This window comes from Tympanuchus pallidicinctus, unplaced genomic scaffold, assembly GCF_026119805.1.
Source record: "Tympanuchus pallidicinctus isolate F22 unplaced genomic scaffold, pur_lepc_1.0 scaffold15, whole genome shotgun sequence".
Lineage (NCBI taxonomy): Eukaryota > Metazoa > Chordata > Aves > Galliformes > Phasianidae > Tympanuchus > Tympanuchus pallidicinctus.
The window spans coordinates 19,383,069-19,611,610 of NW_026294669.1; the positions used below are offsets into that span (position 1 = coordinate 19,383,069).

The 228,542-nt window shown below is 39.5% G+C and overlaps 3 protein-coding genes and 4 long non-coding RNA genes across 19 annotated transcripts; 4 read left to right on the top strand and 3 right to left on the bottom strand.

Annotated features, from left to right (window-relative positions):
- Positions 1-11,487: 11,487 nt before the first annotated feature.
- Positions 11,488-13,235, top strand: LOC128076701 (uncharacterized). Its single transcript, XR_008204624.1, has 3 exons — positions 11,488-11,534; positions 12,516-12,558; positions 12,799-13,235. It is a non-coding gene; the product is annotated as an uncharacterized LOC128076701 (long non-coding RNA).
- Positions 13,236-65,086: 51,851 nt separating this feature from the next.
- On the top strand, positions 65,087-105,242 carry ITGA6 (integrin subunit alpha 6). Of its 3 annotated transcripts, none has more exons than XM_052674632.1 (26): positions 65,087-65,328; positions 82,081-82,208; positions 82,432-82,511; positions 84,382-84,637; positions 86,137-86,268; positions 87,473-87,589; positions 88,578-88,788; positions 89,230-89,423; positions 89,560-89,648; positions 90,409-90,536; positions 92,040-92,135; positions 92,542-92,603; positions 93,922-94,079; positions 94,832-94,987; positions 95,501-95,616; positions 96,278-96,467; positions 96,552-96,635; positions 96,822-96,901; positions 97,060-97,137; positions 97,234-97,336; positions 97,768-97,941; positions 98,900-98,998; positions 99,364-99,474; positions 99,554-99,652; positions 99,991-100,116; positions 103,125-105,242. In XM_052674632.1, exons 1-26 carry the CDS (start codon positions 65,168-65,170, stop codon positions 103,281-103,283), a joined length of 3,387 nt encoding a protein of 1,128 aa, XP_052530592.1. In that variant the 5' UTR covers positions 65,087-65,167; the 3' UTR covers positions 103,284-105,242. The 3 variants fall into 3 exon arrangements, with proteins under 3 accessions (XP_052530592.1, XP_052530591.1, XP_052530590.1); XM_052674631.1 differs by lacking the exon at positions 87,473-87,589 and adding an exon at positions 101,532-101,661 and having other exon boundaries at positions 65,088-65,328; positions 103,125-103,248; XM_052674630.1 differs by lacking the exon at positions 87,473-87,589 and having other exon boundaries at positions 65,088-65,328.
- LOC128076700 (uncharacterized) lies at positions 81,395-110,879 on the bottom strand. Of its 3 annotated transcripts, none has more exons than XR_008204623.1 (4): positions 110,766-110,879; positions 103,041-103,176; positions 100,594-100,970; positions 81,395-83,627 (listed from the first exon to the last, which is right to left on the bottom strand). It is a non-coding gene; the product is annotated as an uncharacterized LOC128076700 (long non-coding RNA). The 3 variants fall into 3 exon arrangements; XR_008204622.1 differs by lacking the exon at positions 81,395-83,627 and adding an exon at positions 89,387-89,510; XR_008204621.1 differs by lacking the exons at positions 81,395-83,627; positions 110,766-110,879 and adding an exon at positions 110,454-110,745 and having other exon boundaries at positions 98,873-100,970.
- Positions 110,880-110,918: 39 nt separating this feature from the next.
- PDK1 (pyruvate dehydrogenase kinase 1) lies at positions 110,919-123,129 on the top strand. 4 transcript variants are annotated; one of them, XM_052674663.1, is made up of 12 exons: positions 111,039-111,162; positions 112,369-112,429; positions 113,619-113,760; positions 115,180-115,251; positions 115,900-116,084; positions 116,320-116,409; positions 116,667-116,744; positions 117,401-117,477; positions 118,168-118,266; positions 119,019-119,129; positions 120,223-120,336; positions 120,463-123,129. In XM_052674663.1, exons 3-12 carry the CDS (start codon positions 113,651-113,653, stop codon positions 120,601-120,603), a joined length of 1,077 nt encoding a protein of 358 aa, XP_052530623.1. In that variant the 5' UTR covers positions 111,039-111,162; positions 112,369-112,429; positions 113,619-113,650; the 3' UTR covers positions 120,604-123,129. The 4 variants fall into 4 exon arrangements, with proteins under 4 accessions (XP_052530621.1, XP_052530623.1, XP_052530622.1 ...); XM_052674661.1 differs by lacking the exon at positions 112,369-112,429 and having other exon boundaries at positions 110,919-111,162; XM_052674660.1 differs by lacking the exons at positions 111,039-111,162; positions 112,369-112,429 and adding an exon at positions 111,627-111,997.
- Positions 123,130-123,823: 694 nt separating this feature from the next.
- On the bottom strand, positions 123,824-165,361 carry LOC128076684 (neurabin-1-like). 6 transcript variants are annotated; one of them, XM_052674626.1, is made up of 19 exons: positions 165,250-165,361; positions 161,596-163,431; positions 149,860-149,992; positions 149,213-149,333; positions 148,598-148,702; positions 148,311-148,431; positions 147,342-147,485; positions 145,770-145,823; positions 143,652-143,881; positions 142,818-142,914; positions 142,550-142,739; positions 141,669-141,820; positions 139,705-140,038; positions 137,368-137,452; positions 136,887-136,958; positions 136,136-136,331; positions 130,979-131,095; positions 127,179-127,367; positions 123,824-125,263 (listed from the first exon to the last, which is right to left on the bottom strand). In XM_052674626.1, the coding sequence occupies exons 2-19, from the start codon at positions 163,183-163,185 to the stop codon at positions 125,096-125,098; spliced, it is 4,098 nt and encodes a 1,365-aa protein (XP_052530586.1). In that variant the 5' UTR covers positions 163,186-163,431; positions 165,250-165,361; the 3' UTR covers positions 123,824-125,095. The 6 variants fall into 6 exon arrangements, with proteins under 6 accessions (XP_052530586.1, XP_052530585.1, XP_052530588.1 ...); XM_052674625.1 differs by lacking the exon at positions 165,250-165,361 and adding an exon at positions 164,341-164,450; XM_052674628.1 differs by lacking the exon at positions 165,250-165,361 and adding an exon at positions 164,227-164,246.
- LOC128076705 (uncharacterized) lies at positions 165,359-169,285 on the top strand. Its single transcript, XR_008204628.1, has 2 exons — positions 165,359-166,251; positions 167,979-169,285. It is a non-coding gene; the product is annotated as an uncharacterized LOC128076705 (long non-coding RNA).
- Positions 166,737-189,797, bottom strand: LOC128076704 (uncharacterized). The gene is made up of 3 exons (XR_008204627.1): positions 189,473-189,797; positions 183,616-183,687; positions 166,737-166,855 (listed from the first exon to the last, which is right to left on the bottom strand). It is a non-coding gene; the product is annotated as an uncharacterized LOC128076704 (long non-coding RNA).
- Between the last annotated feature and the right edge of the window lie 38,745 nt (positions 189,798-228,542).

The window sequence follows — 228,542 nt, forward strand, 5'->3', positions numbered from 1 at the left end:
GACTCATGCAGCCTGAATGGAGGCATTAAAGGGTGGGTTAAAGCACGCGAGGAAATATCTTGAGAAGGTTACTCAGGCTTTCCCTGCTCTCCACGCTTTTCTTCCCCCTTGGAGGTTTCCTGCAAAATCTGGGATGTGGCCGATCTTGCAAGGCCTCGTAACAATACTGCTGCCTCTTCTGACCTATGGGAAATGTAAATCAGGAGCTATGCACCTTCACTGATCTCCTGTATGATCCCTACTGGTGGCTTCCCAGGCAGAGTGATTTGAAAATTGCTTTGATTTGATATATTCAAACAGTTTACTTGTTCCATATCTCTAGCATTGCATATTGTGAACTGGGAATTATATTTCAGCTAGCAGAACATAGTTTAAAATGTACAGGTTACTTCATTCAAACATTGCTTGTTATGTTCCATATTGCTTCATCAAACACTGCATTAGCTTTGACAATCACACACAGAAGAACAGTGTTCAGCGTTAACAAACAGCATTACTTGGCAGCCTGACCACCCAGCTTATAAAAAGGCTTTGGCTTTCACATCAGTGGGATCTTTGTATTGCTGCCAGCATGTTTTCCACAACACTGCTTCATGGTTGTGTAAAACTTCTGAGAGGGGAAGACTTATAGAAATAACAGGCTACACTATTGTGCAGCAAGATTATACGCTGCTTATCATAGATGAAGTACTAAGTGCTGGCTGAGTCATCAAAGAGACTGAGATTGATGTGTGTGAGAGCAGATAGCTGCGTGTTTGTCTTCTTCCTTGTCTTCCTTGGTGTAATATTGTGTTAGCTGTTCAGCCTGAGTACTTTCACCAGTACTTGCTCTGTTAGCTACTGCCAATTTTGACTAAGCGTGGTCACAACAAAGAGCAGCAAATTTCTTAACTTGTTCTTCCCTAGCTAGATGGGGTGCATCTGCCAAACTCTTTGATGGAAGTCTTACAGATAGTGTGCATGGATTACCTGGATTTACACTTTCAAAATGTGCTCGATCATGATATGAGAATGACGGCTTTTAGAGATATTTTAATCAAGAAACATTCCTCTTACAAAATTGAATGTCTTACTGTCTATTATGTGGACTAATAGCATTTCCCCCTTTTGATCTTCTTGTGAATATCCGTGACATTTACTTCAAATACAAAATTGAGCCAGCACGTGTGTTTACTTCTGTGCAAAACAGTGGCTTGACTTAAAGCCAATGGTAAAATAATAACTTCAACTGTAAAACTTAAACAGTAATGTTTCAAAAACAGCTTATTTGATCAGCAAAAAGCAGGAATCTTTTACAAAATGCTGTACAGAACTCAGGAAGCTTGCAGGTGAAGTCATCTAAACATTTCAGTTCATCGAGAGCAAGTAGCGCCTATGACAGCGTAACATTAACACCTTAATGCTGCAGGGAAAGCTTTGCAGCAAAAAATAATAGCTTGCTATTTCCTGAACAGCTTAAAAACAGACAGTGGAAGCATATATGTGCAGTTATGTGCTATGGGAGCGCTTCAGTTGTTACTGGAGAATCTTGCTTTTTCTTCTTCCTTTTCATCTTCCTTTTTCTTCTTTCTCTTTTTTTCCTTTTTCTCTTTTTTTTTTTTTTCTTTTTTTCTTTTTTCTCTTTTTTTTTCTTTTTTTCTCTTTTTTTCCTCTTCCCCCCCCCCCCCCCCTTCTTTTATTTTTATCTTTTCTTTTCATTTTTTTTTTCCTTTTTCTTTTTCCACTTGAAAGAAATAAAGGAATCTGGGCATCTGCCACAAAAATGTGGGCTGCCAGCTGAGAAGAAATACGTATGCAGCAGTAATCCAAAAACAGCAGCAAGGTTACAAAGACTTCTCCTCCAGGGTTAGGGAGTTTGCTGACTTTTAGACCTCTGCCTATTAGGCTATTAGTGCCTGCCTTCAACCTTTGATCTTTCTGCAATTCTGGAAGCTCTCTTCATTTTTTTGCAACACAAGGCCAAAGCTGTGTCATCACAATGAGGCCATTGTTCTAATCATCCCACATATGGATGCAGTGCAGAAGAGTCAGAGAAGTGGCTTATGTTGCAAGAATGCAACAGTCTGCATTGTACAATGTATATTAATCAAAACAACCATTATTGGTTGAATAAGGCCTGATTGTTTTTACTTAAACAGAGCTAGTTATTTATTTATTTATTTATTTTCAGAAGAGCAGATGCACCTCAAGACAAGATAAGTGAGGAACACATTAAGCGGGGGGGGGGAGGGTAGCTTGTCAAGGCAGATTTGTTAGAGAGAAAATCTGGGAGAGACTGAGGAGCATCAACATGACAGTACAAAAATTCTGGGCACACAGGGTTGATCTGTGTTACAAATTTAATGAAACTTGGACACTTTTGCTGTAACACCCAGTAATGGTCTGCCTGGAAGAGCTCTGGAGTTGATGTGTTCTGCATACGGCATTAGTGGGAGACTCAACTAACTTGAGATTACTAGTATGTCAGAGAGAAGTGTAACTTATTGTCAAGCCAAAAGATGCTGGATGTATTTTTTAAGAAGAATTCCCTTACTTAGTTTTTAGGAAACATTTCCTTTCTCCCTTGGTATTTGGACAAATAATGCAATAGTGTCCTTAGTGTTTGTTAGTGACTGCTGAGTATGACGGCCTTCCCTGCTGATCTTGTGGGCCAGACCCTTGGCCGTTTGGGGTATCAGTGGCCATTTGGGAGCATCACTGTACAGACTGGAAATAGCACAGCGTCTTTGGACTTGTTTTGGTTGGTGGAGTGGGGCCAGACAGTCAGCTCTGATCTCTTTCCCTAAGCTGTGAAAGAAAAGACCATGGAAATGGCTCTATTCCCTGGTTACTCAAAGCTTCTATGCTGTGTATTTGCTAATGTGTCACCTCCTTCCTAGCTCTAAGGAAATGCCTGACTTTTCTCAGCTTTGCTTTTATTGTACTCCACTACCTCTGACAGATTTAGACCATGAATCATAGAATAGCTTGAGTCAGAAGGGACCTCAGGAATCATCAATTCTAACCCCCTTGCAGCAGGCAGGATTGACAAGTGATAGATCAAGTACCAGGCTGCCCATGGCCCCATCCAGCTTGGCCTTGAATACCCACAGGGACGAGGCATCCACAGCCTCTCTGGGCGGCCTGCTCCAGCATTTCACCACCCTCAGTGAAAAACTTCCCCCTACATCTAATCTAATTCTTCCCTCCCTTAGTTTAGAATCATTCCTCTTTGTCCTGTCACTATCTACACATCTAAAAAAAAAAATGATTTCCTTCCTGTTTATGATTTCCTTTTATATATTGGAAGGCCACAATGAAGTCTCCCCACAGCCTTCTGTTTTCCATATTGAATAAGCCTAGCTCCTTCAGCTTGCCTTCATAGGAGAGGTGCGTCACCCCTCTGATCATTTTTGAGACCTTCCTCTGGACCCTTTCCCAGAGCTCAGCATCTTTCCTATATTAGGGGCTCCAGATCTGGATGCAGTACTCCAGATGGGGCATCATGAGGGCAGAATAGAGAGGGACAATTTTGTCCCTGGCCACCCTTCTGTTGCAGCCCAGGATACTACTGGCCTTCTGGGCTGCAAGTGCACACTGATGGCTCATGTTAAGTTTTAAGTTTTTCATCTAGCAGGGCCCCTAAGTCGTATGATCTAGTAATCCAGTGGTTGCTTTCTTGTTTGTTACAGCAGAAGCCACTTGCCTTTAGTTACCAGTCAGCTGGTTAGTGCCTACCAACCAGTGTTACATCCTAAGTGAGAGCTGTGACTGCGCTGGGTGCAGCCTTCACTCTCTGGAAAGAGTTGCTGATACCCTCCTGGTCCTGATCTAAATGTGTATGTTTGGTGGCCCTGCTAGGCAGGGAGGTTGGAACTACATGATCCTTGAGGTCCCTTCCAACCCAGGTGATTCTGTGATTCTGTCTGCACTCTGGACAGGACCCTCAGTGCTGCACAGAGAGCCTCTTGGGGCAGTGGGCAAAGCACTGAGTCATCGGAATGGGAGCGGTGCGTGGCGCTGGCAGTGAGAGCGAGCTGGGGCTGACTTCAGGACTGACTGGCTTAGCCCCACTCCTGCCTCTCAGCCTCAAACTCTGGCAGGCTCTGTCTTGTCCTACCTCGCAGTGCTGGGACTTGCGTGGGCTACAAGGAAAGTCCCAGTGTACCTATGTGGTAAACAAAGGCGTAACTGTGCAGCCAGGGGCTGAAATCTTTCAAAAATTGCAGCGGCTGGAAGGGCTGTGCTGCAAAACGTGTTTAAGCCAGTTCAGTTCAGCGACCTTTCATCTTTTCTTTTTCTCTTTTTTTTTTTTTGAAGATAAAAACCAAAGGGAACCATTAGATCATCTGCCTTGGTGACTATCTGATACTTAGTGCATTTAACAATGTAGCAGACATAAGTGACAAATTGTGTAATACACTGTAATTAGAAGAAATTCTGAAATTAGTGTAAGCATTAATAACAATAGGAGAGTTAGATAAGCATATTGTAATGAGGAGATACTAAAGTGCTACCATTTAAAAATATACATTAAAAAAAAAGAAAACTTTTTTCCTTTAAAATTACTGCTAAAGATTTCTCTAATTAGAAATGATGTTCTTTCCCATTTTTAAAAAAGGAACATGACAGCATGGCTAGGTTTCCTGTTAAGATTTGGTATCTTTCTATGCTGTCAGTAGGCAGAGAATATTTACCAGGAAATGACTGAAAATCTTTCTGCGATCACTGTGTCCAGAGCCTGCTGCCTCTGACAGTCCTGACAGTGGCAGACCTTTAATAGATCCTAATAATTGGGAATATATTGGGAATATTTCAGTTAGTAACAGTTCCCCTTTTGGACTGAAAGAGCTGGATCTGTAACACACTGCCATCAATTTTACATCCCACATCTTGCTGTGTTTTATCTGAAGAGTGAAGCTATTTGTTTCATGTCTAGTTGTTATTTAAGCACTGCCACTTACGTGGCACCTAACAGGTTTTGACTGCATGACATTAAAAAATGGAAATATTTTTATGCAGAACTCACAGCTCTGTGAATTTGGCTTGTCTCACTACAGCATCTTTGTGCAGCTCTTATCTTTCGTGTGCAGGGTTTGGTCTGCATGAGTTTGCAGTAAGGAATGGTCGGCCCTGGGGGATCAAACTTTTGTGGAAACTGGCTGCTCTGTTGCAGTGGTAGCAAGAACAGGGGGAAGTGTGTAGAGCTGAGCACAGTACAGATTTGGTCTGTTTGCTGGTTGCAAATGGTTCTTCATATTCAGATTGTTAAAAGGCGGCTGTACTATTTGTCAGAGCTCGACATGTAAAAGCCACAAGAAACACACCCTGTCTGTGCCATTCAGAAGAGGTAAAGCAGGATGGGATGCTGGCAACCAAGAGAGGGGAAAATGTTCCCTCTACAGGAAGAAATGTGCCTGCTGCACTCAGCTGAGGAGCTCCGTTACTGCGCCCCACAAATCTGCTGTGTGGGAGGGGACTTGTGGGGATGGAGACACTGCTTAGCAGTGCAAAGCACTTTCCCATACCTCGAGCTGGCTGGGATCCCTATGTTAAAAAAGGGAAACCTGGCATAGCAACCATGAATTCATCTGGATTGCCTGATTCAGACATGAGCTGGCAGCATGACTGCACAGGGCGCGGTGAGGAGGCAAAGGTAGATGGGTGTGAGTAATGGCTGTGCACGGTAAGCAGCATGCTGACCAGCTGCTCCCTGACACCACCGGCTCTGGGGACTGCTGAGAGCTTCAGCAAATCCCTAAAGGAAGTCAAGTCATGTGAGGGTGCTGGGTAATCCTGCTATGTATGTTCCTCTCCTGGATGATCTGGCTTTGCAGGCTCACACTATGGCCTGGTGCTTGCTTCAGCTGGTGCTGCAGGTGAGAGGCAGTGTTGCTGATGTCCTTCTCTTGGGCCATTCTGACCCGTGTGTGTGCTGGCACGAGCACGGCTGGTGAGCTGAGCCTCAGGTAGTGCGGCATAACGCTGTAGTGTAAAGACAGCCTGGCTGCCCTCAAGGAATACATTTTTGTGTGCAGTTGGCATGCATGGCCTTATGTAAACCATAAGGTGTGTCCAAGAAGCAGAGTGAAGCAACTGCGTGACCCCAGGCACAGGACTTTGAGAAACGTGTTGCAGAGTTTTTCGGCAGGAGGTGGGGAACAAGGAATAATGGGCATGTTTTCCCCTGCAATTTGTTTATGCAGGTTTCAGCTGTAAGGGCTGCTTTAAGAATTTCAGCACAAGGCTAAATCCTGCTCTGCATGGCTGTGGAATGACAAACCGAGGATAATTTTTTGTTTTGGTAAGACACATCCTCTTTAGAAAGAGGAAAAATGTTTTAAATCTCACAAATACTTTTTGCAAGTGAGCTTCTGCATCTCTATTCAGCCCTGGGCTACTTCCAGTGGCATGCAGAAAAGAAATACTTGACAGCATGGAGACTGTCCTGGGCTCAGGGAGGACTAGAAGCAAAACCAGACATGTAGCAATTTAAATAATCTCTTTCTTGTTCCTGCTTTCACTCTTTTTACAAGATGATGGCGAACAGTGTCTTGCTGGACTTCTATTTCAGTTGCATGTAGCATATTCTAGAGTAGCAAAAGACACAGCTGTTATACTGAGGGTGTAAATTAGCTTGTACTCAGGATCACTGCCAGGTGGTAGGGTGGTATGTGGGGCCTACCAAATGGTACAGCTGGGTATGCAGGGATGATAATCAGTTCAGAGGAGGGCTGCCTCCTATTTGCACCAGCAGAAAACCGATGAGGAGAGAAAATGCCTATGTTGACCCTATTCATGAAGAGGAGAGAAAAGGGGATTAAATTAGCAGTTAGTATCATCAGCCTCAAGAACGTCTCACTGCAGGGCTGTGTGCTCCCAGCAGCGTGTGGCTGGAGCCTGGTGAGGCTGGGCAGGCACCAGGCAGCATGGACCATGTTAGTGCATGAAGATGGGAGGTGGCTGCTGAGTGAAGTGTCCAGCTTGCCCATGGAAAGCTGCCTGGGGCAAATCTGGAGCTCAGCTGAGTGACAGAGTTCTGGTTTAAACATTCGTTTCCAGCCCTGCACCAACATGAAAGGAGAGGCAAGATGTGCAGGTTGGGCATGCTTAAATGTAGGAAGGAAAGCTGCTCTTCAACTGAATGCTGTCTTCGTCGTATGCTAGACAGACAACCTGCAAGTTATTGAGGCAGTAATATAGCACCTCCAGACATGTAAGACCAGCAGCTCTTTGAACAAATCTGTATTGCACTGTCTAGGGGTGAGAGTTTTTACCAACACTCTCATTGTGCTGAATAAGAAAATGAGAAACAGAAGCAGCAGAATGCTGTGTCACACAGCAGTGTGGGAGCTGCAACTCAAACGAGTTGCAACTCACGTAGCTACAGTGCTGTCTGTGAGTAACTGGCAGATGAACTTCAGGTATTTCTAGGAAATCTGTGTTTTTTCTGTTTTGCAGACAGAAATACAAAATCTCTACATCAAGAAAAGTCTGCTTTCCTTTTATAGGATTTAGTTCTTAAAAATTGTATTACCCTAACATCTAGGAATCAGTTAGGGACTATAGCCCTGTTGTGTTTGGTGCCGAATAGATGTAGGCTGTCAGTAAATAGTTGTTGATGAATATGGTTACTTTAACAGATTTGCAAAGTGGTGTTGCCTTTATAGTTTTTTGTGGGTTTCTTTTTTTTTTTTTTTTTTTCCTGTAAAAGTTTATCAGAGATTCCATACTAAATAGCTTTATCTATTCGGTTTTCAAAAGCTGCTCGGTACATCTTTGGTGCAGTCTGGTCTGATTTAGGACCTATGGCCACAGTAGCAATAAGGAGCCCTTAAAATGCTGGAGCTATATTAGCAAATTATTATCCTTGGGGCTGTTATGTGGGTTTTTAAGTATGCTTTGATCTATTACTGCATCTTCCCTGAAAACTGGTTTTTAAGTAGCAAAGCCAATTAAAACTTTTTACTTTTTTTTTTTTTTTAAAGCACTATACACATTCTTATCTCAACCAGTGTTCACATAAACTGTAACTGTTTGCTCTCATAGTTTAAAATACAGTCTTTGTGGTGGCAACTTGTTCCACAGCTTTCAGCTGTGACTGTTGCTAATTAATTCAGTTAATCATTAAAAGAACAGTACTACTGACTGGTGACAAGGCAGCCTTTGGACCAAAATAAAATTACTGCACAGACTTAAGGTAGGAACTGATGTAGGAATAATAGCAATAGACCACCAGCTGTGTAAGAGATGGCTTTTGTGCTTGTTTATTCTTGGAGAGAGTGGTTTGGAAAGAGGAAGAAAAGATACTTCCTAGACCTCTATATGTTATGAACTAAATGAAAACTATTTAGAATGATATCTAGCATAATCTATTTAATGTAATGCATTCTTATTTACCTGTACTTACTTAAAAATGAAAGTTTATAACACAAGCTCATTGTTTTGTCTTTTTGTATTATATTAACTGCATATCCCAGTATCCAGATTCTGAATCATAACTGAAAGATGTTTTATTTATAATGATTTAAAACATCTCTCTCTCTTTTTAATAACTAAAGATGCAAAATCCATGGCTTAGTTTAGTTAAGATAGCATAGGATTCATGCCACTGAACAGCAGTGAATGCTGTAAGAAACGTCCTTCATGCAGGAACTCTAGCTCTGCAGTTAAGGATTTGGGTAGATGAACTGTGAATCTTGCAGCTGAGTTAGACAACTATTTAGTATCATCCAAACAAAGACATTTCCTTTTTCCGTGTCTCAGATCTCCAAAGCTCAACGTGACATATGGTTGCCTTTTCTTACACTTGACCATTTATATGTTCAGAGTGGAGCACTCCGATCTGGTATCAGTGGGATTATCATCCTGTTCCATAGTGCAGCTGAGTTTGGCTTAATGAGGGGAATTAGAAACCATTTTGGCATGGACACTGAGGTCATTCAGATGCAGCTTATGCAATGCAACAGATGGACTTCTGCAGGCACTTATATCTGATGCCATCCAAAAGACAATGACTGGAGGAAAGCTGGATTGGACTGGCTTGAAGTGAGCCATCATTCATTCTCATTTCCCAGGAAGCTCAGCTTTCATTCTTGGCCCTCTATATTTGATGCAGTTTCCCCGATTAGTCAGCTCAGTACTGTGAGCCAGACTGATGTACATTGGCAGTCCTGCTTTCTGTGTCCATTCACTTGGGTCAGCTCCTGCTTTGCAGAAGTTAAAAGTACCTCATCCTGCACATGCTCTCTTCAGATCCTTTCTCTCTGGCTCATTTTGTCTTGCATGTTTTATACTGTGTGGCCTGGTGCCAGAGGTGAGCATTGTTGAGTGATACCTTGTCCAGAGGCCCAGGTGACGTGGCATGCCCAGAGTGCCAACAGCCAGTTCCATCCCACAGCTCCACTGGGCTGGAGGCTGGCTCCCTTGTTCCCAACTGACATATGTCTCAAGCAAGCAGTGCTGAAAAAGAAGCTGAACAGTAATATGGAAATGGCCACAGGATGAAAAGACTTACGTAGGTGTTTTTTTTCCAGCAGTGGTCAGCAGAAGATATCAGGGAGGGAATGTAAATGCAAAACAAAAAAAAACTACGTAGTTCTCCTTTTGTGTTCCCCAGCCTGAAGCAAACAGCAGCAGAAAGGGTTTGCAGGATGAGATGTGGCACATGGGCTGCTAAGTTTTACCAGCCACTGGTTGATTTGTACTCTAAGAATATGTCTAATCACTTTTTGAAACTGTTTATACAGTTGACACAGGATACTGTGGAAGCTTAAAAGCTTACAGATGTATAATGCTCTTTACATGAAAGATATTTTTGTTTGTTTAAAGTCTGCTGCCTGATCAAAAGTAGCAGTAATGAATGAAACCGAATGATGTAAGAGAGCAAGCAGTTATTTCCCATGCAGCTTCTCTTGTGCAGACTGCCATTAGGTCCATTGTTTGCCTATGGAAGAAAAAAAGCAATTTTGTTGCTGGTACTGCAGGCACTGACTTCAGGAAAGATAGCCCTAAACTCCTTCTATGTTAAAACCCCCCCAAACTTTCTGTTGGTGCATACCAACAATTTCACTTCGGTCCAAGAAAGTTCTCTGTATGCAAGGGATGCAAAGTCAAGGGGCAGCTGACACAAGGTAGCAATAGAACAGATATTTATTGGTGAGCATAGGTGTTGTTAGGGATAACCTATTCTGTGTTATAGGATATGCCCTGCATTATTGATGACTTATATTTTCTCAATCAAAACAATGCCAGCTGCCAATGTCTCCGTTTCACAGTCATAGACTGTGGTAAGGGTCATAGTTAGGTTACTGGTAGGGTGAAACTGTAAGGGACCCACAGGATCTGCATCCTAACCATTATGATCCCTTCATTAATATAACTCCCACAAACAGAATATTCCCTCAGGTACCCACTGTTTGGGAACAAGAATGTTTGCATTTCCTTTGGATTATATTAACCAAAATTCTTCCCTCCAAAAAAACCAAAATAGCAAACTTCACTTTGGTACCATGAGCTCTCCGCAAGAGTTGCAGAAGGCCGCTCATTAAGAGATTTTTATTTCTTTTTTTAATAGTTTGAGCTTAAGTGAAATTTTCTTTTGGCCTTCTTTTGTGATTCAGAGAAGGAAGTGGTGGTCGTATTCCAAGAGAAAGTCTTGACTGCATCATTTGCGTGAAGAAAACAGCACAGTGCTTGCTGAGCAATGTTATTTCCAGAAAGCAACTTCTGCAGGCTGAAGTACAGGGTGCTTGATTTGCCACAAGCTGTGCCTTGCAGCTTGATAGTTTATCAGTGGAAACCCTTCGTTAGTTAGTCAGTACAGTTATTAGTTAGTGAATGTCAGCTATGTCTTCCCCACAAGGAAGGGGAAAGTCATTTGGTAAGCTTTGCAGAGCAGGGAGCTGACTGCAGTTGCTTCCCGGTGAAGTGCCTTCAGGTGGAAAGGAGGAGTGGGCGCCTTTGTAGGGAAATCTGATGCTACTCCGTAACTTAACCAGGCGTTAATATGTAGCTTTAACAATAGTTCTATAGGATAATAGTAGATTCAAAGTAGTTGTTACAGCATGTCTTCCCAAACATAGCTTTCTATTGGCAAGATTGGTGTAAGGAATCCTTTCTGTAAACTGCTTTTTTCATTGTTTATGCTTAAGGCCCAGTCAAACTTCCCTATGGTTTTATTTAGCTTCTGAATCATACTTCTTTCTTCTCTTTTTAAATAATGACCTTTTTAGTCCCCTAAGAATAGCAGTGTCACTATACCCCCTAGTTCCTCTTTCTGAAGGAGCTCTTGTCCCACGTCACATAGTACAGCTGACTTGTAGCAAGGTGCCTAAGTGCAGCCCATCAAGCAGTGGCCTGTTGTCACACCTGTCTAAACACAGCTGGTTCCTATCTGCTGTGGCAGCACCTCTAAACCCTGTATCACCTGTGGGTAGTTACTGAGGAAACTGATTGGAATACCCATCCAAACCTGTCTTATTTTAAGGGGGAAAAGAGGTGGTGGTGGGGGGTTATAAAGTACTTGTTGGTCTGGGTTGCTGCTCTGTACTGCTGTGAGTATAAGAGTTATACTTTTTCTCTTATGTTTCCAGCTGTGGTGTGTTCAGGAAATCTACAGCATTAGTGCTTTGGTCTGGGTATCAGGGTTCCCTCTTGTAATCATAGAATTGCAAAGATTCAGAAAGACCCCCTAAGATCAGTTAGTCCAGCCACGTGTAAAGTAAAGGGCTAAGAGGGTGTGCAAAGGAGCAGTGCAAGATGAGATGCTGTAATGCTGTGTGAATACCATAGGAATTCAGGATAGTTGGGGACTGTTCTGGAGTCAGATGGGAACTCGATGTTTGCTGAAGATAATGCTGTACTCGTTTGCTGTATGTGTCTTCTGAAACTTGGGGAATAGGTAGCTGTTTAGCAACATTGATTTATGTTATTATTTTATGTGATAACTATATGACAACTGCAGCCTTATAACAGGATATAGTCTATGATAATGCTGAATTCCTTCTGTGGATGTGATTGTTATCGAATTTGTGTGGGCTTCAAGTTTTGCATCTTAATAGCTTGATTAACTGATAGGATGTTAGTTTATATTTCTTCTATCTTCAGATATTCAGAGTATGATGCTGTCTGTTTTATTTGAATGAATTTTGAAAATGTTTCAGTATGCCTTCTATAATGAGAGGTGTCCATAGCACTGCTTTGTTGAGACAGTTGTGGAAAGGCTGGGGTCACTGGGCCAAGCACAGTGACATGTGTTGGCTAACTAGCCAGCTTGCAGAAAAACTGCTTTGTTTGATGAGAAATATCATGGTACTAGCTCTATTTTTGAGAAGGAGGACTCAGAACTGCTGAGCTTGTTTGGATCTCTTCCCTGCTTGGTTCTCTTTCTTTTTTTAAGAATAAAATATGTAATACTGACTTTGGGCTGAAGATGCTTACTTTACTCTTGGGCTAAGAATGCATTTCCTGTGCTGTCTGTGCATATTGTGAGCATGAGCCAGAGTCCAGTAGTGACTCAGAATTCTTTTAAACAGGCACCTGACTCACATGTACTGATGAACCAGCTTCCTGGGCACGGTGGGTGCTGTTCTGTGAAGTAAGTGTTCTTTGGGCACAGTATGCTGTATGAGCACGTGTTCCTTGTCTTGTTGTGTGCAACCATCATTTTCGGTGATCATAAATCCACACCTGAATTGCCTCACTGTGCAAACTAACGATCACAACAAACAGTATTTTGCCATTGGATCTATGTATTGAGTGAATAGGAAGACCTGGATTGCTTTTATGGAGCCTCAGGGTTTCTTACTCTTGTGACAGGTTGCTACTGGACACCTGGGTGATATCTTTGTCCTTGCACCAGAGTACTGCTTCTAAATGTGTCCTTTGTGGAGCTGGAGTCCTGCCACATAAAGAAAACTCACTCTCAAGTTTCATGTTCAGCTTGAATATAGTGAGGTGAAGGGGGAGAGTTTATCTTAAGAAAGCTGCCCGTGTTTTGGAGGGCTTCTTAAGATTAAGCAAACTTGACTGTTAAAATATTTTAATTAGCACTTAATTAACCTCGCTGTATTTGAGAGTTTGAGAATGATTTGTCTTCTCCTCTGGCCCTGAGAAAATTTGTCTCTCTGTAGTGATTAGTAACACAAGGTAATGTCAAATGTTCATTTTTGTATCAAATATGTGGCAGAAACCACTTGTGAAAATGGCCGTGGGCAGATGATTTCTTTGTGCAATTAAAAGTAGGAATATTTGTTTGTTTGTGTGCAGCTGTATATTTTGAAGAGGATAAAGAATATCGTAGGGCATAATAACAGTAAAATATCTTAAAAAACAAACAGAACAATGGTGTTTTTAGTAAAGTAGAGCATGCTTACTTTTCTGATCAAGAACAAGAGAATTTTAGGTGTCAGAAGAACTTTGTAGGTATGCGGTTTCTAACAGTGAATGTGAGCACGTATTTCCTAATGTTTTCTACTATCACAGAATCATAGAACAGCTTGGGTTGGGAGGGACCTTGAAGACCATCTAGTTCCAAATTGTGGTGAGGGCAGTGTTGTCAACTGCGTATTTTCATCTTGAGTGCTTAATTTCAGTCACTTTTTTTTCCAAAGTTGAAGCATGAGAACTGCATTACTAATTGTGAAGATTTGCAAAATAGAAAGGTATTTATGCAATGTATGTGTCTAACACAATCATCTATCTACAGCTGACACCTAAATTCAATGAATGTTGTCTAGTACTTGTGAAAGATCACTTCTTCAGATGCTTACAGCTTTGCCAAATTTTAGCATTTTAGGCTGATATTTTAATATTTGAGGGTGAAAATATGTCTGTGAACTTTAGGAAAATTATTTTTGTGATTATGATTCGTATGTAATGATATTTAGAATTCTTTTTTCCCATGCCTGTAAATATTAAGGAAAAACGTCTACAGAAGTTACCTTAAGAGTGTACGTTAAATGCAGGGTGGAAGATGAAGCTTAGCAAATAAGAGTTAGACTTCCCTATGTAACCTGAGTTCAGTACTTTGGGTGGAGGGAGTGGCAGAGGCATCATTCACGTACTTACTGTAGAGGATAAAAATAAATTCTGAATGCTTGAAATACTGATGGAAGGAGGAGTGTTGTGGAGGAAACATTGTTCCAGTAGTTTGAGTCTTAGTGTAGTGAGTGTGAGGCTGTGTGCACAGCTTTTCTTTAGACGTGACCTAACTAGTCCAATAATTTTTGTCAACAAGTCACTTTACTAGATGTAATAAAACCTAGATTGACATAATTACTCTCTGGTTTGTCTTTTTGGAGTACTATAGAAATAATAACAAGAAATAAATTGCAACGTCACTTTGCAATGTACAATCTGACATAGATGCTATGCTTATATCTAGATACTCCTGCAGCAGTAGTTCAGAAAAGTCTAGCTTTGCAGGCTGATGTGCATCAGCCAGCTGGAGGCAGTGGGTGGCAGAGGAGGCTGCTGTGGGATCTGCCTGCTACAGGTCTGGCTGCACCGGTGGAACGATGGAAACAGCTTTACTGCTGCTGACTTTGTCCTTTTTCAAGCCTGCTATTTTTACAGGAGAGCCAGAATGCGAGAATGTTCAAACTTCAGGTCAGCTTGTAGGTTCTCTGTATATGTTATTTCTTTTTTAAATCCTGGTTTACAAGCATTGCTTGTAATTATCTATAGTTGCACTTGCTTGCATAGAAGAATCTGTCCATAAGTAAAGTCTGTCTCCCAACAAGCAAATAAGATGGAGTCCACGCTGCCTTCTGCTCAAAGTGGGAGCAGCTTCAGTGACTGTCAGGTGCTGAAGTTCATTCAGTAGATTTTATTTTTTGTGCCTCTGAGCGGAGTGGGGAGGAAGGAAGGGGTGTCTGATCCCCACCAGCTAAAACATCTCTCTAGCACACTGCACTTGTAGAAGTAAAACATAACTGAAGCAAATACTTGAGAAGTCTGGAATAATATTCTAAGATGCTTCCGTGGTCTCTCTCCAGCACTTTTTTTTTTTAATAGTGAAATGCAGTGGGAAGAGGAGCATGAGGTGATTTACATTGTTTATAAATCATGTCCTACTTGAAACAGCAGGGGTAGGAGTGGTGTACAGAGTACCATCCATAGGATAGGCAACCCTCAGTTCAAACCTGGCAGCTAATTGAGGAATGCTTCTAGGGCTGATTGGTGGTGGAGGCAGCACAGCGCTAATGGCTTTGTGGCCATCCAGGACACCTTTGCCAGCCCTCAAATTTAGCCACCTCTGAACAGGTGGCTAACAAATCTTCTGGCAGCATGGCTGTTGGCTGTCACAGGGTTGCTGAGCATGTTGCTAAAGTGTGTGAGGGAAGTCCATCATTGAGCTCTGTTAAAATATTTTATTAAGAAGTATTGTGCATGGCGTGCATCATTGTCCCATCGGTGTGATCTTGGCTCCCTGGCCTAGGGAAATAGCTAATCGGGTGGTTAAAAGAGTATTGGCTTGTTTTTGCATTCCTTCAGTTGCTCTGAACACAAGCTTATCTTCTTTGGTCTTGAACAAACATTTGAGTCTTGACAGCCTTCCGTGGTAGTTGTGCAGAAACAAGGAAAAGAAATATGGGCAATGTGTAAAGCAATAGTGTGTGGCTCTGGCAATTAGGGTGGGTAGGATTGGTTTCTATATCATGTAGCAATTTCTGCCATACGACTGTTGCTTTTTGCCAGGAAATCGGTTTTTCAGGCCTGGTTTATTTCTTGCTTTGGCTGCAAAACCAGTGGGTTGTCCTCTAGTTGTCCTCTAATGTCCTGTGTGCTTAGGAGGTGGTGCAGTCTGGCAATGGGCAGTGAAATGAGAGGTGATTGCAGCAGGCTGTGGGACCTAGGAAGACTGGTCCCAAAGTGCTGCCCAGTAGGGTGCAACAATACTAGCAAGAGGAAAAGCAGGTGCTTATCTTAGAGCTGGTGTGCAGTACTTGCTGTGTTAGAAATGCTTCAGGAAAAATCCTTTTATTGTGGATTTAGGAGGTACTAAGAACAACGCAAGCCAAAGAAAGCTGTCTTTCCTTTTTTTTTTTTCCTTTTTTTTTTTTCCTCCTGCCAATGTGAACTTGCACTTTATCTGCAGTGGAGTCTGAAATCCAACATCCTACTGTATTGTGTTGACCTACAGTCAAACAACTTCCTTATTGGTCTTGATAAGAATGAAATAACCTCCTGTATTCAAAAAGCAATACAACTGGCTTCTCATTTCAAACCAATAATCTTATTTCCTAAGAAAGCTATCATGCTGTATCAGCTGAAATTATTATTGTAAGACAAAGCAGTAATTTGCTTCTACTGAGTATGGAGAATGGGAATATATTTAAGTTCCTACAAATTTCATGGAAAAATCAGCAGCCGGGTAGGAGAAAAATGCCCAGTTAGTGCTTCCCACTGAGGAAGGGCAACTATGTGTGGGCTCCAGTCACTTCTGCCAGGCATCAGCCAGCTGGTCAGTGAGCTGGTCGTATCTTGCACCCTCTGGTCAGCCCTGTGAAAAAGCATCGTTGCCCAGGTGTTGCTTGTCTGGCTTCACAGAGTAGTGGAAGTGCTAGGAGATAAGTGGGCTAAGAAGCCCAGGACATGTCTGTAGGGAAAGAGGCTTCAGGAAACATAGTTTTGAGAATGTTATAGAGAAATTCCATGTGATGTTATGGGAGAGGCTGCTAGAAAGGTACTGTTGGAGCTTCTGTTCTGCTTTGAAAAAGTGGTCAGTATGCCTTAATTGCGGGGATGTCAGCCAATGCCTGGATGCCTACCTGTGCGACCTGCTATAGGGAACCTGCTTTGGCGGGGGGGTTGGACTCGATGATCCCTGGAGGTCCCTTCCAACCCCTACAGTTCTGTGATTCTGTGAATTTGTGCCTGATGTACGTGCATTTTGTAAAGGAAAATGTTTATCTAGATGTGAAGTGATAAGGAGACAATTTGAAAATATTTAATCTACTTATGGAGAGTCTTCCAAAGGAAAGATGGGCAATTAAAGAAAAATGAAGCAAATATTGCCATTAGCACTTCTTGATTGAAAGTGTATTTTCTGTGAATGACTTTACTGTTTTTGTGATGATTGTTTTTCTTATTAAGATCTAAGTTTTCTAAATTAACCTGTGCTAATTCTTTTTATTTCAATGGGGATCTGGGGAGGGGAAAAAATTCCATTGTAGTGGATAACATAATATCTAAGTGACCATCTAAATCTGTAGCCATTTATTTTGTTTCAGATTGCTTGGCCAAATGCTTGCTTCTTCATAGCCCTGAATTAGTGCTTTGCTATATTCATAGTAACGTGAGTTAGAGCTAAAAGATGTGTCTGTGGGCTGAAAAATGGAAGTATGCTATCTTATTAGCTAAAGCCTGAAATGGCTGCCAGCATTGAAAGCCCCTAGAATATGAGCTGGTGTTTATCCAGTAGGTAAACACTAACTTGCTGGATATATTCCTGTATTCTAGGATTTCAAAGTTGGGAAGGCTTAATTAGTTTGTTCTTCATCCATTTTGTATCATTTTGGGAATGATTAATGATTTTTCCCATTTGGTTTTACATCCCTTTCAAATCACTTTATGGCTGTCTAGCTCTGTGATAGACAGCTTTTTCATGGTAATAAAACTGGTGGAAAACATTAGACACGCATGCACAGTCCATTCCTCCCCCTCAGACTGGTAAAACAAGGAGATAATCAATGCAGTGTCAGATCTTAGCTTTCAGGAGGCTGTGGAGTATTTTAGGGTTTGGTGAATTAAAAAAAAAAAAAAAAAAGTATTTCAATGTAACTCAAGGGCTCACAAGTGTTTAGGTTGGATAGTGAATAACACCTCCATAAACGGATTTAAAAACAAGCAATTTGCTTTCGAAGTGAGCATCACAGTTGCATAATCAAAGACAGTTTTAGAGGCCCTTATCTAGCAAGAATATCAAAGCAGTAAGAAATGTGGCTAGTGTTGTTTTGGAGAAAAACTGAAGAAAATTGATGTTGTAACCTTTCCATGTGATTGCTCTTTGTGGCGTCGCAGTACTCCTTTGTTTGGCTTACTAGGGTAAGCATGTCTTCATAGAATGGCTCACTGGTGATGGTGAGGTGGTTTTAACGAAGAGAACAGAGGGGGAATAAAAAGCTCTAGTAAGTCCCTACATCCTTTAAGAACTGAGGATTTCCAAAGCAATGGCAGTTGTCCCCACTGTTCTGATTGAGCAGCACATTCACTGCTCTGACACAGCATGCAACTTCACTCTGTGATGTTCCTGTGCTTTGTGCCAAAATGCTGGCTGCTAGAACTGGTTTAGTACGGTCCTATTCCCTATGGCATGGAATGGGCTGGAAGCTGTTCTCCTGTGCTGGAGAGAGGGAGCCGAGACTGGGGGACCCCTGGCCCATATAGGCCCTCATGTGGATGGTGCTTGTCAGTCTGCTCTCCTGTGGGACTGTAATGACAGCGCTGATGGTGGTGGTCCTTGTTGCTGCAGTCATGCTGGCAGTGAGATGATATATGAAGAGATGGCATTGATGGCAGCTTCAGGCCACCTGTGCAAGTACTTGTAAAGTTGTTCCCTTGAATAACTATAGAACAGGTGTGATTATGATCAAGAGATTATTCTGGCTTGCAGACTTACGCCTGGAGATTCCATTTAAATACGTATGTGCTTATGTTCATGAAATACAAATGCAATGGCTTTTATGAAAATTCATCTTATTTTTGAAGATGGAAGGTGTAGTTTATTTTAATTGCATACTGAAATGTGGGGAGACTAAACATAATTCAAATGCTTAACCTGGGTGAGAGTGGCTTTGTCTCATTCAGTGATCTATTTCAAACTACAAAGGACTTTAAACCTAAGAATATTGATTTCTTCAAAATGCTAACACCAGTAGGAGACACTGGTTAATGATGGGGCTCACATATTTTTACAGTGGAATGACTTTCCTTGATACATGAGTGCTCTATAAACATGGCTGTAACATTCTCAGTTGGATTTTGAAGGGCATTTGCAAAATACCATGTAATGGAGAAGTCTGGTCTTAGAAGTGCTGTGCTTGCTTATGCTTATTCATTATTCTGCTTGGAAAAACAAGCATGTAGTGAAACAAGGAATCATGTGTCTAGCAAAATCTTTATTTTTCAAATTCACTTAGCAAGGAGATGAAATCAGTGAAAACTGATGAATTGTACTGGAGGAAAAGTGACCAGGAAATGCTCATCATTGAGTAATGAGAAGGCTGCTCTATCCTTATATCTACAGTGAGGGAATGTCTGCCTTTCCCTAAGACAAGATAACAAATCCCATGCTGGACATATTATGCGTCTTCATCTCTGTGCTGCAGGAAGTTGTCCTGGAGACATAGTTTTACAAGCTAAGTCCAGGTGCTGAGGCATTGAAGTTGGTTTTTGGCTGGGATTAATAATGAATCACAAGAAACTGTAACCTCAGGTTTAAGGCAGAGCTTTTAAGCAAGGGGCATTGCTAGGAAGGGATGTAAAATATTTTTCGTATCTCCTAGGCCAATAGGGACAAGTTTAACCAAATGCAACAGGAAATCCATTCAAGACTGGGACATGTGATATTTGTGTTAAGATATTGGAAGATGGACTCAGCTCTGAAATGATGTTCCCTTTGCTCTCGCTCGCTTCGGTTTCTATTTACAGATTTGTCTTTAGTAAAGTAGTTTCTTTTTGCATAGTGGAAATGTAAAGTAGAGAAATCTCTAACAGTGGAGCAGAGCTTAACAAGATTATATACAAACTGTTTTAAAATCTGTGTCATTTTTAAAGAATTATGTTTTCTAAATAGCAAAGAACAAACACTTTGAATTAGAAATCAAACTGGTAATCAAGTCACTGTGGAGTGAAAACAGGAAAAACTGGTCCTAACTTTTGCAACCTTATTAAAAACAGCCAGGAGAAATGCTTTATTGACCTCTATTACTTTACTGGTGTAAGACCAGCAAGACATTGCTTCTAGGCTTTCTTGTGTGGAAGGCAGAGACCAGTCAATCGATGCTCTGTGAGATGATGTCCTGGGCTGTTATTTAGAAGCCTCCTTATGTAGGTTGTTGTGGGGGAGGGAGGAGGAGTGGAGTGGGGAGATAAATGACGGGAACAAACAAACAAAAAGCTCAGAAAAACAAACAAAAAATCCCAAAACATCAGACCAAAAAACCATCTTAATCCAAACAATCTTTCTTTCAAAGGGGAAAGATGGGGGAACAAACTCAACCCTCTGTATCTTAAACATGTTTTATTCTGTTTTAAAGGAATCTTGTGAAGTAAAGTTGTGGCTGCTTTTCTTTCCGATTACTACTGACCTGGAAGAAATAAATATTAGTTAGGCAAATTTAAAGAGACACTGCTCATGGAAAATTGTATTGGCAGTATCTTACCCTACATGAGAATGTAATTTCAGATGAACTGAAGGAATGATGCTCATCCTCTTAATTAGCACAGTGTGCAAGACAGAATGTATGCACTTAAAGGTTACTGTGAGGTCTTCTGCTATAATTAGCATTGACCAAAACAGACTTTTCATTTAATCGGCTCCCTCAGAAATGATGTTCCAAGGTTAAAGGCTCACCATTTTTCAAGAAAGATGTCAATAAGGAATGAAGACAGCCGACAGTTTTTGCAGACTGCCTTATCTCTGCCATTCTTTAAAACTAGTGGGATCAGATCCTTTAAGTTTGAAGAAGTCTGCATTCTTACTAAGACAAATCAACAGAAGCAGAATTTTAAAGACGGGAAATATTCTAATATCTCTGAAATGCTTTTGGGACTTGATTACATTTTAGTGTTGTTTTCTTAGAAGGAAACAATGCTGGAGATTCTTCCACCTCTTCATAGCTTTCCCGTAGGCTCTGTGCGAATGGTATCTGAGTGCTTTTGTTAATGAACTGAAAAATTTTAAAGTGGCTAAGGATTTGCTTTGTGGCATGGCTTGGTTTGTGTAAAATGGACAAATGTAAACATCCAAAGTGAGACTCATCTTCTCTCTGAGGGTTCTTGTTTGTTTTTGTAACCTGGGTTAAGGCGCATGATAGCTATCTGAGAATGGCAAACACAATGAAGAGGGGGCATATTACCACTGTGTGTGGGGAATACCCTTCCTGTAGGTCCCTAGAGAGCAGCCTTGGGATGCTGAGCAGAAGTCAATCCTGTGCTCTGGTGTCCCCAGCACTGTCCAGCGGGCAGGAGCCAGGCTTGCTGCAGCCACAATGCTGTGTCCCTCTTTGCTTGCCACTGGTCAGGAAGCTTGCATCTGCCCTTCTCTTGTTACCTGCTTCCTGTCCCCTCCTTCCATTTGCAAATGATATGACTTTGTCCACTTAAATAAGGGAATAACAGCTAGAGAGTGAGACCTGTGGGGCAGCAATTGGCCACTGTGCGACCAGTTGGTGTAGTAACTAGAGAACAAGGCCCACAGCCATCCTGATGAGCAAAGCCAGAGGAGGCTTTGCTATGGATCTCCAGAACCTAAAAGCACTGCCTTTGTGCTGCTCCCAAGAGTTCAGTGCAGCAGCTCTCAGGCTTACATCTTTCCGTGTGAGTGCCGGCAGCCTTCCTGCAGAGCTCAAACAATAGCATTAGCACCTATGGGGCTGCTGCAAGGGGCTGAAACAGGAAAGCATGAGTACTGCTAATTATAAATCCACTGTGTGGAAAAAGCATGGTTCCTTGCACTTTCACCCTGACCATTTATATATAGACCATACCTAACTTGTCTCTGTACAATCTGGAAGGTGTCTCAGTGATTCTTAAGTTACTGGACTTTACTCCCATCTGATTTTCAAATTAACTGTGAGATTCAGGATGTGATAGGGAATGATCTGAAATGTTCACAATGAGCTCAGCTTTCCAACTTGCAGCAAGCTAGAAATACATATTAAGACAAAAGATGGAAATCCTACAAATGGTCCGTGAATGCCCGTGTTCTCCTCTTCAGGAAATGCGCTTTGGCTTACGCATCCCCCTCCATGCAGAGTTCCCCAGCAGCCTTGCAGAACAGTTTGACGGTGGCCTAGGCAGCTTTGGGCAGCTTATCTTAGTGTTGTCTTTGTGCTCAGTGCTCTTAGCAATTACAGTATAAGTCCCTAATTATCCTGCTTCACAACAACTTTCCTTCTCTTGCTGGAGTGATTGAAAGGGTGAAGTGAATAGAACAGAAACATAAATCCTTGTTCTAAAGTTTGTTAAAAGTAAAGTCCTGGTGACAAACTAAAATGCATTACAGAAGAAAAATATTTTGATTATCGGTTTCCTGTGGCTACATCCTCCTGTTTTACGCTAGTGCATGCACACGCTCTTCCTTTAAATCTCAGGTGGGAATATGACTATGATGACAATTAAGGTTGCAGTGCTGAAACTGCTGTTTTGTGGATAAGTGGAAGCAAGGCAAAGTGGGCATCTAGTTTTATTTTCTCAGTTTCTCTCACTGTCTGATTATTTTTTTTTTTTTTTCAGTGTCCAAAACCTGTATGGAGGTCATAGAAATAGTACTGATTTTTTCCAAAAGCCCAGTATTATTCTGCTACGTCCTACTGAGGGTTAAGCTGTCCTGCCCATGTCATGGGAACTGCACTCCTTGTGAGTGCATTGTAGTGAGGCTGGCAAATACCAACCAGGATTATAAAGCCTCAGTTCTGTAAGGAAAATTGCAGAGATGAGGGAGTATAGGTTGAGCAACCATGAGCTCAGAGGCAGTAGGAGAATGCATTATGCTCCTCTCAGTGCTGTTTTCCCTTGTTTCAATTGACATCAGATTCTTCACTTGAATTTGAGACTCCTAATTGCTTTGCAGTTGAATTAAAGGACTTACTGTGTTAATAACAACAAACAAATGAAAAAAAAATGCACAAAAGTAGATCTTGCAACTAGGGAAAGTGCTTTTGTGCATTATAGATGCATTTTTAATGTTTCATCCCATTTAAATGATTGTAGCAGAATGCAGACTTGTGTTTCTGGATGTACTGGAGATGCTCTGTGTAGAAAGAAAACAGAAATATGTTTCATTAACAAATGATTGTACTGTTTACGTAGGTAATCTCTAGTATTATGACAAAAAAAGATCTGTTAGTGTTTGTTAGGATTAAAAAAAAAAAAAAGTACTTTTCCTTATGTAATTAGAAAGGCACATGTCCCTGTTAAGGAAACAAAGTGACTGCGAAACGCTTATTCTGTTGTTGATGGAAATGTCATGTTCAGCTGTGATGTGTCAAGTATGAATGCAAAAGATCTGCCATTCCACAAGAGCTGTCTACAGTATCTCCCAATGACAGTGAAGCCAAACCTATCTGCTGCGTGTCAGTCAATATTTGAAATTGTTTAGATTTCTTGATGGACGTTCATATAAATAGTGGTTCATTGTCCCTTAAGTGGATGTCATCGTCTTGAGAGACACGATCTCCCAGGGGGGAAAAAACAATCGTGGCAAACCCGTCATCACTTCATATACTGAGGGGCTCTTGTTTTCTTTTTGTTTCTATGTGAAACTGTGCATGACACTGCTTTTTTTTTTTAATGTATTTTTTTTTCTATTTTTTTCCTCAGTGAAGTTCAGGATGCTCAAATTTTTCACATCAAATCCTTTATAGAATGCAAAAAAATGGACATGTATAGAGTATCACTTCCAGTGCAGTTATTAATAGAAATTAACAGTTCTCTTCCCTCCCAGTAAAATTAAAATTTTAAAGTCAAAGCTATACAGCTGAAATGTGAAGATGCTAAACATTTCAGTGAAATTCAATAACTTATTTGGATTTGGACCAATTCTTAACTGTAGTTTGCAATTTGGATATAGTGTGGAAGGACCACCGATGCCTTCAGCTCATCTGTAGCAGCACCCCTGACTTCTGAGATCTTTTGACAAACACTTGTCATGACAGGAGCCAGCTGTGCTCTTTGTAGCCTAGGCAGCTGGGAATCACTAGGCTATTCAGTATTGAAATTTGCTTACATAGCACAGCAATAGGTGATGTATATTTGTGTGCCAGCGTTTCTTTAGGAAAAAACAATGTTTGATCAACAACAGTGTCTTATCAACAGTATCTTATGGTGCACTTCAGCAAATGTATCTTTACTTTGGTAGGTTACTGACAAGCCCTGTGCTTGAAATAAGTTGTGTGTTCTTACCCAAAAAAATGCCTTTGCCCCTCAGTGGCTTTGTAAGTCAAGTTTTACTTGTGTGTCGTGTAGTCTGAATTTTAAAATGGGTGATATGAGGAAGCCTCTCAAAGGAGCATATATCTACACAAGTGAACTTTATTTATAGCGGAGTGGGGTAGGTCCATCAGCAGGAAGGATGCATTTCTTCTGTAAGAAACAAATAAGAAAATCAAAACAAGGAAAAGGTTTATTTTAGCTGTGCTTACTAATTAAAGGAGATTTAAAAGACAAAAGATGGGAAGAGGTTTGTTTAACTTCAGCTTGCAACTGTTTTTCTGGCTCAGTGCTAGGAAAATCTCTTCCTGTGCCTTTGCAGTCAAGAGAGCAGGATGGGGGGGTGGAGGGGGGAGGTTGGGGTGGTAATTTTGGGGTCATTGAGGTCCTTGAAAATATTAGCATCAACCAGCAAAAAGCCAATTGCTCCCAGTGCACAGGTGAGGAGCTGACCTTCCATTAATCTGAAGAAGAGAGGGAAGAACAAGTATGGCAGTGAGGTGTTTTTGAATGTGTCCTGAAATAATGCTTTATATTTTTGCAATGGGCAGTTCTGGATAGAAGAGAATGAATTGTGTCCTGACAAGCTTGCCTGCTGCCCTGTGACACGCAGCACCCAATGCTGGGGCAGCAGCCCTCAGCCTTATGCTGCCCGTGCTGTGCTGCTGTGCCAGCCTCTTGCAGTGGGGAAGCTGGGCTGGCAGCTGGAAGTCTGTTGTTGTCCCATTCGACTTTCAGGACTTCAGAGATGTTGGACAATTTCATGTGCAGGCTGTGTGAGGGGAGAAATATTTGTGCTCTCTTTTTTTTCAGGAAATTCAGTTCCAAAGTGGGTGTCTTCAGTGGCAGAGGAGTACAATTTCCTCTGTTCTGGCATTTCACATGTTGGGAAACAAAAATTACACTACCTAATAACTGAACAGACCTTTGGGGGACAAAAATAACTAACACTATTTTCCTTGTGCATACGTATCTGTGGATATGTGAAACTTTTCTGTGTTTAAAACTGGTTAGGAACCAATTATTAAAGAAAATTTAAAACAAAACAAAGCATGTTTGTACCTTGTTTACATACAAAAGCCTCTGCAAAACAGTAGAAACTAGCAGAATAAATGGATAGAAATGAGACTAGTTGGTTAAATTGTTATAGTGATATTTGAAAGAAAGGCAGTTAGCAAATGACAGTGTGCACGCAAGACTGAGGCATGCTGTGGTGATAGCATGACATCTGTACTGTCAGGCCAGCCATGTGATGCTGTCAGTATAGGGAAGAACACTAATGGATCCATACCATCACAGGCTGGGGATGTGCTGCCCTGGGCAGACAGCTGAGGGACAGGGGAATTAAGCTCTTTCAAGGCTATCCAGGAAGTCTGGCTGTTAGTTCCAGTGCTTATGTTCCAGTAATTCGTCTCCTGTTGTGATGCTGCTAAATTCTTCTAAATGCTCAATGCCTAAACAGCTGATGTACAACTGAATAGCTTCACATGTTTCCAGTGTTCAGTGAGTCAAACAGCATATTTAGAATAACTCCTGAAGAGTTTTGTTTCCAGCCCACAGTAGCAGGTGGGGCGGGAAGAGGAATTATCTGTGATGCACAGCAGCCAGGCTCTGGTGTCTGGTTAATAGTTTCAGTGCATAAATGCCCATTTCATGTATCTGTTCCTGGCTCACCTGCAAGAAATTGTATTGCCTTGAGGACTGTGCTGCAATATCAACAGTCTTTGCAGCTGTATACTAAGGCTGTGTGGGCCTCATTTCAGAAAGCTCTCTTGTATAGAAGGTAGAATGTTAATGTATTTGAAACAGCTATGATTCAATGAAGGTCATATTAAAATGCTTTGTAAACTACAGTAACAATTTAGATTTTCTCTTCCTATTCCATTTAGTTGAATTTCCTGTTAGCAATGAGGAATCTGCGTTGTAACATGTTGGTATATGATAGGTAGGATGCACTGGTTGCTGGATCAGGACCCTACATTAGCCAGAGACAGATCTCTCATAAGTGGCTTTTATTAATAAATGCACTCAATGGTAATATTCCTGCACCTCAGCAGTGCTTTTTCTATTTATTTGTTGCCCCTTTTTGCCCCCCACCCCCTAATATTATAGGAGTTGTCCAAGATGAGTAATCTTGAGCAATACCCTTTGCTGGTGATGCTTGGATGTCAGTAGTATTTATCTGTGGTGCAGCCTCAGGGATTGCTGTATCCACCGCCCAAGGGCTTGCAAGGAATACATTAGATAATGACAAACTGCAGTGCACTGTGCTCAGAGAGCTAATGAGGTACTTTGTTCTTCAGCATTATTGTATTTCATACACATCTTTCATATACAGAAATGAGGAGTTCTACTGACGTGTGCATTTAAAAGGATGTGAATTTCTGATGCAAGTGTAGGTGCTAGTGTCTGAACCATAATGATTTCATTATGTCCTCTAGTCTGAACATCAGACTGTCTTTGGGGGAAATGGCCATTCTAAATGTAATGAATGAAATTACTGGAGGGAATTGAGGATGCCTTTTTTTAAGGGAGTGTCGCAATGATTCTATGACTAGTCAAAGGAACGAAGGTGCTAAATTCATAAAAGCACATCTGAGAATGTGCCTCTGCTTGGTGCTGGGCACCTCTATTGAGTGCTAAGGCTGCATTTCTTCAAAGTGAATGTAACCATGTGGTAAATGTGCAGGAAATATAATTATAATCTTGTCCTTCTTTTTGTGTAGTAATGAAATCTCACTGTGCCACTTTAAAGGGCTGGTAATTTCAGACTACAGCTCTGGGAATGAATGGGGAAAATGTTCATTTAAGAAAATGATGCTTCTAATATTACCAAAATGTGATATCAGCTACTGGAAAGGTTGTATGTTGTTATCTGTGTTTAAAGATGCTATAAAGTGCTATAAAATGCACTGACGTGACCAAATTGTCTCTGCTGTTGTATAGACTCTTACTTTATGTTCATTCTTGCTGTGTCTGATCATCTTGCAGTAGTAAACGAAGTGAAATGGAAAGGTGTCTGGCTGGTGTTCTGCTTCTCTTCTCTTAAAAGAAGGTTTTTGTAGGTGTTACATTTGGGATTTTTTTTTTAACTGTATATATATACAGACTTGCATATGTTGCTATGCAGTTGTGCTGAGAGGTTAAGAGCTAAAAACTGGCATAGTTGTGACATTTTGTGATCCAACTGATTCTCGGGATTACTTAGTGTTGTGCCCAGCTAAGCCTGATGCATCTTGTTGCTTTTGCCAGAAGAGCAACACTGTTTGTAGAGATCCTGAGCTTGGGAGCATTGCCGAGGACTACTTAATAACACAACCTGGGGTTAGTCTAACAATGATCTCCAACCCAAAAGAGAAGTCTTTATAATGTAAGACTTCCTTAATTCTTTGTGTGTCAGAGTCAAACTGGGGCTCTACTTCTCACCAGATTGCTATAGATGTTGTGGGTTTATTGATTTGAAGTGGTGTATGTCCTCACCAGCCTGTTCCTTTCCCACATGATGGAAATGAAGTACTTATGCATTTCACGCAGTAGAGGTGTGGTAAAAGAAGAACTGTGGGTTGTCTGATGCAACTGCAGGAAATATTTTGTTTCTTCCTACTCTGCTGTTGTGGTGACTTTGACAGCAGTCTTTTTCCAGAAGGTAACTTAAATGCAGCATTAATAACGCCAGCAGTACCAGTGCTAGGATGAAAGGGTGGGAGATAAGGTAAAAGATGGAGAGCAGGGGGATCTCTGCTTCTGGTAAATCTCTGCTCTTAAAATGAGCTGCAGAAGTTTTTAAGTACTTCTGTTGCACAGATTACCACAAATGTGTCTAGAAAGTATTCCTTCTGCAAAAAAACTCAATGTGGATGCAGTAACAGGGAAGTAGGAGGAACAAGACTTCAAATTACTTGTCCTGTTGAGCTGTGGTGGGCTTCCAGACCACAGACTGATTGCTGGTGTGAATGGTTACTTGAAGGTGTCAAATAGTACTATTTCTTTTTCCCCTGGTATTTGGAAACATAGCTATAAGATCTCTTGAGATAAGTATGGATTAGATTAGCCAAATTCAGAACTTCAATCTGTGTATGCACTCCTTCCACAGCTGTATAAACTTTGAATGTGAGATACCTGACTTCCCTGTGTCAAAAGAAGTGCTAGAGCACAGCAATCAGGGCATGCATCAGTTAGGAATGCTAACGAGCTGAGTGCAGCTAACACAACCTACAGCCTGCAACTCCGAGCAGAAAATAGGTCTGATCAGTCGCAGGTCTGTGCTAACATGCAAGTAGGTCTCTAAATGTTACAGCATAGCATTTTTCCAGCCATTCTTTCTGACAATTTCTAATCTGCTGAACTTTTTGATGTTTTTTTTTCCTTTTTTTTTTTTTTTTTTTTACACTTGGGTGCCAGCTACACAGTATTAACCTACACTGATTTTTTTTTTTTTTTTGCTTGTTTATTCATTTATGGCTAAATTGAATGTTCTCTTCAGAGTATGAGTTTAAATATCATCTTCATGCACAAAAGTGTCTACATAGTTTTCCCTCTCTGTCTGTCTACTGCTACACTTGTCTGCTTTAGTTGTTCATGTTCTTCGAGCAGGAAAGAAAGGGATGGATTAAGTCTTCGTTTTGTGATAAGTCAGTCAACCAAAGCCACTTCAGTATTTGATCTTCATGTTTTTTTCAATACCAACTTAATCTGTAGAGATGATTTCCAAGAACTGCTTTACAGACATATCTGCATGTTATTTAAAAGATTCATCCATCAATCTTAAGTGGTATTAATAATCTGAGACAGGAAACTATGTAACTAACTCCTGTGGTTCTAACATACAAATGTGATGTGTAACTGATAGTTTTAGCATAGTTTTTTTAAATTGTTTTTGTGAGGCTGTTTGTTTTAAATCCACTGATGAAGTTTATCAGAAAATGGATTAGCAGAGTTTCTAGGTAGCATACATAAATTTGGTTTTGCTGGCGTGATTAAGATGCTCTATCACATCTAACTCTTCCACTTCTTTTGCTCCCAGATGTGAGTTCTTGTCATACCCTTTGTTTCTTCCATCCACTGCAATTAGCTCAGCTAAAATAAAGTTTCCAGGATCAACCATATTTTGTTTCATGATTGTTCTAAAGAAAAATGGGAGTCCCCTTCGTTGCATGTTTGGGCACCTCAAATAAATGGCAGGTCAAATTTCTGATCTATTAGCTCTTTGTCTGCTGTGGTATGCCCAGTAATCATGAAATATTCATGCAATTCCAGAAAAAAAATGCTTGGGAAGGGTTGGGAAGAAGGCAGCTTCTGAAATGTGACTGCAGTATTGTAGGGTCATTCAGCTTGCTGCTCCTAGATTCAAGTGCAGGGCAAGCCTTTCATTTAGAGATTTTGCACAAGAATTTACTTTCAGCTGTTGGACTCATTCAGTGATTACCTAAGCAAACAGTGTGCATTTTCTTTATTCTCCAGCAGATTTTCATAAATGACTTTTTCTGTAAAGGATTGCATTTTTGTGGTACGTGGTTCTCTATGTAAACTTTTTACGGAAGTCCTAATCCAGCTTTCAATTAAATTGATTGGCAACTCCTGTTGACTTCAGTCAGAACAGCATAGTGCCTGTCTTCCTACACTTGAGGAAAGTCCTTTCAGCTGGGGAGAGCACATTTAATGGCATGTAGTTATTGCAGGGATTAGAATAATGCTAAGTTGCATATGAGTATAAATACAAAGCTAGATATATTCTAGTTGTAGTTCTACTCAAATTTCTCATCTGGCCCCAACGAATGAACAAATGTGTGATAAAGGAGGAGATGATCTGAATTTTAAATGCCAGGAAAAATAAGAACCTGTAATAAACATATGTGAATATTCTATTTGTTAGTATAATATCAGAATACCTTCTGTGTGCTGGTGACGCTTTCTATTCTTGTGCTTCCTTTTTGGTGTGAGAAGTAAATAAAATCCTTTCACTCTTTGAGGGTGACTTTTTCACTTGAAGTGCATGTATGTATTAGGGAAGATGAGAAGTATCTACCTTGTAATCTGGAGCAGAAAGTATCCAGGTTTGCTCCTATTTTCGAAGGGAATTTGTTTTGCACATTCAGGCTGATGCTTGTGGAAGCTTGCATCTTTTTTCCATTATGTCAGGTGAGCAAAGTATTGTGTATCATCCTTACTTCAGCACCTCATTTGTCTCTGTTAATCTGGTTCAAGGTTTTGGAAACTTTGCAAGTAAACTCCTGAGACCTTCACACTTTCTGTTTTATTGAGCAGAGTGTTGAACTCTGAGGATACTTACTGCAGTGCTTTGCAGCACTTGCAGCTGTCTAAACACGTCTGGATCTTCAAGATCCAAGAAGAGAATGACTTTTTGATTCTGGCTGGAGAATCAGACTAGTCAGAAACATTGATGATAAGTAAAATAGTGGAGTCATAGTGTTCCAGTTTCTACTTGGAAAATTCTCCATGTAACACTTCTTGTTAGTACTGGAAGAGTTGAGCTCCATTGTCTTCGTAATTGCCCTTGAAATAAATGTGTGCTGGTGTTGGATCTTCCTATATCCTCTAGCTAAGAAGCCTGAACTAAAAACGTTGGAATAAATATTTCATAAGCAGATTTAGCAGAAAATATATTCTATGGCATATGCCATATTTAACCATCACCAATGGCTGCTGAAGCTGATGAGTCATGGTAGAATAGCAGCCTGATCCATAAAAAATGAAATTTCCATTGGCTGCTAGCCAGTGTTTTTCTTGAACAATTTAATGCTCCACCCTGCAGCAGGATACCCTGCCCAGCAGCAGAGTCAGGAAGTGATGCATAGGTTTGTTTTTTGAGTAAGAGCCCTCATGGGCATGAAAAGAAAATGCATCTAAATCCAACCACCCTGGTTCATCCTTTAGCAGATCTGACGCATTCCTAAGAGCTACGATTCTTTTTTTTGTTAATCAGCATGTGCAGTCCTTTAGTCCAACACACTACTATTGGGATGGAGGAGTCACAGGGAAGTGCGGTTGGTCTTGGGTCTAGCTGCAGCACACTAAGAAATCATATGAAGTTAGACACCTCCATTTACTTGTTAGATAGCACCTGCCATATTGCTGTAATAGTTGTAGAATCATAGAATTGCTTGAGTTGAAAGGGACCTTAAAGATCACCTGGTCCAAGTACCCTGCAATGAGCAGGAACACCTGCAGCTTGATCAGGTTACTCAGAGCCCATCCAGTCTGACCTTGAATGTCGCCAAGGAAGAGACTTCCACTGCAGGTGTAGGCAACCTGTTCAAGTGCTTCACCATCCTTATGGCAAAGTATGAATTAGTCCATTAACATTTCTGTGACTGTCAAAAAAGACTTGCTGCATAACTGTAGTCAGCAGGTGAGTGGCATTTTTGTCTGACTCTAAGTCCTGAAGAAGTAAATACGTGAAGGTTCAGGTATTTTGTTACGTTTATCTCAAATTTCTGCATTGCACTGAAATACTAAAGAGAACTAAAGCCCATTTGCAATATGCACTGCTTTTAGGAAACCAGTGTTGGCTGAAGAAATGATTTGTGGGATGTTTAGATGTTGCTTTTTTCTTGGGAAGAGAATGACCCCTTTCTTGTGCCATCCCAGTGACATTAAACGCACTGCATTTATATGCATTTATATGCATTAAAGCACTGAGAATTCTGTAATACGGAAGTTAGGGTATGAATTGGAAATAACCTTTTCATTGCCTGGATGTGGAAAAAATACACAGTGGACCTTGAAAAGATGATTCCTCATGTAGTTAAACAAAAAGGATTTCCTTAATGAAAAAGCAAATTCAGGAGATTGTAAAAGAGCCTCTTTTGTGTCTGTGACTCATGAACTGAGGTGCCAACAATACCTGTATGTTGTTTCTCTGCACAGCCTTCTGCTATCAGTGCAAAATGAAGCTCAGGTGCTGTGCAGCCCACTGAGGTTGAAGTGCCAAATGCTGTGCTCAGTGGCACAAGGCAGTGCTGGTGGGATGCTCACTGCATTGCAGCATAGGATGTGCCGGCACTCTGTGGTACAGAGCTGGATGCATCCTTGTGCAAAACTGTCACTGTCTAGAATGACTAGTCAATGCAGTTAGGTAATGCAGTGAGTGCTAAGAAAAGGCATTGTTTGACAAATGTATCCCACAAAACCAAAATGATGTGCAGCCTGCCTTCATGTGTTACAAGGAAGTGCTACACCTCTAGAAGGAGATGAGAAGAATCATTAACTGTGTTCCCATTTGTGCTTAGAATATAGAAAGTGCACAACTTGTACACTGTAGAAGATGGATTGAATACTTCCTACATTTCCCTTCCTCATCTTAGACTTTTTTTTCCATGTGTGACTTTAAGGGATGAGAATAGATAAAATAATAAAATTGGGAATGTAAACATTTGATATTATTACTAAGTACTTAAAATCAGGTATTTGAACTGTTTTTTCTGTTGTTCAGAAGTCAGGTTGGAAATCAAAACTCCGCCCTGGAATGGCAAAAAGATGAGTAGATTTCCCAGCTTTCCCAGTGATCTGCAAATGTTTGACACCATTGAGATCTTCCCAGTTTTGCCATTTCTAAGGAAAGAGCAATGACATTGATTTCCTTGGCAAGGTGTTGTAAGGATAATGAGTGGAAAGAGCTATTAAGAGCTGAGTTTTTATTTTCAGATAAATATCGCATTCAAGTGATTTTTTATTTTTTTATTTTTTGTCATGAAATTATCATATTTTACTTATAATTTTTTTTCTTTCTCCCCTGAAAGATTCCTTTTTCTCTGACAGTTTTAAAAGGTATTTAATCTCGGTCACAAGAGTACCTCTTTGTTTTTTAATATTTTCCTGGTGAGTTCTAGTCAGTGCATGTTCTCCTGTGCTTACGTTTTTATTTAAGAAATAACAATGGAGACAGCAGGTGTGGTGATTGATTCTGGTGACTGACTGACTAGTTAAGTGCTGATGTGTATAGGAGGAGTTGGGGCTGCTTTTGTGAAATTGAAAATGAAAGTAAATTATAAGGGAGTGGATTTTTGTTTAGTGATTAAGACAGCTTTCTCTATGTATTGTTAGAAAATGAATTTCCTGCATAGTAGCAATTAGATTTCTTGAATTATATTATCATTCCATTTAGTTTAATATTATAGCTGTCACTTACTTAATGAGCTTTCTGTATGCAGCTCTGATACACTGAGCCTTGCTATTTCACACTGGGAAGATGAAGGAAATAAGTATTTACGTCTGACTATCTCTGCATGTCCAATAGTCTGCACAGTAAGTTTTCAGGCCCAACTGATGAAAGCGGCATGATCTTTAAACAGCAAAGACATCCTTTCTGCTGGCTACCAGCGAGCAGCACCAGTTCTCAGCAGACGTGGCTTGAGTTTAGTTGCTTTGTTACTACTTAAATATTTCCATATCCACACTGATCTATACTGAGGAATCTTTATTTTTCTTCGTATATGATCAGATATAGATATGCATTTGTGTTTAACTTTTTAATGTTATGGTACATAATATGTAACAGGACATCTAATATAAAGATGTATGGATGGAATAGGAGCACCAGTCTGTGAGGCACAGTATAACAACTATATAGTATATAGTAGGGGAGGGTAAGCAGCATCCTTTCAGTGGTATGCTACCTATGCTTTCTCTTAGAAAAATGTTTGGCTACTGCTCCTTAGGAGAGGTCTCAGATTTGTTACATCTGGAGCTGTGCAGCCTTCCAGGCTGTGCCATGCCATACTGAAGAGAGGTGGATCAGTTCCTGTGGAGCTGGAGGGAAGAGGAACTGGTGAAGGCAAATGCCCACAGGTTCCAGCTCAAAGCTGGATGGAGCCGTGTGCCACAACACGTGGGTTTGCAAGACAGCTGGGATCAGGGAACTGATATGTTGCCAGGAGAGGAAACGCTTTTGTAAAGGCTTTTTTAGTACAGAGCATGTCCAGGTTGGATGAATGCTGGTGACACTTGGAAAATCATGAACAACTGGTCAGTTTAAATTGATTTGTTAATGAGACCAGTTCAAATTGGTACAGCTGCAGCTCCTAAACTGCAGCTCAGCGTGGAGCACTGTCAGGGAAATGATTCCTAGCTCCATTCTCCAGCCTCAAAAATTCCTCACAAACATGAAAGCAAATCTTTGGTCCTTTTGCAATGTAGTCATTTGACAGAGGGTCACAAAAGATGTAAATATTAAGCTGAAGTATCATTCTGTGTGAATTAAGTTACAACACCTTCGTCAAAATATACAAATCCCTCAGTGAGATTTAAAATAGGTGCATCTAGAGTTGCATGTATTTATATGCATTTGTAAATGAATCTTACTGTTTCTATCCACTTCAGTGGAACCACAGTGCATTGCAGGATTTGCACATTTAGAATTTTGACTTTCTGAGCTGCTTTCCTTGAAGAAAGCACCTGGTCTCTTTATTTTTTCTTAAGTTATTTTTGCTAAAACACCAGCTTGTTGAAGTTAGCTAGGAATATCAGAGCATTTCAGCTCTGAGCTCCTGACAATAGCTTATTTCCCAGCCAACTCCAGGCAGGATTCCGGTGTGTTTCCGGCTGTAGCAATGCCTGGCTATTTCCTTTTTGTGCTTATTAGGTCTTGCATGCTTAATAAAATTGTGCTCATTAAGGGCTCCAGTATGCACATCATGTCTCTTTCTGGCATTTTTTTGTATGATCTATAGAGTTTCTCTTTAGTCTATACTCAAAGCAGAGTTGTGCTGGTTCCTGCATGTGTCCAGTTGTGTGGGTGTCTGCAGGATGGGAGCAGCCTAAATGTGGGTAGGTCCCCTGCAGTACAGAGGTGGATGCAACAGGGCACAGCTGCAGTGGGAGAGATTTCAGGAAGATTAGGCACTAATTCAGAGGCTTGGCTTGGATGCTAAAAGCAACAGTATACATGCTTGAGGAAATGTACTAGCTGGCTTCAAAGGCAGCTGTTTAGTCACATTATCTACAAAATGTTTTCTGTGTGTGAATGGAGGGCACGTGATTGTTTGAAAAAGGGGCAAGTAGGGATATTTTCAATGAAGAGGGAGCTGTCAAATTAATGAAAGGAATAACTGAGCAGTAACAAGGCTTCTCTGGCAAATCAAGTCAGACTTTACAGCTGTTGCCCGAGTTGTTGGTGTGTTATATATATCTGATAGAGGGATGTCCTACTCCATAGAAATGAGGACTTGTGACTGCAGATCAAAACAAGAGGGAAATGCCCCTCTATAAGTGGTGCAGGAGTGGTTTTCCAATCAAAAGAGATTTTGTTAAATTAGCTAGTCTGCACTTCATGTTCCACAGTAACTCCTTGTTTAGCAGCAAATGTTCTTAATGGTGAAATTGTTGCCTCATTCATGGCTCCTAGCCTCGTATGAATAGATCCTTTCCATTTCACCTTCTTGCCTTGCAGCAAAATCACTTAGTTTCAGGCTTTTTACATAAATGTGGATTGGATCGAGTGCTTAATTAAATAATAAGGACTTCTGTTACTCAAGCTTCATTTGGCTTTAAAACACTTTTCAGGCAAAACATACCTATTTTCATAAAGGCACCTGGTATTTCTGGATGCAATGTTCCCTGCTAACTCTATCTGCCAGTTTCTTTTGATGGAGTTTTTACTGTCTTTCTAGACTTGCTAAGCTACCTCCTTGCCTTGATTTACGTCAGTCATGAAAACCAGGGCTTTGGAACAAGGTGTAATCAATCATATTTTTTGCACATCCCCGAGTCTAGCTGTTGTCTGTATAAACTTTTTCTCATCATTTATTTTTGAAGGAGTAAATCTTTGAGGAATTCTTTTTGAGCAGATGTTGCTTTTTCAATTTTTATCCTTGTTAACTATTAATCCTTTTTTGCTGTTCTCTCTGTAGATAACAATGGGATACATGCCTTTCTCCAAGGAAGGCAAACAATCTTCAAGTTTTGAAATATGTTGTATGCTCCACATTGGCTTGTTATAAATGAGTAATGTCTTCTCTTTGCATGTGAGGAGCAATACCAAATAAGATTAAAATAACTTATTCTGTAGGTCATTGGTTAGTGATCTTTGCAAGCAGAAACATATTTCTTTTGACAATAAAACCAGTTTCTTTTTTCCTTTGATTTTTTTTTTTTTTTTTAATTAAAATTGCAGTGATGAATTGGTGTTGTATACAGGAAATCATGTGGTAGTAAATGACATGAAACTCATTTCAATGTCTACTTTTTCTACATGCTTGTGAGCATGTAGAAAGTCTGCATTAATTATTCTAGATACTTCAAATCATTTGTGTTAAGAAAGCATAGAAGTCTTACAAAACTTGTGTTTGTTCAGTTGCCTGCAATGAAATGCTGCCAATTCCTGGCAAGTGTGTGAGTCAGGCTTTCACATCACAAGGTCAGCTTTGAGAAAAAAACAAAAAACAAACAAACAAACAAAACTCAAAAAACCTGTGTTTTATAGAGGTATTTCTTGGTTACAGCCCTCATAAAGTATTTCTTGAGAGACCTATACCAGATCAGTGCATTGCTGGGTCTGTCTTAGGCTGCTAGGCTTTCAAGGGCTGCTGTTCCATTTCCCGTGCTTAAGAAACAGCCTTTCAAGGGAGCTTTCTGAATCCCGCTCCCCTATGTCACCGCTTACAGGAGTGATGGTCTAGGTGCTGGTTACAATATCATCCCATGTCTTTCCCTTCTGCTCTGCCCTCAGTGTTCTGTGGCACCTTGTGCTCTTCCTCTCACAGAAGCTCTGCTTTACTGTACGCCCTCTGGGGACATGTGTTAGCTGAAGTGCTTAGCATCCAGCCTGAGACACCTGCAAAATCTGTTCTCCACAGTTACTACAAGAAACTGTGCTAGACAAAATCGCTCATGCAGTTCTGTGTTCCTTTCTTCAGCACTCTTGAGCTTCTTCAGTGCTAAGATCAGTTTGCTCCTATGACTTGGATTCTTTTTCTCTTATGGGTGTATGAGTCATGACACAAATCCATGAAGCTTACTTTCTTGATTAGGCTTCCTCTAAATTAGTGTATGAAACACTCTTAGTGTGAGAGCTAAGTGCCTAGCATGCTTATTAAATGGCTGAGATACTACTTCGGGACCCTGCTTGGCTATCTCTCACCTGGAATTCATGCCAGACCACTTCACTGGCCCTGGGTGTCAGGAGATTTACTAATGGGTGATTTATATCAAGTGACAGATGATTTTTGCAGTATACCTGAATAAACAATTTCAGGTAGGCTCAAGCCTGTGGCAGATCCTCTGTGTGTCATGCACCTATGTGCACCCATTACTCCTGCATGCTGTATGTTAGATGTCAAATATAGGTAAGGAAATAAGTGTTTTCAAGCAGCTGGTAAATGTAGTGCCATCTGAGCTCATCTTTCTGACTTCTCACAGGAAGCGAGCAGAAGTGAACTTGTAGGAGGAGTGATGGAGCAGTGCTGGTGGGCTGCCAGTGCAGAGCGGGGAGGCTGGGGTCACATACATACCATGTGCATAATTTGGTGTGTTAACAGGTACATCAGTTAGGGTCAGAGGGCTGAATTGCCTAGCAGCGAAGCTGCAAATTCATGTTCAGCAAAATGATAGTTTTCTAACAAGGAAAAAAAACTCAGTGACGAACATTTATGATAAATAGCTTTATCTGTGCTTTGGCATTCTTCTTTCCTTCTTAGATGACTCATTGCTCAGCTGAGTCATCTTTCAACTCTGCTGATCATCAGCTTTCATCTCACATAGGACTGTAGCCCTGAATTACTTTACCAGCCACTTGTCTTGGCAGGCCAAATAAACTTCGAGTTTTTCTCTTGAACTGTATTTTGCCTATGTCTTGTCATTTGAAATCTTATTCAAAGAGCACAATTTTTTTTGTAGCTGAAGCTGAAAACCAAGCTAGGGGGAAAGGTAGTAACGTATTTTTCTTACCCTTCCCCTACCTACTCTACCCTTCAATTGCAGAAATAGGGCAGGAGTGAAGAGGGGCAGATAATTTTCTAGATTTGATCAGTTAATGGACTATGACAATAGAATGTTTCTGCTATGTCTGTCCTCCTTGTCCTGATCCGCTAATGGTGTTAGAATTTTTCAGTAACACAATGGGAAAGAACAGCCAGCTAAACGTGGACCAGACAGCTTGCTTGCTGAAATTCAGTACAGCCTTGAGATACATAGTGGGATGTAAAAGTTACTTCTGTTCTCAGTAAAGGTGAGCGGTAAGTGGCCTTGTTTAAAATGCCTAATGTTTTAAAACCTAACAGCGCTTGATGAAGTGATCAGCAATTATGTGTATCTTTGAACTGAAATCTGAATTCAAGTTCTTTTGAAACTGCCACTTCAGTGTGTCAGAGAAGGAGGTGTTATACCAAAAAAAGACCGGTGAAACAAACTCAGTGAAAATGTTGTGAAAGAAAACACAAATGCACAGCAGCAGTGCTGCCAAAGTGTTGATATACATAGTGCGCTTAGGTTGGATGGGCTGGTAACTGAGAAAGGGAAACCATACCTAGCTGGAAAGGAAGAGATTGTTAATGCATGAAGAAATGAGAGCTGTCTCCAGAAGTGGTGTAGCTGGAATCTAATTGAGGAGAGTAATAGATTTTATTTGCATTAAAACGTGTTCCTCTGGTGTTAAAACAACAATAAAACATACTTTTGATCTTGCCTCTTCTGGTTGGGCACTGTTTCAAGATTGTGACATTGTAAATGCACATAAAGTGTTCACAGGGTAGCTGTTAAAGTGCTGTAACACAGACTTTTATATAAAAATAACCAGGAGTGAGGTTTTTTTTTTTTGTGTTTTTTTTTTTTTTTAACTAAATACAAGCTGCTAGTAGTTACAGGAAACAAAGGTCATGGTTCTTTAAAGTCTTGCTTGACTTTCAACAATTTTTTAAGTTGTTGCCCCTTGTTTGAGAATGTCTCTTGTCACTTCCCATTTTCTGATATTACAGACTGGTGTGCCTGTCACAGATTGAACTGAAACTTTTTGTTTCTTATAGCAATGTATCTTTCTTGCAAGATAGCCTTGGTCTTGGTTTAATGTCAGAGTGAAAAACAGCCTGTGTAGCTGGGAATTCCTGCTAACGCTCAGTGCTAACATAGAACAACAGAAAATCAGTATCCTGACACAACAGGGTGGATTCTTATTTTTTAAATTTCAAATTAGTAGAAGTTTTCCTCCTTTCCGCTTCTTCCCCAGAAATCCACCCGTCTTTTACTGGTTAAGGAAGACTTCAGTGGTTTTGTACTGCATGTAAAACTAGCCACATCTCTCGCTATTTGCGCTTTGGTTGATTCAGTTTGCTGCTTTTTAGTAAAGAGATCCTCACTTGATTGTCTCTTTACTTAAAATTTTTTGGAGCTAATTACTTTCAGGTTTCTAACTTCAAGCTGCATATAGACATGGCAAAGGCAAATAGTTGTGATTTACTGATAGGGTGATTACTTTGAAATATTTTGGATCTGTGGTGACTGTCTTCCATTTTGATGCAATTAAAAGGATCACAGTTCTCCATACAGCATGTTATTATCTAATAATTCTCATCTAGGTTCAGAGGGCAGAATAAGGATCCTTCTCTAACTGTTGAGTGCACTGTTTTCTTTTGAGCTTTTTTCTTCTACCTGTAGTGTATTCATCCACCAGAAGATTGTTGAGCCAATTTAGAAAAAAACAAACAGAAGTTGAATTGCTCTTTAGAGAAACAGTAACATAGGTTTTTTTTTTTCTTTTTCAGTTGCTGTAAGTAAAAGGTAGTTTAATTAATCGTCAAGACAGCCTTTCATTGAACTCTAGATTCTGTTTTGTGGTGTGTAGGAGAAAGCATAAAGCATGATAAGGGATGTATGTCTATAGCTTTAATTCAACCAGGGCTGTGCAGACATGAATGAGGTATTGGAAAACAGTGGAGAAATACAGTTCTTGCCCTGATAAATGTTCACAAAGAACACTTACAAAGCTGTGCTGGTTCCTGGGACACAAGTAACTTTGCATGTGTCTTCATCTCCAGGAACCGCATGGGTCAGTAAACACTTAAGAAATGTCACTTGCTGGTATCTCAGGCAACCACAAGGAGGAGGACCCTGTTGTCAGTTAACAGCTCTTCTGAACCCAGGGCAGTGCATGACTTTGCTATCAATGTGCTGCTCAATTAGGCTGTACACAAAACGCTCAGCTAGACATGGATGTGCTGAGAGTAATGCCCTGCAGAGCTGGATGTCACAGAAGCTTTGGGGGTTGGCAGGGCTCCTGGTACCTGAACCTCTCATCTGACTGTTCCTAAATGCTTACCTGTGTTGTTTATGGAACTGCTGCTGAAATGTCACAACAAAAGCCTCTTGGAAAGGCAGTGCTGCAATATGATCAAGGTAAGCCCCAGAACCCAAGTGCACAAATGTGTGCTATCTTTAAAGAAATAAATTTTAATGCCTGTAAAGTACTAAACCCCCTTTGGGCAGCCACTCCTCTCTTAGTGCATTGATTCTTTGATGCGATATATCCTGACAGCTCTTGCAGAGGCATTATAGCCTGATACAAAACCAAGTGCTTCTATTACAAAGACTCATGGTACTGAAAGACTTGTGAAGGCTTTCTATTAAATATGGTTGAGGCACATGTAGTTTAAAAATGTGACGCTTTCTTTGAAAATACTCTAATGCACATACATAAGACATTGTCTTAAATGTGATTTTAAATTGTTTTAAATGTGACTTTTATCCCAAGATATCTGGTCTGCTTCCTGTAAAAAATGATGGTTGCTATGTGGACCCAATATTCTCAAACCGTCTTTCAAGCTTTTAAAATTTTAAAGTATTCTCAGATGCTTTAGCATGCATTATTCCTGTTTTAAAGAAACAAAAGCTGAGATACAAACAGAATGATTTAAGATCACAGAATATGTCACTGGTAAATCCAAGAGGAAAGCAACTGCTTCAGAGCTTTGTTTCCTAGTGTTTAATGCACATTCTCCTGTGTTGCTATGTCTAGAGGTTGAAGTGTAGAAAATACTCGTTCAGTTCAGAGACACACAACTGCATGAGCAGAATTTCAAACTAGTGTTCATTTTCACTGTTCTGGTATCAAGCCAAGCTACTTGATTACTTCTGCGGGCCTGGGGGGGAGGGATGGAGAAGGAGGGGTTGAGTGTTGTTGAGGTCAGTGAGAAGAGACTTAAGCTGTTTGGATATAGTGAAAAGTTGGAACTACTAATCCTTGATTTGCAATGCTACATAAAAGCCCTGGTGAAGTGGAAAAGGACTGGGGGTGGGGGCTGGCAGGAAAGCAGCATTTCACAAAGCAGCAGTGCAGTAGTGTTTCTGCAGAGAAAGATTCTTGGGGGGCGGGGAACTGCTTGATAAGGTGTTCTTTCATTAGCACCATTAGTGTAAAACCAAGGTATTCCCATCTGTATCATCCCTGCTCCCTTTGGTCACCACTGTCTTTATGATGCTTTGTATGTGGCACTATGCAGTGGTTATATTTATCAGAATAAAATGCCTTCCAACAGTAAAGGTCACTTTCTATGCTTCACTATAGGTCACAAGTTCTGGCAAACTTGGATGAGTTTCTGTGGTACAAAAAATGTGTCCAGCTTGCTACCTAGGCAGGCTGCAGCAAGTTCGGAGGGCACAAAGCAGCCCTGAAGACCTGGGCATGGGCAGCAAAACATGAGGAAAGCACAGGTCATTAGGTGGTGGTCCTGTGAGACACTGAAAGCTGGAGCCAGCCCATGGTAGATGGAGAACTGACAGGTGCTTTTACGCTTGTGTCAAGAAACTGAGATGCTTCCATTGCGTTTTATGTACTTAGTAGTTAGTGTTCAGCACAGGATGCTGCTGCATTACTGTTCTGCTCAAACACATTACTTGGGCTTGCAGCAGTAAATCTCCTTGTGTGCATAAGCTCCTCGATGCTGAGGTAAGCGCTACATGTGAGCATCAGGCTGCTATTCTCTTAATTTCCCAGTCTTTGTGTAATTAAATTATCGGCCCTGGTATTGCATTAACTGTAGCAGACAGGCAGAGTCTGGAATGCACAAGGATTTCTGGTCAGATCACTGCAAATGGCAGGATGCAGCCATCCTAGCAGCATGTGTCACCAGCATGTAGGAATTGTTGAATCTGTGACTGCTGCATGTTAGTTTGGTGACACAAATTCAGCAGACTATTTCCAGAGGGCTTCCTGAACACATATCCAAAAGAATGTATGTTGTAGAAATGTTATTACCAATGCCAAGGCTATGAAGCTTGGGCTCCAGGAGATGGTTTCTGTTCTTTCACTCCATTTCACTGGTGCTGGAACAGGCTGCCCAGAGAGGTTGTGGGTGCCCCATCCCCACAAGTGTTCAAGGCTGGATTGGCTGGGGCCCTGGGCAGCCTGGTCTAGTATTAAATGGGGAGGTAGGTAGTTCTGCATGTGGGGGGGGATGTTGGAAATTCATGATCCTTGAGGTCCTTTCCAACCCGGGCCATTCTGATTCTGTGATTGTGTATTTAGGTATAATGTTCTTTTAGGTCCTGACAAGGAGGATAGGTTTCTGTTTTACCAAGCATACATATAATGCATTATGGCGTAGCCCAGTGTGGATAGCTCCTGGCTATTAAAAAAAAAAAAAAAATCAAAAACCACCACCACCAAAAAAAAACCAAAAAACAAACAAAAAAACAAAAAACAAACAAACAAACAAAAAAACAAACCCAAAAACAAAAAACCCGAAAATCAAAACACAACCCCAACAAAAACATAAAATAGACTTAGAACATTTGTTTGGCTTTGGTTGTTATATGCAATAGCATTTTTGGTGCCTGTAGCCTGAAGGGACTTTCCTGCTTCATGCTGTCTGCTTCTCTATTTGGAAGGAATAGAAACATCAACGTGCTTTCTAATTTCCTCTGCTGCTTTTTTTAATATAATTAGCTTACTAAGCAGTAAAAGACAGTCAAGGCCGTTAGCAGCAATGCCATTCTTTGTCTTGACATGTTACCTACCTACTTCTGTTTCAAAGTTCTCCTTAGAAATCCAAATGCTTCTTAAAGCTTAACAACTGTAGGAGCGCGTTCAAATTTGTTTCTCTTCCTGGTTTTTGCTTAGGAGGCAACTGGTTCTGTGCACGGTGCTGTCTCTTACAGAGCCACAACACTGCCCTTGTGCTCAGAGATGGAGTAGGCTTTTGAAGAGGTCAGAAAAATAGGGGTGCTTGGCTCTAACTCTGACAGTGTCATTTAATGAGGTGAATGAGTAATTAGGTAATGGCAATATGTGAAATACCTGGAAGTGAACACCTATGTGACTTGACCCTCTGTTTAGTCAGACAGAATTTGTGCTTTACTTGAAAATAAGCACAACTGTGGCTGGGGCTTGGCTATGTGCTGGTTTGATCGATGGACCAAACGGTTGCGTTTTTGTTTTTGTTTTGTTTTTTTTTTTCTTCAGCTTGCTTTCCTCAGTAGACCTTCCAAATTCAGGGGGATTTCATTTCCAAGTAGGTTTCTTTCTGAATATACTCTTCTTGCTTTTTTCTTTCGCAGGCAGAAAGTACTTGAAAAATTAGTGAGTACCAGTTAGGGCTTGTCAAATACCTCTTCCATTCAGTCAGATGTTTCATGAGCTGAGTTGAGTGAGCTATCTACGTAACTAAATTAATTTTCACTATAAACACAGCAGTTGTGTTTATCTGGGAAACACTGGTTAAAATTGACTCATGTATACCTTACAGAACTATTCCACAATAAACATTTATTTTATGTATAAGATAAATCCCAAAGGCAAGGTTTTTCAGCTTACTTCAGTGTCTGGCTAGAATTTCAGATACACTGTCTATTTCAAAATCAAAACAAAACCTTTTGAGGCCTCTACATTTTTGGAATGTTTCTTTCCTGATAACAACAACCTTATAACTAAGCACCTGGACTCTCTGTTCAGATCTGTTTTGTGTAAGGTAGAAATTAACAACTCAAAATACATTTACTTATTTTTTAAAACCAAATGACAGATGAAACGTTTGCATTTTTTAACTATATTATAAACATTTTGTGAAAAACTGCCATATTTATGTAATGATACTGAGGAGTTCCTTGGCACTTTTTATTATGGAGCCTCTCTCTCATTACTTTAAGGTACTCTGTCTGTTAGTGTTGTCTGTGTGTTGTAAAGGGAAGTTTGCCTGCTTGTCCATTTTACAGAACTTAACTGCAAGCGTAGTACGTAATTCCTCAGGAAAATACACATAGAAGTCCTTCTAAATTAGAACTTGGATGTGTATCTACTTGATAGAGAAGTCTAAAGTCTGTATAGCTATTAGGGTCTAAGGCCTTCATCTGTTCTGTGGAAGCATGTATTGTCTTGCACTGAAACCTACAGTGATTGTCATTAATTTGCTGCTCTAATTAGTGTTATATACTGATTTTACTGTTAAGGGTCATTATATATAGGAAGTGCAACTAGACTTTTAATAAATATTATGAGGTACAGTTTTCTTTTCAAGTATTTTACCAACAGATAAATGCAAATATTTTCTCAGGAATTATCTTTTCCTGTCCTTGTAGCTGCTGCCTCTCTTCTTTAATCTCTTTTGACAAATGAAGGTAACACTTGTGCTTCATTAGACAAGTAATTTAATCTACAAACCTCCAGAGTTGGAACCACATGAAACTGCTGAACTTCTGCAGTACCTTTCAGTTTGAGCAAGGTCAAGGCTGGGATTTCTGCAGGAGCTTCAATATGATGCTTAGGAAGGCTTTTTCAGACACTGTGTTAAGAATCTAAAACTTACAATGTGAGCAAGGAACAGATAGTCTGGAAATACTGTAAGCGTGCATGTCCGTATGTCTGCTTACTTAGCTGATGGTCAAATAAAGACCACTGATACGAAATACTTGGAAGTCAAGTATGTACATGTAACTTGCTGTTGATGCTTAAGCCATTAATGCAGAAATGGTGATAGTAATGGAATATCTAATCATATTTTCATTAGTCTTCTGAAGTTTCTTTCTGTTTCTCGTAAGCTGAGCAGAGCAGTGCGGTTGGGAAGGAATGACAACAAGCTGAGGACTGGCACTGCGTGGTAAGGAGAGGCTGTCCTCTGCCTTGGGGATGGGCAGTTTCTGACCTCTGCAGCTCTGCCTTGATCAAGAGCAGTGCAGCTCTTCATTCTGTGGGCCTAGTCAAGATGTCGGTGAGTGTCCTGCAGGGAAAGGATGAGGAATGATGGACTACTCACCTCCTGTGAGCTCCCAGATCCATGTGGTGTGCAGTAGCTCCTTGCAATTCTTACCATGTAGTGAGATGTAAGTAAGACTTACCTCTGTCATACCTCTCTTTTATTAGAGCAGCTTTCACATTTTAACTTTTTCTAAAATAATAAATACTTTACTGGACCATCTGGATAAAAAGGCTTCTGAGGCTCCTTACACAGCCTCTAATTTTGTTCCAGCAGAAGCAAGAGGAAATATTTCCTTTCTTTACAGATTGGTGAGTACAAATTTCAGGCAGGTGTATGGTAATGAGTTTCAGTGGGCTGATTCCAACATTGCTGATAGTTTGGTACAATTAAGTCAGGCTTAATCTTAAAATAGGCCTAAATCCTGAATAAATATAGCATTAGTGTTTCAGCGAGTAATTCTTGCTTTTCAAAAACAGTAATTGAGTGCACAAATATTATAGGTAAACCACATGGGGGCCCAGTACATCAGATTTCTAATCTACTTAAGAGGATCATTTTATATGGATAGATTCAATTAAAAAGATAAATACATTCAGAATTCTCAGTGGAGAACATGTACATAGTTTATATTTAATCTAACCCATAGGATACAATTTAAATATTCACTGTGGCAGTGATTTAGATTTGATTTATTTTATTTTTTTTATTTACCCTCCCCCAAAATGAAATTATTGCATTAATAAGGGTTCTGGAAGATCTGGTAAGTCTTGCTGTGGCAGTTTGACATCTCTCTGTGGGTGCCTGCCCTCCTCTTTCTTTGCATTCTCTGGCAGGGCAGAAGGGGAGTATGTACTCCTTCCTGCCTCGCTCCTCAGGTCCTCAGGCTGTGCTATCCTGAGCTGTCAGTGGAGGGCTGTGAAGGCAGGGTGGCCGATGGCTTCAAGTGCAGCTGCTGCAGGCTTCTTCTGAGCTTGTCTGTCAGAGTCCTCGGACTCTTCAGGAACACAGCCTGAATTGTGCTGTCTCTAAGAAATGGCACTTCAGTTAGAGCTGAGTAAAGGAGACGGTTGGAAGCTCCTAAAACATTTCTCATGAGGAGTTAGGCTGTGGGTTACTTGTTTGATCTGGGCTGGTGCTCTCCCTAAACTGGAACCTTGTAAACAAAGTTTCTGGAAGATTACCATTTGGCTATAATGTATTGGATGGAGTGAGAATATCATCCAGAACTGCAACTGCTAATGCAACAGGGAACTATTTCAAGTGACTGTATCACTGCACTGTAGCTGTTTGGAGTGTTTATTAGGATTGGATCAAAGGGTGCTATATTGCTACAGTCAGAAGCTAGCTAACTGATTGTATAGCAAGATTATTTACCCAAGAAACTAACTTGTCTCTTATATTCCACACTGCTAGAAAATAGTAGTGTAAAAGCATTCTGTAAATCTCAGCTTAAATTTTGTGCATGATTTATAAAGGTCATTGTGCCCAAGGCTCCTTGTTTTCCACTTAATCAGCTACCACTTCCATGGCCCAGTTGCATTTCAGCGAACATCCCTTCAGTGTAACGTGACACACCCAGTGAATTTGCACAATGTGCATTTGAAGGAAGCCCTGATCTTTTTACATCTGGGGACAATGAATCAAGTGTTTAAAATTATCTGAATGTTCTGCATATCAATTCGGCATTGTTGTAATGCCTGGGTCTTTCTAAATGTGAAATTAGTAGATTTAGGACCCAAAGCTCCCCTGGAGTGTCCCCATAGATAGACTGTGGGTCACAATAACGTGAGACAGTCTAATTACCATAGCCATTGAAAGGAATGAATGCACAGTAGGCACTGGATTATGAATGCTCAGTTCCAAGGAATCCATTCCTTAAATGCTTGCTGCTGGGTCCTTCACAGGAATGTACAGTTTTTTATCTGTTTAGTCGCAAATTTGTTCTACAAGCACTGTGACAGTATTACTAGTAAGAGTACTTACCAAGCTGTGAGATGCATCACCGAATACACAATGTACTGATGAAGTTGCCTACTTTTTGGTTTTTTTTTTTAAATGATGAATCTTTAAAAAAGGAAAAAAGAAAAAAAAAAAAAAACCCCACAAAAAACACACAAAAAACCAACGAAACAAAACCTGCTGATTCTATTTGCAGTTGTCATATATATGATTCCTATGTTCTTTTTATACTTGTTTCTTTTTCACATTGACATTTCACATGTGACATTGCTTATGTGGAGAAGGTTCAAGTCAGTAGCACAACAAAACTTGAGTTCAGAATTAACTTCGTGGCAATAGGTGGTCCTTGTTGTTGTTTGTTTGTTTTCCTTTAGTAACGCTAGTTCTAAAGTACTGTCTAATCTCTAAGAAAACAGATCTTGCTTCAAGCTGGTGGGGGGATGGGGGGGAGGGGAAAAGGATGAAGGGGAAAACCTCTTTTTTTTTTTTTTTTTGTTCTTGCTTTTAAAAATCTAGGTCACATATGTACGTAATAATGCTGTAGAGGTAATGTATCGTCAGTATATACAGATTCTGAAGATGTGAACAGGTACATAGTAGGTTTCACAAAGTACCTGTGTGTTTGAGCCTCTAGCTTCGATTTTACACTCAGCTTGCTGGAGTGTAATTGAGTGCTTTCCCTGTCCCCCTGCCCAAGAAAATCTCTGAAGAGATTTTATCTGCCTGTTTAGACACTTAAGGATCCTTGAAAATACCTTTTGTCCTAAGAACCTATCTCTAAAAGGAAATGGAGTTATTGCTGATAGTACGTTTAACCGTGAGTCTCCTAGAAGTGATTTTTAAATATAACTTTACTGGTTGTGGAAGGAGTACTGGGAATAGTTTTGTTCTATTGCACAGCTACACTTGTCACATCTGTGACTCAATAACACAACCTACGGCCTAGCTTTTAAATAACCATAAAACACTTCAGGTCTTAAAGAGGATTTATTTAATTCTGAGGTTGCAGAGCTACAATCCCTGTGTCTGGTCCACCAGGTCAACAGGATCTATGTACAGGGAGTGGGGCAGGAGTGCTTTGTCACAATGTCACTGCTCCGGGTCTTGTGAGTGGGGCGGTCACTGATGCCTCCGGGCCAGTTGGTAAGGGGCCTGAGGAGCAGCTGAGCTGGATCCCGGTGGGCTCTGAAATGAGACAAGGCTCAGCCCCAGCCCCTGGGACAAAGCTGTCACTATTTGATGGGAGTTTAATGGTGCATTATGAAATGGAAGTTGTACATTGCAAGGCAATGTGCGTTGTGCAGGCAATGGAAGGCCTGCATGGCTACGGACTTTGCTTTTACTGCTGCTTGCCATAGGGTGAGTAATTGAATGTTCATTCACATGTAAGCATCCACGTTTCTGGCTGGTCACTATCCGTGTGCTGAAGTCGCCCGAGCACCCATCATGGTGCAGCCATCATGGTGCTGCCTGTGGCCACACAAGAAATGCAGCTATCTTCATCCTTGTCCCAGAATGCCTGCCAGTATTTCCCAGTAGCTGTTGGAAAATATCACTTTATACAAGTTATACTTTCTGCGCTAGCAAAGCTGTGTGCTAGAATCCAAATTCTGCCAAGGTTTTTCTCTATGCTTGTATGGCCAAGTGGCTGTGTGATTTCAGATGCTGCAGCTCCAGTATTTTAAAACTTTACTATAAATAAAATTCTTAGTATGAGAGATGAGTGCAACTTGATGAGTGTTGCATATATGAGGCTGTAGAGAGAGCAGAGTACTTGAAAAGGTCTTAGGCCTGTGGAAAAGCAATGACTAGGGGCTTTGTGGTGTATTGTGGTACCAGTAGGTGCTGAAGCTGCTTTAGTTTTTCTGCTTTGACTCAATTTCTGCTATATTTTCCTCAGAGTTTTCTCTGCTGCTCCAAGGCCTGTATCTGCTTTGCTCATGGTGCAGAGTTGTGTAGATGGACAAACAGACCTGGAATTAGCTGTTAAATCTAGTAGTGAGGACAAAGTAATAAAGATGTGGTAAGGTTGCTGTGGGGGTGGGAGTAGGTTGTGTGTGAGATACCCTTGGGAGGTTAGGAAAACTTTGGCAGACATTTCCATCGTATTCTTGATTTCTGCAAAAAGCAGGTTGTGTCTGCTAAGACTCTGCTCTTGGAGATCTGGTGATTTCTGAGAAGAGAGACCAGAGAAGTGGCTCAGCTTCTTTCAAATGCTTCTGGCTCACTGCCTCTGGATGTCATGTTGGACATCCCACCACATCATTCCTGCAACATATGTTTCCTGCCAGTGATATTTCTGTCCTTGTAGACTAAGGCACTCCTCAGAGGCTATTCAGCTTGTGGAAGAGCCCATAAATATCCTGCTAATGCCATGGAAGGAGGAGGGAGTGACTTTATGGCCAGAACATGATTTTAGATTCAAGACATGTCCCTTTCTGCAGAGCAGGGGAGTGCTGGCTGCCGAAAGTGAATTCATCAGCATCAAAAGTGGATGAAAGGATGGAGAATGCTGACTTTTTTGCATCTTTATTTGGGGAGGAGGGAAAAACAAATGTTGACAACTGTTTCAGGCAGTTATCTTGAGTGAATGACGCAGCGTTTTGGTATGCAGGAAACAACTGCTTCCAATCGACAGTTTTTGGCACTTGAAAGGAAACAAGGCAACTCCAAACTCTCTAAGCAGTGAAACAATTACAAAGGGTCGGTGTTTTCTTTCTAATAGTTTTAAAGAGTTTCTCTTGTACCGAAAGATACAGTCCTTTGGTTTACAAGGTCCCATACATTAGCTGCATGTTTAGGGCATCTCTAGTATGCAGGTTCTTGCAGCTGAACTGCTGTGTCTATGCAAACCCCTGCTGACCTCAGAGGTGGTGTGGGTAAACTCAGACAGGAAGCCTGCTGTCTTGTGCTTTGTAAGTCAGCAGGCCAGGAACTCTTCCTGGAACAGAAAATGGTCAGCCGATATTGGCTATAAAGCCATATTTGTTCAGTTGGTTTGACAGACAGGTACAAAAAAAGAGGTGTTTTAGTATGTCTGGTACTACTCGATAACTCCCTTTTTGAGTTACACGAATGCTTGAGCAGCAACCAATTCACCCCATTAAATCCTCAGACTGCCTAACTCTGCACCTTCATGTGGCTGTATGATCTAGTTGTTAAACCAGTAGGAACTGTACGCCTAGATTGAGAGCTCCTATGCTGCCACTGGCGGCTGGGTGGGCAGCCGGATACAGCCTCCTGTTTGGGCTTTCAGAGCAGCCCAAGCAGAGGCATTGGGTTTCACTCCTGTATGCATTAATGGCCAGCTGGTGCTGTGCAGCCCTGCGTGCCTTTCCCACCTGTCAGCACAGCAGCTGTGGGATCTCGACGGCAGCAGCGGGTTCCTTCCCGCTGCCCGGCTGCTGTAGCTGGGGGGGTCAGGAGCAGCTGTTTCTGTATGAAGACTGCCCTTGCTCCTTACCCACAGGCAGGGCCTCCAGCAGTGGGAAGGTGGGAACTGAGAAACAGCCTGTCTTAATTGAGCTTGATTTCTTAGGCCTCCAGGCTGCTGGGTCTGGTCTGGTCTGGTCTGAACTGCTCTCCTTTCCTATAGCCCCCGCTCCCACGATGACTTTGCTGGCTGTGAAGTTGCTCTCTGGACTGGTTCCTGTCCTCCTGCTCCTATCCTGTCCTCTGTGCCTTACAAGGTTTGCAGCAAACAGCTGCAGTGCTGGCAGACCTGGAGGTGCCCCCCTCACATCTCATGCCAGGGCAAGAGCAGAATATTGATATTCTGGTTTTCCTGTGTGCTATTCTGTTTGGAGGAAGAGGCACATACTGGGTGTCTGAATCAAAGGCATAGGCTGGGTGAGGCCAGCAACATGCTGTTGGTATGTGCTAACAGTGCCAAGGTGAGGGCGGAGAGGAAAATGTGGGTGCTACTTGGGGGCTTCTGTACCTGCAACCATGCAGAGCAGTCCCTACTCAGCTCCCTAGGTCTGGCCTGTCTATGGCAAGTTCTTGAGTGGCTGCAGGAGGGTCCCTGGCCTGACTCCGTTGCCCCCAGAGGCATAGGTGAGGGGAAAAAACTGAGTGAAAGAAGGAAAAACAAGAGCTGGAGGTCCCCTTTTGTAAGGAGTGTTTGTGCAGGACGTGAAGGAGGCTTCTCATGAGAGACAGGGCATGGCTTGGTGTAAGTGAGGTGAAAACACCTGGCAGCCCTGCTGTTTTCTCAATTTGCTGTGAGAAAGAGCAGTGTGGGAACCTCCTACTGACTGAGAGTAGGAGTGCTGGCTGTAAGCCCGCTCTGACTGGAGGAGCATGGGAAAGGAGTGGCTGCATGTTATCTTCTATGTTCTCCAAAGTGCCAGTTAGTGCCACGAAGTTGTTCTTTATCTGTCCCACTTCAATGTATTTCATGGGTTTTCTTAGCTATGCCTGGGGAGTGTTCCTTTTTCAAGCATATTTATGCACAGATCTGAGGCTGTCTGTGTGTTTTACATGGGCTGGTGGGGATTGGTGTATTTTGTTTACCTTGTCTTCAATTTTCAGAGTCTTAAATAAGTTTAAGGATAAACAGAACTGAGATAACTACGGTGCATTAAAATTACTTTCTGGAGGGTGAAAAAAGATGTGTAACTTAAGCAATTTGTTGACCCAGCAAATATCTATGGATTTCTGAGAAACCCTTCGGTGGTGACCGAGAAATCTGGGACTGCTACTCTGATACTTCTAGGACTAAAATGCAGAATGAAATAGAAACAAGTATTGCAAGCTTTTACAATATGTGCAAGGAAAATTTTTAAAAGCCTTTTCATGCTGCTGTTTGAGATTGCTAGAAACAAAGTCCCTGTGTGCTGCCTTAAGAATGGCACAGTCCCACTTTGCTGGAGATGATCTTTGTTGGACACTTAAAGGCAAATTTTTTTGTCACTTTCAATGGGTTTGTGATCATGAGTATCTCCTTGCATGCTGAAGGCTGTGACAAATTCTACTGAATAATTTCAGTTTACTTTTCTTTGATTTTCTAGCACAGAATAGATACGTTCTCAAATGGTACTGTAGCATAGCAACTTCTCATTCAAACTGGGAATTACAGGGAAAGTGGGTTGAAAATTGTGCCATAATGGGTTTCTTTTCTTGGTAAACTATAGAGCTCTCCTTTTCACATTGTGCTTCAGTTAAATCTTCAGGGGTGCTGTTCTCTTGGTTTCGTTTAGTGAGTTTTTTAAATTAGATCACTGAAATGCCATATCCTTCACAAGACTACTGCACATTCTCCACATATTTTCATTCAAAACTTGCCAATGTTCTCTAAGTCAGATGGGGGTGGGGGCTCATAATGATGAAACAAATCTTTCTTTCTGTTAATTCTTTTAATGGATCACATGATAGGGCTCAGAAATCAGACAAATCATGAGGTTATTTCTGCAATGCATGTGAAATTCAAAGCTTATGAAAGTGCCTAATAGCTAACATAGTAGAATAGAAATATTGTAGAACTAAAGCCACATGTATCATTCTGAAACTATGGTTTCAGTCTCATTCCTTTATATAAAATTGGCTAAGGTTAAGTAGAAATTGAAAGCAATATTAGGCAGTAAATAAAGATGGTAAAACTTGCAAAGTATCTGCAACTACCACCTCAAAAGCTAAGTTACCAAAGCAGTGAGAAGTAAATCAGGGCAATATGCAGAAAAACACTTGTCCTCCCATGAAGAGTAAGACTGTAGATACAAAACTGTCTGTGCATTTTAACATGCCCATAAGCAAAGCTCTAGTATGTCAAATACATCAGGAAAAAAGGCTATTGCTGCTTGTCTTGAAGCTTGTTCTTTTGAGTAAATTCTTTCTGCGGATCATGATGGGGCATGTTATGTGGGGGGAAGAAATTCTTTTTCAGTGTATTGTAGTCTCCTCTGCAGAGGTGGGAAGTTCCTAAGGTGCCACCAGCGTCACCAGGCATGCAAACCAGAAGCTTCTGCCTGCTGCAGCTCTTAGTTGAAGTGGACTTGGTTTAATGCATGTTATGGTGTGGTGCTGCAGAGAACATGAATTGGCACCGCAGGAGTTAGGTGGAGACTGGCAGCAATTTCTTTTCTGGTGTCTAGGTCATCACCATGCTGAGGAAGGGTATTACATAGTATCTGGGATTATGGATCACTGCTCTTGGTCTTTCTTCTAAGGTCTGGCTTCCCAGTGCAATCTTGCACTGGGCTGGAAAAACTTGAGCAGGCAAACGTCTGCTGCTTTTTGTCACAGAAATATACAAGTATAGATAGGAGTTGTTCCAGTATGTCTAAAATACTGTCATCTCTTAGCACTAGCTAAATTTTTATTATTGTTATTCCTAAATTAAGGGGGTCATGCTTGATCTCTACAAGCTAAAACTGGTTTGAATTCACATTTTTACTATATCAGTATGTTTGTGTTTTTAAGTTGTTAGGATTAGTTAAGCAACGGTATAAGATTAATGCTGCATGATGGATTCCAAGGAGAAAATATGCCTTTGGGAAGCAAACTAAAGGGACTAGAAGGCTTTGGTCAAAGGGTCAGTTTTTGACTCTTAGTCCTGTGAGGGAAATCTTAATCTAACTTCAGATGCTTCTCTCTAAAGGTGAGGCACAACTGTATGTTTTCTGCATTGTTATATATTCTGCTAAGAAGATGCATTGGAAACCAAGCATGAGATGAGATCCATATTATTCAACATATCTAATTATTTCTCTGCAAAGTACATTTTGGAATATGTTGTCTAAAGTCAATTGTCAGGCATCCATGGGCCTCGTTGAGGATTCTGCATCCTAATCATGTTTTAAATTACAAAGTGAGTAAATTCCTATATTTAGCAGCTGAATAGGCCCTCTGTTTTACACATATTCATTCATATGCCTAATTATATTCCAATGATTACTTTCTTTAATATTATTGGAAGCACTCATGTTAACAAAGTGCATGTTCAGCAACAGGGCTTAGATTCCTGCTAAATTGCTTTTGTGCAATTGTGTAAATGTGCTTTTCTTCCCAACTATTCTCTCATTATTACAGCTAAATAACATGGATGAGTAGAAAACAATAGTCAAGGAGTAAAGTTATACAACAAGAGTCATGTAAGTTCCTGCTTTATACAGGAGGAAGAGGAAGGGAAGGGAAAGAAGGGGAGAGAAATCTACCTGCTGGTTCAAAAACAGTGCTGTCACTGTTGGTTTAATTCTTTCCAAATTAACCTCTTTCTGATAAATACAAAGTACCCTTATATTCTGTCCTAGCTCATCCTGTGATTAGTAGATCAGCAGTTAGTAAGACAGTGTTGCCTAGATAACAATGGACTGAAATGCTAATGGCTAAATGCCTTTTTGTGCAATGAAATATTCGTCTAGTCTTAAACACAGCACAGGTGTAGAGCTCTACTTGTTGATATAGAGGTTAACAAGCCTGCATGAGAACCCTCTTTTGTGGTGACAGTGGTTGATCTATTGGAAGGTTAATGCTCAACCAGGAGCATCTGTAGCAGTGTATGTAGTTCCTAAGTATGATAATAGGGAACTGCAGAGAATTTTATAGCTGTGAATGTGCATTCATATAAATAACACCTGAGGTTATGTGTCTCTAATGAAGGCATGTAGAGACAAGGGCAGCACTTAGGTGTTGGCTTACTGTAGTTGTGCAGCTTTCTAAACATATAAGATTCATATATCTTTTTCTTAAAATATCTTACAGCTGCTTTTCTTGAGGTGCTTTTTGAATAAGGAAGAAACAAGTGCACAGCAATAGTCCAAATGCTCATGAAATAGCAGATGAGAAGTCGGTAACAATAAAACTGAACAATAAAATAATATTGAGGATTCAAAAACTGGTGTTGCTTCATGGTGATGTCATTGATGAAAATGAACAGGGGCCCAAGGAAATTAATGGGATAAAGGTTCCTGCTTTCAAACAATTTTGATGGTGTCAGTCGAATTGTAAGAGCAAGGCAGTTGCCATCAGCACCCTGCTTCAAAAGAGAAGGTGCATTTGGCATTATTTATACTAAGAAGGCATACAGCCTGGCTGGTAATTTGGGGCATGATGTTGCTGGGGAGAAGATATTAGCAACCTTCTGAAGGGCAGACGTGACTTCTGGGTTCATAATGTGTCTCTTCCTGAGGTCACAACTTGATAAGACTAAGGCTCAGGAAGGGATAGCAACTTGCAGCTCTTAGGCTCCGGCTTGGCAATTGTTTGTGTTCCAACAGTGTGTAAGTGCGTAATTATGAGTATGAAAGTGTGGATTCTTGTGTTTGTGTTCTTCCTGTTTGCCCAGAGCATTGTAAGTTTGTACAATATTAGCTGGATTTACTATTCTTGAGAGAATGGAAGGAGTGCGTGTATGAAATTGCTGAGCTCCCTGAAGTGGAGTTTTAACTGTCACTTGTGTTATCATGGTACCAGAGGTATAAAAGTGCTCAAGTCTGGGAATGGTTTGAAATAGGTTGATCAGGTGAATTACAGAAATTAAGCTGGCTTCAAGGTCACAACAGGATAGGGTTAGCAATTAGATCAGTGTTGGGGAACACATGAAAAATACAGTGCTTGCTAAGGGGCCATCGTACTGCTTGGAATCATTTCAAGCAGACAATAAGCCTGTAGGTTCAAAGATGAGTCAAGATCTTAGCCTTGCTATGGTGAGCTTGTTGTTATGTCAGTATTCAGCAGCAGTCACAAAGGGAATTCAAAAATGAGGAATTGTGAATGGAATACCATACTAAACAGAGCGCATGATTACTGCTATAAACCTCTTCTATGCTGCATCTTGGAAAGTGTGTGGTGTTCTGATGGTTCTGTCTCAGAAAGAAATAGAGTAAAATAATTGAAGCACAGAAAACGCCACAAGTGTTTGGGGACATACAGTGATCTCTATTTGAGAAACTGATTTGACAAGAACCGTTCTGTGTGAAAACGTGATTGAGAAGGCATGTGACAAAACTTTTAAAATGATGAATAAGACCACTAGGGAATATTCATTCACTTGTGATCTTATAATATACTGGGCAGTATGTTATAAAAGAGAAGGAGAGATAATGAGAGGATGGTGCAAGAAAGGTTGTAAAATAAATAAAATAAAAAATCTCTCTTTCTCCTTCTCTCCTCACTGCTCCCTCTTTCTCCTCTCTCCACCTCTCCCTCTCTCTCAAATTTATTGTGGAGGATGTGTGTGGACATGTATTCCAGTCTTGATCTACTAATCACAGGGAAAATCACACTGCACCTTTGTTGAGACTTGTCTCGCAAGATACTAAAAGCTGCTGTTGACTAACTAATAACAATGAGAAGAACAAAAGCAGATTTGGCTAGTTGATAACCTCAAGCTAAGTAGGGCAAAAACACTCTTAGTGCTGAGAATGGAAAGTCTGATGTTTTATGATGCCAGAATAACAGAGGCTTGATAGCAAAATGTCATTGAAAACATTTATTTTACTATTTCTATGAAAAGCTATTAAGAAGAACTGAAATCTCTTTTGAAAGTGTCTTATGGCTGTTCTACAGTGATGTCTTACTAGAGGTGTTTATTCCTGTTGAATATATTTCCTCTGTGTCCTGCTGATATATCTCTTAGCTTATGTTGATCTGACAGAATAAGGTTTTCAGTCTTCAAGAGTTTCTGTTCCATTACCTCACTGTTGTTACAGCATTATAATATTATTGCAAACAGCTCTCCAGCAGCAATCCCATAACACCACTGGCATAGCCCAGTCTGGCTGCATTTTGGAGCTCAGGAGCTATGAGTCACAATGTTTAGACTTCTGGCTTTTGCAGTGTTTGAAAATATGTCTCTTGCAAGTGCTCTGCTGCAAGCACTTCAGTGTGGGTCTATGGGATGCTCAGGTGTACATAGTGTGCAGGAATTGAGATGTTCCAGAAAGGATGAGGAAGCTTTGGGTATAGTAATAGGTCAGGAAATGGGGCAGAGGCTGTGGCAGCTGTCTTGCTCTCATGCTGTCTGGGGCACACCAGCAACCTGCAGTTGCCTGTATGTTCCTGTGCTCCTTGTGCAAAAGCACCTTTGGCCAGTGGAATAGTTATTTCAGTGCTTTGTGTGATGTTATCCGCAAAAGATGAAAGAGTTCAAATACTTTATAAATCAAGTGTATGTTAAGATAACTCTCCCAGTGGACTGTGGCATGCCACTTTTTCTGCTTTGTACTTCAAATAGCAACAGGCTACATGGAGACAGCGAGCAGGACCTGGTAGTTAAAGGTAGCAGATCGCTTGAAGATCATTTGCGTGCAACAGTAATTACAAAATGGAACACGTGTGCTGAAACATGAATACACAGCATTCCATATCATAAATAAAAAGATACCACTGAAATTGAAGTAAAGCACGAATGTCTTCTCTTACAGTGGAAATGAAATAGGAAATGAAATGCACCTTCTACTCATGGAGGAGTTGCAGAACTGCTGCTAAGCAATGAGGTGACCTCATAAGGAAGGAAGACCATGTAGTGTAGTGGCACAAATTTCAAATGTATGTCAGCTTTTCATATCTACAGTAGAGTATTTTTATCTTCATATTTCACAATGTTTTGGCTTCCGTGTACAGCCAATATACCTACACATCTGCATTTCTTAACTGACTTAAATATTAATTTCTGCTCTTATCCATACCTGGTTCTGCACGCAGATGACTGGTTATACAGGCCTGTGAACTGACCATCTCCAGCAATAGCTTCTTTTCTGACATCAAGCAGACTGTTGAATGATACAAACTTTTCCACCTATGGTTGGTACCCTGGTTCTTTCCTCCCAGAGCAGCTGTCATGTTGGCATCCTGAGGCTGAAAAATAGACTTGGTGCACAGCCTTGGGAACACAGGATCCGAGGGCTTGCAATCAGTGCTGACAGGCACAGGCTTGCTTGTACCACTGCATGGTGATTGCCCTGCCATGTACAACTGGTCAGCAAGTACTTGTAGCATATGCTGATTGCTATTTATTGTCTGCAGGACGTGCATCTGCACTTGTTTTTTTAGCAGCTGCACACCTGGTGGATCTGGTGGTTGTAGTTACCCAAATACAGACAGATCAGTTACTACTTCCAACAGTGGTCAGTCAGCTGCAGGGCTGACAGTGAAGGGCCTGAAAACTGCAGTTTGCAGTGCAACATAGCAGACTGCTGAGCCCTTCAAATATAATGTGAAAACAAAGTGGTGTTGAAAAAAAAAATCCTTCTGTTCCAAACTCTTACTCATTGATAAGTAGAGCAATAACCCATAAGGCACTGCAAGGCTTCCTGAAGATGAGGAGATGGAATATCTTGAGGGGGCATTACAGTGTTTGCTTACAATATAATGTTGGGTAATGCCAGTCGAGTGTGCATATCTTCTGGTGCCTCAGCTCAGGTACCAGATAGCTGTGCAAAATAGAACTTGTTGGTTTTCAGATTTATTCCAACATGAGGCAGAGGAAGGAGAATCCAGAAATGGGGTCTGGTTTGGGGTTCTGCTGCAGCTTTCCTCTCTGACACTGCGTCACTCTCTTGTCATTAAGTAGATTGTAAAATGGAGATTATAATACTGCTATACCTCATGATAGTGGAATGAAAGTGCTTTGAGATGGTCCTTTTTTGTTCGGCACAAAAAGCACATAATTACTGCTGAATAATTGCATTTTGCTTGGTTAATGTGAAGAACAAATCCACAGTAAAATGGGTCAGTGTATATCTATTTGCAGTCAAGTGTCAAATAATCATGCCTTGATCTAACTGCCAGTTAGGTTGCAGAATTACCTAAAAGTGGACCGTGACTTTGGAGATGCTGTTATATTTTAAAAAGAGTTTGGCAATAGCAACTGATGCATGTACTTAACTGAATGTGGCCAAAAATTCAAAGAAATCAATATGATTTTATGCTGAAAAATGTTTTTGTGGTATGTACCAAAATCTCACGCCCACAAATAAAGCTATCTGTGTTATGTGAGAAGTCCCAGGAACAGCCCAAGTGAAATTGGGGAGAACCCCCCTCTGTAGCATCTTCCCTTCCTCAGCCGTTTGTGAGCACTCATGCATGGAATGAACTATGCTGCATTTCTATGCTTTGTTTTCTTTGAGACTGCTGCTGTTAGAAGCATGTAAACAAACAGGCAGAGAACTCCCACTGCCCTGCATGGGGACAGTTAATTGCAGGGTAGGAAAATGTGTAGTTACTACACATTTACATCTTAGAGTGGTTCCTCTTACCATATAAACCTGGGTTTGTTTAAGTGAGATTGCCATTGGGAAGTTCAAAAACTGATTTTTAGAACTCGAAAATTTCATGTGGAAAAATTAGTCTGGAGATATTGACCAAGAAAATGATCTGAAAACAAGCATCACAGGAGTTACTGTATAGGAATTTGGAATTGTGTTTGTGCCATAATTTAGAAGAATAGGGAGAAAAAATAGTGAGAAAATGAAGTATGTAAAGATTTACTGAATACCATGTGTTTGAAACCTTTTCAATATGACAAACTTTTGTGCTGGCATACTTAATGACCTGCCCTTCCTCCTTGGCCCCGATTTTAGTTGTTTGCAGCAAACAACCAAATCACCCGACACTAGTGAAACCAACACAGCAGCTCCCATCAGACCCTTCACAAAACTGATTAGACTTGCAATTTACTTGCTCAGCCTGCCTGGTCATGGCTGTGTCATGCACTCAGTTCTTTCTCTGAATAAGTTGAGAATTACTGAGGAACTTCTTTTTTTTTTTTTTTTTTTTTTTTTTTTTTTGATGAGTACATCTGTTGTGTTTATTCAAACATGAAGTTGGTCCTGATTAACTCCATGTGAGCACTCATTTTGGAATAAAACTACTTTTTTCTTAAGCTTAACAGCTTCTGTTTAATTATTAAACAGTGATGTTAGTTGGACATTGCTGTATATGCTGACAATTCTCAGTTCTTTGGATGCATGCATTTAGTAGTTGGATAAAGAACTGGCATTTAGAAAAAAAACTCTTGATAACAGATTTCCTTGATTATTTTTTTTTTCCTAATTTCTTAATTTGTTGGACTAAATGAGGAAGAATGTGAAAGTATCTGATAGTTTTTGCATGTAATAAAAAGTACACGGCAGGTAGATTGGCACTTAGGTTAAAGAATCCTTTGTTTCTGTTTAATAATGTGAAGCTCTGGAAGCAGACGGGCGCTTTGCTCAGCAGGAAGCTCAGGAGAACTACAGCATGTTCTGGGCTCACACAAGTGCTTCTCGCACCCAAGTAAAGCAGGGAGACAGAACAGCTTGATTGTCATTCAGTCAGTAGCCCAAATCCTGACGAGATTCACACACTTCATTTTTGGGCTTTCTCTTCAGCCTTTGCGTGATTTAAATTTGTATTAGTGAGGGTGTTACAAGTGAGACTTAAGGTAATCAAAGATGGAATTTGTTATGTATTGATTTAGAAGACTAAGACTAATACAAACTAGAAACTGTTCAGAGAAGTATTTTACAGTGGTGATCCAAAGAAAGTAAAAACACAAAACAAAAACAAAGACCACAAAAGAAAGTATTACAAGATGATGGTGCTTAGCTCTAGCGTGTCCAGTTTGTTCTTCAGAATGTTAATCTAAAGAGGAAAGTGAATATATTTGTTAGATTTTATTTAAAATGAAGTGAGATTACTTTTTAGTAAGGAAAGTAGAGGCTGCTGGCTCCTGCCTTGACCAGAGAAGCAGCCTTTGCTGGCTTTGCCTCCAGGGCTCTGGAAGCTGCGTTGGGACATGTCTGGAACAGCTCCTGCTGAATCAGTGGTGGGCAGTTGGCTTGGCATGTGAATAAGGTGGCTGTATAACCACAACTGCAGAACTGTTAGAGCTGGTGGATATAAAAAAAACTCCAATTTTTGTTAGGGAGCAAAGATTTCTTATTAACCTTAACTGATGTGATTCAGCATTTTACAAATTTATTATTTTCCATGGTTCTTATCGATCACGGAAACCTGTGTGCAAACTGCCTGTGCCTGGCCCCCCAGGTGGCTGCCTTCTCAGCTGGGTCTAATCCAGAACCATGGATGTCTGCAGGTGTATATAAGTGTGGTCTGCAGCCAGGAGCTGCTTCCACCAGTTTGTGGCAGGGGGTCCCAGCACCGCTGCATCAGTACAGCAGGAGAGGTAGAGATGTGGAGCAGATTCCTCCAGTGACAATTCATGGTCTGGTGTTTTGCAGACATTGCACAGGGCTGGGCCCTGTGTGCGCAGCCCATTGCAGCTCTTGGAGGTAAGTGCTGCCAAGGCTGTGGGGAGCTGTGCTATGGGGGATGGCTGTGAGCTCTTTAGTCAGTCTGTGTGAGCTAGAAGAACACATGCTTTGTCCGAAGCAGTGGACTTTTTTTTTGTTGTTGTTGTTGTTTTCTTGATGGAGTTAAAACATGTCCCATGAGGACTTAACTTTCTTCTCTAGTTCCTGGGGACAGTTTCCAGGAAGGTCCTATGAATTCTATGTTTCTAAATCTTCCCCTTTCCTCCTCAAAGGGGTCTATGCTCTGTATAAAAAGGTCTAAGCTTAGGCTACCTTCCAGTGCTAGATAAGATACCCCCAGTATGTGACCAGCAAATTAGAATACAGGAATATGTCTCAATGACTGTGGTTTTGTGCCTCAGTTACCAGTAATTTTGAAGAAACATCTTTAATTCCTTCCCTAGCAATCCAAACTATGGTGTCTAGGTGACACCTGTCACCAGCATTCTCCGATCTCTGCCTAGTTACGTGCTGAAGGTTCCTCCTGGAATGCTTACAGAGATGTTTACACTCCAAACAGCCTGGGCTGGTCATTCTGAAACTGCCGAAGGAATGCACCTGACAGCTGGGGTGGGTGAAAAACTATTCTCTTCTAAAAAGCTTAAAGACCTGCTGTGTAACATGGGTTGCAGTGTCAGCCAAACTTCTGAATCTGGACAGAAATTTTTTCTGTCAGCTAAACTGTATTGGTATATTGCCTATAAGTATAATGTTAAAAGTATGACAGTAAATGCTGAAAGTCTGACTTAATGACTTAATAAGTGTGAAATATATCTAATTCTAAACAATTTATCTGCAGAGGCAAAGTTCTTACTTTTGCAAACGTATGCAATGGCAGAATTGTCAGTTTCAGGCTCTGAACAGAAAAAAATAAGTTGTAAAAACTAACACCTTAATCAGGAACTGAAGTTACCTGTTTTTTGTTTTTTTTTTTTTTTTTTAAGAGCTTTTTAAGAATCTTTCTGAAAAGGTGGTAAAAGAGATTGAGACAATTTTCATTTAGTTACAAATGATATTCAAGACTGATTCTTATGATTCATAACAAGGAGTGTGTCAATGTAACTACTCAAACTCTCTGGTTTCTTGACTGCTGTAACTTTGTTTCTATTACACTGAGCAGTTTATCTCCTGCACTGCTGTTTGCTCATTCTATAACCTCCTCTTTGATGCAGACCTGTAGTGGCTGTGAGGATACACTAGTGTGAATAACCCAGCAGCTTGGCTGCGTAAACATTCAACTGCTTGCTGTAGATGGTGGGATGTGTCCTTTCAGTAACAATGTGGAGGAAGGAGTGGTTCTGCGCTGTGTGCACTGCGTTTTAGCAGGAGCCATCCAGAAGGTTGGTGCAGGCTAATAGCTCTTACAGTTAGTTTCAGCTTTGGAACTGAAACAACTTTGTAGTGTGAAAGGTGTAAGTGTTTAATGATGAAATGTGAAGGGGTTGTTTGCCTATCTTGGCTTTTTGGGACCATCCAATGTGCTGCGTTAAGGCTGCACAGCTGAGCACCGCAAGTTCTATGTTTTGCTGTGCATGGTAAGTTTTGCTAATATAAATGATAGAAGTTCAGAAATGCAAAGCATTGTTCCTTGCCCTCCCCTTAGGGAAAGCCTAAAACATCTTGCCAAGCTGCAGCTTTTCCATCTCACCTCTTCTATTTTCCAGATTTTTATTTATTTCTTTTTAATCCTTTGTAATTAATTGTGCAGTTGTATGCAGGAGGAAATCATTGCTGGCACAAAGGCTTGCTCAATACATGGACACAGCAGGTGAACGCTTCTGACTGAGTACCAGCATGCCAGTAATAGGCAGCCAGCTTGAACTAGGCTATGGCAAAGTATTTGTGATTAAAAAGAAACTCTGCTTTGATCTGGCCACCACCTTTCTTAGAGCTGCCAAGTTATGCATAGCAGAGGAGCTGCTTAACTCACTGCTGTAGCTAGCGTTGGTGCCCCCTTACCTGTAGGTGGTGCAGAAGAGGAATTGCTGAGGTATGTGAGAGTTATTGATAACCCACAGTGTGTGGGGTTTTTGGAGGAAGAGTGAAAGAAGGAAATGGGATTTTTTGTTTCAGACTTTCATTACCCTTTCCTCACATGTAACATGTTATAATAGTACAAAATGACAAGAGACCATCCAAACTGTTTGTGCAGTCCATTCTTGTTCCTGCCGTGGTTGTTTGAGACAGTCTTTAGTGTAACCATGTGCTGCCTCTGGAGAGTAGAACTGTTTTCCCTCAGTGAAGTCTGTAGGTAACGAAGCAGAGCAACGTGCCCAGGCAGTGCTGGTGGGGAGAGGGAGCTCCTGCCAGAATTGTTCACGTGGTGTGTGGTGGTGCACGGGATGGCAGCGCTTTGTGACTCCTAACAGCACGAGTATTACTGAACGAGTAACTATAGCTACTGCACTAGTGTCAAGAGGATACACACTTAAGTGGTCCTGAAGGGCATGCTGCTCAGATCTCGGTACAGACATCAACAGCATTTAAAAAGACTTGTTTTCAGATCTTTGCTAATGTCTGTGAAATGCACGGATTGCAGTAAGCCTGCTTTGTAGTAATTAGTCAGAGACCTTCCTTCTGTGTGCCTGCAGCTAAACCTGGAGCAGTGCTTCTGCCACAGCTGTGACTGCACAGTGATGGGATGTGGGATTAAGGCTGTGAGTGAAGCACCAGGAGCCTGCAGAGACGGTTCCTGTTAGCAGTAACTATCTGACTGAACAGCATGTTTTGTTTGCATGTCAGATGCACATTTCTGGTGTGTTTTCTGCTCTTTTGATCCTAATTTTGATTTTATTTTGGTCCTGAGCCAAAGACTTGTCTATACACGGAGTTACACTACAGTAATTACTCTGCAGAAAGTAGATGGATTAACTCCGAGGGAGCGCAGCATTGTTCCAGCAGAAATTATTTGGAATACCAACGTGTAAGAGCACAATTGCTCTTTTATTCTTTTTGCTTTATCCCTCTTTTCTGGAACCTTGTGTGTGAAGAGAAGCTCTTCTGTTCCTGTCTCAGATACCGCTGGAAAACGAGCATTGTGCTGCTGTTGGCATTTGCCAGGTGTTAAAGTCCTTTGATGGCTCCCCTAAGGCACGGCCCTGAGCCGCGCCTGGGTTACAGACCGACTCCTGTGTGCAGGGCTGTGCTAAGGTATGCTCACAGCTCCACTTTCCAGTTAGGGGTGAGAGCAGGAGGGAAAATATTGTTTTCAAACGAAGTGTACGGATAAGAAATCTGTTTTAAGGATAAGAAATGCTGTGAAGGAACGAGTGTGCTGTCTGAAGAATCTCCGAGGAGCGCGGACCTCCCTAACGTATGTGACAGGGGAGCGCACGAGTGCGGCGCGTTCCGGCAAGGTGCGACGCACGCGGCCGCCGTGGGGGCACGGCGCCGAGCCTTCCCCGGACCGCCGCCGCTCCCGCACCGTGCTCGGGTTCCGCGGCTGCCCGCCCGCCGGCAGGCTTTTCTGCGTTCAAAGCGCGGGGCCGGGGCGCGGCGAGCCGTGCTTCCTGCAGGGCGGCGCCCCGCACCCGACCGACATTTTGCGCCGCCCCCGCTGCAGCGGCGCGAGGCGCGAGCGCCGCTCGGGGGGCCGGGCCGCCCGCGGGGAGGAGGGCGGGGCGGGGAACGGCACGGCGCGGTGAGACGGGCGCGGAGGGAGCGGCGGCGCTGGGCGGCAGGTTCTCGTGCCGGCCGGAGCAGATGGCGGCCGCGCTCCTCCTCTACCTGCCCCTGCTGCCGGGGCTGGTCGGCGCCTTCAACCTGGATGCGGAGAACGTGATCGGCCGGCGCGGGGAGCCGGGCAGCCTCTTCGGTTTCTCGCTGGCCATGCACCGGCAGCTGCAGCCGCAGGAGAAACGGCTGTAAGTGCCGCCGGGCCCCGTCCCGGGCCCTCCTTCCGCCGCCGGGGCCGCCCCTGGTGGCGCGGCGCGTCCGGGCTATCACCTGCCAGCGGGGGGCGGCGGGGAGGGCGGCACCTGCCGCGGGGCGCTGGGAGGCGGCGAGGCGCCTGCCGCCGGGACTCGCGGGAGCCCGGGGCGGAACGGGGACGAACGAGCGGCGCCCCAGGCGGGAGGCTTCCGCGCCTGAGCTGCCGGCGGCCGTCCGCGGCAGTCGGCGCCGCCGGGCGGTGGGATCCCGCGGCCGTGCTCCCCGAGCCGGCGCTCCGCGGGCGCGTCCGGGCGCTCGAAGGGTCTCGTCCCGCCCGTGCTGCTGGGCGGTCGTGCGCGGGGTGGCGTGGGGAATACTGGGATGGTTGGCGGGACGTAGGAGGGGGAGAGGAGTTGCCTTCCCTGCGTCGTGAGAGCGAAGGAAAGTCCTCTATGTGTCCTGAGGAGGGCTGGCTGGGGCTCCGTGCCCCAGCATTTCTCAATGGCTACACCTGAGCAGTCACTTGCCCCGCCGGTACTTGCTGTGCAGAGTGCATCTCCTGTAAGGCACTGTTATGAAGCAAATGTCTCTGAACATTTAGCTTTAACGTAAGGGAAGGTGAATCTGCGGTCTGGATAGAGAGTGCGGGAAAATGACTCTGGGCAGCAATCATATCCACAATAAAGTTAGCTGGTAAACTTAGTTAAAAGCTATTTGGACTGGCATCGTTCAGACTTGTGTTTTGTGTGATTTAATAGGAGTTATAATGTGTAAAGGAGCATGAAGGACAGTTTCCACCTTCTGACTGGTACTCAGGGACCCAAACGTAAATCAAGACTGAAACACAGCTCTGCGAGTTACTTCCCAGAGGCCCTTATCTTAATTCTTGCCAGCATTACGCGTGCGCTGGTCTCGTTTAGTTCTGCTATGAATGCGGTGTCTGAAGCTTGTTAGTTTGCCATTGTGTTATCAAATGCTGATAGAATGAGTGTGTCAGAACATATGGAGACAGAAGGCTAATTAACAGAAGTCACAGTGTTGGAGCTAGTCTGCAGTGTTTGACTGGAATGCCTCAGGGATGATGAGCATGAAAGTTGTGCTTTGTGTGCAGGCAGTCTGAGATGGGCAGAGTCAGATGCTGCTGGGGTTGGCAAGGCGTGCTGAATCTCGGCCTTCTTGAATAGCAGGGGTCTTGGTAGAGACAAAACCTCCGTAGAGAAACTGTTTTGTGGTGAGGCGTGGTTCTAAGCATGTGATGTTTTGGTTGGTTTCTAAAATCTTTGCATGAGTTTTAGCGTAAAGAATTGGGTTGCTACCCAAGGAAGCTGCTTGGAAAACCCATGTTTGGTTCGTTTGTGTAGGATGGGCATATAATGGTTGTTTTGAGCAACGTTTTTGTCTGTTGATGTGCTGAAATGTAATTGTCTTTCACAGAGGCTAAGGTATGCTAAGCTCACTTTGTTATGCCTGGAATTGGTGGAATTGCAGTGGAGCAAAGGCTACCAGGTTAGACTATATCTTTGTAAATGCTCAGATAAAAATGAGCAACATCAATATTAAGCGACTCATTCTGGCACATTCAGTGGATGTCAGTTTGTAGATAGTTTGGCTGTTTGTAGGTGGAGCAGATTGTCTGCTGTCCAGGTAACTAGTGAAAGTGAGAGGTGAAGGAATGGAGATTGCATTGAGGTCTGGTACTGGGAGACATGTCTGGTCCCTGCATGCTGCTCATCACTCACAGCAGCAGGAGCTTCGTGTTGGTCTGCAGGGTGCAGTGCCTCCATTCCCAGCTGTGTGTTGGTTTGTCCTAGCTCTACTGCAGAAGTGTTTTTATATCAAGTTCTCTCTTGTGACAGATAGAAGTAATTATTTCATCCCATCTTCTTCGTTAGGTGCTACCTTTAAAACTCAGTTATGGTTAGTCAGTTGTTACCAAAATACACAAACCCTATGTCACCAGTGGAACTTGATGCTTGGATTCTTATCTCAAAGAGAACCTTTACCCCAAAATCCTCCACCAACCCCTGCCACTCCACACAGCTTTATGATGTTATAATGCAGTTACAACTGTTGTATGCAAGATCATTAAGTCCTTGAGAAAACAAATGAGAAATGGTGAAATATGTGAGTTCTGTGGAAGAGATGTTTTAGTCTGTAAAACAAGCTACAGATCCTTGGTTTTTCCTCTCAGCTCACTTTAAGTGATTCTTAAATGATTTGCTTTCTCTTCTGCCTCGGCTAGATAATTTCCATGTTAAGCATTATGAAATGCCTTGGTAAGAAGGGGAGTGGGAAATGTCTTTAAGTGTGACACGTGAAGGTACAGCTGAAGTAACCTGCTTTTAAACATGGTGTTTACCTTTGGTCACTTTTTTCCTAGTTACGGAAGATTGCAGCTTACATATTACCTTTGAATGGCAACTACTTTGTTTGTCAATGTTAGATACTAATGCTGTGTTTGCTAATTGGTAATTACTTAACTCCTAATGGCACAGGTAGGTGACTGTTCAAGAAATGTGTTAAATTTATTTGTAAAGGGTACTTTATAGAAGGCTGGGGGCTGGTAACAACTTTCTGTTATTCTATGTGAGTATTTTCAAGTGAGAGAAGTTTGAGAGATGAAGAGGAGACACAATAACTGAAAGTGGACTGCTAAAGGCTTGTGGGTGTGAAAGAGCTGAATGCAGTCTTAATATGCGTTGGGGAAGCATTACTGTTACTGTCAGATGGACTGAGGGCTGCCTGCCTGGATTTCTGTGTGCAGTTCTGGTCCATTGTCAAGCACAGTGAATCAGGAGCAGAAAACCTTAATGGAGTTCTCAGGGAGCTGGGCTGCTTGCCCTGCGTGAGGTTGGTCTGCTCTTCGTCTGTCAGTGTGACAAAGGTATGGGAGCTGTGCTTCTGAGAGGTGGTGGAGGTACAACAGCCGTGACTTGGGGCTGCATAGCTATTGGAGTTAAAGTTTCATTAGTTTGCAATGGAGAATGCAGGGGTCTGTAGCTGAATGTAGGTGGTATGTTAGCTTCTTCATGCTGTATGCTGTTATTAGAAATGTTATTAGCTGCTTAGTACTAATTTGCTCATAGTTTTATTTATAACATATGTATACACACTGATATTTTATATGATGAGATATACATGTGCACACAACATGTGAGATGGTCCTTTTCAGAATGGTTTAAGCTGATCTCTTGAATCAGAATACAAGTCCTAAGAACATCTACATTTGCTTATAATTTGCAGTCAATTCTGGTATTACTTTTAACACAGAAATGAAGCTGAATTTATGTAGGCTTCTTATTGCTTAAGGCAAAAAAAAGGATGAGACTATGGCAACATTCAGGATCTCCTCTTCAGAAGAAAAGCAGTGGGTAGGTGTTTTGTGCCAAGTCTGTGCTGCCCATTCGGAACTGTAAAGCCTAAAAGATTGCTTACTGGAATTTTTACTTGTGACAGGTTCTGCTGATACTGCATATCTCTGCTGTGAGCCATTCTATCAATATAAAACAGAGTTGCCTTTGGTCAGCAGGCTGCTGACATTGCTGTACTGCTGCTGTAGTGCATCCTCAGTGGCATTTAGCCAGTATTTCTGCGTTGTCAGAGGGCCTGTGCTCACTGCTCTAGCAACAGAGGAGGGCTGGACTGTGATCATCTGCATTGGAAACTATAAATTTCTGCTTGCAGAGCTGTTACTAAATAATTCAAAGTTCAGGTGGGCTGAATTCATAGCAGCGTGTGTTTGCATTTTCAGGATTTAAAGACCTTAACAATGCTCATCTTTTAGAGCTTCTATCAATGCAAAAAAAAAAAAAAAAAAAAAAAAAAAAAATTGGCTTGCTATCAAGTGTCCTTGTTTTCTTACCATGTCCTTGCTGTCAAAAATCCTGAGGATTTTTGTTTGGATGTGTTCCTGTTTTTGTCTGTGAAAGCTGTTCTTGGATAACCCATTCAACATGCTCCATTACTTTGTGATAGTAAAACCGTTTCATGTCATCAAGATGGACGTCCTGTGGGAAAAGTCAGGATCAAGTGAAGTTGGGAAGGAGGAGGGAGAACTTAAAGTTCCCCTGCAGTAGTAAGGGCAAGATTTTAAAAGAGATATATTGTACTTATACAATGCCTAAAAGAAACAAGGAGATAATTTTGCTGCTTACGTTACATAAGGGGCAAGAAAGTGGAATTGAGTCACAGAATCACAGAATGGTCTGGGTTGGAAGAGGCCGTAAAGACCATCCAGCTCCAAGCCCCACTAGAGCAGGCTGCTGTAGGTGGAATAAAACAGCAGAAAGTTTGTCCTTCTCCTGTGCTAAGTTTGAGTTAGTCTGTGTTACCTCTGGCAGAAATACAGCTGACAGGTTTTGTGTTCAGGTTTACAAATATTGGAGACTGTAGCATAGTTGTCAGTATCTGACTCCCGTTCCTGCAGGTGAAAAAGAAGAGGTCATTATCTTCAATTCATTTTTTGTATTCCACACAGGACCAGAGAAGAACGATGTGCTCAGTTCTGCCGAATCTTGCTGAGGGAAGGAGGGTGAAGTTAGCATTGACCTGGGGCACACCAGAAAGCTGCACTGGTTTATCTGCTGTGTCAATGTAGGAAAAGAGCAGTGCTTTAGGTGCATGGACTTGCTTTTTTTTTTTTTTTTGCCTTACACCAGATGTATTTCAGTTTGGTTTAAATTCACTATAAGCTTGGTTTTATAAATAACAGAAATAAGACTTCTGACAGTCTTTTCAGCTCAGGAGCTCCAGGCCAGCCCCTGCCTGCCCGGCACAGCTGCCTAGGGAGCATATTGGCCTGGCCGGGGGAGTTCTTCGTTGCAGTGACAAAACACATTTCTGAACAGCAAAAGTGAGCTTGTTGCGAGCTGTGTCTGCAGCTCCTGGTTTCTGGTCACAGCATGTTTGTGTTTGTTTGTTGGCTTCCTGTTGTCACCAGGGTGTGCTGCAGGTGGAGCTGTGCCAGCATGGGGTGCGTGAGGGACATGTGTTCAGGTGGCTGCACTGGTGTGTCTGCTCCCAGGCGCAGGCCATGCAGTAACGGCGAGCTTCTGGGAGGACAGCTTTGGGCAGTTCTGCAAAGGCTGTGCCAGGAGGACACACTGCAGCACAGTCCTTTGCTGTTGGCTGTGTGCGCTGCAGGCTCGGCCTCGCAAAGTGGTGCTGGGCATTCCAGGTGCTGATAGCACAGAGTTGAGCCTCCTGCGTGGGGACAGCAGGCCTCAGCCTCAGTCCTCCCACCCCTGGAAGTTGTTTGTCAAGAGGTCGCATAGCTCTTGGGGAAGAGTAACCTTTTTTTTTTTCTTTTTCTTTTTTTTTATGATCACCTGGAGGTGCTCAACAATCGTACACTTGCAATGTTATTAAGCATTAGTTAAATGGTAATTCATTGCTGCACTAGCAGAAGCCTTCCGTGAGTGAGAACTCTAGCACAGAGCTTTGATCTGTACTGATGCTAAGTGGTTCAGTTCAGACTGCAGCTTTGAGGAACTGCCTACCTTGTCGGCTTCAGTGAAAGGCCCTTATGTTGTTATGCTCTTACTGCTAGGTGCACGTACCTGATGTGGCTCCTAGCTTGAGGTTTGTGTCTGTGCTGAGCCTGATCAGTGTATCAGTTTGTAATGTAAGAGGTATCATCTCTTTGGCTTGGGCATTAAAATGCGTGGGATAGACGTTATGCAGGCTTAGAAGTACTTTGGCTTATGCTTTCTTGTTTTTGCATGTCTCCATAAATGTGAATGGTATTTGAGGAGGCACAACTCTCTCCTTAGACTGTGCATTTGGAAAGAGAAGAGTGTTTTGTGTTAAATGCAGCCCTGCCAAGCCCTTGCAAGAACATTAAAATAGAAGTAATGGCTAAATTACCCGAAATTGCTTTAAGTTCTTCTGGTCCAAGTCTGTTGTATTTATTCTTTCTCAAAGGATTGAATATATACCAGGTAGTTCTTATTAAATAATACCATGTTATAAATCAGTCCTGACAGACACAGTATATGCTGGCCCAGAGAGCTCTGTTGCTGCTGTAGTCTGCTGAGGTATCTGACACATCTCAGGAACAAGAGGAACAGGATCAGAAAGCTAAATTTGCATCCTCTGAAACCAACAGGGTCAGCGTAGTGTAATGGGAACAAAGCAGCACAAGACGAGGGCAGACCTTGGTCTCAGGAAGGAGGAGAGGGTTTTTCACTTCACTAAACAGAATGGAAACTGATGAGCTGCACAACGTGGGAGTTAGGGGCAAAGGAATTGCATTGCCTTGACAAGTTGTTTTGTTTTTGGGCAGAGAGGCTGAGGGAGTGCTGCTGAAGTTGGTCCTGGAGCTGGGCAGGGGAGTGCTGGGTGGCTCCCAGCTGGGATACCCCACTGCTGTGCCGGCTGTGCTTCTCAATCCAGCTGATAGAAGCACACAAGTGGGCAAAGAAGACATACCTGTGTGTGCATGTCTGACTGACAGCCTTCAGTGAAACCATCCAGGAAATATTGTCAGGGATGAAACAACAGTATGTCATATTGTTAAAATACTGGGAGAGGTTTAGGATGAGAAGTCATTTTTATACCCCTCTTTGACATTCACTCCTGTTTGGAAGTGGTGTCAAGTGAGCTGCAATGAGTACTTGTGCCAGAAACCTGAGGCAGGAGGGAGCTGGGCTGTGTTTTTCTGCAGCCCCTCCTCAAGACCAAGGCTGCAGCCAGGGGTGAGCTGTCTGGCCATCCTGCCTGCCTGCCTGGTGCAAGCCTGCCTCCTACAGCGGGCACCCTGAGACCTTCAGCTGGCAGACAGCTGCTTGAGGCCAGCTGCCGGCCTGCTCCTACTGGCTGAGCAGCACAGGAAGGTTCATGGTGTTCTTCAGACCTAAAATGTAACCCCACCTGCCGCAGAAGGGTGGGAGACAAAGGAGAGTGTTATGGCCAAGATGCAGGGAGAAAGAATGTGCCATTCAAGCTTGAAGAATGCAACGTGCGTGACACAAGGCATTTGTGTGCTGCTGTGTTTCCAAGCATCAGGGTTGGGACATGCTTCCCAGGTCTTTTCTCAGCAGGGAGAGGAGCCCTGTGTAGTTAAACTATCTGTTAACTGGAATCTTACAACTTAGCATTTTTATTTGGGAGCGTGGTTTCCTTTGGTTTCTGCTTTCATTTTCCAAATTTCCCAAGCCTACAGAGCGGATATGGGGTGTACCAGTAGTGCCAGGCAGAGAGACAGCCCCACCAGAATCGCTGTCAGAAGGCGTGCGACAAGCTCTGCAGCAGTTTCACTCTTGTACTACCACCTTGATGGTGAGGAGGATTCCTTACATGGCATATGCTTTAAGGATGAGCCGTAAGGCAGCCCTTCCATCAGGGCTATCTTCACCCAGGTGTGAGGCTGCATATGCTGCACTGTCTGCTGTTAGAACTAATTCACATCTGTAGTCCTAATTCACGCCTTTTTTGCTGCGCTCCACAAGTGTTGCATCTTGGCAGGAGGTAATGAATACTCTGTGTTGGTACCTCTTTGGAAGTACTGGCCAACCATGTCAGTCTGCACCTGGGCTATTTGGTGGAGCTGGTCTGTAACAGTACAAAACTTACGTAGGTCTTTGTAGCGGAACTATCAAATAAAGTATTTAAATTTAACAGTTTTTAATATCTAAGCTTCCTAGGAGACTCTTTACTGTTGACTGCCCTTCAATAAAGATGCTGCAGTTATATTGGCTCTTTCATCAAAAATATCGATTTAATTAAAGTGTTAGTTATTGTTTCTTCTTCTTTAACTGGAAAAATAGGAGGAGAAAATCTCTGTTATGGTGCTAGCTGAAACAAGTGCTGTTTTCTGTGTGGTACAGGTTACTGATGCTGCTGATATTAATTTACAAATAACAAAGATAAACTTGTGCAGAATGAGACAAGTAGCTTGGCTTCTCATAAATGTTTTTTCTTGAAGGATAACAAGCGGAGAAGAGTGCTTTCACCAGTCAGTTTGTTGCTGTCTGGATTATCTCCAGAGTAAAAGAGAACACTTCCCATGTTGGTTTGTTGGGTTGCCTGGCATATTGCAGCAGCAAATTGTCAGTAGTCAGAGTGGGCCATTCTTATTCTCTTGTGTTAAACTCTACCCCAAACCTTCTCCCCATGTACCAGAGCAACTGTCAGCTTTGTAAGGAATGCAAGCTCCTACATTTTCCTAGAAGATACCTTACTTGTTTTGAGGAGTTTCTGTTCAAAATCAGCTTTTGATTCTGTCAGAGCTTGCTGGGGATAGTTGGCTCAGTCCAGCCATAACTGTAAGAATGACATGTCTTGCATGCTCTGCAGAAAGGATGCAATTGAGATGAGGCTCTCAGGCAAACAGCTATTTAAAGCAAGCAAAAATCCATGTTATTGAATGCGTGATTTGTACTACGAAATGTTCACCAGAAAATCAGCACCTCGTCTTGGTAAAAAACAGGGTAGGTTACTGTAAAAGGAAAACTTGAAGGAACTGATATATAGGATGGTCTGGAAGCAGTGATTAATTCATTTATTAATATTGTTGATTATGTTAAAGCAAGTTGCTGCTTTGAAAGTAATGTCAGGAGAATATAACCTAGAGAAGCAAACTTGAATGTATGGAAGAGAGTTTCTCTTCCATTTTTGAGTGAATCATTCAGTATTTTAAAAAGAAGTGGACTGATCCACAGTTAGTAAAGCTCCCTTTTTGATATTAGCATCAAATGTATCCTTGGTGAGATGGACTTCCCTTGGCTCTGAAGTAGAGAGCATGATGTGTTTTGGGACTGTTTTGTGAATTCTGGAACTACTGCTTGGAAAAAAAGAGAACTGTAGCTACCTTGTTTTATTTTTAAGAGCAGTGCAGGTGTATTCCTCTGTGAAGCGAGATGGAATTTTTATGGCTTTGAAATGACAGTAGAAGGTAGGAATTACTGGTTCTAAATTGTGATTTTTTTTCTTTTATTTCTTTTAACGTTTGCTAGCATGGACTGGCCAGCTTTGGCTTTGCTGGAGCATTGGCTGTTTTTCTCGTTTCCTGATTCAGAACTGCATCTAAAAATATGTCATTTCTTAATATTGATTTCCTTTATGCAGCAGTAATAGCATGTGCGAGGATGTTATGTCTGCATTGGGAAGGGAGAAGTTGCCTAGGGTTATGGATAGCAGGGAGGCACTTGCGGGACGCTCCCTGTCTGAACGTGCTCTGCAGCTTAAAAAGAGGCTAAGGCCCCTCCAGGGTCTGTGTATGGATTTCGCTGTCAGCTGTTGAGTTCATAGGTTGCTGTTCAGCCGTGTTCTTCACGTTTGTTTTTCCCTTTCAGAGATCTTTGGGGATCCTGGAGATGCAAGGAACAGCAAATAGGAACCATCAGCATTTTGTTCATTGAAACCAGCAACTTACGCTGATGGTGTCCATAGGAATGGCAGAATTTCTGACAGCAGTTCCTTTTTAGTGAAGATGGCCAAGGAGATTTTTCAAATGGAGGTAAATGCATTTAACTTCTGCCTCATTTGGCTGGCATTGATACCCTCCTCATAAGTAGCCTTATAAAATACCTCTCTAACATATAAAGTAGAACAAGATTGAAAATGTTCTGGCAACAACTCATGCCTGTAACACCAGAGGTTGTTTGCTCAGCAGTACATGTGTGGGTCAAAGGTCTGAGGGAAAGGAATATTTGTCCTGGAAGTGCCTGGAGGTGGCAGCCAGCTGTTGGCTGGTAGCAAGCATGTGCTTCCTATGTGTGATTGATTTATCTGGGTCCCTCTATTCTCGTAGCTCTTTTCACATGATGTGCGTGAGGGAATCACAAAGACTGGTCAGCCTCCCACCGGTGCTGCTGAAACCGCATGGCGGTTCGATCTGCTGCTCTTGGCTGTATCCAGCAGTGTGTCTGAGATCAGAACACGGCTCAGACACGATTGCTTAGTGTGAAGCAAGTCTTAAGTAAGAAGCACATTGTTTTCATGGCTGAGATGCTACAATACTATGTTCTCCTTATTTCATACAAACAGCCTACTACTGCAGCAGATACTAACAATGTGTGTAAGACCTGCAAATGTTTCATTCAGCTAGTTTTTCTGCTAGAGAAATGTTTAGGAGCTACATAGGATGCCTCCTGAACGTAGCTGAAGAGTTGGGTTTTTTCTTAGCCGCACATCCCAGAAGAATGTGTTTCTGATGCCAGGTCAGATCCAGATCCAGTCCCAGTCCCAGCGGAAGTACTTGTTGCACTACTTGCTGCCTGCAGGAAAGCAGAATGCTAAAAGTTCCTGATAGAAATAATTTCAGATTTTGCACTGGTGAGAATATAGGGAGTGGTGGGATGAAAAAAAATGTCTGAGAGGAGGCTGTAAAATGGGGCGTGTGCCTGCTGGGAGGTGTGCCAGGCTGCAGAGAATGCAAGGGGGTTTCTTGGCACGGCGCAGGTGTGAACTACACTGCAAACAGAAAATCTTGTTCTCAGCTTTTGCAAGCTTGTTGGAATTCTCAGAGTTTGTATGTTCCTACTTACAGTAAAATGTAATGTCTTCTGCAGATCTGTATAGGGAGAAGTTTGTTGTGTATTTGATCATTGTTTCAGTATCTGCGAATACCATTAGAAAAGGCTCTGTAAGAGACCCTCTGACTATTGAGGCATTTCCTTGGTTCTACACATCACCTTGTTGGAGTGTTCTTCAAAGTGCTGTGAAAGTCTTTGCCCTTTGCCTCTGGTTAGTGTTGGGACTGTGTGTCAGTACATGTACCTAGGGCCGTATCTGCTTTTCTGATCAAGTTCTTGGCTTGAAGAAAAGCCCTGCAAAGCCATTGACACTGTTGCACGCGTTTAACACAGGGTTATGATGGTTCTAAGACTGAAGGAGTGATTTCAAAGCTGTGTGTTAGTGTGCAAGCGGCTGACCATGCTCTGGCAACGGGGATGGCTCCATGCAGCCTCCTGTCCTGGGCTCGTGTGAATGAGCTGCTGCGTGTCACCAGAATGTGGGGAGCCTGTGCTGTGTGTCCCATGCGAGGGTCTTGTCCTGCCTTGTAGTTAAGAGGAGTCTTGTCCTGCCCCTGTAGTTTAGAGGGAACAGGAGAAGGTGGTGGCTCAGGAGGAGGGGGAGCAGCAAGTGTCTCGGAGCTGTTGGGCTGCTGCAGGATATGGCTCTGGTTAGTACAGGGGTGGCTGCCCCTCCAGTAGGGGTGACAAGGTGTCTGTCCTTTGTGCTGAGCTTCTTTCTTAGTCTCATATGAAAATGATTTACTTCACCCAGTGAAAGAAATAGAGGAATGACATCTCAACCGTATTAAAACTCCTGCGGGTTTTTTTATAATGGCTTTGGCATGCTCATGAACAGTGTGTGCTTGTTCTGGTTGTTAGTCCAGCAAGCACTGCCTTCACGCGAAGGCTGCAGTGCTGCTCTGCCAAGGTGCTCTTTGGAAAAAGAACTCTGAGCAGCTGCTTCTGTACTTTGATTAATTCAGCGTTGTCTGAAACATGGACCTGGATTCCCTTCATTTTTATGAGTCCAAATGGAGCTGGCATGCATTACCCTGCAAGTAAGATGACATTTAAATCTATATTCTGAAATTGTTTGTTACAGAAGACAGCAATTCCTTGCCTGTTGGTCACTGGAGCCTGTAGAGTGAGCATGTCCAGCATGGGGAAGGCAAAAATGTTTGGATCAGCAGCAGCCAGCTGGGATGGGAAATGAACTCTTTTTGTGCTTGCATTTGGCTGGGACTGCTTGCAGCCACATCGCCAGCTGGTCCTGCTGATGCCACAGCTCAGCGCCTCATGGCTGCCCACAAGTGAAGTAGCGACGGTGGCAGGGTTGGCATGGATTTCCAGGGGAGTCCGACGGGGTGGCTGAGAGCAGGGTGCCTCGGCTCCTGAGCTTTTCTTTGAGCACACGTTTGTCACTTTTTGAGTTAAACCTCTCATTACTGTAAGAGGATTTTATGCAGTAAGAAAGACTGCCACTGTGAGAGAAAATCTGACTGAAAATCTCTTTAACGCTGTGTCTTTAATAATTTTATCACAGTTTAATTATAACACAATCTAGTAAATAACGTCTGTTCCTGAGCCAGTGCTCTTTCTTTTAAATCTGGGGGAGATGTACAGTTTGTAAGAGAGAAATTGAAACTACTGAATTACACAGTTTTCGTGTGCTGTTTGACTGTTTCAAAGAAAAAACAAAAACGCAAGCAGTGTATCTCCTACTTACAGCAAGAGAACGCTGGGCAAAATGGAAAGCTGTGTTTTGAAATGGGACTTTGGAAAAATGCTTTCTGCCAGTGAAAATGAGGTCTGTAAAACCCGTTTTAAATCCACACAGATTGAGCTCTTGGCTGTGAGTGGAAAGCATTGGAAAGTGTTTGCTTTTCCATGCGACTTTCAGAAAGTCAATAATTAGTGGCCTTTGCAGAACAACAGGTAGCTTTGTAGTTCATTTTGCTTTGTAGCTTGCTCTGGCCCTTTTGCTGCTTTTGGCTTCTTTCCCCAGCCCCTATCGTAATCTGCTTCCTGAAAAAGGCTGAGCTAATAAAATGAAAATCACACTCCTTTAAGTGCTAGGCCTCCGGGCAACAGAGATTAATGGTGTACTTGGCCATGGCTCTGCGATGGTAGTAGGAAAATGTAGCAGTGCAGTAGCAGATTAGGAGAATCACCTGTCACTTAAAATAACTGTTCATAACAGCCTGGAAACAGTGGGTATCTGCAAAAAGCACTGTGAACAATTTCCCCACTGGCATCATTTCTGGCTGCGTTTTTCTGGGAGCAGCTGCTTTTTCAGAAGCCCATTCCCTTGGTTGAGCTCCAGTTCCCATTACTGCCTGAGTAGGAAGGGCTCTGTGCTGGGATGTCTGTGGTGCTCCTGTCCTTGTGCTGGCTCTGGCTGGGATGGAGTTCACCCACAGCAGCCTGCACTGTGCTGTGCTTTGCACTTGTGGCTGGAACAGCTTTGGTACCTCCCCAGTGTTTGTCTATGGAATAAGCAGTTGCTGGCACAGCATGAAGACTCTCCAAACCCCAAACCCAGCATGCTGGGGAGTGGGTAGGAGAGGGGAGGCGATGTGGCCAGGGCAGTTGTTTTAAGGTGACCAAAGGGACTTTATATGTCACAGCAATACAAGCTGGGAAAAGGGAAGTTCCTGTTAAGAATGTGTTCATTCTTCCAAACAACTGCCAAGCTTATTGAGGCTTTACTTCCCGAGGTGTGGCTGAACATCACTTGATGATGGGAGCTAGAGAATAATTGTTTTCTCTCTTTTTGCTTCCATATGGCCTTTGCTTGTTTTTTCTTTCTTTTCCCTTTTATTATTTCAATTTTTATCTCAGTTATTTGTGATTTTTCTTTTTCTTTCCACATTATTTTCATACGCACTCATCAGAGGGGAGTGAGGGAGAGGCCTGGTGGAGTTCAGTTGATTGTTGGTGAGAAACCACCACACCTGTCCCTGCTTCCATTGCTAGAAGCCAGATCCTTGCACAGCAGAGGTGGTACTGCTTGGGATTAAATACAGTCTGTCCCATTAACCAACATCACTTACGTTGAGATGCCTTATGGTTTGATGTTCTTGTCCTAAAGCTTGGATACTTGACACACTTGTCCCCTAATGAGGAAGTTCTCCATGATCACAGTTTGTTGAGGGAGGGCAGAAGCGGTGCCCCTGGTGACGCTCAGCTCCCCTAGAGTGGCTGCATGCCTGCTGTTTCTGCTTTGAGAGTAGAGCGAAGCTGAAGAGGTGGTGTGGGGTCTCTGAACCAGGTAGTGCAGGTGGACAAAGCTCTGGGCAGATGTCCGCATGGAGATCAGCTGTCTCTGCCCGGAGCTGCTGGACACATGGTGTGCGTGTGGGTACTGTGACTGGGGGGTTGGTAATATAAGTTTAATCAGTTGGTGGCTGTTAGTTTCATTTCTTCATCAGTGGAATGGAATGGTCTGAGGCAGAGTGCAGGAGGAAGGGATTTGGGGATTCTCTCTGTCTAGCCAGGAGTGGGAGAAGTTGTACAGTATTTAGCTTCCCAGCTTTGCCTCCCTCATGCTGATGGAGTCCTTCTGAAAACACAAGCATGCAGTGGCACTGTTGTTACTGAGAAAGACAACATTAAATTGGACATTTGTGCTCAATGAAGGCTGCAAAATTGGAAATTACGCACACCACTGACTATTTTATTCTGCCTATTTGTGGAAATGGCTAATGGTTGGTTACCCAGGAAACGCTTCCAGTGATTTCTACTCAAGCCTGTTAAAGCACAGTACTGTCACCAGCAATGTATTGCTGTTACTTTTAAGGAAAAGATGGCAAAGGCTGGTGCCTTGTTTGGGGTAGAAGATACTGTGGGAAAGACAGGAATTCAAGGAATGAAGACACAGTGTCTGAGCTCGGTGCAGACCACGGTATTTTTTGTTTAAATCACAATGTAGCTTACTCAATGGAAGCCTCTTCCTACGATGAACAAGAGTTTCCTGCCAAAAATGTTAAAGGTGTTTTAAAGGTGTTCTCCCTCCTTCAGACTTATCTTTCAAGTTGGTGTCTGTTCCTGAGATACTGCCATGAATTGCTGGCAACTGTTCTTTGAAGTACGTTGTGAAAACTGTATGTTGTCCTCAGGAAGTTTCAGGCTGTGAGTGGGGAAAGGAATTCACCACAGAGTGAGAGGAGTACTTGCAGGAGCTTGGAGATTTTCTGTTTCTGAGGCACTTGTCTCATCTGAACTGCAGCTGTCCTGTTGGAAGAGCCAGGGCGTTCTGTGGACAGTACTGAAGGGGGTTCAGGTGGCTGTGAGCAGAACTTCTCCTAGTTCCCACTGTCATTTTCATTCCCCAGGAGGGACGTTACAGCCACTGCTGCAGTTCTCACAAGTCACCGATGAGAGCAGACAGGACCTCAGAACTGTACCCTGCTGCTTAATATGCTCTGGTGCTTGCTGAAATGAAAAGCTATTTCTGGTGTGTTTTGCTTTGGATTCACAAATCTGTTGGACTAATTAGGAACAGTCCTTTTTGCTGTTATCTGACTTGTGGGGATGCTTGCACTGAGCACTGAGGCCCCAGGGAGGGAGTTGCCACTGCCTTGTCCCTGCTTGGAGTTCTGTGGCTGTGTGAAGCACGCTTTGCACATATGGTTGCCCAAAGGTCTGATCTGTCACTGGGGAAGTCAGTAAGATGCTTTGATGCCTTTTCTGAGGCTGAAGTGGCACTTAGCACAACTGAAGAGATGAAGTTTTTGTTGGCTAGGCTGTTCTGCCAGGGGCATGGCAGCGAGGTGCAGTGGCTGCTTGACCCTCTCCAAGAGATAATTAAGATACAGCAATAATTAATTTTATTCTAACCAATACAGCATCAGGACTGATGTATTTGCTCTGAGACTGGAATTTTAGCTTAAAGTTGGTAGGCGTGTGTTTTAATAACGGGGTACAACTGGACCAAGTTTTGAAGAAGTAGAAACAAAAATTTCTGAGAGTTAGGAAATCAGAGCCCCCACTTTCTATAATTTCTGATTGCCAGTGTTAACAACAACAACGAGCCTTGTGTTGTCTCTTTCCGAGGGGATAACAGAATGGAGGGGAAAATGTAGCTAAGTCCTACATTAGGAGCAGCTCAGAAGCCGCTGCTTTGCAAAAGTGTTTGGAGATGAGAGCTGAGTACTGCTGCCACAATTAGAGAATGAAGCTGTTAGTGGCCTTTCTAAAAGCACGGTTGTTTGGATTAAAGACTCTTGTGATAACAGCTGTGTTTCTGGAAAAAAAATCTTTGAAAAAGATGCCAGACGTACGTAGGGGGAAATGGAAAGCTCTGTAAACTAAAACCCACCCAAGCTGCCTGTCCTGTTTTTATGTGTGTATCAGTCAAAAGCAAATATTTTACCTGAAGTTTGACCGTTCAGGGCCTTACCTTTGTGAGCACAAATTATGGAAAATTCTTGTGTGTAGAAGTGGTGAAGAGATGACTGTTTCACAATACGCGTGTAACTTTCTGTTCTGAATTTATTTTCTTATGAGACATCAATTTTATCTCATTACCTTAGTGATATTGAGTGAATGTTTCCTAAATAACAATAATGTGTATGATCTTAAATGATCAGACTGGTATATGTTAGATAGAAATAAAAGTCATGTTTTTAATGAGAAAACAAACAAACAAAAAACACCGAAAAAAAAACCAATTTCTGAGTGGTTTGCTTTGCTCCACAGCCATTATAAAGCATGTGGAAAAATGTGTCTCAACAGAAAAACTATAACTGAAGCCTTAAACTCTCCTCTCTTGGTAATGTAATATCAGATCTCTTTCAGATTTATTTACTTATTTATACTGAGTGGTGTCTGGAAGCACAGGAAGGTTGCACCCACTGTATTGTACCCATCTACACACAGTTTTCTCAATCTTGGTTTTCTTCAGCAGAATTCATTGTTTCTTATTTCTTCTGCAAACCGTGGTGCTGTTACTGTATGCTGGTTTCAGTTAGGAAGTTGAGGTGGCTGTGGTTTACATATATGCGACTCAAAAATATCCGAAGAAAAAAAGTGTTTTGACTGAAACTCTCATTTAGCAAATAAACATGTCTGTGGTTATTTTGTGATAATACTCATGGGGGGTGGTGGCACGGGAGTGGTGCAAATGCAGAGTCTGAAAGCAGTTGTATTGACTGATGAAAATCCCCCTTAAATGTTTGCACATCAAACCTCTAACAACACGGTGAAAGCATTTCCTGACTCTGCTGCCTTCCTCTTTTCTAATACTGCCTCTGCAGATCCCTTGAAGTTATTTCTGTTTCCCTATAGATTGCTGGTTGGAGCTCCTCGGGAAAAGGCCTTTCCATCCCAACAAGCCAACAGAACAGGAGGGCTGTACAGCTGTGACATCACATCTTCAGACACAAGCTGCACACGTGTTGTGTTTGATGAAGACAGTAAGTTCCTCAGTGCTTTTATTCTGCAGTTGTCTGATTTTTCTGATCTAATGCAGTCCTTTCCATTGACTGTATCATACAGTTGCTTTTCTAGGTTTGTACATAACTTGCTTGCATTGGAATGTGATAGGATGTGCAGACACTGCCATCTGTAGACTATCTCATGTACTGTAAAGTTCTTACAAAGACAAAAAAAAATTAACTGCTTTATTTGAATCTCCAGCTGACCCAAAGATGGAGAGCAAAGAAGACCAATGGATGGGTGTAACCGTCCAAAGTCAGGGGCCAGGAGGAAATGTGGTGGTAAGTCTACAGGTCTAGCATGCTGTAGACCAAAAACATCTTTGTAAATGTTCTGAATGATTTGTGTTTCTGTGCAGCTTCCTGAAAAGTAATTTCCATTGCTGTATAACTGTGATTTCTTAGAATTAAGGACTTGAATGTCTGCTTCGCAAAACAAAATTCTTGAGATTGTAGACATTTTAAATTATTTTTCTAACTCTGAGTTAGCCCTTCTTTGTAATCTTGGCAACACGATGGATCTTGGATGTGGAACAGGCAATTTATTTTCAGGTTGTTTGTTCCTCCTTTCATGATACATTGTTTCTTTAAAAAAAGCTTACTACAGAAACAAGGAAAAATAGTTTGGTAAAGTTTAAAAAAGGAGCCTTCTTTCTTCAGCCTGTTGCCTAGGATGATCAGCCTTACCTTAACTTTACTGAGGGCCATCAGCTGAATTGCTCCTATGTATTCATGTAGCTCTGGATGTTGCAACTGTGACTTAGGAAGTGAGAGCGTGCTGCAGTGAGAGCTTGTACTAATAATGATGATGCAGGCTATTCTTTCATACGCTACTGAGAGAAAAAAGCTTTTGAGATTTAGCAGATAATGTTATTTTTGTAGCTTCATAGCTCTTTCTCAAATTCACCTCTCATGGTGCTGCAGAACACCAGCTATATCATAAAATGGGGGTGCAGGGAGGCTCCTCCATCTAATTATATTCTTGCAGCTTAACCTCACTTCTTCAAAGACAAGACTAAAGCAACTTCAGGGCACAATTCTGGGTTGTTGATGCTATAGGGACAGTACTTAGCTGCTCCAGTCTGAGTCGGAACCCAGGGGAGGAAAAGTAGATGGAATTGGTCCGATAGAGTTAATTCCTCACCAGCCAGTGCCATCTCGCCTGTGACGCAGTTCATGTGCTTCCTAGGTGGGCCGAAGGCAGCCTGAAGATCACAATGCAGTTGAGCAGCACGCAGTACTTCGTAGCACGGCTCAGAGTAGGGCAGTGCCCTAAATGAGTATCAGCTACGTATCTGCTTAATGTTCCAGCCTTAGTAGGAGCCAAGGGAGAGAATTTTTCTGTCAGATGAGAAACTTGTCTTGCTTGTGCTTGTCTTGCCCTCCTTCCCTCTGAATCTGCAAAAAACACTGCTGTCAAGGGGTCCACCTCTTTTTACAGTAGTTTGGTGGTTACTACTTATCCTGGTGGCTCATCATCGTTTGTATTTGATTGGAATTCTTTAACCTAGCTGTTAGACTTTTCACCTAGGAAGAGAACAGCCTATACTTAGTACTGCTGCTTTTTTCCATCCCAGTGATGGTTATCCCATAAATGAAACGCCCACCATGAGAGGTAGGAACAACAACTCTTTCTTCTCTTGCTCTCACTGGAAAAGCTTTCAGCCTCCTGCCTGTGGCACTTTTCTGAAAGAAGTGACTTTGGAAAAGGTGGATGGTAGTAGAACCAGCTCCTTGTGTCTCATACAAGCATGTTGATTATTTAACTGTTATAGCTGGGCGGAGAAACACAGCTTTTTTGTTGTTGTTGTTGTTGTTTTTGTTTTGTTTTGTTTTTTACAAGAGACAGGGTTATTGTCCACTCTGTGTTTGAAAGTGAGGGATTAAGTATCAGTGAAAGCTTTAGGGCTAAGACCCCTGAGTCCCAAAGTGAAGAGGGATTTAACTATACTGCCTTCCCTGATCAGGAAGGTGATTACTCTGACTTGGGTCTGTAGATGCTTATAGGAAATTCTGTGCTGCAATGCAGAGAGTGCCCAAATGTGTCCACAAGGAGAACTTTGCTAGCATGAAGTATGGCTTATTGAGACCAGCCTTCTTTGATAACTTACAGACAAACATACAAAAAGAATTACTGTCTTCTATCTTGCAGACATGTGCACATCGCTATGAGAAAAGGCAGTATGTAAACACAGTGCAGGAAACCCGGGATATCATTGGAAGGTGCTACGTGCTGAGCCAGGATCTCACTATTAAGGACGATATGGACAACGGAGTGTGGAGTTTCTGTGACGGTCGCTTAAGAGGCCATGAGAAGTTTGGCTCCTGTCAACAAGGCGTTGCTGCTACTTTTACTAGAGACTACCATTACATTGTGTTTGGCGCTCCAGGCACTTACAATTGGAAAGGTATGACCTAGCTTCCTTCCTGCTAAATCCAGACCGACCCCCTTCTCGTTTCCTCTTAGATTTTTTGCAGATGTTGCATTCCAAGGTTCTTACTTGCCTTTTTGATGGGTGGGAAGGGGCAATAAACCTTATAGGGTTCTCATGATTCTACCTGATTTTCACTCCTCTATAAAAAATATTCACTGCTTTAAATATTCACAGCTTTAAATATTTATAAAGGGTTACTTATGAATGGAACTTCTCATGTATGTACAGCAGCAGTTTCCCTTATTAGTCTTATGGTAGGATTGAGTTCTTGCTTTGACATTTTGCACTGTAACAAGTTACTGATTAATTAGAAGTTATTTGCCCAATCTTTTCCTCTGAGTTTGAGCATATTGGATAGCTGCTCTGAGGTATTTTTTATATTCTCCAGTATTCTCTTTATTCTTTGTGAATTCTGTAGAAGGGAGTGCTTCCCAAATTCTGTACCGGAGGACTGCAGGAAGGTAACTGAACAGAGCAAAAAGCTACTTGTATTCATATCTAAATGCATAGATATTTACTCAAGTAAAATTTCACAAATAGTTTGACTAAGAGACAGGGACTCTATATCACGTATAGGAAATATTCCAAAACTTGGGGGGGAAAAACTTAAGATTTTTTTTCATATGTTTATACTGAGAAGCATCTAAGAGGCTAGCTCTGTCTTTTTTCTTAATCTTTTCCCCCTTGCACTTAGTTACACCAGCAGCTGTAGAGCTCCCTCCTTTACAAGGCTGATCCTTAAATCATTAAAATTTCTCCCATTGTACACCTGTGCCTGCTACATGAACCAAGTCTTTGAGTTAAGCTCTGGCACAAGGAGTGCTTGTGTGAAGGTTCAGTCTTCCACGTATCTGTTCCTGTCAATACAGTCTGACCAACTACTCAATTTAGAGCTTTACCTTAATTGCAGAGAAGTGCTCTTCACTACCAGCCATAAGTACTCTTTTATGCCATGGAAAAACATGTATGTACTAGGCAAAATGGTAAATGTTCTTGTCAATACAAGGGAAGCACGTATTTTATTGAACAATAAATATTATCAGTATAAGCAATAAATACATATTTTCTAAATATATTCCCAGTGTTTGCCACAGTTGAAAGTATTTTTTGTTTTATTTTGTTGTGTTTGTGTGTACTTACCTCCCTTTTAAGAGAGACTTAAGCAAATTAAGCACAGTGGGATGAGGGTGGTCCATGACCAAGTCAGTCTCATATTTTTGTTGAGAATTCTCTTAGCATCTCATGTTTTCCAGATCACTGCGTTACATCTCATGGAATAGCAAGAAGCTCTGTCACACAGGTTGAGCTTAGAAATTCATGGCCTGTTGAAAGGCCAGTGTGCTAGTCTGTGTTTGTCCTATTTAAACAGCAGTCACTGTCTCATTCATGGTAGTACTAGTGGAGAACCATTTATCTATTATTTTTCTCCCTTATCATTCATTTGCTTTTATTTTATCATTTCACTTCTTCAGGGGTGGTTCGTGCAGAGCAAAAGAATCAGACATTTTATGATCTGGGTATCTTTGATGATGGGCCTTACGAAGTTGGTGATGAGAGCCGCCAAGATAAGAATCTAGTTCCTGTTCCAGCTAACAGTTATTTAGGTAGGACAAAGTACATATGGTAAATCTCTTTAGGCTTCTTAAACGTTTGTGATCTGCTCTGATGCAATAATATGGAATGGGAGGAGAAAGCTGTTCACGTGAGGACCCTGTGAAATGTGAATTGTTTGGGATAATGCACATCTTCCTCCACTTTTACGTGTAAGATGGTACTCTGCTGAGGTACCTGGAAGTGCTGCTGAAGGAATAAGATATTTAAGAGTGATAATGAAGACCTACGCATTGTCAGGGAGTGATTATAATCACTGTCTAATGGTAAGTACCATGTTTAGATCTGTAATCCTTAGTCACAAGGTCACTGCTGTGTCGTATCAAAAAGTGGTATTCACTAGCATTTGAGTTCCTGAATTTTCTGGCCTGAGTGTTTTTTAAAAAAATAAAAAAATAAAAATGAAGACTTTAAAGCCACGGTGGCCTTTTTCAGGCTTTTAAAAATACTGTAACATGAGGAATGTTTATGTTTTGTGTGTGTGTGTGCACGTGTTCCAGAGGAGAGTCTTGAGCTTTGTGCAAACACAAAAGCAAAAATACATCCTTAGGGTAATGAATATTCCTGTACATTCGTGAGATAAATTGGTAAAGAGAGTAGGTTACTCTCCATTTTTTAGAATGCCTCTGTGCAGCGTGTAAAGAACATTTCTGCTCTAGTAGAGGTTTTTTGTGCTATACTGATCTAGTGCTTTTGGCTTTGACAGCAGATACAATTTTGTAACTCATAGCTGGAATTTCTGTGTTAATAATGAGAAGTTGAACAAATGGGAAAGATGTTAATATGAAAGCAAGCTGAGTAAAGAGTCAACTTAGAGCTGCATGTCTATTAGCAGAAATAATCTTGAGCTAAATGTGAGCAGTGGTTCCTGGGTGTAAAAAATTCCAAGGGCTTATTTCAGAAAGGCAAACTGATAGCCTTTTCATGTGGGAGAGTAGCACTGTAGTGGTGTCTTTCGCTGTAAACAGTTTACTGTGTGTCTACTAAACTGAACTTTTGCAATTTCATAATAAATGCAGTGTTGCATTTATCTAACTGTAAATGCTGTCTTTGATTTGTTGTAATCAAAACTACTTGAAGGCAAGGCCGGCATTCCCTTGCATAGCTGTTCCTTGTATTTAGACAGTAAATATATGTGGTTATGGCTGCTGTGCTCAACGATTTTGTCTTTTCAATCTTTCACTCATATGTTTACAGGTCTTCTATTTTTGACAGCAGTATCTGATACTCATCCAGATCAGTTTGTGTACAAAACGTTGCCTCCCAGCATACAGGTGGACAAATCAGTGGATGTAATGATGAATAGCTACTTAGGTTTGTGACCACCTGAGGTGGCAGCATCTGGTCACGCAATCTTCAGACCTTTAACATGATATTCTCCTTTCCATTCTCATTACAAATACATTGCAAGTAAAAGCATGTGACAGCAGGGATTCAGATGAAGAGTAACTTGTAAAATAAGCTGGCTTCAGAGAAGCACTGATTTGTGATGCATTTCTCCAAACCCTCTCATCTCTCCCACAAAGTGGACTCCTCTTCCTGATTTTTTTGAAACTGTCTCATTGTGAATTGCTGTAATTGAGAATTTCAATAGTAGTGGTGAAGTATTTGAAAAGGGAGATTACCATCTGCTGGCTGCTATTTTCTTCCTTGCAGTGTGCATCATCTCACTTTGAGCTTTATTGGCTATGTCGGTATATGCATTATGTTGTTTTTGTTCCGTTTTTAATGTACTTTTAAATCTATTAACTTTTATAAAGATACTTGAGATTAAATTCATTCAGACGTGTCCACTAGAGCCACAATAAATTAAAGTTGCCAATTTCACCACTACTGGATAAAGGGATTCTCAACTACTGTATTACATCATTTAATGTCAAATGTTAAGCATGGACAGTACATCTTGCATGCTTGTAACAGAGTTTATTGACTTGTACGTAGAAGTTTTATAATGATTTTCTTGAAGGTGCAGTACTCAAGCTATATTCAAGTGGTAATGTTTAGTCCTTTCTAAGCCAATATGTTTAAAAAAAAATTATCTTGTATTTACTGTCTGCAAAATGGAGACCTGAGCAACGAAATAGTGTATTTTGTGGGGGAGATAACTTAAATGGAATACATTGAAAGAGTGTAATCTTATAAACATGCATTCACCAGTTCAAAGAGAAACACGGAACTGCCAGAATATCATACTCTGTTTTAGAAAACTTCTATCCAATATGCCACTTTAATATAGTAGGGTTATTTATTTTTCTTGTTAACAATACGAGCACTAAGTTGTTTGTTTCTTTCTCTGTTAAAGGTTTCTCCTTGGACTCTGGTAAAGGAATCGTCTCCCAAGATGAGATGACTTTTGTGTCTGGTGCACCAAGAGCCAACCATAGTGGAGCAGTTGTTCTACTGAAAAAAGAGAAAAATCAGAGGGCGCTTACTCTGGAGCACATGTTTGAAGGAGAAGGGCTGGCCTCTTCTTTTGGTTATGATGTGGCTGTTGTGGATCTCAACAGTGATGGGTATGGCCTTGGTTAACTCATGCTGCCTATACAGGGTAACAGACTGACTCATTCCTGCTTTGGCTTTTACATTTGAAGTGTAAAGAACAATCTTACATGTTTTGCTGGAGGAAATGCTGAGCGTTTCAGAAAGTCATGCAGAACACAATCTATGTTTTTAATTACAGAAATGAGTTGTACTTCAGTTCATAAGATTAGTGTAAGTAAAGAAGAAATGATACCAAAGGAAGATCCAAGAAGTATCTTGTATGTGATGCAGAGAATGTAATTGGCTTGCAGTCTTAGGGGATCCTCTGTCAGCTGTTTTTGCATGACTAGTTGAAAGTACTTTTTGATCACCTCTGTTCAGCAGCAGGTTGACTGATGACCTTGAGACTGCAGTCTCTGTGAGCTCTTTTCACAGTTCTTCAGTACAAGCACTGTTTTTTTCCCTTCTTTAAGATGGCAAGACATTGTTGTTGGAGCCCCACAGTACTTCGATAGAAGTGGAGATATTGGTGGTGCTGTGTACATCTACATTAACCAGCGAGGCAAATGGGAAGGAGTAAAACCTGTTCGCTTAAATGGGACCACTGACTCGATGTTTGGTCTTGCAGTTGAAAATGTCGGGGACATTAATCAGGACGGATATCCAGGTGAGTGAAAACCAACTAACAGGGGAACGCGCGTGATTTTTGTGCTAGCGCCTCACTTTGAACAGTTGTCTTTATCACAACTGAAAGCTGCAGAAAGAATAAGAATTATTTATGTACTGCAACTTATTTTCAACAGATATTGCAGTAGGAGCTCCGTATGATGGTTTTGGCAAAGTATATATTTATCATGGATCCAAGAATGGAATAAATACAAAACCTGCACAGGTAATGATAACTTCTACTGTATATAATTACTCTTGCACAAAATTAAGGGAATGATGGGGCTCTGTATCTTTTCCCTTTCCATTATTGTAATTGGGTGGTGGATATGCACAGTGATTTACAGGAACCTTCAAAGATTGCAATGCTGACCAAAGGAATTAGGTGTTATTTATTTTTTAATGTGCATTTTTCTCCCTGGGACAGTCCGTTGGTACCAATAACACAAAGAAAAGTGAAAGAATTTGTAGATGCACAAGTTTTTTCTTTTTGAGAAATTCTGGGATATAGTTCCTTGCCCTCGATTCAGATAAAATGCTCACGTTAATGAAGAGTTTTTGCTTTAGAAATAACTATACATATTGTTTTTTCTCTTCTTCTGGAGATACTGTTTTCTTCATTTTTATCTTCCATGACTTCCTCCTTTCCTTTTTTCATATCATTTGTTTGTGCCTTTTTTTTCCTTGAGGACCACTATGTGCAGTTAGCAAGGTGAGAAGGGAACTTAATTATACTTTCTAGAATACTGTTAGAATATTTTCTAGAGTATGTTTTTAAGTTTCAAGTGCCTAAACTGCCTAAATATTACAAGTAAAGAATGGATGGGCAAAATTTCTATACAAAGGAGATCGTCTTAGGACTTCAGGGTTGTTTATATGAAGATGGAAGTTTTCTTTTTTGTTCCATAAGGTAATGATGTTCACTTAAGTATTTCACTTTCACAGCTTTTCAGTGTCTGAATTCCCTCAATCTGTTTGCTCTTTAGATTCTTGATGGTGAAAAAACAGGCACCAATTTCTTTGGTTACTCTATTGCTGGAAACATGGACCTGGATAAAAATTCCTACCCTGATATTGCTGTTGGTTCCCTTTCAGATTCTGTATCTGTGTTCAGGTATTACGTTACAGGACTGTAATTATACCAAGACTTTCAGTTTTCTTAAAACAAACTGCTTAGAAATAACGAAATAGATGTTTGGCCTGGAGTGTATTTTTGCTGTTGGAAGTTGGAAATTCTGAGAAAAAAATATCCATGGATTGATTTGTTACTTCATTCCCTGTTCCTTCTTGAGAAGCTACCTTCTGATTAGAGCAGGCTAAGAGGGCGAATGTGTGCAGTTGCTGTGGGATGCTGATGTGCGTTACTGCTATTGTATAACTGCAATCCTACTTTATTTAAGATAGAACAAGATAAAGGAAAACCTTACTTCCACACTGAGACTTAAAAGTGCTGAGGCTGTGGTGGGGTCTGTGAAACAGCACTGAAGAAGCACTGCAGCCAGGATCCTGTTTGATTTCCCTAGCACAGGCCTTAATTAAGGATGTACCAGGATGACCTTATGGTCTTTTACAGACCAGTTTTTCTTTTAATGTTACTGTTAAGCTGAATTCACTAGTAATGAGCAGGAAGAGGACTCTCTCTTCCTCAGAGCAGTGAATCCTGTATGAAGTTTGAGGCTTTGGTGGTGATTATTAGGTCTCAATAAGGGAGGGGTGGAACTGCCAAACTGGTTATCCTAATTTTGGTGGTGAAAAGAAGTCTGCCCTTCAGGGAGAATTGCCTTTCCTACAATCTTTTGATGATCCTGTCTCTAAGGTGTATGGAATCTGTGTGTGTAATTGGAATGCCTTTAAATACACCGAAACAGTGTATAACAAAAGCAGCACATATTGCTTGTGGAAGGGAATAAACTAGGTGGAATGGACACTCAGTAGATTATTAAATGCTCTATTTAGTCAAAAGAAGCTTTAATTATAATGGCATTACAAAAAAAAACTTGTACAAGTGAGAACTGAACTTCTATGCTTATGAACAGCAAAGTCTGATGAAAAGGGTGAGGTGGCTTGTTTGGACTCTAGTTTAAACAGCTGCCTTTTCTTATCCCCCATCCAAAAAGGGAAAGAAAGGAAAAGTTGCAAGGCTAAATCATGACTGTAGTCTGCATGCGAGGAGTCAGGATATAAAAGCATTGTTTCCCCTAGCCATCCAGGCTCCACATTAAAGCTGTTTTGGACATTAATCTGAATGAACTTTAGTACCTACAGTTGCTCACAAGGGCCGAATTACCACTGGTATGGGAACCATCGCTTTGAATTTCCTGTGTGTGTATAAAATAACAACCATAACATTGCATTAATGTACCCTGCTCCCTCATTAGGCATTTCCTACTCACTGTTGTAGCCACTTACTCTGCCTTGCTTAGCTTAGCTTTAAATTGTTTTGTTTCTTGCCATTATGAAAGCCAAACCCTGTGTTTCTTGGGGTGCCTTTGCTGTAAATCAGTGCAGGCATAGAGACATCTGGATTCATAAACTGTTGCATTAATTCTAACTGAAGCTCTTCCTTATTTTACCTTTTCTTTTCATTCCTTTTTTTTTTTTCTTCCTCCAAATAAAGATCTCGACCTGTCATAAGCATTACAAAAAGCATTACAGTACAGCCTGACAAACTTGACCTAAAGAAAAAGAACTCTGAAGACCCCAGTGAAATATGGTAATGTTTGAGTTGTTCTGTCAGAAGTTGTGGTGTATTGACATTTCTGTTAGATTCGTTCAGTCGGTTGCTGTTAGAGTGGGGGGGATATGATGGCCAATCAGTGTCGCTTTGCCACTTAGGACTGTTAACATTTAGGTGTGTTATTAGGTGTGTTAAGGTATCTTAACTTGAACAGCTTTCTCATGAATAGAGATGTAAAAGCAAATTCCAGAAAAAAATTTTTCTAATTGCTCATTAAACATTTTTTACTTGCTTTGCTAATTCAGTTTAGTAAGCAGCAAATGATTGTTCTAGCATGAAAAGCAGAGTCATAGAACTCATAACATAATTCAGTGGACTATTAAAACTTTCCAGTCCATTGGACCGTGTCTTATTAATTTTAATTTCTCTGCACTTTTTACAGGATGGATGTGAAAGCATGTTTTCAGTATACTGCAAACCCTCGTAATTTAAATCCAAGAATAAGTAAGTTTTAAAGAGAAATAATTTTAATCTTTGTCATCGTGTGTGTATGCATGTGTATATATATATGTATACATAAAACTTAAGGTGGTATTGTGGAAGAATGGTACTTAAAACACAACGACAGGTTTAAAATGGGACTTAGTACTAAGGCCAGTCAGCTGTGCAGTGTTTGTATTTGGAGCAGCACGTAGTGTCTGGTGTTAGGAAGTTCTGTGGGCAAAAGACTCAACTGAAACTCTGTAGGTGACATAACTGTGAGTGAGAAATGGCTGCCATACAGACAACAGCCAGTTTGCCTCTCCAGTTTTTGCTTTAAAAAGTAGTTTTAAAGCCCATTTTATTATATGGTTAGTAAGCATTGCTTCTCATTGGACACTTACTCTTCAAGAAGTGTCCCGTATTTGTGTGTATAGCTTTGTGGACATCAGCAACTGAAGTAGTAAGTCTCCGTATTAATAGGAGGCTGGGGGTCTGTATCATAAATGTAGTTAAAAATGTAAAGCATCAGTTTCTAATCTGATAGATTATCCGGGTTTTTTTTTTTTCCTCTTAAGTAGTTACAGTGCTGCTGTTATTACACTTCTGAAAACTGTAGGATTTTGAGAGAAAATAAGAAGAACTTTAAGCCTAACCTCCTCTTCCTCTTGTGGTGTTTGGGTTTTTGAGTTACGTGTAAAATCCATAGAGGTACTTGAATAAGGTGTTGGTCCCTTCAGCAGCCCAAGTGCTTTTAGCATTTGGAAGCCACTCACATGCATGCTCCGAAGGACTGGCAAATTATCTTGGTGAGCACAGAGATGGTTAAAAGATGGACCAAATTCACATCTGTCAAACATGGTATTCCCTGCCTCAACAGACATAGCTAGAAAGCTTGAGAATACCGCTTTCAGTATTCAAATGAACAATGTACCTTGACCTCAAAATCCTGCTGACTACTTAGCTTAGGTACTACCTGGGACAAGACAGAAAGCAAGGACTCATGTCAGAGCATTTATGGTTTCTTATCTCAGCCCTCTACTGGCTCTACAGCATCAATTACAACGGCTCCAGCCAGCTCTAAAAGCTAATAAAGTAACAGGAATTTACTGACCAAAAGGAGGATTTTGTTTGGAAGTTTCCATTGGATACGTGTCCCCTCAGCTAAAGAGGGGTAAAGCAGCAGATGGAGATGGTTCTGTAAATAACTGAGAATTTGTGAAACTTAGCACTGGGTGAAGCTATTCTAAAATGTTGCTGTAAAATCATACTTGAATTGTTTTTCTTTGTAACCATGGCAAGGTTTCTTCCTTATAGCAAACTACTTTATTTCTTCGTATAGAGATCAACTATACATTTGAAGCAGAAAATGAGAGGAGACAATTAGGCCTGCCATCTAGGGTACGGTTTAAGGACTATCTGTCTGATCAGTTCACTGCAAGTACCACCCTGATGGGGCAGAACTCCAAACAATGCGTGACAGCCAAGCTTGTTCTGCAGGTAAGGCAGAGTGTTTAATTTTTATTTCATTTATAACAAAACGTGCTCTTCCAGCCTCGTGGTATTTTTGCATGCAACTTAAAAATCACGTGCAATGTAAGGCTTAGAAATGAGAAAAACAGTAGTACTTTACTATTCTCTTCACACATGGTGCTTCCTTTCTTTCAAAGAGCGAATAAAAGTTGCAGCCAGTGCAGTGTGCTGTGGAGGTCAAGAGAGCCGAACCAATTCAGAACAATGGAGAGTCAACAAATGCTAAAAATTGAGAGCTATTGGAAGCCACAGAATTAGTGGTAGAATTTAACGGTGTGACTGACTAGGGAAAGGATTTCAAGCCATGGGTTTTAGATGGCTTGAATGGGCACAACAGGAAAACTTGATCTGCACTGTCTTCTCACTTTGCTACTATGCTGACCCCTAAAGGCAGCCACTGTTCTAGTGTGTTATTTTATTGTAGCAGGTTTCATTTGCCTGAGTTACTATTTGTCATTCCTAGTAATTCCTAACTCTAAGAGAAATAATCAGATCAGGAAGCCAGAAAAAAAGATACAGTAAGGCTGGGATTTGTTGTGTTCATGCATATTTTTAGAAAATTACGTGTTTCTAAATAGTGAATAGTTGTAATACTGCAAAATGTAGCAAAGGAGGTGTTGCTTTACTACTTGTTCTAGAACGTGTATCAAATGGTAGTCTTGAGGTTGTTTTTCTTCTCTACACTATATGCTAACTATGACATTTGAAATTTTTATCAGGAAAAAATTAAAGATAAGCTGCGCCCAATTCCTATAGCAGTCAGTGTTAATATTGCTGGCCTGGAGTCTGGCTCATCATCCACCAGAAAAGAGAGAGCTCTTCCGGACCTTATACCAATACTAAATTCAAATGAGTCTGAAACAAAGATAACAAAGGTAAGCCTTTAATATCATATTTTCCTAGAAATTTGTGCTGTGAAAGTCACCGAATGCTAAAGACTATAGAAAACTAAATTGTGACCAAAGGAAATAAGTGGTGTGGCTCTGGACTGGCTTATGTTTTGTGCTTTGTTATGAATGTGTTTCAAAATGTTCTGAATTTAGTCCTGCATTTCTTTTGTTAAAAAAGAGAAAATCATATGGCTGTTAGGCTTTTTCTATTCCCCTTTCCTTCCCAACATGTCAAGGAGGGAAGTACGCTTTTAAATAAGAATGGGAATCTTTCATCTTTTGCAGTGCAGACTTATCCCACATAACCAGAACAAAAAAAACCATGCAACCTAATTCCTGCATGGACAGGATGCTGTATCAGCATTAGAGCTCTGCATCACTGACATATCTGGGAAAGTTACTGAGTTCCCTGTAGCTGCTTTATGCGCTGCACGTCAGAAATCAGATTTTAAGCTAATGCCATGTGGCATGCAATAAAAGTGCTTTGGTTTTATTTAGGTGGAGTTCTTGAAAGAAGGATGTGGAGAAGACAATGAATGTCACAGCAATCTGAAACTTCAGTACCGGTTTTGCACTAGAGAAGGAAATGAAGACAGATTTACCTATTTGCCAATGTAAGACTTGATTTAGCAGTGACTACTAAAATTCAAATTATTGACAAGTGCTGAAAATAACTTTTTAGACTATTCTGGGAGATGGAACAGCTTTGTTGTGTTGGCCTGGCAAATCGAGTCCTGTGTAGTTGTATCTGTCAAGGTGACAATCATGGGGGAGTGGGTCTGAGCTTTAGAAGAATGATAGTACAGAATCAAATGGTGGATGTAAAGTGGCTGCAACCATGGAGGTTTGCTCTGAAATTTAGAAGATTTCTAACTGCTGGAGAAATGATGACCAGCTTTGCAGTAGATCTGCAGTAGTGTGGTACTATTAACTGTGTAGTTACAGTATGCTCTTGTCCAGTAGCCTAAGGAGCAGTTAAGAGAAGTTAATGGCAAAATTGTTACGCTGTAACACAAAGCCAGCATCCCATTGCACGCCTCCTTCTTGGAGGGCCAGTGGTACTACAAAGGAGATGTGAAAAAGAAAACACAGAAGGAAGTAGTCAGCCTTTTGCCAAGGGTGCCACACAAATACTGTGACCATTCCTGTGTTTATGTTCTTTACAGTAATTTTTCACTAAGAGAGAGAAATGGTTTGGGTAAACCATAGTAAGAAACAAACTTTGAAACACATTTGTTTCCCTTATGCACAGCTCTGTATATTCTGTTTCTGCAGTGAAAACGGCATTCCAGTGCTTGTTTTAAAAGATCAGAAAGATATTGCCCTGGAAATAACAGTGACGAATAATCCATCTGATGCAAGAAATCCACAGAAAGATGGAGAAGACGCATACGAAGCTAAACTAATTGCAACTTTTCCAGATAGTCTGACCTATTCTGCATTCAGGGAGATGAGAGGATATCCTGTAAGTGTTTTTAAGAGAAAGGGTATTCAAATTTTAAAATGTTTTTAGCGTAAATTGAATTACAAATGTGTTCTGTTTATTCAGGAAAAACAGCTCACGTGTGGTGCTAACCAAAATGGCTCTCAAGCGGAGTGTGAACTTGGAAATCCATTCAAGAGAAATTCCAATGTGAGTTGCACTTACTTTACTCAAGCTATACAACTTGATTCCCGGCTGCAGTCTTTCAAATTTTCTGTGTCATAACTGGAAATTTGGCCTAGATTTGTCTTTTTAACTTTAGAATTTGATGGTGTGTTACTATAATATTGCATACATTAACATCTTTTTTAAAATGTTCACGTTTCCTGGATGCAGGTAACCTTTTATCTGATCTTAAGTACCACTAAAGTGAATGTTGATACAACAGACTTGGACATTAACCTCAAGCTGGAGACGTAAGTATTCTCTGTGCGTGTGTTTGTGTGCATTATATTTTGACATATGGCCGTAAACATTTTGAATTAGTGGTTTTATTTATAAAAGCAATTTAACAGTAAAATGAAAAACTTCTAAACTTGTAAAAATCAGCAGCGTTGTTTCTTTTCCATTGTAGAACAAGCACTCAAGTAAACTCAACTACAATTACAGCTAGTGCTAAAGTGGTTCTTGAACTGCTTTTGTCACTCACTGGGTAAGTTTGATAGCAGAACAGGGGTGCAGGGTGGGGGGAGAACACCTCTGCTGCAGACTTCATTACAACCTGATTTGTTTCCTTGTTCCTGAATAGAGTGGCTAAGCCTTCTCAGGTATATTTTGGAGGTAACATTGTTGGTGAGAGTGCTATGAAATCTGAAGATAATATTGGAAACCTCATAGAGTATGAATTCAGAGTGAGTAATTTAGAGCAGTTTCTCTTTTTATGTGTATTAATTCTCAAAAACATTGCTGGATTTAAAAATGGATTTTCCCGAACTGCGGGAGCAAGATCTGTTTATCTTTCTGTGTTGAAAGCTTGTCATAAACTTGGAGTTTGCTACAGTTGTGTAGATAAATGATTTGTTAAGTCTAAATAGTGGGTGTTTCATATGAAGACAGACTTCTAAACATCAGCAGCTTAATGTTATGAATTTCTGATCTTATAAGCTTGCCATTTAGTTGCCTTCCAGATGTGCTAGCTTTCATATACATTTTGTCTTTTAAGGGTTTTCATTGTCTTTTAGTGGCTTTCTAATTTCCTGTTATCTGCATGACTCCAAGTCAGTAATGGTGATAAATCTCTTCGGAACAGATTGCACAACTTAAAGGAAGTTTATTTTCACAGGTAACCAACTTGGGCAGGCCACTGAAAACATTTGGTACAGCTTCCCTGGACATCCAGTGGCCAAAAGAAATTAGTAATGGTAAATGGCTGCTGTATCTGATGAAAATAGACTCCAAGGGCTTGGAAAAGATTTCCTGTCAACCACAGAATGAAATCAATTTTTTGCACGTTGCGGTATGTTATCCTATCTTCTTGTGTTCACTAATGGCTTCACCATTAAAACACCACAGCATGTGGTAACAGAGTGTAAAAGCTTACCTCCAGAAGGAATTTTTTTTGTCTCAGGAAAGTTGTAGGCACAGTACGTAAACAATATGTAAGGGGCTAAACTTGTTAAGAGACTTGGTAAAATAGATAATGAGGTAAGCTGGAGGACAGATGCTATGTCTTGGTGATTATATCTGCACTGGTACCTTTGGCTCTCACAGGATGAAACTGTTCTTAGCTTTAATGCTTTTCATCAACGTTACTGAAATCTGTTTATTTTCCTACATGGAAAAATAAAAAGTAATTGTTGGCCCAGTACGAGGGGGAATTCCCTGTACTTTTTTGAAAGAGAAAGAGCTTGCACTTACTTGTAGTGTATTTCTTGAAAACAAATACATTTATCTAACAGGAGTTTCATTATGCCAACCTAGCAAGCTTTTCTAATCCCCCTGAGCCCTCATTTTCACTGTTTTTCATGTAATCTCAAGGTCATCTGGAAGAAGTTGTAATTGTAGCTACTAAAACTGCATGTACTTAAACCTATTCTTATCCGTTGATCATTACTAAACTTTCTGTGAGTAATCAGTGTATATTTCAAAAAAAAAACCAAGCCAGTGTGTATTGACCATATCACCTGTAAATCTATTAGCACAGTAACATTGATGCCATATACACAGAACAAAAACAGAAACAGCATGAAAAGCTTTTTACATCTGAAAAAACTCATTGCCATGTCAAAAGAAAGTAGGCAGTTGGCTTTTTAGTGGTTAATCTCAAATTTTCATGGTTCTGTCATTAGCAATGAATGTAGAAAAAGGGGGATATATAACAATATCATACTGATCTAGGAACAAAAGTTATTTCTGTGCCTATATGAAGAGACAGAATTAAGACAGAGTTGTGACAAAAACATTTTATTTTAAAGGAATCCCATAACTCAAGAAGAAAGCGTGAGATTGCAGAGAAGCAGATTACAGACAGCAAAACATTTTCTTTGTTTTCAGAAAGAAAATATAAGACCTTGGTAAGCATACTGCATCTATTAGTCTTGTTGGACATTTCCCTCTCCACTCTTAACAGGGCTTTTTGGAGTTTGACAGTGTGAAAAATGATAGGGCTTTGATTTCTTTGTATCTTAAATCCCAGCATTGATGCTTTTAGAATTTGTTAATTCTTATTTACCTGCTGAGGCGAGAACTATGGAGAAATTCTTTCCTAGTTTTATCTATGCTAAAATAAACACTAATTGCACCTTCATCATAGTTTCCCATTGCTGTTGGCACAAACAGATTTTGGTTCTTGTGCCTAAATACGATGTTTAGAGTCCAATTTTAAATCCTGGTGGAGAACTGTGAAGATGCTTTTACATGTAAAAATTTGTTACTGCAGGACTGCAAGGTGAATGCACGGTGTGTGGACATAAAATGTCCTCTGAAAGGTTTTGACAGCAAGGCATCGATTTTGCTGCGTTCCAGACTGTGGAACAGTACCTTCTTGGAAGTAAGTTCTCTTGCTGTTTCTGAAAGCTTAGAGTTCTTTCCTGTCGTATGTCTAATAACTGTGTTTTATTTTGGAACAGGAATACTCCAAAATGAACTACCTGGACATTCTTGTTAGAGCCTCAATCAGTGTTCCTGCTGCAGCTAAGAATGTCAAACTCACAAATGAAGCTGCTCAGGTAGGTTCAGCACTTAATGCTAGCCACAGATCATGTTATGTTTCCAGCTTATTTCAAAGACTAGAAAAGATAAACTGTTCTAAAGCAAAATGAGCTAATATATTGGATTTTTAAAATCAAGTTTTGAATTTGTGATCCTTTTCACATTCAATTTGGTTGGCAAAACTTGCTGCTATATTGAAACGATACCCCTAGAAACTTTTCTTCAAAAACATTTGGTAAGGAGAGAAGAATGTAGGGAAAAAAAAAAAAAAAAAGGACGATAAATTACAATTTTATATTAAACATGGATGCTTTTGAAATGCTTTTTCAATCTGTTCCTGTTTTCTTTCCTCTAGGTGCGTGTTACAGTCTTTCCTGCAAAACCAGTAGCCCTTTATACAGGAGTGCCTTGGTGGATCATCGCAGTGGCTATTTTTGCTGGAGTACTGATGCTTGCACTCCTAGTATTCTTGTTATGGAAGGTAAGTTTTTACTTATTTGATTATTTCATGTTTCCTGGCATACAGGTGACAAGACAGCAAACAAATTAAGCAAACAGTTAAGTATTTCTGGTTTGCATTTGGGACTCAAAACACAACAAAACAACCCAAAATGTACATTACCTGTATCAGTTTCTCAATTTTTGAACATTTGGTATGAAAATGGTCATATAAGAAAACTCATTTCTATCCTTGGTAGGAAATATTTCTGTTTCTACATCCTCAAAAGGAAATGTCTGAAACTTTGGCCAGACCTCAAAACAGCTGGCCAGAGAGGCTGTAGATACTTCAGTACAGATGGATAATAACTGGGGCTGCTGCGGTTAGCTGTAAAACTTTGTGAACTTTCTACAGATGTTTGAGTAGGGCTTTTTTCTCATGGCATTTCTAATGCTATTAAACTCAAGAGCAGACGGAAAAAAAATTACAACAACAAAAGATGCAGAAATAACACATTACCTGTGTGTTCAGTTTCTTTTGGATGGGCTCCTTATCTTAGAAACCCTGAAGGAGTAAATTCATATTTAAAAGGAAAACTTAAGAATTTGAAAAGAAAAAATGCAAGTATTTTTTAAAACACCTTTGGCATTTTTACAACTAACTGTGTCTCCAAGTAGAATAGGGTAGTTATTTTATTCTTATTACTTACTGGCTTCAGCAGTTACTATAAGTTGATGAGAAAGACACTCATTTAGAAAGAGTGGGTGAAGAGGAATATCTTGTCACTTTCCTTTGGAGCAGGTGGTGTGGTTGTACTTACTGTTTGCTATAGATGACTTCTCATAGGGTACTTTTGGTTTCCTCCTTCTTAAAGAAATGGACAGTCTGCTTCAAATCTAATGAATAATCATTAATGTTTTGGTTGGGCTGTTAGGTTACAACTACTAGTCTTCTACTGCACATGAAAATGCTCTCATAAACACTGAACTTCTTTTGATGACAAAAAATCATCTTATGAAGGACAAACACTGTATGTCATAGGCAATTATAGGCTGGGGATGAGACACATGCTCCTGTTGAACAAGTCAAAACATTTACCCTGTGCATAAATTGGTTTTTGTATAGAGAGCTTTTCTGCTCTTTACAGACAGCTTTAGCTGCTACAGACATGCTGTGTAAGTAGCTTTTCTTCAAAAAACAATGCATTAAAATTTTAAAATTAAACCTCTAAAGTGACATTCCTTACACCCCAGGTTATTTTGCTCTTGTACAGAGCAAGTTAGTCCCAGAAGTTCTCAAATCTAGTAACAATAGCTGACTTTTCTTGTGAAAACTTCCTAAAACGTGAGGCAACCAGCCTGTGAAGGGATTATGGAAAAGTTGTTCTAGTCGGTTCTAATAGGTTTAACTCTTCTTCTGGTCCACTGAAATTGACTAAATACCTTGCTTCCTTGTAGTGTGGTTTCTTCAAAAGAAGTAAGAAAGATCATTACGATGCCACATATCACAAGGCTGAGATCCATGCTCAGCCATCTGATAAAGAGAGGCTTACTTCTGATGCGTAGTATTGATCTACTTCTGTAATTGGTAATTGATGATATTTTTTAATTTTTAGCTGTGGTGGCACATGCTGTGGGTGTGGTGGCTAACGATGAAGCTTTTGCTGCATATTTTCTATTAACTTTTGAATTTCAGACTGTCAGTACTTGCTTACTCTGTTAATAGATTTTCAGCTTTTGGTGTACATAAACACAGGTCCTGACCTTGGTCTAAGAAGCTTTTAGTTCTCTAGAAAACATATGGATCTGTTGCAATTGTTTTTAGCCTTTTTAACTGATGTTTTAACAAGTTGGTTTTTTTAAGCTTTAGAGATGGTAACAATGCAGAGTTAATATTTATTTATTTTGCTTTATTAACCTTTTACTGCATGCTTAAAAATAAAGTTGCTAATAACGAAAGGAATTTTCTTAAATAGAAAGTAATTGCTGTGGAAACACCTAATTTTCCTTCAGTTTGGAAAATACTTTTCTAGAAGAAACTTCTCTGCTGAAGCTACCAGGATGCATGACAACTTACATTCCTTTACTCAACTTTTACTCAAGACAATACATGCACGTACCGGATATTAATTAGAGGTGCTTTGAGATGAGGGGTTGGGAAGGAATTCTTATCTAAAATCTGTCAAAACTGCATGTAATGAAATTTTCATTACGAGATGGACCAAATTTTCAGCTATGCTTTGTTGCTGTTTTTCCTCATAAAAGTTTTTTTTATTGCAGTTTCATTTTTAAACTTTTTTTTTTTTTTAACAAGTCAAAAATGAAACCCGACCTCTTATTATTTTGCTAGTAGTATGTAATCACAGGTTGGCACAATGTCTCGTACTTTCAGTCTTGACTTCAGAAACCTATCAACATGTCAAATGTTTGCCAACCATCATCACTGTACCATTGTGGCCAAAGCTTATTTTATTTTGAATATTCATTTCAGTCTTCAGCTGTTAAAAAAAAAAAATTAGGTTTTATAGCGGTTTCGATTAACAAGAAAACTTTTGGGGCGCAAACAAGGTTTACTGTATTTCATAGAGGGAGGTGTTCAGCAGAGAATATTACAAAATTTAAATTTACGTCTGTTTTTCACTCTGGCAAATTAAGCAAGACTTGTGCTCTAGTACTGTACATGTATGGTTTGTTAAGGTAGTGTAGTAGTGATGGTGCTTTGAAAAGACGACCCCTAGTGTACGCTTTCCTTGAACGCCCTGGGAATCTTTCTACAAGTTTAATGGTAAATCACATCAACATACAGGAAGGTAATGAAGTACACAGCTGCCTTTGATTCAGGAGAAGTAAGCTGAACTGTATGTACATCTTTGCTTAGCATGGAGTTTTCTCGATATATGACAGAACAACTTTAGAGGAAGACTCATGTGGTGTGTTCTAAGTCTGTATTTTGTATTGTTTTCTTACCTTTATGAAGAATGTGTTGCCTCTGTAATTGTAGTACTTCCACAGCAACTTCAGTCTAAACTCTTCTTTTTCTCCTCCCCCCAGTGTGGGTTCTTCCAGCGTTCCAGGTACGATGACAGTGTCCCCCGCTATCATGCTGTAAGAATTCGAAAAGAAGAACGAGAGATCAAAGACGGGAAATGCAAAGATCTTGAAACAAAACAGTGGTTCACAAAATGGAATGAGAATGAAAGTTATTCTTAGGAAAAAGTGGTTTCCCTCCTCAAAGTTCAGATAGAGCATAATGCTTTCATTAATGGTAAACTCGTGGACTTACTAATGGTTCGCGGACCTAGGAACACTATGGACATCTTCACTGTTTGTATGTAGATATTACTACTTATACTGCGGCTTCTGTTTGCACAGTTGAAATTGCTTTGTCAGTCCTTATTGGCACTATTTAATTTCCACTCTGCCTCTTTTTCCCCTCTTTCAAATCTAACTCAGGGTTTAGAAGACACTGTGTTGATTTGGGCTCTCTTTTGCAGAACAGGCAAACCCACTCTGGCAGGCTTTTTCCTGTGCTCCTAATGTTCCTGGGAATGCCAGCAATGCATGATTGAGATCAGCATAAATCCTCCAGCCTTCCCTTGATGCGTGATCCCTTACAAACACACTGGCCTTAACATATGTAGCTCAAGTATCGTCTGAAGACCTGCAAATCTATTTCAGTCATAAGCTTTGCTGCCACAGTAGCTAGGGCTTACAAAAAGCATCCTCTTCAGTTGTATGCACAATAGGTCATGTTGCTCAATTTTTAAAATCAGATTATGTAAATCTTGCTCACAACAAATATACACAGGTTGTTTTTTTGTTAGTTTTTTAAAAAAGAGGCTTGAATATTAGATGTACTTTTTGTATATATATATACATTTTAGTCATTTTTGTATTTATTTTTGTTACCAGTTGTCTTTGACTAACTGTCAGGCCAAAGACTTACCTGAACCTTGAAACCACTGTGCTTATGAACTTCAGAAGATGAGACCTGAGGCTTTCATTGCATTTTAATAAATCACTGAAGGTGCCAATGCTTTCTAAAAATGTAAATATTTATTCCAGTGATGTATGTGAGATTTTTTTTTTCATGATATTTGTAACTTGATCTAATAGGAACTACCAGGTTTTGTAATATGACTTTGTACATTACTTCAGGCTATTAAGCAGTTCAGACACCAAGCATAGGTAGGGTTTTTAAGATACAGTTTTATACTTCACTGGAAATGAGAAGTTCTCTGGAAACAGCTTTCCAGCTTTGTTAAGGACTTCCTGTCTGGAAAAGGGTGTTGACTACTACAGCTGTTACAAAGCACTTGACGAGGCTGTATATGCCTAACTTAACTATGAGGATCTGAGCTGATCCACTTTGAGACTACTGAACCGTGTTGAATACCCCAGCTCTTAAGACAACAGCCACAATGCTGTGCTTATCAGCAATCTAATCATTGATAAAACTATATAAAGAGTTTACCCTTTTTCTTTTGTCCTTATTCCAAAGTACTGGTACTCCTTAAGAATGAAGATTAGTTTGCAGTTGTTTATTCCATATAAACCGAAGTTCTGCTCAAGAAGCATGCATGTTAGTTGTTAGCAGTTTAAACTATGCAAAAACCTCTTGGTACTTTTTCCTCTCAGAGGTGAAAACCTGCAATGAGGGCAGTTGTCAGGTGGCTGATTTCTGCTACTAACTTTTAAGATACTTTTTTAGAAGCTATGCTCACCTACAATGCTATCCTTATAAAAAGGGCAGTAATTTAGTAGGCTCTTCTTCCTCCCACTGAGTAATCTCAGTACACGACCCTGATTTTATGAACCCTGACAAATGCATTTAGCTGCTACTCAATTTTTGAGCTTTCTTAAAAACAGCTTATTCACCGAAAGGCTCAGCAGCATAAGAACCAGGCTAACGAGGTGCTAAGATGCTTGACAACCAACTACCCCCAGCCTCTGATTTAAAAGCAGGTTGTGGCCCTCCCCTGTCAAGACCACGAATGTCTTTGCAGTGCTAAACTGAAAATTATTTTCAATAAGTCACATCACTGGTATACTTCTATTTCAAACGATTTTTTTTTTTTAATACCAGCTAACAATGCTACATCATTCCATTATTAGAAATTACCTGTGGATATTTGTATAGAAGTGTGAAATAAATTTTTAAAAATTAAACATTGTTCTGGTAATTGTGGTTTCTTATCATAATTACATGAGATAGTCACAGCTAGGCTCACCGGTACATCAGAAAGGCAAAGTGAACGTTGCAAACAACATTTGTGCTGTAAATATTGCCGTTCCCCCTAGGAGACCTGCCCCTTGTCACAGGGCAGATAACTCAGTCTCACACCTGCAGGCCAACTGCCACAATTCCTAGCACTGCAGCAGCTGGGCTTAGCAAAACTAGTCAAGGATCTGACCTGCCTCTGTACCTATCAATGAAATCTGCTACTGACCGACAACTACTTGGCCACAGGATCCAGTTTCAATTCAAAAAAGACAGAAAAAACAAAACGACACAGGAAAAAAAGTCTCAAAAGAAACCCTGTGGCTTATCTCTAAATTTAAGACATCAGGTCTTCAAGCTGCTTTGCTGAAAGGAAATCATAGAATTCAAAAAGTTAGAAAATACTACTGAGATCATCTAGTGCAACCATCGCCACCATGCCCACTACCCCACGTTCCCACATGCCACATCTACTCTTCTTGAACACCTCCAGGGATGGCGACTCCACTGCCTGCCTGGGCCACCTGTTTCAATACCTCACCACTCTTCCAAGAGAAGAAATTTTTCCTAATATTCCCCTGGCACAACTGAAGACAATGACAATCCCTCTTGACCTATTGCTGTTAGCTAGGAGAAGAGGCCAACCACAAACTCCTCTGAGGTCACTGTAGAGAGTGACAAGTTTCCTGAGCCTCCTCCTGGACAGTCTCAGTTCCTTGGCTGCCCCTCTCAAGTCTTGTGCTCCAGACTCTAAATCAACTTCATTTTGAAGCAGAGCCCTGAAGGTCAGAAGGACACATACTAGACAAAAACAAATAACCAACCAAACAAAAATACCACCAAAGAAAGAAACAAACAACACCCCAAAACAGTGTTTGTTGTTACAGAGCTAGCTCTGCAGCTAGAGCTAGAAATTGCTGCTCTTGAATCACGTCAAAGATACAATATTACTGCAGGCAGGCTGCTTCCACAACTAAATCCACAAACATTTGTCCACAACAAGAAACAACAGATTTGGAGGAACAGTTAAAATGACCTGTACTGTGTATACACATACAACATAGGTTTTAACATAAATAGAAACATCATAGTTGAACCAGCATTCTATATATTCATGCTACACACACAGATACTAGCTATCGTGAGTATATACGCTGGAGTGCCACAGATGGTGGCGTATGTATGGTAGCACAAGTGTACAGAATTTGTACTCATACACAGATAGTTGCATCTGTATATGCAATGCATCTATATGAATATATATACATACACAAGGCTTAACACTTGTGCACACTGTATAGCCTGAGGTACATGACTGAAATCCTAGTGAACCACAGCACTTCACTTATGGTTAACCCACAGCACGGCAGACACAGCTTCCATCAGACTCTTTCAAAGGACGGGGCCGTGCTGGCACAACATGTTGTGGAGGGCAGCTGATAGGTGGGAGAAGAGCAGGTGCAGGGCACTCCAACAAACACCTCAGGCATCACAATGTAAGCTGAGGTGAAAGCCTTTGAAGATTCTGACCTGACACGCTGCAGTGCTATTCCTGCACCAGTGTATCTGAACTAAAAAAACTAAAAATCCAGAACGCTCAGAGCCAGAAAACTGCTGGCCCACAAACATGAGGCACTTTGGGGAACAGAGGGGGTCAGGAGCCTGGACCAGCAGCACAAGGCCAGATATCCCCTATAGAGACCCTGCCCGGTGCAAACCAGAGCAGTTGCTCAGGCCCAGGGCGGCTCTTAAACATCTCCAGAGACAAACTTCTGCAGCCTCTCTAAATGAGGAACCCACGACAGTGGCTGACCAACCTCACAGGAGAAGTCTTCCTACATTTAAGGGGGATTTCCTCCATACAGCGGCCCTGTTGCCAGTCAGTGCTTTTATGTGGCTTGGCCTCCATAGTGCCCAATTTAGCAGGAACTTGCATGCTCTCAGGATCAATCCCAATCCTGCTCTCCCCGGCCTGAGTACCCCTGCTCCAGCTGCTTCTCGCACGCATGTTACTCCCAACTGCTCACTCCTCACAGCCCTCATTGCTCTGTGCAAGGAGCCTCCAGTGCCCCACATCCTCCTCTCAGCGTGAAGCAGCTGCTTACTGCCAGCCTATTTCTAAGGAACACGAAGCACTGCACTGCCCACGTTGCATTACTACACCCCGTGCACAGCCAGCTGTGATCCTCACAAGAAAGCAGCAGTGCTTCACCTCTCCTCAAACCCACAAAAACAAGGGTGCAACTGCAGTGCAAGCTTTGTTTTTCCGATGGAGACACCCACCATCAATTCCAATTTCTGCTTTCTGACCCTGACTCACATGGATGTGGCAAAAATTCACAAACTCGAATTTAATTGCATACTGGATAAAGAGACACAAAGATATCCCTGTGCTCTCCTTGAACCATAGGTAATTTGATACAAATTCATACAGATGACACTCCACATTTTAGATCAACCTTACTGCTATTTTTTATACACTTTTAATTCGACTTGTGTAAAAAAGTAAGGGATGAAATCCACTATAAGTCAACAGAAACTCCATGAAACGTTCCTAGCATAGCAAAAGCAAGGAAGGTTACAGATAAAAATGTGAGAGCAAAGACAAACCTTTGTGCAGAGCAAGTGCACCAGCTGAAAAACCAGCTGTGAGCTTCCTGCAGCTTCCAGGTGAGCTCTGAGGAAGAACACAGGACTGTGACTGTTGTCCTCTGAGCTGCTGCACTGGGACAATGGGAAGAGTCCTGCAGACAGCCCTGAGCACCATGAGGTCTCCAAGTGGGCTCTAAGGAAGAAGGCAGGACTGGGACTGGTGTGCACTGAGCTGTGCCAGAACAAGAGAAAAAGGCCAACTGATGGCCCCGAGTGCCCTGCGGCACTCCAGGTAGAGTCAGAGAAGCTCCAAATGCAGCTGTTCCTTTATAGAAGCAGAGGACCGTGATTTGCATGGGAAGAAGGGTTGACAATCAGCATGAAGGCTCACTCCAGTTGCTCCTTCAAGACTTTTTTACAAGTTTGGACCATAAACCATTTAGAAGGACAATACAAAATCATAATTGTAATAAAAAAGCTAAACCAGTAAATATGTCTTCATTTTTGGTACAGTAGTAGTGTGCACTGGGACTACTGTGACCCCTCTTGTTCTCCCCAGCACCAAATGATTTTGCCCTCTGGGGTGACAGCCCAGCCAGCAGCCCCGGGCACACAGCAGCCCAGGGAAGACTGTGGGCTTGGCCTTTGCTCAGCCCTGGGCACACAAGGCTAAGGGGAGCTGTAGGGCAGCAAAGGTGCCCCCTCCATGTCCCCAGTGGTCTATGCAACTGCAGGAACTGTGATGGCTGCCAAGACAGAATTCCTAGCCCATCTGTGGCAGGCAGCACTCCAGCTGCTGGATGGGCTCAGCGCTCTGTCAGTGCCCAGCACTGCTGTAGGAAATGTGCCCAGGCAGCAGCAATAGGCATGAGGAGCCACAGAAGGAGATGGCTCGGAGCAGTACAGAACCCAGCATTTGTTCAGCTGTGATTAGTGACCCCCAGCTCTGCAGTTTCCTGAGATCTCTCTTCAGGCCTCTCTGACCTGGACCGGAGGTGATGGCTCCTCCTGACTGTCATGATACAGAATACATACAGACAGTTTTGAAATAGGACATATAAGGACAAGGGGCTTAAAGCTCATTGTTTTGGGTTTTTTTTCCTCCTCTTAACACAATCTTTCCATTATGATAACCTGACTACAAACAGCAGATGTATTTGAGTTGCAAAGCAAGAAACTCAATGATGGATTTTAAATATAGGCCAGAGACCACAAGAACACAGAACAGTACAGCTTCCCAGGAGCTCTTTTCTCAGGCTTATAATCTTAAAAATGTGGGATTTTCCAGTCCAGTGGGGTAGGGTTATGGCAGTGGGTATGGGTATGCAATTGTACTCATGCTCATAACTGACACTATAGAATATTCTGAGCTGGAAGGAATCCTTAAGGATCACTGAGCCCAAATCCTGGCTCCACACAGGAACATCCAAGATTCAAACTCTAGGTCTCACAGCAGCGTTCAAATGCTCCTTGAATTCCAGCAGCTCAGGGCTGTGCCCACTGGCCTGGGCCACCTGTCCTGTGCTCACTGCACTGTGGTGAAGAACTTTCTCCTAACACCCACCTGACCCCTCTGACAGCTCCATGTCATTCCCTCACATCTGCTCTGGGCTGAACAAACCCAGGGAATTCTCTGATATTTAACAAAACATGTTTCCATGGATTGGTACACAATCAGCAATTTCATAGTGACCAAGAAAAAGCTGACACCTGGACACCAGCACGCAGGTGGAAAAGATGAAACCAGCACAGAATCATTTTGAGCAGCTGCAACAAATTACAAACACCCAACTTACTGCATGTGGGTACTGCTTTAAACTGCTACTAGCTCACAGCTGAGACCATTATAAACCAGTCTTAAGAACAGCAATATGGAAGCCAAGAAGATCCTCAAACTGCATTAAGACTGAGAAGCGTATGATCTCCTGTAAGCAGCCCGCAAGCAGCACTGCAGCACAGTGTTATTAACCTGTGTTTGTACAGGGACAGAAAGGTTGTTGGCTTGCCCCATCAGCCACTACTGCTGGTCAGAGTACAGCCGGGCACCAACATTTCAGGAAAAGACAGAAGTACAAGTCTGCCTACAAACAAATCAGTTTGATCCTGAACCAGCTCTGACCTTCCTGCTAATGTTACTGCTCAGAAAATTGCCTTTGGAGGTGGAGCAAATCAGCACGCGTTCTGCACTTCAATCAATGCAATGTTCAAAACGAAAAGAAACACCACCACCACCGCATAATTAACGATGCCATCCATCCCCAGCACTCTCGCAGGACCAGCGACGCGCTGAGCAGGGTAACATGGCAGAAACAGCAGAGCGACTGCCGGCCTGGCACGGGGCTTCGGCCGCCCGTTCCCAGTACAGCCAAGAAGACTGGGAGAACAGGGGAGAACAGGCCGCGTCTGGCAGTTAATTTCAAGAGAAAAAACCACAAGCATCCATACGAAAGAGAAGCAGCGCGAGGCCAGACCCACCACAGCACCGCTCCGAGCGCCGTGCTGAACGGCAGGGTTCAACACTTCCATCACAGAACACGCGTCAGAACGTCCGCGATCACTCCTAATACCTTTTTCATCGATGTTCCGAGGTTTTCATTTGAGTACAGTACGAGCCTACCAAACACATCTCGTTGCCTCACACGCGCCCGACTACACGGACCTCGCCGCCGCGGCATCCCGGCTTCATTTCTGCCCCATCGGAGCACAGCACCTCTACAGCCCGCTTTCCTCACGCCGCTCCGCGACCTTCCCCGCGCCGCGCGGTCCCGGAGGAGGCGCCCCTCAGCCCGGCCGCCATTTCCCGCTTCTCCCCCCTCGCTGCTTCCCCGGCCCCGCCTGCGGCTGCAGCCCCTCCGCCCTCCCGAGCGCCACCGCCGTACCTTGCCGGAGCCGGGCTTCTCCTGGAGCAAGCGTCGCCTCTCGCCAGGACGAAGGTCGGCGGCCGCCTCGGTAACGCCGGGCGGGGTCTCCTCCCCTCGGAGCCGCCCTCTCCTCCGCCCGCCGCCGCTGCGTGGGGCCGGGCCGGGAGGACGCGCGCCGCCTCGGGCACCTCCCCCGGCCGCGCGGCGGAGGAGGCCGCGGTGCGGGTACGGGCCGGGGGCGCGGCGGGAAATGGCGGTCGGGCCGGGCTGAGCCGAACGGGCCACGCGGGAGGAGCCATGAGGCTGCTGCGCGCCCTACTGCGCTGCGCCTCCCCGGGCAGCATCCCGCAGCAGGTGGACTTCTACTCGCGCTTCTCCCCCTCGCCGCTCTCCATGAAGCAGTTCCTGGACTTCGGTGAGTCCTGCCGCAGGTGTCCCTGAGGGGCCGAGGCTCGAGACGGTCTCGCGCGGCCGACCGCCGCCCCTCGCGCGCGTGGAGGAGCCGCGGGCCTCACGCCTGTGGCCCCGGAGCGGACGGTGCTCGGCACGGGATGGCGGGCCCGGCCAGCTCCTGCGCCGCGTGCCGCTGCTTAACGCCGGCCTCGTGGCAGAACCGGCTTCGGTTTCTGCTTCCTTCCTCCAGAACGGAGCCCAGATGGCTCCTTACCCAGAGGCAAAAGTGAGGCAAGGTTGAAACTCAGCTGGAAACTCGAGATCCGGCTGTCACAGAGGTGGTTTGGTGTTCCGCCAAGCTGCAGCGCTGGGGAGAAGCCGGGGACAGCTGGTACCGATGACAGCTGGTACTTGCTAACGCGGCGACCGAAAAGGCACGCCGGTGAAGCCTGCTGAAAGCCGGCGGCACGCGGGCTTTACGGAGCTCAGGAAACGTGCAACGCTGGCGGAGCGCGCGGCTGGAACCATTGCGGCTGCTCTGCAGTCACGTGCCTGTCTGTCCCCAGCATAAACACCAAGGGCTGCGTGCTGGGGAATGTGTGCGAGAGGGAGCGGAAAGCAAATGCCAAGAGCCAGGCTGGGAATCTGGCCTTGAAAATGAATACGTTGGCAGCAGGATGCTCAGTGTGATTGATGCTCCATGCTAAAACTACAAATATCGCTCCCAGGGTTGAGGAGTGCTTGCAATGAAAAGGGATGTATTGTAGGCGCTGCTCTGCTTCCAAGGCTGTGCAGAGGAAGGTCTGCAAGTGATACTGGAAGGCCTTCATCAGTCCTGAGCGTCGAGCCATACTGCAGTAGGTTCTGTTTCTGTAAGCAGAATAGCGTCATAAGCTGTATGTTAACTTATAACTAGTAAACAGCTGTACTGATCTTTATCTTTCTGTAAATAAAACATAACTGAGAACCCCAGACTTCCTACATAGACGGATTTAAACAGATTCTTTTAAGTATCCTCTTATTTCATCTGTCCATTCATTGTTTGTACATTACAATAAAATGTATCTCATGTTTACAATTCCAGATTTTACAGGAATCTCTCTGTAGTCTTTGCTGCTATTCTATTAAGCAAAGAACCTTGCAATTCAGAGTGATTTTTGACCTCTTGTTTTACTACTAGAATACCAACACGATCATTTTTGCCTTAACATCATAATTTACTTTCAAGGTGTGGTATTTACCATGTCAAAAGGGAGGCCACTTTCTTGCTATTTCTACCTTGACATAAGGTAATCTTGAAAACTGTTGTTTTCAAAATCTGCTTTTCTCGTTTTAGTTCCAATCAGTCTAGTAAATGAAGTATTCTGTAAGCAAATTTTGGTCTTAATCTTACACGTCAGTTGTATCTTGGGTTTGGTGCACAGTGTTTTCTGTAGGACCCTTATCAGTTCTTCGCATAGATTGTGACTGCATGGGGAAACAAAGCATTTGCCCATTCTCTGAAATCTTTTTTACCTTAAGCTGTCTTCTAATTTTGACCCAGAACTGTGATGTGACCTCTAGAGGCAAAGCTACTTTGCAGAATATCATTTGCCAAGTGCATGGGGGAAATTCAAGATTTTGGTTTCATTCTTACACCTTCATTTTGACTAGTTCATGGAATTTTTACCTGAGAATAGGGAAAGGCCAGTAACAGTCATGTCAGAAATGCAACCTGACTAGGGAAAAGAATGAGGCTTCTGGGCAGAGCTTGTATGTAAACAGTGTGTAGTACTGGTAAGCACCATCTTCTTCCCCAACTCTTCCCCTTGTCATATTGAAGGACTGAACTGAGCAAAAACACCAAAGAGATAATTCTTAGGAGTTCCCCGTTGTGAAACACCAAAACTGAGGTAGATACTTCACAGCAGTACATAACCTAGTTAAGCTTAGATAACATTGATGTGGCATTGCTGAAATGTCAGCATTTCTTATCCCCTTTGCCTCCCCCCTCCTTTCTGGCCTAGTAAAACAAGCATTGTGGAAGTGAATTTATGCCTTGACTTAATAACTGTATATAATTGATATATACACAGGCTCCTGCAAATAGCTTCCCATGCTGGTTTGATTTGCTTTTCATGAATGATGTATCATTTCATCAGTGGTAGTTAGTCAGTGTTTGCTACACATGAAACAAGCTATTTAATTAGATAGAAGTCTTATTTAAAGTTGAATTATATGGGCCAGCAGTTCTTGCAGTAGTTACTCTTAAATATTCAAGATTGTCCTTATCTTTACAGTTAGATTTCATTATGAGTTAACAGTTTTAAATATAAGTGTGCTGCTGCCTTGAAAGAAACATTGGCATACCACACTGTCTGAGTCAACTTTAAAAACTAACCAGAGGCCTCTTAGACACAAACATAAGGGTTTGTATAGCACTTTACCATAAATGCTGACTTTATTCCAGTGCTGTCAAACGTGTTTTTTTGGTCCCAGGATCTGAAAATGCCTGTGAAAAGACTTCATTTATGTTTCTGCGACAAGAGCTGCCTGTAAGATTAGCAAACATAATGAAGGAAATAAGCCTGCTTCCAGACAATCTTCTCAGAACACCTTCAGTTCAGCTGGTACAGAGTTGGTAAGAGGTGTTACTTAATTCCTTCAAGGGTGACTTTCTTCATATACACAGCTGGAGAAGCAACTCATTAAATTCTACAGAAAGAAGTACTCAATATGCTCACAACATGAACATTGTGTAGAATGAGTAAATATCCCAATGGGACAGAAACTAAATTTGAAGACTTGGGAAAAACAAAACAAAACAAAAAAAAGCCTGCAGGAGCAATTAGATAACTGACAAGGGAATTAAAAATCATTAACTATTCATACAGTCGTGTATGAGAATTCAGTAATAACAAAAATCCACCATAGCAGTGTTTAATAGAGAACTTACCTAAAATGAAGAAGCTAGCTGAAGAAACCAACAGTATCTAAATACACAAAATGTTTGCAAAAGAGAATAGAAACTTGTCTAAAAGACAGGTTATTGCAGACTGAGAGTGAGGGCAGAGAAGATAAACAATAGAAAGCTGCCAAAGCCAGAGCACAGCAGGATCAATACAAGGCTATTAAAATTAAAAAGCTGTCCTTTGAAAAGTAAAGTTTGCTTTTAAGTAAGGAGTTTAAGCATTAATTTTTGCGAGATGGAAGCAAAACAAAGGGATTGCTTGGCAACTGCTGATAGCACATGGCATTGTGGAAAAGGCTTTTAACATTAGGAGAACAGTCTGCCATTGAAAGAGTAGCGTTGATTTGGTGACTGAATATAACAAGAGATATCAGTGTAGATGAAGGCTGTGAATGAAACATGAAAGCTTAAATTCTTGTGGTGCTAAATTATGTTGACAGAATGGAGAATTAATTCCACTTGGACAAATGCAAAGCAGAGAGCAATTTCCTCCACTTCTATGCTTACTCACAATCAAAAATTTTGGTGCAACTGTGGATGTTTTTCTGAATGTCAGCTGATGGGCAAGAAGGCAAATAGTGTTAGGAACTGAGTAACCAATGTGGTAGAGGAGAATGTAACCACCCCTGTGTTAGTCCGTTATTCCTCTGAATCACATGCAGTTTTTGTCACTCCATCCTGAACAGAAAAGTCCAGGAGGGATAATCAAAGGGCTGGAACAGTTTCTATGCATGGGGAAATTCTTTGGCTTGGAGATGGCAGAAATATTTAAATCATGAACAAGTTGGGTAAATTTTCTAGAAACAGGAACCAACTAGGGCTGCAAATAAGTAATCAGCCATTGGGTTTAAAATGGAAGGAAGATTGTTTATGCATTTTAATTAAATTGTGGAGCTAATTGCTCTGGAAATTTTGGAAGAAAACATCATGAATGCATTCAGAAATATCTAACAAAATTCACAGGTGATAGATCTGTCGGATATATCAAATAAAATCACTTAGATGCAGCCAGTCTTAGAATATTGCTAACCAAAGGGAACTAAGGAGGTATATTAGCACTAGTCTGTGTCATGTTTCTTTCCTTTAAAGGTATGTCCAAAGTCTTCAGGAGATCCTTGACTTTAAAGACAAAAGTTCAGAAGATTCAGGGGCTATTCACAGGTAAGGATCTGTCATATATATCAATACTGATGTTATATATAAAGACTGGCAGGAAAAAAAGTGGCTTAAAAAATTTCAGCTATCTTTAGTCTCTAGGTAAGAATCACAGTAACATTATCCCTTACGCCCTGGAAGAATGGAACACTGAAACATGGAACAAAGCACTTTTATGCCATATCATTCTGCTCTTGGTTGTTTTTTTTTGTTTTACTGAAGAAGTTATGAATAAATTAAATTTAACCAAATTTTTACCAGTTCTTTGCAATGTTGTCAGTGCTGTATGGAACTTTTCATCCGTGGATTGGATTTGATGATTATTGGCTGACCATAGCTACCATTTGATAGGCATGGAATAATTTGCATGAACATGGTTGGCACAATTTTCTCTTCTTTTGGCATTAATCAATAAAATAATGGTAAGTAAACAGTAAGTGTATGAATCATCACCACTGGTGGCACCATTATTGACTGTGTGCAAGTTGCGTGGAGTTATTTATATGCTACAAAGACTGGGCTGCCTTCTCACTGCAGTAGGCAGACCCGTGGTACTTCTGTACACAACCGTCTTCATTTTCACGGGCAGATACTCAGTTTGCCAGAGGATTAAATTCACTTGGAAGTGAACACCTAACAATGTATTTATTTTAGTTTTACAGATACCGTGATAAAAATACGCAATCGACACAATGATGTAATTCCTACCATGGCTCAAGGAGTAATAGAATACAAGGAGAGCTTTGGCATTGATCCAGTGACCTCACAGAACGTGCAGTATTTTTTAGACCGCTTCTACATGAGTCGCATTTCAATTAGAATGCTGCTTAATCAACACTGTAAGTGCTGCTGTTGAAGGGAGGGGGACACAGTACGTGTAATACGTCAGTATTTTCCTTTCATTTTTAACTGCTTAATACTTCTTAAACACTTATTAAAAATATTTATTAATGAGTCTTTTAAATACAGTGAAGATTAGAATTACAGATTGTCTTTAAATTTGCAAAAATGAAGATGTAAACTAGAATCGCAGAAATTATGTTGGATATAAAAAATACTGTCTTTTTTTGGCAGCTTTACTGTTTGGTGGAAAAATTAATCCAGCTCATCCAAAACACATTGGAAGCATTGATCCTAGCTGCAATGTTGTTGGAGTTATTAGAGGTAAATCCAGAGAAGAGTAAGACTTCTGAAAACTTGCATGAACAGAGTCTGAGAGCCAATACACATCTCGGAACAAAAATTTAAATTAAAGCTTTTTTTTTTTTTTCAGTTTTCCCCCAGAAAACATATCTGTGAGAAGATACAAAATCTCACTGGCAGTGCACAGTGTTTTCAATTATGCTCTTCTTCTTTGCAAACTGTAACGGGGAAAAGAAAAACCGGAGGGGGAAATGTAACTTTCTGTGTTTTTCTTACAGACGGCTATGAAAGTGCCAAGAGTCTTTGTGATTTATATTACATGAGCTCTCCAGAACTTGTCCTTGAAGAGTTGAATAGTAAGTGAATGTGGGGTGAGACGCTTGCCTGAATGTAGTGATAGCTTCTTCTGCATTAGCTGGTAAAATGTTGTCTTTTCACTTTCTGTGTAGTTAACATGTAGAAATCTAATATACATTTGGATATTATGTCCTCTACTGCATACTTTTTTAAAAAAAAAAACCTGGCAGAAGGCTTCCCCTTTTCCATAGCACACTCTTATACTTGCAGTCAGATACAGTCAAGTCTCTTTAAAAAAGTACTTGAATCCCCTGCGGTGACTTGAAAACATTTGCAACTGTATACCTGTGACCTCAGAGGTCTGCTGCCCTTCCCGTAATCCTGCTGAATGCTAAAGACCCTTTCTAACACTGCTTCCTGGAGTGCCTCTCAAGTTGGTACAAGTTCAGACAGACCTACAAAAACAATCTATATTGCTTCTACAAGTAAATGAAAAAGCCAATGCACTCTGGGCAGTTCCATCTAGTGAAAGGTGTCCCTGCACATGGCAGTGGGGTTAAAACTAGATGACCTTCAAGGTCCCTTCCAACCCAAGCCATTCTATTATATTTTCTTTCTCTTGCAAATTGTCTTAACAGTACAAGTGTACATGCTGAATTACTACATACAGGTTGCCCAGTTTTCCATTTAAATATTTAGACTTTTTTTTCTGCAGTTAAATCACCAGGACAGCCCATGCAAGTGGTGTATGTACCTTCCCACCTCTATCACATGGTTTTCGAACTTTTCAAGGTCTGTTGAATTACATTACACAATTCTTTTACAGAATTTGTTTGTTTAGTAAGATTGTATTTGTTTGATTTTTCTGAACCAATTCTAGATAGCAGTGTGTTTTTGCAAATGCAAGCTTTCAACATTTTAATGGCAGGAAAATACCTAAAAGCTGTACTGTTTAGGCAAATAATAACTGCATAGGAAGTGACTATCTGTCTCCTTTGCCTAACAACTGAAAACCTCTGACATCTTGAGTAGACAAAAAAAAAAGTCTTAAAGTGTATAAAGTTAATAAAGCAAGTGAGAACAATATTCCTAACTTTGGGGACACTTCTAACCTTTATAGCAGGCCCTATATTACTTTCTTCTAGGAGTTACTTCTATCCTAGACTTTTCTTGGATCTTTGTGTCCTGTTGCATATAGAACGCATTATAAAGATTTCTACAAATAAAATTTAACATTAAAATATTTACATGTTTATTCTAAATGATTTTAATAACTCTAGCCTGTGTAATTCTAATAAATTATACAAACCTTGATACTGAATAAACCAGAAGAATTAAAAAAACTGTTTTAAAACTATATTTTCTGTCCCAATTCTGAAATATGTGATAAAATTAACTTACTTTCCTAAATTGATGTTTGCTTTAAAATAATAAACTAAGAGATAAGAATAGGCTTTAAGTTCTCATACTTGAAAATTGCAGAATGCAATGAGAGCCACCATGGAACATAATGCTGATCGATGCATTTATCCTCCAATTCATGTACATGTCACCTTGGGAAATGAGGATTTAACTGTTAAGGTACTTACTTCTTGTTAATATTATTTCAAAGGTTATTTTGATTATTGTTTTGCTCATGCCTAGCTTGTACATGACCATGACTGAAAACAAAGCAGCATCTTTCTGCAGCTGTCATGGCAGCATTTTGTAAGCCAAAATGCTCTACTGAAGGTGTGAAACAACTCAGAAAAGGGAAATGAGCACTGTGTATTCCATGACAATTAAATCTGCCTGAAGTACAGTCTTGCAGACTAATATATTTTTCATATGTACAACAATTGATTTGGATTTCAAAGATCAGTAGCAAGCATTGGCATAGGTCTAACTAACATCTAGTAAAACAACTCTTTGGACTTGCTCCTTCAGCAGTGAGTTGTAATATATTGTCTTTCATTGGAAGTAGTTCCAAATAATAAAGGTGAAAATGCACAGAACCTGCCACTTGTTGAAATTAGTAGATATAAATATTGATTTCAGACAAAACAGTTATGAACAAGATAAAAGCAACGCAAAATTTAAGTAGAACTTTCAAGAGATTCCTGGATATTTTTAATGATGGTGTTTTATTCAGTTGGTTTATATAAGGAATGATAGGGAAGAATTCATCTGTTCATTGCTCTAGCTGAGAGATGGGAATTTAAGAAGACCATCATTTTCTAGGGACAACTTTGTATTATATTTTACCTGAATTTTCTCTGGATCATTGTTTTGAGAGATGCTGTCTTCTATAAAACTGCATTGAAGAATGTAATACTATGTGTTTCTTCTTCCAGATGAGTGATCGTGGTGGAGGTGTTCCTATGAGGAAAATTGACAGACTATTCAACTATATGTATTCAACAGCACCACGTCCACGTGTTGAGACATCTCGAGCTACACCTTTGGTATGTAAATCTTTTATACCTTGTCATTTTGAATGTGAGTAATAATCACAAAAGAAACCATTCAGCCAAAGCCATGAAGTACTGGTTTTATACAACGTGTATGACCATTTGGACGTTACAGCTTAATTCAAATATTTTTTTCAAATTGTATGAAATCCTAAATCACTGACAACTATTTAAATGTAAAGATTCTGTTTTTCTATATCAAACATAGAGATGAATTACATCAAGCAGAACAATTAGCTATACTGCATACAAATGCAGTACTCTGAATTCTTCTTGTGACCACTGGAAGACAGGGGGGAAAAAAACACTATAGCATCAGTTTTGAATCAAATCCATAGTTTCAGCTGTGCTTTGTGGTCAGTTGTACCATTCCCCAGTAAGAGTGACGGTACACAGATATGATGGGGTAGATGAAGAATCTACTTCAGCCTCATGGTCTCATGTGAACTTAACAGATGCATGAGAAATACAGTAAGAAGCTCTGAACAGCTTTCCTGAATTTGCTCTCTCTGATAGTAGCACTGAAAATGTAGCATTTGTTGTTAGGGAGTTTTAACAGTTTTCTGCCCTTAGATGACTGTGCAGCTCACTAGGTAACAGGTCTTTACATAAAACCAGGGTAGTATCCTTTGAGAAATTCTTTCTCACATACAGTAGATTAAATACTTCTATGCTTCAAAATTCAGGCTGCATCCTACGCTACAGACAGGGCTTGACAGAATTGTAGCACAAGCTATAAATTCCCATTAGTTTCTTCTTGAACCTTTTCCTGTATACTGATGATGAAACGTAACTGACTTAAACACTGTAAGATCAGCAGTGCTGTAAGGCACTCAATACAGTTTATTGTTGAAAAAAAGCTACTAAAATACAAGAACTGTTATCTAGCAGCTCTGTCCGTCTAAGGAATAAAACAGCTTTCTCTTCATACTCACAGGTTAACAGTGTTTTTTTCCTCTTTCTGGGGTGAATTCCTTACTGTCAAACATTACTCTTAGACCCTCTGTTTACCTTTTAAATTAAAAGCCACCAAAACCAACCACTGACTGATGCTGTTAATAAAAATATACTTTTTCTCCTGAATCAGGCTGGATTTGGTTATGGCTTGCCCATATCACGCCTGTATGCACAATACTTCCAAGGAGACCTGAAACTGTATTCTTTAGAAGGTTATGGCACAGATGCAGTTATTTACATAAAGGTATGATATAGAATTTCACTTTATCACTTTACTGTTTTAATTTTATCGTCAATTCTATTAGTGAATCTTTGTTCTGTTATTTTTTCATTAAAAAAAAAAAATTGTTATGGTCTTACCTGTTTACAGGCCTTATCAACAGAATCAGTGGAAAGACTCCCTGTATATAATAAATCAGCCTGGAAGCATTATAAAGCAAACCATGAAGCAGATGACTGGTGTGTGCCAAGCAGTGAGCCAAAGGACATGACTACTTTTCGCAGTACATAGCTTTTTGCTCAACAGTTCCTAAGGTGTATGTATGCCATGTGAAGGGAATTTAAAAGACCCTGGTTTATATCAAGATGCTGAGCCACATTTGATCTGTGAAAATCATTCTAAAGGGAATAACAAAGCTTAAATCTATTACTTTCTTTCCTGGAATTGAAGAAAACAGTAATAAGCTGTTCATACTTTTTACAAAGGTTGTGCTTAATTTGTTCCACCTTCTATTAATGACTACTTTCTGTAGTTAAATCAAGGGAGCAGTACTTTCAAGTTTTATAGAGACCAATGTAACCTATTTCGTATCTACTGAGAAATGTATTAGGTCATATGATTACATCATTTTTTTTTAATGGAACTATTGAAAAAGCTTGCCAGAGTATTTTTCCATTATGCAGTGTTAGAAGATTAATGAAACACTCATTTAATAAACATTAAGGAGCTTGTTGCTGTACTTTTGCACCTGTATGGAGCTTTCTATTTCTTGATTTTAAGTATGCTGAAGGCTAATTTTGCAAAGTTGGAAATGTTAGCTATACACTAAACATTTTTTTCACAGCTTTAGAAACCACACATAGGTCTTTAGGAATAAATAAAAAATAAATAAAATAAATTACAAAAAACAAATCAGTTCTAGCTGCTACCACTGGTATAATGCATCTCAGGTAGGTGGTATCGGTAATATTTCTTTGGTAGTAATGTGAATATTTGATGTGTGATAAACTTACCTTTTCTTGATCATTGTGAATTAGTAAGTAGTGTTTGCTTGTGTACAGTAAAGGCTTGCTGTCTTACATTTGCTTATATTTCTATAGGTAATATCAAACTACAGTATCAGTGTTCTAGCCCTACTGAGATCTCAGACTCTGGGGTAGGTCAGGTTACAGCTGTAAATTCAAAATATTTTTAATAAACATTTTTTAGAATTTATTGTTAGTAGGGAACCTCTAATACTTGGATAATAGAAACTACTTTCTCAGGAGTATTTTAAAATATGTGGAATTAGCAAGTTTTGAAAATACCTTTGTAGTTGTGGTGGGCTTCTGGCTTCATTTATCTAGTAGCTTGAGGTCATGCTGTAATGCGAATAAGCTAAACGGAATATGTTCATCAGGCAAAAGCAAACTGTCAGAACACTGGGGACTGACCAAGCATTACATTTCAGGTACACAGTCCTGTAAGGGATCCAGCTTCTCTTAATGGCTAGTGTTCCAGCTTTGTTGAAGTCAGACTCACCTGTGTTGTATTTTTGTATAATTCCTGAGCATTTTAGGAGTGAAACAGTTAAAGACCTTTAGAATTAAACCTTTTCCCTCAGGTAACTCATTGCATATACTCTTGCAATTTAGTCATGCAGCAGACATGCATAACTGCTCTCAGAAAGTGTGAGCCTAAATTTTACTAGGTTACTGGCACTGTTCAGAGCACAAGGTGAGATACCACAAGTGAAGGGCATAGCTGGTACAGGAGAACGTGCAGTCACGCTGCTCTAGCTGTTGCTGAGCCAGGCTAAAGATTATCACCAGCTACTCCCTAGTGTCACTCTGCGAAACAATAAAATGCTTTTATACTCTTTTCAAGCTAACATGTGTCACTTTAACAGGAGGAAGTTACAGAATGGCTACGTATGTAGTTAAACTAACACTCTGAGGGAGGATTGATTAATCCTAACTAGAACAGTACAGTTAACTGCTCCACTCAAGCTTGGGGGCACTTAAGTCCCTGTTTTATTTTCTTACAAGGACATGAGTTCGTGACCGAAATCTCTTTCAGTCTGCATGGCTAAAGTGAGGGGAAGCTACAGCTGCTCTCTTCAACCCCAGAAGATGATGAATGTGAGAAATTCTACATATTGTAAAATGGGCCTTGTATGAAAGTTAGAGGGAGTGTTTGCAGCTATTATTACATTTGCTGAACTAAAGCTTAAAGTTACAACAACAGTTTTAAAAACGGCTCTGAAGCTGAACATTCTTCTAGCTCTCTTGCTGTTTTAAATATTTGAATAACCAAATTGAGCAAGTTTAGTAATATCTGGGAATCAGAAGAAACATTTCTGAAGAAACACAAAGTCACTTTTTCGCTATGAGGTTGTTTAAACATTGGTATTGAATGGTGGTATTGAAATAAAAGCTCTCTCATGCTCTCAGCTAGCTACCTATTGAATTCTGATTATTAGAAAGATTTGCCCTGTAATTATACTTCTCTCTCCTTGCCCAACACCCCAAGTGATCATGGTAGAAACACAAATGTAGCAGTATAGTGCTTTACAGCATTTAACCCTACTCATGACTTTGATCTATTAGTTTTGATTTAAATAGAAGTTTAGAAGGTGATATTTTTGTTTAATGTTTTTCATTGCTGTAACTGCAGTCATCATTAGCACAGTTTATAGTGAAATAGTATACTAGCTCAGCTATCAGAGTGCTGAGATTAATAGTTTTGTATGAAAATGAACTCAGTCTTGCACTGTAAAATTAATCTTCGTTTGTGTTCATTTTTCTGATTTATTCATTAAAAATATTTTTAAAATTACACTTTTGGTTGGGTGATTTTGTTCATAACTAAACAAGTTCTGTAGAAACAGACTTCCTATTCAGAATCTCACAGATGTTGCAATCTGTGGGCTGCAATAATCTGTTCTTATGCTCAGGTGCCAGGTGAATTTAGCATCTCTGCTATGGCCCCAAGTTAGCTGCAACAACCCTGTATGCAAGCAAGCCATCATTTCCACTAGTCTCCTTCCTGAGAAACAAGCTCTTCACTGGGTGCAACACTGAGCTCAGAAGACTTAAAGAAAAGAGATAACACACAGATGTATTCCCCGCTCTGGCTGAAAGCACTTAATTGAGAAACAGACATCCTTGACTGGAGTAAAGAAAGCACAGTTTCAGTTGTGCAATTCTAAGAATTTGATAATTCCGTACTTCCAGTTCCCTTCTCTTTATCAGTAGGGCAGTGATCCTCCCTGGCTCAAGGTCTGAATTCGGAGTACAAACTCAAAGCTACAAGAGACAAAGTAAATAAGTTAAATAATTACATTCTCAAGATTTCTTAATGCACACAACTGAAAATACAGCCTTTCTTTAGAAGTAATTATTACCAAGATTCTTAAACTTTATTTTGGAAATGTATGGTGTGCAGAAGCATTTCCACGCCATCCCTTTGCTAGAGTTCCCAAGACAGTTATACAGAAAAAGGAAAATAAAGACTTGTGAAACACCAACAGTGAAGCTCATTCATTTAATTAAAATGAAAAACAGTCCATAGATTTAAAGGAGAACTTGGTCCACATACACAAATGGTACAAGTTTTGTTCTAGTCCATTCTATGGTGGAATTGATATTTTGTTTCTGGAATAATTCTAATTAAAGAAGTGCTGTTATAGTATCTACAAAACACTAAGTAAATATACAAAACACCAATTCATGTTCTAAACTATATGGCGTATCAAATCCTCCCTTAAAGAGAAATAATCTGTAGTCTACAATTGAACATATTTAAATACAATGCAGAAACCCAGTGCTTCAGTGATAGTTTTTCTACAGTTCTTCCCTTGATATTTTAAGTTCGAAAAACAGTAAAGTTTAAAATTAGCAAATATATAAATTTGGTCCGCAAAAAACTTGTAGCAAGTAGAAAAGAGAAATACATGTATTGCAAATTGATCTTATTTGTAGCATAAATCTATAAAACTATGTATTATTTAGGAAAAAATAGGTTAAAAAAGATCTTATTTATAGGTTTAAGCCTTGTCCCAATATCATAAAGGTAGTGTACAGAGAAATTAATATTATGATTAGTGTATGTAGCTTGTGAAAATATTTTTGTTATTTTCTCAGTAAATTGCAACACATGGAATTCAAAAACAACGTGCTACTACAGTGGACTTAGTGTGAAAATGAATCATCCCAGAAATACATGAATTTAAAGAAAATACTCCATAAATTTGAAATACATGCTTTCTTAAATTAATGTGACATTACTGTTTTCTTTCTTTCTTTCTTTCTTTTTTTTTTTTTTAGACACTTTTCTCTATACATCTTCAGTGGCAACAGATAAACAGACTGTTACAAACTGAATTTGTTGGCAGGATTTTTCTATTGTCCCTCTACCAGATTCAACTTTATTAAATGCTAGTTGACTAATATTGGAATGATTTTAAATACAGTATTCTACTTTCCACAAATGTGTAGAAACTTCAATTAAGAGGGCATATGAGGTCTGAGAAGCACAAATATTACTTAAGGCAGGAAGTCAAATTACTATTAGTATAGGCAGAGTCAACTAGAAATGAAAATACTGAAAATATTTCATTTTATTGGGTTGTAATGGGGAGGGACTATAATGAAAAAGTAAAAAACAAAAGAACAAAAAAACAAACCTACCATATTAAACTGTTGCACTTTCCCTTCTCCCCTCAATTGTACAATTATATACAAATCTGCTGAACTTCCTCAGAATGACACTAGTGTGAACTACGATTAAAGGCAGGGTCACATTAGCAGCTGGATTCAAGAGTGGTTACCACTCTGGCAGTCTTGCGAACTTCTCTCTCCTTCTTCTGAACTTTTTCCTTCTGTTTTTCCAGTTTTTCTTGTGTTTTCCTAATATCCTTAATTTTTTTCTTTATTGTTGATCGGTCATTTTGACTGGAAACTCCCAAAGCCTTTAGGGGTTTAAAAACAAAAACAAACAAAAAAAGAGCACTTTGTTATTAGTTTTTCCAACAGCACTATCAACAGTATTTAAGCAAGAACAGTTTAAGGATGTGGGGTTTTTTCTGTTTGTTTTTTTTTTGTTTTTAATATACTGCAGAAATTTATGTTCAGTAACAAGTTTTAAACTTCTGTTAAACACTAATTTTTTTTTAATTAGGAATGCTACTGAACTCAGTCGAGCCAGCAGTGTTTTTTAACTGCTTGAAAAAAAACAATCAATGAAAGCTCATTCTAGGAAGTTCATGTTTCTTTTAAGGTTGCATCATGTAGATTAAAATAAATCAATAAAGCAGTTTAGTAACTAAAGACATCTTCACTACACATGGTGAAGACTTTAACAGTATTAAAAACAAAGACCAAACCAATTCACCTAAAAGGAAGATGAGGCAGCTCTTTAATACCTGAATCTTTGGAATCTTTGTGTCATTCCTGAGAAGAAAACTTTGGGAAAAAAAAAAAAAAAAAAGCAACTACAACAGTGGTTGAAAATCTTTTCTGGCACGTAATTTGTTTCTTTATAACAAAGGTCCAGTGAGGGCTAATGGTAAATAGAAAATAAGTGCAACAAATTTCCACCTTTCCTAGACATTTCTTGTTTTGATGATGTAATATTGGAATTGTGTCTGTTAACACCAGTGAATCATTTCTATAAATGTTTGGTATGCTAACACTACACTCCCTATCATGGCAATGCTGGCAATGCTTTTCTTTAGCTTATCCTTCATTCAGAGATTTCTGTTCTGTTTACTTGTTTGTGTATTCTATTGTCTGTCTATGTTTTAGGGCAGCCAAACTTGGTCACTTATAAGTACTGAGGATTTTAAGGTGTATTATAAAAAGCATAGACAAGTGCATGGCCAGTAATAGCGCACTTTGATTTTTGATCAGCAGATGGCAGCATCTGATTCCAAGTTACAGGTAGCAGTCTCACACCCTTTTGGAACTTTTAATAACATGAATTGTAAACTGAGTTACAAGCATTACCATCCCAAACTCTTCAGACAGATGTTCATTCGACAGGCCAGTAATGGTATTTCCTCTCTGTCTGAGGAAATATTTGATTACAAGATACAGGACATTTAGTGTTGAAAGTCTATTCTAAAAATACAGGTGCATTTTAGAGACCAAAGTTGGACACATTTTTTCCTCCCTGAAACACTCAAAGCCAGTTACTATAACTGATCATTAACAATACTTTGCCTTATGCTAAGATAGGCAAATGAACCTCATTTTAGTTGCACATCTTACCTGTCCAGAACACAGATAATCTACTGAGAAATAAAAGCTTAAAGCTTTTCTAGCATCGTAAGGGACTCACACCATGCATCTTCCAGAGGCAAAATGACTAGAAAAGGCTTAAAGTAACAATTCAATGCTTTAATTTTTACTTTTTTTTTTTTTTTTTTTCCCAGCAGAAGTAAAAAATTAAAAGCAATTAAAGGTCATCACATGCAGTTTTTGTTTTCCCATTTGAAGAACAGATATGAAAGAAATTTAGATTTCTAAAACTGCATCCTGCAATTCTATGCATTTTGCTTGACTGGATCTTGTTTTCATACCTTATACTGAGATTGACTGTACATGTATCAAGCTCTTCCTTGGGGATATTTGCTGATTTTTATTTCCTTAAGATGAAACCAGGAATACATACCTTGTAAAAAGGCAAGCTCTTATTTATCAAAAAAAATACTATCAACTATTAATTTCTCATCTAAGTATAGTCTCAAAGTATTTAAAAACCAAAACTCTGTCCCTTAAACCAAAACTCATGAAAACAGGAAAACAGATTTTGTAGTCACAAGAACGGCTGAATAAGCAATGAAAATTCTACAGTTACAAATCTATCCTGAGATATTCACATACCTTTAACTTATCACTGTCGAGTTGCATTAACTGCTGTCCATCTATGTTCATAGCTGTGAACTCTGTAATGTACTGCTCCATGTTCATTCCCATTAGCCAGTGGCAGACTTGCTGTGTGGTCCATTCAGAGATAGGTCTACTGTGCCACTGATTCTGCTTTCCTGTTGTTGTGAATTCATCATCTAACACCTAGTCAATTGAAAAAAGCCACTGTAAGCAGTATTTTACTTATGCTGGATTCTAGTTGTCAGTTGAATCTGGGTAACAAAGTATATTTTTAAACATACTGTAGCTTCAAAGGGACATAAACTGTTGAGATCACAGCTTATAGTCGGCTTGCCTAGGAGTTTGTTATAAACAAAACGACAATACAACAACATTCAACACAAAGTAAGTGAGAAACAGAGAACACAAATGGTTTTCTCTAAGAAATCACATTTTCATGAAAACCATGCTCAACAAATAGCAAAGCATTTGCTAAATTCAGTGTATGCAAACAACCAACACGTTCTATCAAGTCAAAGTGGCTCAGTCCCAATACTAGATACTGGCCTATCAAGAAGAATCAGTCAAGTAGCACTCAGCTGTATTATTGATTATTTTTGAGGAAATCCAGAATACAATTCCAGCAGTCAAGAAATCTGACAACAATTCTTAAGTACAGTTTTACTAAATGTGGAGCACTTCTATGGAGCAAGAACAGTTTGTTCTTTCATCTGATCCCATCATGTCATCATTGTAAAGGGTCTGCCTAGTAGAAGGCCATCTGTCAAGAGCCTATAGCATTCCACTGATACTACGTCCCTCCAGCACACAGAACTCACAGAACAGCTCGCAGCCTCCATTTCAAATTGGCTTCTGAGGGGGGAAAAAGGTACTGCTGTTAGTCCTCATGCACTCTTTCACTTCATCACAAAAGAAAAGCCACATAAAACAGAGCTTAATATCTCTTCAGCAGGAATTCTAGCGTGACACTTGAATGAGATCTCTCACTAGCTTTTTATTGAGTATGGGCTGCATTTAGAATTGAAGATCGCCCTATTAGGTAGCTTCCATAACTTAACAAGGATGTTTGTAAAAGCATCTCAAAGCAACCTACTTTGGACATGTAGGTTAACACACATCACACAACATTTGTAAATGTGAAACATGGAAATAAGCATCTTTCTATGAATGAATTTGAGATGTGACCCTGTACGTTTCAGGTGAGCGGCTAACTACAGCTTCAAAATTGGAAGCGCCCTTGCAGAGCTAACTGCATGAACCTAAATAATTCCAGCAATCACATGAAAGATGGTGAGCCTTAGGCCCATCACATGGTCTGACATACAGTCAAAACTGGACCTGAGAGATCAAAATGGCATAATGGATGTACAAGCACAACTGAAAACTTCAGAGGACTTCATGCAGTTAGAAATGCTTTCTCTTTGTCTGGCCTATGAAACAAAGGAGAGGGGTTACATTAGGAGCTAGTGCAGATGCACGGGATTGCGCTTACAGAGCACAACAGTTTAGCAGAGGTCCTAATTTCTATAGTACAAGCATTTCAAAGGATTTTTTTCTTTTTTAACCTCAGAATAGCTTGAGTCTGGTCACACAGACTCAGTGGCCACTAGCAAATGGAGCACACTGGGAACACTCAAAGTGTGTGCCGATTTCCAAGGTGAAGACAAATAGGACAATCCAGAAATTTGCTTCAAAGTGGAACTCCTAATTAAAATGCTAATGCAGACATAACAAATATGGATATATTGGCCCTCCTGATGTTCAGAACAGTAATTTTCACAAAATAAAAAGGCTTTGGAGAAGGCTTTGCTTGAAGTGCTCTGTGCAGCACTTCTATCAAGAGAACTGGAGAACAGTATTTTCTGTGCAGGCTACCAAGATTGGGGTGCTTAGCACAGAAAATGAAGATAGAAATTACAACAGGAATTTGAAAATGCCCATTTATTTTTTAAATCATTTTAGATAATAGTACTCCTCAACCTATAGCTGTAATACAAAATATATATTGGTAACTTCTTTTGTCTTATATTAGCGAGTATTTATGAATAACATACAACAGATACAAAATTTTTTACACTTCATGCTTGACCTTTACCTCAGTATTGTGTGGTCTATCAGCAGTAAGAAAGAACCAAAAAAATATACTGCCAAAGCTTTTTTCTACAAAGGCTAAAAATTATACACGTTATATTTACTATTTTATTCCAGTTGGAACTCATTAATTTCACTAGAGCTATGCTAGCCATTCAGCTTCAGTTATGTATTTTCAGAGTACTGCAGATTCATTCCTTTCTCCAGCTGAATGCAGTCCCCTACAGAATGCCAAACAGCTCTCGGCACCAGCTCCTCCATGCAGCATGGATTGCATCAGCTAGCAGCCTGCACCACACACGTCCTCCAGATGGTGCTAATAATTCCAACCATACTCCCAACATACTAGCAAACCCTGTATTTCATATTAGTAAGGACACAACCTAACATCATTTAGAAAATTGTAGCAAAAAGACAATCTTCATTAAAACACAATCATCTCCTCAGATAAGTGAGGGAGAAAAGGAATACTTATACAGTATAAATAAAACTTCTCCCTACTGCACAAAAGCACAATTGTAACTTTTCTAGGTGTATAAATAGGAACAAGAGAAGTGTGGCAGAACAAGAGTCAGAATATTGATTTTTGAGTAATGCTTATTTGTCGTTAACTAGCACTCTCCCCCCTAAAACTGTTTACCTTCCAAAGGTAGTACTGTCCCAAGCTACTTGTACATCAGTGAGTTTCCAAACCAGTCACTGCTGCAGCTGCCACCACACATGAATAACTTCAAATTCAGAAAGCAGAACTAGACCTACTTATGAAGAGTGGAAGCATGAAAGAACAATGTGCTCTCCTGCATAAAAACGTTAGTGATTCAGTAGGCAAGTATGGATGGACGCCCTGAAGGTGTTCAAGACAAAAAATACAACCTGAGGAAAAATGAATGCCATCACAAAATTTAAGAAGTTAAAATCTGTGAAAGAATAAGAGAGGTTACCACTAGTTCGCTGGACAACAAAATTGAGATGCCATTGCTCTGCCTAGCTGACTGCTGACCTGTCACCACCAGGTCACTTTCCCGAACTGCATGAGAGTCTGCCCAGAAAAGGCTGATTCTTCCATGCTCTTCTCTTCTCCACTTCAAAGAGGTGTTTCCATCTCTAGTCCTTTAACAATTTCAGGATTTGTAGAGCAGAATGTAGTGCTGCATATTTATAGCATTGTTTTAAGACTGTTTTGACTTCTATACATTACCCAGATTATTTTCACCAAAGCCTACTTTAATATAGCTAGTAGCAAACTCATTTATTAATTGCTGTTTTTTTCTTTCAAACATAGTCATTATCAGTATGGCTAGACCTCTAGCTCATTTCTGGCTGCATTCAGATTTAACAACTCCTGCACTGAGGTGAGGGTACAGTCAAAAATGTTGTAGTTTTCATTCATCCAGAAAGTTACTTCAAATTAGTGGAACAGAAATGTCTTATGCTATAAATTAAAAACTGTAACTTGATCCTACAGGGCTCATTCCAGTTTTTGTGATACAAAGGGGATCAAAACACAAAAGCCAATATGGGGCCTTCAAGTACATGTTCAATAATGGCTTAGGATTTTTTTTACAGCATTCTTCAACATTAAAATATGGAAAGAGTCATCCAGTTTCATGTAAAAAAAAAAAAAAAAAAAAAAGGGGATTCCATTAAACATGCTGTAGTATGAACAACATCAACAAGACACAGATACACACTTTGAAACTCACCTCATTTGAAGAGAAGGTTAAAGTGTGTGAACGACCTGACAGATTTGGTTCTGTCACTAACCCTGAAAGTTCACAACTTGGCTTGCTATGGTATGTATCATCTATGACAATTCTACTCTGCAAACAAGTGGAAATAATGTTTTATTAACTCACTCCTTGAAATAGCAGATCATAAGATGATATTCTAGTAATTTTGATTTTTGTAAAAAATAAAAATAAAAATAAAAAAATACTGTGACTATTATTTTTAGATCACACGTGAAAAGTATTCACTGGAACATGCTTCAGATCATTTTTTGTTTAAGTTCTGAATTCAAAACCACCACAACAAAATACAAGCAATATCCCTGATAAGAGAACCTTGTGTGGAGAATCAGTCATAACCTGAAGTTATGTAGAAGTATATAAGCAAATACACACAATTACTCTGTCAGTGGGCACAACACTCTTGGGGAGAGGTAATCTAAGATTCAGGTAGTGGAACTGCTCGTGGTGGGTTTGTATTCACGTGAAAGCACTACAGATGTGCTTAAGAAGATGTTATTCTATCAATGAGATAAAAATTGAAGTTCTAATTGTTTATGGTCATGAAGACTTACTTAAATTTTGTATTTGCCCACATCCAAACTACTGTCATAGGCAGTGGAACAAACTGGCTGTGTTGGCCCAATGAGCAATGAGAAGAGGAGTAGCAATGAGCTTTCAGCAGTTTACAGATCAAGGTTTAAATTAGTTCATGGATACAGAATGCAAAGCTTGCCCAAGGACAGGATTTATAGGACTCCCCTGTTCTGTGTTGCTGTTTATAACAGCTTCAGTTTTGGGGTGGCTACATTTGAGACACAGAATCATGTCATTTGAAAATCACCTTGATATGCAAACATACTATAGAGGTATGAAATATCTTTAGAAGCTTTTTTTTTCCTTAAGTAATACACTGTATCACAAGCTACGTTTGTGTAACTACGTTCTAGTTAAAATACTAGAAGTTGTAAAAACATCATTAAACTCCAATCACTAAGATGCGTTTACAAAAAAATGGTTCAACTCTGTAACCATAATTATGCAGTTCAGCAATCTGAAAAAATTACTTTCAAAAGAGCAAATTCTTCTGAAATAAAATTTTAACAAAGATCATATTTTTATAAGGGAATAAAATTCCAATTTAAAGAATATTACACTGCATGTAATTAAGTTAGAAATATAACTAATTTAAGAAGTATTGCATTGAAAGAATGTAAAATCTTCATAGTATTTACTGTTTACATTCAGTGATTACTCTTGGTCTCCTTTGAAAATCTGGATCTCCCTGTCTTGGCAATAGCAGCAGAATCTGGGTTCAAATTGAGTCATCAGCCACTAGCTGTTAAATGGCCCCAGGTCACCTGGCCAGTCTGGGACTCTGGCTGAAAGCTATGAAAAAGCCAGATGCTACACCTGAAGACTTCACATTACCTTGGTAAGAAAATCCTTCTAAAGAAAACAAATGTGTTTTGCAGGATATTTTCTAATTTGACTAAATCAATCTCTAACCCAGATCCCAATTTCTACCTTATTTTTCCTTTAATGAGTGAAAAATAAATCTGTTGGAAGCATGTCTCATATTTCTACCTTTTAAAAATCTGCCTACAAACTGCTTACAAACCATAAGCAATTATTTACCTTTATTTCTGAAGTCTCTACTCAACTATCTAAACTTCGTAAGGATGCCATACCATATATATGTATAAGTAATCCGAAAGCCCATATTAATTTGATTTTAAATATATTTTTCAAACATAATTTATGCTTCTATAAAATGATTTGTTCGAAGTTTTCTTTATTGAGCACCTTCATATTTGTGTTCCCATTTCAGTTTAACCTGAACTCTGAATTTTCCGGATTATTCTATCTTAGTTTTAGGGGTGATAATTCAATATTTTCCCAAAAGTATTGATATACACTTCCACTCTTCACAGAAACAAACAACGACCACAAGCAAAACAAATTGACTCTTTCTGCTATTCCATCACAGTGTGACATTCTACATGATTAGTAAGATGTTTAACCTGCCATACAGATTATTATAATAACTAATTATATTAGTTAGTTAAGGTGATTTAAATCTAATTATATAATTAAAATCTAATTGCACTCAACGTTAGGAGCTTCTTTAGTCTTTTACATGCAAAAATTATTACCAGAAACAAGATTATCTTTTGTCCATCAATCTAATCTCAGCTACTTTCAACTCATAGAGAAGTGTATTGAGGTGCTCATATTTTAACCTCTCTTTTTTATTCCTTGCAGAGAAATTGTGAACAATTCAGAAACAAAGTTGTACTATGGAAAAAAAAAAAAAAAAATTGAAGAGGACAGGATAACAATCGAGCCTCAACATTTAATGAGATGAGGGGGAAAAAAAAAAAAAAAGAAGAAAACATAACCAAAATAAAAGTATTTCAGTGTGTCAGCACCAGTTGTAAAGCATTCTCTCTTCTCTTTTTCCTGCCCCAGCTCGGGCCTTGATTTCCTCTTAAAGACTTAGAGCCAGTTGCAAAGACTTTTCATTCCTGAAGAGAGCTTGGATAGAAGAGATTTTATATGTACACTTCTCAAGGTTTAAGGTACAGAGATATATAAATAATTTACTCCACAGCATTCTTCATTGCAACAAAAATAAAGCACTGCATACAAGTTTACAGAAGATAATCTGAAAGAGTGAAGAATGCAAACATTATATACATGTTTGTAGTGTTTTAGAGAACAGGCTGAAATCAACGGGCAGATTACACGAAGGGATTTCTTCAAGAACTCTAATTTAGAAGTTTTCTGAAGCTAAACTGTCTGCAAACAGATCACAGGATTTTTGTTTCCTGTGTTCCTACTTTTCATAGGTAACAAGAATTTGACTCAAAGCTTTGAAGGCTAAGTTTAGTATTATTTTAAGAAAACAAGATTTTCCAAGAAGCAGTAATTCCAAGAAGTAAGTTTCACAGAAACAGGAAACAGTTAAAGTGTAACTGCAGTCCTTACACCATCAATCTTTAAACACAAATACACAAATGAGACAATGCCAAAGACTCAATGGCTTTAGAGTCTTACATGACAAGAGTTTCTACTTCTACCTCCTCATTACAAGTGCTTTCATCTGCTTATATGTGATACCACAGGCATAAGAGCAGAAAATACTACCACCATGAAAAAGAATATTCTTTCCTTAAATTCTACTAAGGTAATTTTGTCCCTACCATTACATTGTTTTAGTAAGAAAACTCACTGCTGAATGGTCAGACACATTTCCGTCTCAGTTTTCGAGTCTTTTCACCACCAACTAAAGATTTCTTACTTATAGCACAAACTTAACAGGCAGGTTAGAAATTATGAAGATAAATCTTTCCAAGCAGCGTTTACTGTTACATTAAAAGCTTTAAGGAAAAAAAACACAAACAAACCAAATGGTTGCAAAGTGAAAACAGCTTGACTTTGGAGAGGATGTACATGATTTTAGGATCAATTAATGCATGATAATCTGTTCTTTGACATGGTCAGCTTTCTGTTTTACAAAGCAGACATGCAGCTAAAGACTACTATATGACTTCAGCTGCTGATTTGCAACTGGCACTAAGGAAAAGAGCAGAGCAGCTATTATATACTGGAGCATAAGACAAAAGCTAAAAATAAAACAGTAGGCAAGAAACTAGCTGGAAGGTTAAAGTGATAAAAAGTCTGGAAAAGCAAACACATGAGAAAGAAAAGGTATTAATTCAGAGGACTGTGAAAGGGAAGAGAGAGGAATTAATTTGGTAAGATCTATGCATTTTTGATTGTTAACTAAAGTACATATAGAAACACATTAAAGGGTGCTTAAGCACATTTTGAGAGCTTATAGTAGAAATGCAGCAGGGGGATTTTTACTATGCACTGAATAGTTGCTTGTATCAAGCAGAAAGGAGGAATTAAGAGGTGAAGAATGGGTTCTTCTGAGACAGTGACTCTTTGAAAGCTAAGCCACTGAATGTTTATCTACACAGAAAGTATCTTGATAACTTTGCTTCAGCCTATTAAGATATTCACTTCAATGTGGTTCTTGCAATTCTGATATCTTTGGCTTATTTATGAAAATGCCTTAGCTTCAATAGAAGCAAATAACACAAGAAAGTATAAATACACAAGTCACATGCACACACTGAACAGTACTCTGTGAAGGACAGCTCTACTTAAGGAATTAAAGGGTTCCTACTCTTATTACATTTTTATAATAATGCGCGGTTCTAAACCCACTGTCTGTATTTTTTGCAAACTTATGTACCGTGTATGTGCACAGCTTAATCATATGACAGCCACTGTAAATTCACACTAAGAAATCAGACAGTAGTTTAAAAACTGCTTCATGATAGGATTTTAGTGCACATTATATCTGCAGACATGGAAAGCCAACTTGTTATCTGACAGTTACGCAAAACATCAGCAAACTCCACAAACTACAGCCCAGCATGTTTTTCTCTCTAATAACATTTAGGAAGAGAAAAAAGTGAAACAATTTTTTAGAAAATCAGAGTGAAGAAGTGTGAAACTTAAGACTTAGTTTGTGAGGTTACTTAAAATACTACAATTTTGAATCTGAAAATCCAAAGGAAACAAGAATAAAGGAAACTTGTTAAGAATATCACTAACAGTCTTACACTGAAAAAAGTTTTAATGAAACATTTAGACAACACACATATTGTTTGTGGGCATTTCTTTCATGTAATTTTAATCCCACTACTGCCAATGCGTACACAAAGCTACAAAACTGGGACATTACTGAAGGTTTCACTAAACTTTTTTACTTCTCACACCCATTTCTTCCACATAATTTAAACAGCAAAGATGGGATTTTTATGGTTATAGACTGAACCATGTAATCTTACTGTTAAAGTTTGGTTAAACTGCTTTAACTATTGAATATTACAGTTGCTCAGAAGCAATTTTCTGGGAGTTCTATAGATGTTTCTCTCAGCTTTAAATACTTCTCTTAAATGGAATACTTGTACAGACTCAAGCTTCTGCAGTCAAGTTTACAAGAGGTGATATCATCCAGGTCTGCCATCAAGATTCCACATACTAAGCACTACACATTTTACTTTGTCAAGATGCAACACTTAAATATTCAAAGCACAAATTAGTCATCTTTACCTTGCTTCTGTTCTTGTCTTGACCATGTTCACAACTGTCCTGTCCACTCTGAGTAAAGTGCAGACTACTACTAGAAACCTGAGGTTCTTTGTGACTGTCTCCAAACCACGAGAAAGGCATGCAAGTGGGAACAGGAGAATCTGAGTCTGACGCAGACAGATTGTTGCCAGAATCATCCAACAGTTCTCGAGAACCTCTGAAATAAGTTAAGTTTTTTTTAAATAAAGCAAAAATGCAAACCCACAAGAAAGAAGCAAACAAAAATACACACCACTCACTTGCACCTGTTTCACAGCACAGTTGTTATTAAGAATGAAAACTGAGACTTGCCTTTGAATATCCATGCAAAATAATTTGGGTTATTGGTTAAGATCTTTTTTAATATTTCACAAAAATAACTGAACAGTTTCAAATATTTGATAATTCACACATTCTTTTCCTTCAGAAGTAAAATACAGTTTTAGTATTTAAGATAGGGTGTAACATGCTAGTCTTATGAGCCACTTTAACAATGTCACCTTGATTTACTATTTCCTCTATGCTACCCTTTTTACTTTAAATATTTTAAAACTTTTAGTTCCACTTTTTCTTACGTCGTGAAATCAGAAGCTCATCTCCATATTCTTACAATAATCTTTACAGAATTGTGCCACTGCTCCATTTGAATATACTTTAAGGTCAACCATTAATGATGATTTCAAAGAAATTCTTAAAATTCAGCACATATTACTGAAACAAAAAGAACAAATACCTGCTATCCAGAGAGCCTCTTACACTTTCTTTCTCTTGTTTCTTGCCCTTGCCCCCAGATTTCCGTAATCCACTGATGTGAGAAACACAATTTTCATGTAGTGTTTACATTTACACAGTGCAAAACTTTTTTCAGTCAGTGTCAACAGTTATAAAAAGCCACATTTGTATTGTTACACAGAGTGTGATTTTGTAAATTATGCATGCAATTAAGTATTGTCATTTATATTTAAGAACCATGACCAAATTCTGAAAATTCCTTTCAAAAAATCACATATAACCAAGATAAATACAGAAAATACCCAAAGAAACTTAATATTCAGTGACTCAACAAAGAGAAAGAACATAATTTTACTGCTATATAAATGTGCATGAACCAGTACTACAAGATTTTCTCAATATTTTCTTCTCAGAGAATATGATGCTACCCAAAAGCAACAGAGAAAGCCATTGATCTCCAAACTAACACAAATCAATCTTACCCAAAATCTGGAAATCGCCTTTTGGACTTCCCTGATGATGTTCCTTCATTTGTTTCTACTGTTTTGTCTTCATTTTTTTTCTCTTCTGTTTTCCGTAGAGGAGTGAAAAATAAAAACGTTGTTCTAAAAATACTTGCAAGTTTCAAGTATTCATGATGAAAAATGCTTCTAAATAAATAAGATCCTAAAACCTGAGTAACAGTATTTACAGCATTTAGTTATCTTCTACAGTTCTCTCCCTCATTCTGGGTCAGCAGCTAGTCTAGGCTAGCTATTTGGAACTTGGGCTAATGTATGCCTGCTGCTTGCTACAGAAAGCACGTCTGAGCAGCACACTAGCCAAAACATGGAAAGAAGCATTACTGAGATTTTTAAGCATTAGCTAGGACAGAGACAATTTCTAACAAAAATTATATCATAGAGATATGAAATAAGTAGGACGTATCTTGTTCAGAATATTAAAAGAAAGGTTTTGTCTGAGCTGTACAGTAAAGACAGCAGTTACAATCCAATGATTCTAAAAGACGCATCAAGAAGCTTAAATTTGTTATTTGGCTTTTGTTAACAGCCAAATGTTTCTATCAAACAATGATTAGCAGTGAGTACAGTGATCATAGTCCCTTTAATCTGTTCCTAGTGAGAAACAAGACAGATGAACAATGCTGCAATCCCCATAAAGTTCAAGATCTATATGTTGTTTAAACATCTGCATCACATCTGGAAAAAAGGCCAATGTTAAAATTTTGCTGAGAACTGCAAATCAGTCAAACATACATTATGCTGCTTATGGTGCCAGTGTTCCACAGAAATATTTTAGGACCTTTAGTGACTATACATAGTCTGTGACATAGCTCTCCTCTATCTTATGTCAAGGCAAGTATTTAGACTTTTTAGGTTTGTAGCTTGAGCTGTTATCAACTGCTTAATTGAAACAGCATTTACTCTGTAAATGCCTTTTAGATGGGATTTTAAAAATGTGAAGTTGTCCATCTTTTTGCATATCAAAATATGCTTAGAAAGGAACTTTTGCTTACAATCTTTGTTAAATGCATTCTTTTGTTCATTTAATATCAAAGCCATATGCTATGCAATCACTATTGCTCATCCTAGATGAAGATTAGACCTTTTTCTTGTAACCGTATACATAAAAATTTGTGTTTACAGATTGTTCAAATTTGGAATTTGGTTTGAGCAATCATAATATTTGAAAATTTCATGTAGCAATAAACTGAAAACACCACAAATATTAGTCAAGATCCTTGATTAGTCAAGATCTTTTAAGAACAGAAGCTTAAAGTAAGTATTCTAAGATTAAGGCCTAGATAAAGAACGTAAGTAGCAAAAGCAATGCAGTGCTCCCATGAAAAAAGAGACATTTATTTGAACTGGGAGAGTTTATTAATATCTGCTTAATATTTGCAGGAAATTTAAACATTCAAATATTTCTTACATTCTATTTATGCAAAAAATACTACACTGATATTACTGTTTGATACTACTCTGATAAATATGTACATGAAAACAGACTAAAAAATAAATTCTAATCCTTAATAGAATGCCTTGAAAATTCTGGCTGACAGTCATTCAGATCTCAAAACACCTTATGAGTTTTAAATTTTTATGATATTTAAGGGAGCCCGATCCCAGCATATTTAATGGATATACAAGTGATTTGGCAGCTCTATTGAGTATTCTCAAAAGCAACTTTTTAAATACATACTACATTACTTCAGTAGTGTCTTGGCAAAGGCCAAGAATTGGCTCTGCTTCCAAAGCTGCTGTTTGTAATCAACAGACACTCTTCTCAAGGAAGAGGAACTGACTGGCTATATATTAAATGCAGCAACAGTAAACAAATTCATCTCAGGTAGAGCTGACAAGAGAAAGTTACTATCTTGATGTCCACACTGGAGGGCTTAAACATGACTTTACGCGGACAAATGTTCAGTTTTAACTTCCTTTAAGTGCTTAAAAGCTTGCAAATTGCTGTGTTTTTTATTTGTTTTGTTCTTACTAATCATCAGGTTCTGAGTACTAAGAATGGCAATCTCTCCAGTATAATGACTGTCGTTAGTACTTCCTCCTCTTTTGATCCATTTAAAGAACTATGTTCACTTCAGTACTTCTAATGGAAACTCAAATAAAACAGAATAAAATGGTCTTGCATACATTCTTGTTAACTTTAGACTTTCCTGAAGAGTTAAGAAATGGGTTTAGAACAAGTAATTAGTTGTCAGTTTCTTTTCTTACTAAGTAGTTTATTGCTCAATAATAATTTATATCTAAAACGATAGCGATTCCAAAGTATTAAAATAATAATAAAGTCTTAGGTCTTACCCTTGGCCTCTTTTCCTTTCCCTTTTACTTCTCTTTGCTTAACATTCTTGGTATACCCTTGAGGAGAATTTGGAGCCATCTCTTCAGGAGTAGGTGAATGGGTGGTGGTTGTGCTGTTTTCGCTGTTTGGTTTGTGTACTGGAGAAGAGTGTGTGGAAGCAGAAGGACTTGATTCTAAAGGACTTTCAGTACTTTGTGTTTTTTCAGGCTTTTCACTCTTTCGCTCTATGTCATCCAAATGAGGCAGAGTTAATTTTTCACTTATTTCTGAGATCTTCGTTAGACATAGAGTAGAAACTTCTCTGCTGAGAACAACATCTTCTGAATCCTCATCCTTCAAGAAATTCAAAAGTCACTTTATAAACGTGATATAGAATCAGTTGATTTTTTACTTTTTCATTTAACCTTTTGCCATGATTTAAGGATCTCCTATGTTATGCACAAACTTGCTCAGTTCAGAAAATTACAGTTACAATTTTAGCTTGATGAGTTGCAGATATCATCTAAATGACAGAAAGCTGGTTTTACAGGCTCCCATAAGCTTTTGCACATTCAAATCATCTTTATCTAGACAATTAGGAAAGATTCTATTATATATTGCATATTCCAAATCAGTTTTAAAACCCTTTCAAACCAAGTAATTCTCCCTCTGCTACAGGTACTCTCATATACCAGTTGTGTACCTTTGTATCTACAACTGTTTTCCCCCTTACATCCTGCACTCATGTGCTTATTCTCACGTTAAAATCTCTGCAAGATTCTGTAAGTTCATGAACAAAATTGTTTATGGTTTTTTTCCCCCTCTTCTCTTTCACTTGCTCCATTAAAGGAGACAGTTGATGCCCAGAATCTACTTCAATTAGAATTTCACAGGTAATGACATCAATGTGTGGATAAGTACTTAATCATGATACTAGCCAAGATGACAGGCTTGTCATGGAAAAGGGCCATCTTCAGGGAGAACATAAATACAGACCATATGATTATCTTACATCAAAGAAAATTAAAATAGAATCACACTACGGGCAAACTTTACTGGTTTTCTGTACTGCTAGCAGATGAATGAGTAGAAATAAAAATACAGATAGAGACCTTAAGAGCTATCAGTATTACACTGCTATTTCATAACACTAAATTACATCCTTGAACAAAATTTATAACTTCTAACTTTCAACTTTTTCAAATAGAATGAGAATGCTGCTACATATTTTTGAGAAAACACAAAGTCAATAAAATCAAATAAAGAGTTCATGAAATTGCAAAACCAAAGTTCCCAAGTTTAAATTCAACCAAGACGTCTGAAAAAAGAGAAGGCTGAAAGTGAAGGGGACACACAAAAAGGGCACACCACCAAGGGAAGCTACTAAGAGAAGTCTCAGATTCATACAATTATTATGAATGAAAAACCATGCTAAGAATAGGTAGCCATTGTACAAGTAGAAACGGAAACAGAGTTAGGTATTGTTAGATGCACCACTGGGAATTTAAGACCAGACAGAAGGACAGAAGTTAGATAGGGCCACAAATTGCATTAGAACATTTTACTGCTACATTTTGTTACAGACATAAGTGATTACATATAGAATAAAATATTTCAGAAAAAGTTTAGTTTTTGAAGAATATTTCTAATTATTGATAACTTGTTTCAGATGAAGGGATTGCAGCATAGATAAGCATGTTCCACAACATACCACTCTGGTACTATGTCAGAATTTTTCAGTAAAAATGGCATATAGTAAACTTGAATACCTCTTTGCTAACTTCAAATTAACTATGCTACAACAAACTTGCCACAGATCACATATGTGAACCTGAATAAGGCCTTTCCACTTGACACACAGCATAAAAATCTCATGCTTTGGCACAGTCTGAATGAAGCTTCGACGTCACTTCAAATTGAGAATACAAGTAAAACTGAATTTTTGAACGCTTTTGAATGCCTAGTTTTCTACTCATAGCAGTACCTGTAGATTCGCAGTCTGTTGTCCAGCCCCAAGAGTTTCTTTCAGCTTTGATCGAGAAGGTGGCTGGCGTTTTACTTTCAAAGCAAGCTGAGCTTTTGCTTTGTGGGCACTGGTGTCTAATCTGGGAGTATCCCCAACAAAAGCATCAAAATCTGTAACGAATACGTACTTCTTTAAAAGAGTATTAGCATGCAAGTTCTCCAACCCACACTTCAGAAAAATATTCAGAAGCTAATCAGCAGATGGAATAATCCTGATTTATTAATATATGACAATACTATTTTTATAATGTTGTAATATTTTATCATTGTGATTAAAAATAACTGACTAATTTGAATTTCAACCAGATTTCTTCAATTTTTTTCTTCAAATAAAATCAGTCAGGATTGTAATAATTGTATTTATGTCTCGAATACTTGATTTTATTCTCAAACTGATGAGAATTTATGCCCCAAATATACTTTCCTTTGAGATAAAGACCCTTTAAAAAGTACATAAGCACCAACCAAATCTTGTTAAAATATACGTCTCATTTGAAACACTGTCCGATATTTGATAAAGTTCTGGGAATACAATCACTACAAAACTTAAATCATGAACTATGGCTTATATAAAAACTTTCTACAACCAGCAGAACTGGACTTAAACTGAAGTATGTCAACATTTTAGCCTTGCTAATATTATTGATTTCACTACTAGATAACATGAGGAAAAGTAAATATAGTCATCTTCCCTCCTCCCTCCATAGTCATTTAAGAAATTCTGAAAATGTTGGAGGACCTCTTATCCAACAAGATTATGGTTCTGTTAATAAAGAAATCACCACACATATTAATGCTCCCTAACTTCTGTTAAGTGCAAATCAAAGATCTAACACTTACCAGAAACCAACATCTCTGAAGAATTTACTCTTTCCTGTACTGATTCTGTTTCTTTTTCACTCTCTTCTCTCATCTTTGACTGCTCATTATGCTGGTTTGGATTTTGACAACTGTCTTCCAATAAACTCCCACTTCCAAACATATATGGCATCTTCTCATAAACTATTAGTTTGTTTTCAAGCTCTGAAATCTGTAAGAATTGAAGTGTAGAAGTGAGACAAATCCTCTAGAACGCAGATGTTTGTTTTAAAATCTAACAATGTGTTACCTTTTCCTGATACACTTTCAGCTGTTCTGCATATTTCTGGTCTCTCTCTTCAAGTACCCTTAAATGATCCTCCTCTTTTTTCAGAAACTCTATTTCCCTGGTGAAAAGGAACATACATACATATGAAACAATAGTATGTAGAAATGTAGAAAAATACAGAAAATAAATATGCCCAGTTGCATTTATTAAAAATCTTCCTGTTAGTAAGTACATTGAAAAAAATCAATCTGTACTGTGTCATAGATTCATTTATTTCATAGTGTCACAAAGTAGTGCATATATTTGCGTATATAATATTTACTTTATCACAGAATAAGTCACTTACGACACTAATTCACTCTGGGCTGAAAAACACTTGATCTTAAAAACTGGCAATCAAGTTGCACTCATCAAATATATGCAGAACTTTAATAATTGGATTTTTCTTCCACAAACATACACACATGCAGCATTTTCCTTCCAAAAGCTATGGTAGATTTTCTTACAGAGAAGTAAATAACATTTTAATTTTCTATTTGGTTTCTCCTAAAGAAATCGCAATGATAGGTTATACTAAAAAGAAATAATGATTGCCAAAAGGAAACAGAATAAATAAATAAATAGAATAAATAGAATAAATAAAAGCTACTTTTTCATGCAAGGTAGACTCAAAAGCAGCAGCAAAACTTTTGAAAAACCTTTTCAGAAGTTGACTGAAGATATGGAAGAATCGAGCATGTATAGCCCTCTGCCAAATGACAAAAAGTGTGTTAAGCAAATCATACCTTTACATATTTTTGTTAGTTTTTCCTCTGATGTACAAAATATGCGAGAAAGGAAGAGAGACCTACTTACTTCTGTTGGTAATCCTTGAGCAGTTTCTTGGCCTTGTTGTATTTCTTTTCAAGGGCATCACATTGTTCTTGTGTTTCTTTAAGATGCTCATTTACTGTTTTGCACAAACTCTGTGCTTCTAACCAGTAGGTCTCTAACTTCTTAATTTTCTCCTTGCTTTCCTCTAAGTTTTGCTGAAGTTGGGCTTTATTTAATTTCCATTCACTTTTTTCTGCTTCAACAACTTCTAACTGAAAAGATTGAGAATTAATAAAATAATCTAAACTAAAAGATGAAACAAACAGTACATGTTTAGTAGAGAACAGTTAATAACGACTTATCAATAACATCAAAACAAGACACAGAACTTTTAAAGAAATCATATCAACTCCTCCAAACCTTGCTAATCCAAGTTCTAGAACTCAACTCTCAGGTGTCTTTTACTACTTTCTCATTAGTATTGCTTCCTTTTAAAAGAGTTAAAATTAGTAAAATCTTTACTGTTATTTGTTAAATAACTCGCCATCTCCATCCCTGGACAACCTATTTTGAAATAGTTGCAATCCAGCATTTACTTACTGCTAAATTTTCGATTTGCCTTAGATTACATACCTATAAATGGTATTGAAGGAGGTATCTTACCTAACAAACTCCTTAAACAATTAGCTATCCAATTACTTTTTTATAGCATTCAGTACTAAACATCACCGATTTCTTACTCTTGGTAGCAATCATTATGGCATTCTTAATGATGGGAGTTACAATTTCCCTTCCAAAATGCTTTTTGGCAGTGAATGTTCTTGTGTGTATTTGAAATAGTATAAAGACCAGCTCTCCATGCTACTACTTTGTTACCAACAGCTTGTTTAATATAGCTAATGAGAACAGTAGATCTTCCCTGACACTTTAATAAGACAAGGTCACCTTAACAAAGTATTACATATCCCTGGATTGATAACTAACAAGAAAATTAAGCAATCCCTCAACAAATGAAAGAAATAAGCCTCCTTCAGCTTAACAGCAGTCATGTTATGGAAATGAATATTAATCAATATGAAGTTCTCTGGGCCTGGCCACCTATCTTGGAGATACTATTTGCACTAGGGAAGCTGCTGCTTGTGAAATTAGGTAAGATCACCTCCTGATGGAACAGAAATGTTGGAAGAATGAAACATTTACTGAATTTTAAAAAAAATGAGGCAAAAGAGTTATACTAATACCAACATTTTTAACAGTTTTTTTAGCAAACCAGTGGGCTAAACATCAGGAATACTGCAAGAAGGAATACCATCAGAAAGTTAAATCAAAACTATCATAAGAACATAAAGTTTCAGATGCTGTGACTTTCCACACCTAGAGCTATAAAATTTTGCAAAGTGCAGGAAAAACTCCAGTAGATATTGTTATTCAAATTATTGTAATCTGAAGCTTTATCTTAGCCATGTCTCCTGCCACCCTCCTCCAATGGCATAGTGTGACTCATCCTAAAGCACACATTTCTTGTCAAGAAAACACTGAAGGATAATGGAATAAAAGCAGCTGCTCACCTACAGCAAATATTTCTAGAAAAAGACCATGCACAGATCTGCATCAATGGAAAAAGTGGCAAAAAGAACAAGAAACCTTTTCTCAGATAACTCAGAAGTTATCCAATCCTCACTGGAAACAACAACAACAACAAAAAAAAAAAACCTACTGGAAAAATCTCTTTCCTCAAAGGTGGTCGAAATGTGGGAGAGGTTAAGATGGCAAAGAAGGTAACAGAAACAACTTTCTGGCAACAGAAAGTCAGGCACTAACCACTATCTACAAACGCCAAGTCCATACTCAAAAAACAGGTTCCCTGCATTGAAAATATTCTCTCACTTGGTTGCAATCTTGCTTCACAGAGTGCCAGCTAAATTCAGTTTGATGGTAAGCAGTAATACTGAAGCATTCATTTTAAAATGGCACTTTTCCCAGCCCCTATTTGAGGATAGGTCTTCAGAAATAACTGTCTTGCTTAACACAGTAACACAGCCTGAGGCCTAAAACAGATTGCTGTCCTTCGCATTCAGCTTATTCCTGGTAAAATTTGCTGTTAGAAACAGTAATTAAAAAACAAAAAAACAACTCAGTCACAATTCTTTGAAAACTTACCTTCTCCTTCAGTTGATTCACTTCAGCTACTGTTACTGCATGTTTTAACTGCAGCTGAAACAAACAAATACAAACTTGCAGGAGCACACAGGAAATGATACTTGAAATGCAAGTTTCAATGTTTGTCTAATCTCCCTCACATTAAGTCACCTTATTTTTCAACTACAGAAGAAGTAAACGTGAACTTAAAAAAAAGAAGTTAAACTAGATCATCACCTATGGTATAGAAAAAATGTTGAGTTTTTAACATTTGGATAAGTGAGGAGGTTAAGATAACATTTCAATGTTCTAGGAAAATGAGAAGGCAGTAATGCAGTTATGACAACAACTTGTACATAGAATCAAGTAAAAATGTAACAGTATTTTTTTTTTTTTTAAACTTATCAGCACTGACAAATAAACACACAAGGTTTGATTTGAAAGTAAGCTTTGTACTTCAGAACAGAAATCTTCATAGAACAGTTACAGATGGATAAAGGCTACATCTGAACCAAATGTAAAAATCACTTTTAACGTGACAAGGAAACAGCATGCATATGAGTGTAAAGGTTTTTTCTGACAATTGTCAGTTATTTCTTATATTTAACACTCCATCTATTAACCTGGGGGACCTTTTTACTTTTTAGTAAGGCATAATATACTGAATATTAAAACAGATGTATCCATAAATTAAAATCCATAACTGAAATTATGTTCATAACAGTGTGGTAATGATTCTAGCTGGGAATTCAATAGCACCCCAAGTAAATATGACACTTTTAAAGATGCCATACATAGCATCTGTGCCTCTCACAGAGAAGATGTAAATGCTCTCTATTTGAATTTTCAAACTATTGATCACTTTCTCAACATCAGGATTACCCAGAAAACAAACTTGAGAAGCTCTGCAAATATTGATCTTTTATAAAAATAAGTATGTACAGATAGCTTCTGAGAGTGCCAAGCTGAGATCAGACAGCTTTTTTGCAGTGTATTTTTCTTCTCTTGAATGAAAGTCACAAGTACTTAAAGCTACCAAAAAACCCACAGGCCCCTCCATGCCAAACACTGTACCACTTAAATCCCAGAATATAATCCACAGGCCTGAATAAGGCCAATAAGCTCTTTAATAAACCCATTGGGAAAAAGGATCCCAATTTTCCAATTATGTCAAGTAGGGAATCACATAACGGAACCTCCTACTTGTTCCTAAGTAAGTTCTTTATTTCCAACCTTTCCCCTTCTCACCAAAATGTAACCAAAAAAACCAAAACAAAACAAAAAAAAAAAACAAAAAAAACAAACCAGAGGAAACAACTTGGAAAAACCCCCTAAACCAAAATCAGACCTATCTCCAGAATCAGCTACTTCTATGTACGCAGACCTCATCAACTTCAGCAACCCTCAGGATGTGGGAAGTCTATGTTTAAAGGGACATTTCTAAGAGAAATTTACTGCTGCCACTGGGAAAATAAACTCAAAACCACAACGATGGGGACATGAAAAATCATAGAATATTCAGATTTTCCCTGGTACATCACAAAGAATAGTAAAAAAAAAAAAAAAAAAAAAAAGAAACTGCTACTACTATACCTCTTTAAATTTAAGAAGAGATTGTGCTGAATCCATATCCAGTGGTAAACTGATATCTTCGTTTTCAGGAAGATCAAAAACTTCCACAGATTTTTCATGTAAATGTGATTCATATGTATCATCATCATCATCATACTCATCATCCTGGAAAAAAAAATAATTTAGAAAAACATGACATCCAATAACATACAGAGTTTATAACACAAAGACAAGGATTTTCTAGGAAGAAGGAAAAGTCAGAGGAGGGTGACAGAGAGCCTGAGAGCAACTTCCACGTGGGGAAAGGCTGAGAAACCTGGGTGTGTTCAGTCCAATAAGCACACAGCACCTAGGCTTCCCACCAAACAAGGGGTGACGGGCAGAAACCAGAACACAGGAAGTTCCACACTAACACAAGGAAGAACTTCTTTATTGTTAGAGTGATGGAGCACTGGAGCAGGCTGCCCAGAGAAGTTGTGGAGTCTCCTTCTCTGGAGATACACAGGATCCATCTGGATTCCTACCTGTGCGACCTGCTGTAGCAAACCAGCTTTAGCAGGAGGTTGGACTTGATGATCTCCAGAGGTTCCTTTCAACTCCTACAGTTCTGTGATTAATGCAAAGAACTGCAAAACTTCTTAACTAGTTACTAATCCTTTTTAGTTTCTTCTATCTGTGATAACTTTTAAAGGAGATTTGCAAATATTTCCATCAAAATTCCTCAGAAGAGAGTTAAGTAAGCCACAGACAACAAGATTCACAGCTCATGTTTAAAAATATCTTTTGGATTATTGGTGTATATAGCAAGTAGTCATAACTGCATACGTTAATAAAGCTTGTGTATTAATTTTGTATTTTCTCTTTCAATCAGCTTGCTTGTTTTATCTTTTTTTTTTTTGCTTTTTTGCTTCCATTTGATTCAAAAAACATTCAACCCATTTGCAAAAGTAATCGAATGCTTTAAACATATGTGTGTGTATGATGTTTTACCTGCTCTGTATCATCATGAACATAGTGCTGCTCATACAGACATCTCTCCTGCTCTAAAGTCTCACTAATGAGGCGGGCTACTTCACTCTGTGTCCCTGGCTTCTCTCTGCCAATCAGAAACCTACAAAAGAAAAACAAATTACTTTGCAGCAAAAACTTAAGAGTTAAGTAGTTAGTTTGCCATATTATTGCCCTCAGCAACTTTTCTGTAAAATTCTCAAGCTATAGTTTTGTATTCTCCATTAATGAAAAACAGAAGGTATTACCTGACAGAAAACAACACATACCTCACTGTGCCTTTGGTATTTTTGAGTACAGTGGCTGCAAAGAACTGAGTAACTCCCACTAGACTTATGCCATCCACTTCCACAATCTGGTCATTTACTTGAATTCTGCAAAAATAAATGCTTTAGATATCAGTTCAACAAAAATATTTGACTAGATAGATTACTGACATGATAAATATCACTTAAAACTCCCTTGTAGATAGAAACTTTGAGTACCAAGCATTCCATTGCTTAAAACTAATCTCCTGATCCTCAGTGACTATGCTGATTAGCAATTAAAAATTATATATAGTGTTTGCTTTGGTATTTTTATACTATTCACACACTGAATGGATTCAGGATCGCCAGCTTGATTTTGTATCACTTCTACACGTGGACATTTTCTAAAATTTTCTCAGACATCCTGCAAGAAAACCTAAGCTCCTTTTGAAAAATGTCCAATATTAAGCAAAATAACTGCATTTTTTAAAATTTAACACAAACCAGCAATACAATATTTCTTCACTTGAAGCCAGCTTTTGTAGCTTTATTCACAGTATTTGGCATATCAGATGAAAATGGCTGGGATCAGTGTGAAATGTGCAAAAACCGTAATCAATGCAGTGGAAAACTCACCGTCCATCTCTCTGAGCAGCTCCACCATCTGTTATTGTTTTTACAAAAATGCCCAGTTTTTCCAGCCCCTGATCAGCACCGACTCCCATTCCAATAATACTGATGCCCAGACCACTGTCACCTAAGGGATTAAAATATTTAATATTAGCTGCATAATAGATGATGCAACACTAAGCCATTCTGAGGGGCTTTGAAGTGTTTCAAGTCATTCCATGCAAAAGATAAAAATATGAACACGTTTTATACATAAATATTTAATGCATAAATATGTAATGCATTAGATTTTTTTTTTCCAAGATACTTCTGAAAGGTTTTCTGTTTTGTAGTTATGACTTCCTATTAGATTCAAAGTTTCATGGAACCTGAAAGAGAATTTGAGTTCAAAGTTTGTGAATTGCACATATTCATAATATTCATTCAGACCAGCTGCTCATTAATGTATCCTTCCTAAATTCAATTAGGTATGACAGTTTGTCCTTAATGAAGGACTGTTCAATTAAAAGTCATTACATTCAACAGAATAGCTATGTGTAAAAGCTGCAGCCTACATTCAAAAATTCAAGAACCAATTGCAGCAAAAATGCAGTTTACAATTGCTTTATCTTGTCTTCTCATAGTATCTCTAATATTCAAGGTCTGATTCACACCTTTTTCAATTTCCACAGGAAATACTTCCATTTTCTCCACCCTTTTCTCAAGTTCATATTCAGCTGAGGCTGCCACAGGGTCAACTTCTTCGTTACGTCTATCATAATCTTCATTTGAGTAAGTACTGAAAACCTAAGAAAGGTGACAAAAAAATAGCTTAGTACTTTCTCAGCCATTTCCAAACACGATGTAATTGAAAGAAAAATCAGTAGGGAAATTAAAGTGGTATTTCTAGAGATCCCATTTTCTAAACAATTATCAATTTAATGAATACTGCTGCAATATTGTTTCCAGTTACATAAAAATAACATTACAGAAGATTCAAAACAATCACTTAAGCACTTTTTGCTTTGTAAATACAACAACTATATAAAAGAAGTCAAGGAAATCATAATCTCTTTGCTACAGAGTTAATTTTTTTAGGACTACATTCCCCCGAATCCTTTGTTTCTCCCTTCCCCCAAACCATCTGCCAATTACAGAGCCTCCACCAGATGTAGACTTCTGATTTTGCAGGGAATCATGTAGATTCTCAAGAAAAGCAAATGCCTTGTTACATATATTACTATTTTTAGTAGTCACTCCAGCTGAATTTCTGAATTGTTAAAAGATAAATAAACAACAAAATGAATAGTGAGTATTAAGACAAATCAAGGAAAGAAGGATCGACATGCAACATGCTCAATTTCACTTATCAGCATGTTCATTAATCATATACAAAACCATAAGTTAGAGGTAAATCATATTTCCCCTCTTCAGCTATGGGAAAAACAAGGTTTTTCCACTCAAGTTTTTTGCAGGCACTGATATCCCTGCGATATTCACTGATAAACATCCCTGCGAGACAAAACCAGTTACAGACTGCAGCTGCAATCTCCCTAATCGTGAACATGTAGTGCTGACACAAAGTTCATTTACACTGGCCTACTAATGTTTTGCAACTTCTGCATTTTCACACTCGATAGGTACCTGAAATCATGTAAACATGACAGGATTAACTGTAATTAGATAGTACTAACATTTTGCCAGTGAATTTATATCCACTAGTATACAGTGTTAGCTCTGCATGGCAGCATATTCAGACACAGAAAAACAGATTACCAAAAAGTGACTGATAATAACTCAGAAATAACACAGGCATCCTTCCTGATGCACCTCCAGAATACAGCTGGAGAAGTGTTAACAAATTGCTGTGTGCCACAAAACATGACCATGGATTTAATGGAGCAGTTCAGCAAGCAAGAGTAGATCCACTTGGTAGACAGCAGAAGAAACTCATTCTCAGAAGTCTCATTTCTTGGAAAGTTCTCTTAAAGAGGGAAATGAGTCTTCCTAAATCTTGTATACAGGTAAATAAACCAACAAACTCCTCCAGACACTAGAGGGCAACAACTGGCAACAGATAGACAATGGTTGCACTGAGGGTCTCCCTATTCTATAATCTTTACAGAAAAAATGCAATATAGACAAATAAAGCCATCCAAGAAGCTTTATTTTACCAGCGACAGAAAGAAGTTGATAGGACTTCTTTGAATGAGTTTACCCCTAGCTGCCCAGTTTAGAGCAAGACCTGCCTACTTTGGTTCCTTTACCAATCCCTTCTCCCCTACTCCTCTTCCCCCCCCCAACAAATACATAAATAAAAATCAATATCTCCAAAGTAGTAGTAGTAAGAGAGATTCCACAGTAATCAATGAAAAATGAATAGTAAAAGCAAAAAGGAAGATGACAGTAATTATTTGGGAGACACTGACCATCTTTTTTTTTTATTAATTATTCTCTCACACACAGAGCACACGATGGTGCATGCAGTCACCAGCAAAGGGAAGACCACTGCCTGCAGCAACAGCCAGCAGGTGCTGGAGATTCAGGGGGAATGAAGTTACACCACCACCAAAGACTGAATGACATACATTCATGCTTTGGGCTGCCCATCTGGAAGTTCTAAAAATTATGAAATATTTTTCCAACTCAAAAGTAATAGCTTTGTACTTGAGTGACTCGTGGAATTTGCCCAAGTTGATTCAAAGCTGATGCACTGTAAGAACTCATCACCTGATGGGAATGGATCATAGAATTTAAAAGTAGGTTTGAGTTAAATTTGCCATTGTTATACATAGTATAATAATGGCACAAACATGCAAATGCAGATGAAGACTACTAACACTTCCCCACAACAGCTCCTTGAGGAAAAACCTATCTGAAATCAATTGTGACTGATCTATTAAGAGAGAAAAATCATACTTGTCTCTTAAAATGACAGATGGGAACTATGCATGACCACTTAAATAACATTCTAAAAATCATAAACCCAATTAAGAGAAGACAGAGCTGTTTTTAAAAAGTAATGAGAACTGTATTCAGAGAAATCATTTTGAGGGAAAACATGAATTTATAAATAGAAGAACAGTAATACCAGTGACATACAACTGGAAGACAAACGTGGCAGTAACAAGAAGAAAAGCAAGAGCACACTAAAAAAACCCATAGCCAAAGGCAAAAGGCAGACGTTTTTACCGTGTACGTGAGGAATCATAAATGGGATTTACCTTTTAGCAGACCAAATGGTTAAGTTGTTGACATTAATGTAAAAAGTACAGAACTGTTTGGTGAGTTTTCTGCCAAGCAGCAGAAGCAGTACTAAACACAGTTAAAATGTAGATAATAAGTAATAAATTACAAGTTACAGAGTGTAGAAGATTGATGAGAAAGCTAAACACAGTTCATCCCTGCACTGTGTCTGGCAGGATTTAGTCACTGAATCAAACACATTAGGAACAAAAGAAATTCTAATCTTACTATTTTAAAGGCACTGCAAGCTGGAGACAAAAAGATTGAGTGAGAAAGAAAATAACAAGACAAAAAAAAAAAAAAAAAACACAACAAAAAACACAACAGTATTTCTTTTAAATATTTTTTTTTCTTTTAAAAGCCAGGATGATGATAATCATGTCAAATGTACTCTGGGCTATTAATAAGCTAACCATTATTAAAAAACACCCCAAAACACTACTGAAAACAAGTATCTAACAAAGTGTAGATAGCATGTGTTTACCATCCTTAGTGCTGCTGGACTGTATAAATATTTAACTTCCAACATACCCTCAAATAGCATGGCAATTCCCAAGAACAAGTTCATCTTCAAAAAGAATGAGCAGCACTGAGGACTCTGACATGAAACTATTTGCCCAAGCTGGTATTAAACATTATTACTAAAGAACAAAAGACAGGAATTACGTAAAACTCAATCAAGATTTTAACAGAAGTTAATCAAACAATTCTGATGTACATTTTACAACATTACAGGTTATAACGATAATCACAGGTTGGTAAGCTGGTTGTTTGTAACACACACTGCCCCAGGCTGCTTTGATGATGTTACCCAGTTCTGGCTGGCAGCCACACCAGCACGTACTTACTGACAGCTACCTGCAGACTGCATGAACTTCCATTTCTTGAGGTTGACAAAACGGGTTGGAAGGGACCTCTGGAGGTTATACTGGCCAACCTCCCAGCTCTAGCATGGCCAACTGATCGTGTGCTCAACTCAATTCTAACAGAGGTGCTTAAGCAAACACAAGTTATTGTCTCAACACCATAGAAAACCAAGTGAATTTGAAAGTCTTTTATCTTGTTACATCTCCAGAAGGTTAACTAGTTAATCTACCATTGGTACCTGCTGGACCCAGTAAAGCTAATGAACAGCGGAAAGAAAGCTGATCTGAAAGAAATAATTTCTTTTACACTCAAGTCCTCTTTTCTTCAGAATGAATAAAAATAATTTGAATCCAAATAAGTTCTCAGAAAATGCTGAATTTTTAAGGACTATTTTAATTAAACTGCAAAGACACATACCTGGAAATTTTCAAATTTATACTTAGTCCTTGAAGAACAAATACTACTTTTTATTTATTTATTTATTTATTTATTTTTACAGAACAAATTGCATTTATTACACCAGGAAAATGAATCACTTCTGGAACGCAAAACTCAGTTAATCTCTGGCTAAAAGATGCTACATTCAGTTACTGCTACTATACAAAACTGAAAATCTCCACCATAACGCTGTCACAGGAAACAGTATTATCACAGAAAAACAACAATAATCTCACAATTCAAAGTCTTAGAAGTGCTTATGAAGTCCTCCTCATAAACTACACACATCTTAGCAGGATGGTATTTCTTTAAGAAGGAAAACTCATGAGGAAGATTTGCTGTCAAGTCACAGAACAGAGCTCCACACCTATATTCATTTCTAGTAGAAAGATTTGTTTCTACACAAACAAAAGCACAATGTTACAAACACAATTAAACAGTAAAAATCAACAACTGCCTCAAAGGGTTCCCAACTCATCAGAATGGAAGCAATTTCAACATCACTTTTAAATTCTAATGCAGTAATATTTGTGGAAGCACAACCTACGAAAGCAGTTAAAGTAACACTTAATGAGTTGGGAGAGAGGCACTGTAGTGTTACTGACACCTGCACCTTGAAACCTTGCCAAGCAGTTGGTTCCTATGTCCTCTGAAATACGATTCTTACATTGACCATTCAAGTTTATTGACACTCAATAAAGCCACACAATCAAAATTCAAGTTATGGTTTCAAGAAAATTGCCTAATGATGAACAGTTTCAGCTTTTTCAATGGATGGCCTTTGCAAGACGCCTGGCAAGACCTGAAGTACCCAGGCAAGCATGAACAATCATTTGAAACAGTAGCACTGAAGCAGGCTGAAGTATACCTACACTTAGCAGTTTACTCTTACAATCTCCCTCTCCATTTGGAGTAGACATCACATTACCACTACATTATTCCCTCTGTTTCTAAATGCTAGAAGGTTACCTCTTTTTGGCCATTATTTCAGTGATGAGTGACTATCTGTTTCAAATCACTTCATGCTATTGGATGCTATGAATCAGAAAACAGAGACACCTGGTCTGTTTTCTGGTTTTATTGATAAACAAATAACACACCAAATTCAGGTTTGATTCAGAACAGTTGGTAACTGTTATATGGGCTGACACTGCAAATCATTCCATTCAATGTAGCATTTCCTGTTGCCAAACAGGAGGGTTGTGCGCTTACCTGCTTGATCCCGTAGCTCTGCTAAGCTAATTTAACAAAGCAAACACGCCAAGCCATCACCACCACCAAGTTTGCATAAAGGTGGAAGGGCAGCCTTGCTCCAGATCCAAACATCATTTCCCAGCCAGCATCATCCAACCTGGTTAGCATCTACATCCCCTGCCTGTGCTGTCCCCTCAGCCCCACTGAATGCCCAGGACGGCATGTCTGCCCCACAGCACCTCCGCCTCAGTTCTCCCGAGGTCGTATGCTTCACAGTTGCATGTTAGAAAATGGCCAACTACTCAGTTCAGCCTGTTCCTAAATAAAACACATGGAACAAAATACAAGTCCCAGCCCATATCAAACACACAAAAAATATTCACTGAAGTGACAAAACATTTTGTCATTCCAACTTGAAACTCAATTCTGCAAGTGCCTCAAATTCACAAATAAACCCAAGATACTCACAGTACAAGAACTCTTATTTATGAAACCTTACAGCAGAGGAAACACCTGACAACAAGGAAACAACTTATCTGAGATAACCAAAACTACAGTAATGCAATTTTCCTACTCTTAAAATGAATTCTAATGATGCTGAAAGCAGAACATCTGAAAGCAAGTCTACTAAGCAAAAATTTAACCGCAGCTACTCTGCCCTCTGCTATCAAGCCTAAGTATAAAAACTAACCTAATAATTATTGTTCTGCCATTGGTCACATAGTATTCAGTTCCTGCTCAGATGATTAAAACCCATGAACACTGAGAATTTCTGAACTGTGACAAGCTTAATGAGTTCCTTCATGACTCCATTGACATACATCTACTAAACTGTTTTGTCTCACTCTCTTCCTCCAATCTTATGTGCCCACTGTCCCATCCCACACCTAGCACTGGTCTCTCTTCCAAAGATACTTGAAATGTCAAATAAATTTCTGCTCTATTTAGAATGATACAAAAGGCACAGGTTTATTTTTTCCCATTTCTCAAGAAGTAAATTATGAACAAGTTTCAGCTATTGCCTGCTTGTGCCTTCACATCAGTCTAGGTTAAGTAGACTCAGCTGCTAATAGCAGCACTCATCACAAAGATGCTGAATCTTTCAGCAGCTTAACTGTTGAGCTAATGAACTTGTCTCCTACAAGTCTGCCTATCTGCCCACACTCTGCATAATCACCTTACCTCCCCTGCGATTCCTGCATCCTCCTGTGTCACCGCCTCACGTTTGGCCGGACTATATCTCCAGTGAAACCCACAAGTGACTCCACCTTAGCTGTCCCTCCCTTCTCTTCCCCATCGCTGCCCTCCCAGCAAGACACAGCATGCACTGCACTGCTAGCTACCAAACCCACAAAGAATGGCAAATAAAGCTGCAGCCCTGCCACCATTAAGGACATCCGCAACGATCTTTGGAGGTGCCAATTTTCTCAACATCAGGCAATAATTAAAAAATACTTTTAAAGATCTCTCTCTCTCTTCCGTCAAATCCAGGTGAAACTGCTAGAAAGTTAAAAGGTGAAAGGATTGAAAAAAAACAGTGAGGACAGACTGGTGATGACACTCATAACCTCACATCCTCTTATTTGTCTGCTACATCCAACTGGAGAGCTAGCGTGCCATTTAACTGCATTCAGAGAATAATTTGGTCAAAAATACACTGAGATATAAATAGAAAGAGACAGGCTGCTTCAGCAATGAGGCAAGATAGAAAAAGAATTTGTTTCCTTTTTCTGCTCAGATTTGGATTTTTACGTACAGTCCCATACCTCGGCACCAGCCTCTTTCCCAAAGACTCCTGAAATGCCAAATCCACCATTGTAAAACACCCATATCAAGTATTTCCTGAAATCTAAATAGAAGAACACTTCTGATATTAAAACAAAACAAAAAAAAAGTGCCAAAGAAAGGCATACTTCTTTACAGAAAGCTGAAATAGAAACAAAAGGTCTCAATAAGGACCACAAATGCATAATACTGGATGTAGAATTTTTTTAAACCAGATGAATCTATATGCAGAATTGAATGGATTTATGCTTCAGAAATATTTTCTGACTTCCAAGATGACTGAAATTTCGATAAAAGTTTAAAACTTATCTTTCAAAAAATAAACAAAACCCACCCCCCAAAACCCAACAAAAACAAAACAAAGAATAAAAAAAAAAAACACCATATTTTCACAGGTAACTTCTTCCTCCAGTTCACATCCATGCTTTTGGTTTTTTAACCTCTTATACTGCTAAGTCTGTCAGAAGAAAATGCGGCACTTCCAGATGCAAGTAAAACACAACCAAACCATGCTCAAAGCCAGGAGTATTTTTTGTGGAAATTAATTGAACGTAATGTGGAGAGTACAGTAAGTTTGAGATAAAAATACAAAGTAAAGTTGTAGGACAAGATTGTTCAGATATAAGTGCTGGAACATTGATGCAAGCAATAAACAGAGCTTCAAAACACTTCAAATCTTTAAATTGTTTCATCATTAAAAAGATCTTTAACAAATCCCTGATGGGAATACACTGCCACTGCCAAGAAAAAGTAGTTGACTTCCCACATGCCAGACAATTCTGTTCGTCTATTCTCAAGTTCAATTTCTATTTTCCTAAATCAATCTACTTCCATGTAATATACCAATCTCTTAATGCCACACAAGCATCTTACTGAAGTGCTTCAGTGGCTGACAAACAGTCGACCATTCATGCAATCATCAATTATTCTCTAATTACAACGACAACTGAAGACTATCTAGGGTCTGGGCATTTTCCACCAGTTAATGGATTTTGCATTCTTTTCTATGTATAAAATCCAGAAGCATAGAAGGTACAGTTCAAAAATCAAGGGATGTATGACATTGAAGCACTACACAACATTTTGTTAAAACAATGATTGGGAGAGCACAAACTGATGTAGAAAAATTGTACATCTCCTAAAAATGGTAGCATTTATAGATGGGCTGTTACACATTAAATCTAGCTGAAGCCTATCTTCATTTACTGCTTCATTAAATTCCACAGTAAGCAGTTCTGTAGTAAAGAGATCAGACTGTGTGCCAGGCTGAACAAGACTGCTATTTGTATCCCAGCTAAACACAGAACAGCTCTATTTTGATGTGTGAGACAAATGGCAATATTATGAAGGATTTGCAGATTCCCTCAAGAGCAGCTGATACTTGGCTGGTTAGACCCACACACAAAGTACGAGACTGCTTTTAATTTCTTCACGCAAGAAAAAAAAAAAATGTTTTGCTCAACCATAGCAAAATATAAAAGCCTTTATGAAGGTCAGTTTTGTTTTTAATTTACTTTAAGCCATGTTCTTCACTTAATCTTGAAGTATTATTCACAGAGCTGGGGACAAACACCACCATGCAACTTAAACTGGTTAACGCTGCAAATCAAACAGACCTACAGAAGTGAATAGTATCTGGATTATCTTTTTGGGTTATCAGAGCTACAGAACTTCTAAGGATCATAAATCATTACAGAACTTAGTCACAGTGCTATTCAAGGTTTTGAGGACAAAGTTTGATACAGTCAGAGCTAAAGACAGCTGAAGAAGCAAATTTGGAAACTTATGTTTGTTTTACCAACGGAAAGTTTCAGGATTACAAACGTCAAACTGTACTCTGTCATTACATCTGTGTTAATTAAAGCCTTTCAAGGTGATCATGTAATTGAAAGCGAGTTTAATCTCTACATTACAAAAGCATACTGAAGTATAAAGGGATAACAGCACAGTTACCTGACGTTATTTGCACTGTTTGTATTGCTGATCACTTGTGTGGTTTATTCAGAAAACTTTAGGACAAATACAATATGCTTGTGGATATCTTGGACAGCTGAGTGTACTTTACATTCCTTATTAGCTTCAGATGTGGCAACAAGGGGCTAAAAATAGCCCATGTCCCGCAACACAAACCCAATCTGGCAGTGTAGTTCTGCTAGTAACTGCACAGCATCACTCTCATCACAACTGCAGGAAAAACAAACCACTGAGCCACAATGCTCCTTAAGGGCTGCAGAGATCACACAGCAGCACTCATGTCACCTATGGCAAGTAAGAAACCTTCCCCCACATTTATCATCAGCTTCTACAGAACTGAAGCTTTTATTTTAAAAGTCTCTTCTCCAGTCATTTTTACAGGCACAGAGCGACTCCAAATAACATAGTATTTATATGTGTTCCATCATTCCTGAAATTATCAGTTCAAAATTACGTGTTCTTAAGCCCCACTACAGCTGTCAACAATTGCAGAGCTCCAACACGGGTCAGACATAAGGCTAACAGTATTAGCTTCAATCCACATCCCCTGGGAGCTCCCGTCTCTTTCTTATACTCAAAAGCCCTTCACAGCTGAGAAGAAACTTCTCAATATAGATATTACTCGAGCTCTCTCCATTACCTACACCATATCCCACGTTTGTGTTGAGACTATCACGTGCAATGGTCACAAATCCATCATTGCAGAGACTCAAACATTTTAAAACACTTTTTTTCCCCAAACATCTTCTGAATGTTTTGAATTTTCCTCCTCAAATGCCTGCTGCACAGCAGCTGTAAAACACAGAGCTGGCTGCTTTATAGCTGCTACATAGCTACACTGGGAAGAGCAGCAGGATGGGCCAGACCACAGCACAGAAGGAAAACAGCCAAAAAGCCAACTCCAGCCTGGCCCCATGCAGGAGGGTCTAGGAAGGGGAGAAACACAGCCTTCTCTTCTAGAGCCGCGGATGGCTGGAACGGCACTCACATTTCAGTCATGCTTACTTGTCTAAATAAAGCTGAAGGAAGTTAGCTGGATACAGTTCTCACTATGGCACTGCTCGGAGCTGTGGCTGGGGGCCAGAAATCATCTTTTTTTTTTTTTTTTAACCACTTGGGATTTTTCTCTTTCAACTTGAGATGCACTAAAATCTATCCATAAAGCCAAACAAGAAACCTATTGTATGAAAAGAGATCTGAAGAGAAATTTCACTGCTCATACTGCTATTAAGTACCATTTATTCTGTCAATCCTGAAGTCAGGCATCATGGCAATAACCATGTTATCTTAACACAAAAATACTAACAGTTGCTACTAAATCCATCTTTTGTCTGTGCAATTGATAACCTGGCAGAGGCTGGCTCTGGAGGCTTTCAGAGAAGCAGCTACAGTCAAAGGGCACTGGTTACCAAAACATGAGATTTGTCTACAGGAGAGCTCCCATCACAGCTGGCAGAGATTCCTATGAATGCTTTGAACTAAACCTGACACTGACGTAACAGAGAATGCAGGAAAAGCCTGTTGCAATCACTGCTTCTAGGACTTCAGCAACAACAGACCCAGCCTACAGCCGGACAGCATGCACCAGCAAACCAAAGAGCACTTCTAGCAGATGACTTGCTGCGCTCCTCTCAGACACTGATGCACAGAAACACACAGAGAATGGATTGGTGCCCTCTGGCTTTCCAGCAGCCTTCACCCCATTCCTTATGCAGCTCCCAGAAGCAGCACTGCCTCCCCCCCCTTCAGAGCTCCAGGTCACTGCTGAGACAGCATCAGCCACAAGAAAGCCATATAAAGCCATCCTGCCTATAGAAGGACTATAAGAAACCACAAGTAACAAAATGTGGATTTTGCCATACACAAACATCTTCCAGGACAGCACTGGTCTATCTTTATCAAAGTGGGAGCTTCATGCTGCAAGAAGTACAGGAGTTGGAGTTTTTACATCATTCTCAACAGCACAGAGAAAGCATAAAAACTGCTTTATTGAAGATGATGTTTTTTCTTCTACTATTACATGAATGAAAAAATACAGTTGAGAAAGCCTGGACAGTTTCCCACTCCATCTTGTTCCTCATCTGCCAGTCCTCTCAAATTTCAGGTGGGATGAGAATAACCACAGTCAGCAACAGGACTACAGGTACACAGGATTTGCACTACAGAATGACTTCATTCATTCTGTGGGTGTTTTTGGTGACTGAAGAACAGAAACCTACATCTTCTCAATTTGTTAGCACTCTAACTCGTAGTGCTTCTCATTATTAAGTCATTATATTATTAACTCTGTCTTCCACAACTTAGTGACTCGAACATGTTCATCACACTAATACTCCTAGAGAACATTCACCCTGCCAATATAAATATTATAGACATTACTTGTATTTTAATAAATATTCTATAATGGGTAATACTGCAAAAAAGTCTATAATCTTAAATAATAGGAACAAGTAATTGGATATTTTCCCACACCAAAGTCAAACAGTATTTGAAATTGTATCTGAAGATTATTTTTAAAAAATCTGTACAAAAAGTAAAACTGAAACAGTCCTTTCCAGTGCAACACCACAATTTTAAACAAATGAAATCAAGCACTAAGGGCCATGTGTCTGAACTTCTTAAAGTTAGTGTTCCTAAAGGTATTAAGCAAGTGAAATCTCATGTGCTTTGCTATGCTAGCTCATGAAGCTGCTGTGATTTAGAAATCACTTGTGACAACTTCCACTTCTCTCTTTTTCAGAAAACCAAGCAGTTTAAAGCCACGTAGTTAACACTACTGAAAGGGCTTTTACAGGTTTGAAAACAAAATGAAACACAAAACACTTCCAAAATACATTTCCTGGGTATTTTGAATTGCAAAACAGAAAAACGAAACAAACCTACAAAGAAAATTCAAATGTACATACCTTAATAGGAGCTGTAGAGAACTTGACTTTTCGGTCTGGCACAGGATCTTCCTCTTCAGAAAGTCCAGGAAACTCCTCGTACTCACTGTCATACATATATTCCTCCTCTTCCTCCAAAATTTCGTTGCCTTCAGGGTCCTGGCTCTCTGTATCCCTATAATCATCAAAAGCTGCATTTTCTATTCCAAAAGCACAGAAGCCATCTCTCTGCTTTTCTACTACTTGCTCCTCTTCTCCAGTATCCCCCTCTTGCTGTAGAACATCCTGAACTGGACCATCTTTAACAGACATCCCATCTCTCACTTCTTCCTGATTGGTTCCGTTTCTTTCTGTAAACTCTTCTACTAAATCCAAGGAATAGCTGCTCCTTTTCCCTTCTTGTATTTGATATTTGAGTGGTTGATCCTCATTAACAACATGACCTTTATCCAAACCCTCTTTTCCATGCCCTGAGGTTTCATCTTGCACAGACAGCTCCACACAAGTCTCCTCAACAGGGGAAACCTGGGAAAGAATAGTCTCTGTTCTCCACTTTGCCTCCTGACAGGATATACTGCTCATATCCTGTAGACTTCTCTCCAGCACGGCTTTCTCTCTCTTGTCTTTTTCAAATACTTCACTCTGCCCACCTTTGTCTATCACAGACACTTTGGTGGAGGCAATCTTCTCTGGACTTCTTTCAGCAGTAGTAGATGAATCCGAACTGCAGTGGCTTTTCAAAGGGCCCTGATTCAGGTCATCACTTTTGGAAATTTCTTTGGAATCTTCAGTATCACTGTCACCTAGAAAGCTTTCCAGCCTCCTAGAAATGGGCCCAGCATTCAAGATGGAAGTTTTGGAACCATTATTGGGATGCTGCTGCTTCAGCTCACTACCATGATTTTCAACCTTATCCAGTGCGACTGAAGGACTCACATCTGTATTAAAATTGAAGTGGTCTACCACACTGCTACAATCAGAAGCTGAACCACGTCTCCTCTTATCTTCACTTCTTTCACATTTGCTGGGAGAATATCTGTCCACAGAACTTCGTTGTTTTATATTTCTCTCAAACAGCTTCCTGGTCTCCGAAAACTTTTCTGCCAGGGCAACTTTGTCCAAGTCTGCCTCATCGTTGCTACGTATGATCTTATCAGCAGTAGAAGCCACAGACGACAAATCCACAGGACTGCTGCTGGGGCCAGTATTTGTATTAAGAAGATTGTTCTTTTGGATAATGAGGAAAGATGTGCTACCCGGAGAAGGCCCATGTTCTGCTGCTGTGGCCCGACTGATTAATTTGGTCTCAGCAGGTGGACTACTTTCACAAGAGGGTGTGGAAGCGGAGCCTCCCATTTGCAGAAACATACTTTTGATCTTGTGAACTCTATTGCCATAAGTGGCAGCTCTACCTCGACTGTGCGGGTCATTTCCCCCTCCATTAGAAGAGGTGCTCAGCTTCTGCTGCAAGCCCGTTTTGTTGGAAACGTTTTCAGGACTGTTCACTCCATCAAAAGAGCATTTGATAGCGTGGAAGTCAGATTTGTAGGCATTTCGATGTGGAGAAGCACTTCTTAAAGTCCTTTCCCCTTTGCCCTCAGTTTTCATCATCGTCAGAGAGCAGCTCCCTCAGCTCCTGAGGAGCGGAAAGGAAAACTCACAGGCACCAAGCTGCCACCCTCCGACGCCGCGCAGAGCGGATCCTGCAGAAGAGCTGCCTTTTCCCCCTCAGCCGGCCTCCACGCTCACATTCAGACGGGCTGCGCCGGTGCATACACGGAGAGAAAGAAATCACAGCGCCTGTACGGCCACATCGGATGTTATCTCCGCTGCGGATCACAGTATCCAGAAGGCCATCTGCAAGGGGACGCAGAGTTTTAATTAACTCGGGACCTCGCCAGCGTGCGACACGAATCCCGAACTCGCGTTCCCGGGCGGGAGAGCGGCGCGAGCCCAGATAAAGCCCATTGTGTCCGCCGGGACGCGCGGCCACGGCTGGCGGCGGCCGCCCGGGCATTAGCCCCGAGGGCTCCGCGGAGCAGCGGCCGTCCCCCGCCCGGCATCCCTCCGCCCGGCGCCGGCTGCCAGGGCCGCGGGGCCGCAGCACGGGGAGGAGGGGTGAGGCCGCCGGCCCTTCCTGCCTCCCAAGGAGGCCGGGCCGAGGCGAGGCAGAGGGACCCGGGTGCCCGCGGGCCGCCCGGAAGAGAGGGAGCCGCGAGTTTCGGCGGCGAGTCGGGGCTCCCCAGCGCCTCCGCACCTCGGGGGCCGCCCCGGCACCTCGCCCCAAACTTTCCGAGCCGGCCTACCTGGGGGCGGGGGTCCAGCCAGCTCCTTCCCCTCAGCGCTCCCGGCCGCCCGGCGGCCGCGCGCACCGCGCCATCGTTACCCGCCGCCCAGCGCTCCCCACGCCGCCTTCCTCCCGCCCCCGCGGCCCCGCTCCAAACCGCCCGCCCGCCCCGCGCCACCTCTCACGCCGCTCAACGCCCTCCTCGGCTCGGCTCGGGCCCGCCCGCGCGCCGCCTCGCTCCGCTCGCACACAAAGAGAGGGAGCGGCGGGCGCGCCCTCGTTCCTCTCGGCGCGAGGGAAGAGAGGGGCTGGGGGGGCCGAGGGCAGCCCGGGATCTACCACGCCGCGCGAGTTGCGGGTGATACCATGTCGGCGGGACCGGCGGCCGTTAGCGCGGGGCGGGGCGGCCCGGGGCCCGCGAAGACGTCGAGGCGAGTGGCGGCGGGGAGCGGCCCGGGCCTGGCCCGCCGCACCCTCACCGAAGAACGCGGCCGAGGCGCCGTCCGGGCCGCCCCCGGGGAAGGGCCGCGCGGGATTTTCGAAGCCCGGCGCGGCGGCCGCGGTGTTGATGCCGCTCCCGGCTGAGGGCGTCCCGGCGCGGATAGCCGGAAGTAAAGGGAACGCCGCATCCGCAGACTTTTCTCCCTTTTTCAAATCCACGCCGTTTTAGCAGAAAACCCCCTGACGAGCACGTGGCGCCGGGCGGAAATTCTCTCCGCCGGTACCAAGCGAGAGCCCGGCGGGCAGCGGCGTGTCGGGCACGGCTCTGCGGGGCCGCCGGGAGCCGCGGAGCGCCTTGCCAGCGGGACTGCGCGTGCACAACTGCGTCGGTCCAAATTGCGGCACGGGCTGTGAGCCATCCCGCGAGGTGCGCGGATCGGGTTACTGGCCAGAAGCTGCTTCCACGTAGTATGTACAAATCGCACAACGATCAAGAGAGCACCCAAAGAAACCAACAGAATGCCTGTATTAAAAAGTATTAAAAAGAACTGCAGGCAGATTCTGTGTTTTTGCCCTGTGGGAACGTCCAAAATGTGATGGTTTTTCATTCCAAATTCAAATAACTGAGTTTCCAGAGGAACAAAAACTTGAGAAGAGCCAAAGTGCATTTCATCTTGTAGTTACCAGACCAGCGGTGAAATTCAGACATTCTTACAGACATCCACACTGGCTTTTTCTAGCACTTCATTTTTCTGAAACAAAGGGGCTATGAAATTCTTCAGACTTTCTTCCGTGTTTTCAAGTGTTGGGACAGCAGTGTTCACCAAGACCTGCCTCTAGCAGCCTAAGGTACACCCTGAAGTGCTGCTTTAAGTAACGTTTTACAATAAGTAGTTTCAATCCAAGAGTGACAAATGTTTCACATGTTGAGAATATGTAGTTCTTACCTAGAACAAAGTAGCAGTGACCTTCCTCCCATATCTCCAGAGACCGTTCTTCCTGGGGCTCCCAGGCTGGGCTGAAGCTGCAAGGCTTCTGCACCATTTCCAATGCACAGTGCTGTAAGAGAACACAAAGAAAACCTCCTTGTACAAAACAAAGTAAATACAGGGTTGTTCTGCAGTTTGAACACTGGGCAAAGACCATTCTGTGCACTGTTTCAGGAGCCTGCCAGCACGTAGGAGGCAGTTCAAAGGAAAACAAAGGCAGAGCTCAGGAACAGCATAATAATAGAGCTCAGCTCCAACCTGTGCCCAGGAAAGTGAAAGGCCTTTGCACAAGGTGCCTAAATGAGGCTGCAGCAGGAACATACTCTCCTGTTTTGGATTCCCCTGTGCTTCAGGAAGGTGGGATTACAGAGCATAAACATAAATGTAAATGCACCAAAGATATCTTTATAAGGAAAAAAAAAAAAAAAAAAAAAAAAAAAAAGTCTTATTCTACCTAGGATAAGATATGCAAGTTATTTAGGCTAACTATGCTGGCTAGAAGGGACAAGGGACAACATTATCAGGATGGACTGGTTTCTAGTGAGGAAAGACTGAACTGTACTCTAGGTGAACTGATATGGAGGAAATAACAGAACTATTTACAGAAACAATGACTAACAAGATTAGAGGAATTCAAGATAAGTACATCTGGAATTTGAGCAAGAAATCTGGGAAGGTGAAGTAGCTTGGGATTTCGCCATAGCTAAAACTGCAGTGAAACCCAGGAAGAGCATCCCCGAGATTCAGACTGTGGAGGTAAAACTGGTGAATAAGCAAGTGGTTTGCACTGAGCATTTTGGCAGTGGAGTGTATTCTGGAAGGACCTCGGCTGCTCAAAATCTTGGGGAAAAGGAATGTATTGTGGTATATGAACTCATGAAACCCAAGAGACAGACAAAAAGGAAATGGTTTCCACGAAAAAGAAGATTCCGTAAACTCGGTTACCCAAACTGCACTGAGGTAAGGTTTGTTTCAGCATTCACTCACAGACCACCACTAGTACAAGAATTACAATATGTGATGGTAAACTAGACCAGATTTTGGAATGGGATTCCCCTAGCAGCTTGCTTTTTCTTTAGAACATTACAGTTGCACAGCAGGACCCCAAAGATTACAAGTGTTGTGGATGAAGAAATGCTTGAAAGACAGGAGCTAATTAAGTTTCACTCAGTTCCATTCAAATCATGCTGGATAACTTGGTAATTACTCTGCTGCGTGCCAACAGCACCACAGAGAAAGCCTGAAACATCACTGCGTTTGTCTTTGCTATTGTATATGATGACATATATGTTCAGCATTTCATTTCTAAAACTGCAGCCCCAGTGGTTGGGTAAGTTACTGCCTGTTCTGTGTTTTGCTTCTTCTTCTTCAAGTTGAAATGGAGCTGAAATGGTGAACAGCAATGCTGTAATCTGGATGGTTTACTCTTGGTTTCTCCTGCTATTGTCACCACTGAGCCTTCCCCATTCTCCCATTCCTTTGTTTTCAGCTGTCACTTGAGCCAAATTATAAAGAAAAAGCCTTTCTTCAGTAAGCATACTGTAGAATGGCATATTTTATAGGTCTGAAAGAAAGAAAAAAGTGGGCCATTAGTACAGGCCCTAATAAGAGTTTTATTTTTAAAATTTGCAAGTGCATTAAAAAAAATACTTTGTTGCAAGCAAACTTTAGTTAGAAAGCTATTATGGTTTCTGAGTACTGACACTGTGAGCTAAGTGCCAGTACTGAACACTCAAGTCCTCAGCTTTCACGGTTGTCACTTCTGCCTCACAGCAGGGCTGACCTCTCTAATTCCCAAACGTGTCTGTTGTGCAAAGCTCCAGGGAGGGGCAATTCTGTTTGATAATATACATCATGCCTATCTAATGTATTAATTTTCATAAATCAGTACTTCATTTGCCACTTGCTGACTAAGAGCTGGGCCCTTTAGGGACAGGGTTGTCTGCAGAATGGTAAATCCAGTTAGTAACTAGTTCCTCCTACAGCCCACCCAGCGTGTTGTTTCTCAGAAATCCTGTGAATTAATACCCTGACTAATATTCTGGCCACAGAACCACAAACAGTAAATGAAGGTTGATGCAACAGCACTGAAACCTGCATTGAGAGCTACTGGCATGCCAGCATGTTACCAATGATTTCTGCAAGCTAACATTACTTTACATCACAGCTCCAAAGCACATTGGAGATTCTTCACTGGAAGAATCTCTTGAGTTCCAAGTCTACAGAGCCTCCTACTCCCTTAAGCTGCTAAAATAATAATAATAATGATAATGATAATGATAATGATAATGATAATAATAATAATAATAATAATAATAATAATAATAAAAAGCCTGACTAGAAAATGCTTGTGATTTTGTGATTTCCCTCACCTTACAAGACCCATTCCTGAGGCATCCAAACCCTCACAGCCACTTGCCACACTGGCAAACTCATGAAAAAGAAAAAAAAAAAAAAAAAAAAGCAGCAGGGATGTGAAGAAAGATGCCATTGTAGAATTCTGTGAACACTGGTTTGAGAACATACCAGGTTTCTCAAGCATAGTAAGCAGATGTTAGCATGACAAGGAGGCAGGGGGTCTTAATAAGAGCCATCCTACTGAATGCTTTTTGAGCAGAAAAATCCCTCAGTGCATTTTTTGGCTTGATAACTGGAGTGCTGATGACATGGTTTAATTGAATTTACAGGAATTCAGCAAATAAAGTTCATGACTATTGTCTATTTCACCAATTTCCAAAGGAACAAAGCACACGCTGTCACACTGCCTGCATATTTCTGAGTATCTCCTACTCTGCGGAGACTTTTGAAAACTGGCCAACTGGTTCAACCAGATTTGACACTGCCTAAGACTTTCCAGCAATAATTATGTTCTAACAAGTTTTGTAAAAACAGGCAGAGGAGGAAGAGAGACCTGGTAAAATCAGCCAAGGGAAAGGTAAGAGATTGCTCCTTACAAGCCATTGGAGAATCCTGCACAAGTCACACAGGAGGAAAACGTGATGAATGTTGTCAGTCGTAAGAAAAGCCTCAGTTTGAAATTGCATCTTTTTAAAAGTGGAAGTCAGTCAACTAAGAGACACGCAGTGGAAGGATAACCGACATCTTTAATTCCAGACTTCACAGCACAATTTCTTATTCAGAAGCATTAGTTTCTGTTTGGCCAAGCAGTTTTTATACAAAACCCAAAGTGCTTCTGTAAATCTCTTATCTTAATAATAATCAAGAAAGCTATGAGACTGATTTGAAATAAGTCCTGCTCACACAGTTACGTGCATTTAAAAAAGAATAAAGAACATCTATGTTGTTTCATAGCACTACTAGGAAATCATTCTGTTAAAATGCCTACCCAGAAGACATATATGCTAATGTACACTTAAAAAGGCACTTAAAAAAGTATTTTTGAGTTATAAGATAACCTCATAACCTTTGACAGGCACTCCTTAAAAAGTATCTTAATTTTAACCTTCCTATTTCCCAGACCATCTAAAAAACAGACACATGTATGCAGAGATTATGTTTAGATTATAATTTAAAGCCAAGCCAACGTAGGTTGAAAGCAAACTAGAAACTTTATAACTGCTTAGTTTTTAAATTGAACTAGCACTTATGTCATAAAGTGAAAAAGGAAAAAGTACAATCTCATAGATGAGTAAATTGTTTCCCTGAGTTACTTACAATTTCGAATAAATAAGGCAATATTTTGAAATTCTGTCAGTATAGAACATATATGTCCTTAACATTTCCTAGACTTAGAATATTAAAAAACAAACAAAAAAAAAACAAAAAAAAACAACTAACCATCAACTAATAATGTCACAAAAGCAGGAGAAAAGTATGAAGTGAATTCAGGTTCAAAAATTCAGTTAACTTCTTTAGTAAGGAAGGCTGAGTTGTGTGAGTGATAATTATGGAAAATAACACAAAAACGAAAGGTGGAGATAAAAACAGAAGGTACAATTTAGGTATACACTATACACAACAAAACAAAAAACAATTTATATCACAAAATCACAGAATTGTAGGGGTTGGAAGGGACCTTCAGAGATCATCGAGTCCAACCAGATCTGTTATGTACCAGGAAAATTTTTAGTATGATGCAAGGAACTACCAAGAAAACATGCCATTTCCTAGCTTTCTTTAGACAGAAAAGAGGAATCAGATGCCCACTGCAAGATGTACCTGCAATTATGGTAGATGAGTAAGCAAATGGCATTACAAGAAAAAAAAAAAGAGAAGCATTTTATGTAAATGCTAAATTCTCATCAACATTTTCAGAGAAATTATTATTATCAGTGAAATTATCAGTGAATCTGTAAAATAGCTTTAAGGGTGTATATATATGTGCGTGTCTATACAATCAACAGTAATTAGAGCTAATTTTGGAAAGTTCAACTAAAGACATTCAGTTTTTCCTTGGAAAAGTCCTCATTTAAAAAAATTTTAGAGGACAAAATAACTGTAAAGAAAATTCTTTACCATTAAGACAGATTTTTTTTTTTTTTAAATGTGAGAAGACATATTTCACTTAAGCTGTTTTTTCTCATTTCTAATTTTGCTTTTGAATCCAATCACACATTGTCCAGATCTAGCAAGAAATAACTATCTTATGACTGAAGTCTTTCCTACCATAACCCCTAAAGAGGCAAAAAGAAACCCACACTCTCCAAATCCAAGCAAAAAAGTAATCTCTCAGAAGCAATCACCAAGATTTGCACTACTGTTATGAACTATGACTGAAAAAATACATTGTGGGAGAGCAATTTCCTCTTCAGTGCCTGGTGAATAGCAGGCACTACCGCTTTCTGAACTGCAGAGAGATGTGCCAGCCACCTGTTCGAAGGTATTATCTAATTTGAAAATTTCTGTCAGATGTTTGTATTCAAGTGTCACTCAGAATGGTTCAAAGAACTTCATTATCTGCTGGTGGGTTATCACTGTTTCAATGCTACTACTAAGGGACTCATCTTGACAGCTGATTGACTGATTCAATTAGACACATTTAAGATGTATATCAGTACCCTGTGGAAAGATAAACAAAGTGCCCATTCCTTTTATTGGTAGGTGGAAGTTTCCTTGTTTAAGGGGAGCCGAAACCAGCCTGGCTGATTTCCTAGATTTCACAGCTGGAGCTACTTCAGAATTACATTCCTAGGCTCTCTGACGGCAACGCTGCTGGCTCATTTTGTACTTATTTTTGGAGCAGAAGAATGAGAGGCCATTCACGATGGCTTTTTAATTTAGGAAATACCATTAACAGGCTTCTACACTAACGGACTCTCAAATAAATGCGCTCTGGAAACAAACTTAAAAGACTGCTCCTGTAACATTGTTTACATTATTTTCTAAATATACAGGCTGTATTCTTATAGTAAAAGTCAATGCAGACATACCCATATAAGGAATGAAACATTCGTTTCTGTATCTTTATTTAAGAAGCAATGTAGTACTATCAGTAGCCATAAAAAAAAATTATCCCTTGAAAAGATTCCGTCCTGGCCTTACATCCCTATCCTTAATATTTCCCATTATCATTTTAAATAAGGAAAGCATCTCAGGGATTAATCCGAAGCATGCTCACATTACTGAAAAATCACTTTCATCTTGAAATAAGTGTGCTTTTGGTGAGGTTTGGGTCTGTGTAACAACAACTGCATACTCAGTTGGCATATCTTTGCCTCCAAGCCAGCACTGGACAAGCGGTTATCTATCACTGATGCAACCTAGAACAACTAGCTGGAGAAGTAGCAGCAATCCACTGGCAATCAGAGGGCAAGTCCCAAACGTAACAGCATGGAAAGAAAGGCTGGGTGGCTGTCAAGCATGCTGAATCACAGGAAATTAAAGAGAGCTTCACTTTTGTTATAGACTTTCCCCACACTAGAGTTTAAGCCTCTAATCATGGAGCTAAATCAAGGCTGAGCCTGGAAAGTAATACTTTAATATGGTCATAGCAACTACAGTTAAGGTTACAGAAAAGCTGATTACAGCAACTTGTTTTAAACATGAAAACAAAACCACAGAGCTGCTCACATGGATGTCTTATGGGATAAATATGTGAGTACAGAAAACATCACAAGATGTAACAGGAAGGACAGTAGAATCAAGTAGAATCAATTGTGCCTCAAGGCACAATCTAGCTCTGATGTTTTTGTTAATCCTCTAGCTCTAGGTATGTATTCACACCCCAAACACCAGACAGCTGGTGATCATAGCCCTGTGGTGAAGCACACTAGCAAAATAAATTATACTGTGTAATCACATCTTTCCAAAGAGTGGTATTTAATGAGACTTTGGAGGTGTCTTTCTCAAAACTTAGACCTACCAGTAAAGCACAAGTCCTAGTGTGCTGCTCATCTGTCCTGTTTTCATGTCAAAGAACAACCTGATGTGCCTTTGCAAAAGCTGCTTTAATAATACGGATGTGCACTGGAGGATTTTGGCAGTGAATCTTTCCAAAGAGTCTTTCCCCAGTACTTGGTCTGACATACCATACTACTGAGCTTATTTAAGCAGCTGCCAATTTCTTAATATCAGAAATAGAAAAAAATTCCTCATTCCAAAGCCTGTAAGTTTTTTTTTTTTTTCCCAAAATTACCTCTGTCTGAGATATTAACCAGGCAACATTCAGCTTTGCAGTAATAACATCTCAATAACTTGTCTACTCATGCTTTAATTCTCTGAGAAATAAGAAACTTTTTTTCTTACTGTTTTCAACATTTGTTTTCTGTCCTGAAAAGCTTTTGAATACAGCCTAAAATTAGAACTTTAGATGAATAAAAAGTATGTTGGGAAATACATGGATCATTTCACGTTCATTGGTTTGATTTGATTTGATTTTTATTTTTTTTTTCCTGCATTATGAGAGCTTTGCACACAAGGATCTAAGTCCCAGGTTGTCAGGAAGGATAAAAAAATCAGTTCCATAGAACTAGCATAACCCTTAAAAACTATTCTAAAAACAGTATTTTTGAAGCCTGTGTAAAAGAAGTTGCATTGAAATAAATAGCAACATGCCATAATCTACAACAAATGAAGCTGCTATTACTTAATATTCAGTTCATGTTAGACTTTACAGATGTTCAAAATGTTAACTCTGCTAGAATTAGACTCTTCGTATTTGGCCTCACTGTATAATTGGGCTCCTCTGAGCTACTAAGACTTAGTCCTCATCCTGCCAACTGTTTACATTCTGAAACTAAAAAAATTGCACAGAAATTCTTTCAGTCACTGCCTCTTCAAAATAAGATACTGTGACTCAAAACTCCTTCAAATCGGTGCAAATATACTTAGTCACATATTTGTGGTGATGAAATTCACAAGAAGAAACTATAATCAACCATGGCTGTGGCCCTTGCTACATTTCCTGCATCTTGTTGCCTGCTCACTAACTTTGCCTTTCTGTAAGTTGCTCCTGGTGCTTCTAACACTGACCAAGGCAACAGGATAAAAAATAATCAGACGCTCTCTTCTTCTCACTTTAAAATTAATTGAATTAGATACACAAAATAAGAAAATCTCAATTCAGAACCAGATGATTTTTTTTTTTTGTAATGATTAAAATTGTTAAGGAAAACTTCAATCACTGATAAACTACTGGCTTCCCATGGCAGTTATTTCTGCCTCTGATGGCATTATACAGGGGAAAAGCAGATTTGGAAAATATGCCTGCAAAGGAGCACTTAGATACAGATCTGGTTTAAAGTCAGTATGTACATCTGGGTTGTCTTTCTTGGGTTTACAGAGTACCTGGTCTAAGGAGCAGACTTTCATATAGATACTAAGCCTGAAAATCTACTCAAACACTATTTTAGCCAGCAGGTGCAGCCACCAAAGTGGCCTCATCTCATCTCAATGAAAACTGTCACTCCATGGAACATGTTTCAATATGCTTTCTAAATTTTCTATGAGTCACATAGCTTCATTTTTTATCTTCATCAAAACCTGTATTTTACCCAATTTTGGAGGTTTCTTTCTGTTATGCAGTCATTTAATTAGTTTGTCTAGACAACAATGTGAGGTCATCATCATACCATCTGTTAAACTTGTTTGGCTTTGTGTGTTCACAACTCGTTTCAGTTCAGACGTTACTAGAACATCCTTACAAATGAGGGCAAACCAGACTAAATCATATTTCCCAAGCAAACTACAGGTAATAGGTCTCCTATCACAGGGAACGGTGCTATTTAATGGCATACTATTTAATCATAGCTTTATTACAGATGTATTTAGAATTCATTTCAAGCTGATCTTACAATATCTTCATTTTCATCTAATCAACATACTATGGATGAAATAAAAAATGATCTTCCTGTTTCTATATTGCTTCCGTACTACATTTTGCAACCTTAATACTTCTAAAGTAAGACAGATTACTTTGCCCAAAGTATCAAATGTGTGGTCACCTCTCTTTGATCTGATTAGTGCCAAGATAGTCTCATCCCACATACATTAGAAATAAGATTATCTAGATAGAAATTTAAGAATGCTGGCATTCTATTTCTTGACCTTCTGAGTTAAGTTGCAACAATAACAAAAAGAGAAAAAGCAACTAAAATTAGAAGTGCTCTAAGTGCAATAAGGAGACCAAGAGGTATTTCCTGTTTATGACTTCATCCAGATTCTCCCTTCTGCAGGTACATTCGAAATATTTATTCATCCACCACTGGCAGATAATTCAGCAGCAGAAGTGGAAGCTTCTTCTGCACTTATTACTCCTGCTCTAGTGTGGAATGACAATTCACAAAATGAGTTCGTTTCCCATTCTCATTTGGGTTTTTTTTAAACCTCTTAAAAATCTGGTCTAGTATCACAGAGCATGAGGGAAGATGGTTTTTGGATAATACAATGAAATATACTCATTAGCCTCTTAGAAGTACATTTGAGGTTGCACTGAGGCCACTGAAGTATTTTCAAGGCTAGACATGAGCCAAATAATAACAACTTCAATTTTCCAGAGGAATTTCCTGGGCCTAGAGATGAGAAGACTTTATTATGTCTAAAGATGTATTTAGCACTACTCTTCATAGAGAACAAAAAAGCTACTGCTGTTTTCTCTATTCTCTGTAACATTTGTAATTTGTAACCACCAGTGACACAAGAATCTGTCTTATGATCTATGGAGTACTCGTTCCTCTTGCTTTTGCATAGAATGATGCAGAAATAGCCTTCGCAGTGACATACCTATTGCTATGTGCCCACTTTCCTCTTACACTATTCCCCAGGCATCTGCGGTCAGCTATTGTCAGAAACAGGATACTGATCATCTGCTACTGGCTATTGCTGGAGTCAGGATCCTGGGATGATCTCATGAAGTTATTCTGGTCTTTCGCCATTCCCTGGGTTTTTGGAAGGTTATTCTTCAAATGTAAAATATATGCCATGTAAAACAAAAGCTGGGATGAGAGGGAATGACTTGAGGGAGAACTTACCCTATGTTGATTTTGAGTGAACAGTTGAGCAAAGTGTTTTAAGACCTATAACTAGAAGTGCATGAAGGTGGAAGCACAGAGCCAGACACTGGAGTCAAATAACTTGTAGGTGGACAGTCTTAGCTAACCTATGTGAATCCATGGATGTACACTCCAACAGGAAGTGATCCGTTCAGATCGTAGATTTCTCAGACAGAGATAAAGACAAGAAAAAGGAGCGAATTCACATAAAAGTCAGCATGTTTGAGTGACAAGGAATTACTTAATTTATAGTGCTAGTACAAATGAGGAAAAATGCTTGTAATCTGAGAACAGATTACAGAAGAAAAAGATTTTGACATTCTTATTGACTTTGAATTGTAACTTGCATACGCCAGTCCATAATCTCACTCAGACAAGGTGAGAGGGAAGGCACTGCACGTCGTAAAGGCATCAGTTCTGAGGGCCACTCTGTTCTCAAGGCCAGTATGAACCAATACCATTTTTAGGAGGCTGTGATTTTCAACTGGAAGGAAATGAATGAAATGAGGGGGAAAAAAATTGATTTTATGCCAGCGTCTGGGATATCAGTTCTGCCAACTGACTGTCATCTACTAGTAGCAGATGTGCTATAAAAAGAGATGAAATTTATTGTTAGCATGTTGCTTGACAGCCAAAGCCAATTACAGAATGAAGAATTGAGCCTTTTTAATAAAAGAATTTGCATATGGAAATTACATGTATTTCCATATAGTGATAAGTATTTTCAAGCTGCTTAAAAGAAGGCTTGACTACACTCATTTTATGTTAGCATGCATTAGCATAACTCCTTACTTCATGCACGGTGTAGAATTTTTCAGTATAATGTTTGAGTCTGATAGCATTACACTACTTATTTCTTGTCCTCCTCTTAGTGGGTATGATAACCTGCTAAAAGCAGCAAGGGAGACTTGGATTATATGCCACGGAAAGCTTTCCAATAGATAGAAATTGTGGAGCACATGAATAGACTGTCAAGAGAAATTATGGCAACTTCATTGCTGAAGTTTTTTGTTTGTTTGTTTTTGTTTGTTTGTTTTTTTTTTTTTTTTTTTTTTTTTTTTGTAAGAACTTGCAACACAAGCATCTCTTAGAATGCTTTAGGGAAAACCAATTCTATCTGGGACAGGAGATCAAACACATGATTTCTCTTGGTCTCTCCAGTATTAATTTCCTGGAACCCTTTGAGGAGTCCCAGTAGTTCCCCACCAGAGTAACTGTGAACTGCTAACTGTAAACAAAACACAGAGTATACTTGGGCTGTTTTGTTGCATCCTCCTAGGCAAAACACTCCTATGCCTGACCTAACCAGGCAGGTGAGCCAAAGTCATTGCAGCTGCAGTACATTCTTTTTTCCAAACCAAGTTTAAGATACCCTAAATTAATTGCTAAAAGCCACTGACCCACTGTGATCATCTCACTCTCCAGTTACTGCCAAATCCTGTACTCCAGCTTCACAAATGCAGGTTTGCCGCACACAGTGCATTCTGAAAGCTGCTGCGAGGGCCATTTTCCCAGCCTGCTGCTTTGACTGTGGCCCTCAGCCACTGCTTCTCCATGATGACCCTGTTTGTTTCAGCCAGCAAAGTAATCATAAACCCCAAGGCAGAGATCATCTCTATTCTGCATCCACTTGTCATGCTGAGGCTCTGAACTGTGGTGCATATAATTAACAAAGCAAGAATGGAATAATATTAGATAGTAGAGTATGGAGAGGGTTTTTTTGTTATTCATTTATTCTGGGCTGAAGTTGGTGTTAACAAAGATGAATATTTCACAATATGCTTTCAGATAATAATTATTCAATATTTGCACATTGTTTCAACTATTTGCTCAATAAATGAGAAATTCACTGCAAACTGATGAAAAGATAAGAAATGAAAAGAAAAATATTTGTTAGATAACCTCTGCCTTTAGGCAGGTTCTTGTAATGCTTTTTCAACCAAAACTAATTTCTAACAAAGGTTTCTGTTTGTTAATAACTCCCAAGACTGGCTGGGGAGTGGTACAAGAGGAGAGGAGTAGGCATGAACAAAAGAGGCTTTTATTTTCAGAGAAAATTTTGGATGTTTTTCAACTTTTACTTAAAACCTTTTTTGTCTGTAAGGGTTTTTTTTTTTTTTTTTTAATATAATGAAAACTCAGCTTTCAAAAGATGAGAGATACATTTTAGAAAAAGAAAATACTAATGAGAGTAGACTGCCACTGAAGAGCAGATTTGATAGCAAATATTGGACCCTGCATTTCAGGACAATCTCTGAGAAAATTTTTTCCATTTTCAACACATCACTACTTCTTTTGCCTTTGCCCACTAGCATGCACTAGAAACATAATACTGCACTTGAGTCTTCCCCATAGGCACCCAGCCCCTGGTGTGCTTTGAGTAGCTGAAATATGGCAGCACTGCACTGAAATGGCAGTCACATACGACTTTTTGAATTTCCAAAATATAATTGTGCTTTTGCTCCCTAACATAAGTATTGTAACAGTAAAATAATAAGTTCCAAAAGAGACTCCAGAAAAAGTTACTCTGCCAAATAGAACTCCTTAAGATTATTTTTTCCAGGGTAACATCATTCCTTGCAGGTCTATGAGAGCTACGCTTATCACTTGGAGAATATCACTCAACTCTCTCCCTTGCTATCCCTACATAGTAGCCCCTCCTATGGAAAAATACAGTTTTACTACCTCTCACCAATTTAGCTGGATACAGCTTCAAAATGAATTGTTACAGGCTGACTGTAACACTCTGTTCCAGCTGATTCATTCTGTTCTGCATGAAAAGCACTGGGAAGATCATTAATGCTGTGAAGCCTTCATGTAATAGGTAGACATCCTTGGTCATGTCACAAATTTGATATGAAGTGGAAGCAAATGAAAAGCAAGGAAAATGGGTGGATATGTAGGTTAGAGCAAAAAAAACAAAAACAGTCACAAACTGACTGCAGTTGATAGTCTGTCTTACTGCTCCATTTACATTGACTTTTAGCATGTAAATGAGTGCAATATTTGGTCCAATTTGAGAAGGTTGGGCTTCCAACCTCCTGTATATGTGGATAGTAACAAGTTGCCATTACTTTTTACATTTGAAAATAAAAAGTGAATACCTGGAAGGTGGGAGGTGGAGAGGAAGTATTCCATTATTCAGGTTGCCCTTAGTAGCTGCTGTAAAAATGCTAGGTTAAAGAATATGAAAAAAAAACCTCTCATTGAATGCCAAACAACCTTTCCAATTGAGAGGTGTGTGAACTTAATTGATGAGAAAGCTCAGTGGATGCCTTGGGAAGAAAATGCACCAAAACACCCAATTTCTTGGTGCTTTGACCAAAGCACTGAAAGTTTCTGGGGCGATTTACATCCTTTCTGACTTGAGTAAACTTACCTTGCTTTCTGGGATATGTTTACATTACTAAACAAGAGTAAATTGCATAATGCAAAAGAAGAGTTTTGTTGCAGTTGGAGAAGTGAGCATTTGTGGGTTTTGTTTTACTAGCAAGTCAGCATAATACACAGTCAAGGAGGGGAGAAGATTCCCCTCCCCAATCCAAAACCAGAGCAAGTTGTCATAGCATACTCCTTACTTGGCAAAGGATTTTAAAATCAATTATTTGTGTTAATAATTAAAAAGAATTTAAGATGGCTACAGTTTAACATAGATTTAAGCAGGCCTTTGTGGCTAATGAACAATGCGAGTATTCAACACACACAGAACACAAGTATGCATGCCCAATTACAGAACTAACTTTGAATAGAAATTTCCAAACATAAAACACATTAGCAAAATTATACCATTTTATAACCAATTTCTGACTGTGACACAAATTTTCATAATGAAAAGTAAAAGGGGGGGGGGGGAGTACAAGACTTAAGAATGAATCAGAATCTGATCTGGTGCTGGCAAATATCCAGAATGTTATAATTGATTTTGGTATAACTGAGATTAGAAACTCTCCCACATAGTACAACAAATTGGCCTAGGAGATGAGAAATATAATTCCAACTCATTTTGTGATGGCTGTGTGATAACACTGGTGAGCTGTGCAAAAAGCTTGGTAAGCATTATGCAGTACACAACCATATAAGAATAAATCCTCAGAGCAGCTGACATTTGATGAAGGAGATTGAATTCAACAAAGTATCTTTACATCTGAGTAGGAGGCAACAGGCACAGTCTTTTTTTCTAAACAGCTCCAGGATGCTAAATAACACTGATAGGATGCAAAGATGCTGAGCACGAAAGAAAGATTTCTGTGTTCTTTTTATGGAATGCGAAGTGCAACCAAGCCAGTCATTTCATTTTGTATTATCTTAAGTCAATGTGTTAATTTCTTTTGAGACACCCACTGGCAGTGAAAAATGCACAGTGGATGTCTGAGTTGGGTGCTAGGAAGAGTGAGGCTTATTAACATTTAAATAGATCTATACGAGCAGTAAAATGGATATGCTAAGTAAATGGGTGTGCCAAAGAAACTGATTCCACCAAGTGGACTAAGACGACAAAGGATCACCTGATGAAGATGATGAGAGTCAGCTTTCAAAAACAATTAGAGCTTATAGAAGGAAGTGTCACCCAATTATTTTGGGTAAAAGATGCAGCACCAGTAATTTATATGATAGACAGCAATTGTAGCTGTCAAAAACAAAACAAAACCACAACAGAACAAGGAGATAAAAAGCAAAGTCAGGAAGGTGGAATTCCAAAGTAAAAAAAAATACTCAAGAGTACCAACAAAATGGGAACATGAAAATTTGGAATATGCTTTCCATTGTTTCACCAAGGTCTTCGGACCTGCACTAGCTGAACTGTCTAGAATCTGCACAGGTTTTGCAGCTACCATGTCCCTGAGGAGGGAAACTGAGGGAAGAGCATGCAAAGAGATGAAGATCTGAAAAACCTATGCTTGCTGCAATCATGAAGAAGGAATAGCATGTACATCCTATCCTGTGGCTCTGAGTCAGCTGCCATTTGGTTCTCTTTTTGCAGAAAGAGTTATGAGAAATTTGACACTGGAGTCCTCTGAGATCCAGGTGCAACAGCTGAGGAGCTCTGTAGGGTGCATCAACAGGGATGGGAACAGGTGCACCAGATTACCTTCCTATCATCTAAGAGCCACCTAGAAGTCTAGCATCTTACAGGTTAAAGCAAGGACATGCTCAAGTCCTTACTTCTAAATAGGTATTTTCCTCTTTAAAGCAGGTACAGCAGATGCTTATGGGTACAGTTAGCAAAAGGGTACAGTAAAACTGTGAAGCCTCAAGGAAAGGCTTAAACTAGAAGCAAAGGGAAAGAAACACTTCCAATGAAGAGAGAAGAGACAACTATTCTAGCAGGCACAGAAGATTGCCAAGCAGAGATCTGCCACAACAGGCATTGGAAATCTCCAAATGAAAAGGCCTGGGAAGCATTGCAATTATTGTGCCTTGGTTCACCTCACATGCTGCACAGTTCAGAAAGCTAAATGTCTATCACTTGTTTCTTGAACAGCACGATTCACAGAGTTACAGAACTGTTTCTAATAAGAAAGCTCAGAAATAGACTCATAAGTATTAGCAAATTGTCAACTCTGCTTTATTGCAAACAAAAACCCCTGACGCCTCTAACATGAGTTCATAAAAATACTGCATAAGGTCTTCACAATTCAGAAATTAAGTCTCATTTTTAAGATTTTTTTAGATCAATATTTTAAGAGCTTTACTTTAGAAAGGTAGTGGCATTTAACTGTATTAACATTTTTCTTTTCTGACTTTTAGATTCAGTAAATAATGAACTTACAGCAATATCAGAAGTTTAACTGCTAAAGACTCAACAATTGATACCAGTAGTATAAGGGTGCACAGCAAGAAGTAATTTATAAACTACAACTTCAAACGTAGAAAGCAACACTCAATTAGAACATCCTATAAAGAGATCTTCCTGAGAACTCCTTTATCAAAAATTGCCCATAGAATTGCTCAGAAAATGAGTGACTTCCTTTCCTTTTTAACTTATCGCTCAATATTCAATTATAGTATATACAAGGGCTGCTCTGAAAGTAATGCCTCCTATTTTCTTATGTTGGCCTACAACATCAGAGGCAGATGTATGGCAGTAAAGGCCGAACCTGTCTGTGAATGTTCCATTGCATGGTGTTGCCATGTGACAGATGGCAGCAGAGGGGCACTCTGACAAAACAGCATCCAACGTGGAAGTGCACATTGAGCAGAAGTGCAACCGAAATCCTCCATGTGCAAAAATTGGCATCCACTGACATTCATTGATGCTTGCTGAATGTTTATGAAGACCAAACAGTGGATGTGAACACAGTGGGTGGTGTGCTTCAGTAGTGGAAATAGCAATGTGAATGACAAGCTACATTCTGGACAGCCATGTAGACTTTTACAAGCATGGCATGCAGGCTCTTATTCATCAATGGCACAAACGCATCACTAAGGGTGGTGACTATACTGAAAAATAGTATTTGTAGCTGAGAATTTGTTCTATCGGCTAGTGTTATTGTGCTCTTTCTATCTGTTGAAGTTTCTGCAGAAATAAGAGGCTTTTCTTTTGTAGTGACCTACATATTTAGACACTTACACTACAAAAACTATTTTTTAATATTTCATAACTATATTTGTTCTTTGGAAGACAATGTTTTCTGAACTAGAGAATACCTGAATGCTTCTGTAGGGAAAGATAAGAAGGGTTTAAGACATTTTGATCATTTTTACCGTGTGAAGTTCTGATATAATAATAGGAGTGCTTTCTTCCTTAACAATGAATATATTAAACTATTATCTATTCTAGTGATGTTTAACAGAAGATTTCAAAGTATTTCTCACCAATAGAAAACAGTATAAGACAAGAGTGTATTAAGATAACTGGACTGTCATATGAAACCTACTTGTTTCCCTAAGAATCACAACCAAAAGGAGGACTAGCTTTGAGTACAGTTTTAGAACAGCTCATAATCATTGTGCAGACTGCCAGCATTTCCTTGCTAAATAAACAAAGCTCACAGTTGAATTATTGTACTGTACCATATACTTGTTGATCCTTTGGAAAGATTGAAGGATCTAGATATTTCAGTATCAGTCACCTATCATTATGAAATCTTTCTGGTATTCCTCAGTGTCTTTCTGGATTTACCTATACTAAACAATGTTGGTTTTCATCATGTTTCTCTTCTCTGAATCTTGAGTGCCCAAAAAAGTATTGACCTTGCCCCATACTGCTACCTGGAGCATCAACATATACATTCTCTGCTTATGAAGTTATTAATATTCACAAACGGGCAAAACATTCCCAGATCCTGACAGATATTTGGTCAAAAGATTACTGTTCTCATACATAACCTATAAGCTGATTTCAGCATAGCCTCTACTTTCAAAGGCAGATGAGAGAAAAACATGTGATCTATGGTTTGTGGTTGGAAGAATGCTAACCATTCTGCCAGTTCATTACAGCTACAGATGTCAAACACCAAGGAGCTTACAGGTTATTTCCAACTTAAAGTGTACGGTGAGTGATTTAAAATACTGCTACACTTAAAACTACAAGCAGTTTGACTATGATCTGTATCACAGAAAAATGCCATTCTTCAGTTTTCCATTTGCAGAAAGATCTAATTACACTTGTGAGGCTCAGATGTTTTCAGAAGCCAAGAACATTTCCAGCTATGTTTCTGGATTCTTGGCTGTGCTGCAGCTGTTTACACAGCTCCACTGTTGCATACCCAAAAGCCAACAGAGCTAAACATGGAGAAACTGTGACCAATACTGATGCAGGGCTGACTTTCTAAATGAGTCAGCCCTGCTTTTACTCTATAGTCCTCTATAGATTCCGAGATACGGAGTGTCTGTCCTGCTCTAGAGACATTATAGGACCCTGCAACATCTTGCATAGCTGCTTTGAGAAGGCTTAGAGGAAACTGCTCAGAAAGGTCTCAGGACTCCTTCTGGGTCAGTGGGACAGATATTTGTTTGGTTTTACCTGCTGCATGTGAGTACTGTTGAGAAAGAAGCATAACAGGAAGATCATGGCATGTCTTCTTAAGAAAAAAAAAAAAACAACCCAAAAACAACAACACAACAGCACTGTTAGTAGTCATCAGGCCTAGCTATACAGGATCACTTTAGAAATGCCTGGAATATAGAATAATCATTTTCCCCTATTTGTATCACTCACTGTCTATTTTGTGAAAGAATTGATAATGAAAATCAAGTGTTAACATTTAAATAGAGATAATTAGCTTTTCCCTTTGTAGTATAACATAAAACATGGCTGGAAAATGTGTTTATTCTTGCAAGAATCAAGTAACCTCCACCTGGAAAAAGTGTAAAATGGAATACATTTTTACAGTTCACGTGGCACACATGACATCAGTGCCTGGATGGCTTGCTTCATGTCATATCCAAGCATGGCACAGCAACAAATTAGTTTTACATGTCAACAGGATTCTGAAAGAAATCCAGGTTAATTCCTGATACTAAACTAAACTTTTATTCTTGTGGTTTGCAGTTCTAGAAACAAAAGTCACTGTTTTCTGTTGTGTCTCTGGTTCAGCAGAGTAGGGATTGATGTGGTTTTGTGGTTTCCTTAATTGTAGTAGGAACTAACCAAAATACCCACTTGGTCCTCTTGCTGTGTCATTCTCATCATTACTTTTGTTGAGTCATTACTGCACATTACCATGTGAAAAGGAGACCTCCTAGACACTCTTTTTCATTGTTCTTACTTTCATTATAGCTAACTTATCTTTTACAGCAGACTTCAAGCTTGCACTGTATATTCAAATGTCATTATTAAGTCTGAACACATCATAGAATTATAAAAAAGTTGGAGATTAATCTCAGTGCACAGTTTGACAAGATAAAAGCATTAGTTCTTAAACATTCTTACTTCTATACATGTTCTTTGAACTTTCTGGTGATTATGCCTCTTCACAGCATCCTCCTCATGCAGGCAGGACATCTGAAACAAAAGAAAGGGAAGTAAATTAAGTGTTGCTCCCAAAACTCAGTTAAGTAGAACATATATTTCCAGATATTTGATCAAAATGAAAAAGCAAACTAAGTAAATTGGAAATTACTAAATCTTTAAAATACTCCTGGTTCATAGAAGGGTATTCTAGGAAAGCACCATTGCTTTATTTTTCTTAGGCATTTGCTACTCCCCACAAACAGTGACAGGATAATAGGCTAAGACAAACTTTCGATCTGAACTAATATAGCTTTTGGAAAGGTGAAAGAAAACTCTAGTGTTAAACCAGAAGAAACAGAAGCCTTATGAGGGGGTGTTTGAATTGCTTTTAATTCAAACACAACTGACTTTGGAAGAAAAAAAAAAATCTCAGAAGCTCCAGAAAGAAAGTCTGCGAATCAGTCCAATACTAGAAGACTTTGAGACAAGAGGAAGCCAAGGCACTGTATCTGTGACGATCTCACAGGCATAGACAAACATTACCTGGATAACATTTCTAGCGAGGCTAAGGTTCTGCAGATTGGACCTTCTTAAAAATACTGAGTATGAGTTTGCCATGAATGTAACCAGTCAGCAATACCAAATGCATGCTGCAAAACCAAAGACAACCTACTGTTTGAAGATATGTATATTGGCATGTGAGATCAAGAGCAAAATTTCCAATAACACAGGAAAGAGAACACAATGGAAACTTTAAGATTCCCACTTATTCTCAGTTCAAAGTTAATATAACTCTACTTGTAGCAGACAGAAACACATACCTTGTATCACTGGAATAAAACTTATATCAATATCTGTACTAGCTGTTGACTATTAATATCACATTAGCAATCAAATAATTGTCACTGCAGGCTGGACGTGATTTAATATATTCTGACAACTCACAAGTGGCCCATTCCTGCCCTTTGATTTCAAGGCCACCATTTCACAGTTGATTATGAAGAGTTAATGGAAAAGGCCATACCAATGAGAACAATGACAAATAGTTGATATAGACTATATGAGATTAAATGAAGTCATACTAAACATTGAAAAAAACAGTCAAATATACTTTACAAAGCTACAGTAGTATAATCTGTTCAGAAATTCTGTGCTATGAAGATAAAAATCTAAGTTTTAGATGCTCTGTGAACTGAAGGAAATGATTTCTGACAACTTGAGGTGAAGCAAATAGAGAAAAAGCTACAAGAACGCCAAAAGACTGGTTTCATAGCAAGTGGAAAGGAAAACTTCCCAACAAGAAGCAGCCAGCATTCTCTAAGGTACCAGATCATACCAACACAATTTGTCACACCCAGTCTTACAACTTTAGGAAGAAAAGCTATTGAACAAAACCACAGTGGGCCTTTAAGGGTGATGGATGAAGAATGTGTTATGCAATCATGGCAAATAACAGGTGCAACAGGTTCCAGCTCATCAATCCTTCTCAGTGACAAAATACCTTTCCCCCAAAATTTCCTTCTGCACGTTAGACATGAAAGTTTTAGAGAGCACAGCTGTTGAGGAAAAAAGTAATTTCCAAGATAAAGTTAGGGGAAAATATTTAGTCTTGCTTGTAGTAAATTCTTTCACATTCTGTTGAGATACTCCAGCCATCTATATTTTGAAGCAAGCTTGGAAAGAGGGAAGAAGCTCGGCCACTTCAGACAAGAAATGACCACTGTTACTCTTGTATGGATCTGCCTATTTGCAGTATAGCTGGAGGCTGGTGTTGAAGCTCTCTGACAATTCCAGCTTTTGTCAGGAGGGTAAGGCCCTGCGGTGCTGGGCCAGAAGCTATACATTTTCCAACTTCTGATGCCCAGGCAGCATAAAAGAAGTGGTAGGCAATCTGACCTGAACAAAAAAGAATGAAGCAGAGGGAGAAAGCAGTGGGTAGGACTTGATGGGACAGGCTGTAGACAGGAAGCATCTTGCAAGACTTGAACAAGGGAATAATACTGCACAAAGCAGGAGTAGAATGTGACTCAAGGAAACCTCACTTCCCAAAATTCACAGGAGAACCCAGTGCAGGGGTTTACAGGATTGTCTGTGCAGGGGTTTACAGACACAGCAAACATCTTTGAAACCCTCTGGAAAAGCAGGTGGTCCAAACTGGAGAAAATTAGACTTCTCTAGTTTTCTGCTGTTCTTTGAACTCAACTAATAAAGGCTTAAAAAAGTAGATCTAAAGGCCTGATATTCCTGATGATCCTCTGCAAGCACATAAGCCACAATCATACTTCCAAAGGTTAAAATCCATCTTCATCCAGCAGATTTTGTTTTTGTAAGTGCAGGAAGTTTCATGTGAATGTTAAAGTGAAATTAAATTGACAGCAAAAAAATCAAGCACTTCAAAATTATAAGTAGTCAGAATTAGAGCTGTCTATACAACATTAATGCATTTTTAGTATTTTAGTATTACCTGGATTATAATGTAATTTATAATTGCAGGATCACATATTTTCCCCTTAATTTAATTCCCTTGGATGGATTAAGTCAGGGTAAAAGAGACTGTGAACACCAACATGAACCACATGTTTACTAAACCCATGAGTCAGCTGTGCAGACAGAGCCAGGATTAGACATAATAAAATCTTAGATTATGAATTTTGCTTAAGGAGAGATTGCTCTTTCAGTTTCAGGATCAGAATCTAGTCTTAGACACACATACATAATTTCTTATTATTGAGGGATAAGGAACAACTGTTCAAACTTCTTTGTACCCTCCACAAAGATTTGTTAGGCTGAAATACCAACTCATATCAGTACGAAAGATCATGTTTCTAAAGTTCTTATTTTGGTCCTTCTCCCAGAAGTATGATTCAATGTAAATTTTGTAATTGCAGTACTACCTATCTGTCCCCAGTACCATCTCCTAAATTACTTTCTCCACTATCAGACTCAGCCCTTCTTTGTGGGACCCACACAGTCTTGCCAAGTGCTTTGACTGTGCTGCTGTCTCTGCCCTCTCTGCCACCAAGAGAGGTAGTAGAGACATTGTGAACTCAGCTTTCATCAGAAACAAACCAGGACTGCAGGTGCCTTTACTAGGATATGGAAAATGGCCATCAGCACTGCTCCTCCAATGAAGGAACAGATGCATGGCTGTTAAGACACCTTTCTTGGCCAAAGCTAGATCCTGCTTTACCTTCCCAAGAGGGTATCCTCTTTGAGTTACAGAGCTTTGCTGAGTTTGCAGTAACGGAACATTTCCATGAAAACAATTATCCTCTTTAGTCTAGTCAGTGCATAACAGCATAGGCAGAGTACTAGGCTAGAGCCGCTGCACTCTTCTGAGCAGCAGATTTACACCTCACTAGCCTAGACCAGAAGCTGAACAAAACACATCTGCCTGAAAGAGCTGCTCTGCACCAACCTGCTGCAACTCCTGCTGTGCCAGGAGTGCTGAGCACTGATTTCTGTGCATGTCACCAGGTGTGGTGAGATGCCCTGGCTTTTTTGAAACTGCAACCAACACAAACTCTAATTTATGTTTTTGCTCCTAAGGAAGTTGCTATATCCCCTTCAAAGGATTAAACAAATCTTTTGGCAGCTAGATACTTCTTCCAGTAATGTATGAAAAATATTTTTCTTCCTTACACTGAATTCAATATCAAATTCCCAGAATTGAAATATCAACTCCCTCTCACCTGAGTTAATTTGTATTTAAAGTTTCGCTTTGCCTTTCCAGCCTATTAAAGCTGTCATTAGGATGTTTACCCAGTTCTCAAATTTATGTTTGCTCATTTGTATTTGCCTATATAAAATATTGAGGCTGCTTTAATAAATGAGCAACAAATGAAATTCACAACCTCTTTTATGAAATTAATATAAGTTCTTACGCCGTTGTCCAATACAAAATCTGACTGACTCAAGTAGGAAACATTTCCACTTTTTTTCATATATCCATACTCTTTACTTGCTATTTAAAACTAGATCCTTCACAACTTTATCAGGTTCATAAACTTTTATTTGTAAAATTAAGTGACCATATTGGATTTTTTAATCCTTTCATGTGGCTTTCTCCACCCTGAAAATGTACAAAACCTTTTTTTTTTTGTTTGTCCTTTCATCCACTTAATTTTTTTTTTTTTTTTTCTAAAGCTCATTTCAGCCCCACCTCTGTTTTTACCTGCTTCTCAGAAGTGTCTGGTTCTTGCAATTGCCTGTTTCCATCCCGTGTGTACCTATGTGCCTGCCTAGCTCAGTGGGTAATTGGCCATGCAGGAGTCCTTGTTCAGATGACCCACTGTTCCCACTTAGTAGCCTTGTATAAAGGTCACGCGAATCAGTTCAAAGGGAAAATATATTTCAGAAGCAGCCATTATAGAAGTATATTTGAGATACAATCCTTTCATGGAATTGATCAAGTGCTAGTTTTGAACGACCACATGCAGGTTTTGTGACCTGACTCCTGGTCCTTCAAATGCTGAAGTGTTCCAAGTATTCCATAGCACATAGTGAAATATGTGAACAAATTTCACATAATTCCAGTTGTGAATGTTTATATCAGCTAGTATTCAGATGTTTCAGACTGGCTAACATGAAGCAAAATAACTGCAATTAAAGTTTTCACATCCATGTGACAAGCAAGTTGCAATAGGAATCTACTGCCTGCTCTAGATGATTAGACCACACAAAAACTTTATGTACATGATCCTTTGTTCTGAACTTCATATCTTAATTCCTAAAGACAAAATTATTTCAAGCTAAATGAAACAGGAAAGTAGTGTACATGCACATCCCTGTTCCTTGCTGCTTTCTCAGTTGTTTTTCTTTCCTTTGTAAAACAAGCAGGAGAGGAACTGAAGCACTATCAAGTCAGGGTGGCGATGTAAACAAATCAGAAGAGCAATTTATTGTTTTGCTTTGCATGGGTCCAATGCCCCATACACATGCAGGAAAGTCTGCCTTTGATGTTTTACACAAGGGTTTGACACGTCAGTACATGCCAAGACAGCTGTATAGTACATGCAGCAAAAGGGTAAACAGCAAATACTTGTTTGGTATGTGTGTGAATAGCATAAACGCCACATTGCTCACATCAGACGTGCTTATACTCTGCTTGTTTGCATTTGTTTTCATCTAGATCACTCCACACAGATGTGGCTGCAAACAGTAGAGTTAATAATGCCTAAACAGTGTAATTCACACAACTCCTCTGTAGACAAACACCTGAAAAGGCATTTACCAAATAACACTTTGCTGTTTCATAGGATTATTCCTGTAACTGAGTATATCTGCAGAACTCCAAAGACTACTAAAATGTTAGGAAAGTTGGATAATGAAGTCAGTCAACTGCTGCCCTCCCTTGTAAATCATAAATCTCTGGCTTAAGTCAGAATAAATGCACTGAATTGATTACCACTAATGAGAAACTGTGAGAAATTTGGGACTTGCTCCTCTTGAACACAAATATGATCGCTTCAACACTGGGGCTAAGGAAGGCTGCTGTCAGCCTTCCTCAGAGACAGGGGCCATCAGTCAGCCAGCTGCTGCTCGGTATTGTCACAGGGGTGGCTAGGAACAGGGCCTCTAAACACCCCCAGGGACGGCCCTGCTCTGGAGCGTCTAGTGCATGCATTTTAAGATAATGGCAGGCTTAGGCAAATAGTAAAATACACGTTCTAACTTACATTAGTTTTCATTATATAACAATAAAAAAATACCTTCATTCAGTTTGGACTGTAGCAGATCAGTACAATGTGAAAGATGTTACAACAGAGGTGTGATAATAGATGGACCAAAATGAAAGAAAGGTGCTATAAAATAATGGAAAAAGAAGATTGCTCACCCATATCAGAAGATTTTAGGTTTGCAGGGAAAAGAAGAGATCTCCAGAAAAAGATCATTCCCTAGGGGCAGTCAGCCCTTAAATAAGGTCATAGAAAGTTGCAGCTAGGTTCTACTGGTGGCACACCTGAATTGCCTTCACCTGTGCTCCCAGGGCTGACCGGGTCCTTTCCCCAGGTGCTCAATCAGTACTTCAGGCTGTGACTCGACTGTTCCCATACACTGGTTGTTGTCTACTAGTATTTTCTGTCCTGATGTCTGTTCTCTTAAGCATTGTTAAAACTCTGCTCACTTTGGGAACTAATTACCACTGGTGTATATTTTGTAAGAAGAGAAGATGCACCTTTCAATAAATAGGCTTTTTCTCTTCAGTACATGCCTTGCTTTGAATAAATACAGTACAATATTTTAAAAGACACAGAGCATTTCTCACAACACAATGCAATCAAAAGAGGGAGTAGGGAACATTATCCTAAATGATTTACAATATTTTTAAGGTAAGTCTTAATTCCAAACTGATTTCAATTAATGGGAATAAGTTTTTCAGCTAGCTTTGGATTGAGCCTCAAAGATTTAATTTACAAACACACACACACGTCTGGCAGGACTTGACAAGTGGGATACCTCTAAGTTCCTCACCTGTGCTGAGGTGGTACTTGTGCTTCTGGTACTTGTTCTGTGTCACTGGACACACTGGAATGTTTGTTTTTTTTTTTATTAAATGAAGTAAGATAACTATAAGAGATGTCTTTTTTTTCCTTCAACTAGAAGGAACTAATTAAGTGCTGGATTGTAAACCATCTCCCTTTGACCTCTTTCTGTGACTGTGTTTCTGACCTTGACAGGCACTTTATCATTGCACTGCAGTAATGAAAGAATGAGAGATATATATATGACACATAGTGGGTAAATGGTGTCCAGTCACCTCACAGCGATTCTTTCAGTGTTCTGCTCTTGTCTCCTCTGCAGGAGTTGAAAGATTAACCAAGTGCCTACGTCACTAGTGGGAAAAAAAAAGTATTCTCATTAAATAAACAAGGAAAGGAAAATATTGAGCCCATTATCCTGGAAGGTGCATACGATAGAAACTGTCTCCGTCAATGCAGTTCTCAGTTATCAATGTTTAGTGTATAAAATCTGTTTGCCTGCCTGAAACACGGTGATTGAAACTGAAGGAGGAATTTAACCACTCTCATCTTCTGTTCTAGTGACACTGAGACTGGATGAGCGTGTTCTTCTCTGCAGCCTTACTGAATAGTTCAGGTACTGAATAGTTCAGCCTTACCCAATAGTTCAGGTAGAAGAAAATGCAAAGCTCCTACACAGATATTTGAGGATTGTGGGACATGGCCTCTTATTGCTCTTTAAGACATACGTAGTATTTGATGAAAATTCAGATGTTTTCTGTTGTGTGGTATGCATGAGTCCAGTAACAGGACAGCACACACAAGCAGTCTCGATGAGTGATCCAGAATGCTTATGAGTTCTAACATTAACAGCCCTTGTTACTGGCCTAGAGACTTGTTTTAATCATGAGACTGATGCTTATCACACTATGTGATACGAAGGGCTGTGGCTTCCTCAGGAAATGGAGGTAGGCAAGGAAAAAAGAATATGTCCTGAGTCATCACCTGTCTGTCTTTGAGAAGGACAACAAGGGCATGGTGCAAGCTGCACTGACATCACTGGTTGCATATGGATTCAGGACTCCCTTCTTAACTCCATCAGTGATAACTGCAGAAGACAGGCAATTAGATGTGCTTTGAAGAAGTGTTCTAAAGTTAGTTCTATCAATAGTATTTTAATTTTTATTCCTGGTATATATTTGTATATCAGAATTTATAATCAGTGTATTCATAAATGGAATAATACTTTGTTCCAGTTTTTTTTTGCAAAGTTGCTGCTGGGTAACAGATGATGCATTCTTTTGGAAGTTGAAGATCAATGGTATTTCTGTTCTGAATAAAGAGTTGGACTGGAATTTTGTAAGAGAAAGGTACTTAGCCTAGAAAGACATTGAAGCAGACAACTTGTTAATCTTCACTGTACACATTTTTCAAAAAAGATTTGCTGTGAGAAGACTCATAAGTAAGCATTTTACAAAATGATTAAAAGCAAACTCCACTTCTCAACATCCAGTCTATAATTCTTCTGTGATTCATAGGTTCTATTGATATTACTAGTTTGATTTCCTTACCAGCTTTTCTGACTCAATTGTTCTTTATTTTCCAGTCTTCCTGTTCTCACCTTAATTTGCAAATCTCTGGTGCACTTCCTTATAGAAGGCTCCAGGGAGACGAAATAAAAAGTGAAAGTAGAAACCCAAATCCTCTTCCGTGGCCTACAGTAACTCACGTATAATATAAACAGTGGTCACTCCTATAAAAGATTTCAGAAGAAAGACACACATCTTTGTTAATGACTAACAGATTGGAGGGCAGGAATTGTGTACTACACTGGCATGTGATATTTTTGTTGCATATTATGTTTGTCTTGCATGTTACTCAGGGGAGATAACAATAAGTGTAGCAGGAAGACGCATTTCTCGACATGGAACTTGACACAGTGAGGCCAGACAGGACCAAATGGAGAAGAAAGGGATCTGTTGTCCCAGCTGTCCCCTTGAGACTAGATAACTCTCATGATCTTTATGTGGGACCTCTGAAACCATTTGGTTTTATGGAATCCAATCTGTGATTAAAATTCATGTATTGTAGTTAAATATATGTAAATGATGTAAAGAAACATGTTATTCTTAGATAAATTAGTCAGTTTGGAGTTATGGATTTAAATTAGAAGGCACAGAATTGGGGAGTGTATGTTTTGATTCAGCAGTGTTTGAGAGGGTTTGAAAAATTCTTGTTTCTGGAAACAATGAGATAGAAAATCTGCTTGCAGGTTTTGCAGTCGATCTCCAGCCAGAAAGGATTCCTGTCAAGTGAAATATTAACCGAAAGGAATGCAGTTTTCTTGGGGCAGTGAGCTCTTGGCTTCAAGCAAACTTTAATGCAGAGTTAAAGTGACCATTTAAAAACATATATGCATCCAGAGGATTGGATGGCTGTCAGAGCCGAACAGGATTATTCTATCTTTCAGCTATAGTTTACTTGCTTGCAACTAGTCTGGTTCTGCAGTGCTGAAAGGTAGTTTCCAGCTGTACAGTGGCCAAACGTCTATGGCTTTGCTTGTGTCATTGCAGAAGGCAGGTGTTTATATTACGCAAACCATCACAGCAGTTGATAGCTTTATCAGTAATCTGAACATTTCAGGATAGAAAGAACTCAAGGAATATTTCCTTCAATTTTCTTCTCCTGGGGAGTGGAATCTCTTCTGCAAGTTATGTTCTTTGTAAGCAGGCTCAGATTTACACGGGGTCCACAACAGAAAAGGCATCCTGCTGGGTGATAGGTATATGGTCCCAAGTCCGATTTCTTCAAAGCATGCGCTAGATCTGCCAGCAAGTGCCAAGTTCAAGCTACATCCGTTGAACCAACCCATCAGATACTTGTTACTACAGGAAATATTTTTTAGGCCCCAGGAGGCATTTGTGTTAGAATGCCAAAAAACCAGCAGAACAACTCATTCCTCCCGACAAGTGAGAAAGGCTAAGCCTCTTAACTACAATCCAAACCATTATGTTCAAGCAAAACTGGGTGTTTCCCTGATTTATTTTTTTTGTTCACACAGAGATCCATATACCAAATGTAACTTTCTGTCCTGGGGCTCCAATCAACTCTGATGTGTTTTGCAGGTGTTCCTGTGTACAAATGGAGGAGACGCATGTATGCTGGAAGTCACAACTATGGATAATTAAAAAAAAAAAAAAAGAAAACTTCTGTTCGTCTACAGAGTATGTTTCTTTGTCTTAGCACCCTTTCCTCCCCAGTAGTTCAGTAACAGTCTAAGTATAGCTGCACAATACTGTTTGAAGTGTCCCTCTCTTACCCAATCAAATCCATTCTTGGATCTAATCTGGACCTTAAAACCAAAGTCTTCAAATAAAGTTGAGCAAATAAACAAATGAGTTCCTCTCCAGGGAGCCCTGCTGTAGTTCCAGATCCTCCTCAGAAAAAAAAAACGGAAATCAAATCAAACAAGCAAGTGGGGATATCTCAGGCCTGTGGCACAGTCAGCAGACCCAACTTCCTGTAAAAGTTTTCTTGGCTTGAGGAAAGTCATTGAGATTCTCTTCCCTTTTCTATTGTGCCTTTTCTGGAGGCAATGGGCTAAAACACAAAAGCACTGAGACTCCTTTTCGGAGCATGCATTTGAACTCAGTGTCGCTTACTCTGAACTTTTCCGAGAGTAATATCCTCTCTCCTTGTCAGCTCAAAACAAAACATTGTCCTCCTGAACATCTTGTTTCGTTAATACATCAGTATTTTCTTTTTTTAAATCTTATTTCAATAAGTATACTTTTAAAGAAGTATAGCTATAGAATCACTCAGGACCCTTTGTCTTTCATTCCAGTGGACCAGCATTCCACTGATAGAAGCTGATATGCAGAAGCATATTCCTTGTTGCAATATTCCTTGTCAGGAGGAAACTGCCTGTGTTTTCCTTGAAGTAACTGAACTTTCAGAACTCCTGTGAAAGCACACTGAATCCTTCATCAGAGAATAACAATTCCGCTTAAAGATTCTTGTCTTTGTACACAAACATATTAAATAGAGGAGAGAAACTTTCAGGAATGCCTAAGAAGAGAAGGTGGAGCTTTAAAGCTCTTTGGATACATGAGTTTTTGGCTTTGGAACACCTAAATTTGGGCACACTTCATAGTTAACTATGGAGATATTAACAGTAGATGGATTTGCTGCTTTTTGTGGTGGGTTTCTGTCCACTCAGACTCCTGCAGATTTGTTAAGACTAATATCTTCTTGACTAGGAAGTTAAGCAGAGGGAGATGGGAGGAGGTAAGCTTTACATCCCAAATCCTATCCACTCGTGGCTCTGAAATGTCTTTCCAGCTTAAATGATTCAATGTCTGAATATCTGAACAACCAATTTTCTTTTTTTTTTTTCTCCTCCAAAGAAAGGCTATTCCTGCCTAACTAGTTCTGCTTTGATGTTGGTGTAAAAACGCATGCAGACACACCCCAAAAAACAACACAGTGGAGGTGACTGATGGATAAATTAATTAATTGGACTTTGCTTTGCATAGATATAGGAGATAATCCAGAACTTGTAACTGGGAGCAGTAAATATATGCGCAATAAACAAATAAGAGGATCTAAATTTCAAAGAGATTTTGTCACCTTCAAATTTATGGAAATGCATCCTGTTGTTTTGTCTTCATAATAAACTGTTTATTTTTTATCATATTTTCTTTGTGATCTAAATAGAAACACATTCTGGCATCTGTTCTATGCCAATAGTTACTCTTGCTATGAACACGCTTACACTTTATTGCATTGGGCTATTTGCCACTTTATGTAAGCTACACCAGCTGCTCTTTCTGTTGCACAACAGATTACTGAATGCAGCATTCTGCTTTCCCCTAAAGCATACAATGCTTTGTGAAATCCACATAACTAAGTCTCTAGGAAGTTATTGTAAGTTATATTAAAACTATGATAACTGAGAACAGAAACAGCCTTGAAGAATATACTGAAAAGCTGCTACTCTAAGGGAAGACTGTGGTTGTGGGCAGCTATTTTTTTTATAGTGAGTGATCTATATTCTTACCTTCTTCTCCTACAACATTTTCCTAGCATTTGCTGGTTTCCTTAAAATTTGACCTATAGCAAACCATGATGAGAAATAATAATAAAAAGCTTAAACACAAAGCAAATTTCTATTTTGATTTTTATGGCACTGAAATACGCTGAGATCAGTTCAAATCTACTTGACAATAAATCCCCGAATCCTCTCTGTTGCATTTCTGTGCAGGTTTCATGCTCTGTTTTCTTGGCAATCTTCTGACAGGAAAGAAGCATTATGCAAATAAAAATTCCAAATGGTACTCATAGTGGGAAGGTGTAACACTATTTTTCATAATAATTTGGGTGATATAGGTCAGGTCATGCTGTCAAAGAACTAAAATGTGTTCCTTTCCAAAGGTGGAAACTTTTTCTCAGCTACATTAAAAAAAATAAAAATGCCTGTGGTTTGGATGCAGCATGGCTGCAATGTCATATTAATTGAAAATTTAAGCACTTTCATTGCTTAACAGTGGTTAATCTTTGCTATTTTTGACTAGATATTGGTTGTTAGCATAGTCACGGGTATAAGGCTGTACAGGCAATGATGCTGCTGCTGCAGGAAAAAGTCAAAGTATAATTGGTCTGATGGTGTGCAGAGAAGTAGCAGTAAAAGCTCAACAATATTACAGAAACCTGACTAATCTCCATTCTCACTGCAGGGAGCTCCTGTGGCTGCCAGTGAGTAAGGAAAACAGATGGCTGTTGCTTTTGAAGCCACTAACACATTCAATGCTCTGCCTTTTGTGTATTTCTTTCTCTTTCCCCTCAAGTTTCCAACTCTTGCAGTAGCTCCGGGAGCAACCAGGCATTGGTAGACACGCTGGAAGGCAGCCACACAGGCGGGTGAGTTTCAGCTGAAGATGATGGCTGCTTTGTTTAGTTTTTCCTTTCCCCCAAACTGCCTCTACAATTTGGCAAAGGGACGTCAGGATTAGAAATAGTGAGACTGGAGAATCTGCCAGAATCTATTAGAGGGAAAGAGGCAGAGCTATAATAAATAGGAGATGGAGCAGTGCCAGCAGGATTGTGGGTGTTGGGGTTTGGCTGCAATTAGCATGGCTGGCCAAACATACCCTAGCATGGACACTCACAGTTACATGCTTTCTGTGCTTATTTTCAGTGGGGTATAGCTCTTACCTGTAGGTGGAGGCCTTGGTTTTTCCTCAAAATTAGGAATGATGTGGATCCTAGTATGCATGTAGCATGCGTTAGGTAAAAGTGGGTGCCCAGCATGCTCTAAATCAAATCTCTGAATCTAAAACAGAAGAGCATGGATGGAAAAGAAATTAATGTTTAAGTTTATGTTTCTGTTGGATTTCAGCTACTCCAAAGGATCATGGGCATTTTTTTTCCCTTAACTTTCTGCAGCTTCTATTAAGTTTGTGTGCTAGTAAGAAGGACAAAACACCAGTTTGAAGGATAACAGAAATGTGTAGGATGTTTAATTTTACTTTTAAAACAAGCTTACTATGGGAGCTTGAAGAAAGATTCAGGCTTGGACCGAGTTAGCAATTCAGTGAAATATATACGCATGTTGACATGCAGAGTATTAACGGTATATGAGTGATTTGCCACCCATGTGAGGAGAAAAAATCTGCCATTGTGCAGGTTTTTCTGACTGTTGATCTCAATCAATGAGTGATTCACGCTCCTGACAGATGTTTCTGATTTAGGCCAATGAAAGCTTATGGGAGCTTTTTCTGAGGCTTTGAGGGAAGAATGCCAAGCCAACCAAACAAGCAAATTTGGAGTTCGGCTTCAAAATTGACTGGCAAAGCTGGATGATCTCCTCTTGCAAAAGTTGTGTGCCATCATTATTCTATGACAACCCAGAAATTTGATAATAAGTACTGACTTGCTATTTTTGCCATCTCCTGCATTTAATCATTTAGTCACTGTTGCTATCTATTGAGTAATATACTAACGCCACTTATTCAAAAGGCCTCTCTGGCTTGCCCAAAATATCATACAATTCCCAAACCAGCAAAATAGGATGCATACAGCTGCCCCAGCTACGTGAGTAATTGTAGCAAATATTTCTAGACATAGACACTAAACAAACTCAAAATGACTGTGCTATCTGATATTTGCCTTTCTAGAATTCTTGTTATTGTCATTGACATCATAAAAACAAAGTAATGGGACTCACTAACACAGGCCAAACACAGCTGAAAGGACCAAGGTCAGTAAACATAGTGTACCAATAAGATCAAATCCATGGGGTTTGTCATCAGAAAGTAGACCTTGATTTTTGTCAGCAATGTCGCTGCCAGCACTGCACACTCACTGCAAATTTTCATCAAATTTTAGCTGCTCGATGCTCAAGTCCAGTATTTGTCAGATTTTTAGATAGGCAAAAGCATAATATCTAATTTGTTTAACTTCTTCCTTGTAAAATAGTAACATTTCAGGAAGATTTTTATATGAATTAATATCTTATAGAGGATGAAAAATTCTGTCAAGAAGTGCTCTCCCTGCAAAGCATTATTGGCTGGGTCAACAGTGAGGCATAAAAAAATTCAGGAACATTGAAATGTGGTGAAAAGCCTCATCCTTTTTTTCTAATTTTTTTTCCATAGTCTCCCACTATTGTCTTTTACTCAGTATCTGAGGAATGTAAAACCTCGTAGTGGTAGGCTTGGGGTGTGAGGGGAAGTCATTTTGCCAATCTGCCAAATTATCTGACACCAACATAAAATGGAAGGTAGAGAAGCGGATTGTTTCCTCACTGGTTTGACTTTGGGATGGGAGGATTTCTTACAGCTGGGGAATTTGGTAATCTCCCAGCTGCAGGCTTTGAATAGAAAATGCACACAACTGTCAGAGCGAAGTTTCTCAGGTCTAATGTGGGATTACGGTGATAACTGCATGCTTAATGAAATCTCATAGCTGGGATTTGAGAAGGAGCTGCTCAGAGCATGCCAGCGCTGGCTGCAATGATGAGATGTGCAGCTCTCAGTGCTGCTCAGAGCAGAAGGCAGAAGGCCAGCAAGCAGGCAAAGCTTCTAAGCACTGCAGAGATTTTAGAGCTTGGAGATGTTTCTAACTACATCATTATAAATGCTGACATGGTAAGGTCATCTGGATCTATCTCACAAGCTGCATTGCATATAGAAGTGAGGCAATTTGTGTAGACGGGGAAACCTATTTCAGTGCCTGGGGGGAGAGAAAAATCAAACTCTTAACAGAGGCAGTGTTCAAATTCACAGTGAGTGTGAAGGAGGAAAACTTGTTGAAAACACTTCTAGAGGTAAAGAGTGGAAATCTGCAACAGCTACTTTGAGGGAATGAGAAGCATTCAGTCATCTCCCACGGTTTCTTTGCTTTCATTTCCCATTCAGAGCTAGAAACGGAGGAGATAAATACATCTCATGGATTTCCCCTGTCACTCGAGTTGTGATCTAACATAACCTCTACTCAGAAAGTCCAAAAAGCTTTTGTTTGTTTTGGTCACAGAGAAAACCTTTGAACTGTGACGTCTTCAGGGAGAAATGTGCTCATATGATGCCAGGAAACAGCCTGCACTGTCTGTCCTGAAACGTCTGTCCTCTTTCCTGCACTGCAGCCCACCTCTAGGCTGGACTTGGCTGCCAAAGCTGTCTCTGAGTGCTGTCAAAGTGCAATGTTTTCAAGATAATGTCCTAAAATCCAAGAATGTACTGGTTTTCCCAGTGAGCAAACACCCCTGTGCTCAACCAAGTGTTGTTTGGAAATGTTTCTTCTGAAATGTTGGAAATGTCTTGTTGTTATAACAGGAAGCTACTAGTGTGCTTCTAATGTATTCCTCTTCAGTTTTAGTGTATGTTTATTATTAAAAACAAGCTGTTGAGATTCAGAGTCATTCCAACAATCCTCCCTTCCGTGACGCCCTGAAAGGTCTGCTTATGTAGTGTAAATCTAACCAACACAAATTCACTCTTCCAGAGGAATATATAGATAAAGGACTCAAGTCATCGTGTGTACACAGGACTGCATGAGATTTTTAGCTGAACATCTACTAGTTGCTACTCTTTTTGGATAAATTCCAACAAATAACAGAAAGATGATTGACCCTTGTACCTTTTCATAAACCTCACTTCAGTCATTCTGTGGAACATGTGTTTAAAGAATGACCATAGACATAATTAGAATATAAACATCAACACTAAAAATATTTTTTTCTATAGCATTCATTAAACAACTCCTTCTTGGTTACTTCTATACTACTGCGTCATATTTCTACACAGCATCTGGGAAAATAATTGCACTGGTTGCTTTCTATGACTCTGATAAATACCATGAACATTAACATATAATCAGTAGAAATCATAATCGTATAGTTCTGTTGGTTTTGGCCACTGTCTTTTTCATGAACATAATCTTATTTTTGGAGTGCACAGCTCTTGCGCAAAGTGAATGGCCTATTTTCTTTTGTCCTGGGTTTCATTGCTTAGCCTACAGTAATTATGCCTTACTGGTCTTCTTTTACTTACATTACAATTACTGTTGTCAGTATAAAAATACAACCACGTATGGTTTCTTAAATGTAATTATTTGAAAGATTCATTCTTAGGCAGCAGCCAAGCTTGCAATGAAGGGACTATTTTGATTACAGCATTTCAGCATCTGGCTCAGCTCATCAGGTCTTTTGGGAGTTCAACTTAGCTGCTTAAACCTACAACTGGTAACACAGCTGTTGCATACTTCTGCAGTAGATACACAAAGTGACCACAAAGATGGTACTCTGAGAATTTTTTCTTTGAGAATAAAGCAAATGAACGTCTTTTAAAGAGCATACTTTATATGGATATTATCTATCTTGCTGCCTACTCAGGAATTGTTTAAACTGGTGCTGCAAAGGAGCTTAGCAATTGCTTGTAGCTGATGTGGAATTCCTGCTCAGTCAGGATAAGGGCCACCTTTCACTTTATTATGGTTTTGAAATTCCATATATAATGATATGAATATGTCTTTAAAGTACATATTTAACACTGCTAGACAATAATACCTTGCAGAGATTTGTAACAATTTCCACAACACCTCTGAAGAAATGTTTACAGAGATTATGCTTTGTACTAACTGAAATCATGCTGATGAGGGTTTGGTAACAGAACATCAAGAGAACTATTAAGTGATAAATATCATACAGGCTTTGTTGTCTGTCTAGCTGGTGAACAATGAAGAAAGAGGAAGAGGAGTCTGTGGATGAGGATGGCTACTTTGCCAAGTAGCCAAGCTGACAGTGGTTTCAGAAGGAACACATCTAATTTTCTCTGAGGGGCCTCCCTGAATTTGCACTTGTGGTTCATGTAGAAAGAATGTCTTGAATCCAAAATGCTGAAAATTGTAATGGAGTTCCTAGTTTTTCCATACATTTTTGTGTGGACTGTACCTTTCCATTCTAACAGGCACGGGGTTCTCAGAAGTGGAAGAAATGCTACTAGAAATGAAGCTCCAGATGAGCTATTGACTTTATTTTTGCAGAGTTCTGAGTTTCAAGAAAATTAAGCAACAGATAAATGGGTCACATCCTTGTCTGGCCTTAGGGCCAGCTGCCACTCTGCATACATGAATGCACATGAGTCATCTCAATGCCTATGGGAGGAGGTAGCTCCATCAGTGTGGGTAACATGACAGCTTGCTGGAAATTAGAATGGAGAGAGGGGCTCCGCAGAAGTTTATGAGCAGAACAGGTGGCAGAAAGTAAGGGGTAATCACACATTCTAAATTAAAAGGAGAAAATACTCTCTTGGGGTTGCAAAGCCCCAAAATCTTCTGCTAGGTGCAGGAAGGCTCCTGTGAGATACAATAAATTGGCCACCTAGCAGCCGTCTTCTGGCAGTCTGCCTCTGTAACTAGAAATACTACTTATTTAGATTACCAGGGGGTAATATATGCTTCACTGGATGTCTGCCTGCTGCGAGTGTATGTCAGCAGTCAGATCCAGAGGAGCCATTGCAGGTGCAGTGGGTTTTGGTTTTTGTTGTTGTTGTTAATCTTTGTGATAGACCTTTGGAATATACACTCTATTTTCTTGGCAGCATATACAAAATGAGCTGCACAGTCTTGCTTCTTCTGATAAGAAGAGATTTAAGAATGCAGGTTCTCGACAACATGATGCAATGTTCTCAGGTCTTTTTTCACAGAATTACAGAATGGTTTGGATTGTAAAAGACCTTAAAGATCATTTTGTTTCGACTCCACTGCTACAGGCAGGGACAACTTCCACTAGGTGCCCAGGGCCCTCTTTAACCTGCCCTTGAATGCCTCCAAGGATGGGACACCCACAGCTTCTCTGGGCAGCCTCTTCTAGTGCTTCATCATCCTCTACAGTGAAGAATTTCTTCCTAATATTTTCTTCCTAATATGTAATCTAAATTAATCTTTCAGTTCAAAGTCATTACCCCTTGTCCTATCACTGTGCAACCTGACCTTCCTCTCCAGCTTTCTTATAGAACCCCTGTAAGTACTGGAAGGCCACTGTAAGGTCTTCCCAGAGCCTTCTCACCTACTGACTGAACAAGCCCAGCTCCCTCAGCCTTTCTTCATAGGAGAGGTACTCCAGCCCTCTGAACATCATCATGACTTCCTCTGAACCCACTCCAGCAGGTCCAGGTTCTCATGCTGGGGATACCAGGGCTGACTGCAGTTCTCCAGGTGGAGCCTCATGAGAGTTTCCAAAAATATTCACCTTTAAACTTTTGCTACTAGATGGATTAATTGGCCTGGGGAAACAGATTAGCACACTATTTATTAAAATAGCATTGATCGTGAGCAGCTCTGGTAAGTCTAGAAAGCAACAGAACTTCTATTCCTTATGTGCATGTTATTTTTATAAGGAAAAAAGAATGAAAATACAGGAAAGGAAAAATAATCATTTTCCTGCATCATAAAAGTCTCTTCAGGTCTCACCTACAGGATGTCTATGTAGTAGACCCCATTGTTGCAGAGAAGATTTTATCCTTTCAGGCAACTTATCTATGTGCTAAATAGGAAGGCAAAGAAAGGATTTGTTGAGAGCCTTGATTTCATTTATAGTATTTCATCATTTGTCTTTGCTTCCACTTCACCATTGCAATTGTGCTCTTTCTACTTGCCTTATATGAACCCTTGTAAGAATCTTCCCTGTACTTTTCCATTGTTCTTCATTTTTTCACTTTGCTTTCTTTTATCTTCCCTGCTTGCTGTTCCTAGTGACTGACCACTCAACTTTTGAAATATTGCTGACATTCTTATTCTCCTTTTCACTATGTGCCTCCAGCACTCCAGCGCTGAAAGTCGAAAAGCCAAGGCTCATGTGGCAGGTGGGCAAGTGCTTCTTTTGCAAATACATTAATTTGCATGTGAATGTGCTCATTTACACACAAATGCTTTAATTCATACCAATAAAAAGATACTCTCCCTGTGCACCATTTGTGAAAACAAAAACTAGATTCATAAAAGCATCCAGAAAAGTAGGGGAGAGGTCAGGTCTTGTGTCATTTTGAGTTTGGTAGTAAGGCTCACTTTAGGTACAATGTTCACTTCTAGTATGTTCACCTCTGATAATATAAACAAAATCCTATTTTCAAGTACCGTAGATTTTAAAACTAATTACTGCACAGGGTAAGAGTTTTCTTTTCATGAAGTACTACATAGTGTAGATATAAGGTTCTGATGCAAAAATGTGACCATTGAGAACTACCATAAATTAATTAAACAATAACTAGATATTCAGAAGGTCAAGTACAACTTCCTCCTAAAAATATTTAACATAGACCAGAAACTTTGAAGGCCTTTTACTATGTTTACAAAGGTAGATTAAGGAAGCATATGTACCAATGAGCTTTTCTGAAAAAATACTTTTTTTTTTTTTTTTGATCTGAAGCCAGCAAACATATTTCTTACACTTGTAGTAAGTAAATTGTTGTAGGCTGTGTCTTCGTAATATCCTTTTCTCAAGATAATCTGTAGCACATACGCTCCTCCTTCCTTACTTATATCAGGAATTACCAATCAAATGCAGGAAACCCAAACAGTATTACGTATCTGTAGAATTTGGGTGTTGCCATCAGGAAAGAAGAGGGTAACCTAAGAGATGAGGTCAGCCAACGCTTGATAACAGACTACTTGCAACTTATTTTTATAGTGGTTTGTGTTTTTCAAAGTGGTTTTTGGGTGTGAAGGAATGGGAGGAAGAGTTATTACTCTTGCTTAATACTTGCTTAAGTTTTGGAAGCTTCCTCTGTATAATAAGTGCTGAGACACTAAAAAAAAAATCTTCCGGAGAATCTACTATGACTGTTGCATTGCCTCCTATGCTACTAACCCTAACCAGGTCAGGACCAAATAACTGCACGTATACACCAATATGATGAACAGCAAAATGGCATTTATTACATGTGAACCCTTGCTTATATATCCTATGTGCCTTGTCTAAGCCCCAAAAGCATGTGCCACACATCAATGACACAGCTGGGGAGGTTCTGCTGCATATCACATCCCAAGGGGGTGTCTTGCAGTCGCCCACCACATATGACTGCCGCTGATCTTTGTCATAAGAAATCCCAGGGCCTGGGATCTGTCACAGAAAGTCTTCTCCAGATGCTTAAAGGCTTCCATTTAAATTGTTTGTCATGGTTCTGCTAGTCTCAAGATGACCTGCTTCGAAGAGGATCTTGAGACATTTCTGGTGGCTTTTATGACATTTCATCCAAGATCTTGATTTTGTTCCTAGGCAGTTTTAGAATGAAGAAAAGATAATGGTGGGACAGTGTAATTCTGCAGCACCAGTTTACTTCTGACATGTAGCACCTCAGGGCACTCAATTATGTTCCTCAAGACAGGAGCAAAATATGAGTACCAAAGATGAAGATACAGAAGTGTTTGTTAATTGGCTTCCTGTACTTTGCGCTGTGTCTGCATGCAGTGACCCATTCTTCAAATCTCTACTGATTCAAAAGTTACGGTGGTTTTAGAGTAATTTGTACAGTACAAATGACCATAAATATGCTACAGTTGGTTCCTTCACAGTAGCAGATTGTAATAGAATTCAGTAAAACCCTGTGTTTCAAACTTAAAAGTCCTCATTAAGGAAGAATAGCAACCAGAAGTTGAGTATCAGGATGGTGATGACAGGGAGACATCTGGCAGCATCAGTGTAGGTGAGCAATCTACTATTACTTCTGATAAAGACAGAGCTAACAGCACATCAGGTAGAGAGTGATGTCATGAGATTGTAATAAAATCCACTTACATAATTTTCAGCAGTTAAATATTTGGAGTGGTCTAAAGTAGAAGCAGGAATGGAAGAAGGAAGGAAGAAGATCCTGCCTAATGCTTTGCACCTTCTCAGAGACACCTGGTAACAGCGTAGTGGAGCTCTAACACTTCTATAAATCTAGCACATTAGCCAGATAATTTGAAGTCATTACAGTCAATATGTGTTTCAAAAACTCAAGGAAAGAATAGGATGGGGTTATTCCTGGCCAGTGTTTGGAAAGATGAAAAAGAAATAACAGGAAGATGTTTCAGAGCTTTTTCAGAACCACAACTCAAAGGAATCATTATAAAGTGAAGAAGTAAAGGCCAGTGTCGCCGCCTTGCACAGAAGGATCTAAAAAGTTTTTGTATTTTCTACCTCTGATTTCATTACTCCTAATAACTCGTTTCCTGATGGAAGGTAAAGAGACACCTGAAATACAGATTTGAGTCCTTTTGCTTAAACCTTTATCCCTTTGTCATAGTAGTTTTTTTCTTCTGTAGCCCCATTCATCTGCTCTACTGGAACTTTCAGTCGCACAGTGTTAAAATATGGCTGTTCTAAGCTAATATGCATTAACTTTTAAAAACCTGTTATATACATAACCTATTGTATTAATATAAAACGTTAAGGCCATTTTTTCATTTTCTGGGAATGGCCCATTACATTGTGAGCAATCTACTCTTGCTTTTTTAGAAAAGACTTTGAACTCAACACAAAAGGAAAATATAATCATGTACAACTATAAAGACTGCTTTTTTCCCTTTTGTGCAGCGTAACAGAGGTGGATAAGTAGCATGGTAATGAAGAGATGGACCGTCTTTATTAGCACACTCGGTGAAAGGGTTCTTTTCAGAACTTCAACTTTTCTTATCTTCTTAGTTTTCATGACGTCTATTTGGACTCTCCTTTTCTTGACTTTCTTTTAAATAAGTCTAACAGACTGGCAAAGCCAAGCCAGTTCATCCTTCTTCCCAAAGAACACTAGATACAAAGTCCAGTAGTTTAGATGCTTCCATAAAAGTTTTTCATATATTTAGAGAAGTACATCCATTTGCATTTTTAGAAACTGGTCACACACTTATCTCAGTCATTCTTGAATTTCTCTATAAACAAACAACTAAACCTTTGCTATGATGTTTTAACACTGTAGATAAAGGAAGCTAATGAGATAGGAAGTTTCTTTGAGTAACAAAATAGAACTAGAAATACCATTTAACCCTCTGCCCTAGAAATTGGTTAATATAGTAGATTTGTAGAAGAATTCGATGATCCCTTGCCCTCTTCTACAATGTGATCTACAACCTTCTTTTTATGTTTCTGTGTTCCTCCTCCATGCTCCCTATTTTCTGGTGCTCCTCCTACCCCTTCTAGCTTCAGTGTTCTTTGTTATATAGGCAGTTCACTTTTAATCTGGCTCAAGTTAAGAAACATCAATAGACTAAAACAAAATGGCCATATGATTGCAAAAAAAAAATAAATAAAAAACAACCAAAAAACCCACACCCCTCCAGGCAGTAGAGAAAATGAAAACTACCTTTCCTATTGCCATTCTGATGTAGGGGCAAGTATTTCACTATCACCATGTTGAGCTCTTTGTACAGATTCGATGTTGAAAAATATTTCTCCAAAACAGAATTACAAAGTAGACATATTTGCTAAGACTGACAATTTTTTTTTTTTTAAAGTTTTCTTCATTGTTTAAAATGCTCCTGAAGTACAAGCAATACATGTAGTTAAAATATCCTTTTCCCCATAAATTTGAAAAAAAGAGAAAAACATCTGTTTTCTTTCAAACATACTGCGTTGATTTTTTGGACATTTGAATTCAGGACACACATCTAGATGTGCTCTAAAGGGGTTCCTTTGGAGTCTTCAGCTGTATTTGACTGGTCAGAGAAGTAAAACTATTTACACTTAACAGTGATTGGGAAACAACAAGCTGTAACTTGTACACAAATAACATATGTTCAGAACAGTGTAAGAAGTCCTGACACGTGGTTATTTCAAACTGCCTGCAAGATGCATAAAATCTTTTGTTAGCTGTCAATTCCTACTATACTCTTACTAATTAAGCATAGAAAGTACATAACTGTGTTGAAGGGATTCACTTTCAGATACAAGTACTTACCAGGTATGAGGCTTTTCAAATTATTGTGAAAATTTTTGAGATAACTTATTATGTTGTTAACGAAAATCATGTCATTTTAAAATAACATATTTGGTTTGCTTTTTCAAAGTTCCAAATTATCAGTCTCTCATTGAGATGCAGGTGTATTGATTAAAAATTATCCAGAAGGTAAAGCAAAACCTTGTAAATTCTCTGCACAGAATCCCTGTTGCTCTTAAAGAGTTTTCACTTATTGGCTGCAGCCTATGCCAAACAGGTATCAACCTTTTTTTGTTAATATTTCAGTTAGTAGGAGGTAAGGATAAGAGCATCACTTCTCCACAGGCTGTAGTATCTTTTCTGAGGGTTCAATGAGAAGATTTTCTCAGCCTTACTGTAAGTACTACATCTTTTCTGTCAAGTGGTAGGAATTCCTTCCTACAGAAATTAATTTGGCAGTTGAGCAAGAAATGTTGCAACCATAAGAATGTTGATATATTACAGTGCATACAAAAAACTATCTTGCTTTTGTCTTGCAATCTGGTGAATTGAGCCTGCACTGTCTAAAATTAAACATGCCAATATGCTGTGTGTTACATCTATTCACTTACATTTAGAACCAGTAACTCTCAATTCAAATGAACTTCAGTACTTGCTGTTCAGGCCTTGGCAGCTCATCGGGTCAACAACATCAGTTTCTGCTGCAATCAGTCAGCTTCAGATCCATCTGTCTTTTGTTCCTTACAGCAAGCTTCACTAACCAAGAAAGCATCGCATACCTTACTAGTCTAAGCAAGACCTATGACAAGTATACTGAACATTCAGGAAGTAAGGTGATTGAAAGCAAAGCATATGGGTACATTCCCTTTGCTAAGAAGTTTCTGGGAACATGCAATTAGCATGCTACAAAATCTTTAGTGTAAGCCACACCCATTGTAACACTGCAATACACATCCTGGCAACAGCAGAGATAAGCTAGGAACTTCTACAAAATTACTTCAGTCATCATACTTCACAGTGTCTGTCTTTGAAATCTCACATCCAGTTACTTGTCAGAGGACAGCTGATCTCCCTATTGAAGCACAGTATGTATGGACTTCCTATGTTTTAATTTTTATGGCTAAGAAAACAAATTTGCCTGTGTCTTCAATACAATAAAAGCATGCCATGTTGAACAATGGGACAAGGCTGAGTGCATCAGTGACCTGAGCTCACATAGTTTCTAGTTCTTGCCTATGATTGGTTGTGCGGGTCCTTTCTGGCTAGCCTGACAAAATGGCAAGGGTAAAGCAATTAACCCTTAAACCCACTGCTAAACAGACTGAGTGAAGCTGCCACAATATATTGTGCATTACTTACACAGATGGCTCACTACCAATCTGACTCAGGCACCAGCTCAATACCAGTGCTTTCTGAATGCATCCGACCTCAGTGCTCAGGGTCTAAACCGACAGGTGAGAGATCCCAGAACAGTAGGTTCTCATCTGCCATTGAGCACACCTTGCATACTGCTCAGATGCTGTGCAGCTAATTTGTTTTGCTAAATTGCTCATGTGCAAACGCTTCAGATTTTCCTTCTCTCTGAAACATTTCATTTACATTTTGAGCACCTATTCACAAAGATACAGGACAGTAAGAAAAAGATTAAATACAAAGCAAATCACAGATTTCCAAATGAGAAGGGCTGAGAAGCCTGTAGCTATGTTCCTTTATAAAGATCAGAAAATAGATAATACAGAACTACAAAAAGTAGGTAGACAGATTTGCTACTTTCAATTACTAGCTCCCACAATTTAAGAGCAAAGATGAAACAGAGAAGCACCATATATTTAAAGGCTAAGTTTAAAACTCATGAAATGTATTTTAGAATGCATTATGTAGATAAATTGAAACAATCACAAGAAGGAGATATTGCAAGACCAATAGATTAGCAGAACTGAAGAAAAGAATAAATCGTTTGTAAAGGGTAATAAGAATAGCCACAAGTACCAAAACAACCATCAGTGCAAATATTATCTGATTGGGCTATAAATCAAAACCTGCCTATGTTCTCTTTAAGGTTCCTTTGTATTTTCCTCAGAACTACCTAGTACTTGCCAGTTTTAGAGGTTGAATAATGGGCTGGATAAAGCAACGATTTGATGAAGACTGACAAATGCAACATTTCTGTTCCAAAAGAGTCACCAAACAGGCTGGTTCCTGCATTCATGCTACTTTAGCATTTCCCCTGAGACTACTGACAGAAGTTATTCTTTCTGGCAAATTTGTTCAATTATTGTGCAGCTTTCAATATTTTACAGAGAGAGGGGCTGACTATGTGTATTTCTCTTCAACCACGAATGGTGACTCTTATAGATTACAAATGGAAATAGCTACTATCCAGGCTAGTTTAGGCTTTGTAACACTCTGATACAGAGTGAAAAGATACGAATCAGACTAAATTGTACAGATATCTGAACTGCCAAATTCATGCACTGTGCCTCATATTTTTGTAGTTGAGAAAAACACCAAGACTTCTCTCATAGTGATTTGTTTAATTTTCTTTATCTCAGTTACAGTGGTAAGTATCCAAATAGGGAAATGAGGTTAAATTTGGCTCGCTTCTGAAAATTTGAGTTTGAATTTATGCTTCAAAGTGCAGCTTCAGTGTTGCTGTGAAATATGCTGCTATAACTGTATATCCACAAAGACAGAAAAAAGTATTTTAGATTTTAGTGAAAGATAAAGCTGCTGGCTGAAAGATGACAGGCTGCTATAGAAGTGTTGTTTTTTTACTGTGCTAAGTATTTGCTATAGTCTGTTCACAGCATTTAAATACAGAAATATTTCATTTGAAATATAAGCTTAGGTAAGCCTTGGATTTAATCATTATAATGACAGGATTTTGCAACTAATTTGGATTTTCATTTTCAGCTGAATGTAATACTATCTTATGAACATTTTATGCAGATTCCCACAGACACGTGATATATTCATTTATACTTGTTTCTATACAAGAAATAATCTACTTGGTTATTACTGTGGAGACCATATACAAATTTTGTGCAACATTGAACAGTGGCAACAGATTTTTAAAAAGCAACTGAAAAAGTGAATGTGATCTATTACTATTCCCTTTCTTAAACCTTGTTCTGATTGTCAAGTTATTTTAGTCCACGTAGAGTGTAAGTGAAGTCTGGATGAACGCACTGGATTTGATTGTTTAATATGAAGTCTAATGTACAGAGCATTACATTATACATATAAAGGTAACTTTTTTCTTAAACGTTCCAATCCTTGGACCACAAAATAATGTGAGGCAGTATGCTCAGCTTAAGAAGTTTTAGATCCTCAAAGTTCTGGATAACCAGAAATCCTGTTTTTACTGCTGACGCAGTTAAATTTTCTATATCACATATGTAAACCAAAACAGACAGGAGTATAACTGGAGGTTAATAGTACAGTTTTTGCTTACTGCAGTGATGACTCTTAGCTGATCCTGGTTGAAATTCAGAAACTGTGCAATAATTTATTAAGTGTAAAAATAGTTTTGTTACTGCTGCTTCTTGTAAAGAGCATGAAAAAACATCCGGATTTCAAAGCAGACAAGTGTGTTAATTTGATATTCTATACCTACTTGTAAGTTGTTTTCTAAGAGTGGGAAGGTAAGTTAAACCTCGTATACTCAGTATTTGGAGTTCTTCCTATCTTCAACATACCTACAGAACTGGAAGTATTCCATAACTTTAAAAGCAAATCTGAGATTAAGAAAATGGCAGTTTTACTATTAATATGTTCTGGTTCCAACAGCTCTATATCATCACTGTTTGCTTTAAAATGATATACGTGTACTATTCTTGAATTCTTCGTTGTTGACTTTGAAATCAAGCTTATTAAGTCTGGAGGTGAGGGAAAAGCCTAGAGAAAGGATTAAAGAAAAGAATAGGGAAAGAAAAGGGAAACAGCTACAGGCCATACTGAGAACATGAACCCACTGGTGACCATCAACTTGTGCACATACAGTTAGTGAATGACAAAGTAGAACAATCAGTACAAAATATCTCTATGACAAAACTTACTATATTTTAATATAATATTATTATTATATATTAAGCCCTAAACTCAATATCTGATCCAACTTCCAACCCTAAGTTATTGATTCATAATAAAATAGTTTTTAGTATGTTAAAAGATCTGTATGAAAAACTTTGTGTAGGAGTATCAGAAACAGATGCCTACCTAAACTGAAAACTTGTGCTGAAAGGAAACGAATAGAAACTGAACATGAACAGAACCAGAAGCTATCCTTTCAGACACTGTACACCCAGGAAATTTCACAACTTACAAGAAAGTTCATGCCTCAGCAAGTTAGGACTCTTCTCAATGAATCATGGAACTGCAGTTTTGGAAAAAAAACTGCAGAAGCAATTTAGCCCATCCTCCATTCCAGTAGTGGGTTCAGTTTAATCTCTGTCAATACTGACAGGCACTTCCTAAAAGACTTCAATTACAAACAACCCACAATCTTTCCAGGCAGTCTATTCCAGTCTTGCAGTATATATACTATTAGTTTATTATTTCTTGCCTTGTGCAAAGTAAACAGGGAAAACAAAGTACTATTCTCCTTTATACAATGGCTTTTTATATCTTCGAAGACTGTTATCATGTTGCCCCTGGTCCTCTCACATCAAAACCTTCCCAAAATACAGTGTCTAAAATCAGACTGGTGCTTTAGTTGTGGCCTACACAACATAAGAAAACACAGAAGTATTATTTTTTGTGCCCTGCAGCGTACCCTCCTGTTTATGTCTTGCAATATGTGGCCTTTTTGCTCCCACCCCCCCCACCCTGTTAAAAGCTTTTCCTTTCTGTTTTGCTACAGTACTTAAATGTAGACTTTCACTAATGTGTGCTAGATATTGTACACTCCCAGGACAAATGTCAGTTATTTTTAAAATATCAAAAACAAGCTCTGACTCTAATTTTAACTTTCTACATACTGTTTGTTAGCAGCGCCACACACGTTGCCAAAGACTCCAGCTGCCTCCTTTTAGTCATTTTCCAAGCAATACATACACTCAAAATGTTCTGATTTGGCAACTAGAGCCTGAGTGCTAATGCGTAGAACAAAGTGTATCATATTTATCGTAAATAACTATGCTCACACATCTATGCACATGCATATACGCTTCTGCATGGATGCACATACACAAACAAGTTTTATATTCCATCCTGCTGGAAAGTAGAACATATTACATTGTAGAGAATAGCAGAGTAGATACACAAGGGCTGGAACTTGGCTCGTCTCTCTTATGAAGCCTGCATAGGGTCCTTTTTCCATTTGTTATGATGGAATCTCCTTAGTGCATTTTAAGCAACTGGAAGTCAACACTACAGATTTTGTTCATTTAGAAGCAAATCTGAATTTTTAAGTCTTTGAACTCTAACCTCTTAGTTGGATGGTTCTAAAAATACCTGACAGTGCTATTTGTATATGGGTCCACATGTTTCTCTTCTTGTAACTGAAACAGCTTTACAGAATATTTTTGTATCACATTCCCTTAAAAATCTTACTTGACCTGTAACTCAGAAGAAAGATATACTGCTTCATTTAAAAATATCATAAATTTGTTACTGATTTTTAAATCACAAAGTGGTGTTCGTAACTTAAACTGTTAAGTTCTGTGAGTGCTATCAATAGATTTAAATGACTCCTTTTCACTTGAGTATGAAATGGATGGATGTGACTCAAAGATTGGTCCAGACTCAAAGACAAGTGTATTACAGGAGCTGAGTAATTTGCTTCCATTTGATGGAAGAACTCTTGAAAAATTCAGAGACTTAAAAATGCCTGTATTATATACATAGATAGTAATATCTAAACTCTTGAAACCAATGGGACTCTAGAAGGAAATACCATACTTGCTTGGAACAGACTGGTGTAGTAGAGATGAATCAATTTATCTAAACATAACCTTCCATTAGGTGCTACAAAAGTAGACATGGCTTCTCTTCAAGGATTTTCTGAAAATGTCTATATACAAATGTTCTGACAAACCAGCATGCACTTGTGATCAACTGTCACATCTTTAACATTTGATGCATTCTTAAGTATTCCTGGAAGCAGAGAACGGATAGCACTGTGTTTTAGGCCTCTAGAAGTCACCTGGAGCTATACAATGGGAGTACACAACCTTAAAAGAAATCCAGATAATCTCTTATGAAAACATTCTTCCAGGATGCCAATCAAAGAAGACTATAAGAGGGTTTAGAAATCTATTAGCCTTGTCTGCTGGGAAACTTGGCTACTCATCAGTCTCCCTTTTATACTTCTGGTTCTGAGTAATGCTTTCACTTCTGGCCGCGTGAAAACAAATACCCCTGTATATTTCCATGAGATCAGTACAGATGCATTCTCATAGTTCAGTGCAGATTGCCTGACATTCTGCTGAAAGTGTAATTGCTGAACCATCACTGCCTGTTCATTGTGACTAAATCCCTGTTACCTTTTGAAAAACATGACTCATTTTGAAGGACACAAAAGGTATTTATTATTGTTGCATCTTCTTGGCCTACGTGGTTATTTCATATCTGAGATTCTGCAGACTGTTTCTGTTGGAAAAGAAGCTAATGATAAGAGCAGAGGATCTCTGAAGAGAATGTATGAAGATCTGATTTTGAGCTTCTAGGAGTATCTGAACAACAACACTGACTGCTTTTGCTTGTAGCTTCACGAGGTTTCAGTTCTAGATGTATGGATTTTTCTTATAGCCATCATTCTGCTGTTGCTATTTCAGACTGTATTTCATGTTTTCTTACTCTTTTTTTCCCCCATTTCGTATGTTTCTCTTGTTCTTCCCTTACACGAAGATAGATATTTTCAGAAATCATTTCCTCCAGGTGTTTAAAATCACTGCTCACATGCAACTTTGAGTGATTACACAAGTTTGCACTGTTCATTCAAGTCTCTTTCAATTTGCCCAGAAGATATTTGTCTCAACAAGTGTATGCTACATATTCTGTTGCAGGTTGGAAGAAAAAAGCATGATGCCTTTAGTAACATCTGGGCCACCAGCTGAAATTTAACATCACAAAAATTCAGTCTTCTGTTCCTGTTTCAGATGTTATACTTTATCCTTCTCTCCAGACTAGAAGCCTTGCTATAACATCAGATTCTTATTCTATATGCAGGTTTCAGATCTGTCTGACAAGGCTATGAATCATATCTTCTCTGTTCACTGACCATCCACTTGCATAAAACCTTACAAGATACACTTTCAAAAGCGCATCAGTTCTGGACTCCAGAAGAAAGTGTGTAAAGGAGAAAATTATGCTTGGGACTTCTCAAGTTACATGACTGAGGAAGGTTTGTGTGAGGCCAAAAATTAGACAATATCTGCAAATCAAAGAGGTTGTGCAGACCTAACATAGGCAAGCTCTCTGCTTTATCTCTATTCTGACCTGTGCATTGGCTTAGGTGTTTCGTTGTCATACTGCTTGCTGATGAGTACATTCACAAGGAATTAAGATGTTTCTTTGGTATTCTTAGATAAGAAACCAATTTTGTGCTCGAGTCCCTTGAGTGAACCCCTGAAAGTCCCAAGAAACAACTTCCAGGCAGCTTTCCCTTATGTCGCTAGCCATCTCTCAAAGACTTTTCTCTTCGTATTTTTGCTTACACCACTATTCAACTCATTTTCTTCTCTATTCCCTTTGCTTAAATCTCACCCAAGTTGGGAACAAATGCTTTAACTGTAGTCTGGCCTATCTCCTTCCCAAGCTCCCACTAAGCTCTAATTACCAGTCTAGTCTCTGGCTCTATCCTTATATAATCTATAAAACATCCAAAGCATCTCTTGATCTTTTCTTCTTAACCTGCTTCACAGAACTACCACTAGCATATGCATGCTTCAACACTCTGCGTCACTTGCTGCGTGCCTTTGTTTCACTTACAAGGACGCAGAAAGTTGTTACAAAGATGACCAAGTTTAGATACCCATGCTTTTGTTCCCCAGTGGGCTGAGAGGCTAGGACTTGACTGTGGGAATCACAAAACAAAAATACACAGTACATTTTAAAATGAGACAGTTCAGCCAGACAGTGGCAGTTTCCTCTCTTATTTTTTTCTGGCCATGACTCAGACTAAGCCAGAATTGCAGAATGTGTAATGGAAATTGCAAATTCAATGGCTATAAGCCAGTTAAATTTGTAACATGGTCAGTGAGAACGCCCCACTTGTCTAAGGCAGATTTACTCTCTGCAAAGCCTTTCTGTGTTTCTTAAGACAATAAGAATAAAAACCAGAAAAAAAAAAGAAGCTTTCCTAAATGGTTTCCCAAAACCACAACTTCCCAACATAGTATAGATCATACTGGACAGTGGTAATATTTTTGGGCAACGTGATATTAAAGCTAACACAATGTTGTTGATTGCTCTCTTCCTCCCCCCTTCATATCCCCAGTTCAGCAGCCTGTAATTCTAGCACAGGTAAATGCCATTCTCAGTGGGATTTTCACCTGAGGATTTCATAACAGTGGTTTTGCAAGGCACATTCGTAGCAAACAAGTGCCAACCATTCCTCCTCTCCACTGCAGGGTAATTGTGTTACAGTGAGAAGCTTTTAACTATGAATCTGACTGGATTGCTCAACCCCCCTAGGAGACATTCCTGAAACATGAGTTTCAGTCTGGCATGCTGAACACACTGTTCCTGCAGCTGCTGCAACTGCTGACCAGAGCCTCCACAGTAAGAGAGCACTTAGAAGACAGCAGCAGCAAGGTGAGCCTGAAAGGGTGTGGGAGAAAATGGGCGATGCTAAGTGGCATTGGTCAAAACCTTCAGCATTGATTTAAGAAGTGCTATAAAATGTAGCAATCCTATATAAAAAAACACCATGTACTGACTGTCACTCTGCAGACTACAATTTCCTAACAGCATCACATTCTGTTAATCAGAAAAATAGAATAAGAAGGACACATTTTACTTTTTCAGGTTAATTTAAAATATATATAAAAAAAAATCAATTAAGTTTCATCCTGTCCTACAACATTTTCAGTGATGATCAACTTGGCATTAAAGATTGCCTTTTCTGAACTGTCTGGTTCACACATTTACTTAATGAAGGTAAGTATGAGAAGTGCTTTTATGGAGTTGCTGTCATAATTTTTATTCATTCTCACAGAATCACAGTGTTGGCACTAAGCTCCTGAAATCTTTCACTTTTTATCTTGACTCTCTGTCCAGTAGAATTGAAAAGTCCTTACTGCAAGTCCTAGTTTTCTCCTGGAAAATAACATTCTCTAAATTGAGCGTATAAGGAAAGGATACAAAACTCAGGTTCTTTTGATAGATATTGATTCCTATCAGCTTTTTATGTGATACCAATTATTAAGCTCCCATTGTTCTTTCCCAAACTGAATATACCATCTGGAAATTAGCATTTTAAGTGCTACTAGCACAAGTTATGATGCCCTGTGTTCAGAACTCTTCCCTCCCTGCCTTGCTAAGAAAGCAGTTCTAACAAATCACAGCAAACTTTCTTATTCTATCACCTGCATACCAGAATATCTGTATGATCAACCTTTACTTCTCTTCAGAAAGAGGTAAGTGCAAATCTAAACAAGCTAATGGGAGACAGGACACATAATAAGGTGATTCATCTCTTAGCTCAGAAGACTGAAAAGAAAAACCAAAGGTTTCCAAAGCCTTATGACACACACAGTCAATACCCTTCACTTCTCAGAACATTTCAAGGAACAGCAATGCTTGAGAAAATCCCTAGAACTGTTAGGCATCTTTCATGTAATCAATTATAAGGATACTCAGGACTGAATATTGTTCACACAAGCAAAATATTCTAAAGCACAGGATTTTGAAGCTGTACTGAAAATTAATGGATAGACAGGAACAGTTCCAAGGTACTTACCCATCATTGTAAGGTCACAGACTGCTAGAAAGTGTTCATCCAAGCTCATAGGAACACAGGAGTCCCCACAATCTGAAAGAAAAAAATGGGGAAAATGACAATTTGAAACTGGGGTCTACAAAAACAGTAACTGAAATAGATTATAATAAAGGATCAAGTAAAGGAGTCAAAAGCATGGGAAATACATCTAAATAAAATCCCATGTGAAAGAAACATTCTTTTTAGCTAGACTGGAATCAACTTAGATTGCCATAGCCTTAGGAAGCTATTAAAAGCATACTGTGTTTTGCCTTGGTACTGTAACTCAAGGAGTACTCCCACCTATCATCCTTGCAAAGAAGCATTAACGCTGCACACATTTAGAAATGCTACCATGGCATTTTTATTTCATACTTCTCTGAGAATAAAATCACACTTTATTTGCTATTTATTTCAAAAGACCTTCCAAGAACACAGTGTAGGTCCCATGACAGGCTCATTTTGCTCTGGTTGTTTTGCATGGCCCTAAGCAGCTGTCATCTCTGGATAAAGAAACGGGAACTTCCAGAACTTCTTATTGAACGGTCTGAGAGACAGAGAAATTGAAAAATGTGTTTCTCCACCTCCCTCCTTTTCAAATAGGCTTAGGATATCAAGTACTTAAGTTCCAGGCTGTATCAGGAAATCTGCCAGATCTCATCTGTCTGCTGTTTTCAAGCATAGCAGGAGAGCCTCCCACTTCTCCTCAAGACTGTTAATGGTCACAGGTACAGGCTGAGGGACACAAGCACACCCTGTCAAATGTGACTGCTGCTGACCAGAAATGTGACTTCTGGTTGAATTAGGAAGAGAACTTTCATTGGCCTGAAATTAAGTCTCTGAAAAGCTGCTGGACTGCAACCAAAGGGGAGGATGTCAGCTTGAGGAGAACACTAGGCTTATAATTGTTATATTTCTCATTTGCACAGTTTACTGTTCTGAAAATTCTGTGTCTTGTCGGCAGGCCTCTCTCCACACTCAGCCAAGCAGTAGCCCATTTACTTCACTTTTGTTGAAGCCCTTTTTGCCTATGGGAGCATTTAGCTAATAAAGGTAGCTGTTTCTAGTAGCCATCATGCTATGTGCCTATACAATGTCATAGACAAGAAGTAGGAAAGTCGTCCTCACCTACATGTAAAAAAACCAATGCTGTGAAGGGGAAGAGTTTCAGTGATAAACTGTACCTTCCATACAAATGTGATTAATACATAATAAGGGAAAGACTTGTGTAAGGTTAATTACAATGCCTCTGTAACATGCATTATTCCAAAAGAAAACAGAATAGCCAAATGCCACTGGGTGAGAGCTGATCAAAATACATGTAGGTCAGCACTAATGCTGTGAGATTGTTCCCAGAACCCAGGCTAGATCAGGTATCTCATTCTACTGTCCAGTCTCTTAATTAGGTACTTAAAATATTAAATATTTAAATCCCTTTTTAACTAATAGTTGTGACAATTTTTTTTTTTTTTTTCAGTGAAGCACAGAATGTTACCTTTGTGTGATGGGTTCGAGTGACTCATTCAAGTGATGGGTTACTGAGTTATGCACAGATATAAGCCTGTATTTCTGGGATAGTGGTATTGCTTATGAAGCTGTCCTTCTGAACTTCAAGTAAGAAAATCACTCAATTTCATGGCAAAAAAAATATAATCACAACTTTTTTTTTTTTAAGTTGCTCCTTATCTTGCTCTCCAAATGAAGCTATGAAAATCTTGTGCCTTGTCATACAGCTATCAAACAGTTCTACTAATTTTTGTTGCAGAGATGAACCAATTTTATCTTGGATCTTCTCACTTTGATATAACATACTGCAGATCAGTGAAATAAAGCAGGCCAAGTAAATCTGGACATTAAAGTGGTTGGTGAGGGAGAGGCAGATACCAGGTACATTGTATTTCCAAGTCATGAATAACTGAAGCACCATTTCTGTGTTGCTTGGATACAGTTTGTTTAGTCAGTAATAGAATTCACTGAAAATATTTTAACTTCTACTCCTGACAGTTACAAACGTGTACACATGTAATCTTATAACTCAAATAGCATTAAATGCATACCTGATATACCTTTTCACAAGTGAGCAACAAATAGAAATGTCAAGTTGCAAAGTCAGCACTGAACAACGCAATCATGTACAACTAATTGCAAGAAGTTCTCACTGGTTGGCCCATCTGTTGTTGTTAACATTGCTCTGCCACACATAGAGAAAACAGCCAATTTGCTCATCAGCTGGCAGTCAGTCATGAGGTACTAATGGCCTCACAAGGCTGAGTGCTGACTTGAGAACAGTTCTAAATCTCTGCTCAGCCATCCCAGCTTACCAGAAAAGCAACTTTTCCTTCCAGCCATACCAATAAGGGCAACATGCAGAAGCCTGGCAGATGACTAATGCTCACCAAGTGTTGCGTGGTCTGAACTGAAGGAAATATGAAACCCTGTGACCCTTACTCAGAATAGTCAAACTGCATCTGCTCTGGAACCCTGTATGGTAAGAATGCCTCCATTTTGTGCTGTGAACATGTCTGGAGGAAAGGTATGGGATAGAGATGACTTCAGTCTTGTTCATCTTGAGCTGCAAAATTGCCATGGAAAGATAGCTACTCTTAATTCTACTGAGAAGTATTAAGAGATGAAGATAATGTTGGATTTAGAGTTAAAGTAACTGGTACACAAAAGGTTTGCTCATACTGCCAGCTGAAGTAACTTACTGATTCAGCATATTTGCAAGAACTGAAAATCCAAATGGAACAAACAGATCCATTGACAGCACACAGGCAAAAATGTATTATCAAAAGGGATTGAATGACATATCATGTATCACATGTTGGTAGTACTCAAATATCTCTGGCATATTAGAAGTTCTGATACTATTTCACAATTCAAAGAGTTGCTTCAGCACAGCAGAATTCTGTGAGATCGTATTTTGAAAATCAAAAGAAGCCTAACCATCATGTTTAAAATTAGTTGTAGCTTATCTTCAAAGGTCACATTTACATTTTTATCTGTAAGCAGAAACAGTGAGATTTACTTAAATAGTGAACTTGTGACTTAGACAAACAATTGCAAAAACATTCTCAAGCCTTCTTGGACTATGAGTGAAATTTCACATAGTTCTACATAATGAAATTATGACCTTACAAGCCATGATAAATTCAGTATATTTACTTTAAAATATTTTAGCCAGCAGTGGGAGCTCAGAAACTGCAACCACCACTATAGCTAACTGCAGATTAATCAGTGGCTGGTAGAGAGTTCTATAGCTAATTCTGTTATATTTACCATGGGAAACTATTATTAAAGACACATTAAAAACACCAATGAAAATCACCACCAATTGGTCCTTTCACAAAGTGAGTCGTTCCAAATCAGAGTCAGTGCTCCCAAAGCCATGTCGTTATACCCACAATGCAGGATGCATGAAATCTCACATTTCTCATCCTTAAGTATCAGTATGTTTCTTCTACTATCCTGAATACACAAGTAGTTCTATAAAGAAAATTGTTAAATGGCAAGTATGCAGTACAGAGATACAAAGAATTCACTGTGATTTTTCAGTTTCAGTAGTTTCGCCATTTCTTAACCCGATAGTTGACAGGTTTTTTTTTTTTTTGCTGGCTTCCTCAGAACTATCAACCATGGAAGTGATAAGGGTGTGCCACCTTTACAAGAAGAGTGCTTTCGGCTGTGGTTAGAGATGAGTGGTTCTTTTGTTAAGCAGTTTTTTGGGAGAAATAATTGATTTCTACTAATATGCTTGCAATCATTGAGGTGAAATTAGTTTACTGTCTCTACCTTTTAGGTTTGGCTCTCACAAATTGGATAATAGCAACAGACTTCTCACTGCAATTTTCATAGTGATAATACCATACCACCTGAAAATGAATTACAGAAAGAAAAAATCCATGATTGCATAAAGACTACAGCATATGCACACTTGATTATCCTATTCCACTGAAATCCAAGGAATTCTACAAGACTAATGCTGCAAATGTGTAAGAACTTTCAGAAATGAACACTAAATGTAAACTGGTTTGTCTTATTTTAAAATGGTGTTAGATGTTTCTCAGCACTTCAGAATAATAAAGTAACAGCATTTGGCTTTGAATAATCTATCAGTATTCTCCATTTTTCTTGTTTTCCACTTATTTGCAAAAGTGTAGTCTCATATCAAAAGACTTTCTAATACTGCTTCTGGAGGTGGGAGAGAAGGTTGTTATTTTTTCCTCTGGTAATTACCAACTCACTTTCCTGGTGACAGCCAAATCTCCCTTACCTCCAGCAAGCTATTGTTCAGTGACTTGTGAGCCAATAGCTGTATTTGTCTTCAAAAAAAGTCTAATTTAATTTTATCTAACTTCTCCAGTCCAAGAAGGTTTGCTATTTTTATTAGAAATTGAAAAAGCCTGGTTTCACAAATGAAGGGAGCTGTTTTCAGATACTTTGTTTTGAAGAAGATTTCTGGAATTCTCAACATAAGCTTTCCAACACATTTCTCAGTCAGATGGTCTTTTCATTTCTGTTTTGATACATAGCTGTGCAGTTCACTTAGAAGTATTTATTCATCTGTCTAAAGCCAAATTTAATTATATTCATAGAGTGAAGAATAAAGGCCTGGACCATGTGCACTGGTGAATTCAATTCACTTTACAAATTGTTTTTATGGTAATGTTGGAGAAGGTACTTTGCAGTAGTAGGGACAGGGAGAACGACTTTGTCCCTTGCAGTGGAATGTTAGACACCAAAAACATTCAGAAAAATACGATATTTCTACAAAGCAGCAGTAGGGTCACTTAGCTGATAGGGTCACTTGGATGATAAGGTCACTTGGATACACTCCTGAACTAATTCACATTCAGATCCCTATTCACTTGAGTTACAATAAACCTGGAAAGCTGTTTTTGAGACTGCACATAAAACTTCTTTGTGTACCATGAGGAAATGAGAGATTTCACTAATTAAAACTGAAATTAGAATAAGAATGCCTAAAACAAAAGGCAATAGCTTAAATTTCTAAACCAAGACACAGTTAAGATTTAAAGAAACCAGCAAAGTATTAGAAGACATACAAATCTCATAAGCTTCTTGCACTACAAATGAATCATGAAAACAGTACTTCCAAATCCCTTTTATATAGCATTTCAAAATCGAGGTGTCTGCTAAGGCATAAAATATTCTTCTGCCAGAAAATAAGCATGATTTGCATAAATTGTGCTTTCAAAATAATTGAAAATGTGGAACACATTAGAACATAATACTAGTTAAACTGATTTCATGTTTTAGCAGCTGCAAGTGCAAAAGCTTCATGCAACTGTACAATTCATATCTAGGACATAAACTATCTTCAGGAGATTTTTAGTAGTACAAAAGTGCTGGCAGCTTCTGTACCTGCAAAGTAAATGAGTTCATATTTCTCGTATTTAGCAGCCTCAGGGCTGCTAATTTACACATTCCATTTCACTTTCTCCAAAGCCTTTAAATAATATCCTGTGATTCAACTTACTTGATCAAAATTAAGAATTTTGTACTTGTGCCTGATAGGAATATATAACAGGTACATGAATGTAAAAAAAAACCAAGGCTGATTGATGGCTGGAGATTTTTTTTTTTTTTACTACTGAGTCTACTGTGCTAGTAAAGTACACAGTTTATAGAGGTAGAAGTTTCTCAATAACCATATCTGAGAGATACTGTCTTTTAGACTCACTACCTTGTAAGTAATTAAGGTCCCTACTCCAGACCCAAGACTGGAATTCATACCAGAAACTCCAGTCTCTCCAAAATAAGACCCCAACTATCGTAACATCTGTGGAGGAGTACATCTGATCAGTTGTGATATTAACCATTTTCTTTGTATTAAAAAAAACAGTAAAATAAGCTAATGACTGAAAATACATAGGTGAGAAATAAGCGCAGCACTGCAGCATTTCTGTACAGGTTTCATCCTGCATTATAGTGTGCCTCCTGTCCTTCTTGCTCAGCACCTTTAAGCAACATTCAGCATTTTAAGAAGATCAGGCAAGAAATCCAGGGCTAGGATTCTATTTCTATAGCACTCACAAATGGCAGCTGTAAGGCGAGCAAGAAATGTCAAGTTACCCTTTTTTTCCTACTGAAAAGACTCCTTCCATATTCTCATACAGTAAGCTTTAAGGAAAAGTACATAAAAGATTTTTTTTTACAGTATTCCTTTGGCATGGCTAAGTAGTACTTAAAGAACAGCAGACATGCTTCTGCTGTTATAAAATATTTCATCTCCATTGTACATCTGTTTAAATATTTTAATTTCAATACGTCTATTGCTGTAATTGGATTGTGGTATGTTATCCTTAGTCTTTTCTTCCAGGGAAAAAGTAGCCCTATGTGAATTTCAAATACTGAAATGTTTTACAAGATTATAATATTACATGCTACTTCTTGATTTATGGAGAGCAAAACCAAAGTAGTCTTCAAAAAAATAAGAGTTGTTACAATTCACATATTTCACTAGTTTGTCTGCTAGGAAATAGCTCCAGTGTTTTTGGTGGATTTGCTTAATGCATTCTCAGTAGAAGGATACTGTAACTATCTCTATGAGAGAGGATAGAGTAAATCCATTCCTCTGCCAAGTTAAAATGAGAAGGGCTAGCAAGAGGCAGTGTGTCCCTCACTTCTGAGAAACCTTACCTTAAAATCTAAAATATTTTGCAAGAGCTGCTCCAAAAGTAATGCCTGCTATTTTATTACATTGGCCCACGAAGGCAGAGGCAGATGTTAGTGGCATGGCAGTAAAGGTTGAAGCTTCCTGCCAATATTGTTGCATTTTGTTGCTGTGTGACAGACTGCAGCAGAGTAGCACTCTGACAAAAGTGACTGACATGGGAAAAAACAAAACACCATGTAATACCTACACTCTTACCCACACAAGATTCACCCTATAAAAGACTTATTACACCATATCAAAGGCACCAAGTCTAAAAGTCTCCAAACTTTCTAAAGACACTCTTCAGAGACCATGGTTTGGCAAAGGCTGGCTAACAAACTAGTAAGAGTTTGAGGGTCTAACTTGCTAAGGAAATGAAGCTTTTGTCAATGAAAGTAAAAAAAAATGTTAGAAAGGAAAAAAAAACCCTGACATTTTAGAGTTAAGTTGTGGATGTGGAAGGATAACACAGGCTGTCAGTAATTATATAATTTTATCATATCTTTCCTTCTACAGGAACAACTCCAAAACCTTACTATTTATGAGTCATTAGGTCAATGAGAAGGTGCTTCCTCACTGTGTTTCTTGGGTACTCCTGGAAGCCTTATTTCTGCTTATTGTCTAAGACAACTTCATCCTCATTACTTCCCCATTAGTAACTTCATTTTTCTTTATCTGCGTGGAATTTCCTAAATGAGATTCTGCTCTATCATCCTTGAGAAATTCAGATCCTGTATAAACTTGGATTCAGTGAACTTCTGACCCAGCAATCTCTCTTCCTTCCAGTCTAGCGCTCACCTCTTACTCTTTTTGTGCTAGTCTCTCATTTGCTTTCTGTCTTAGCTTTTGTTTGTCTACTCTTCCCATCTTTCCCCTATGAAAGCAGCATTAGAAAAATAGGCACTTCAAGATGATTTAAAGGCTGCTGTCAAGCATGAATGTTGCTTATTTCAGGAGACAAGGCAGAATCTGAAAAGGGGAATCTTTCTCCCATCAGGAAAATCAGAGAAAACTGAAGACAACAGAAAACTCCTGTAAAGATTTGCTCTATGTTATCCACTTAAAGGTTTTGTACTTGTGTAATTTTTCTTTAAAGTCAATATGATTTACATGCGGAAAAAAACATTCTTCAAGATATTATAATTATGCTTGTGCAGTTTAATCATCATTTTTCATCTATTCAGGTTCTTTGGACAAATGGTGGCACCTCATGATCACTGTTTGACCACAGGGCTGCTATGGCTGGGATTCCTATTACTCAGCACAACATTACATTTTTTAGCTACCAAATGCCAGCTGTTCTTACCAGCCAGAACTCAGCTCACAGCCACGGTAGTTTCCCTTCCCATTTACTAAATGGCTCACTTTTGTTTCTTAGCTAGAATACATTATTAGGGCTGTCTATGATGTATTCAGCCCACTCTTCAGCCATTTGTTCTGACTTATTTGCAACCAGATTTATTGTAAAGCACATTTAGGAAACTCTGAAAAGACAACTCTAAGCATTACATAAATCTGAGGAGTACTGTGTCACTCCTACCACATAAATAATTGCATTTGTCTTTATTTTTTTGCCTAATCTTATCACTTGTTTTCATGGATGTGTGTTGGTGCCCCCATCTGGATCTTAGAAAAACTAAGTTCGCAGCTGTGTGAGCCAAACCTTGCAGAAACATGTTTACTGTAAGGAACAGTACAAATGCATGCAAGCAACTCAAAAAATAGTGTATACATGCGTACTGCCACATCCAGAGACTAACTCTTCACCTATAACAGGTTACACTGCACTGTGCAAGTAAATATAGAACACTGAAGGCTTTCATTAGAGTAGTCATGTGACACTTATTACACTCCTGTCCTTAGAGTTGTGAAGGCTGATGTAAATGAAAAAGCTTAGACAGCAATTACCTGAGAAGTGCAGCCTCAGACTCGCAGAAAGTTCTTAACTTACACTGAAAGAATTTATGAAATTACTATTTGCACCAAAGTAACTGGCAAGTTCTACCTGAGCTCACTTTACAGAACTGGACCTGCACTCATCTATCTTTTTGACTGAAAGAATTTGTAGGAAACTAGAACTTACGGAATATATTAAAGATTTATTTATTTATTTTTGAACACAGTCATTAGTTCATGTGAAGGCTAGTTCAATGCTCCCATTTTGTAGAGCCTTTCAATAAAGCTTGTTAGGAGTGTTTATTTCAGGATGCTGATAATATTTTACACATCTTGATTTCACAAGTAAGGAATCAATAGGACATGGAAGACTGCTTGCTTCTGTCTAGAAAACAGCAGCCATTGAAAAAATACAGCTAGAGAAGGAAGATTATACAAATCCCCTGTGAAACAAAATAGGAGATTTATTAGCTAAGAATTTTAGTACTGTGTCCCTTCTTCCCTTGAAAAGCTCTTAATTCTAAGGAGAGGTGTGGCAGATTTTCTGTGTGGCTGCTCAGCTAAATAGAGTCTCTATTGCTGAGATTTTGTCTAAAAATTATCATGGAGGAGCCCATGGAAACTGCAGTCAACTGATTTTATATCACACCTTATGAATAACACAGAAATAGACAAATCTGAGCACTGCATCAAATAATGGTTAAGTACCTCTGCTTTAATTTAACTAATTTAATTTAGCTACAGTTGTGAAAAGAATATTTTTAATTTCTGGAATTGATTGCTAGGAGAAACAAGGAATAGATTTCAGGTAAAATAGATTTTCTATAGTTATCAAGTAAGGCAAGGTTAAATTCAAATCTAATTAATTTAGCCTGGAAAAAAAAAAACAATATTATTAAAATAAACTAACTAAGGATTATCTATAGAAATTTCTTTGAGCCATTATCTATAAGACAGTAAGCACCAGGAAGTTAAATGTACTACTTTGCTCCTAGGAATTCTCAGGCTCTCTCTCAAACTCTACCCAGTAAAACGATAAAAACTAGTTACTCAAAACAGCAACTCATAATAGCTTAATGACTGTAGCAGCAGTTGCAGTAAATTTAGGGGCAGGCCATTAGTTAGTGCTCTCCTTGCTCAGGCATATATCCATACCTGTCTAGCCAAGAGCACTGACATTAAGCTGTGTAGAGAGAACTCAAACCAAACACTAATAATTGCATTCTCTTAGGCAACAGCAAAGTAACTTCCTGATACTTATCTTGAAATTCCTTATGTTGTCCTGAGCTGTGCATACAAAGTTCTGGTTAAAACCACTGTGTTGATATACCTAAACACTAATAAATTAAAGGAGTATTTTTGTGAAACATTGCATCTTCAAAGCATTGTTCTTCATCAGCTAATTAATCTTTACAATACTTTTGTGAGGAAGTTAGAATTTCAGTAGGCTTTTTTCCCCCCTGTGAAATAGGAGCATCAGATTCTGCCTTGCATTCCCAGCCAAATTGTCTAGATCTTGCCATAACCAGGGAAGTGCACTAAGCAGACCCATTAATTCCCCTGCTTATCCAGTTTTATAAGATTAGAACAATTCAATAAAAAAAATCAGAGAGAAAATCACTATTAAAAAAGTAGTAAAGTAAAAAAAAATAGGAAAGCTATATATTTCCATTATCTAGTCAACCTTAATAATTTGAAGCATGTGCCTTACTGTGTGGTTTCTCCAAGTCTTTTTTGGTGGTGTTCATCTCAGGATAAGTGCTCAAATGAGCATCTGTTCAAAATACCAGTTCACAAAACAGGCTTTCATGTCAGCCATCAAACAGAAGAACATTTCTACCATTTCTGTACAACATGCTAGGAAACATGTGCAAGGCAATAACACAGTGACTGTGCATCATGTTTTGCTAATGAGAAATGGTATCACAAGCTTTCTGTAACATATGCTACAGGTTTTAGCAAGTGTTATTTGAAGAGGTATAAAACTAATAAAACTCCCTGTGCTGGACCTTACTGAACTACAAATACCACTTACAATCACTATGAAGCACAATATCAAATTAGCATGGTAAAATAATGCATAAGTGTCACTGATTTAGCAATCTTATTTAAGAATTATGGTTCTACAAATTTGCACACATACCATAAACCCAGCAACCTCTTTTGACTTTAAAGAAATTAGAAAACAGTTCTGGCCCTGCTAAAGACAACTGCAAACTGCCAATCAGCTTTGAATAGCCATAGATATGTACTTCATCATTTCACTTAAACATCATCTCAGCTCAGCTTTCTCTACCTTGAACCTGCGTTTGAGCTACGCCTCCTACACAGGACATTATTTTCTTCCTAGTACATTTATATCTCACATCTGTTTTGCTGCTGCCACACTGAGACCTTTTCTGGAATACCATGACAGAGCCATTATGAGAAGCATGGCAGCAGGGGCTCCTGAATGATAGGAAAAGAGGAAACATGCCATGGTATTTATGAAGAAGGAAACTGAATAGCTGTCCTAAGTCAGTAAAGAAAATAGATGTAAGAGAGAAAAAATAGAGGAAATTCATTTGGAAAGGAAGTCCTTACTTACAGGAAAAAAAGCCTTTGCTCAATCACTGTGTGGTTTGTTGAAGGATTGGCACAGAAGAAACAGTATGTTGACTATTGACAAGACAACTTTAATATGTGTCAATTTTGATTTTGTACACCATGACTTATGCAGCATCACAGGACACACATACCTGAAGAAGTCATACACAGGTATCTGTTTTTAGCCCACTAAATGCCAATTACTACTTTGAAGTCAGTATACGTAGCATCTTTACAAATTACAATGTATTTTTGTTCTCACAACCTTAACTATACAGGATGTAGCACTATTGAATTCTAAGTCTACATGTAGTTCTGTCAGCTACATTAATTTTACATCCTGGACACATTAGATACATCTAACTTAAACACTGATATAAGATGTACATGCTTACTCTAGGCTTATACTAATTAATTCAGCTTCTGTAGAGAAACATAAAACATACTTACAATTAGCTTTGGTAACCAACTTGAGATTCCTCTAGAGAAAACAATACTTGACTGTTTTAAAACTGGTAGAGGCAGCTTTATCTTTCCATTTCCCAGCTGTGTTTTAAGAACAGAAGAGAGTAGCCAATACCTCATACTATCAGTTAAACTCACTCTACTTGGACTGAATTAGAAGAACCCTAAAGTCAAACAATATTTTGTCAGACATCAGAATCAAGTGAGTATATTAGCAGCAGGGAGCCTGTTCTTTCCAACAAGTTCTCTTCTAAGCATATGGGAAAATGCAGTTCCAGATAGCCAATTCCAATTAATACCCCCTCTCCCCCTCCAAAAGCAAAAACAAAATCACAATCCATTCAAACAACAAAAGTTTGCTTACCTAACCCAAAGAACACAGCTTCACGGATACTCCAAAAGAAGAGATCTCCAGGCAAAGATCCTTCCTTTGTGGCAGCCAGCCCTTAAATGAGGCTCAGGGAGGGGTGGAACCTGGTTCCATCCCTTCC

Coding starts and splice junctions, on each gene's coding strand:
- ITGA6 (XM_052674632.1), top strand. CDS start 65,168: ATGGCGGCCGCGCTCCTCCTCTACCTGCCCCTGCTGCCGGGGCTGGTC. Junction 82,209..82,431: donor TGTTGTGTTTGATGAAGACA/GTAAGTTCCTCA, acceptor TTGAATCTCCAG/CTGACCCAAAGATGGAGAGC. Junction 92,604..93,921: donor TAATTTAAATCCAAGAATAA/GTAAGTTTTAAA, acceptor TTCTTCGTATAG/AGATCAACTATACATTTGAA.
- PDK1 (XM_052674660.1), top strand. CDS start 111,841: ATGCTAAAACTACAAATATCGCTCCCAGGGTTGAGGAGTGCTTGCAAT. Junction 111,998..113,618: donor GAGCGTCGAGCCATACTGCA/GTAGGTTCTGTT, acceptor TTTTGGTCCCAG/GATCTGAAAATGCCTGTGAA. Junction 117,478..118,167: donor TGGTTTTCGAACTTTTCAAG/GTCTGTTGAATT, acceptor TGAAAATTGCAG/AATGCAATGAGAGCCACCAT.
- LOC128076684 (XM_052674626.1), bottom strand. CDS start 163,185: ATGATGAAAACTGAGGGCAAAGGGGAAAGGACTTTAAGAAGTGCTTCT. Junction 149,334..149,859: donor TCCTGTGGAAATTGAAAAAG/GTGTGAATCAGA, acceptor TTAATCCCTTAG/GTGACAGTGGTCTGGGCATC. Junction 125,264..127,178: donor TCGACAGTGATAAGTTAAAG/GTATGTGAATAT, acceptor AAACCCCTAAAG/GCTTTGGGAGTTTCCAGTCA.